Source organism: Halichoerus grypus, chromosome 4 (genome assembly GCF_964656455.1).
Source record: "Halichoerus grypus chromosome 4, mHalGry1.hap1.1, whole genome shotgun sequence".
Lineage (NCBI taxonomy): Eukaryota > Metazoa > Chordata > Mammalia > Carnivora > Phocidae > Halichoerus > Halichoerus grypus.
The window spans coordinates 147,401,942-147,667,901 of NC_135715.1; the positions used below are offsets into that span (position 1 = coordinate 147,401,942).

A 265,960-nucleotide genomic window follows, 5' to 3' on the forward strand; every position below is an offset into this window, starting at 1 on the left:
CTCTGAATTGTCTAACAAAAAAAATCTGAACATTCAGGCGTTGTCTTCCAAGCCTACCTTGGTCTGGTTCCAGCTTCCCTCTCCTACATTATCATTTCTGTTTTTTCCACAGTTTTATTGAGGTATAACTGACATACAGCACTGTCTAAGTTTAAGGTCTACAGCATAATGACTTCACTTAAATATATTGTGAAATTATTACCACAGTAAGTTAACACCCATCATCTTATATATATAACCAAAATTTTTTAATGTTTTTTTTTTCCTGTAATGAGAACTCTTAGGACCTACTCTCTTAAAACTCTTTTTAAAGTTTTTATTCAAATTCCAGTAGTTAACATACAGTAGAATATTAGTTTCAGGTGTACAATATAGTGATTCAACACTTCCATATAACCCCCAGTGCTCATCACAAGTATACTCCTCAATACCCATCACCTACTTAACCTACCCCCCCAACCTCCCCTCTGGTAACCGTCAGTTTGTTCTCTATAGTTAAGAGTCTGTTTCTTGATTTGTCTCTCTCTCTCTCTCTCCCTCTCTCTCTCTCTTTTTTCTCTTTCCCTTTGCTCATTTGTTTTGTTTCTTAAGTTCCACGTATGGGGGCGCCTGGGTGGCTCAGTTGGTTAAGCATCTGCCTTTGGCTCAGGTCATGATCCCAGAGTCCTGGGAAGGAGTCCCACATTGAGCTCCCTGCTCAGCAGAGAGTCTTGCTTCTCCCTCTCCCTCTGCTCCTCCCCCTGCTCATTCTCTCTCAATCTTTCAAATAAATAAATAAATAAAATCTTTGGGGAAAGAAAGAAGTTCCACATATGAATGAAATCATATGGTATTTGTCTTTCTCTGAATTATTTCGTTTAGTGTAATACTCTAGCTCCATCCATGTCATTGCAAATGGCAAGATTTCGTTCTTTTTATGGCTGAGTAATATTCCTGTGTGTGTGTGTGTGTATCACTTTTTTTTTTTTTTAAGATTTTATTTATTTGACACCGAGAGAGAGAGAGAGAGAGAGGGCACAAGCAGGGGGAGAAGCAGGCAGAGGGAGAAGCAGGCTCCTGGCTCAGCAGGGAGCCCGATGCGGGGCTCGATCCCAGGACCCTGGGATCATGACCTGAGCCGAAGGCAGACGCCTAAGGAAGAGCCACCCAGGCGCCCCCTGTGTCTCACTTCTTTATCCATTCATCAGTCAAGGGACATGTGGGCTCTTTCCATAATTTGGCTATTGGTGATAATGCTGCTATAAACAATGAGGTGCATGTATCCCTTCGAATTAGTATTTTTGTATTCTTTGGGTAAATACCTAGTAGTAAAATTGCTGGATCATAGGGTAGTTCTGTTTTTAACTTTTTGAGGAACCTCAATACTGTTTTCCAGAGTGGCTGCACCAGTTTGCATTCACACCAACAGTGCAGGAGGGTTTCTTTTTCTCCACACTCTCACCAACACCTGTTGTTTCCTGTGTTGTTGATTTTAACCATTCTGACAGGTATAAGGTGAAATTTCATTGTTGTTTTGATTTGTATTTCCCCAGTGATCAGTAATGTTGAGCATCTTTTCATGTATCTATTGGCATCTGTATGTCTTCTTTGGAGAAATGTCTAGTCATGTCTTCTGCCCATTTTTTAAGTGGATTATTCATTTTGGGGGTGTTTAGTTGTGTAAGATCTTTATAGATTTTGAATACTAACCCTTTATCAGATATGTCATTTGCAAATATTTTCTCTCATTCTGTAGGTTGCCTTTGAGTTTTGTTGATTGTTTCTTCACTGTGCAGAAGGTTTTTATTTTAGTATGGTCCCAATAGTTTATTTTTGTTTTTGTTTCCCTTGCCTCAGGAGACATATCTAGAAGGAAGTTGCTATGGCTGATGTCAAAGAGGTTACTGCCTGTGTTCTCCTCTAGGATATTTATGGTTTCTTGTCTCACATTTGGTTCTTTCATCCATTTTGAATTTATTTTTGTGTATGGTGTAAGAAAAGTGGTCCAATTTCATTCTTTTGCATGTTGCTGTCCATCTTAAAACTTTCAAATATAATACACAGCAGTGTTAACTATAGTCAACATGTTGTACATTAAATCCCTAGTACTTATTTATCTTCTACTGGAAATTTGTACTTTTTAACCACTTTTATCCAATCTCTCCATCCCCATCTTCACATCTGGTAACAAGACATCTGACCTCTTTTTCAATGAGTTGGGTTGGTTGGTTTGTTTGTTTGTTTTTAGATACCACATGTAAGTGAGATCATATAGTATTTGTCTTCCTCTGACTTATTTCTCTTACCATAATGCCCCCAAGGTCCATCCGTGTTGTCACAACATTATCATTTCTTTAGTCAAATAACTCAAAATGTTAATTCTTACCTTTCTTGATCCTGAGTTAAAATAGTAAAATAGGAATAAAATAGTCCTCAGTTGTGAGGCTAAAATACGGTATTATATGTAAAGAATGTAGCTTGGTACGTAGGTACTTAGTACTTGCTACCAAGTACTTAGTACATAAGTGCTGAGGAATTGATAGCTATTATGTTATTGTATTGTAATTTTGTATGTCTTATCTACCTGTTCCTACTTTGTGAAGTATTCTCTTGCTCTTCTCTAGTCTTCCAATCTCCACATTCCTAAATCCTTCCTAACCTTGAATATTCTGAAGACACATTCCCTTGAAATCACCTTTGATTCCCCCAAATTGGTGGTCTAAAATTCACATTCCAATCTTTCTACTTTATTAATGTATATATCTTTGCTTCCATAATAGAGTATTATTTGCTTGAAGACAGGAACTCTCATTAATTTTAGTGCTCCCCCCTCCAGTGCTGTGCTTTTAGGCAATGAATATTTATTCATTATTAAAATTTTTATCATTAAAGTGCTCATTCCTTTGTTAATAGTCTCTGAGACCTATGGTTTTACATTTGTCAAATATGGCACATCCATACAATGAAGTACTATGCAGCTGTTTAAAAGAATGAGGTAGAGGGGCACCAGGCTGGCTCATTCAATAGAGTCTTGAGTTCAAGCCCCATGCTGGGTGTAGAGATTACTTAAAAATAAAATCTTAAAAAAAAAAAAAAAGAATGAAGTAGATTTTTCCACATACTGACATGGAAAGAGGACCACGATACTATGTTGACTATTAAAAAAGAAAGGCAAGTATGAGAACTCTATTGAAAAGTGTGTATAGGTGTGTGTGTGTATCTTGTTAAATAGAAAAGGTGTTGAAGCTATATACCTGTTAACAGTAGTTGTCTTTGTATTATGGTATTTATGTAGTATAATCATAGTAGGGAGGAAGTGTAGTTACAGAGGCCCTTGACTTTCAGATTTGTGTCTGTGTGTATATAGCAAAAAAACCCCACATAACATTAAATTTACCATCTTAACCGTTTTTAATTGTAACAGCTCAGTGGTATTAAGTATATTCACATTGTTGTTCAACAAATCTCTAGAACTTTTTCATCTTGCAAAACTGAAACATTAATTTCCCCTTTCTCCTTTTCCCTGACCCAAGCCCTGGGAAGCTACCTTTCTACTTTCTGTTTCTATGATTTTGGCTACTTCTGATACTTCTTATGAGTGGAATTATACAGTAAATGATCTTTTTCTGACTGGCTTATTTCTCTTAGCTTAACGTCCTCCAGGTTCATCACTGTTGTAGCATGTGACAGTATTTTCTTCTCTTTAAAGGCTGTATCATATTCCGTTGTATGTATATACCATTACTGTTGCTTTGTAGCATATCTTGAAGTAAGGAGGTGTGACGACTCCAACTTTGTTCTTTTAGATTGTTTCAGCTAGTCAGGGTCCCCTGGGATTACATGTAAATTTTAGGTTTTTTTCTATTTCTTCAAAGGATATTGTTGGGATTTTGATAAGGATTTCCTAAATCTGCAGATTCTTTGGGTAGTATGGTCATTTTAACAATGGTAAGTCTTCCAAAGTTTTCCACTTTTTTGCTATCTCCTTCAATTTATTTTAGCAATGTTTTATAGTTTTTCGCTATATAAGTCTTTCTCCCTCTTAAGTTTATTCCTAAGATTTTATCCTTTTCGATGCTCTTATAAATGGGACTTTTTCTTAATTTCCTCTTCAGATTGGTCATCATTAGTGTATAGAAATGCAACTGAATTTTGCATGTTGATTTTGTATCCTACAACTTTGCTAAAATAGTTTTTTAGTTTTAACAATTTTTTGTGTGAAATATTTAGGATTTTCTACATATACATGCATTTCTACATGTCATCTGAGAACAGAGATACTTCCTGCTTTACAATTTTACAAATTTACAATTTGGATTCCTTTTATTTATTTTTCTTGTCTAATTGCCCTGGCTAGACATCCAGTACTATATTGAATAGTAGTGTCAAGAGTGGGCATCTTTGCCTTGTTCTTTTTAGAAGAAAAGTTTTTAGTCTTTCATGTTTGAGCATGATGTTAACTGTGAGTCTTTCATATATGGCTTTTAATATGTTGAAATATTTTCCTTTTATTCCTCATTTTTATCATGAAAGGGTATTGATTTATGTCAAATGCTTATTCTGCATCAATTGAAATAAGTATTTTCTTGTCTTAAAAACTATTTTCAGGGTGCTTGGCTGGCTCAGTCAGAAAAGTATGTGACTCTTGATCCCAGAGTCATGAGTTTGAGTCCCATGTTGGGTGTAGAGATTAAAAAAAAAAAAAAACAAACAAAACCCTATTTTCACATCATATCAATAGGTTAAGTGGCACAAAGTTTCCTTTTTATGAGACTATGCCTAAATTCCTAAAATATTTATAAAGTATGTATATAAATGAATATTTAGATTTATATTTTATTATAAATGCATTATAATTATAAAAACAAGATATTAGAATTGTTTACTGGATACTTAAAGGTACTGTGAAGGATTTTTTTAACCTATTTGCATTTTTTTAATTACTAAATTTAGATGTGATTTTCCTCTACTTGGGGTTCAAACCCTGTAGAGTTGAGAAGGAACAACACTCACATGATAACACTCACATGTAGAAGCAGTAGTAGTAATGATGATGATGATAGCACTTTATATCTATTGAGCACTTACTGTATACCAGGCATTCTGCTAAATTCTTTGCATGCTAATCTCATGTATTCCTCACAAGAACTCTGTGAGCTGAGTACTCTTATCCCTCTGTTCCATAAAAAGCAAATGAGTCTCAGAGAGGTTAAGAAAATGTCCCTGGGGCGCCTGGGTAGCAGAGTCAGTTGAGCATCCAACTCCTGGTTTCAGCTGAGGTCATGATCTCAGGGTCCTGAGAGGAGCCCCGTGCTCAGTGGGGAGTCTGCTTGAGATTCTCTCTCCCTGTCCCTCTACTGCTCCCAATCATGCTCTCTCTCTCTCTCTCTCTCAAATAAATAAATAAATCTTAAAAAAAAAAAAAAAAGAAAATTTCCCAAGGTCAAATAGCCACTAAGTGTCAGAAGCAGAATTAAATATCAGTCAGCCTTTTGGACATTATTTTATGAATACTTCTTTATTTTTAACCTCAGCTAGTATACTATGGGGCTATTGTGATTATCAAGATAAAAGTCAACATTACTGTGATTTAATTAGAAGAATATCTGAGTCTATTCAACTACTCACTTCTGGACAGTGGATCTGCAAGATGAATTAATTGGGCCAAAGCACAGCAGATCCATTCAGAATGAATACTGAACCCTGGAACCCAAATGATGATGCAATGATACCAGTGAACTTCGAAGGCAAAATCTTAGCCATTTAATGAATCCATTCGTTCCATTTTTTGGATCTAGTCATTCCCTTCTTTTCAGTGTAACATTATCCTCACAATCATCTTTATAACTAGAACTTTTTAATCAGAATGACCAAAACATCCCCATTAATAATGTGCTCTTGTTATATATAGCATTAACTGCTCAGTAATTCACTTGAAATCATTAGAGGAGGAGGAATCAGTATAGAAACTGACCATCTGGGTGCTGTGTTTACTTAGCAATGACTAGTTCAGTCAAGCTTGGAGGGAAAAAAAATAAGTCACATCCCCACAATTTTGTTCCTTTGTTAAGCATCTCAACTTTTTCATTTATTCAACAAACACTTGCTGTGCAGGTACCATGTCCGAGCACTTTACTAGGCTTTAGGGATAACAGAAGTTAAATTAAACAAAACAAAACTCTTCACAAGGCACTAGTCCACTGGGGAAGATGGAAAATAAATGGATGAATTTAATAATAGTGTCACAGAGATATGCACGTGTGCTCTGAGAGTGTGTGAAAGGAACACCTAACTCAAAACAGGGAGGACCAAGAAGGTATCCCACAGAAAATAATACTTTAACTAAATCTTGAAGTGCAGAGGGACAGAAACATGAGTAAGTAGGGCTCATAGTTCAGTTTAATCAGAGGAGAGGTGGAGTCATGAGAGATCTCTGATTTCATGGCTGGAAACATTCTAGGCATAAGAAAAATCATAGGTTAAAAAAAACAAAAACAAAAAAACCACATAGTTAAGATGTAGGGTCTTAAAAATCCAAAAGCAAGTTTTCACAGTCAAATGACATTGCCAAAAGTAAAAGAATATTCTAGGTTTGGTATTTTTTTCCAAAATAATCAAATTCTTGGATTCTTCTAAGGCTGTTAATGACTTAAGTCAATCTAGTACTGCTGACCTTTAGTTAAGGCCAGAAAGTAAGATTTGAAGTCCTGAGTTAGCTTGTGCAGGAGAATGAAGACTGCAGAAAGCTCGTTCCTGAGATGGTTTGAGAAAGAGGACACACAGCAAAGAGTTAATCAGCTTGTTTCTTAAAATGGCTAAAAAGGCCTTGCTGCTTACTGAGTCCTGAATGTGACCAGAGATGGTGACCTTAAGCAGTCAGTTTCATCAAACCCAAGCAGTAGCCACGTTAATTCTACTTGACTATATTACACCATCAAAAAGGGTCAGATTCTGATCTCCAAAATGAGGACTTTTCCCCTTCCTTCCATATCCCGCCCACTCTAGCTTCCTCCAGTCCTTAATGAATTACTCAGCAATAGCTTTTAAACATAGTTGTTATTAATGTTTCAGTCTAATATGTTATAATTCAGTAGACATTAACCCATTTATAAAGCATAAATTAGATTTGATTTAACTACATTGATCAAATTCTCTTATATTTATTGAATTAGATGACCCAGAAAAAAGAATTAAACAGAACTGTCCAATTAACTTGATAAATGAAAATTTTGAAACAATGTCCAGTGTGAAAATACAAAATTTATTCTTGAGTTATTTCATATATTCAACATTAAAATGAAAAAATTCTTATTTCCAGAGTTGACTTCAATTTCAAGTTAATTTCTATCAACTGTGAAGGTCTTTCAACCATTACCTTAGGTTTTTCTTTCTAAAAAAATAGTAAAGTAACGTGAGAGCTTCATATTTCCCACTAAATTGGAAGGTATTATTATAAAAATGTTTTGGCGTCCCATGTTTGAACATAAAAGACATGTTTCTCTCTCCTTACATTCCTCCACCTTGTCCACCATACTTAAGCACAGACCACAAACTGACAAAGTTTGTGGATAACTGGATAAAGAAGAAAGAATAAGATTACCTGGTAGTCATGATTTCTCACTTCTTAGGGTCCCTGAAAACTGCCTCATGCCTGAACACATTCACAACAATCATAGGTGCCTCACCCAATCTCCAGAAACCATATAAGCAAGGCATGGTAACCCCCACTAATAAGGGTTTCTTGAATCTGGGCCCTCAGAAGCCCAGAGTGGATTGAAGAATACAAAAGGGCAGGCATAAGGGCCCTCTTGGCGTCAGAAGTGAAAATTCATAGCCAATGTGTCATCCCTCTCCTCCCCCAGCTGTGTTGTAGTTTTATTTGCCAAGTGGTTTTCCCATCCATGTACAGACACTGCTGCATATGTGTATTAAAAGGTGTGGCTAATTTGGACTTGAATACACTTTTTCTTGGAATATCTTAACTGTATGATATAACACCATGAACAACTTCCTTGTTATATAAAAGGAAAGCATGGTAGCACACTGGTGGCCCTAAATGGAGATTGGCTGCTATTACAAATTCTTGAGAGAGTGCACAAAAAAAATGTTGTATAGATTAAAAACTTGTTTTAATTGGCACAGCACAAAATGTTAATGGGAGTGAGGACATTTTCAACAACAAATGAACTAAACATTGGATCTAACAGGAAAAGTAGATACCAAACTGACATGGCTAGAGTATCAACAATAAACCTTGTAGGGCAGCTCTCCCAATGAAAACCCCAAATGATGATTTTTTAAAAATATATGTTTTCATAAGGATTATTGGAAAATTTTTGTGTCCATTTGTCCATATCTTAGTACTGGGAATATGTAAAGTATTTTGGCATAGAGTCAAAGAATAGCAATAAAAGTAATTTGTGTGCAAGACAGATTAATTGAGAAGACACTTAAAGGATTAATTGTAGGTTGGTCATGCAAAGGATTTTGAAAGAATACCCTGCCCTTATTTCAGGTCTACTCCATGAAGGAGGTGAGCTGGCCAATTTAAATGCCTGCTTTGTGCCCAGGATATAGCTCATCCCAAACAGCCTTTGCATTGCCTGGGAACTCACAAAAGAAGGGGCCCCTCGAGGATTTCTAGAGGCTATGGACTAGTTTGAGTACACCATGCTCTTTTTGTACATAGTATCCAACAGAGTTCAAAGCACAAATAGGCACTTAATAAATAATGTTACTTGAGTGACTTAACCTGATACCTTACGGTAGTTTGAAGTTAATTTCTCTTGGGACAGATATCAAATTATCCTCCTCTAAATGTTTCTCATGTGATACACTTTAAGCCACAATATAACAGTGAATAATCATAATTTCTTAGACATAACACTATTCAAAAATTCTTGTCCACTAAAAAGCAAGTTCAGGGGGACTCTTAAACCAACTCTTTCCTTAGATACTAAATTTGACTGCATCTGATAAAAAACAGATGAGCTGATTTTTCTATTTGTGGTTAATTCATATCTTTCTCCCTCATAGAATGAGTTCCAAGAAATAGGTGGGTTATTGTCCCTATATGCAGTAACATTTTACCAATCTTTAATTCATTAAAAGTGCTGACGGAAAATTTCTTCTGTTCCTCATATTTTTACAAAAGCCTGAGTTACAAGATTTTAAGCTCAATGGTAAGAACACAGCCACATATTATCACCCTTGACATTTGCAGACTGAAAAGAATTTTTTTCTCCACTTGGTTTTTGGCTTCACTCACTGACTCAATAAATAGTACTTATTTATTGTAGAAAGATTTAAAGACCAAACCCAGCATGGTGAAAATGGCAAAAGGATAGGTTTTGGAGTAACATAGCCCTAGTCACAAGTGCTCACTACTCCCCTTAATAGCCAGATGACCTTAACCTTATGCCCTTCCTCATCTGTAGAGTGTGGAAGAAAATGTTTGCTCTGGGGATGCTGAGTTTTAAAGAAGAAAATGCATGTGAAGCACTTAGCACAAGGCCTAACAATTTATAACTGTCAGCTCCCTTCCCTTTGTCTCCTTCCCCTGTCTTTTCTCTTTTCTCATGTTGTACAACATAATAATGTCTTAGAAGAAAAGATTAAGCAATACATTTCTCCATCCTTTATTTACACAAATTCAATTTTCTTTTTGCTAATACTCATCATTATGCAATTTTACCACATTAAAATATGAACAATAATAAATTACGATTAAACTATACTAATGATAATGATATTTTTCACATCCAATGCCTTCCAAGTTGTTTGCCAGAAATGGTAATAAGCTCTAAAGGGCATGGCTGCCTCATATAACAGTCCAAGGTTACGGCTGTCATTAGGCAAGGCTTGATCTAGATGCTCAAAAGATATCATCAAGAACATGGTTTTGAAGTTTTAACTTAATCTACAGGTGAGGTCCTCTCCTGGTGGCCATGATACTGCAAGAGAGAGGGAAATTTTTTGAGGGAGATACAGAAGGCAAGAAGGGATGAGCAGACATTTGAGCAGATTATCTGGAGGAAGGATATTCCAGGCAGAGGGAAATCCAATGCAAAAGTAATGGAGGGAGGAATATATTTGGTATAGCTGGGAAACAGCAAGGAGGCTAATGTGCTGAAGTATAGAGTGAACTACACAGAGAGTGATAAGAGATGAAATCAGAGGAGCACAAGGCCGATTAATCTAACCTTTTGCCCTGAGTAAGATGTACAGCCCTTGGATTTAGAACAAAAGAGAGACGTGATCTGACTTACATTTTAAGAGGAGCACTTTGGTTGCTGTGTTGAACTAGACCAAAGGGAGATAAGAGAAAGCAGGGAGACTGGTCAGTAAATTTGCAATAGAGTAGGTGGAAGGTGATGATTGTACCTTGGGCAAGGATATAGTGATGAGAATGGGAAGAGTTGGGTCCTGAATATATTTTGAAGGTAGAACCACCAAAATTTTCTCATAGACTAGATGACGAATATGATAGGAAGTAATTGATGTTTGGAAAAGTCTACAGGAGGGGGAACCCAAAAGAGAAAAATTGGAAATTTGGTTTTGAATATGTAACATTTATGATGCCTATTAGACAGCTAGCAAGTTTCTAGCTGATTATATAAAAAGTTCTTACTCTGTTCCAGATACAGATTTAAGTGCCTTGTAGATATTAACTTACTTAATTCTCCCCACAGCCCCATAAATTGGGTGTTATGAATTGAGACATTCTCAGTTATCCATAGTAATTGAAACCATGAGTCTTGATGAAATCACCAAGAGAGTAAGTATAGATACAGAAAAGAAGACCAAAGTGAGCTCAGCCCACTCCAGTGATTAGCATTTAGGAATAGGAGGGAAAACTAGTAAAGGAGATTAAGAAAGAGTGGCCCATAAGGAAGGAGGAGAATATTAAACCCAGGAGCCAAGTGAAGTAAGTCTATCAAAAAAACTGAAATGATCACTGTGTCAAAAGCTACTCATATTTCAAGGAAGATGAGGACTGAGAACTCATCACATTTTGGTGCAGTAGTGAGGGCAAAAGCTTGGTGCGAATAGATTCCAGAGAAGGGAAGAGGGGAAATAGTGAGCACAGGCAGCTCTTTTAAGGCATTTTCCTCTAAAAGGGAGCAGATAAGTGAGGTGGCAGCTGGAAGGGAATGTGAGGTCCAGGGAGGTTCTTTGTTTTGTTTCTATTTGTTTTGTTTTTGTTTTGCTTTGTTTTTAAATTAACTTTATTTTTTAGATGAGCTTCCATTTATGGCAAAATTGAGCAGAAGGGCCAGAGGTTTCCCACATACCCATTGAGGACACACATATAGAGCCCTCCCAACTATCAAAACCCCACATCAGATTGGTACATTTATTACAGTTGATGAACCTATATTGACATTTCATTATCACGCTAAGTTCATAGTTTACATTGGGGTTGCTCTTGGTATTGTACATTGTATGGGCTTAGACACATATCCACCATTATAGTGTCCTGCCTAATAGATTCACTGACCTAAACATCCTATGCTCACTTGTTCATCTTCTTCTCGCCCAAACCCTAGCAACCATTGATCCTTTTACTTTCTCCATAGTTTGACTTTTCCAGAACCAAATTCTCTAAAAATCCTCTGTACTCTGCCTATTCATATCCCCAACCTCCACCCCACCTCCCCACCCCTGAAACTGATCTTTTTATTGTCTCCATAGTTTTGCCTTTTCTTAGAAGGTCACATAGTTAGAATCATACAGTATGTAGCCTTTCCCAGTTGGCTTCTTTCACTTAGTAATATGTACTTAAAGTTCCTCCGTGTCTTTTCATGGCTCAATAACTCATTTCTTTGTAGCGCTGAGTAATACTCCATTATCTGGATGTACCACTGAAGGACATCTTGATTGCTTCCACATTTGGGCCATTATGAATAAAGCTGCTATAAACATCTTTATGTGCAAGTTTTTGTGTGGGTATAACTTTTCCACTTATTTGAGTAAATACCAAGGAGTATAATTGCTGGATCTTATGATAAGATATGTTTAGTGTGGTAAGAAATAGTCAAACTGTCTTCCAAAGTATCATTTTGCATTCCTACCAGCAATGACAATTCCTATTCCTCCACATCCTCACCAGCTTTTGGTATTTGTTCTGGATTTTGACCATTCTATGAGGTGTATAGTGTCTTCTCATTATTTCAGTTCACAATTCCCTAGTGACATATGATGTTGAACATCTTTTTATATGCTTATTTGCCATCTATATTTTCTTTGATTGACTGTTCAGGTCTTTGACTCTGTTTTTAATGCAGTTCTTGATTTTCTTATAGTTGAGTTTTAAGTATTCTTTGTGTATTTTGGAAAACAGTCCTTTATCAGATATGTTTTGGAAATATTTTCTCCTACCCTGAGCCTTGTTTTCTCATTCTCTTGATATTGTCTTTTGCAAAGTAGAAGTGCTTAATTTTAATGAAGTCCACCTTACCGATTTTTTCTTTCATGAGTCATGCCTTTGGTGTTGTATCTAAAAAATCATCACCATACCTAAGGTCACCCAGGTTTTCTCCTGTGTTATCTTCTAGGAGTTTTATGATTTTGTGTTTTACATTTTCGTCTATAATCCATTTTGAGTTAGTTTTTGCGAAGGGTGTAATTATCCTTTAAATGTCTGTGGAATCTGTAGTGATATTCTCTCTTTCATTTATCTTTTTCTCCTCCTTCTAGTATTCCCATTATATATAGATTCCACCTTTTATAATTGTCCCACAGTTCTTGGATATTCTGTTCTCTGTTTTGTTTTCTTCCCTACAATCTTTTTTTTTTTTTCTCTCTTTGTTTTTCAGTTTTGGAGGTTTCCATTAAGATCTCCTCAAGCTCAGAGATTCTTTTCTCAGCTGTGTCCAGTCTACCAATAAGCACATTGAAGGCATTCTTCATTTCTGTTACAGTTTTTTCATCTCTAGTATTTCTATTTTTTCTTTCTTAGAATTTCCACCTCTCTGCTTATATTGCCCATCTCTTCTTGCATGCTATCTGCTTTATCCATTAGAGCCCTTAGCATGTTAAACATAATTGCTTTAAGCTCCTGGTCTGATAATTCCCACATCCCTAAGATATCTGAGTCTAGTTCTAACGCATGCTGTCTCTTCAAACAGTATTTTTTTGCCTTTTAATATGCTTTTAAATTTTTCCTTGATGGCCAGACATGATATACTAGGTAAAGTTAACTGTGGTAAATAGGCCTTTAGTAATGTGGCAGGGAAAGGGTTCTATAGTCCTATTATGTCTCAGTCTTTTGTAAGTCCCTCTAAATTGCGAATTCCACAAATGCATCTCAGTGTTTGCTGCCCCCTCCGTGGGACAAGATGGCTAATGGGGGCTGGAGTGGGCTACTTCTCTTCTCCCAGCTTGAGGAGAAGGCTAGAGCTAGCTGGAATTGGGTATTTCCCTTCTGATAAAATCTCAGTATTTTAGGTTCTATAAAATAGTTTCTCTTGTGGGCAGGCCTTGTTAAAAAGAGAATGGTCTTGCAAAATAGTCTCTTTTCTCTTACCCCTGCCAGAAGCACGAACAGATTTTTCTCTGATATTCACTGTGAGAACCAAGTCAAGTTTCTAGAGATAAAACTCACAAAATTGTGGGGGGCCTCTGAGGACTGAGTCTCTCTGGAGTTTTTAACTCTCAGACTTGTCCACACGGAGCCTCCAGTAATTCATCAATTACAATTCAGGTTTTCCTATTGCAACAATGGTTCTTATGCAGGTTTCTGCTCCAGTAAGTTGTTACTTTCTATATTTGCCTCTCTGTCTCTCAAATTTGGAGGCAGTGGTTTGCCTGTGACCTCGCTTCTCTGGTGGATCTAAGAAAAATTGTTGATTTTTCAATTTGTTCAGCTTTTTACTTATTTTTTGGACAGACTGATAATTACCTACCTCTTTTTAAAAAAAGATTTTATTTATTTGAGAGAGAGAGAGCGAGAGGACGCGCACGAGCCATGCAGGCACATGATGGGTGGGGGTGGCGGGAGCAGGGGCGGAGGAGGGGCCGGAGGGAGAGGGATAAGCAGACTTCCCCCTGAGCAGGGAGTCTGCTGGATCCCAGGACCTCAAGATCATGACCTGAGCTGAAGGCAGATGCTTAACTGACTGAGCCTCCCAGGTGCCCCAGGTACCTACCTCTTTCCATGCCAGACCTGAAACCCAGAAAGTCTGCTTTTGTTTTTAATATAGGAGATATTATAGAATATCTATATACTGATGGGAATAACTTAGTAGGTATGAAAATTGATACAGTAAAGAGGACAAATTTGAAAGAAACCAATCCTAGAGAAGGTAAGGAAATGGGGTTCAGTGCACAATAAGAAGCTATTGGATTTAGGTAGGAGCATAGACATTCACCCACAGTAAAAGGTCAGGCAGCGTCCATGGGGCCCAATGCAAGTAGATCAGTAGATGTATTGGTGGGAGCACATGGAAATTCTCTTCTGATTGTTTCTTTCTTCTCAATGAAATGGGAAATAAGTCCTCAGCAGAGTGAAGATTGGAGAAGTGGCAGCAAAGGTTTGAAGAGAGAGAAGGTATGAAATGATCCACAAATGAACTGATGTGGAAAGTAAAGTAGGCTTTTAGGGCTATGCCAAGGTCTGAATGTGAAAGGAGAACAATCAGCATGATCATTTTTGTTCAATTATGTTCAACTTCCCAAGGACAGGCAGGGGGAAGTACAGAGTCGAATTTAACCAAGGAGGAGTTTTGCGGTAGTGTGTGAAGTCTAAGAGTCATGGACTCTGCAGTCAGACTGCTAGGATCTGAATCGTGGTTCTGCCACTTTGCAGGTATGTGGTCTTGAACAAACTGCTTACTCCCTCTGTGCTTTAGGTTCCTCATCTGTAAAATGAGTATAGTCCGTTTCTCATTTACAGAGAGACTAGAAGCATTTAGAAGAGATCTTTTATATGCTTCCACTGCGCTGACTTCCAACCTCTCTGCATTTAGACCCATATACTCTGCCATATACTGATGGGGTATTGTTGAGTTAGTAAGTGTACAGTGCTTAGAACAGTGGTTGGCACGTAGAAAATACAACAGAAATGCTTTATCTGCCAGGGGGGAGTAAGATCGAGGAAGAAAGTAGCAAGAAAGTGATTAAAGTGATGAGAGGAACTGAAATTCCTGCTTCTTTAGATCTCAACAAAAGTGGAGGAAACTCTTCAACTTCAGGGAAACCCCTTCTTCCAAAAGAACACTGTGGAATTTGATTTGAACCCAAATGAGAGTGAGGCAGACTTGAAACACGTGGTTTCTCATACAGTTCGGTGATGAAAGGAAAAACATATGCCAAGAAAATGACAAATGCTTAATGCAAATCAGAGAAATTCTGCAACTTTATTGAAAATAGTCCTTCTTTTTTCTACTGTAATTACTTTAGTGGTGTAGGATTAACTATAATCCCTGCTCAGAAGCAGCCTTGGAGTTATTTTCATACTACCAATTTCAGGAATCTAGAGTTACACGGTAGATTGGTGCATATCTTAAGTATTTTATGTTCATTGGCCACAAAATGACTTCCATATTCTCATTTGTTGAAGAAAAGGCAATTTCAGTCGTTGTTCTTACAGAGAGGTCCACCAGAGTTTCCCTGTTTTCCTCTTAATTCAGTGACTATATTATGTTTGTCATGAGGGTCTTTCTTCCCTAATGTAAATAAGGGAGTCTTTTAGAGAATGAAGAAGAGAATAATTTTAGGAGGTAGCAAGGCTTTGGCAGTCATGCAAATGAGCAAGTGATGCCTAGTGCTTAAGGGTGTGGCCTTGGAAGACAGACTGCCCCGTGGTGGGGTCTGCTCCCACTTCCCATTACTGCTAATAGCTGTACATCTTTGGAGATTTCTCTTGGTTTTCTCATTTGTAAAATGGCCATAATAATAACGTAGGTGTGAAGATTAAATAAACTAGTATTTGAAGTGTTCAGAACAGTACCTGGTACAATATGCACTCGATAAATACTATACATCACAATTAAATAAATAACACATGAATAGGTTGTGGTTTTCAGTAGTTTTCTCCCTAAATCCCATGCCTTGGGACTCAGCATGAGCAAAACACATTTGCATACCCCTATCTTTTTTGTTTGTTTGTTTCTTTTCTCAAATAACCCTGGGCTTGTCCCTACAAAAACTGTCTGCTATCTTAAGGATAGCTCAGTATACGAGGGGCAGAAAAGGTCTAAGAGGAGGTTTTTCGAATAGGGTCCTGAGTTCATGTATTCTACCACATACTCATTGGGCTATTGTTGAGTTAATACATAGAAAGTGCTAAAACAATGCCTGGCTGAAGTATTCTCTGCTAGGAAAGAAAGAGGGAGGAAGAGAGTAGCAAGTAATATGAGAGAGAACTCTCTCCAGTTATCCAAATCATTACCAAGTCCTGTCTGTTTTCTCCTAACTATCTCGGGGGATGATGTATCCCCTTGCCTCCAAGCTCCTGAACACACTGTGCTTCCTCCTGCTACAGGACCCCTGTGAATGCTTTTGCTCACCTACCTTCTTTCACTGTGTAACCCCTATTCCTCCTCAGATCTCAGCTCAGGTGTTGGTTCTTCCGGAGAGAAGCTTGTTGTGACTCCTTGGTCAGGTCTTCAGTCCTTTGTTACAGGGAAACTTCGTAGCACTGATCTTTATCTATAGTCATGCTTATGATGATTTGGTTAGTCTGTCTACTTGTGGTTAGTCCAACACATGGTAAGAAATCTGTAAGTATTTATTAAACAGTGAATGAATTGCTCTCATTCTCCCACTTTGAAAGTTTCTCTTTCTTCCTAAGTCCCTCAGTGTTAAAGGTTGGACAGTGACTTAAAGAAGTAGCCGGAGGAGAAAAGGGTCTGGGGGCAATATTATCTGGTGGCTACATAACAGGGGTAAAAGCAAAAAAGGCATAAAGCTCATTAAAAAAGTGTAGGTTATAAGAGTTGGGAGTGTTCTTAGAGATCCTCTAGTCTCAACTTCTTCGGTATTGACAGCACAGGAAAAGCCACCATTTAGGGTTTTAGTTGAGGACTTCAGCCAACCGCCTTCCAAACAACAGCTCTATATACAAATAAAACATGTGTTTCAAACTATAAGAGCTTAAATCTGACTCATCAACATCTGCTTTCTTTAAATATTTTTCCTCTCAGAGACTAAAACCACTTACAAGGATGGGATAAATTCTTGCATGTGTTAACATGGCAAAAGACAAACCTTTTATGCCACTTTTTTTGTAGTCCCCTCATTTTCAATCTCAAATGATTTTCTCTATCGTGGAACTCTTTTGTGAGGCATATTCAAAAGGATCTATTAAGTCATAATCGTAGAACTGCTTATTTAAGTTTGCTTTAATAAGAGAATAATCAAAATGCCATCTAATTTCAGTGGAAAACTATCACATTTTGATATTGATCAGCAAGTAGCCCAAGTATTAGGAGACAAAAAGAACTTTGGCTAAAGGGAGACAAAAAAAATCATAGTTTGTTTTGAGAGTACTCCCTTTTGTCTTTCTCCTTTCTCCTTGCCTGACAAAGAGAAAATGTGCCCCGACGCTGCCTCTGGCTATCGAAGCCCTCCATAAAAGTGCTTCAATAACATGGGCCAGGCACTGTGTTTCAGATGTTCTTTACTTTCCCTGTATACCTTGCTCCCTCCAATAAAAATGAATGGCAGAAACTTGTAACCAGAAAACACAATCAATGTTAATATGTTAATAGATTAATATGTCTGAGCAGGATAATATCACCTTTTGCTCAGTTAAAATCCAAGTTCCCAGAAAGTCCCTTGGGAGTGACTCATGGGGGGAATTTTGATGGCATCAGACTCAGGGGTTGAAATACGTTTAAGCAGTTGAGTCTTTCTCTCCTTACCCTTCAAGTAACAATGTGCAGGGAGCTTCCTGGATTGACTTTGGGCAGGGTTGATCCTAAAGGTGAAATAACTAGTTACTGCCAGCAAAACAGCCTAAGAACCTAAGAGTGCAAAAAGTTCTGTGCAAATGAGAAGTTGTTTCCTGCCATAGACACCCTTAACGGGGGCGCCTGAGTGGCTCAGTCGGTTAAGCGTCTGCCTTCGGCTCAGGTCATGATCCCAGGGTCCTGAGATCAAGCCCCGCATCGGGCTCCCTGCTCTGCGGCTCCCTCTCCCTCTACTGTTCCCCCCCGCTTGTGCTCTCTCTCTCTGTCAAATAAATAAATAAAATCTTTAAAAAAAAAAAAAGACACCCTCAACAAAGCGAAAAGACAAAAGATAGAAATAGCAATCACGGGTGGCTCAGCTGGTTAAGCATCCAACTCTTGATCTCCGTTCAGGTCTTGACCTCGGGGTTGTGAGTTCGAGCCCCATGTTGGGTTCCACATTGGGCTCCACACTGGGCTCCACGCTGGGCATGGTACCTACTTAAAAAAAAAGAAATAGCAATCAAAGGATTTCTATGCAGTATACAGCCTATATAAAGTATTTCTATAAATTGAGAAAACATGAACAACCCAACAGAAAAGCAAGCAAAAGTTATGAACAGGAAATTCATAGAAAATTAAGTGCAAATGACCCAGAAAACATTTGAAAGGATGGTCAACTTCATTAGTAACCAGGAAAATGCACACTGAAAGAACAATGAAATATAATTTCATCTGCCAGATTAGCAAATATCTAAAAGTCTGATTTTATGAAAATTTGGATGAGAAGTATGGGAATTTTTACTTTTATATACCACTAATCAGAGTGAAGAGTAAAGCAGTAATGCCATCTGTGAGATTCGACAACATTAAAATGTGCCCTCTTCGGGGCGCCTGGGTGGCTCAGTCGGTTAAGCGTCTGCCTTCGGCTCAGGTCATGATCCCAGGGTCCTGGGATCGAGCCCCACGTCGGGCTCCCTGCTCAGTGGAGAGTCTGCTTCTCCCTCTCCCTCTGCCTGCCTCTCTGCCTACTTGTGCTCTCTATCTGTCAAATAAATAAATAAAATCTTTAATAAAATAAAATGTGCCCTCTTTGGAATACTGTATCTCCCTAATCATCCTAGAAAATACTATACACATGTAGAATGAGGCATCTACAAGGGTGCTCATTGCAGTATCATTTGCATAACAAAATATGAAATGGCGCTTCTCTGTTGTCTTATTCCCTGACCTGAAATCAATAGGTGCTAACCCCCTCACATCCTAAAGAGATCCACTAATGATCCCTCAAATTCATTTCCTAAAGATACCTGAAACCGAAGCTGCCGATACTGGGGCCATGATGGAAAACAGCCTAAGAAGCCTAACAAGAAGAGACAGAATCTAGGTCTTTCAGGATATCATTAAGCCAGTGGCACTAAACTTTGGAGCAGTTCTACCTGGGAATTTCTTGTTTGGGGGTAGTCAATCTCTCTTGTAGGAGGCATTTTTAGTTGGGCTTTCTAACCTTCCTTACCCAATTATCCACTTATCTCTAATACCTGATATTTTCTTCATTGACTTTAGTGCTCAATTTATAGTCTTCCTTTTCACCTTAAGCCATGTCATCCTCCCAAGGATAGACACTGATGTATGATTCATGACAATGTAGGAAGGCAACACTAAATATTAATAAAAACTATACTTTGAACCCTTATTAGGCATCAGACATGAGACACTTTATATATATTATCCCATTTAGTCCTCACAACAATTCTAAAAGTTGGACACTAACATGACCCCCATTTTCCAATGAGAAAACAGATGTGGAAAGGCTTATGACTTCCATGGGGTCACCTAACTAGAGAGTAGGTCAGGCTGGGGCCTGGGGCCAGGCCACTCTCACTGACCTACTGGATCATATTCTTACACTGCCTTTCCTCACTGCTTTCTGGACTTCCTAAAGCAGAGTTCCACTCCACAAGTCCTCCCTAGACTTCATTTTACTTGTTGTTGCTCTGCTTCTAAGATCTTAAACCCTGAAAATCCACATTCTAACCTTAACTTTAGGTCCTTCCATTTCTTCATGATCTTAACTTGTTTTTAATCCTAATGGTATCCATGTGTGTCCTGAACTCTCTCTTTTCTTCAATTTATCCTCTCTTTTCTGTGTTCACTTGTTGTGTCAATAATATACCAAGCCGTGTCGGGAATATACTATTAGCCACCACATGGTGTCCTTGTCATTTTTATCTTCTCATTCCTGCCTCAGCCTTATCACAATTAACATCATGCAAAACAAGCTTTCTCTGCTTAAACTCCCTGGACACGAAACATTTCTAGGAAAGTCAGTAGGTTGGGTCTACAACAATTTAATGTATCTAATTTCAACTAAGCTCTCATTGTTGCCCAGAAATTATTACATTCAGTTACAGTCAACTCTCCACAGCAGCTCTTCCATATGGCTCCCCTTCCCCCCTCAGCTCCCACCTCATTCCTGGCAATCTCTCAGAATATACTAGTCACTTGGGGCGCCTGGGTGGCTCAGTCGGTTGGGCGTCTGCCTTCAGCTCAGGTCATGATCTCAGGGTCCTGGGATCGAGCCCTACATCGGGCTCCCTGCTCAGCAGGGAGTCTGCTGCTCCCTCTCCCTCTGCTACTCTCTCTCTCTGTCAAGTAAATAAATAAAATCTTAAAAAAAAAAAAAAAAAAAAAAAAGAATATACTAGTCACTTTCTCATTTACCAGTAAGATCCAAGATATCTGGTGTAGACCTCATGCAATTCCATTTGCTATATCTCAGTATTACTTGGCAATTTTAATCTGCCCACTCCTTTCTTTACTCTTGCCTCCAAGAAAGATGTATCTGCCTTTATAAAGCTCTATTCCCATTCTTCCCTGTTTCCTTTAGGATCTTATTTCATCAAGGACCTCTCTTGATGGTGTTTTCAATTACTTTCCCGGTTTGAATTCCCACAAATATTCTCCCTTCTTATAAAGATCTTTCCCTTGACTTTACTACTGCCTAGGTTGCTACCGTATTTTTTTCCTTCTCTTCTTTCCAAAACGTCTTTCAAAATAGGCTACCATTATAGCTTCCATTTTTCCCACTACCCACTCACTCTTCAGTCCCTTGGAATTTGGATTCCACCCTTGATTCTCTTTCTAAAACTGTTCTCTCAACATTGCCAATTACCCCATAATTAGCAAATCCTACAGTTTTTCTCAAGCTTTTATGAACCATTTAGCAGTCTTGGACACCCCTCTCTTTGTGTAATTTTCTCCTTCCTTGGAATTGTGACTAGTAGCATTCTACTTTTGGACATTAATCTTTCCTTATATGTCTTTTTCTGGCTTCTCTTCTTCCTCCTATGTGCTATAAGCACACACCTAGTGAGGATTAACAGCCCTCCTTTCTTCCTGTATTCCCTCTGGATTCTCCCTATACTCCCTCTGGGTATTATCTCTATGCATATTATTCTAAAATTCACACCTTAAGCTCAAACACCCCTGAACTCCTGGTGCACAGAGTAAACTGTCCTCTAGATATATTCAATGTATATTTTAAAATATCTATCTACCTAATTTTATAAGTAAGATAGGTATTGAGAAAATTCTTTAAAGAACCCACATTTAATGGAGAGGTGATATTCAGGTATCTATCTAAGGCGATTATAGTAGTAGTAGTAGTAGCAGTAGTAGTAGTAGTAGTAGTAGTAATTATAATAATGATAGCTAATATGTAGAGTCTTGACTGTATGAAAGCTATTGTGCTGAATGCTTTACATTCAAGAACTTATTAAATCTTCACAACAATTCTGGGAGCTACTAGTACTGTCATCCTGAGAAGTTCTAGGTATAGATCATTAAATTTTTACAAACATAGTTGTAGTTAGTTATCCCCATTTTGAAGATGATCAAACCAAGGTTTAAAGGAGCGAAATGATCACACAGCTAGTAAATGACAGAGCCAGTATTTGAACCTGACTGTAAGGATGATGACGATAGTGAGAGCTATCATTTCTTAGCAACCTTCCCATTCCAGGACCTGTGCAAGGTAAATCTATGTGTTCTCTTACTTCCAGAAGTCTATGAGGTTTTCCTTTTGACATATTAAGAGACTAAGGCTGAGAAAGTTTTAAAAGCCCTAGATTACAGAGCTAATAAATTGCAGAATTGGTGTAATTGATTAAAAGTGGCAACAAATCCTTTGTACTTCCTGCCATAAAGAGGTGAAGTCTATTTTCCTACCACTTAAAGGGTAGAATGGAGCCAGAAGTGACTAGAGTAATTCACTTGAATGTTCCTGTGGCATCTCAAACTCAATATCCAAGTCTGAGCTAATTGTTTTATCCCTCTAACATAAATCTTTGTTATATGCTTGATTTTGATAAACCAAGGCTTTAGAGTCAAATAGGGAATAAGCTCCACCCCAATTATTCCCATTCTTCAACCTTGGAATTGAATCTGCCTTGTGTATCATTGCCTGATTAATCTTCATTAAATGCACCTCTAAAGTTAGTGTCCCATTGAAAAACTGTCCATGGGTTTCCACTATATGGCCCATACATGCCCAGCCTCTTCCCCTACTTCCTTACTTATACTCTAAATTTCAGCCAGAATAAACTATTTGTTGTTTCTCCACAGATATCTCCTCACCACCCTCCCTCTCCTGACACACACACTCATGATTTTCTGCCTTCATGGCATTGCTGTTTGCTTAAAATTCTCTACTCTTCCCCAATGCAGTCTGCCAAAGTAATAACCACACTAAATACTATCTCTTCCTTTTTCTTTTTTGATGTCTCCAGATGGAAGTGATTTCTCCCTCCTTTGAATTGCCCATAAAATTTGTTTTTATTATTTTAAGTATTAATATTGTGTTACAGTTATTTAAAAAAGTTGTCATTCCTTTTACTAGATTTCAAGTTCCCTAAGGAAGAGAAAGTATCTTAATCATCAATGTATCACCTACAGTAAGCTCCTAGAACCTTACACATGATAGGTTTTGAGAATTTGGGGATCCAATAAATAATGTTTTATTCTCTCTCTGAGTCAAAACCAACTGAGAAAAAGACATTGAAGTCATATTGGTGGAGAAATATCAGCTTCATTATTGATAAAAACTAGATTAGAAAATATGACCAAATGACATGATATTATATCTCTGAAATAGTAGGCTTATCATGGAAGAGCTAGATAAGTTCAAATCTTCCCCATAAGACCAAGTCTGAGTGGTGGAGAGCAAGACCAGAATGTACCAATTCAGCGTATGACAGATGCATGGACCACACAGCCTAGGTTCTTCTCCCAAACCCTCCCGGGAGAGAAATGAATGACAAGGCAGAGACGTGAGATATTTTGAGACTAGCTGAGTTCCCTCCACTTAGTAACTTGAGGATTGGCCTTGATGAAGATGATGAAATCTAAAAGGATAGTCTATCTTCAACTAATACCCAATCAGATTCAGAAACAAGGAATAGAAGAAAAATGATTTACATAGAGGAGTTTAGAGATGTATGTGAATGTAATAATAATGATAGTACTCGTGGCAATATACACTGAATTTTACAATGAGTTAGGGCATTGTTCCAAGATTTTTCATTGTATTAATTCAATTATCATCCCAATAACTCTATGAAACATGAACTAATATTATCTCCACTTTATTTTTTTTAAAGATTTTCATTTATTTATTTGACAGAGACACAGCAAGAGAGGGAACACAAGTAGGGGGAGAGGGAGAAGCAGGCTCCCCGCTAAGTAGGGAGCCCGATGTGGGGCTCGATCCCAGGACCCTGGGATCATGACCTGAGCCGATGGCAGATGCTTAATGACTAAGCCACCCAGGTGCTCCTTATCTCCACTTTATAAAGAAACTGGGATACAGAGAATTTTAAAAATTCATCCAAACTCACACAACTAGTATGTAGTAGAGCTAGAATTCACACACAGCCTCCCTCTAGTACCCAACTGTTCATAAGCTGAAAAATATTAATGGTCCTTTTCATATTGCTTTGCTATTGAAACCTTCCCAACTCATACTCCACTCTCCCAGACCTAGCAATTTCAACAACTCAAGGTTTCTCTTTGTCACAAATAGGTTATTATCCGTTTGGTAGCCTGCAAATGAAAACTATCTTATTTATTGTGTGATCAAACCATTATATGGTTGCATCAATAATGAAATCCCAGATTACTTTCCAGAATCTAGATGGCCTTCCGGAAGTGGCAAAGAGCATCCTTCAGCTGTTTTATTTTTCATTGACTTGATTTCCATTGTAAAATATGTATTTAAGTGGTAGTCTCTTGTCTAGAGATGCCTCTTTCCCCTCATTCCTATTCCCCCAACTCAGGAATGTGTTGTATTTTCTTTCAAAATTTCAGTTTACTACTAAGACACTTTGCTTAGCTAAGGAAACATGATAGAGGCTGTGTGACATGCAGGCATTCGTGTGGAAATAAGAAATTCCTTGCTGCTTAAATGCAGGCCTGGCAGAATAAACTGATGGTCTCTTGGGACATGCTGAGTTAGCACGAATCAAGAGCAATGCGTTATGAGAAGAAGTAGGTATATACAACACTCAGTTATTGAGGACAGTTACCTCCATTGCTGCTACCAGTATGAAGCTCCAGAAATACACCCCCACACAAGCCTAATACCAGGCAACAAACTCCACCCAGCATTCCTGCAAGCAGAGATGTAGAGCACCCACTTTAGAATTCCCAGAATACCCTGGGATGCATGACTAGGTTAGGGGAGGTTAGTGAGGGGAAGCAAGATAAGGTAAAGAAAGCAACACAGGGACTGATTTTATGATGTCACATTCAGTTAGTTGCTTTTTGATGGCTGCTTTAATGAACATCAAGGTTTATATTCTCTTTGGAACATGGACAAAATCTGGATAGAGTCTGGTATGCTCTAAAGCACTTGAACAGTCCCTCCTCAGCCACAACCAAGCCTGGGACACCCTGTAGGAAGAGTCAGCAATTTCAGTTAGCTGCTCAGCGAATGTCCCTGTATCTGTCCCTGATCCTCCATGCCTTACCCCACTTGTTCTGTTTTGGCAAATCCAGTCTCATTTTATTCAACAATATTTACTGAGCAAGGGGACCTACAAAAAATAAACACATTCTCTACCCTCATTAAACCTGTACCCTAGAATAGTGAATATATATTCCTGTGTGAAGCACTTAGATAGTTCTTACTTTATAATTATATAGAATCATACAGATACTCTTAATATATTATGTATGATATTATTAGTAGTAGTGGTAGTATTCATCTTACTTCCTATTGCCTCTTGCTTGGATTCATCCTCTCTGTTTATTTCTCTTAGATTCTTATTTTGGTCAGACTTTGATTTTGCTTCCTAGCACTTTCTTATCTCACCCTGAACTCCACGTTCCCCAGATAATTGATCAATTTTGATCATTCTCTGTCCCTGTCTCTCTGTCTCTATCTTTCTATCTCTCAAACACCCCCCGCCCTAGACACCCCATTGCCAGGATCAGAGCTCAGGTTCAAATGCTTCAGATTTAAGTAAACGTTTCAACCTTTAAATTGACTAATTGACCTTTAAATTGATTAATTGACACCTTAGTTACAATTGAAAGGGAAAAAAGTTCATTTTCCTGCTCTAGAAAAATTGTCCATGTTCAAAAGAAAAGTAGCATGGGCCTAATTGCTAAAAACCAATTGGTAAATGATCCAAATTAATTACTTGTAATTTTGTTTCCATTTTAAAATGTAACTGTTGAATGAGCAATTGCTCTGTGGAGGGATTGTATACATCTTTCCAGTCAGCAGGATTTTGTTCAAAATGTGTTTCCAAAGAACATGAGTTACGATGATTTCACACTTGCCAAAAATAATTATAATTCCTGTTTTGCAGCCAACAAAAGCTCAAATGCTTCTGACTGTGTCAGATCTGACTGGAAAGAGAACCCTTAAGTCAATGAGTCATTGAACAAAATCAGGTATTGATACTAACATTACGTAGGGCACTGGGTAGACCCCAGCCTTCTAGAAGCTTGCCGTGTGAGAGGGAGACAAAGCTGCTGGTGAGAAACAATGGCATCACCATGAAAAAATAGCCTGAATCACATGCCAGTGAGTAGGACAACCCTGCTAAGCATCTCTAAACTGGAGTGTGAAACAATTACTGGTACCCTTTAACTCTTAAGGGAATTTCATACCTAATGCGAAAGCGAGGGTATGTTTTCTCAGGATTCCCACTGTATACAATACAGTAGCATTTTACCAATGCCTATGACACGTGGCAATGGGTAGTGTGGGAAACATTTTTTCTGGCTGCCCAGCAAGCATCTATTTACCCTACTGCTGGTGACCGCCCACAAATTATGTTTAGTTAGGGATTGACTCCCTCCCCACTCTCAGTCCATGTGGTTACCATGCAGTTAATTCCACTTTCAGCTCTGGAGTGTGTCATGTGACCCAGACTTGGCCAGAGCATTATTTTACATGGTGCCCATTACTAATTCACAAGCATGTCAGTCATGCTGAGACTCCCAGACTTGTTGGAGCTGTCAAGTTGGCAGTCTTATTTCATGCTGGACTCTAACCGGAAATGTTGTGAGGCTGGGGCTACTGCAACTCTCTTGTCACCACTAGGAGCCTTAGAATGAAGCATGAGTATGTCACATGTGGATCTTCATATGCAGATTAGAGAGAGAGAAGTCAAGAGCTTCTGGGGCACCTCGGTGGCTTAGTCGGTTAAGTGTCTGCCTTCGGTTCATGCCATGATCCCGGGGTCCTGGGATGGAGCCCCATGTCAGGCTCCCTGTTCAGCGGGGAGTCTGCTTCTCCCTCTCCCACTGCCCCTCCCCCCAGCTCGTGCTTTCTCCCTCTCTCTCTCAAATAAATAAATAAAACCTTAACCAAAAAAAAAAAAAAGAATTTCTTACCCCTGGATTTTTCAGTTATGTGCACCAGTAAATTCCTTTCTTCAACTAGTTTGTGTTTGAAAGTTTTATGTGTTTTGTTTTTGCCTACCACAACTTGCAAGTGCAGTATATTTTATCTTAGCCAAACAATGGCTGATTCAGGAGCTGGTCCTTAAGGAAACTCCCTTTCTCTTCAATCCATTGAGTCAGTGCTGTTTTTTCTCCAGAACCCATGACTCACGTGGTTACAGCCAGGGTTGTTGCTCCGTCTATGAGGAAATTTTTAAGTCAGATTTTCTCTACCTTCCACTTAACCCTGGAAGTTCCCCAAGAGCCATTATGGGTGGGACTCCATTACCCTCTCCCTCCTTCCCACCTCATAGTACTGCCACTTACTGGCTGTGAGACTTTGGAAAACCCTCTCCCTGCCTCCACCGTCTCCTGCCTTCTCACTGTCCCCTCCGCTACAGTCCTTTCTCCCAGCAGTTCTCTTGTGCAGCCACTGTTGAGAAGGGTCTTGCCTACCCACGGAAAGTGTGAGTGTCATCTCCTACCATTCTGTTTCTTGACCAAGTAATAATTGTTAACATATGCTGAATGCAAGTGAGGAGACAATTACTGCTAAGAGCTTTACATGGATTACCTCCTATAATCCTTTCAGCAATCTGATATGTGGGTTTATTATTCCCACTTTACAGATCAGGAAACAGAGGCATAGATCAGTTAAATAAATTTTCCAAGATCATACAGCCAGTAAGTAGCACTAATGTAAGATGGGAAGGAATATTACAACCTCCTGTGAATCTTGGCAGTGCTGTTTTGGACTCCAGTCAGGTAATGTTAATTTATCTATGTCACAGGACTGGGGCTGGGTAGAAGAGAATAGCCCGGGGTCTGGCGGAGACTAGATGATTCAAGTAGAGATAAAGTAAAAGAATATATGTAAGATCTATCTTTTGGTAGAAAAGAACAGAATAATGTATAATTACAAGGAAATTGGCATCTTCCAATTTGCAATTGCTTATAGCAGAGACTATTCTGGAACAATGTGATGCCTCACAAATTCATGTATTTTTGATCTTCGAAAGGCACTGTTCCAGACCTTGTCATTATGCATTCTATCAGCATTCTTTTCCTATCACTGTGTCTTCTACATATTCATTTCATTAATTCAGCAAATGGCTTTTTTTGGGGGGTGTGTGTGTTTGCTTTTTTATTATGTACCAAGCACTACTCCGGGCATGGGGGTATAATCACTGGCAAAAAAGTTCAGTGTGCCTGCTTTAATGAAGCTTACGCCATCGATCTATATGTTACACAAATAAGTGCTAACTCAGGGTTGACATAACTATTTCAAAAGAGAGATGATGGTCACCCCTGTGAGAGTCTACAATGGGAGAAGTGGCCGGTGAGGGAGGCTAAGCAAAAGAGAAAGAAAAAAAAGGATATATTTTTGGAGCACATTTGTTCAGACCCTCAATCTCAGCATTTGTTCCAATTGAGACCCTTCCCTTTATTCCTTCCTTTCTTATTCTTAACTTCTCAACACTTTTATGAACGCCCATACCCTGCCCAACATACTGCCTAAGCCGGCCTGCCCTCCCTTGCCCTTTTCCCAAGCTCTGGCTCATTCTCCAATCCTAGGTTCTAATCAACATGTATATGTCTTTATGCCCCTGTCTCATTCCACAAGCTGTTCCTGTTTTAAAATCATATAATTGTGGGGCGCCTGGGTGGCTCAGTCATTAAGCGTCTGCCTTCGGCTCGGGTCGTGATCCCGGAGTGCCGGGATCGAGCACCGCATCGGGCTCCCTGCTCGGCAGGAAGCCTGCTTCTCCCTCTCCCGCTCCCCCTGCTTGTATTCCCTCTCTCGCTGTCTCTCTCTCTCTGTCAAATAAATAAATAAAATCTTTAAAAAATAAATAAAATAAAATAAAATCATATAGTTGTGATCATACTGTGTAGATGCGCCAAAGACAGCCAACTGCCTAACTGATATCTGTGGTCCTTTCTTCCATAGCAATAGAATCTTGATTTTATTTGATTTATTAATGCACTTGGCTAAAAATACTGTGTTTCTCCATCTCCGTTGAAGCTAGGTGTGGCCATATGACTAAGCTCTAACAAATGAGAGATAAGCAGAAAGGTTGTATGGGAGTTCCAGAAAACTTCCTGAAAAGGCATGTCATGTGAGCTGTTTGCCTCTTATTCTTCCATATCTCTTTGTCTTTTCCGCTGGCTAGATTATAGATACGGTATGTAAAGGGAAAAACACTCCTGTTACTCTTTCTGTGTCTCTCTGCTCTCAGTACTCTACCTCCACTCAGAACACTCCACTTCAAAACACTTCTGACACCAGATGTGTGGGTTTCCCACATACCAAGCAATTCTGCAATACCGGCTGGGTGTCCTACAATTTAACTCAACTCCGAGACTATCTACCTAGAGATAGTGCCAGATCCCACAGGTTAAGGGCTCAGTCCCCCAAGACTGCCCCCCAGCCCACCCACTTTAGATGGCAGTTGAAAGCTCAGGTTGTCACCTGTGCTTCTGACAGATGGCTATAAATCAGAAGTTCACAAAACACACTCCTTGGGCTCGATTAATTTGCTAGAGTGACTCATAGAACTCAGGAAAATAGTGTACTTACTAGATTAGCAGTTTATTATAAAAGGATATAACTCAGGAACAGCCAAATGGAAGAGATGCATAGGGCAAGGTATGGGGGAAGGGGTGTAGACCTTCCATGTTTTCTCTCGGCAACTACTCTCCCAGCACCTAATTATGGTTGGTTCCTCTGCCAGTAAGCCCCTACCTTTATGAGTTTTCAAAAAGTACCTCATTACATAAACTCTGGTGTAGTTGAAAGGTGTTTGTTAAGAATAACAAAAGACACCTATATTGATCACCTGATCACTTAGGAACTTCCAAGGGTTTTAGGAGTTCTGTCCTAGAAACCATGAAGACCAAATACATATTTCTTACTACAAGTCACAATGTCATACGGTGGCTGGAGCTAGAGCAGCCATTTTGATCCATGAGGTGATCCTGGAATGGAAATCACCAAGAGATATCCAACAAGACAGAAGGAGAACAAGACAGAAGGAGCCTGAGTTCCTGAGGGTATTTTGGAGCAGAGGTGCCATATCGACCCTAGGCTGCCAAACTCCTTAAGGAAATAAACTTTGACTATACTTAAGCCACTGTTGTTCTGAGCATCTGTTACTTTCTGCCCAATTTCATTCTAACTAAAATCAGTGAGACTTCTGGGAACACCCATTCAAAAGAGGACATGCCATTAGCATGAACTTTTTTTGCTCTTCTTTTTTTCTGCTTTCTGCCTGTAGCATGGATACAAGGGCCAGAGCATGGGCAACTCTTTTAGCCAACTTTGAAGATTACAGAAAGAGATGGGGTGCCTGATGACTACGGAACTGCTTTGCCATAGATTTATTTTGTGTGAGAGAATTGCAAACTTCTCTCTTGCTTAAGAACTGGCATTTTAGTTCTTTAGTACTAGCAGCTGAACACAATTTCTAAAGGATAAAATCTATAATTCTGTAAAGAATCTCCTTATTTGGGGCGCCTGGGTGGCTCAGTCGGTTAAGCGTCTGCCTTTGGCTCAGGTCATGATCTCAGGGTCCTGGGATCGAGTCCTGCATCAGGCTCCCTGCTCAGCGGGAAGCCTGCTTCTCCCTCTGCCTGCTGTACCCCCTGCTTGTGCTCTGTCTCTCGCTCTCTCTCTGTCAAATAAATAAATAAAATCTTTAAAAAAAACTTAAAAGAATCTCCTTTATCCATTTGACATAGCAAAGCTTATTCTATGCAGTCTTAGAACTTTAATTGACAATCAGCTGTTAGCTCTCACCTACATTAACTGTCAGTAGATCTTTGACAGTGGTGAGAGGTACATAGGTATCCAGCTATATAGCTTTCTGTGTGCACCTTCATCCTGATTACACTTTTGGAAAACTGCATTTGGACATGGCATGCAACAGTCTTTATTCCTTTAGCCCAGATAGCTTTGTTGAGCCTTGGTGTCAAAGGGTACCTCTGGAGTTCCCCATCTTCATGGCAAATTTCTGGATCTCTTTGAGTGCCCATGGGGCACGCCTCTCTCTCTCTCTTTTTTTTTTTTAAGATTTTATTTATTTATTTGACACAGAGAGAGAGAGAAACAGCGAGAGAGGGAACCCAAGCAGGGGGAGTGGGAGAGGGAGAAGCAGGCTTCCTGCCGAGCAGGGAGCCCGATGCGGTGCTGGATCCCGGCACTCCGGGATCACGACCCGAGCTGAAGGAAGACGCTTAACCGACTGAGCCACCCAGGCGCCCCGGGGCACATCTCTTGAAACCCACTTCTTGATGTGCTTGTGGATGTTGATGGTGGATTTTCCAGTCACTACCTCCTTGATGGCAGAATGGCCTTCTTTTCTCTCCACCCTTCTTTTTCTGAGCCGTTCATCTGGGCTCCGGTTGGAAAGGAAGAACTCGAGCTATTGTGGGAGAGGGAAAGCAGCATCGACCAAGAGCATTTTTAGGTTATTAAAACTCTTTGTGATTATATTGTTAATGCCACCATTGTATTCCACTGCCTAGGTGAGCCATGATTTAACCACATGGGGCCCAGTTTTCAGATGTTTACAACCTTTCTTTCATTTAATTGCCATTCTAAGTCATACTTAGAAAGTATTCCACACTCAAGTATGATTATGATACGTGTCATTTTCTACCAAGACTCACGCTTCTCAGGTTTCTGGTTTCCTCATATCAGGCTATTTTATGAAGAATGTTAAATTGGGTCTGAATAAACTCAATGCTCTTCGAGGTGCCCCCTGTCCTCCCCAAGAGGAGGGCCTAGGTAACCTTCTCTTCAAATGGCAGCATAACCTATCCCTTCATGATCCACCACCTGTGTGCAATTTCAAACCCTCCACTCTGACATTCTGGATTTCAGGCTTTTACCTGATGCCTGAATTTTGTCTGTTTGTTAACTTTCTCCTGAATGACACCTCAGTGGTACTGTCGGCCTGGATTCTCATTTTCCTCTGGACCCTGTATCTCTGCTGCATTTCCTGTAGACTGCGTGCCAGGCCCAGCCCACTCCTGTGTCCGACCTGGGTCATTCCAAGTATAACATAGAGTAATCTCCCTGAGGGCTTATGTGGTATGTTTTACTTATTTGGATGAATTTTGCTTGGGTAGCTCAGGTGCTTGAAGTTTCCCTACCCCCAGGCCTCTAACTCTGGTTATGATCTTCTGTGGGGAGTTTCACTGCTTTCCTATTAGTTGGCGATCCATATTCTACTTGTCCTGGTTGATCAAAACTACTTTTCAGAAGCTGGCCAATTTTCACATTCTACTTTGCCTTGTTTCTAGATGAAATTCCTGGAATATTGGGGCTATGTGACACTAATTTATGCTGCACTTTGAAAGCTTCTTTCCATGCCTCCAAAATATGACCCTACTTTGATTTTGGATTTTCGATAACTAGCCTTCAGTAGACTAAATTTGCAATATCCAAATTTAGCTTCTGGTATTTGGCCCTTTATCCTGGCCACTAAAAACCTGTCCTAGTTTACCACTAATCTTACTGGCCTTTTACTAATTCCCCTCCCTCCGTTAGTGTTAGTTTTCTTACTCTCAACTCTCCACGTTTATGGGGAGAGATATACTGGTAGATCCCAAGCCCTCTGGTCTCTCTCGTTTGCTAGGGTAGCCAACTATGACAACCAAAGATGCTATTGCATCTAGCAGAGAGAGAACCACCAAGTTAATTCTGTGGATGACAGTAGACCTATCAAATTGTTGATCTCATCAAGTGTCAACAGTCATACCAGAGATCAGTCCCAGGTAAGTCCTGACGATACCAGCAACAGCATTCAGCCACTAAAGGCTTATATTTATTATGCATTTACCTATGTACCTGGCACATCCCTAAGCACTTTAGTCCTTATCTCATTTAATTTTTACCAAAACCATGCAGGGTATGTCAAGCCATCATTATCCCTATATCTCATACACAGATATCCAGGTTTCAAGAGGTGAGAACACAGTTCTGGTGTTATGGAGGACTAAATAGTAAGAGCCCTCTCTACCAACACCATAAGACAAAGTAAAATAAATTATTTTTTAAATACTTAGGTAACCTTGCAAAAAAGAATGGGAAACCACCAGGCATTAAGACGAAACTAAAACCTGGTGTGGTAAAGTGAGCTGACAATATGTCTGCACAATATGTTTGAAATAGGTCTTACAGGCTAGAGATTTGGACCTCACCATTCAACAGAAACAAGAGACAAGGTAGAGATTTGAAACGGAGATTTCTATATGCACCAAGACCCAGCAAGGTCTCCATCCTTGGTGAAAGGAGAATGAGAAAAATTCTGTCCAGTAGCCCCCAAAAGGAAACTTATCTCGGCCTAACGATTTGGTTCTGGACCAATGATGGTCAGTGATGTCTGGTAGGAACAAATGCAACAGCATTTTGAGGAGCACTTCCAGAAATAAAGCCATAGGAATTTCCCTAGCAAAAGCCACCCCTGATGAATTCTAGGATACGTAGGAAAATAATTTGTCATGAGTGCGGGTGAGCAGATATTGTAATTGGGGAGATGAGCACCTCCACGAACCTGAGAAAACAGAATAATAAGCAATAGGCTATGAAATAAGTTTCTTGAAAAACAGTAAACAGATGAAGGAGGAGAAACATAAGGAAAAAAATTACAAGGAAAAAAGGATAGGTGGATTTGAAAAAATGACCAGATAGAACAACTAGAAAAGAAAAATAGTCATGGAGAGGTTAAATAACTTGCCCGAGGTCACTCAGCTAGAAAGTGATAAATTGGACCTCAAAACCCAGCTTTATGTGTCCCACACTGTGCTCTAAACATCAGACCGCCCTAGCTTCCTACGGGTCAAAATCTAAGCTATTGAATTCCATAGGAAAACCTCACTCTGATGGCAAAACCTCTTTAGAGTAAGCTTATTACTAAAAATCACATGCAGGAGCTTGAGGTAAAACAAAACTAAACCCTTGCCTTTCTACAGGGATTTAACAAGTTACAACAAAAAAGGTTTTGAACTTAGTAAGGTCCACGGGAAGATTTTTATAAATCACTAAGTGACAAGATTCATCAGTGGCTTTAACCATGAATGACACAACCCATTCACTTTAAGTTTCTGAACTGCTTGTCATTTGTCCAATGTGGTCGTTTGAATGAGTGGGGGAGGAGTCTGGGTGAGACTGCTGGGTGGAAGTGATACATAACCAAGCTCGAGGCTATTGACTGTTTTGAAAATACAGATTCTGCTCCAGTTAGCTCTCTTCTCCTCCCTAACTATTCCACCAATCCGGACAAACAGGCAGTTTACAGATGTTTACTCCAAACTGAACAACAATGGCAACTGAAGGTTTGCTAAGGTTGATTGCTCTAGAGGCCTGGCAGTAACCCAGTCAGGGAAACACTGTTACGGTGTCATATCCAGGTCACGGAGCTACTGTTCTTATAGCCAACTCTTCTTAGGAGGTTTGTTGCATAGGACATTTAACAAATCCTTCACTGTTTTCAAGTAAGATAGTTTCCAGTGCAAGGACCTATAAAGGTTATTGTTAATGAAAAAGTCATTGTTTTGCCCTTATTGTCAGATTAGCATTATTTTGCAGGTATTTATCTCTGTGTTCCCAGGATCTCAATGCAGTTAAGTCTCATTCTGTTCTTTCCACATTTTCCATGATGTCTGGTGAAAGCCATCTCATACATAAAGTGCTCAAAATGTTAGTGAACACAAAGAAGAATAGAATGGGAGAATTATGTGGTTGATGCCAAGTGGCAAACTGTAATGCGTAAACGTAATGTGTCCCTTTTTCTAACTAATGCCTGATTATAGGGTAGAGTGTGTCTCTTCTCCTCCAAGTATGCTACAACTTTCAAAAAGGTGTGTATTGAAAGCTGAATCGTACAACTAGGGGGTTATGATACAGCTAACAAAGACTGGTCATGTGTTTTCTGCCTTTTTGCATTTTCAGGATGTAATTTGATTTTAGCTTTTGTCAGGCAACCAGAATCTGGCAGATTTAAGGGCACTGACTAAAATTGGGCCATCGAATCCAGAACATGGTCAGCAACTCACTGAGCTGATCATGCACATAAGCAGCTCTGGAGAAGTGTCTCTCTGCAGTTAGTCATTCAAAAAGAGAAGGCAGTTTGGTCATCCTTTCAGGCGATAATTACATTCTGTCCCGGTGACCAGTGGTAATTAATTATACTTTGTGCCCAACGTAAAAATAAACAAACACAGGGAAAAGGGCAGTGTCTGGTAAACGCTGCTGGCATTCTTGGAATTTAGGCGAGTTTCTCTGAACCATGTAAAGGAAGAGAAAGCCTCACTTCCTCCCAGAATAATACCGGGTTGTAACAGGCAGCCAATCTGTAAGAGCACCCTCCTCTCATCTCCAAATGAGTCTTGAAATCTAGTCATTTTTTTTTTTTTAAAGATGTCATTTATTTATTTGACAGAGAGAGACACAGTGAGAGAGGGAACACAAGCAGGGGGAGTGGGAGAGGGAGAAGCAGGCTTTCCGCTGAGCAGGGAGCCCGATGCGGGGCTCGATCCCAGGACCCTGGGATCATGACCTGAGCCTAAGGCAGACGCTCAACGACTGAGCCACCCAGGCGCCCCAAAATCTAGTCATTTTTGATAAAAATGGAGGCTTGACAAAATTAAGCATCAGCTTGTTTATATCCTCTCAAAAAACGGAAGTTATTTGTACAGATCTACACAAAGATCCATTAGATAAGCATTTTGGAAGGGTTAACCTTAAAAAGAAAACAGTTATTTTACCAGCAAAAATGGTCTTATTTGGGAATAGCATGGAATTGCAATTTGGGACATAAAAGCTATGGTAAAACCATAAGCAAGTCGCACAAACAAAGGAGAGGACTGTCAGGGAGAAGGAAGAAGTTGGGAGGGGTTGTTTTGATTGAAAGTCCGTTGGCGGTTTCTCATTAGCTGAGTTGCTGAAGTAGTGGATTTCTTGTAGAAGATTCAATGTACATCTTTGCCTGTTTGCCTGTAACTGGTGATTCTTTCCTGTTGATGACTCTTTCCTTGGAGTCTGTAACTGACAATTCTTCCTGTAATTGACTGTTGAGTGGAATAGTTCCCCCTTTCTCCTCTCCTTTTAGTGAGGTTTCCCTTTATTACTTTTTATAGAATAGGGGTGCCTGGGTGGCTCAGTCGGTTAAGCGTCTGCCTTCAGCTCAGCTCATGATCCTGGGGTCCTGGGATCGAGTCCCACATCAGCATCGGGCTCCGGGCTCAGCAGGGAGCTTGCTTCTCCCTCTCCCTCAGCCTGCCTGTCTGCCTACTTGTGATCTCTCTCTCTGTGTCAAATAAATAAATAAAATCTTAAAAAAAAATTTTTTTTTCACAGAATAAAGGCAAATATCTGTGCAGATCACTGAAAGTACATTGACTGCAGCATCACAGATTAAAAGACTAGAAGACAATTTTACCATATGTGTTAACTAACTAAAATTTAAATAAAAACTTGAATTTTTTTTAAAAAAGGCTAGAAGAAATAATTTAATTTGGGCCTTTATTTCTCGATGGAGAAACTGAATTAAAGGAGGTATTAGGACCTGCCTAAGTTTAGTGGCAGAGCTTGGACCCAACCTGTAGCCTCTGAACATGAGTCAAAAGCTCTTTCTACAATACAGTACAGCCTTAGAGCACAGAATGAGGGAGGAATAATGAACTTTTCCATAGCTTAGAACCCTCAGGTCTAGCAACTAGAGGAATTCAAAAGCAGTTAACATTCTGTCTTCTTTAGGGCTAGGAATTAACAAACATTTTCATGCAGCTAGCGGAAATAAGACTGCAGAATCTATTTGTTTTTGTTTTTGTTTTTTTCTTATTTTGTTTAAAGTATTCCAGACTTCAGCAATTGAAGGACCAATGATGTGATTTTTAACATATCTACATATCCACTCTATTACGTACTTAAAAAAAAAAGGTATTGAAGTTTTATTATAAGAGCATATACAGTCCTGCCATAAATGGAAAACAAAACAAAAGAAAAATAGAATCACTTCTCATAAATGGAAGGTAAACTTAGAATGAATATAAAATAATGTTACTAAATTTTCAATAGATACTATCATTTACTAAATACCCCTACTCCAAGGCCCCACCCTTCTTTGTTAAAAAGGAAGAATAGCGGGGCACCTGGGTGGCTCAGTGGGTTAAGCATCTGACTTTGGCTCAGGTCCCAATCTTGGAGTCCTGAGATGGAGTCCCTGCCTAGGGTTCTGTGCTCAGCGGGGAGTCTGCTTCTTCCTTGCCCTCGCTCTCTGCCCCTCCCCCTGCTTGTGTTCTCTCTCTCTCTCAAATAAATAAAATCTTAAAAAAAAAACGGAAGATTAGCAAATGTGAGTGGGGATGTTAGTACAAATTAGCACCAATCGGAGACTTGATTTTTGTTATAATCAGAAAACCTGAAAGAAAATTGAAAAGGAAATAAAATTATTACTGTGATTCACTTATATAACACTTTTAATAACCTCTTTAACTACTGGTTCCGTTTGGAGAAAACTACTACAGTTACTGCATTTATTATCATCAGTACTCAAAGTCCTTTAGGACCCTGTTATTCCCTGCAAGAACTCTAAGAGGTGGTATAGCATAGCAGAGGCCCTGGATATATTTAAATACATGGTAGCTAAACTAATCAGGGTTTCTCCTCTAACTTGATTTTTTCTTTTTTTTTTTTTTGGATTCACATCCTGGCTTTACTGCCAATTATCTGTGTGACTTTGGGCAAGTCACCATTCTCTTAGTTTCGGTTTCTTCATTATCTATCTATCTATCTATCTATCTATCTATCTATCTATTTATTTGTCCCCTCCCCATAGGCTTGTTTTTTTTCCCCTCCAAGTTTCTATTTAATTTCCAGCTAGTTAACACACAGTGCAATATTAGTTTCAGGTATAGAAATTAGTGATTCATCAATTACATACAGTACCCCATGCTCATCCTTTTTTTTTCTTTAAAGATTTTATTTATTTGAGAGAGAGAGAATGAGTGAGAGAGAGTGCACCTGAGAGAGGGGAGGGTCAGAGGGAGAAGCAGACTCCCCGCTGAGCAGGGAGCCTGATGCGGGACTCGATCCAGGGACTCCAGGATCATGACCTGAGCCGAAGGCAGTCGCTTAACCAACTGAGCCACCCAGGCGTCCCCCCATGCTCATCCTTAATACCCATTACCTATTGAACCCATCCCCTCCCCTCCCCTCCAGTAACCATCAGTTTGTTCTCTGTAGTTAAGAGTCTGTTTTATGGTTTGCCACTTTCCCCCTCTGTTCATTTGTTTTGTTTCTTAAATTCCACATATGAGTGAAATCATATGGTATTTGTCTTTCTCTGACTGATTTACACCCTGTAGTTCCATCCACGTCACTGCAAATGGCAAGATTTCATTCTTTTTTATGGTTGAGTAATATCGCATTGTGTATATATACCACCTCTTCATCCATTCATCAGTTGATGGACATTTGGACTCTTTCCATAATTTGGCTATTGGTGATAATGCTGTTATAAACATCAGGTTGCATGTATTCCTGCAAATCAGTATTTTTGTATCCTTTGGGTAAACACCTAGTAGTACAATTGCTGGATCACAGGGTAGTTCTACTTTTAACTTTTTGAGGAACCTCCATACTGTTTTCCACAGTGGCTGCACCAGTTTGCATTCCCACCAACAGTGCAAGAGGAGGGTTCCCCTTTCTCCACATCCTTGCCAACCCCTGTTGCTTCCTGCGTTGTTCATTTTAGCCATTCTGACAGGTGTGAGGTGATATCTCACTGTAGTTTTGATTTGTATTTCCCTGATGATGAGTGATGTTCAGCATCTTTTCATGTGTCTGTTGGCCATCTGTATGTCTTCTTTGGAAAAATATCTATTCGTGTCTTCTGCCCATTTTTTAACTGGATTATTTGTTTTTTGGGTGTTTAGTTTTACCAGTTATTTATATATTTGTGGATACTAACCCTTTATCAGATGTGTCATTTGCAAATATCTTCTCCCATCCCATAGGTTGCCTTTGAGTTTTGTTGATTTTTTCCTCCGCTGTGCAGAAGCTTTTTATTTTGATGAAGTCCCAATTGTTCATTTTTGCTTTTGTTTCCTTTGCCTCAGGAGACATATCTAGAAAGAAGTTGCTACAGCCAATGTCAAAGAGGTTACTGCCTGTGTTCTCCTCTAGGATTTTGATGGTTTCCTGTCTCACAGTTAGGTCTCTCATCCATTTCAAATTTTTGTGTGTGGTGTAAGAAAGTGGTCCAGTTTCATTCTTTTGCATGTTGTCCAGTTTTCCCCACAGCATTTGTTGGAGAGACTTTTTCCCACTGGATATTCTTTCCTGTTTTGTCAAAGATTAATTGCCCATATAGTTGTGTGTTCATTTCTGGGCTCTCTATTCTGTTCTATTGATCTATGTGTCTGTTTTTGTGCCAGTACCATACTGTCTTGATGATTACAGCTTTGTAATAGAGCTTGAAGTCCAGAGTTGTGATACCTTCAGCTTTGTATTTCTTTTTCAAGATTGCTTTGGATATTTGGGGTCTTTTGTGGTTCCATATCTGTTTATTTATTTAAAGTAGGCTCCATGCCCAACATGGGGCTTAAATTCACAACCCTGAGATCAAGAGTCAGTCCCTGACTGAGCCATCCAGGCGCCTCTTCAATTTCTTCATCTTTAAAATCAGAGTAGCAACAGACCTTGGGGTTGTCACAAAGATTTAAAGACCCAGTGCAGGGGCTCAGTCAGTTAAGCGTCTGACTTTTGATTTTGGTCATGATCTCAGGGTTGTGAAATGGAGTAGGCTCTGCACTGGGAATGGAGCCTGCTTAAGATTCTCTCTCCCTCTCCCTCTGCATCTCCACCCCCCTTCTCAAAAAAAAAAAAGGCCTAATTCATATAAAAAAACAATGTGCTTCATATATATTAGCTCAGTTACTATTTTGTTGTATTGTACACTGATATACTATAGGCCAAGTTTTAAAAAAATGTGTATAAGCCTCTCATGACAGGAAGAGTAAACTACCATTATTCAGAACAAAAATATTTTTAGGTGGCTACCTTGTAGGAGGACAGATCAGATTAACTTCCTCCTCATGGGAGACTTCTGTTGCCTAAGAGCTGCTCTCCTAGGTCCTCTGAAAGGGCACATTAAGGAGAGAACCCACAGTTAAATGTTTGCAGAACAATTTGCCACCCACCCCCTAATGGTCTTGTTGTGCCTCTTCTGAGCCAACTGGTCATGTTGGCAGCCTTTCAACCGGCTGCTTGGGCCACCCAGGGTCAGGGACATGTGTGAGCTTCTTAAGGTTGTTTCCCAGGGCATGATAACTTCTGGGGCTGGTGAGGGCGGCTGGTAAAGTGGGAAGTCTAGTCACAGACTCTAGAACGTTTGGACACAAGGTAGGAAATTGAGCAGAGAAGTGATGGAGGGTGTAGGTTAGGCATGAACACAAGGAAAAAATAATGCATGAGGAATGACATGGACAAAAAAACCCCAAACAAGATAAAGTAAAAAAACAAAACAAAACAAAACAAAAACCTGTGGGGTAAGACTCCAGTGTAAAGTACAGGAAAGCCCAAAAGCATTCCTCAAGCTAAGCAATACTACAGAAAAGATTGTCATTTAAGGGAAGATGGGATAAAAATGGATGACACTAACATGACAAAACTAGAAGATAAAAGAGGGAGGTATTTGGCTAAGAAGGCTTTTATAATAATTTCCCACAGCTAACTTTATGTTAGCACCTAGTTTGTGTAAATATGTGTTATATACATGCTACATTTTTTTTTAAGATTTTATTTATTCATTCAAGGCACAGAGATACAGAGAGACAGAGAGAGAGCATGAGCAGGGGGAGAGGGAGAAGCAGGCTTCCCGCTGAGCCAGGAGCCGGATGTGGGGCTCTATCCCAGGACCCTGGGATCATGACCTGAGCCGAAGGCAGACGCTTAACCATTTGAGCCACCCAGGCACCCCTACATGCTACATTTTTATCAGCAGCTTTGAAGGCACATTTTTATTTTTGTTGCCATGTCTTTATGTAAAAAACAACAAGAATGTGAAGATTTGATTTTCTTCCTTAAGTCACATTCCTTGATTCTAGCCAAGCCTCAGGAAGAGTAACAGATGATAAATTCCAGTGTTTTCCAAGCCAGCCTGACTCTGAGGTGGTGGCTGTTTGGTTTTTATTAGAAATATTAAGAGAAATAAATTATTTTAGACTCACAGAAAAATGTGTGTTACAGACATAAAATTTCCAAATTTGGACAATATTTAGTGATCTAACAGTTAATAAAATCTATTGCTTTTCTCAGTTGCTTAGAAAGCACAACTGTAAGTGGACGCATTGAAAAGACAGTGGTGGCAATTCTTCGCATTTCAGTTTCTCAAGATTACAGTTAATGGGTAATAACCACCATTCCAATTTTTTTTGAAAGGCTTTGCTTCCCAGGCAAGTGATAGTAAACATTAACCTGCACAAAGTGGATTCATCAAAGACAGTGGTTCTCAACATTAACTGGGTGCTGGAGGCAACTGAGGAGCTTTTAAAAATACGGACACCTGGCTCCCACCTCTAGCAATTTGGATTTAACTTGGATGCGATGCAGTTTGGGCATCAGGTCATGATCTCAGGGTCCTGGGATCGAGCCCCGCATCAGGTTCCCTGCTCAGCGGAAAGCCTGCTTCTCCCTCTCCCACTCCCCCTGCTTGTGTTCCCTCTCTTGCTGTGTATCTCTCTGTCAAATAAATAAATAAAATCTTTAAAGAAAAAAAAAAAAGAGTTTTCAAAGCTCCCCTGGGGGATTTGAATATGCAGCCAAATTTGAGAAACACTGAAAACCTTGCTACTGAAAAGGGTGGTCCATGGACCAGCATCATTACTATGAGCTGGGAGCTTGTTAGGAAAGCAGAATCTCAGGCCCCACCTCCGGATGCTGAATTAGAATCTCAATTTTGCCAAGATCCCAATGTGTCTTATATGCACATTCAAGTCTGAGAATCACTGCTCTACAGCATTCTTGTCTTTGATAACTTTTTCTTTCTTGATGTTAGGCAGTAATTACATGAAAGAAAGTAGCTCAACTTTTGTTCTCTAAAACTTAGGAAACAGACTCATTTCTATGACATTCTGCAAAGTAATAAATGGTGGTATTCATATATTCAAGGTGAGATTCATATATTCAGGGTTGCCAGATAAAATATAGGATGCCTAGTTAAATGTGAATTTCAGGTAAGTGATGTTTTGGTGTTTTGTTTTTTTTTTTAAGTAAAAGTGGGTCAGAAATATTGCATGGAACATATGTATATTAAAAGTAGTATTCATTGTCTGAAATCCAAATTTAACAGGCATTCTGTATTTTTATTTGCGAAATCTGGTAACCCTGTTTATATTCCCAGGAGTGTCTCTGCTCTCTGGGCTGTTCCAGAAAAAAGAGGAAATGATACCATAAATGGCCAAGTGGCTGCCCCCTAAGCTGTCTAGACTGATTGATTGACTGTAATGTTTCTCATCCCGCCCAGACAGCCAGGCCTCTGTGACTTTCCTAAACTGGGCTGGTGACTCACCCACATGGGAGAGTAATGGGAAATTTACTTGCTGACTCAGGAAGACATAAACCTGGTCAAACTGTTCCTTCAGTCTAAACCAAAAGAAAAAAAAAATTCCAAAGCAAATGTTAGATACAGTACAATATATAAAACACTTCAGCTTGAGGCTGCAGGCAAAGGCAAGTGCTTGTAATCACATGTTTTCTATTAGTTGATTAAAAGACATTTTCATGGTTTGTTCCACTATTGCACTCAGAGGCTGGTATTTTTCTTAAGAATCACTTGCTGTTTAAGCCCCTCAGAGGCCACTTTCCAAGAATACATTTTAGATCTGTTTTCTCAATACTGCATATAATTGGCAAATAAAGTAGCACATTTTTGAGCAGAGATGCGGGTGTGGATTTGATGTCCACCCTCCCCTTGTCACTGACTCACAACAGGCTTGGTAACTACAGACAATCTGGTATCTCAGTCCTTTCTCCTAGAATGATTTAATTTTAAATTCTTGCCCCTAACTTGTCAGGTTGGCTTCGATCCTTCACTCTGTCCTACAATTTTACCATTTTTAAATAAGACCTCTTGCTGTTATCAAAAGCACTAAAGCATAAAGCTCTAGTAAAAGAAGAAACTAACTTTATATTAGCCAATTCTGAAATTTTTAATTTAGAAAATTTTTATCAGAAAAACCTGAATAAAATAGTCGTGAAAATTTCGCAATTCTGTATATTAATGACTTTCCTTAAATAATTCCATAGTTGATTTTGAATAGCTGAAAATGGAAATCTACATACCAACTCTTTTTCTGAGCTGCTACGTTTTTTCTGCCGAGGTTGGACCCTTATATTTAATGAGTCATGATACTGGCAATCCTGGTTTCAGGACCTGAAAACAAACCAACTTGTTTCTAGCAAATACAGGCTGAAACTTCCTTATTTATTTTTTACATTTCCTTTTTTCAAAAAATTTATTTTATTTAAATTCAACTAATTAACATATAGTGTACTATTAAGTTTCAGAGGTAGAGTTCAGGGATTCATCAGTTGCATATAACACCCAGTGCTCATTACATCACGTGCCCTCCTTAATGCCTATCACCCAATTACCCCATCCCCCACATCCCTTTCCTCCAGCCACCCTGTTTGTTTCCTATGGTTAAGGGTCTCTTACGGTTTGTCTCCCTCTCTGATTTCATCTTGTTTTATTTTTCTCTCCCTTCCTCTATGCACATCTGTTTTGCTTCTTAAATTCCACATATCAGTGAGGTCATATGATACATGTCTTTCTCTGATTGACTTATTTCGCTCAGCATAATACCCTCTAGTTCCATCCACGTCGTTGCAAATGGCAAGATCTCATTCCTTTTGATGGCTGCATAATATTCCATTGTATATAGATACCACATCTTCTTTATCCATTCATCTGTCGATGGACATCTGGGCTCTTTCCAGAGTTTGGCTATTGTGGACATTGCTGCTATAAACATCGGGGTGCACGTACCCCTTCGGATCCCTACATTTGTATCTTTGGAGTAAATACCTAGTAGTGCAATTGCTGGGTTAGGCTAGCTCTATTTTTAACTCTTTGAGGAACCTCCATACTGTTTTCCAGAAAATTCCATTTAAAAGCAAAGCCCACAAGGGGCATTTGCCTGGCTCAGTTGGTAGAGCATGCGAGTCTTGATCTTGGGGTCATGAGTTCAAGCCCCATGTTGAGCGTAAAAAAAAAAAAGCAAAGCCCACAAATCCCATATGCTAGGAGTTTGGTAACCACTTCAATCCCTGCAGACATGAAGGCTAAAAGTATTAAGTACCTAATACCTCTTTGTAATACTTGACTGTGTGTTGAGGAATACAGCCACAAATGCTTCATCACTATCAAGAAACGGAGTCTGTTTCCCATACTTTGAACCTAGTCTGGCCTTGTAACTTGCTACTGACCAATAGAACATGGGAGAAATGATGTTTTATACAGGGCAGATTTCCTTCAGCACAGAGCCTGCCTAAGTCAGGTGGCCACTATAATTGTGCGTCGCACCTACCAGCGTTGCTCCTGGATTTGGGCACTGCACATTTGCATCACCATATTCAGTGTCCAGGTACAGACAGATTTTTTTTTAAATGTTGTATGAGAAGAGAGAGCTATATATATATGATTAGTTTTATTCCTCTTCATTTGCCTAGTACGGATTCATTGGCGTGGGGTAGTAGTAACAGTCCTCCTCGGGAAACAAAGATTGAGTGGGAGATTTTCAGTGAAAGTGATATGGGCTAGAGTCTTGAAGTAAGAGGTCAGGTATAAGAAATGCAGCAAAGTTGAGATAGAAGCAGGAAAAGGGTGTGCAGATTTTCTTGAACATCGTGAAAGGAGGAGACAGGACAATGGGGAAGGCAGATGCTTGGGGAAGTTTATTTAAGTGAGTGGAGAGCAGTATGAACTGTAGGTGAATCTTCTGTAGTCATGACAGAAAGGTGAAGGTGAATCTGCTTGAGAGAAACATCTCAGGCTTTTACTTTTGTGTCCACCTTCCTCATATCCACACGATAGGGGCGTCATAAAACTAACCTGGTTTGAGGGCGTAATGGCATGGCTCTCGGTTGTGCTGTGTCATGATCCTTGAAGTGTCTGGGTCCTGCTTTTGTCTGTCCTGTTTCTGTGAATTAACATGCCATTGGAAGAGAAGGTTCCATTGCCAAGAAACATTTGAATAAGAGGGAGTTAAAGCCTAAAGGAAATGTTACTTAGTTTCAGATGGTGGGACTTTAGCTGGGGAAGTAAGGAATAAGGAAAACAATCATAGGTATGTCCAGAGAGTTGATACGGAGGATCCAGCTGGCTTTTATGGGTTTGAAGACTCTCTGACACCCACTGAGTTAGGATTTTTTCTCTTCTCTTAGGGAAAAAAGGTGGAACTAACTCACTGTTAGGGAAATCATGCAAATGTATGTGTGTTTATGCCTGGAATATAAATGATGCGTATTGTAATAAGAGAAAAGTTACAATATTTACAGAATTATTGTGAGAATCTTTTTGCTTACAAATTATGATTACTTGCATTCACATCTGTATCTGTCAGGATTACCCAGGATATATTACAGTATCAAATTAACTCAAAAATCTCAGTGTCTTAACCCAAAAAAAGCTTGTATTTCACTTTCTTGCATGTGAGACACATTTAGTAAAAATATGTGATGCAAACAACAGGTTTTTTCTTTCTTTCTATATACCATGACAGCATGAGTAGAAAAATAACACAAATTACACTTTCTAGCCAATAAAATTCCTATAAAAATAGTAATTTTTTCTGTCAAGGCTAAAATAAGTTGTCTCTAAATATAGTAGCAACCAGAGTATGGCTAAACCAAGAAACAATTTTCAAACCATGGCAGCTACAAAACCAGAGTTAACTGAGGAAACAGCTTGTTATATTTGACATATTTTCCACAATATCTAAAGATAAATTTATCATTTATCATCCAGAGAAAAAGTGTTAAGCCAACATTGCATTTTGACCACAAAAATATTATGCTAATGATCAAATAATTTTCACACTTAGTTTATAACTAACAAAAACAGATTTACATAATAGTAACAAGGACCGAGGGGGAGATTTAAATGTTTTATAATCTAGATAACTGATTAATATTGAAATTAAAAGTTTTGGGTACAGGGGTGCCTGGGTGGCTCAGTCACTTAAGCGTCGAACTCCTGATTTCAGGTTGGGTCGTGATCTCTGGTCGTGAGATCAAGCCCTGGGGGGCTCCATGCTGTGTGTGGAGCCTGCTTGGGATTCTCTCTCTCCCTCTCCCTTTGCCCATCCCCCCAACCTCCCACCCCCGCTTGCATATGCTCTCTCTTGCTTTCTCTAAAAAGAAAAAACCAAACATGTGTGGCTTCATCCCTTTCTTTGCAGAACCACCCTTGCTCCATCCTGAATGGTTAAGAACATCCTATTTGCTACAATACTGTGCCACATCCTCGCCACGGGAGTGATCACCTGACGAAGCCATGGCCAACCATAATATCTCACTCCTCTGAACATAGTAATCGGTTCAATGGTGAGCAATTATTATAAAGAGAGCCAGCAATCACTATAAAGAGAGCCTGGAGTCAATATACTTATTTGAGAGGAAGACAGCTTTTCCAGCTGGGATGGGATTGCTAAACTATGACACATAACCTAAGATTGCAGATAACTATCTGCAATCTAGCCTGAAGCACTAGGAAGGATAAGACTGAAACAAAGAAAGAAACAGAGCTGGAAAAGAGGGGAAAATGAGGAAGGGCATGGGGACTACATTCCTTGGGAATTATGCTATGTTTGAAGCCAGAACCACCCTGAGTTTCCTGGTTATGTGAACCAATCGATTCTCTTTTTGCTTTAGCTCATGTGAGTTGGTATTGGCACTTGCAATTGAAAGAATCCTAACAATCACTTCATTCTTGAAAGCCCTGAAGGGTCTGCCACAGTGCCATGGTGTCGTACATGTCTCAGGAAAGGTTTACACGCAGTGGACACATATGTGAATCTATCTTACGGAATCATTGAAAGGTACTGTAGGTGACATGGCATAATGCTGTCAAAATTATTATTATTACCTAGTTGCTTGTGTAAGTCAACTCAAAGAAAAAAAATAATTTTTTTTTTTCCTTTTAAAGCTCCATTTTCTCTATTTAACATTGCATCCTCACAGTATGGCTGAATTCTTATTTTATTTTATTTTATTTATTTTTTATTTTTAAAAAATGTATGTATGTATGTATGTATGTATCTATTTATTTATTTATTTATTTATGTAGGCTCTATGCCCAGTGTGGGGCCCAATACAGGGCTTGAACTCACGAGCCTGAGATCAAGACCTAAGCTGAGATCAAGAATCACTTAACTGACTGAGCCACCTGGCACCCCTCAAACATGTCTTAAATTCAGACAGTTTTCATTTTTATATGATTTGTTTTCCAAATATTTGTCATGCCATTTTCCAACGCTCATGAAATATTTCCTATTGAAGACAGCATTGAAGTAGGTTGTAAAATTCTCAGACATGGTCACGAAATCTTATGTAGCCCACATTGGTTATGGCTATAATATAATGGAAACATAAATGCTCTTGAAGAGCCCTGCCTTACAGTCCCCATAACACCTTTTATTAATTTTATGACAAGTCTTCTCTGAAACTACTTTAGAGTAATATATAGTTATATAGCATATATAGTTACATGAAAAAGAGAAAATTTTATTTTAAAATCTGGAACCAGAATATTTTTTCACGTAAGAAGATATTTTTTACTTGAAAAATTGAGTCTGACAATATAAAGTCCAAAACGTGGTTTGAAAAATTGGGCAAAACAAAGAAGCCTGAATTGCTGAGAATATAAAAATGAGAAAGATTTAGACACAGCCTTGGCCCAGAGGGAAGTAATCGGGGCCTGAGAGTGAGGAGAAGAGAAAAGAGTGTCTGGTAGAGGTGGGTGCAAACAACATGATGGAAGGTCAGGAGTCTGAGGAGGAGACACGTGCAGGAGGGGTTCCCATGGAGGGAATGCTGAGGGCTTTAAAGAACAGGTCTATCTAATATTCACCTGCAACATACCGTATCCACCATCACCCTCAAATTTTCTACAGAATTCTGTTGCATGTGACCAACTTGCTTTTAGGTTGCTTTGTGGAATCAATGTAAAAGGGACCATGTTCCATGTTTGGGTTGAGCGAGGGTATGGGCAGGTTGAGTGAACAGACCAGATGCAGAAATGAGGTGCAAGTAAGATTGAGAACTCCATGTAAGCTGAGGCTCCTTCGAGAATCCTGGGAAACATTGGAAAGGATGCTGGCAAGAGTGGGAATTCCAGCCCACCAGGAGCATATCTCAGATGTGCAAATAATAGCACCTTATTTACTTTAAAATCAACTAGAATCTGAGTCAGAACCCTTAGTGCTCTACCATGAACCCATCAATTCCTGTGGCTTTGCTCTATCCGAGCACAGATATCTCTGGTGAATCTGGAAATTCCAGCATTTAGGTAAGGTCTCCACAGCCTTCTACCTAGTCATCACATTTGAAGATGAGAAAGTTGTCCCAGAAAGGAAGGGCGAATGAAGGTGGTAAGAAGGAAAATCAGGAAGGTTAGAAATGTTAATGCCAGAACAGATTTTGTTTTTTTCCACCGCACTTGGCACATTGTAGTACTGTGATGACTAAATTAATGAATTATTTAATTCTAGATATTAGAAACAGGGAAAATTTGGTGCAGAATAAAGACATGGGGAAGAAATAAAGTTTAACCAGTTGCTTTTGTAGCTGTGGTAGTATGAAGTTGAAAGAGACTTCAGAATCCAACAAACCCCATTCTTTCACCTCTGTGTGAATACACCTAGCCAAACAGAATTTGAAATTCAATTTCTCAGTCACACTAACCACATTTCAAGTGTTCCATAGCTACATATAGGCTAATACAATACATATAGATACAGAATATTTCCATCACTGCAGAAAGTTCTAGTAGATAAGACAGATCTATTACATCTCTATCAAATCATCTCTATCATTCAACTTTAGTTTAAATTATTTTTAATGAATGTCATTCACCACTGCATTTTGGTTCAGACATAATTGTTAGCTTGTCCTTGAAGGTTTCTTCTATATCCTTATCCTGGATTTTTTTAGATGTATGAAAAGATTTATTCTCTATAGGGAGCATATTATTACAGTAACTTTTTTTTAAGATATATATATATTTTTTTTTTTAAGATTTTATTAGTTTGTTTGCCAGAGAGGGAGAGTACAAGCAGGGGGAGCGGCAGGCAGAGGGAGAAGCAGGCTCCTTGCTAAGCAATGTGGGACTCAATCCCAGGACCCTGAGATCATGACCTGAGCCGAAGGCAGATGCTTAACCATCTGAGCCACCCAGGTGCCCCTTAAGATATATTTTTAAAGATTTATTTTTAGAGAAAGAGATAGAGAGAGTAGGGGGGAGGGTCAGAGGTGGAGGGAGAGAGAGTCTTAAGCAGGCTCCAAGCTGAGCACAGAGCCCTACATGGGGCTTGATCCCAGGACCCTGAGATCAGGGCCTGAGCCAAAACCAAGGGTTGTACGCTTAACTGACTGTGCCTCCCAGGCGTCCCTACAGTAACTGTTTAAAAATTTTGTTAATAATAAAGGAATTCTAAACCGAAAGAGATTAACTGACCTGAAACAGAATAAAAAACTTAGCCCAGTTTCTTTAAGAATCTCATTTATGCCTAGAGTAGCATTAATGTAACCATCTCCATAATAGTAATTATTTTTTCTAAAACTCAAAAGGAAAAAAAAAACTAACTGTAGAAATACCTTTAGGCTTCACAACAATGCTGAACATGCACCAAGCCTTTTATTTAATTCTTTTATGTTTCTATGAGCTAGACCTAATGCAATTATGTGATTAAGAGTTCTGTATCTAACTTCTTAGTGAATGTAATCATTTCCCATTAAATCCAAATATTTAACATTTAATGAAAATCCCCTGGCACATTTCCATAATGACTGAAAGGTGGAAATCCTTAATTAGTGTTCAAGTTTTTAGAGGAAGTAAGAGTGGAGAGTTTAGGAAACCCCCCAAATGAATCATTTAGAAGGAACAAAATTGGTGAAGGTACCAGCTGATCTAAGAGTATTGTTCATAAGAACTTAACTCATATTTGTTTTATTAAAACCAACAATTGAGAGAGCTTTCATAGAGCATATAAACCTCTATTAGGCACTAAAAAGTGAACTGATTTGTATCATCAAGAAAACTGTTGGGGCACCTGGGTGGCTCAGTGGGTTGAGCATCCAACTCTGGATTTTGGCTCAGGTCATGATCTCAGGGTCATGAGATCGAGACCCATCATGTGGGGCTCTACACTGATCGTGGAGGCTGCTTAGGATTCTATCTCTCCCTCTTCCTCTGTCCCTCTATATCCCCCACCCCCACACCCCCACCCCCACTCATTCATGCGCACTCTCTCTAAAAAAAAAAAAAGAAGAAGAAAAGAAAACTGACAGACAATGATTCTGTTTTAGCTACTTGAAAAAGGAGGAAGAGTGGTCAATATATCTAGAATCATTAGGGTAAAAATACAGATATTTGGTGCTCAAAATTTAAATCCATTCTTTGAGGAATTAAGGTGGGTATATCAGTTAGGAATAGGTTAGTCAAGGTGTAACTGAAAACACTAGCAATATCTGCTTAAACAAAGATAAAGGTATATTTTTCTCTCATAGAATATAATCCTCACGTTTATTGTCTAAGACATGAATGATGTGTTCATGGCTATCAGAAACCCAGACTTTCTGCTCTGTAATTCTTACACCATGACCTCTTTTGCCATGTATGCCTCCTTATGTTGTCATAGAGACTACTGCAGCTCCAGCCATCACATCCATGTCCCAGGCATCAACTGTAAATAAATTGCAGAGGAAAAAGGGCTCCTGAGAGTTAAGCTAGCCCTCTTCTAAGAGGCTAGTAGCTCTACCGAACAACTTTTTTTTTAAGACTTATTTATGTATTCTAAAGGGGGGGAGGGGCAGAGGGAGAGAATCTCCAAGCAGACTCCCTGCTGAGCGCAGAGCCCAATGATGACATGGGGCTCCATCCCACGACCCATGAGATCATGACCAGAGCCAAACCAGGAGTTGGACACTCAACCACCTGAGCCACTGAGGTGCCCCTCTACCTAATGACTTCTACTGACATCTTTTGGTCATCTAGAAGGGTGCTGGGAAATGCAGGGGTTTGGGGGTTTGTTTTTTATTTTTTCCAGCTAGACACATTATTGCCACCACACAATATAAGAATTTTATGACCAAACAAGAAGGAGACAGTGAATCTTGGATAGGTAGCTAGCAGTCTCTGCAGGGCAGATGGATTATCCTTTCCCTGTACTTTACTTCTGGTGTTGGACTGGTCACATTGTATATACTTATTTATACAGGAGGAAGAGTAGTGTAATAGTAAAGAGCATAGGCTGTAATAAGAGTGATCCAACCCCCCAGTTTCCCCTGGATAGTTCCAGGACATAGCTGTTTCACCATATAATTATTATCAGTATCCCTGTTACTCTCTACAGTGTCCCTGTTGGACAATAAATTATATGGTCACTTTAGCTATATAGACTGTCTGGGACATCTCTAACACATTCTAGTTCTGTGACCCTAATGACAATGGCATAATTTCTCTAAACTCATTGTGTTAGTTATCTGTTACCCAGTAACAAATTATCCCCAAAATGTATTGGCTCAAAGCAACAAATATTGATTATTTCACAGTTTCTGTGCATCATTAATTAAAGAACAGTTTAGATGGATAATGTCTAGCTCAGGATCTCTCTTGAGTTTAAATGTTGTCAGGGGATGCCATCATTTGAAGGCCAGACAGGGAAGAAGAATCTACTTTGAAGATAAGTCACTCAAGTGGCTGTTGGGAGGAGGCCTCAGGTTCTCACCATGTCAGCCCCTCCCTAGGTGGCTTATATGTTCTTACCAGATGACATCTGGCTTCCCAACTGAGAGAGAGGGCCAAAGGAAGTCATGTGCCTTTTAAGACCTAGTCAACAAAAGTGCAGCCACTTCTTTATCCTAGTCATTAAAAGCAATTCATGAAATCCAGCCCACACTCAAGAGGTGGGGAGTTCTGTTCCACATCTTGAAGGGAGCATATTTTATTTTATTTTAGTTTTAAGATCTTATTTATTTATTTATTTATTTATTTATTTATTTATTTATTTATTTACTTGAGAGAGAGAGAGAAAGAGTACACAGGAAGTGGGGGTGCAGAGGGAGAGAGAGAATCCCAAGCAGGCTCCATACCAGTGCACGACCCTGAGATCATGACCTGAGCTCAAATTAAGAGTTAGGTGCTTAACCAACTGAGCCACCCAGACACCCTGAAGGGAGCACATTTTAAATATTTTTTTTAAAAGTAGGCTCCACACCCAATGTGCGGTTTGAATTCATGATCCTGAGATCTAGAGTTGCGTGCTCTACCAACTGAGCCAGCCAGGTACTCCCAAAGGGAGCATATTTTAACATCACCACACTTACTGTTCTCATCTGTAAAATGGGATAAAATTACCCACATGCAGTAATTATATTTTATGAAGAAGCATAATCCATATACAGAATTTTAATAGAGCACTTGGCACATAGTAAAATATGTCCCTTAATAAATTGAAGCTAGTATTATTTATTTAAGTATTTGTCTAATTAAACTGTGAGTTCCTGGCTGGTGTCATATCTAATTTGTCTTCATAATTCAAGCTCTAATTGCAGTGTTGAGCTTATAGGGGACACTTAATAATAAATATCTAATGAATAAATGAATGAGTAACATATTCTTTAATAAGACCAGTATAAATGGAGTGAGTCAAAAGAAAAATAATGCAATAGTCATGTGAATAAATTTATGTTTTGTGTTAAAAATCAGATTTACATAGCTCTTTATATAATAGGGCATGAAAAAGTGAATACCAATGTAATGGAACTAAGTTACATAACATCAACAATATTCATTGGTATATGATACCACAATAGTATTACATAGTATCATACTTTAATAGTATTATACAGATATAATAATATCACCTTGTTATGTTCTTGATATTAAAATTTCTCCTGAAAAATCTGTTTTGTAGACATATGTCTAGCTATGTCTTTTTGAGATATGTTTATTTTTACTTACTAAAAAAAATTTCAATAATCATTTAGATGACATACTACTAAACAATAGTAGGATTAAAGCATGTATTTGAGGAAAAGAATTTCAGGAACTATATACACATAATAGACATACATACATATACAGTAGGAAAATGTTGTGTTTTGTCATTAATGACGTTTTCTTGCCATTTTTTTCCCAAGGAAAAAATAAATATATGTAAAACTTTGTAGACTATGGTTCTTAAAGATCTTCTGATTATGACTGTTTATATTTATCATTCATCTGAAGGAAAAAAGAATGAAAAGTTTTGGGTTATAATCTCCAGTAACAGCAAGGCTACATTTATATAAAATGATTAGTAGGAGGAAAGTATTAGCAATCATTTATCAAGTGCCAGAGACATTTTAAATTATACCATGATTCCTTTTATGACTCATAATATAAATAAAACATAGTGTTCTTTTGAAACTCTGTTTTTTCAATGTATTATTTTTAAAAATTTAAGAATGTATTATTTTTAATTCTGGACATACCACAAACACTTTGTTTCTGTATCTAAGCCTCTATCTGAGACTCTTGACTTTTCAGTGATAGAAGAGTAATTTAGACAGCATTACCCTTTTTCAAACATGGATTTTTTTGTATTACAAGTGCTATACTGAGAAATGTGGTTGATGTCTTAGCACACATCAACACTTCAAGCCTCAAAACAAATTAAATCCTCTTAAGTAGTTATAATATAAAAGGATGCTATAATCTTTAATTAGTTTAAATAAAATAATATACACAATTTTCCTTTTACATTTTTACATCATGTTGATTATTTGAAGGGAAATTCGGAAAACCACCAGACATGTCCTTGAAGTAAAGAATGCCTAGGGGTACTTGGTTGGCTCAGTTGGAAGAGCATGAGACTCTTAATCTTGGGGTTGTGAGTTTGAACCCCACATTGGGTGTAGAGATTACTTAAATAAATAAACTTTAAAAAAGTGCCTATCTTGAGAGCACAGTGCTTTTTCACAATGAGATGCAGAGAACTCCAGGAATGCAGAGGACATTTCTTGCCATTTGTGATTAATTTTTATCTCCTTCATAAGACCCAAGCCCTAATCCCAAAATGCAACCAGGAATGAAAAACAGCTACAAATCTTCGAAACACTATTCTAGATAAAGTTAGTAGTTTAATCCCATTTCTTTGCTAGTTATAAAAGGAACTTACTATATATTCTTGTACTTTGCTACTTCTTGAAAAATATATTCATTCATTCATTTATATAAGAATATTTATTTAGTTATTGCCTTCCTGTGTTCAATTTATAAAGTTGAAAATTGCTATTTTATTCTTACATTTGTTTATTTATCCTTCAGCAAGTACTTCTTGGTTTCTTGCAATTCAGTAGGAACTGTGCTGGGCACTGAACATTTAATGATAGGTAAGATCAACATGTTTAACACTATTTTATTTGTCAGTCATGCCTCAGTAAAGCTGTGGGGGAGATCAACATATTTGCTTCTCTCATGCAATTTTACAGACAATTCTTCAACAAGTTCTTTGTGATTTTTTGAAATATAAATTCAGCACTGTATTCAATGTTATGGGAGAATATATAAACTAAGAAAACAGCTTAAAAAAAGATTTTAAGGAACTGATAATTTTACTAGGAAGAAAATACTAGATGCCTGACAACATCAAGAATTAATATTAAATAGAATTTTATTCAAATACTGTCAAAAACACCAAGAAACAAGTACAAGAATAATTAAATGCTAAGTTGTGAGTGGGTGAGACTTGGAAATACAAGTCATTTTATTTTTTTTAAAGATTTTTAAATTTATTTATTTGAGAGAGAGAGAGAGAGAGTACAAGAGGGGGAAGGGTCAGGGGGAGAAGCAGACTCCCTGCTGAGCAGGGAGCCCGATGCAGGACTCCGGGATCATGAACCAAGCTGAAGGCAGTCGCTTAACCAACTGAGCCACCCAGGCACCCTTGGAAATACAAGTCATTTTTAAAGAGAAGGGAGAGACTGAAGCTATGTAAAGCTTCCCAGAAAAGATGAGTCTTAGGCCGAATGTTGAAGTTTGGGTGGAATTGGGGTGGGAGAGGCAGGTGAAAGAAGATATTCCAGATTGAAAAAGAAAAAAAAAAAAAAAGAAGAAGAACCTCAGGAACAGAGGAAGTGGTGAACATGGCATATTTGGAAGACTTGAGGAGACCTGCACAGGTACTTACCTTACCAAAGCTTCCTGCCCACCATGCTCGGCTCCCTTCGGGCACGGAATTCCAAGTGCTTGTTTTCCTATTTACAGGTATTAAAGTTACTTTGTATTGTGACTTCTGATTCGGTGCTTTGAATCTCAGTTTTCTACTATCTTCTATCATAGGTTATTCAAACCCTGAAAGATTGTTTGAAAAAGGACTTTTATGCATGAACAGATCTCACTCATATGTGGAATTTAAGAAGCAAAACAGAGGATCATAGAGGAAGGGAGAGAAAAATAAAACAAGATGAAATTAGAGAGGGAGACAAACCATAAGAGATTCTTAATCATAGGAAGCAAACTGAGGGTTGCTGGAGGGGATAGAGGGTAGGAAGATGGGGTAACTGGGTGACGGGTATTAAGGAGGACACAAGTTGTAATGAGCCCTGGTATTATATAAGACTGATGAATCACTGACCTCTACCTCTGAAACTAATAATATACTACATGTTAATTAATTTAAAAAAAAGGACTCTTATGGCAATAGGACCACAAGAAAGGTGCTCAATAATTGTACATTCCCAGGAGGAAATATGGCTGGATATTTAAAATGTAAGTTTGACTCTAGTGGAAACAATATGTTTTATGTATAATTTCTTAATCCACTTACTAACTTTCTCTTTGCACTTGAGCTTATGTAGTGATATCATTATTAATTTTTAATATTTGCATTTATACATGTTACCTTCTTAGGATTTTTATACAAAAGTAAGTTATCTTTGTCTCGTTCTTTCAACAGGAGAACTAAGATATTTCCCCATTTTCCTCAGCATTTATCTGACCTTATGTTTGTAACAAACTTTTGCTAGTTTATGGAAGGAGTGTCTAATCTAAAGGCAACAAATGACTGATTTCTCACTGTTAGGAAAATGTTATGATGAGGATTAGACCTATAAATGAGCGTGAGAACCATTTCCCCTTTTCATTTCCAACTGTGAGCCAGTTTATCCTCAGTTGGGTATCTTTATTTTGCCTCATGTAGGGGAAAGATACATGAATGAGACCAGATGACTTCATTTCTTGGGGGTTATGAACAACCACCCTAGTTGGCCTGGGGAGGTTGTTAGGAACCTGAAGGTCCAGGTTCTCAGGCATGGGGAAGACCTTGGAGATCATCACTAGCTCCCTTCCTTGCCCACAAGGATATGCGATGTTGGAAAAATTATTCAAATCCTAGAGAATCAGTTTCTTCATCTTTATATTTGGGCTACTAATAGAACCTATCTGATAGGATTTTATGACTAATAAGTGATTTAATATGTATCAAAATGCTTAGCACAGTGCCCAGCACATAATGAAGAAACTTAATAGAATTGTTAGTTATTATTAAGTCTTTGGACAGTAGAATTAATTCCATTGTTGGGCTCAGTGTTGAATGCAAGGGATACAAAAACAGTTAAGTCATGGTTCTTTATAGGCTTCCTGGAGGACATGATGTGGCCTGATACACATCTTGAAAGAAGAGGAGGAAATAGCTAGATAGAGGACCTTGTGTAAGTCTGTATGTGGCAGAAGGAAGAAGGCAGGGGGAAGTGGTTGAAGAGGAGGGCCAATGTTTTCTAGGAAGATAGAGCCCTGTGAACCAAGATGTCATTCTGGGGAAACTGGAAGTAATTAATTTAATATGGCTAAAGCTACTTTGTGAGGTGGGGAGTGGTAAGAGTGTGGTGATGAAGAGAGTGGTAGAACAAGAAATGCAGTGAACCAAGACAAAGACTTGGATAATCCTAACATGGTGGGGGTAGATTAGGAAGCAAAACCTCAAAAGGAGACAAATTTTCTGCTTTCCTTCCTTTCCCAACCACCCAAGGAGCACCCGGTCCTGGCTGGGAATCTTTTCTTATCTTTTCAGATAGGAAAAGGCAGCACTGGGGGTGGGAGTGGAGATGAAGCCTGCTAGGCCAAGTAAATCTCCCTCATTAATAGCTGAAAGAGGAGAGGCAGGAGAGAGTCAGAAAAAAAAGCAATGGCAACACTGTAGGGTTTAGTGGATTAAAGCCCGTAGAGTAACGGAGAGTAGGAAAAAGGGGTTTGCAGAAGGGTTTCCATGAGTTATGACCAGAATCCATCTTGATGTTGAGAGATAAAAATTTGAAATTTCTCTTACATTATTTTGGAGTAATGAGACTGTGCTTTTGTGTGTGCAGAGATAAAGCCAAGTGGAGTCCTAGTTGGATAACGGTTATTGAAGGAACTGTTGGATAGGTACTAGGAGAACTAAGAGAGTGTCACAAATTAGTGTCACACAAATGTACTATTACTACTGTACTAAACTAATAGTAGTAAAAGTATTGATGGCAACAAGTACTGTTCAATTCTATGGGTAGGTGCTATCGTCCTTCCATTTTATAGATAAGAAAACTGAGGCACACAATATGCCCAGGGTCACAGAACTAGTACCAAATGAATTCAGGAATTGAACTCAGGCATTTGAATTTACAGAAACCAATGGAATCAAGCTTCTAATGAAAGGACAGCATTGGTAGAGGATAAAATTCAAAGTCAAATTCTTTTTTACCAGCTAATATTTTATTTCGTCTATAAGAAAGTGATTATACTTAATGCAGATATATCATTATCCAGTTCTTTTAAGTTGGGGAATTGTTATAAGGTAGTTAAAGAGCAGTGTCATTGGACTGGGGGAGAGGCAGAGCTTTTCCTCCATAGAATAAAATATGCTTCTCCCTCTCCCATGCACGCAGTACCTTGGCACACTGTGGATCCTGCATAAGTGCTGGCTGAATTAATATGCACTGTAATAAATTCCCTCACTTTGCAAGGTGCTAGGTAGCTGACTGCTCAAGCATGACTACTCTGGTAAAAAAAAAAAAAAGCTTGCATTTATTTATTTATTTATTTATTTACTTTTATTTATTTGAGAGAGAGCGAGTGTACGCGGGTGCATGCATTCGAGGGGGAGGAAGGGGTAGATGGAGAGGGAGAAGCAGACTCCCTGCTGAGCAGGGAGCCCAATGAGGGGCTCTATCCCAGGACCCTGGGACCATGACCTGAGCTGAAGGCAGTCACCCAACTGACTGAGCCACCCAGGTGTCCCAAGATGCCTGCATTTATAACCCAGAGTACTTTTTTTAAAGTATTTTAAAAAGATTTTATTTATTTATTTGACAGAGCGCTAGAGAGCACAAGTAGGCAGAGCGGCAGGCAGAGGGAGAGGGAGAAGCAGACTCTCTGCTGAGCAGGGAGCTCAACGTGGGGCTCAATCCCAGGACCCTGAGATTATGACCTCAGCCGAAGGCAGATGCTTAATGACTGAGCCACCCAGGCGCCCCTGTAACCCAGAGTGCCTTAAGGCACTGAGTTAGTCTGGTTCATTGTCTCCTAATAGAAATGAGGTCCGGAGTTCACTCAATTTTGGTATTGCCGAAATACACATAGATGTTGCTATTGCTTTGGATTCTTCTTTTTCCTGTTGTTCTTCCTCCCTTCTTCTGGTCTGTTGGATCTCTGTCCTGGATCAGAAGTTGGGGAGTGGGAGGGCTTCCTAAAACTAAACTTTCATCTAAGTTTAAACCTCCACACTCTTCTGCCCTTCTTGTCTGGATGGATTTCCAAGGGGATTGGTTATCAGGCTTTTAAGGAATAAAAGCCCCTTTGAGTTTATGCCTCTTAGGTGCATCTGGAACACAGTGAGGGGAAAGGTACATTTGTATTTTTGTGTTTTTGTATAGGATCACCCGTCTCACATGGTAATTTCCTTTAGACTAGACAAGTGCTGGGCCGTGGTTTGTGAAACATGGGCAAGGTTTTGCTGCATATTTTTTAGACAAATTTAAGAATCAAAATATATAATGCAATTAAGTACTATAAATTCAAACTAGACATTTCATTTCTCCTTATATACATATTCCTTCACAGGATTAATTAAAAGCTATGAGATTAATGTGCATTGTGATTGAGTTTTAATAGCTACTTTGGGAAAATAATCCAAAATTACTGTTCTAGTACTTGTTAGTTGTTAAGGTCTATACAATGCACTTACACTCTCAGTCTTGTTCACCAAATTCTTCAGCACATGATACACAATATAGGAAAGTCACGTCCCTGGGCAAAGTTTACTCATTATTTCAACTCCATTCAACATTTTATTGATGGCTCACTCTGCCTGGCAAGGTGGTAGGACTACAGAATATAATGAAAGAGGTCAGGGATCCTGCTCTCAAGTCTCTCAGTCGAACTGTCAGGAGCCTGGACGCCGTGAAACACACCAAAAGCAACATGTCCAGAGAGGCCTTACTTCAATGGTGCACATTCCTTCTTCCAACTCTAAAATGATATTTCTACCCAAATGTCTTAAATCAGTGATAGTTATTCGAAATCACACAACGTCAGCTAATAAACTATAATAAGGTTTCGACTAGTTCGACTTGATTTAAAACTATTACTGCCAATTCTTTGCTTTGCCGATCCTTCAACTTCAGCTTTAACACAACTCGCCTGGAAGAGGCTGTGCTAGCATTCTGGAAGTTTATAATTAAGTTCAGTGTGTGTGGGAGAGTGGAGGGGAGGGGGGACGACCATTAATTATAGAGTTCCGTTTGTGAGAGCCTGCCAGGGTTTTAAGGAGCAGAAACCGAGAGGCGAAGAAAGCTTTCTTCACTTCTAAACAAAAGTCGCAGGGGAGTTCCCGGCGCGACCGGGGAGCGTGGGGTGCCCTTGGACGTGAGCGGGTTGGGATGCTCGGCCACCCCTTCATCCACCACTAGCCCTCTGGAGCTGGGTCTGAGGCCCTCGTCCGACAGCGCGGCCGCTGCCGGGGACTCTGAGGGACCGCCGCTTCGGCACAGGCACCTCGCTCCCGGGACAGGAGGCGACACCGCGCACGGAAGTGCGCTCAGCTCTCCCCAGTCGCAGGACGACTCTCCTCCTTCACTTCCTCCTGCGCGGCGGCCCGGCCTCCCGGGCCGGCCCCTCCCCCTTCGCCGCCTCCTCCCGCCGCCAGCCGCCGCACTCAGACGGGGGGTGCGGCGCTCACCCGCGCAGTCCCCAGCCCGAGCCCAAGCGCTGAGCGGCGGAGCTGGAGGGAGGCAAGGGGCCGCCGGCGCTGCTGTCCCCGCCCCGCGCGCCCTGCGCCCCACTTCCCGGGCGGCCGCTCGGCAGCTCAGCCCTCCTGCCTCCTCCGGCGCTGTCCGGGACTCGCCGCGAAGCGAGTGACGGGCAAGTTTCGGCGTGCGAAGGCGGCGGCGGCGGGCCGCGGACACCGTGCGCTCCGGGAGGGGTGGCCGCGGCTCCGGCCTCGGCGCGCCGCGCGCACTTCGGCGATGTCTTCTCCGCCGCGCCGGCGCCTACGCCTTCGCCCTCGCCGCCTCCTGTTCCTTCTTCCCGGATTCCTGCTGCCTCTTTGCGGCGCCTTCAACCTCGACGTGGACAGTCCTGCCGAATACTCCGGCCCCGAAGGAAGTTACTTCGGCTTCGCGGTGGATTTCTTCGTGCCCAGCGCGTCTTCGTAAGTGGCCGCACTTGGAAGGGGAATCAGCCCCCTCCCCCACCGCGCGCACCCACCCTCTGTTTCCCGAGGGAGAGGCTCCGGGAGGGATCCCGGCGTTTGTCTGTCTGTGCCCCCCACCCCCACTGGGGCGTTTAGGTTCTGGGTGGATGAAATATCTGGGGAAGTGAACCCCCGCGGCCCCCACCACCTCCCCTCAGTTCCCCTCTCTCCTCTCCTCAAGAGAAACAGCTTTGAGGCAGACTTGTGCTTAAAATTCGGGGGAAGTGGGAAAGCAACAAAGGCTGGTCCCGCCGGACTCCGCGCCGCCTCCGCTGGTGTCCCGGACTTGGACCGTCTCATTTCCGAACTTCTTTTTCTCGGGTACCAGTTCGCCTTCCCCGTAGCCTGTCTGCTTCACAGACTTAGACACCAGTCCCTTTCGCTCTCCCTGCACGAGCCCTCCCCCACACTTTCCGCCTCTCTGATTCTGTTTCTCATTTACTCCTTTTACAGACTTTCTGATGACTAAAATGACCAGACTGTCGTAGTGAATTCATTGTGTCTTATCTCTGGTACTGACAGACCTTTGCACATGTGAGGGTGAACAGATGAATTGAGTGTGTCATGTGTTCTTTTTATAGTGATTCATTATTTAGGTCATTGTTCAGAAAGAACAAGGGTGTTTGCTGAGTTTTCATTCACTCTAGGTCATTTGAATACTGCAGTATTTAAGAATTCAGTTACGTTTTCAAATTGCCAGCGTTTCGCGTTGCAAAAGGCCGTCAGGATTTGTAACAGAGTTAATGTCATTATTGGATTCAAAGTTGTCTCTGACTTTACTGAACGCTGACCTCATTGTCATCACCTCACCCCCATATTAGCGTTAGAAATACTGATTTAATAAATGTTCACTAGATGTCTTCTGAGGTTTAAATCTTGTTTTCGAGAGGCAAAACTTTTCTTAGGGCTCTTTACAAGCTCTTAGAAATAGTAACTTTTTTCCCCCTTCTATATTTTCTCTATATTGAAGGTATTATTTTTGAGGGGGGAGAGGGAGGCTAATTTTGATGGTCACTACTTGGATAGGACCATTTTTCCAACTCATTCGTGCCTAATTTGAGGATGATCTAAATATTATTTCATGACTGTTAGAAGGTTCAGCAGGATTTATTCTTATCGTGCAAGTATTGATTACCATTCATTTTGGTGACAACCTTTGCAGCAGTAAATTGGTTGGAAGCAGTTAGTGGAAACTAGACATTGTTTTATGTAGTGAACTCAGTTTTGTTTGTTGTCTCCAGTTTCAGTGCTTTCTCTTGAGCACAAATTTTCCAGAATGATAAAAAAATAATTGTTAACTTGGGCAACATTTTCTACCTTGTCATTTGACTTAATCATTTTGTCAGTTTTATCTGTTATTTAAAAGGTTTTTTGTTTCCAGATTTTTTTTTTTTTTAGATTTTATTTATTTATTTGACAGAGAGAGAGACAGCGAGAGAGGGAACACAAGCAGGGGGAGTAGGAGAGGGAGAAGCAGTCTCCCTGCGGGGGCTGGATCCCAGAACCCTGGGGTCATGACCTGAGCCGAAGGCAGATGCTTAACGACTGAGCCACCCAGGCGCCCCTGTTTCCAGATATTTTTAAGTGTGTGCCTTTATGGTACAGATTTTCTCAGGGGTGCTCTTTTAGATTTAATTAATTAATTAAGAAATTCTAATAGTTTTAAAAATATGTATTGTCCTTTGTCAAGAGTTGGTACTTAAATTAGCAAGAGTTAACACTTAAATACTTCATAGTTGATGGAATGTTTTGCAAATGGTGGGAGTAATTCTGTGGCAATCCTCTGAGTTCAGTAGTATAAAGGTAACGACAAGATGATAAACCTTAAGTGTTGTTACGATGGAAAATGCAGTAATATCGAACGGTTGGCATGAGATATTGACTATTTTTGATTACAAGGCTGGATGGCTAATCTTTGACTAATCATTATAGTCATCAAATATATTATGAACCCACAGGTTACATGACCTCTCATGTGGGCCTTCAATGGTAAGGTAAAATTGAGTTGGGTTTGGTTCCATATAATATTTTGAAATGTTCATCAGTGACTTTGTTACTGATAGACAAGTGAGCTCGATATAGCCTACCTTAAAAAATTTACATCAATTTTGAGACTTTAAAAAAAAATACATAGAAACAGATTTCTAGTTACTGAACTTTTCAGATTTAACGAAGATTAATGTAAAATTATGCTTAATTTTGTAAAAGATGCCTTTAAATTTAACAAGCATTGGAATCCAAGGTATATGAGGATGCCGTTTATTTAGCTGCTGCATTTATTGTTGTTGTTACTTGGTGTGATTATAAACTTCTAAAAGAAAAAAGAAAAAAAATGTTTGCTAATTAAAGATTCCTTTCTCCTGAAGGAAGAATGCCTGGTTTAATGAGGAAGCAACAGTAATGAAGTCTTCTCCTGTCTCTTCTGGTTTCTTTTGGTGTCTAAATACCCACAGCAGGGGGGCGCCTGGGTGGCTCAGTCAGTTGAGCGCCCAAACTGATCCCAGGGTTGTGAGATTGAGCTGTGTTGGGCTCTGAGCTCAGCACCGGAGTCTGCTTGGGATTCGGTCTCTCCCTCTCCCCCTACCCCTCCCCCTGCTCCTTTGCGTGCTCTCTCTCTCTCTCTCTCTAAAATAAATAAAAATAAAATTAAATTAAAAAAGATAAATAAGTACCCACAGCAATTATTTTAGATCTCACTTTGTTGTTATTAAAAATTGGTATTGAATTATTTCCATATTGTTGTGAAAAGTAATGAATCACTGTTTATTAAAGAAAAGGAAAAATAAATTAACTAAGGAAAAATATTAAGGTGAGTCCTCAAGAAAATCCCTCCAGTAATGAGTCCTAGGTTTAAAGTGAAAAGTCACAAAAATTGTGATTTAGAAATTATGAAAAAAAAATTAGCATTCCATAACTTTTTTTCTTGTATGCATTAATTTACAGTGACTATATTGCCAAACTTACATAAAATTTAAAGATCATATATAGGCCATGAAATAGAGTCACATTTATCTTATGGAGAATAATTGGAAAAATTAAAAATTGTACCCCAGGTTTAATTATAATAATGATATCTTATGTTGGTTAGCCTATTTTATAAATTACAAAGCACTTTTACTTATGTACTTATGATATCTCACTTCACTCTATAGCACAAACCACCAGGGGAAGTAGGGAAGCGGATAAACTCGTTCTTATGGATGAGGACACTGAGGCCAGAAGGGTTTTCAGTCTTTTTTTTTTTTTTTTAAGATTTTAAAAATTTACTTGAGAGAGAGTGTGGCAGAGGGAGAAGCATGCTCCCTGCTCAGCATGTGGGGCTCGATCCCAGGACCCTGGGATCATGACCTGAGCCAAAGGCAGATGCTTAACTGGCTGAGCCACCCAGGCACCTCGGGTTTTCAATCTTTATTTGTTTGGGTGGATTGGTGTGGGGTAGGGGGCAAGGTGGGATCAAAAGACCGGGTATGAAATTTAAATTCCATTTAATTTTCCTGTTCAAATTTTAATTTTTAAGAAGAAAGTAATTGGATGATTTTCTTATTTATTCTTCAAATATAAGTTATATGGTTCTCATTTTACATCTATATTTATTTTTAAATAATGCTATAATGAGCAACACTGGATTAGAATTCTTGCCTTTTTCCCTATTAAACACTAATGAATCCTGGGGCCCATCGGTGGCTCAGTCAGTTAAGGATCAGCCTCTTGATTTCAGGTCATGATCTCAGAGTGGAGAGATCGAGGCCCCAGTTGGGCTCCCAGCTCAGAGGGGAGTCTGCTTCTCACCTCCCTCTCCCTCTGCCCCTCCGTACACTCGCTCTCTCTCTCTCAAATAAATAAAAAAATCTTTAAAAAAAAAAAAACACTAATGAAGACTTATTTACAGTTCATGTTCCTGTGACCCCAAGGGCAAGGTGAGGGTGAGTGTGCCCTTGTCACAGAAGGTCTTGGAGAACATTTGGTAGTTCTCCATCATAACTTCCTGTTTGCAGCACCTGGAGAGCTTTTAAAATAAAACTGCTTCCCTGGCAGCATCTTGGATTTAAAAATAGAGCTCCAACTTCATATTCCAACAGCTTGTGGATCATTTCTCCTTGACTAGCCCATCTTACCTCAACTAAAAATGAGCTCTTTTTCACCAAGTGGGGTCAGTTGCACCTTTGTTTCTATTAATGGTGCCATCATTTTCTCTGTTGCCCTGGAAATAATTTCATATTCCTCCCTCTCATTTTCTATTTTTCTTTGTCTCTCCTCCTGTACTCCGCTAATATTAGTCAGTGATTTGTCACCAGACAGAAGGTCCTAGAAATTCTTGGTTGTTAATGTTTCTTGCATTCATCTCTGCTTTCCATTGCGACTTCAGCCTCCTTATTTCAGCACGGTCCTAAGAGTGGGCTGTGGCACTCAGATCCTCATCACTTTGCCCATCATTTGGCTCTTAGATCTTAAGTGTTCCTAATAGTTTTATCTTTCTGAAACATCTTTTTGATCTGGTATTCTACTAAAATTTCTTCAGCAGTGCTCCCATGGCTAGAGAGAAACTCCAGACTGCTTTACTTGGATGAAGACTGTTTCAATCTGTCACAATCCGCATGTCCTTTTCAACATTCATGCGCCATTTCTCCCCCTCACCGTTGTAACCATCTTCATAACCCTTTACAAGGTGATGCAAGCTCATTTTTGTGAACTTAGTGTGGATCTGGCTATATTGGTTCTTTATTCTTATTATAAATAATATACATATATAGACTACAGCCTTATTATTTAAAAAGCAAACTGTTGATTTCTCCTGATTAAGACCCAGGGTTCATAAGACCTTATAAAAGAAAACAGAAAATGTATAGAATTTACAGTTACTGTGCCTGTTTTACATCATATAAATGTTGACTCTGTAGCATTTTTTTTTTTTTTTATGAAAAGTAAATCTGAGACTGGAATTACAGCTCTGAAAAAACATTCATGCCGTGCTATTTTATCCTCATTTTTCATATATGTATGATAATTTTTCAAAAGTTGCTTTTGATGAAGGCTCATTCATTGGTCTGCCCAGAGTCAGCCAACTATATTAAACATGCTTTATCTTGGAGAAGTCAGTGCTGAAAGCAGCCAAATAACTTAGTTCATTTGGAGGGTTTAAAAAAAGGACTTGTCATTGTTTGGCTGGTTGCCTCTCCTTGGTACTGAAGGTCACATTCCCTGAAGCAACTGCCCTTAAAGTATACTTTGGATAGGAAGTGCATCTGAAGGGCATCCTCCTGGTTGGTTTCTCTGATCCTCTTGTCTCTCTCACTTCCTTTTCCTTCTCCCTTCTCATCTCCCCTTTTTTTCTTTTCCCCGCTTCTCCTCTACCTCGCTTCCCTCTTCTTTCCATCCTCTGCCCCCCAACGTTCTCCCTGACTTTCTCCCCACTTCCTCTACCTCTTTCTTCTACTCCTCCTCCTTCCTCCCCCAGCACACACTCTGCCCTTTATCTTTTAGAATTTATTGGCATAATGTTAATTAATAGTGTGCTCATGTATGTAAACCTCAATGTTGAAATCATATAATGGAAATGTCTCAAGTCATTTGAGAAGAATGGTGAGGATGAGGATCCTGATACTGTTCATGGGTAAACTTTTTGGAGGGAGATGGAGTCTAGCAGGAGAAAGCTGTAGGCATATGAAACTAAGTTGCTCAGCTTCAGATTTTTGCTGCTAAGCAGTGAAATCTCTTGTCAGCCTTAAGTAACCCTGTGTATCTTCCCCAGCTCCTCACCATTGTCAGGAAATGTTGCAAGTACCCTATTTGGTACTCTTCTTCCTTTTTTTCTCTTGAGATCTTGCATTTAAGTTAATTAATGGTCCTTTGAGGAAACAGGGAAAAAAAAGCCCTTTGAAAACAGATGTTGACTATTATATTTCCTACTTTATTAGAGTGTTTTATTAGTTGTTTTTAATTCCAGTGCCATCATCTTGTATTTTTATGATGCTTTCAGATTTTTCTGTTGTCTACTATCCACATTCAGAAATTTTTGAAAGTAATTATAGTGGACATTATTATATAGAAGAGGAAACTGAGGCTCAGAGATTTAGAAGTGATTTTCTGAATTAATTTATATTGGGTGATTGTAACCTATAGTATCAGACTGTCTATTAGTGTTGCTTATATTGCAAGTTTTTTTCAGCGCTGTAACTTCTCTTATCCTAAGCTGTTGTAGACATTAATTCTTAGATGAACTTAAAGTAATAATTACTTAATTTTTATAAAGCATTTCATTAACAGACTGTTCTATTATTGTGGCAGAAATAAAATTCACCTTCCGAATACACATCAACAGGCTTTTGTTTTCTGTAATATGTGTTGCTTTTATATTCTTTAATTTTGTCAAATATCCTCTTTTATCATCCTATACCCTGTTCTCTACAAATATTTAATTTTTCCTCTATACAACTCCCTCTTAGGACTTAACATTTATCTAAGGTAGTTTACTTTTTCCGTCTTTCCATTTTTCTCTTTTATAAACTTTCCGTAATACTGTTTAAAAGTAACTTAAATATCATGTTGACACTTTGGACAAAGCACTTTTATTCCTCAGCCCTCCCCCCCCCCATTAACATAGTATTTACAAATTGACAATGCTCACACATTCCTTTTATATTATTCTACCATTTCTGTGGCATTTCACCAATGTGCAAGACTGCACATGAAGGTACGCTTAGGAAAACATGATGAACACCCATATTAGTACATCTAATTACTATCATTTCATGCCTACAATGTGCAAATGGTCTGATGAAAAGCAGCAGCCTTGTTCCTGGTCTTATCCAAGGAAGGCGAGCTTTGTGTTGCCAGTGGAGTGCAGTTTTCAGTCAGAACCCTCCTCCTGTGTCCTTTTTCTGTCTTTGCCTAAGTCCACATCCACTAGTAACTTCCCAGCCGTCTCTCTGTCTTATAGTGCCCAAGTAAAGAAAGTATCTGAAACTCAAGATTAAGAAGAGATATGTTACATAAATTATTTTAAGGGTAATTTAAATAATTGGATGTTTAATAGAGGATGATTTCTGCATTCTCAAGGGGTTGGTGATAGTGGAAATGGCCTATTTATACATGGCTGTTTTAAGATTGAGACCTGTAACTATCCAATTTACTTACTACTTACCTGTCAATTTAAAGCATCTGCCTTTGGCGCAGGTCATGATCCCAAGGTCCTGGATTGAGCCCCGCATCAGGCTCCCTGCTCAGCGGGGAGTCTGCTTCTCCCTCCACCCCCACCCCCCACCCCCCGCTCGTGCTCTCGCTCTCTCTGTCTCAAATAAATAAATAAAATCTTAAAAAAAATAAAAAAAGTAAAAAACTTTTCTTGAGTGTTGGTTATGTGGCAAACACAAAGATAAATTAGAGTCCCCCACTTTCAAGGAAGCAATTTATTATAAGATAGGAAGAATAAGCTTTGAAAAAAAAATTATAAAAGATTCTGTAACATGCACTGTGATGACGGTCCAGAAATGAGTTTTGCTTATAGATTTCTAGGCAAATTCTGAGAACCACCTTTTCTGTCCTCATCTGGAACCTGGCTATTATCCGTAGCACTGAAATCATATGCATACCTGTGCTTGTATTATGCTTATTAGGACTATTGCAGGAATTGATTCCATGTCTTTTCAGGTATAGACCTTGAAAAGTACACTTGTCTGAAATATTCTTTTTCCCTGTCATGGACTCAAAAATCATTTTATCCAAATGAATGGGGGAAGTCTTACGATTTTTGTGGCCAAATTTTTGACCTGTTGAAATGGAAAATTTCATACATATATATGTAATTTAGTTGTTCCCCAGCTCTACTGCAGTAAGGAGAGGATGACAACGCTTAGTGCTCTCTTATTCATGGGGGGTAAGGGCTCTCTTACTTGGGACCTTATTTTATTTTTCCTGCTGAATGAAAACTCAGTTGGCTATGATGAGAAAGAGCCAGCATTGATGTTTTACTGATGCCAAATATGACTGCATAAAGCTTTATTAAACAGGGTGTGGTTCGGTTGGGAGTTTTGCCTTCATTTTGAGTATGGAGTTTTAAGATAAATATCAGAAAGCAGGATTCCTGTAACCCAGCCATTCATGCAGCCAGCTCTTGACTAGTTTAAGTATGATTTAGCAAATACCACCCAGAAGAAATGAAATTGAAATTGATAAATAAAGGTTAAAATGAGTGCATCCCATATTAAAATGTGTTCATAACTTTACAAAAAAGTGAAAGGCAATTAAGTATTTTCTTTGCTAGAATTTAAGTGACTGTTAATAAGGAAATGAAATAATGGTGATAGCATTTATTTAGGGCCTTCTGTGTATAACTATATCCTGTTTTCTTTTATACTTAAATCAATTTCTTCTCATTCTCTTTTACTCTTTGCTCTTCCTCTACCTGAGTCCTAAATGCCCTTGCTCCTCAGAGCTCGCTCTTTGGCCCTCTTCTTTCTGAAGCTTCTCTCTGTGTGAACCCATCTATTCTAAGTTGACATTCTCAGTACATTATCTCTAAGGCAAAATTCTCTTCAGAGCTCCTGACTAGCAATTAGGTGTCTCGCAGATGTTTCTGACTGACATTGAGAACTGAATTCTTGGTTTTCCTGTAATCTGCCTTCTGCTTCCCTATTCTTGAAGCTTTTTTTGTTCAGGAAATGGTTCTCCTATTCATGCACTCCTGAAGGAAACCTAGGTGACATTTTTAATCTTCCCTTTCCCCCTTAAGCGATCCCTGTTCATTCTGCCCTCAGATATTTCCCAAGTCTGTGCACCTATCTCTTTCTCCATCCGCCCTCCCAATCTAGGTCACTATCATCTCAAAGCTGCTAAATCTCTTGCTTTCCTTGTTCCATTTTGCTCCCTTCCCTCCTTAATCCTATTCCCAGAAGGCACCAAATTTAGTTTTCTTTATTAGATTGTGTCATCCTTTTGCTTAAAAAAAAAAAAAAAATCCAAGGCTTCAGATGGACCTTATGATAAAATCCAAAGTTTTACCCTATCTGAATTGCCCTGCTTAATTTAGCTCTTGCCAAGCTTCCCACCTTTATCTTCTGTCACTCTCAGCTTGCTCTCTTGCCTCAGCCACACCTCTTTTCTTGAAACTCTTGGAGACTCTTTCTTGCCTAGGGTCTTTGTCCCACTACCTGGGTGCTCCCATCTACCACTTCATGCCACTCCCTAATCCCACCTTTCTCCCCTTGCCCCTGACTGCTGACACACAAACACTACTTGGTGACCTTCTAATCCTTTACATCTCGGTTTATTTAGAAATAAATTTCCTTGCTACTTTATCTAAATGAGGTCTCTCTTCATTCTTTACAGAAAACTTCCTTAGACTTCTCTTTATCTAAAGGAGGTCTTTCCCCTCCATTCCTTAAAGATAACTTTTCTTTATCTAAAGAAGGTTTCCTCTCCCTATTTCCAAATAATCTCTCTCAGCCAATTGTTGGTTTCCTTCAGAACACTTGTAGCCATGACTAATTTCCTTGGTTATATTCTTCCCAAATGGAATGTAAACTCCACCAAGAGCAAGAACCAAGGTTGTGTTATTCATCTTGGTGCCTCCAGCGCCCAGCACTGTGCTTTATGTAGAACAGACACTCAATCCATTTCTTTCTCTGAATGAATAGGAAAAAAACTAAAGAAAAAGTCTCTTTTGCTTAAAAACTTAACTCCTGATTATTTTGTCTTCTGCTCATTTTATCCTGATAAGAAATTGAATACTGATCCTATTCTTTGGCCAGGGATTGATTAATCCTCTGAAGAGCGAAATCTGTTAGTCACTTAAAATGAAATAGAACAGTTCTGAAACAAGTTTTCCAAGAGGAAAAATATTAATATTTAGAATTGCCATACTTTATTTTTTTTTAAGATTTTATTTATTTGACAGAAAGAGAGCACAAGCAAGGGGAATGGCAGGCAGAGGGAGAGGGAGAAGCAGGCTCCCCGCTGAGCAGGGAGCCCTACGTGGGGCTCAATCCCAGGACCCCAGGATCATGACCTGAGCAAAAGGCAGACGCTTAACCTACTAAGCCACCCAGGCATCCCATAGAATTGCCATACTTTAGAATCATTTATATATATATATTTTTGTTTAGCATTCAAGATATAGAAAGTCTATAACTGACCACAAAAACAGACAAACAAAACCCCCAAAACACAAAATATAAAACCAAAAATCCAAACAGAATGTTCCAGACTCCAGCCAGCCTACATTTTTCACAGCTTTTTTGACATGTAATTGACATATGATAAACTGTATATATTTAAAGTGTACAGTTTGACCAGCACACATTTTTAAATGAGATATAACCCTGAAGTTTGCCTTATAATATGTTATTAGGATGAGTAACTATGTTAAATAATGTGTGTATGTAAGAACACCAAATGATTATGCTCTCAGTGAATGGTTTTAAAAAAAATTGTGAATAATAGCAAGAGAATGATTACTTTTCCTAAATTATAAGTTATTGTTTATGCTTTATGCCATTTAAAATCTTATCTTCCCCGTTTGTATTTTAGCAGGATGTTTCTTCTGGTAGGAGCACCCAAAGCGAACACTACTCAGCCTGGGATTGTGGAAGGAGGACAAGTCCTCAAGTGTGACTGGTCTTCTCACCGCGGGTGCCAGCCAATCGAATTTGATGCAACAGGTAAAGGTTGAAGCAGTGGTCCCTTTTCTTAATTTATACTATTTGATATTTCTCCCCCTTTTCCCTTCCCTCCTATTGGGGAGCAAGAACGCTTGTCTCCTTTAAAGGTCCTTCTAGCGGGACTAAGAATCAAATTGATAGGAGACAGGTTAACAGGAGAGAATCAGATTTAATAGGCGTAAGTACCAGGAAACCACGGAGACATGGAAATTCCAAAGATAGTTGGGCAAAATGAGGTATATACGTCATTCTGAACTAAGAAAGGGGCTAGGGGCCTGGGATTTCAGAGGAAAGGAATGCATTTCATGGAGTGATAAGAAAAGCACATGTTTGGGGCGCTTGAGTGGCTCAGTTGGTTAAGCTCTGCCTTTGGCTCAGGTCATGATCCCAGGGTCCTGGGATGGAGCCCCAAGTAGGGCTCCCTGCTCAGTGGGGAGCCTCCTTCTCCCTCTCCTTCTGTCCCTCCCCCTTGCTCATACTCATGCTCTCTCCCTCTCTCAAATAAATAAATAAAATCTTTAAAAAAAAACAAAACAAGAGCAGATGTTTGATAATTAGATGTTTGCCCTACCATACATATGGGTCACTCAGCTAAAATTTATCTCTGTTAATAACTGTTATTCTGGGAAAGACCTTCAATTTAGCTTCTTTTGTGTGGTTAAGGGAAGGACAAAAGTTTCTCTTGAACCCGCAGGATCTCAAGTGCCTTCAGCTCAAAATAATCCATATGCCAAAGTGGTACATTCAGCAGTGGGGGGACAGCTGTCCTGAATCCTTTCATTCCACCCATTTGAGATATTTTAATGTCATTTAATTTTTGAAAGAACTTACTTTAACTTAAATGTAACTACTTAATAAAACAATGTATATAAGCAACTCACATCCCCAGAAAAAGTTACGTGAAGACAAAAGACTTAAATTATTTTCTCTTACAGTTTTGTGGTGTATATAAAAGCCTTAAAAATAACATTGTATTTTCACTGTTTTGGGTGTCTTCAATTTCAAACTAATAGTGTTAGTCTGTAGAAATCTGGGGAAAATCTATTAAAATGTTTTCGTACCTCTTCTAAGAAGAGGGAGCAAGGCTTTCTGTCCTTCTCTCTGTCAGAAAAATTGAAGAATGACTCTCTGACAATTGTAGATCAACTCCCTAATCATGAAATCTAAGCCTTGAGTGGTACTACCAAAACCTTTGGAGTCTTTTATATTCAAGTAGATTTGGTTGACTTAAAAAAAAATCTTACCCCACATTTATTGGGTAAATTATGCATTATAGTTTGGATAATATTAAAATCTTATCTACAGAGATAAATTTCTGTGTCAGTCAGGATTATGGTAGAGAGGAGAAAAATTGCATAAGGAAGATGAGAAGAAATAAGTTGAGTTTTAATTTATATCTGTGAAATAAAATATATATAATCCTGTACACATTTGTATTGGTATATTTATCTACATTTGTGAAAACTTAGAGAATCTTCAAAGAAATAATGTGACATTGTTCTGGTAAAATAGTTTTACAAATTTTTTTTAGCAATTTGGATTTCCTGGGCTTTGATAGAATATTTTAAGGTAAGCCTGAAGATAACTAATTTTTTTTTCCCCATATCGTTGTTTCCTGCTAGTTCTAAAATATATTAGTTCTGGGAATTATATTAGTGAAACAGGAATCATGTAGACTGTTCCATTTGACATCCTGATCAGTGCCAAAATGAGTGTCAGTCATTAACTAACTCTTAATAGAAATCAGGTCACGTTTGTTTTTTTCCATTTGAAATCATCTGCATTAAACCCTGTTGTTTTTTCCATATATGGCTGACATTTGGAAAACCCCAAGAGTATGTAAATAGGCTCAACTTTACCACAAATGGAGAAATACCATTGATTCAAAATATTAATGGTCAGGGCATTTATATTTTCTAACAAAATGGAAATAATAAAATGAAACTATAGTTCAGTTTTTATAGGTTGTATTGTTCAGATATAATTCTGTATTCAGCACCATAGGTTTTTATGCAGTATAAGATAATTTATTACTTTTTTGAAATCCGGCTTTATATACTATTTTGTTTATTGAAAAAATAATATATGTACTTGGTCAAAAAATTTCAAATAGTCCAAAAGGGTATACAATGAAATATAGGAGTCTCTAACATCAGCCTGCTTAGAGGCAATTGCTCTACACAATTTTTTTGATCTTTCTAGAATTTTCTTATTCCTACATATGTGTATCTCCTTCAAAAAAAAAAACCCTCACAAATAATAATATACTAAATATTTCTATTAGGCACCTGACTCTTTCCCACCCCCTCCAGCAATATAAATCTTTTGTAGATATTTCCTTTCCATATTGATATATGTAGGTTTACCTCATTCTTTGCAAATCACTGATAGTGTTTTATACTTTAGTATATATAACCTAATTTATTTAACTCATATTTCCCGTTGCTGGACATTTAGGTTGTTTCTAGTCTTTTGTAAATATAAACACTGTAGTAGTGAAAAATCTCGTACTCATGTATTTGTGCAAATGTGTATGTTTGTCAGATAAAGTCCTAGCAGGGGATTTTTAAATATGTATATTTAAAGTTTTGATAGTTAATGCAAATTACTCTTCACAGAGGTTTATGCTCTTTCGATTATGTTTTCTGACATCCACAACAGCACCATTTATCACCATATTTGTCTTTGGTCAATTTATCTTTGTCAATTTTATATTGCATGTTATTTTATATATTATGTATCTATATCATATATTACATTTGTTATATTGTTTTATATGGTTATATTAATTTGCATTTCTTTAACGGTAAGAGAAGCATCTTTGCATTTGTTTGTAAGCAATAGTATTCTTTGTCCTGCATGCCAATTTTAATATATTTGCACATATTTTCTATTGATTTGTGATTTTAAGAAATGAATCTCAGTTGATGGCATTCCATCCTTTTGGTTGCTTAGGCCCAAAACTGGAGTTATTCTTGACATTATATCTGTTGGCAAATCAAAATCTGCTTCTTGACATTCTGCTGCTAACATCCTGGTCTAAGCTACCATTGTCTCCCACCTGGACTGTTGTCCTGGACTCTTGAATTAGGGGTACTGCCAGGAAAGAGATGGTATACTTAAATTGGGATAGTTTGAGGTGCTTTTAGTAAAAGGACTATTTACAAAAAGTACTGTGGAAGGTCTCATTAAAATTGGGCCTTTAGGTCTGAAGGGAGATAGGAAAGGGAGCAGTTAAGGAAAGGGAGCAGTTAACCAGAATCCAGATGATTAGGTGGAGAGAGCCACAAGATAGGAGTTGTGGCTTTTGTCAGAGGGCAGTAGCCAGCCCAGAGTAACTGGAAGGGAGGAACAGGCGACTAAAACCCTGACCTCACCCTTCTTCCTCTCTGTGATCTTGTGTGTGCTCCCCACTGTGATCCCTCTGGGAGCCAGCAGGAGGGGCAGCCCGTGAGTTCACACTGGCCAGCATCCTGGGCAAAGAGCAGGGTGCATAGGAAACCTGGAGGGGCAGTTGGAAGAGAGCTGGCACATCTCACTGTTCTCCCCACTTCTGCCCTGGATACCCCTGGACTATTCTCTACGGCAGCCAGAGTGATTCTTTTAAAACATTCAGATTATAATACTCCTGCTCATATTCCACTAGTATCTTCCTATCTGTCTCATAGTAGCTGAGAGGTCCCTGAGTATTCCAGCCCACTATTTGTATCTTTACCTTCATCTTCTATTCTCCCCTCCATTTTCTTCCAGCCTCGCTTTGCAGGGGCTCATAAACAAAAGACACATTCCCACCTCACCCTTGCATGGGCTCTTTCCTTTGCCTGGAACATTGTTTTCTCAAATGTCCATTGGGTGCCCGCTCCACCTTTAGCTTCACAAATTGCTCAAATACCATCTTCTCAGTAATTCCCTGACCATCTTATTTAAAATTGCAGTTGCCCCTTTCCCACTTTGTACTCTGTCCTTTTTTTTGCTTTATTTTTCCCTGGAATGCTCACATTGCTATGTAAGGTATTTATTTTTGGTTAATGTCTCATTCTCTCAATTAGTTTGTATGTTCCATGAGGACAGTTTTGTTTTTTTTTTTTAATCTGTTTTATTCACTGCTGAAACCCCAAGGCCTAGAACAATGCCTGTTGCCTAGCACAAGTTGCGGCTCAGTAAATTGGATGGGTGAATGAATGAATGAATCATAAGAGCTTTTACTATAGTTAAGAAATAAAGTTCTTTAGTTATATGTGTACAGATATGTATTTTTGGTCTGTTTCCTTTTTTCCTTATGATATTTATGTAATCATTTTGTATAGAGACTTCCCTCATGAAAAGAATATACAAATTAAGACTTCATTTTTTACATTAGAATACATTCATTTCTAACATTATAATTTTTGTCCACATGGTGTTCATTTCAATTTAAGAAAAGAGGACAATATAGTTTGCAGTAATCTAGTCAAGACAATGTGTATCTAGAAACAGACTGTGTCTTGACTGTGGAAGAAATGCTTATAATTTAAGCATCCCCTAAACTTGCCTTACACCTCTCACCTGAGGAGCTCTCACTCCATCCAAGCCCAAACACATAAGCATCTCTGCACCACAAATGTCTTTTATCTTTTCCAGCATCTCAAGGGAGATAGTGGCTTTTCTGTCTGTCTTTCTGTCATCTCAGTCACCTGTCAAGGGAAACAGTAGCTGAGGGGATGAGTGTGGTTTCTTGAGGGGGCCGCCCTGGGCTCAGACGCTGGTCCTGCCATTTGTAGCTGTTTAACTTGCACGGGTTACTGTCTTCTCCCTGGTGCGGTGTTGCTTATATACATTGTTTTTTTAAGTAGTTACATTTAAGTTAAAGTAAGTTCTTTCAAAAATTAATGATATTAAAAATGTGTGAGTTCAGACGTGTTCGGGGCTTGGTACGGGGACTGGCACATCGCAGTGGCTCAGTAAATGCAAGCTGCTTTGTACTGTTTTCACCGGCTCCCTCAGCCTTCTCATGGACCCTGCCTGTTCCTTCATTTATCGCTCTGTCCCTGTTTTACATTTGCCCTTTTTCTTTTTTTCTTTTCTCTTTTAACTTTCAAACATGTTTAAACTGTTTCTACCTGAAAAACTAATCAAAACAGCATCTCCTTGAACATTATCTCCTCTTATTTTTCTTTCTCCTTTTCGTCACATGCAGGATATTGAATCCTCTTCATCACTTCCCATGTCCAGCCACTTTAGTCTGGCAACCCATCCGTGACTCCAACTGAAATCATTAGTGGCTGCCTACTCAGTGGGCCCTTGGAATCCCTCATCTTATTGCACCTTTCACAGTTTGCCCCACTGACCATTCCTTCCTTGTTTTAAAGTCTCTGCTCTCTGTCTGGAACTATCATGTCCCCTTATTGTTCCAAACCTTCTTGATGCTATAGTTGAATTTGCCCTGTGACTCTTTTTTTTTCACTTACTTTATATTTGCTATATGTTGTAGTGTCTTGAAAAGAGAACAGGCCTTTCCAGTGTTGGTTGGAAAAATTACCTCCCTTTCTAACATTCTGTAATACATTCCTGGGGTGATCCTGAAGAATTTAAATTAGGTAGTTTATCTGCTACTTTGTTGTGTTTCTGGGTGCAAAAGGGACTTTAATGCTTAAAAGGGCTCCATCTCCGTGTTTTTAATATTTTGAAAATAAACTTCCTAAAATCATTTTATTTAAATTAGCTCTGGTTTATATGATGTGGTAGACATTAACAACTGTTCATCAGTATCATGTTTCTAAAACTGGGGAAAACCTTTGAATTTGGGTACACTCATGTGACTTTTTCTAGCCAATAAAACGTGAGTAGAAGTGTATCATTTGTGGGTAGAAGGGTGTAGGAGTTGGGGTGTTATTCTGCCTCTCCCCTTACCAGATGCTATAGTGAGTAGTGATAGTTTAAATGATAGAGCCTCTATCAGCCTGGGTCCCCTGAGTGAGGAAGCACAGATGCTTACTAACCTACAATATACATGTACAAAATAATTCTTTGTTATTTTCAACTTATAGATTTTAGGGATGCTTGTTACTACAGCATAATGCAGCCTAACTGAATAATACATAGAGGGACAGTAAAATTGCATATTATAAATAGTCAGCTGTTGAAAAATGGTTGTTGAAACCCTTTCCTACTCTACATGTCAATTTGATCTTACTAAGTTTTTTGTTCTATTTTACTGGATCCTGAGTGGTTAAGTGCCTAGATATCATTGCTTATGCTAAAAATGGTCCCTGGTTGGTAAATTGCATTTAGACTAGTTGAAATTATCAATAGACTGAAAGTACATGATGGGGATGCCGTACGTAGCTTTGGGGTTCCCTAAGTACAGTTAACTCATAAATGGTATGTCCTCTGTGGGCATTCTGAAACCTTTGGCTGTGGAGTCATTACAAGAGATACCATTCCTATGGGGCATGAGGCTTTGAAGCCAGGGTAGCTCTTCTACCCACCAGATCTTGTTTCTTCATACCTGAACTGTCATTTGGTGAGGCCAAGATAAGAGCTCTGGACAGCTGTATGTATGTACTTCTGCACAGGCAAGTTCATGTAAGCACTCTCATTCGGGAGGTATGTCTGATTCTGTCCTATGTTCTCTAAATAGACTGCTGGTATGTGTGGCCTTCGGTAGTTTTGTGAGTCTGAAAGTTTAGTTGAACCTGAAAAGCCTCCCTGATGATTTTTGCTGCAACATTTGATGTTTGTAACTATGTGAAGTACTGTAGGCTCCTTTGTTTCCTGGCTGTTTATCCTTTAAAAAAAGCAGAATAGTGACTTTATCCCTTCCTGTAAAAAGAACAAACCTCAGCTAGCTCCAGAATCACTATAAAAATTTTTACAGAAGGGTGCTTTTTGGAGATGTATAAATGCTTGCTGTTAAATAGTATATTTTGAACACCCTTTGCCAGTTTCCCTCCTCTCCCTTTTAGTCAAGTTCTGCTATACAAGCAGTCTTAGTACACTAAACACAGCTCTTTTTTTTCATTAAGCTAAAATTTACATTGATTTTCTTTTCTTTCTTTCTTTTTTTTTTTTTTTTCTGGTTATGTTATGATGTATTTGTTTTCCTGGCCAGACTAAGTTCTCCAAACCAGGAAACAAACTTATTTTTGCTCCGTGTTGTATGCTAGTGTATTTTTGCTCCGTGTTGTATGCAAAAGGAAACCTTGCTCCGTGTTGTATGCTGGCATTAGGGTAGAATGCATAAGTGTGTATTTTGCATATAGGTGGTGGGTTCTTTGTGAAAAGCAATAAAAACTGACTTTGGCTAAATTTAGCTGAACAGAAATTTATTAGAAGGATATTGGTAACTCACTAGTTTTCTGAAAACGAGCAAGAGAAGCTAGCAGAGGAACTGTTGGTACTGTGTTTTATTGCTGCTGGAATTGCTGTTGTTGACCATGGGACACCATGAGAATAATTTCTTATCCATCTCTGCCTCTTTGCATCACTTGCTAAAGATTCAAAGGTTTTGTGGTAGTATTTGATCAAGGGCTGAGTCTAAGTCTCATGCCTATGAAAGTCAGGAAAAGCCTGGCTTATCTCGCACAACTAAGAAATGATAGGTTATCAGCTTGTATAGAGAAATAAAAGTGTCTTTCAAAAGAAGAAAAAGTATAGAAGCAAAAGGGTGCATTTTTCTCTTTTTGGCTAGAAAACAAGGTAATAGAAAGAAAGCATTCTTTACAAATACAAGGTGTATATATTACTGATAAATAAACAATTCAGGGGCTAATTTTACTTTTAATGTTTACCAAAGATGTCCCTGGATATTTAGGCAGTGTATAATTTATTAGAAGTCAGTTTCACTGTAGCTGGTCACATGCATTAAGACATATAGTAGTAGCTAAAGGAAGGAAGTCTGGATTTTGATTTTAAGATGGCATAATACTTGATTTTAAGATGGCATAAAGAAACTCTTAGAGAAGAAAGATAAATATGCTTAGTGTGCTTTTCTTCCTACCTGAGAGCATGATTTTGGGTAGTGAGGGAAGGAGGGAAGATTTCAGAAATATGGTTGGAAGACCAATCTACATTTATTTCACTTTAACTTTGAGTAGTAGACACAAATACATTTATACCGAAATAAGGAAGGCGTAACTGGGAAGTATCGAACTCTGCTGGTACCTTTGAGGAAGGCTTCTAAGCAGTTGGTGACATGTGAGCTAGCTAATGAAAAAGGAGATGGAATTCACCAGATGTAGAAGAGGGTTCCACGTAGAGGAAACAGTACCTGCATAGATTGGTAAAAGATGTTATAAATTAAGAGTAATTCTGTGTGGGGACACCTGGGTGGCTCAGTCGGTTAAGCATCTACCTTCGGCTCAGGTCATGATCCCAGGGTCCTGGGATCCAGTCCCACTTCAGGCTCCCTGCTTACTGGGGAGTCTGCTCCCTCTGCCTGCCGCTCACCCTGCTTGTGTGCGCACACACACACAGTCTCTCTCTCTCACAAATAAATTAAATCTTAAAAAAAAAAAAAAGAAAAGTAATTCTGTGTGACCCGCATACGTGGTATCTGTGTGAGTATCAAGTTTCTATATATAGTGTGATGGCAATAAGGCATTGAGGACATGATGAGAAATGAAGTTGAAAGTAAGCTGAAGAAACATCTAAGTGAATTTTAAGATTTTATTTATTTATTTGACAGAGAGAGAGACAGCGAGAGCAGGAACACAAGCAGGGGGAGTGGGAAAGGGAGAAGCAGGCCTCCCGCCCAGCAGGGAGCCCGATATGGGGCTCGATCCCAGGACCCTGGGATCATGACCTGAGCCGAAGGCAGATGCTTAACGACTGAGCCACCCAGGCGCCCCAACATCTAAGTGAATTTTAAAGAGGTACTCTAAACTAGCAGCCTAACCAAATCCAGTGACCATAAAGCCTAACACATATAGAGCACTGTATTAAAAATAAAAGGATCAAGAGCTCAGTGGATAGATCTTGTTCTTTGCCATAGTACATAGGTTTGATATGAGCATTACAGAGAAAATAACGCTTTTCAGTACCCGATTTATTAATTTTATTAGTCATTTTTTTAGTAGAATTATATATGTTATATGAAATAATGGATATTATCATGGATATCTTCAAAATATTGTACATAATGCCTTTTAAACAGTAAGAGAAAACATAGCGTTCTGTGATTGAAAGTTTAATTTAGTAGAAAATTCAGTGCAAGATGGCAAGCTTAATTGCTACTTTGATTATTGAATGATATTTATGTATGACTAAGCCTGCAGGAACAAAAGGAAACCTCAGCCTAAAATTTCTTATCTCTTGGATTTGTGAAATTTAGCTCTCAAACATGTGTTATTTTTTTTTCAAGCTATTGACTTTTGCTTGCAATTTTTTTGTTGTTGCTGTTAACTTCTAAACATCACCTTTATTGCATTTCTAGTTGTGTCCTTTTGTGTGACTTCTTTATTTTTCTTTTTCTTACTGATTTTCTTGACATTATATGTAAACAGAGTCACGACTAGGAAAAAAGAAAAACCTAGTGTCTTATTTTACATATTTGGATAATGATTGAAATAGTACAATTTGCTTTGAAATAGTTGCCCTCTTAGATTTTTAAACCAATTGATGTAATGACTGCACACCATTCGTAGGTTTTAACCAATGTCTGCATAATGGCTGAAATGAATTTTTCCCTAAATTGGCAGAATAATATGAACTTTGAACCACTGTAGAATTAGTGAAAATGAGAACATAATTTTGGGGTGTGATTTGTTTGTCTTACATGAAGATGATTGATATGTAGAAAACATAGTTAATTTATCTGAATGTGGATGTGGAAAAGTAGGACTTAAGGAAAGCTTAACATGCTTTAATTTAAGATTAATGTATTTTAGGAAATAAAAATATTCTAAAATATATTGGGATGCAAAACAATATCTAGAATATTCATGTAGCGCACTAGATATAGTCTGTTGCCTGAATTTTGTCTTCATGTCCGAATTAGTTTCTTATTGTTATTGTAACATGTTACTTTAAACTTGGTGGCTTAAAAATAGCACAAATTTATTATCTTCAGTTTTGGAGGTCACATGTCCAAAATGTGAATTGGGCTAAAGTCAGGGTTTTGGCAGTACTGCCTTCCCCCTGGAGGCTCAAGGGAAGAATCTGTTTTCATACCTTTTCCAGCTTCTAGAAGCCACCCACATTCCTTGGCTTGCGGTTCCTTCCTCCGTCTTAAAAGCCAGCAATGGCTAATCTGATCTTCCTTAGGCCACGTCATCTGACACTAATTCTTCTGCCCCTTCTTGTGATTACGTTGGGTCTACTAAAATAATCCAGAGTAATCTTCCACTTCAAGATCCTTAATTTAATCACATCTGGAAAGTTCCTTTTGCCATGTGAAGACACATTCACATGTAAAGTTCTGGAGATTAGGACGAGGAGATCTTTGGGCATAGGGGCATTTTTCTGTTACCCTTTTATATATTTTGTTGTTGGATACTAGCTACTTTAGGTAGTAGTCTACTAGACCATACTTGTATAAGTTGGTCTTATTCTCTCTCTTGTTCTTTTTGCTTTGGCTCTGTGAGTATGAGGAATGCAAATTTGACTTAGAAGAGGTAGGCTCACACTCCTTAGATGTGACCTTGGGCAAGCGACTTGTTTGCCAGCCTCAGTTTTTCCCAGTTGTTAAATAAACATATTACCTTTCCCTAAGGGTTATCCTGGGGATCAAATGAGATGATGTCTGAAGGTATTTTGTAAACAATGAAGAGGTATACAAGTGAAGAAAGAGTTGTTATGTCATGCCCATACAACAGCTGTGGGGAAGTGAGTAATTACAGAAAATGAAAGAAATAAAGATAATTGTAGATATTCTTAAATGGATTATATTTCTGTTTGCATTTTGACCCGTTACGGTGACATTTGGGAAAATCCTCTCCTTGCAACATGCTTCTTCTATAAAGCAGATGTGAACAAACTGACTACTGCCTAGTTTTTCTCAGTTCTTCCAAAAAGATTAGACTGGGGATTTGCACTGAAGGAGGAGAACATGTAGCACCTGGCCAAAGTCTCTGTTTAGAAATATGGACTTCCCTTCATGATTTTTAAATATGTACCTTAAAAGAAGGAGAAGCTCCTATGTTTATATTCCAAATTCAGTGAATGAATGTCACCCCTCACTATCAGTATCTGTCTTAGAGAAGGTCAGAAGTCAGCTTATTCCCTTGCCTACCCAAAACAGCTTGCTGGAACACTTACCACTTATTCCCAGAAGGGCTTGGCTGTAGGCTGTGGGCAAACCCACAAACTGGCTTTGCCAGTTCTCTGGTCAAGAAGAACGCTGTGGAGTATTTTCTGGATATTACTACACTTTGTATTTAATAGAAAATAGAAAACTTTTAGCTGCTCTCTGGCCTCTGTGCCATTCAGTTTGTAATTCATTGCAATTAAAATAATCAGGCAATCTCAAAACAGCCTGTTTGACTTTGTCCTCTTTGTGCATTTTCTTTCACAGTTCTGTCTAGGTATCTCTACAGTTGTGACAGGACTGCAGATTAGAAAGTTAAAAACACAAAAAAATAGTCTCCCTTCCCTGGTTAATACAAAATACATTTATTTTAAGGCTTTATTTTATTTTATTATTATTATTTTTTAAGTAAGCCCAAGGCCTAAGGTGGGGATTGAACTCATGATCCTGAGATCAAGAGTTGCATGCTCTGCCTACTAAGCTAGCGAGATGCCTCCCAGGAATTTTTTTTATTTTTTAAATTTATTTTATTTTATTATTTTTTTGAGAGAGAGAAAGAGTGTGTGCGTGGGAGGCAGAAGGAGAGGGAATCTTAAGCAGGCTCCACGCTCAGTGCAGAGCCCAAAGCAGGGCTTGATCTCACGACCCTGAGATCATGACCTGAGCTGAAAGCAAGAGTTGGTTGTTGGATGCTTTACCGACTGAGCCACCCAGGCGCCCCAGAAATTTTGGTTTTTTAAATGAAATTGTTTCTTCTGATATAACCTGTCGTTCCTTGGTGCATTCCTTTCTGTAATTGGACAGCTGGGAGGCAACCTAGAACTCAGTTAATCCAATTAATCCATTTCCTTTATTACTAGTCAACTAATACACATGCAGTTAGTTGTTATTTTAACACTTTAAATGTTTCACCAAAACTAAATTTATGTGAACCTTTAAAACCCATTTTATTCCTGCCCCACTTTGACCTGACCCATACCCATCATTTTGAGACTTAACATTGATTTGGCTGCTTTTTTTTAAATCTTCAGTAAAGAGTTTTTGTTTTAAACTGTTAGATGCTTTCAGGATCATTTCCTTCTCATTGCTAGGAGGAAACAAACCAGCATTGATAAAGCAATAGATGTTTTCAAAGGGCCTGTATTCTTTGTGCTGGCTCCAACAGAACCATCAGAATTGCTCATGGAAGGAGAAGGAGATTTCGATTCTCTGTTCCCTGTGGTAGTCATAACTCAGTAAATAAATAAATACAAATCCCAGTGAAACAAGCCTCATCATGTTTTCTTCTGGCTCTGCTTTTGACTCTTGTTTGCTTTTGGAAAACAGTCTAATTTTATATAAAAGATGTTTCTCAACACCTCTGTGTGAATTAGTAACACTTTCTCGTGTTCATAGATTGTGATTTCAGAACTTACTTTTATATTCACAAATAATTATTTTTCAGTTGTCTGCAACTCCAAACACTTTGAGCTTAGGGATTTTTATCTTGTGTCATTTTAAGTGAATACAATTATGCTTCTAAAGACTTTTAAAGACATTTTGAAGTTTATGAAGCAAATCACCCTTTAATACTAATATCTAACTGCTACATATTATCTATCAGAGTTTCTTAAATTAAGAAACTTTTGTTACTAAATCAGAGAAATCATTAACCTCCATTTTGGTTTTCAGTAATATCTAGAATTTTGATTTTTTTAATGAATTATTTTTTGCAATATTCTGCTCTATAGTTTGACTCTAAAACAATTTAAACATAGAATAGAGGAATAGGAATAGTAATGCTTAACTCAATTTACTAAATGTTTTTGAATTTTATGAACTAAAACTGCTTTATGTGTGGGAGATGAAAATGTAAACATAAAGTTGATTAAGAGGGGATGTAGGGGGCACCTGGGTGGCTCAGTTGGTTAAGCATCCAACTCTTGATATCAGCACAGGTCATGATCTCAGGGTGGTGAGATCAAGCCCTGAGTCAAGCTCCATGCTGGGTGTGGAGCCTGCTTGGGATTCTCTTGCTCCCTCTCTCTCTCTTTGCCCCTCCCCAGCCTATGTTCTCTCTCTCAAAAAAAATAAAGCCGGGGGGGGGGGGGTTGTAGAAGCTCCTGACTAAAGCTTTTATATGTGAAGATTAATACATATCCACACTACTTTTTTCCCCACCTTTTAAAACATATAAATAATTCATATTCATTGGTTGAACAAATGAGAAAACACCAAGAGGCAAAAAGAAAAAAAAATCTCTGAAATCCCAACCACCCCGGAAACTAGTGGCCATAGGATATACTTGTATGTGTGTGTATAGTATGTTTTTGTATGTACCTGTGGCCTGTGTATATACTTGTGTGTGTACATACACATAAAATTATAATTTGCTCAATCTCCTATTCTGTGGGGCATTTTGTTGCTTTTATAAAGCTATTATAACAAAGCATTGAACATGCTTATTAAGTCTTTGTTCGTATTTTTATTTATTTAGGATTTCTAAAAATGAAACTTAGAAGCCAGTGAGATGTGTTTTTTAACATACTTCTGATACATATTTGCTAAATAGGAAAAAATGATACAACCTATCCCTGAACCAAGCTTTCTTAGTCTTGCTTAGTCCCACAGGTGAAACATTTATGTTTTAATTTGTATTTCTGATTTCTAGGGAGGTTAAGTCTTTTCTCATATGTTTATTAGCTCTTCCTATTTTTTTTTTTTGTATTCTCTATTCTTGTTCTTGATCTGTTACCCTACTAATGCATCTTTTTATTTCTGTTAATTTTGAAAAGCAGTCTTTATTATATACATATATTTTTGCTCAGTATTGCAGTTATCTTTGCACTTGACAAGTTTGTCATTTGTTTTTTAAAACAGCTTTATTGAGATATAATTTACCATAAAATTCACCGGTGTGCAATTTTTAAGTGTACAGTTCAGTGAATTTTACCATATTTATAGAGTTACACAGATATTATTATAATCTAATTCCAGAGTATTTCCCTCACCTTAAAAAAAAACACCTCATCTTCATTGTTAGCCACTCTCCCATTTGCACCCCTATCCCCGAGCAGTCACAAATCCACTTTCTAGGTCTATGTGTTTCCCTTCTCTGGATATTTCATATAAATAGAATTACACACTGTGTGGTCTTTTGCATCTGGCAGTTTCCATGTGGTCACATGTATCAGTGCTCCTTTCCTCCTTTATTGCCCAGTAGCATTCCCTGAACCCTTGTTTATTCATTCACTAGTAAATGTACATTTGGGTTGTTTCTACTTTTTGGTTACTGTAAATAATGTTGCTGTGAACATTCATGTGCAAGTTTTTATCTGGACATATGTTTTAATTTCTCCTGGTTGGATACCTAGGAGTGGAATTATTGGGTCATATAGTAACTCTTTTTAACTTTTTTAAGAAACTGCCAAACTATTTTAAAAATTGGCCACACGACACCATTTTACATTCCTACTAGCAATATGTGAGGATTCCAGTTTCTCCACATCCTTATGGACATATGTTCTTTTATCTTATTATAGCCATTCTAGTGAATGTGAAATGATATTTCATTGTGGTTTTGATTTGTGTAGACCTGATGGCTAGTGATGTTGAGCATCTTTTCATGTATTTACTGGCCATCTGTGTATCCCCTTTGGAGAAACATCTATTCAAATTCTTTGCCTATTTTTAACTGGGCTGTTTTTTTTTAATTCTTGAGTTGCAAGGAGGAGGTGTGTGTGTATGTGTATGTGTGTGTGTGTTAATTATGGATACAGGTCTCCTATTGAATATAAGCTTTGCAAACATTTTCTCCCATGCTGTGGGTTGTCTTTTCACTCTTCTTTGTGATGTTTTTTGAAGCTAAAAGTTATAAATTTTGATTAAGTCCAATTTATCAACCTTTTATCTCTTGGACTTTGGTTTCCTAAATCTTGTCTAATCTAAGATTTGAAGGTTTATTCCTATTTTCCTTTTTTTTTTTTATTCCTATTTTCTTATAAGCATTTTATAGTTTTGGCTCCTACATTTAAGTGTGTGATCTATTTTTTTTTTCTTGGTATGGTTTGAGATAAGGTTTCTCATTAATCTTTTTGCCTATGTAAGGATATGCAATTGTCCCGGCACCATTTGTTGAAAACACTATTTCTTTCCCATTGAATTTTCTTGGCACCTTTTAAAAAAATCAGTTGACTGTAAATGTAATAGTGCCATTGATGTTAAAATGTACTATATGTATTTCTAAAACATGCTAATTTTAAGTCACCACTGACTGTATGTAATACTTAGATTTCAAAGATGTTAATAGTGTCTTAATATTTGCAACTCCAAATCAGTGAAATACATTATTTCACAGTAGCATTAGGTTACAAATACCAGCACTGTCTGACCACCTCTTCATTGTTTTCTCTCAAATATCTTTTATAGCATTTGTGACTCCCTGAAGATACCTTATATAATTATTTGCTTATTATTTCTCTCTCTTGAAAGCCAGAGGCCTTATCTGTCTCATTTACTGCTATATACTCCTTGCATTTAGATGTAGGAGGTACCCATGATTTATTTAACTGAATGATCAAAGAGATTTCTTCTCTGGCCTGTTAATTTTCAAAATAAGTAAGCAATATTGGGAGATTTTTCTTTGAGGCAAATTTATGTGAAGTGCAGCTGAACAAAAGTTATGCTTGAGGTAAAAAGCTGCTTAAAAAAGCTTGTAAATTGTTTATTTTATAAAAGGATGACTGTGGGGTAGCATTGTTTCATTTTATTTTGTTTTTATTGAGGTACAATTGATACATGATATTCGTTTCATATATACAACATAATGATTTGATATTTGTATATATTGCAAAATGATCACCACAATTAGTTAACATCTGTCACCATACATAGTTACAAATTTTTTTTGTTATGAGAACTTTTAAGATCCACTGTCTTAGCAACTTTAAAATACACAATACAGTATTATTAACTATAGTCACCATGATGCTATATATTACATTGTTATAGCAGTCACTTATTTGAGCAAAGAATAAGCTCTCTGAGGACCTAAATAATTTCTTTATCCATAGAGTCATATAGTTATGAATAGGAACCAAATGAGTAAAAACACCAGGTAACTTCCAAATAGAAGTTTATTGCCTTGGTTCATTCTTTCTGACTTTAGCCTTTTCAAAAGAGATGATATAATCTTGTTGCTCCAAAGGATATTCTTTAGGTATGAAAAGAAGAAACAACAACAAAAATTAGCTTTAGGGTGATAAAATAACTTTGTCTTAAAAAAAAAAAAAAAAATCCCAGGGCGCCTGGGTGGCTCAGTTGGTTAAGCGACTGCCTTCGGCTCAGGTCATGATCCTGGAGTCCCAGGATTGAGTCCCACATCGGGCTCCCTGCTCAGCAGGGAGTCTGCTTCTCTCTGACCCTCCCCCCCTCATGCTCTCTCTCTCTATCTCATTCTCTCTCTCAAATAAATAAATAAAATCTTAAAAAAAAAAAAAAATCCCCCATAGAGCAAGTTGAATGTTCAACAGTGTCTTTTGAGACATTCCAAGGAAATGAGAAGAAATGAGAAGAGCTGGCTACTAATTAGGGGGCAGAGTCTAAAGCTGTGACACTCTACTCTGCTCAATATGCTTCTGTCCTGAAGTATTCAATCACAGGAGTCTGACAAAATGCAATTGACAGTTTAAAAGCAGGCAAAAAAAGACATTACATTTTCCAACCCTCTAGTGACTTACTTGTTAATTAACATCAAGTTTCTCCAGCAATATTTTCCTCTATGTATTTTTGAAAGTGATAGTACAGTTTTATGTTAATTTATGTAACACGGGGCAGTTTCTTCTCATTTTTACCATCGTGAGATACTCTTTTCCCCTTTAATTTATTTGGAAGATCAGAGCTAGTCTTCCAAGGTGTTTTCTAGAACTATGGATAGAAATCTTTGTTCTTGGGGTGCCTGGGTGGCTCAGTCAGTTAAGCGTCTGACTCTTGGTTTCGGCTCAGGTCGTGATCTCAGGGTTCTGGGGTAGAGCCCTGTGCTCAGCGGGGAGTCTGCTTCAGGATTTTCTCTCTCCCTCTGTCCCTCCCCCTCCTCTAAAATAAATCAATCTTAAAAGAAAAGAAATTTTTGTTCTTTCTTGACTTTTGTCTGAGGAGGCATTTCATCTAGCACTGCGATTTCTGCAGTTGTCTGTGTCTAATTCCCGTTTCAAGGTTGGTGGTGTGGGCCGAGCAGCCTGTGGAGTTCCAGCGTCACTTGAAAGGGTGACTTCAGGGCTGTGACTCAAAATATTTACTTCACTCAGGCTCCAGAATTGCTGCCAATTTCAGCCAGGTTATGAATGAACTTCTTGTCAAGTTGTTCAGAAATTACACTTTCCTTTTCTTTCTCCCCACCCTCCCCTCTATTCACGCTTCCTCTGAATGAAACTTCTGCCTGAATCAAGTATTTTAAGGCTTGATCTCTGGGAAGAAAGTTCTGATTGGTAAAGGAAAACTTCCTGTTGAGTAAACTTCTTGAAAATTTGTTAATCTGAGGTTGTGGCCTTGTTGAAACTGAAAGCAATCAAAGCAATGGGTAATACGTATTTTCTTGAAGACTCCTGCCTAAGTTTTTTTTTAAAGATTTTATTCATTTATTTGAGAGAGAGAGAGTGAGCAGGGGAGAGGGGCAGAAGGAGAAGGAGAAGCAGGGAGCCCAATGTGGCACTCGATCCCAGGACCCTGGGATCATGACCTGGGCCGAAGGCAGATGCTTAACCATTGACCAAGCCACCCAGATGCCCTGACACAAGATTCAAAGATCATATCTTCCATTGGGTTACTGTGTCTCATTCTCTTTTAATCTTGAATCTTCCTTACTTTTTTGTTTTTCTTGACATTGACATTTTGAAGAGTCTGGATCAGGTCTTGTAGGCAGGAATAATTGTTTGGATAGTCCAAGATGACGGAGGAGTAGGAGACCTTAGTTTCGTCTGGTCCCAGGAATTCAGCTAGATAGCTATCAAATCATTCTGAATACCTGTGAACTCAACCAGAGATCTAAGAAAAGAATAGCTGCAACTCTACAAATAGAAAAGCAACCACTTTCTGCAAGGTAGGAGGTACGGAGAACTAAATCTGAGGCGACATATGCGAAGATAAACTGCGGGGGAAGGCGCCTCCGTAAGCCAGCACCAGAAAGTAATATAGCAGCAGAGTGTAAAATCAGAACTTTTAAAAGTCTGTTCCAGTGAGGGACTTCCCTGCCTGAAAGGTGCTCAGGTGGCAAAGTGGGGCAGAATCCTAGGTGGTACAGTGTGGTCTCAGGATCCCTGGGGTCACAGGAAAACCAGGGGTGCCTGAGTGCAGCAGAGTTCCCAGGCATTGGAGCAGGGAAGCCGGCTGTGATCAGTGACCCTAGACGTGGGCTCTCAGCTCGGAGTTGCTATAAACTTGGAACTATTGCTTGGTTGGGCGACCACTCTCTGAGCAGGGGCCCAGCAAGTGGCAGAACCCCAGCGAGACCCCCCCTCTCTCCCCTGGGAGGAGCTGTGCGAGTGCACGCCACAGGAGTTTGCAGGGTTTGGAGACTCAAAAGGGGGTCCCGTGCCTGAGATAGAAACACTTGGTCACAGGCTGGGTGAGCACGGTGTGTGGTTGGAGACCAGGGAGACCAGAGTGATTGCCTGCTTTTCCCTGAGGGCTCACTGAGGAGTGGGGGCCCGTTCAGCTCTGGGGCTGGCAATTGGGAGGCTGCCATTCTCATTCTATCCTCTAAAGTGGCATGGAAAGCCTTCAAGGAACAAAAGCCACATAGGGCCACTTACTTAGCCTGGTCCCCTGGCAAGGGCAGTGCAGTTCCACCTGGGGCAAAGACACCTGAAAATTCAGTGCAACATGCACCTCCCCGCAGAAGATCAGCAAAAACATCCAGCTAAGACCCAAGTTTCTGATCATAGAGAGCTGCAAAACTCCAGCACTAGGGGAAAAGAGTATATAGAATTTATGGGTTTTTTTCTCACAATCCTTTAGTATTTTAATTTTTTTCCTCTTTCCTTTTTCAACCAATTTCTTATATTATCAGCCCTTTTTTAAAAATCTTTTTTAATTTTCATTTTTACACTTACATTCTATCCTTTCTTTGTATTTAATTTTATTTTTGTATTTATATAAATTTGTCTTTTTTTACACTTTTGGGATACAGTTTCTTTTAACAAACAGACCAAAATACACCCAAGATCTAATGTATTGCTCTGTTCTCTTCACCTGACTGATCATATTCTCTCTTTTCTTTTTCTTCTTTTTTTTTATTTAAGTCTTTTTAAATTTTCATCTTTACAGGTACATTCTATCCTTTCATTGAATTTAATTTTATTTTTGTATATACATATGTTTTCCTTTCTTTACAATTTTTTGATATAGTTTCTTCTAACAAATAGACCAAAATACACACAGGATCCAGTGTATTCCTCTGTTCTGTTCACGTATCTGATTATATTCACTCTCTTTTTTTATTAATTTTTTTTTTTTTTTTTTTTGATTTTGGGTCTCTTCTGATTTGTTTAGTGTATATTTCTCTGGCGTTGTTGTTGCCAGTTTAGTATTTTGTTCTTTCGTTCATCTGTTCTCTGGACAGAATGACAAGATGGAAGAACTCATTGCAAAAAAGAGAATGAGAGGCAGTACTAACTGTCAGGGACATAATCAGTATGGATATAATTAAGATGTCAGACTTAGAGTTAAGAATAAAGATTATAAAGATATTAGCTGGGCTTGAAGAAAGCATAGAAGACACTAGAGAATCCCTTTCTGGAGAAATAAAATAACTAAAATCTAATCAAGTCAAAATAAAGGCTATTGAGATGCAATCAAAAATGGAGGCTCTAACTACTAGAATAAATGAGGCAGAAGAGAGAATTAGTGATAGAGAAGACAAAATGATGGAGAATAAAGAAGCTGAGAAAAAGAGAGATAAACAACTACTGGATCACGAGGGAAGAATTCGAGAGATAAGTGATACCATAAAGTGAGACAATATTAGAATAATTGGGATCCCAGAAGAAGAGGAAAGAGAGAGGGGCAGAAGGTATTTTGGAGCAAATTCTAGCTGAGAACTTGCCTAATCTGGGGAAGGAAGCAGGCATTCAAGTCCAGGAGGCACAGAACTGACCTCAAAATCAATACAAATAGGTCAACACCCCAACATCTAATAGTAAAACTTACGAGTCTCAGAGACAAAGAGAAAATCCTGAAAGCAGCTTGGGACAACCTTTACCTTAACCCACAAGAGTAGAAACATTAGACCAGCAGCTGACCTATCCACAGAGAGCTTGGCAGGCCAGAAAGGACTGGAATGATATATTCACAGTGCTAAATGAGAAAAAGATGCAACCAAGAACACTTTATCCAGGAAGGATGTCATTCAAAATAGGAGGAAAGATAAAAAGCTTCCAGGACAAACAGAAACTAAAAGAATTTGTGATCACTAAACCAGTCCTGCAAGAAATATTAAAGGGGATCCTCTAAGTGAAGAGAGAGCCCAAAAGTAACATAGACCAGAAAGGAACAGAGACAATACACAGAAACAGTGATTTTACAGGGAATACAGTGGCAGTAAATTCATATCTTTTAGTAGTTACTCTGAATGTAGATGGGCTAAATGCTCCAATCAAAAGCCACAGGGTATCAGATTGGATAAAAAAGCAAGATCCATCAATATGCTGTCTGCAAGAGACCCACTTTAGACTTAAAGACACCTCCACATTGAAAGTGAGGGGGTGGAGAACCATTTATCATGCTAATGGACATCAAAAGAAAGTAGCAATCCTGTATCAGACAAATTAGATTTTAAACCAAAGACTGTAATAAGAGATGAGGAAAAAACACTAAATCATAATTAAAGGGTCTATCCAACAAGAAGATCTAACAATTGTAAATATTTATGCCCCTAACATGGGAGCAGCCAATTATATAAACCAATTAATAACAAAATTAAAGAAACACATTGATAAAATTACAGTAATAGTAGGGGACTTTGACACCCCACTCACTGCAGTGGACAAATTAAGCAGAAGATCAACAAGGAAACAAGGGCTTTGAGTGACATACTGAACCAGGTGGACTTCACAGATATATTCAGAGCATTCCATCCTAAAGCAACGGAATTCACATTCTCCCCGAGTGCACATAGAACATTCTCCAGAATAGATCACATACTGGGTCACAACTGGTACCAAAAGATTGGGATCATTCCCTGCGTATTTTCAAACCACAATGCTTGAAACTTGAACTCACTCACAAGAGGAAATTTGGAGAGAACTGAAATACATGGAGCCTAAAGAGCATCCTACCAAAGAATGAATGGGTCAACCAGGAAGTTAAAGAAGAATTAAAAAAAAAATCATGGAAATAAATGAAAATGAGAACACAACTGTTCAAAATGAAAACACAACTGTTCAAAACCTTTGGGATGCAGCAAAGGCAGTCCAAGTATATAGCAATATAAGCCTTTCTCAAGAAACAAGAAAGGTCTCAAATACACAACCTAACTTTATATCTAAAGGAGCTGGAGAAAGAACAGCAAATAAAGCCTAAACCCAGCAGAAGAGAATTAATAAAGGTTAGAGCAGAAATCAATGAAATAGAAACCAGAACAGTGTAACAGATCAGTGAAACTAGGAGCTGGTTCTTTGAAAGAATTAATAAGATTGCTTAATCCCTAGCCAGACTTATCAAAATGAAAAGAGAAAGGACCCAAAATAATAAAATCATGAGTGAAAGAGATCACCAGCCAACACCAAAGAAATACAAACAATTTTAAGAACATATTATGAACAACTATATGCCAACAAATTAGGCAATCTGGAAGAAATGGATACATTCTTAGAGATATATTAACTACCAAAACTGAAACAAGAAGAAATAGAAAACCTGAATAGACCCATAACCTGCAAGGAAATTGAAGCAGTGATCAAAAATCTCCCAACAAGCAAGAGTCCAGGAGCAGATGGCTTCCCAGGGGAATTCTACCAAACATTTAAAGAAGAATTAATACCTATTCTTCTGAAGCTGTTTCAACAAAAATAAATGGAAGGAAAACTTCAGACTCTTTCTGTGAGGCCAGCATTACCTTGATCCCAAAACCAGACCAAGACCCCACCAAAAAGGAGAATTACAGACTAATATCCCTGATGAACAGGGATGCAAAAATTATCACCAAGATACTAGCCAATAGGATCCAACAGGAATAAAAGGATTATTCACCATGACCAAGTGGGATTTATTCCTGGGCTGCAAGTGTGGCTCAACATCTGCAAATCAATCATTGTGATACACTCTATAAATAAAAGAACACTACATAAATAAAAGAAAGGACAAGAACCATATGATCCTCTCAATAGATGCAGAAAAAGCATTTGACAAAGTACAGCATCCTTTCCTGATTAAATCTCTTCACAGTGTAGGGATAGAGGGAAGATACCTCAATATCATAAAAGCCATATACAAAAAGCCCACAGCAAATATCATTCTCAACAGGGAAAAACAGAGCTTTTCCCCTAATGTCAGGAAATGACAGGGATGTCCACTCTCACTACTGTTGTTCAACATAGTACTAGAAGTCCTAGCCTCAACAATCAGACAACAAAAAGAAGTAAAAGGATCCGAATCGGCAAGGAAGTAGTAGTCAAACTCTCAGTCTTCTCAGAATACATGGTATTCTTTGTGGAAAACCTAAAAGACTCCACCCCAAAATTGCTAGAACTAGTACAGGAATTCAGCAAAGTGGCAGGATATAAAATCATTGCACAGAAATCAGTTGCATTTCTATACACTAACAATGAGCTAGAAGAAACAATTTAAGGAGTCCATCCCATTCACAGTTGCACCAAAAACCATAAGATACCTAGGAATAAACTTCCCCAAAGAGGCAAAGGATCTGTACTCAGAAAACTATAGAACACTCATGAAAGAAATTGAGGGAGACATAAAGAATTGGAGAAATGTTCCATCCTCATGGATTGGAATAACAAATATTGTTAAAATGTCTGTGCTACCTAGTGCAATCTATACATTCAATACAATCCCTATCAAAGTACCATCAAATTTTTTACAGAGCTGGAACAAATAATCCTACAATTTGTATGGAACCAGAAGAGACCCTGAATAGCCAAAGGAATGTTGAAAAAGAAAACCAAAGCTGGTGGCATCACAATCCCGGAGTTCTATTACAAAGCTGTCATCATCAAGACAGTATGGTCCTGGCACAAAAACAGGCACATAGATCAACAGAACAGAATAGAGAACCCAGAAATGGACCCTCAACTCTATGGTCAACTAATCTTCAACAAAACAGGAAAGAACAGCCAATGGAAAAAAGACGGTCTCTTCAACAAATGGTGTTGGGCAAATTGGACAGCCACATGCAGAAGAATGAAACTGGACCATTTCCTTACACCATACACAAAAATAGACTCAAAATGGATGAACGACCTCAGTGTGAGAAGAGTCCATCAAAATCCTGGAGGAGAACACAAGCAGCAACTTTTGTGACCTCAGCTGCAGTAACGTCTTGCTAGTCACGTCTCCAAAGGCAAGGGAAACAAAAGCAAAAATGAACTATTGGGACTTCATCAAGATAAAAAGCTTTTGCACAGCAAAGTAAACAGTTGACAAAACCAAAAGACAACTGACAGAATCGGAGGAGATATTTGCAAATGTCTTATCAGATAAAGGGTTAGTATCCAAAATCTATAAAGAACTTATCAAACTCAACACCCAAAGAACAAATAATCTGATCAAGAAATGGGTAGGCAGAAGACATGATCAGACACTTGTCCAAAGAAGACATCCAAGTGGCCAACAGACACATGAAAAAATGCTCCACATCACTTGGCATCTGGGAAATACAAATCAAAACCACAGTGAGATACCACCTCACACCTGTCAGAATGGCTAAAATTAACACGTCAGGAAATGATAGATGTTGGCGAGGATGCAGAGAAAGGGGAATCCTCTTACACTGTTGGTGGGAATGCAAGCTGGTGCAGCCACTCTGGAAAACAGTATGGAGATTCCTCAAAAAGTTGAAAATAGACCTATCCTGTGACCCAGCAATAGCAATACTAGTATATATCCCAAAGATAACAAATGTAGTGATCTGAAGGTGCACCTGTACCCCAATATTTATAGCAGCAATGTCCATAATAGGCAAACTATGGAAAGAGCTCTGATGCCAGTGGACAGATGAATGGATAAAGAAGATGTGGCATATGTATACAATGGAATACTACTCAGCCATCAAAAAAATGAAATCTTGCCATTTGCAATGACGTGAATGGAACTAGAGGGTATTATGCTAAGTGAAATAAGTCAATCAGAGAAGGACGATTATATTATCTCACTCATATGTGCAATTTAAGAAACAAAGCAGAAGATCATAGGGGAAGAGAGGAAAAAATAAAACAAGATGAAATCAGAGAGGGAGACAAACCATAAGAGACTCTTAATCATAGGAAGCAAGCTGAGGGTTGCTTGAGGGGAGACAGTGGGGGGGTGGGGTAACTGGGTGACAGACATTAAGGAGGGCATGTAATGTAATGAGCACTGTATTATATAAGACTAATGATGGGGCGCCTGGGTGGCTCAGTCAGTTAAGCATCTGCCTTCAGCTCAGGTCATGTTCCCAGGGTCCTGGGATCAAGCCTCTTCAGGCTCCTTGCTCAGCGGGGAGCCTGCTTCTCCCTCCCCCTCTCCCTCTGCCGGCTGTTCCGCCTGCTTGTGCTCTCTGTCAAATAAATAAAATCTTAAAAAAAAACGATGAATCCCTGACCTCTACCTCTGAAACTAATAATACATATGTTAATTAATTGAATTTAAATAAAAAAATAAAATTTAGAAAAACATAAAAAAATAAAGACCCTCCTCCCCCAACAAAGAATATAGTGATATTGGTTCTGCATCATTTTGTTTTTGAAATTGGCAGTTGTAGAGCTTATGAGGAAATATATGGAGCCTTAATTTGAACCTTTCTGATGTGGTATAGACAAAGATTTCTTCTAATAAAGAAAAGCTTTGTTTCTGCTTGGACATCTTTAGGGTCTTGCTGAAAAGGCTTTGTTTTAAATGAAAGCAGAAGCAGGAAGTAGCAATTCTGAGAATGTTACACTTTTCGTTCACATGCATTATTAGCTCATAAACTCAGTTCCCTTGGGCTAAGATTACCTGAATTTGTCTATGGTCTCGGGACAATGAGTGGAGGTGAATCTTTCCAAGCACCCCTGTTTCTCAGTCATGCTGCATTTTACCTCCTTCATTAATGTAAGGGGGTAAGGTAAATGCCTTCATTTCCTTTGTAGTTAGGAATAGAATAGAAAGTCTGTAGCACAGTAAGAGAACAGTTAGCTTGCAGTGGAATAAAAAAATTGTATTTGTAATCATAAATTTTATGGTTTAAAACATTGAAAATTATCAGTTGAATCCCATTTCGTCCAGAGGCTAAACTTCTTTGTAATTGTTGGTCAGGCCCTTTTGGAAATAGCAGAATGTATATTACTCAAGCTACACTAGGCTATACTTCAGTCAAGCTTTATTTCCAAACAAAACCTCAAATTTCACTTAAAAAAAAAAGACTATTTCTTGCTCATATCGTCATCTAGTGTGGGTCATTTGGCTGTTCTTATAGTTTAAAGCTTGGGCCGAAGCTGCTTGTATCATGTGATTCTACCATATTATTCTAGCCTTATGGATGGGTAAGAGAAAACATGGAGATTTCATATCTACTTTTTTTTGTTTTATTTGTTTTATTTGTTTTCTGATGAGTTGATTATTTTAGATTCCACATATAAGTGATAGAATGGAGTATTTGTCTGTGTCTAACTTATTTCACTTAGCATAATATTCTCTAGATCCATCAGTGTCTCAACTGGCAGGATTTTCTTCTTTTTTTATGGCTAACTAATATTCTGTATACTGTCTGTTCATGCGTCAGTAGATATTTAGGTTGCTATCATATCTTGCCTATTACGGGTAATGCTGCAGTGAACGTGGGAATACAGATACCCCTTTGAGGATAGTGATTTCATTCCTTTGGATATATACCCAGAAGTTGGATTCCTGGATCATACAGCAGTCCCATATTTAATTTCTTGAGTAACCTCCATACCGTTTTTCATAATGGATGTATCAATTTACATTTCCACTTGCAGTGTGCAGGGGTTCCCTCTTCTCCACGTGCTCTCCAACACTTGTTAGCTTTTGTTTTTTTGTTTTGTTTTGTTTGTTTTTGGATAATGGCCATCCTAACTGGTGTGAGATGTTATCTTATTGTGGTTTTGATTTGCATTTCTTTGCTGATTAATGAGCTCATATCCACTTTTAAGTTACTTGAACTGTTGGAAGCGACATCTGCAGCTTCTGCTCTTAGCTTATTGGCAAGGACTAGTTATGTGGCTTTAACCTAACTGTAGGAGGATGGGAAATATAAAGGAGTCCATTGACGGATGGATTAGTGATCTATGGGTCATTGACATGTATTGTTCCTAGTGGTGATGGCAAGGTGAACATAGGCTTCAGAGGCAAGCCAACTACTGTTGGGAAACCTTGGTTTTCATGGTGAAGGGCATATACTAGCTAAGTTCCATCTCTCCTTCCTTCTACTTACAAAATGTATCTTTGTGACCACTGACAAGGAACAGATACAGATAGAGGCCTTTGGAGATTGACACATTAAAGAAAATTTTTTCAAAATAACAAAAAGGGGGGCTCCTGGGGGGCTCAGTCAGTTAAGCATCTGCTTTTGGCCCAAGTCATGATCCCGGGGTGCTGGGATCGAGTCCCACATTGGGCTCCCCGTTCAATGGGGAGTCTGCTTCTCCCTCTCCCTCTGCCCCTCCCCCCCCACTCATGTGCTGTCTTTCCCTCATGCTTTCTCTCTCTCCCTCAAATAAATAAATAAGTAAATCTAAAAAAAATAATGAAAAGGTAAAAGAATAGTATAGTGAACAGTATTATACCCTTTACCTTGTCTGTAAGACACCTGGCATTATTGAAATTCTCATTAATTATTTATAACTTCAGTTGGTCTTAAGTCTTCAGAATGGAACTGAATAACCATAAGCACTACCTTAGATGAATGAAATTTAGGGAATGGATTTAACACAAACCTTTTGATGATTTTTACACATTGGCTGGCAGTCTTAAAATTGACCCTTGTCTGCTGTATTTGTCCAGTATAGTTCTTGAAATATATATTGGTTTTTTTAAAAAATATTTATTTTAGATTGAGAGAGTTGCATGCGAGTGGGGGTAGGGACAGAGGGGAGGGAGAGAAAATCTCAATCAGACTCTAGGCTGAGTGCAGAGCCTGATGTGGGACTCCATCTCAGGACCCTGAGATCACCACCTGAGCTGAAACCAAGAGTCGTACACTCAGCCCACTGTGCCATCCAGATGCCCCTTGGAATATATATCTCTAAAGAATGATTATTATAAGTAGATTTTAAGAGGAACAGACTAGACTTTAAAAATAATTAGTATCTTTCTCAAAAAAAAAAAAAAAAAAGTCTCTCTTTCCCCAAATGCTTTATGGGTATGTTTCCATATTTTTTTTCCTTGACCAATTTAACAGCTTTTCAATGGAAAGGATTCTTTTCTTTCCTTTTCGTTTTCCTTTCCTTTTTCCAGTGCTTTACATGAGTGGCTGATACATTAGGAATAATTTTCTCAGTAACGTAGACTGAAAATAAGTACTTGCATGCAGTGTGCCAAATCTAATTCTTTTTCCCACCAGCCAAATCATGTTTTCTAGATTCTGACTCCTGTGTTATAATGTCATTTGCACTCTCTTAGTCTTTTACTTTAGTCTTTTGCTACTGGTGTTTTATAAAGGCAGTAGCTTTTTTTTTTTTTTTTTAGATTTTATTTATTTATTTGTCAGAGAGAGGGAGAGCACAAGCAGGGGGAGCGGCAGGCAGAGGGAGAGGGAGAAGCAGGCTCCGCGCTGAGCAGTTGAGGCAGATGTGGGACTCGATCCCAGGACCCTGGGATCATGACCTGAGCTGAAGGCAGACGCTTAACTGACTGAGCCACCCAGGCGTCCTGGCAGTAGCTTTTTGTTTTTATAACATCTTTATATCACAGAACTTGTGGGAATATAGTAGGTAATTATAAGTATTTGTTTAATAGTTAATTATCCTACAACTTAGCAGTTGGGAAACTTAGTATTATTTTTTCACATCTGCATTGTAATAGTTAATACAACCCTGACACACTTCTAGTCATCCTGTGTTTTATTTTTTGATTAGTTGAAAGTTCCTGACATTCATAAAGTACATGAGATAAATAGCTAATGTGGTATTTGATTAATCAAAGGCTATTTGATTACACTATTTGTACACCTGGCTGGATTGAAATAAACTCTGTTATACTAAGAATATATATTTTGTTTCTCCCCCCCTCACATTATTTTTCTTAGGCAATAGAGATTATGCCAAGGATGATCCATTGGAGTTTAAGTCTCACCAGTGGTTTGGAGCATCTGTGAGATCAAAACAGGATAAAATTCTGGTAAGTCTTTTGGTTACTTCCTTGTAGGTGAGTTTAGTCACTTGGGTTCTGCTACTTTCTACCTTCATTCCTACGTTGTTCCTTTCTCCTGCCCCTGTTGATGCTTCCCGTCAGTATGTTTCTATCCAGCCAGGTTTAGGACTAGTGGGCCTATGATTAATCAAACACACTAGTACCTCCTCTCTTTAAAAATACAGCAACCTTCCCTTTGCCTCTTCCCCACCGCTATGCCTCATTACTTGGCTTCCCTTTTTCAGAAACTTTTTGAAAGTGTTTTCTACAGTGACCATCTCTACTTTCTTCACATTGTCTTCCCAGCACTGCAGTCAGGCTCAGGTAGGCATGGCCAAAGTCACCCTTGGCTATCAGGTCACTGAAATCATTGGTACTTGTTCTTATGTTTCTTGTCGTCTCAGCACCATTCAGCAAGGTCAGTTAGCCCGTTCTTTTTGAGATGCTTTTCTTCCCTTGGCTTCTGGAACACTGTATTTTCCTGGTTTCTCCCATTTCTTTGCCTGCTCCTTGCAGTCTCCTCTTCTGCTCAGTCTCTAAATATTGGGTTGTTCCTAGGCTGTGTTCTGGACCCCCATCTTCTTTAACTACACCTTTTACCTGGCTGTTCCTATTCTGTCTCATTGCTGTAAATAAAATCCAAATGTCATAATCCCCAAATCTGTCACTCTAGCTCCTAGTTCTCCTTGGAGTTTCAAAGTCATATTTCCAAACAAGCTATGTGGCATTTCCATTTGGATATCTCCTATATTATTACTCAAAATGAACATGGCTAAAATAGAACTTTTGTTACCCACTATCAAAAAGGAAAGAACACAGGGGCACCTGGGTGGCTCAGTCGATTGGGCATTTGCCTTCGGCTCAGGTCATGGTCTCGGGGTCCTGGGATTGGGCCCCCTTTCGGGCTTCCTGCTCAGTGGGGAACCTGCTTTTCCCTCTCCCTCTGCAGCTCCCCCTGCTTGTGCTCTCTCTCTCTCAAATAAAATAAATAAATAAATAAATAAATAAATAAATAAATAAATAAATAAATAAAAATTTAAAAAGGGAAAAAACAAAAAGATAACTGTTTCCATATAAAACTTCCCCAACTTGTTTAGAGGCATGACTCCCTACCCCATCCACCAGCAAGCTGTATCAATTTTGCTTCCAGAATATATCCCACATCCATCAATAAATAATCATCATCTGCACTATTTCCACCCTGTATCAAGCCACCATCATTACCCACCTGGGTTCCTGTAGTGCTGTCCTCCTCTTTCTGCTTCCTCTCCTGCCCCAACTACAATCCATTCTCCAGAGGAGGACCAGAGTGAATCAGAGCATTTCTTCTCGATTAAAACAGTCAAGTGGTTTTCCATCACGCTCAGAGGACAAATCGTTGCTTCTTCTGGCTTGTGAGCATCTCCATAATCAGGTCACTGGCTCTTGTCTCTGGCATCATCTTACTCCACCTCACATGCTTAAGCTACACTGGTCTTTATTCCTTCCACATGACAAGTCACTGTAGTTAGTATCTTAGTGTTTTTGTTCCCTCTGACTATGTTATGCTCATCTTGTTGATTTTCACTTGGCTAGCTCCTCATTATTCTGATTTCAGCTTTAATTTCATTTCCTTAGAAAGTCCTTCCCTGTTTTAATTATCTGCATTGTGTTTATTACTGTTTTTAAAAATCCTATTGTGGGGCATTAGGAAAGAATTTGTTTAGGAGCTGAAATTTCAAAGGAGCTTTAAAGGATGTGTCTGTCCAGCTGGAAATAAAAGATGAGGTTGAGAGTGGGGGCACTCTAGGCAGAAAGCAAAGAAGCAGAAATAAGCAGAAGGAGCAAATAATCCTTGTACATGAAACATCAAGTACATGTAGAAAAGTAGCAATAATCATCTCCTTTCACTTTTTTCAGGGTAAATATAAAATAACCTACTATTAATGTCTGCAGTGTTTTTGTTAATGTTTTGCTTCAAGAAAGTATTACAGAAAGTTAATTGAACCTTTTTCCAGAATTAAATTGTCACATTTTGGTAAATTACTATGTTATTGTTCCACTTCTTGTACATGGTGTTGAAATCTGTAACTCTGAAAACAAAAAAGTCATAATTTATTTGGAAAGTATGTAAAATAAGCACTGCAAAGTCTTTTATTTTTTTCTTAATAATAAATCACTTGCTTTATAATTTAGGGGTATATTCTACATGCATGAGAATGTTATTTAGTTCAAATGTTGATTTAATCTGTGACCATCAGCTTAGTGCATAACATCAAGAAAAGTGCTACATGAAATAGTTTTGCTAACTATTTTGAAAAAAAAAATATGTGAGGGAAGTACTTTTTAAATCTGTATCCACTGTTGTGATAAGGAATTCTTGGTATAAGACAGGCTCGATTAATTTTTATTAATGCTTAGAAAGTGTTTTTGAATTCTGAAGTTGTATAGATTATCTGAAACACTAATATTTTCAGGGAATTTTTATGCCGTGGACCATCCCCTTTGATTTCAGGCCTGTGCCCCGCTGTACCACTGGAGGACTGAAATGAAACAGGAGAGGGAGCCTGTTGGAACATGCTTTCTTCAGGATGGAACAAAGACTGTGGAGTATGCTCCATGCAGATCAAGTATGTATAGAAAGTTGTACCAGCTTTTAAAAGGGTTGGAAAGCCTAGTTTGTTAAAAATGTGCGTGTGTGTCTTAAAAATTGTAGACATATTATGTGTGAGTCAAAAGATGCTCCATTGAGCTTCTCTAACATACGTGTGGGACTCCCTAGAACAAAAGATTCTGATGCAGTAGGTCTTTGTCAGGCCTGGGTACCTTCCTTTTTAGGAAACTCTACAAGGGAATTTAATGGATACCAAAATTTAAAAACTAGAGCTTTATATTAATAATGATGTTAAATGTAAAAAAATACGTCTTAAAGAGCTAGAGTTTGTATAGGAAGGTGAAACATTGAGCTCAGGACTTTGAGTTAGAATTTTCATTTAATTTTATTTTTAATTAAAAAAATTTTTTTAAAGGTTTACTTTTTAAGTAATCTTTACACCCAACCTGGGGCTCAAACTCAAAACCGACTGAGCCAGCCAAGCACTCCTGGATTTTCTTTCTTTTAAATCAGAGTTTCTCTGTCAATGTTATCAAGATTACTCCTCTTCTGATGATCCAAAAGATCTCACTTTGTTGTCTAATATTATTTGAAATTTCAGATGAAATTCATATTGTGACTAAAGATGATTTTGAGCACTTAAAATTTTGATAATGCTTTTCCAAAGGAGATTCCAGTACCTTTTTTTTTTTTTTTTTAAGATTTTATTTATTTATTGGAGAGAGAGAGAAAGAAAGAGCACGAGCAGGGGAGAGGGGCAGAGGGAGAAGCAGGCTCCCCGCTGAGCAAGGAGCCCGATGTGGACCTCGATCTCAGGACCCTGAGATCATGACCTGAGCTGAAGGCAGACACTTTACTGACTGAGCCACCCAGGTGCCCCTTTCTTTGTTCCATTGGTCACCAGGTAGTTCAGTAGAGAGAATTAGTAATAGAGGTATAACATGTAGGACTGTTACTGCTAAATTCTTTTTTTCCATGTTAGGTGACTTAAGACACCAGGCCAGAGGAACTGTTCAGTCTTCAAAATTCTAAGCACTTGAACCTCCAAGCAATTGCAAATGATTATTATTAATACTTATTTCTTAACCCACCAACTTGACTCTATTTGTTGTACGTGAGAGGTACACATCAGAAGAACGATACCTCCCCAGAACTGCATTACTTATTAGGATAGGTCAGAAAGCACACCTTACACAGGACAGAGGAGGCTGGCAGCCCTGCACTCAGTGCTTGATACTATCGGTATCATCACCTTTATGTTGCTGTTTTGGTCACAGTACTGTTGTCTTTGTGGTGTGTGGAAAATGCGAGAACTAAATTATGTTTTTAATTGTATTGTAAAAACGATCCTATTTTGAAAAGATAATTTTATAGCTGTGAGGAATGAGCTAACTCTTGCATGCCAGGTTTGTGACTTACCACTTACATGGTGGACATGCATGTAAAAATCACCCTTATTCTCACATGATAGATGTGGGAGCTGAGATTCAGACAGTTGCAAGTAATTTTTTCCTACCTCTTATAGCAGTGGGTGGTCTAGTGAGGATTTGAACCCAGGTCTTACTCCAGATGAATCCTTTCCTTGTAATACTAACAATGGGAATTGTTTTTCATTTCAGTGGCCTCAGTGTTAACCACAGCTTATCCATAAAAAATACACCCAGCTTTCACAAATACAGGTTTGGATTATTCTGGATGTGTAAGAGTACTTGGTACCCTTCTGAAAGCAAGCATTCTAATGATGATCCATCATGGATATACTGCCAGGTTAGGCTAGTAGTTTTTGTCATTTTGCCTCTTCAGTGATGACCAGTTACTCAACATGTGTTTAAAGGATGAAGGCAGTATTTGCATGATGCATCTGTCTTTTGTTTATTTGGTTTAGGCACAGAAATTTTACATATAGGCACAGAAATTGTAAAATCATTTTAAACCTTATTTTCTAAAGTATTTAACAACCAAATCAGGTCAGCAAACTGTCTTGTGAGCCTCTTTTTGTAAATAAAATTTTATTGGAATATAGCCCCACCCATTTGTTTACGTGTTATTTATAAAGGGAGAGCTGAGTAATTGCCACAGTGACTATATACCCCCTAAGTCTAAAATATTTAGTATCTGGTCTTTTACAGAAAAAGTTGCAGATCCCTGATCAGATAATAAAACCTCAAATCTTAGAAAAAGCAAAAGAATAACTTCAAAAATCAAAGTGAATGCCTTTCTTCCTAATAAATCTGGCTTTCAGTATCCCTTGATTATTGTACATGCTTTTTGGCTCAGCCTTTGCAATATGAAGCTACCTACAGGCCCAAATTACAAGGGGCAACATGACCAGAGAGGGGGAAAAATGCTCAGGAGCGGGAATCTGAGAACCTGGGTTATATTCTTGAGTTTTGTCAACAACCTGCTGTAGCTATGCGTGATTTACTTAATCACTCTGGGCCTTTGTTTCACTCTTGGTGTAAAACACTGATTCAGATAAAAGACTTTAGAGGTACAATTTTTGTGTTTTGTATTTTCTTCATGCTTCAATAGATTATGCAACCAATGATTGATTTTGCTTGGGAATGCCAATTTTGAAGGGCTACATTGCTAACTTGATAATTTTGCTTGTTTTGGTAGTGGTAGTTTGTGGGGCATTTTGTTTGTTTGCGTTTGTTTTCAACGTGACCTGTGTGGACACCCTGGGCATGAAACTTCACTGTCTGTAAAAAATTTCTTTATTCCTGAATATGTTTGCTTTTGGCTTTTCATAACTATCTGTGACCTAATGGCTTTACACAATAGGCCAGGTGTCTTTCTAAAAGTTCCAGAGCCACAAATCATGTAACTTAAATACTTTCAATTCCATGCTCAGGCTGCGTTCTTTGTTCCTTCTACTTTCTGGTGACATTATTTGTACATAGATTTTTCTCAGTTATGAAAACTAGTTGCCTTTTCTTCCCCCTTGATAGTTACTCAGGAAATTATAAGTACACTGTTGATTTGAGATAGTGCAGGTTAGTGGTGTGGACACACTGGGCTCAGATCCATGCTCTCTTATTTACTAGCTGGCTGACTGTGGTCAAGGTACTTCATTTCTGTAAGCCTTCACTTCCTTATCTGTACATTGTGAATGATAATAGTATCTCTCATAGGATTGCATAAGATTTTAAAAGATAATGCCTTGGAAAATGCTTTAGTACGGTACGTGGCTCATGGAAGGGGCTTAATAAACATAAGGTGCTCTTACTATCATAATCAGTAATATTGTTTATAATGCTGTCAGGCTTGACAAGTAGGAGAAATATTATTCATCTATAGGAATAAAAACAAAAACCTTCACTGAAATAGCTTGTAGTTACCATAAAATTCTTTACGTTGGCATAAACACTCAGTTTAATACGTACCTGTTAAGAAAATTTTAAAGGACAGTCCTGTTTTCTAGCTGGACATTCTGGGAAACCAAATAAAGCAGATACATATACAGTATGAAAATCAAAAAGAGATGTCTTTATAAATGGCCTGAAATAGTTCCCCTGAATACAACTTGAATAAAGGAAATAAATGGCTGACTTGAGGTCAGAGCAGAATTCCTCAGTGTGATTCACTAGATGCTGGAAACCCCAGCCCACATTTTCCCATTCCCTCTTGGTTAGAAAAATTTACATTGGGGTAGCACTACACTCTTGAGGCTATTTTCTAAAACAAATTCTAAATTTAGTTATTAAGTGTGTAATCTTGGGGCAGTTCCCAGGTTTTTAAAATGTGTTCAAAATTTTTGATGGGAGTATTTGACAAAAATTTTTGGAAGTTGTCCTTTCAGTTGTACTGAAAATAGATATTTTTGGTTCCTGTGTTTGGGTGGGAAATATAGTAATACTATAGCATAATTATTTATGTATTGTAACATTGGCTACAAGAATTCCTTGATAACTAAAGGGTATTGTTTTCATTGTTCCTTGTTATCCTCAAAATAAAACAAGGGAGAGTCTTCAGGTTCATCCTTACCTGTATTCTAGATACAGTATTACTCATGATTAGAGTTAATTTAAATTAATTGGCTAATTGTCCAGAAATTGTCCCCTTTTGTGAGAACTACCAAATAAAAGGTAACCACCAAAGAGTCTAACTACTGAGTCTGTTACCATTTGGAAAATAATTGAAAGTGTCATGTTTAAAGGTGTTCACGTTCATTAGACTGCAGTCCTAAATATGTTGTGAAGATAGTTTCATATTTTGCTTTTTGCTGAACATTAAATGAGGGTCCGGCTCTCTCCCAAAATTCTGAACTACGTTTTCAATAGATTTTTTATGGTTGTTGGCTATAAAATATATGTGTAGTAAATATGTATTAGGAATGTATGTATCTCTTTACTAGTATTCGTAATAAATTTGTGAAGACTGTAGGCTAGCAACTGTAGGGTAATAATAGGAATTTAGGATTGGAATTTTTTTTTTTTAAAGATTTTTTATTTATTTGTTTGACAGAGAGAGACACAGCGAGAGAGGGAACATAAGCAGGGGGAGTGGGAGAGGGAGAAGCAGGCTTCCCTCTGAGCAGAGAGCCCAACATGGGGCTTGATCCCAGGACCCTGGGATCATGACCTGAGCCGAAGGCAGACGCTTAACGACTGAGCCACCCAGGCGCCCCTAGGATTGGAATTTTTAACTCGTAGATCACAACTCATCTTTGTTTTATGAAATCAAAATAGTGGTTCGTAACCAGTAATTTTTTAAAAATGGAGTGAAATAAAATAGAAAATTTCAGAATATATTGTACATGGTAATACTGATACTGTTTTGTGAAATTTTGTCTTATTTATATATCTATTATATACACACATAATATGTATATGTTGGGTTGTCTGGGTTATGTTATATAATCTTGCTGTGGGTTGTGGTTAAAAATAAGTTTTAAATCTACCATTTTAGGTGATGTTTCTGTTTCCTGGTGACCATTCCAGGTACTTTGATCTCTCTTGCCATATCTAAGAAAATGGTGCTGATAAAAATACATACTAACTTTTTCAGAATGTGAGAATAATTCAGTAAGTGCTTGAGTGAATGAACATTCCCAATTCATGGTACATTATCTTATGATTACAGTGATACAGATTTTTCTCACGTTTTGTTTTATGTTATGTGTTTGTTTTTGGGTTTGTGTATATTTCCAATTTTTTTATTTTAGAAAATATTGATGCTGATGGACAGGGATTTTGTCAAGGAGGATTCAGCATTGATTTTACCAAAGTAAGTTCTCATTTAAGACTGAATGAGATTCAGATCTATCTCATTATCTAAACCATTGTTAAAAATTAATTGCTCAATACTTCAACTTCTCTATAACTATTACCTGTTTTATGAAAACAGCTAATAAAAATGACCCATGCATTTTGATAATCTTTGCCTTATATTATTCTCTCCCTAGCAGACGTTGCTTATTTGAAATAGACATCAGAATGGGAATGGAGGACAGTAGAAAATCTCCTCAGTAGATACAGATAACCATTATGACTTAATATTAAAATTTCCAGTTAGATAAATTTATATAATAAAGTTTTTCCTGTTTGACTGAAATTGATTTTTCATAAAATCTTGTTAGTGGGAGCTTTGTTACAAAATTGTAGTTTCGTTACATAAAAGTTGAGAAACATGCATGTTTGCCATCAATTATGTGCCTATAGACACCAAGTAAAGCTGGAGCAACTTAATTATTGTAAAAAAATTCATATGTGTGGCTCTGTGTATTTTTCACTAAGCTAGTATGCTCTCCAGAGTTGATAGTTTTTATCTGTTTTCCTAAAATAACAATTCAGTGTATGTTTTCAAAGGAAAATTTTCTTAAGTATTTTTCTTTCTATAATTTTCTTTTGTATATGTGTTTTGTTTGTTTTTTTTTTTGGGTGGGATATATGAACATTCTGAATGTCAAATTGAGAATATTAATCACTCCTAGAGAAATCTTACATATATTGATTAAAAGTAGAGCTTCCTTAGAAAGCTTAATATGGCTTTCTTAGAAAATACCTTAAATTTATTAAAACAGTAGAAACTATGTAATTATGTGATTAAGAAAATTAATAAAGCCTTTTCTTATTTTTTAAAATTTGTATTTTATCTTTACTAAAAACTTTTTTTTCTAGACTAGGACTATAATTATAGTTGACTTTCTTTACTACATAATTGATTTAAATAACTCAATTCGAGATTCATAATTCAAAATTTATTCATAATTACTAATAATTCAAAATTTGAGGAAGCAAAACAAAGAGAAGTATATTAATAAATATTAGCTTTAAACTTTCATGAAATATTTTCAAATAGGTGTTGTTTCAAAAAAAGTGTCCACTATGCCCATGCAACTATAACCCCAGAAATATTCTCGTACATGAATATTCATTGCTAAATTAACTGTTTACTTTCTTCAACTCATTTCTAAAATAAAAGGTATCCTTTTAAAGTAGACAATTTAGAAGTATCTTTTTCATAGCCAGCTCAGGAACATTGTCTGTTGAAATCTTCCTAGGGCTATATGTATGTTTGGAGGGGGAAAACTTTTTTTTTTCTCTCCAGCTGGAAGAAATTTCCAAAATATGCTCAAACCCTAAATACAGTTTCCTTGAATTAGATACTTACAGTTTGTTACAGATACAAGAAATACTAGTCAAGTGTAATTTGTATATGTAATACACCCTGAAAAATTTACCCTCTAACTTCATTTCTGTTTAGATCTGCAGGACATGAAAAATAATTTTTCATTAGCCAAAGAATTTTTAATGATTATTATAAAGGAAATTTGCCTATGTAGTCACAAATAGACAAAATCAATGATTTTTTGTCTTTATTGTAACTCAAAAATATTTTGCAGTAGTACTTCATAACAAGTATGTGAAGCAGCCAGGTCTATAGAATCAATGTGTGTATGTATTTGTGTATTTTCATGTATTTTATATATTAAATGCATTATAACTCTTTTTGATTTGTATTGTATTTTATTGTATTTTAGATAAGATGCAATGAAAATTTACTGAGAATGAGTTAGAGAGGTTTGAGATTTATGATTTTGTTGTATGAGTATATATGTGTATATATAACTTTTATGTATATTAGATGTGTATGTATGTATAGCTTTTATGTGTATTACATTGCTTTCAGTTTTCAAACTACCTGTTTTTAAATATGTATCTTTTTGTTGTTTGATTTAATCTAGGCTGACAGAGTACTTCTTGGTGGTCCTGGTAGCTTTTATTGGCAAGGTAGGTTAATATTTTTTTAAATTACTCGGTAATGATTGTGTTTAATGCTCCCTTGGCTTAGATGCCTATGAGATTTTTCAAATTATTTTAAAGAAAGAAATTGAAAAATACAATTTAAATATATAATCACTATCTGTTACACAGTATTCTTTTTTTAAAAGGACTGTAGTATCCTATATATATTTTGATATATAGAAAATAAAATACATGGCATATTGTAATATATATAGATATATATTCCTAGGAGAAAATAAACAATATTTTTAAAGTAAATTATAAAGTAAATCTATGAAGTAATTTAGAACAATTTATTTTTATTGCTTGTGGCATATGCTTCTTCATCTCTGTACTCCAGAGGCTATAATATAAACATTAGGAAGTGTGGAACTGATTTATGACAGGCAAATTGTGGCATTCTGAAAGCTCATGGTTTTAAAGTATTTCAAATTTGCTCATTAGAATATTTAAATGGTTATTTTCTCATTAGTTACTGACATCAAGAATGATTTCTTTGTGTTTGGGGAGTTTTTAAAATAGAGGATTTCAGAAGAATGTAATTAAATTGGCATCAATATAAAGATAAAACACATTCTTCAGTCATTCTGGGAGGCCCAACAAAATTACCATTTGTACAAATGCATAACAGATCATTATTTGCTGACAGTTTGAAAACAGGTAACTAAATTTGCTTACTTGCTTTACTTTATGTTTCATGTATCATTAGGTACACATGGTTATTTATTTAGCTGATATATTCACATGTTTGTTTTCTGCTAAAAAGTGGTGTTTACAAGGTCAGAACTTTTGTTGTTTGGTATTCTGATATTTAAGCATTACCAGTATTTGGAAGAACTGGAAAAATCTATGACTATATTAATGTGCAAGTACTTTCTAATTCCGAATTTTACTTCTGTACTCTAACCCATGCTTACTTTTGCTTCATAGAAAAGGAAACTAAAGAAAGAGATTTACTGAAGAAAAATTACAGTAAAGAAAGAAAATAAGAAGGGATGGGAAATAGGACTAAGTGAAAAGTTGAAAGGGATGGCAAAGGAGAAAATGAAGAAAAGAGAAAAATCAGGGAAAGATGGATCAGCATACTAACTGAAACAGAAGAATTGAATTTCTATTAATTATACATCTATTGGAAAATGAAATGATTTGGGAAAATTGTATTGGGTTTTACAGTTTTAAAATGAAAACAAAATTAGCAGTTTAATTGCATACAAGATTAAAGCAGGAGATATTAATGCTTTCTAGTAAGATAAAAAACATGGATTTGTTGTTGTTGATTTTTTTTTTTTCTTCTGTGCTAGTTATGTCATTCAGTGGAGGGGGGGGAGGTGTCTGTTGAAAATGCCTGGGAACCAAAGACTGGTTCTGTGATTCTCAGTCAGGACTGCTTCTTACCTCTGCCTTTTTAAGAGACACAGCTGTGAACATGTTTAGATGACTAGTTCTTTTTTTTTTCCTTAAGATTTTATTTATTTATTTGAGAGAGAGAGAGTGAGAGAGAGAGCATAAACAGGGGAAGTGGCAGAGGGAGAGGGAGAAGCGGGCTCCCTGCTCAGGCAGGGAGGTTGAGGCAGGGAGGCAGGGTTCGATCCTAGGACCTCGGGATCTTGACCTGAGCTGAAAGTAGACGCTTAACCAACTGAGCCACCCAGGTGCCCCTAGATGACTAAATCTTTTAATACCTTGAGTATTATACCTATTTAAAAACTAGGACTGGTATAGACAATTGATACTGTGTTGATTGGAATTTTATTATAAATGGTCTAGGATATGTAACTGAAAGACTCAGTGGCTGGGCAGAGAATATTTTGTTTTAATAAGATTAAAATCAGCAGGTTTTATTCTGAATTAATAAGTATGTCAGAATGAATTTTTCCATAGATCTCAGAATTATCTCTGTACAAATAGATAAAATTATATTGTTTTATTCAAAAGAGATGATGAGATTTTCCTGTGTTCTTTGATTCAAGAAATAGTTATTGAGTTCTTGCTATGTGTTAGGTACTGTTTAGGTACAGAGGATAAAATAGTGACCCAAACAAAGTGTTCCTACCCCTATAGACTCAACCTTTGTGACTGGACAGATTGGAACAGACTGATAAACATTAGCTATGAATTTTTTTCCAAAACAGCAGAAATGAAGAGATTATTTTCTTCATGTATGGAGATGACTTTTGATAAATTACCCAGCCTTTCTTGGGGTAGGGAACAATCTGATTTTTGTGTAGTGCTTTAGGTTTCTTGTCGACCTGATAACTTAAGGTTGTGAAGAAAAGTGAACTCACCCATTCAGGCCTCTTCATAAAGGTGTATCCAAATAATTTGTGGGGGGAAAAAAAAAGTTGAACCAAAAGTAAAAGTATTTAATTATTTCAGTAGACTTTTCAAATTCTGATGGATTTGTTTGGGAAACAGCCCTTGATTTTATTATTCCAGTTATTTAACATCATTTTGTGAATTAAGACAAATCCTGTATTCATAATTTTTGTTTACTAGCAGTGACTAATTTTAAAGAACTAGCTTGAATAGAAGTAATTGTGACTTTAAAATTATTAAATTCAGATTTAATATTATGGAGAGTTATTTAAGGCTAATAATTGGAAATATTCATCTCTAATGCTATTTTTGTGTGTGCAGGTGCCATTTATCATCTGCATCATAAATTCCCATTAGAAACTTATTTTGTATATATTTTTCAGGTCAGCTCATTTCGGATCAAGTGGCAGAAATCGTATCTAAATATGACCCCAAAGTTTACAGCATCAAGTATAATAACCAGTTAGCAACTCGGACTGCTCAAGCTATTTTTGATGACAGTTATTTGGGTGAGTAAAACTAAAATATGGATTCATTTTATGGAGTTGCAGTGTTATTTTTCCTGTATTTGCATATGCTACTTTAAGCAGGGAAATCTTTTATGTTGAAATAGATTAAGATTTTTTTAAAAAATACAAAGAACAGGAACATAACAATTTCAAATTGTTATTGAGTACTTAGGTTATGTTATATTTCAGTAGTTGAAATTTAAGAGCAGTTACTTATACAATGATTAATAATAATAGAAAGCTCTTATTTTTAAAAATTTATTATTTTTTATTTTTTAATTTTTTTTTTTTGAGAGAGAGATTGCTCAAATGGGGGGTGGGGCAAGGCAGAGAGAGAGAGAGAGAGAAAGAGAGAGCCTTAAACAGGCTCCAAGCCCAGCACAGAGCCTAATATGGGGCTCAATCTTAAGACCTTGAGATCATGACCTGAGCCAAAATCCAGACTCGGATGCTCAACCAACTGAGCCACCTAGATATGCCAATAATAATAGATAAGTTTTAAAGTATGCTTACATATTCTAGGCATTGTTCTAAGTGCTTCATCTGTAATAATTTACTTAATCTTTGTAACAAGTCTGTGAAAGTATACTGCTATTATTCCCATTTTGTAGGAAAGAAACTGAGGCACAAAGAGGCAAAATAACTTACCTAAAGTCACTCACTTAATAACTTGCTGTTCTAAGATTCAAACCCAGGCAGTCTGACTCTTAGGCTTCTGTTAACTATATTATTCATGGTGTTAAACTATGGTCTTTAAGATTTATTAAGTTTTGTTACCTCCCTTTAAATTTCTTTTATTAAACCAAGTACATATGACAGAAGTAGTATTTTGCTGATTGAGGAAATCTGTTATTTGTTGCTCCTTTAGGATGAATTACAGATTTACCATTTTTTTGAAATTGAGATATAATTGACTTGTAATATTATATTACTTTTAGGTATACAACATAATGATTCGGTATTTTTATATATTGTGAAATAATCATCACAATTCGTTTAGTTAACATTTATCACCACACATAGTTACAAATTTTTTTTTCTTGTAATGAGAACTTTTAAATTCTACTCTGTTACAACTTCCAGTATACAATGCAGTATTATTAATTATAGTCACCATGTTCTCATTACATCTCATGACTTATTTATAAGGGGGTGTTTGTACCGTTTGACCACCTTCATGCATTTTGCCCATCCCATCACCCCCTGCCTCTGGCAATCTCTGATCTCTTCTCTATAAGAAATTTACTGTTTTTAACTGACTCCTTTGTAAAATTGATAAAACAGTCTTATTTTTCTAATAGAGATATACTATTTGAGTGTTTAACTATTTCCTTTAGATTCACTTACTATATACATGTGAATCTATTATTCTATATTCACATGTATATAGTAAGTGAATCTATTATCCCTAGAGAACAAAATATTACATTACTAAGGGAATTATTTTGACTCTTGAACAATGCAGGGCTTAGGTGCATCAACCCCTTGCGCAGTTGAAAATCCGCATGTAACTTTTGACTCCCCCAAAACTTAATTTGCCTATTGTTGACCAGAAGCCTTAGCAATAACATAAAGTCAGTTAACACATATTTTGTATGTCATCTATATTATATACTGTATTCCTCCAATAAAGTAAGCTAGAAAAAAGAAAATGTTAAGAAAACCATAAGGAAGAGAACATACATTTACAGAACTGTACTACCTTTACTGAAGAAAATCCATGTATAAGTAGATCTGTGCAGTTCAAGCCCCTTGTTCAGGAGTCAGTCCTACTTGAAAATATTTCCAAGGAAAGCCTACTCAGCAAGTATGCTATAGGTAACTGTTTGTGCCCTGATGGTGTTTCACATTTTGTTCCCCCTTTAGGTTATTCTGTGGCTGTCGGAGATTTTAATGGCGATGGCATAGATGGTATGATGCACTTAAACTATATTTAATCCTTCTTTAAAAATATAGACTAAGCATTTGAAACAGGTGGCGTTGAAAAACCTCAGCAGTTAAAGAGTTTGAAACCATTGCTATATAATGTAACAAGAGAAATGAGGGAGATATTAGTACATTGACTTGAGCTTGGTCTATGTTAAACTTTCTCTAGCAGCTGCTGAAGGTTGAGCCAGCCGGTTGCTGGGGACCCCTGTGTCTTCCCCGACTGTTCCTTTCCAGCCCCAGGCATCGTAGTTTTTCTTCAGCTTCTTCCTTCTTGCTTTCTTTTTTTTTTTTTAAAGATTTTATTTATTTATTTGACAGAGAGAGAGAGACACAGCGAGAGAGGGAACACAAGCAGGGGGAGCAGGAGAGGGAGAAGCAGGCTTCCCGCGGAGCAGGGAGCCCCCCGATGCGGGGCTCGATCCCAGGACCCCGGGATCATGACCTGAGCCGAAGGCAAACGCTTAATGACTGAGCCACCCAGGCGCCCCTTTCCTTCTTGCTTTCAATAGTTTAAGTCCTCGTGGAAGGGCTTTAGTTTCTTCTTCCTGTAGACATAATTTCTAACTTTCTGGGCTCTGCCTGTAAGATTGTTACCCCATTCTCTGTCCATCCATCTTCCTTCAGAGCTCAATTTAGGAATCAGAGACCTTAGCTGATTTTGACCACATTCCTGTGTCACTGCCACCTCTACCCTATTTCACTTTGCTCCAAGATTACAAATGCCTGAGGGCATACATGCATTTATTTGAGGGTGCTCAAGAATCTTTCTGTATTTTGTAAAGATTTGATTTTTGTAGTTAAAAAATGTTATGGTCATTTATTCTGGAGTACCAATTTTTAAGATTTTTAAATTTGTTTTCTACTGAAATAATAAAACAGAGCTTAAAGCTTTCTGATATACCCATTTCCTCCTGCAGTTTTCGGTATTGGTCTTGAAAATGAGTAATTATGTTTTTCTTTTCAGACTTTGTTTCAGGTGTTCCAAGAGCAGCGAGGACTTTGGGAATGGTAGGAAAATTAAAAGGAATCTAAAAAAAAAGAATCTCTGGCTTATCTTATATTTTACCGTGTTCCATATGCTTTTGTTTTTCCTCCACAGGTTTATATTTATGATGGGAAAAACATGTCCTCCTTACACAATTTTACTGGTGAGCAGGTATGCTTTTAAAATGTTTTTGTTCATTTAACATTTTAACATCAGCATTCCTAACGTTTTAAAACTTTTCTTGATAATATCATAATGGTTTACATTGAATATATAATAAATATTGGTTTAATATTCAATATTGTAAATATAAAATAAGCTTTAAAGAATTGACCTTTAACCAAAGTAATTTATGTAAGCAGAGCCTTTTGTAATTGCACATTATGGCTTGTTTTTTAAGGAAATACAGAAATTGCACACATACATGTCATACACACAAAACCATAAAACTTCCTTTTTCTTTGCTGATAACATTAAATTCTCCTTTAAGAAATGATCTATGCCTTTTAATTTTATTAGATGCAAAACAAAGCATGGCATAGATGTGTAAATTATAGATATTATAAGTAAACTTCATATGTAGTACATGAAATAAAACATTTCAGTTAAAAAGTAGTACTTTTAATTATAAGACTGATGAAACACTGACCTCTACCTCTGAAACTAATTAATTAGTTAATTGAATTTAAATAAAAAATACATATATTTTTTAAAAAGCAGTAGTTTTAGGTACTAGACATTCTCTGCAGGTACAGGCATTTTATAGCATTTTGTATCGTATATCTCAGAGAATTAAATGACAGGTTAGAAATGACAAAGGGAAAATTAGCAGGTACAGGAAAAATAAATGTCTCCCAGTTTGCAGATCTGGGTGGGATTGAAGCCCACTTCCTGTTCAGTAGAGATTATTGGGCTTTGCAAGAGGATCGATAGGATAAGGAAGTAGACTCATGGTCCCCAGAAACCTCTTCCCATGTGTGGTTGTCAGGGGTGGTACACAGCACAGAATGGCCTGCAGCTGACGGGCCCGTTGTGGTAGGGGTGGGTATCCCTTTGTGCGGCTGTGACTTCTTGACCTCCAGCAGCTTCTCCTGTTGGATGCCCATGTGTGTCTCTGGATCATGTTGTACACAGTCCACGATGCTTTCTTTATTACTCCTCAGCTGTTTTGTGGTGGGGGGGAGGAATACGGGCTTTGCTTTAAGACAGAGCTAGGCTCTAAATTCTCAGTCTTACTGCATCCGACAAAGGTATATGCCATTGTAAATCCGGTGGATCATTTGTAAAAATAGGGATACTGGTAACTTCCATATGGGGTTGTAGTAACAATCAAATGAAAACCTTCCAATCCTGGTGCCCAGGATAAAATTTGTCATAGTAAATGCCCTGCTTTCTTTACAGTTTTAAGTAGAGCATCCTGCAAGACTAGGACCTGACCATAGTATTCTGTTAAATTGCAGTGCAAATACAATGCACTTCATACACATGCTCTGATCTTGTAATTGAATGCAGACTGCCCCTATCATTGTCGTAGTTAACTGAATCAACCCAAAATAGATAATGTAGGAATCTCCCGTATCATTCCCTCTTAATAGCTCCACTAATCAAATTTTGGAAGCTTTGCTAACTTTCCTTTTTTTGGTTTGTTGACTCATTCCTCACCTTAGTTCATCTTTAAACTGTCATCTCTTTTAGTTTTGCTTTGCGTGTTGGGTTATCTTTAGAACTTTTCTTTTCACATTTATTTCCAGCCAGGCTGCTCTGTCCGTGATGGCCAGTAGTCTCCTGTAGTGGGGGAAAGGACATTCCTTCTCTCTACACATAATCCTGTAATAAATCCAAAAACATTTGTACTGTGTATAATTCAAAAGCAAAGCCCCTGGCAAGTAATCAGTTGGGACGTGAGACAAGAACATAGTCATTCCAGTGTCTTTCTAAAGAGTGGTTTCTTGAGAGTAGCAGTGTTTTCACATAGGAAGAGCCATTTATGATCTATTAATAATTATTATCTATTATGTTTACTGCATAAACTCCCACTGATAACTTCTTGGGCTCATTTAAAACTTCTGTCTATGACTATGTCTTTCTGGTAGTGTGTCTATGTCTGGCAATGATGGGTAGTAGAGAGAAAGGGAGATAGTAGTTTAGGCCTGGGCAGGAGCACTGGTTATGCGTGGACTTAAGTGGGATGTGCTGAAGACACTGAAATGATATGCATGGGATATGTTTTGCCCATAAATCTAGGAACATAAAAAAGCCTCATTACCTGATAGTGTTGGTAGAATAAACAAAAGAAAAGAAATTAAGATTGAAGCACTATGTGCAGAGAAAAAAAAATGACCCTTTCTGTTTGATAAATATACCACAAATATTAACTGTCCAAACTAGTTGGATGAAGTGTAAACATTTCATTTTCTTTTTGTTATCCAGATGGCTGCATATTTTGGATTTTCTGTCGCTGCCACTGACATTAATGGGGATGAGTAAGTTTAAAAAGATGTTTCCAGGAACAGTTTTCCTCTCATGTTTATGAATGCTTTACTAAAACTAAACATTTTTTTCTTTTGTTTCTTTGTCCTCTTCCTGCTAATCTTTCTTTTTAAGGAACCAATTTGAAGCAATCTTATCACGAATACGAGAAAACCTCTATGTTGTTCATAATTTCTTTCAGTAGCTTTTATGATGTGAAGGAATAAAATAATTTTTATGAATTACTCATGGTTTCTTATGAATTACTCATGGAAGAAGGTTTGAATTTGAAATGATTTTATGCTTCAGTTTGGTTATGAGAGATATGGAAAGAGGGAGACTGAGTTTTAAATAAGAAAAAAATTACTATTAATAGATGGAATTTGATCTTGCTTTGGTGACAAAGATTCTGTTCTTTTAGTTACGCAGATGTGTTTATTGGAGCACCTCTTTTCATGGATCGTGGTTCTGACGGCAAACTCCAAGAAGTGGGGCAGGTATCTGTGTCTCTGCAAAGAGCCTCAGGAGACTTCCAGACGACCAAGCTGAATGGGTTTGAGGTCTTTGCGAGGTTCGGCAGTGCCATAGCACCTTTGGGAGATCTGGACCAGGATGGCTTCAACGGTAAGATCAATGTTCAGCAATGGTGTGTTCCTAATTTTGTGTCTACCCTCATCTATTGAAGTTCATACTAGCAAATCTTCCTGGAAAGAAGCATGTGATTGACAGTGACACACCAGGTTAAACGACAATTGCTCTTTTTCGTTAAAAAGCAGAGAAAATTAAAAAAATGGATTCTCATGAGTTATTATTCATATAGCCTCAAATTAGAATTTTGCAACAGTTAATTTCTGAGAGGAAATCTGCCTTCCCAGGGAGCCCAGTGTAAGGTGAGTGATTTTCTGTCTCTGTCCTGCTTAGCAGCAGCGCCCTCTACTGTCCTGTATGGATACAAATGTAAAAACGCACCCAGGTACGTTGTCAAGGCCATGTTGACTATAATTGCATCCCTCAAAAGTACGATTTGCCATTCATATTTTTAAAGCCATAACTTTGTTGTGGCTGTCTAAGAAATTCTGAAGGAGGTTATAACTCCCCTCGTGGGGGCAAGTAAAAAATATAAGTTCATTGTTTTATTATAGTCCCATTTAATAATTTAATGAATATCTGTAAGTATCTTTAAAAATCAAAGTTGGCTTTTATTTTAGAATAAAAACTAGATTACAAATTATCAAGGCTTTTTAAAAAAGAAATACTATTACAAAACTCTCTAGAGATCACAGAATAGAGTTGAACTGTTGGTTTTTTGAATAATCGGTAATATATAGGAATATGCCCCTTAAAATTTAAAGAAAGTTATAAATTAAAGAGAAAACTTCAAAAATACAGTTGACTCATATCTTCCAAATAGTAGTGGAAAAGTAAAACATTTTTTAGGCTTCAAGACCACTCCACTCCTGCCTCTCGGGTAGTTTTATGTCATGCACTGGAAGTGTCATTTCTGAGATTACCCCTTAGATGTTTTCAGTGTTAGTGAGAACTACTCACAGAGACGTCTTGCTTCCTAAAGATTTTTATGACCAAGAGAACATAAACCAAATGGAACTGTGGTGTAAAGTTTAAAATAGAAGTTGAAAAGAATAGCATAGAACAGATTAAGCTATTACTTATTGATAACAAAACTACCTAGAAAACATAGGGCCAAATTTAAGGTTCTATCTTGAGTAAATGTAATGAGTTCCTTGCTATAGCAGGACCTTTGTCTCTGGGTTTTCTGGGAGATCCTGGGCATGTTTGCTATCACTTTGTCTTAAGGGTATTCCAGCCACTTTAAAGAAAATTTCCTCAATATCGTGATCTGGCCAACATCTCATTCTGCTTTCTGTATTTTTATCAAATGTGTGATCTGTGACTACAACTTAAATTAAAACAACAGATAAAAAATACTGAAGTTTTACAAAGATTTTACAAACAAATTTTACTTCTAGAGATGGATACCATAGAGGAGGATTTTGTTCTCCCCAAGTTTCTCCTGGAATCTTACTACCCGAAATAATAGATTGTGAATGATCTGAGCTGTGTTTATGTAACTATTTATATATACTTACAGATTACACACACACACACACACACACACACACACACACACATATATAGTTTATATATATAAAATGAACTATTAGTTATAACCTGGATCTTTTCTTTGTTCAAACCTGATGACATTAGCCCTTTGTTATGCCATTCATCTTATATTCCTCCCTTTCTGCCGACACCCACTAGGAAACCCTAGGTATCATCAAGAGGGATACTGAAAACAAAACAGTAAAGTTATGTTCTACAATAATGTGCAGTTTTTGTCAATACCCCTCCAGAAAGAGGGAAAAAACACAGAAAATAAAAACTGAAATGATCAAAGGAAGGAATCAGTTGAGTGAAGAAGTAGGACTTTCCAGACTGAACAGATGTCAGCCAAGAGAGAAGATGATTAGAATAAATAAAATAATGAGAAGTTTAGAAAAGTTAAAGATGATTTTTATTAAATGATTTCTCAACACTGGAGTTGTCTTCTGTTGGGAAATTATATTTTGATAAATACATTTTTTTTTCTTAAAGATTTTATTTATTTATTTGACAGAGAGAGACACAGCGAGAGAGGGAACACAAGCACGGGGAGTGGGAGAGGGAGAAGCAGGCCTCCCACCAAGCAGAGAGCCCGATGTGGGGCTCGATTCCAGGACCCTGGGATCATGACCTGAGCTGAAGGCAGACGCTTAATGACTGAGCCACCCAGGTGCCCCTGATAAATACATTCTTAATGCATATGTCAAGTTAGAAGTTATGCTTACCTTTGAAACTTAAGAAAGATAGAAGAAGGACTCTTGTATAATTTAAATACTACTTTTCTTTTTTTTTTTAAGAATAACAAATTCTTAGTTGATTCTTACTGCAGGCCATGCACTGTTCTAAGGGCTAAAAAGGAGAGGATAAATTGGAGCTCATGCATGTCCTTAAGGAATTTAGCATCACCAGGGGCAATTTTTATGTAAACAAGTAAACATTAGAATGCAGCCGTGGCAATGTTTGAGATATTCCTGGGCATAATGGTCTTACATAAAAGACGAGCGATCACAGTGTCTTTGGTGTCTCAGGGCATGTAGCATCGAGGAGGCTGAAAGCAGTTTGTGTATGTTAAGATATAATTAAGGCAGTTTGGAATGGCTGGCACCTAGGGGCTGTCACAGGCAAGGTGGACACATCCTTGCTCTTATGAAGGTTATGTTTTGTAGAGGAACCATAGAGTAAACGCATAATGGGGAGATTCAGACAGTGATAAAGGCTGTGGGTTAAAACAAACAAAAAAAGGCAGGTTAATGTGACATTAGTCTAGTACCTAGACAGTGTAAGTGAGAGGGGAGAGTGCATGGGTTCATTGTCAGGGAGAAACCTCTCTCATAAGATGATATTTCATCTGTGATTTGGATAAACAGAAGGAACAAAGCTTGAAAAGCCTTGGAGCAAGAGCTGTTAAGGCAGAGGGAGCAGCAAGTATAAATCCGAAGATGGGGACTAGCTTGGTATGTTTAAGGAACAGAGGAAAAGACCAGGATTTATAGGAAGGGTGAGTGAGGGATAGAACTGGGGGGTGGGGATGTGAGGAGTGGTGGTGGAATGAATAGACAAATCAGGTAGTGTTTAAATGCTTTGGGAAATAATTGAAGGATTTTCAGAAGGAAGGTGACATGATATTAGCCTTTGGCAGCTTTGAGGAGAGTGGGTTTTAGGGGCAAGAGCAGAAGTGGGAGCCGCGTAGGTTGCTTTAGGGATCCAGGGAAAGGATGAGAATGGCCTGTCTAGGGTGGTGCCAGCAGACACAGGGAAGTGGACATATTTATAATATATTTCAGAGTTAGAAAAGGTCGTAGTGACCATTTTTTTTAATAAGAATTTCAAACTTCTTATTTATTTGTGTTATCTTAATACAAGTTGAGCAAGATTGAAATGAAGTCATAACTTTCAAATTTCCAAGGCAGACTGACTTCTACTTCAAAAAACAAAACCATGTACATAACTAGAATTTTGAGAGCTGGAATGAACCTTAGATGAACCTTTTGACATGTCCCCTTCTTTCCATTTTAAGAATGAGGTATTCTGAGGTCCAGAAAGGTTAAGCGATTTATCCAAGGTAAGACCCAGAATATCTGACTCCAAGTTAATGTCATTTCCACACAGCTTTGCTTGAATCTCCTTAAATTAGGTTGTTGCTTTTGAATAAAGAATATGCTACTAAACTTTGAATCAGTATTTATTGTGATAAATGGGTTGTATGACTACAGGTCCATCTCCCCCCCCCCCCCCCAACCGCCGCCACCACTATCCTGAAGTGTAGAGCCTTCCTATGAAAACTTTTATAAGCAGAGGGGCACCTGGGTGGCTCATTCGGTTAGGCGTCTGCCTTCGGCTCAGGTTATGATCCCAGGGTCCTGGGATCGAGCCCTGCATTGGGCTCCCTGTTCAGCGGGGAGTCTGCTTCTCCCTTTCCCTCTGTCCCTCCCTCCGCCTTGCCCATGTGTGCTCTCTCTCTCTCTCAAATAGATAAATAAAATCTTTAAAAAAAAAAAAACTTTCATAAACAGAAATGGTGTAAAGTGAAGAAGCAACTATCATTAATTTATATGGAAAATTTTTCCAGACTCGAAAAATTTCCCAGACCCAAAAAGTAACCTCTCTCAGGCTTTTGTGATACCTTAGGACACATCTTGCTAATGGATGCAAAAAAAAGTTGAGATAAAGTACAGATGCTCACACAGTTCAGTGCTATGGTGGTTTGATGCTGAGATGCTGGATGTAATTCCCCGGGAAAGAGCTTAGGGGTGCCACTCTTGCTGCTCAGGGTGCACGCAGCCTCTAGACGGGTTCATTGCAAAACAAATGCTGAATGCTATTTTGGCTTTTCTTTGTAAAAGCGAATCCTCTTCGGATTTCTTTCAATTAGCAAAACAGGTACTAACGGAGGTCTTACCTAAAAGCAAAGTGGTGTTAGGGGAATGTTTGGAAAGCAGAATATATCTGTATTAAGATCTTCACCTTGTAAATAATAAGTACTAAGACTTCCTTCCCTCCATCCTTGCCCTCCCACTCTCCGTCTTCTTTCCTTCTCCTTCCCCTTCTCCTTTTTACTTGTCTCCAAATCCCCTCTCCCCTCTTTTTTTCCCCTACAGATATTGCAATTGCTGCACCATATGGGGGTGAAGATAAAAAAGGAATTGTTTATATTTTCAATGGAAGATTAACAGGGTTGAATGCAGTACCATCTCAAATCCTTGAAGGGAAGTGGGCTGCTCGGAGCATGCCACCAAGCTTTGGCTATTCAATGAAAGGAGCCACGGATATAGACAGAAATGGATATCCAGGTGCTTTCCTAGAAATACATAGAGTTTCTTAGGTTTTTCAGTCCTAATAGAAATAGTTTTAGTTACTGCTCTCTTGATTTATGTTATGAGTCATTTCAATTAAATACTTCAAGTATTGTTCATACCCCTGCTATACTGAAGGCACTGTTCTCATCACCGAAGGGGGTTTGAAGCGAAGACAGCTCTATTTCCTGGGAGCTTCCAATATAAAACACATACTGTTTCGTCTTTTGTTGTTCCTAAAGCCTGTAATGAAATGTCAGAGAAAAATGTTGTAGAAGCTAGAAACAAAAGCTGAATGTTCATTCTAACTTTTTAAATGGTCTTTTTTTGTTTGTTTTTAATGGTCTAGCATTTTTATGGACTTGACTAATCATTGTCATTTAAAAAACAATACATTATCTCATTTAATTCTCCCAGTAAGGCTGGTGAGGAATATAAGCCAGCTCATCTCTTTATTACACCATTTTATGGATGAGAAAAGAAACTGAAAAAAGTGATTTGCCTGAGGTTTGCCTGTGGGTTTGAACCAGGACAGGAAGGGAGGCCTTTTTCTAGCTCTTCCATACTTTGGAGTATTATAATGGATCTGGATCATTTGGGGTCCATTCTTTAAATGAAATATAATGCAGAAGAATTGGTTACCTTTATTGTTGAAACAGTTCATAGGAGCCCAATATACAAGTGTGTTGAAGTACTTTTAGAAATAGGACAGGAAGTTCATTTTTACCTGTTAGTGTTATTTCAAGAGATTTTTTTGGTTATTTATGTAATAAATTTGTTATGGAACTTTTAGAAAATACAGCAAAGCATATCTTTCAATAATTTTTTCCAATGCATTCATACAGTTTTTTAGAAGATAAAAGTATGCCTTAGGCACTGTTAATAGCATATTTTATTTACTTAAAATCAGGAATATTTCCCCGTATTATTAATTATTCTTCTGAAGATGAATTTTATGTTTCCCATTCTATGAAATGTCTGTATCATATCTTATTTAACTTTATGTTTGGGCATTTATATCCTTGCATGCAATTCCAGGGCATATCTCTGATTATTTCCTTAGGACAAAATTCTAGAATTGCTGTCAAAGATAGGCACTTTTTAAAAAAGTCTGTTGAAACATATTGTCAAATTACAATCCCACTCCCTCCAAAAGAAGGTTTCACAACTTTTTTAAGCACTCACCAGAGTGATCATTTCCCCATATTTGTGCCTACACTGAGGGTCATCTGTTGTTTCTTTTAAAATAACTTTAAACTATATGATAGGTGGAAAATGTTACTTTGTTCTACTTTATAATTTTTAATTACTAGGGAAGGTAAGCATTTTTATTTATTTGTATATATATTTACTTTCGTGAATTTCTTTTTTTTCTTTTTTTGCTTTGTTTCTGTTGGGATGTTGTTTTTTTCTTTCCTTTTTTTTAACTTGTGGCAGTGCCTTAAATATTTAATTGAAGATTCTAACTCCTTGACATGTATATATTTTTCATTTGTCACATTTGGTTTTTGCGCATAAAAAAGTTCTTAATTTTTATGTAATCCAGTCTACCGATCTTTATGGTTTCTCATGTATTTTTTGCTTCGAAAGAGTTTCCTCAGACTTACCTTGGGGAGCTCTTATTTCATTTTTTCGTAATTGTGAACCTGTTGTTACCAGCTTGCATATAAAAATTAACGCATTCTGTTCTTGTTAATTTGAATGCTACCTGCTATTATTCTAAGTATTCTACATATATATAATGTGCTTTTTTGTTTTTTTTTGGAACGGTGAAAAAATTTATAATGAAATTTAAATTTATAATGAATTTTATAACGAAATTGTAAAATCCACAGGCACCTATAAAACTTTTTCCTCTGAGGGGTATATGTATTTGGTTGACATGCACTTCCTTATTGTTGCTGATGTTTACGAAGTATCCATTAAAAAGATACTCATCTACCCAGATGAAAGATTAGTTTTATGATGAGTGTTTGCCATTCAGTGATAGCTTATTTAGAGTTTTCATATGTTTTCACCTTTTAGATATTATCTTACAACCACTTAATGAAGAATAGTTTTGAAACTATATCTAAATCTTTATTATATGCACTGAAAGTTTTATAGAATGGTATGTGAATTAAAAAACATTATTATTATTATTATTTACATGTTTTTCTACTCTCTTTTAAGACTTAATTGTAGGAGCTTTTGGTGTAGATAGAGCTGTATTATACAGGTGAGCATGTTTCCATCTCCTGTAATATAGGAATATTCTGAATTATTTGGCAGTTTTATAGTTAAGTCCAGTGCTTGAATTTCAGTTTAATTTTCTTGAAGTAATGATAAAATTTGTTTGTTCTTTCAAGTCTTGCTGCAGGCAAGTAGCATTTATACAAGGAAATCCCAAAGTAGAGAAAGCTATAGATTTTTTAATTTAGAAAAGCATTCAGATTTTTCCCACTTTGTTCTTTAAATTGTGTTAAAAATATTCTTCTGCATTTTAAATCTCTTTAACATTTATATGAGTTTACATTTTCTTCTAAAGAGGCAAGAAATTAACTTGATGTTTATGCCACAGCATTCTGTGACCACAAGGGCAGTATGGAATAACTCCCCAAATCAGTATTTTTATTATTAGAGCAATATGTATAAATCCACATACCTGTATTTCTCAGCTTCATCTATGTTCCCAGTTATTCTCTATATTTAATCAATTCCCCATGCTTTAGGCTACCATCTGGCATCGCAAGTAGATTAAGGTGTTTACACTTCCATGGGATGTGTTTATACGTGCCAGGATAACTAACATTAGTTCTGGGTAATGGAATTTATGTGGGCCAGCTTGGCGCCACCTGTGCATTCATATCCATTCCAGGATTTATCATGATTGAGATAGGCACACTGACCTGAGCCTACTAGAGTTTTATACAGTGTTTAAATCTGTGCATCTGAACTTTGGAGAACTATTTATTTTATCATTTCAGTTTTTTAAATTGTTATCAAAGAATTAATAATGCATGTAGTAAAAGCTCAAGTAGTACAGAAAGGGCATAAACAAAAAAACATACTTTATCTCATGTCAGTTACTAGTTTATGAGTATACCCTACCAGAAATATTCTGTGCATTAAAAAATTGTGTGTGTGTGTGTGTATGCATCCTTTGTATATGATGGGGTTTTTTTCTCTCTCATATAAAAATGATATCTTGCATATATCTTAAAGATTATCTCATATCCATCCACACAGATGGATTTATGTTACTCATGTCCTCTCCTGTATTGCATTGCATTAGGTAGATGCCCACGACGTGTTTAACCATTCTGCTGTGGTGGACTGAGTTCAGATAGGTTGGCCAGTTGTCCCGCTTTGCCTGGAACTGAGGGATTTACCAGGTCATGGGACTTTCAGTGCTAAAATCAGCACAGTCCCTGGCAAACAGGAATAGTTTGTCATTCTGTGTTTAGGTTGTTTTTATTCTTTTTACTCTGCTTTAGTAAACATTGCACCTATATATGCAGTGAATGTAAATCTAATAAAATGCTTAGGTCAATCTAACATTTCAAATAACTTTTTTTTTCTTTTTTTTAACCAGGGCCAGACCAGTCATAACTGTAAATGCTGGCCTTGAAGTATACCCTAGCATTCTAAATCAAGACAATAAAACCTGCCCACTGCCTGGGACAGATCTCAAAGTTTCCTGGTAAGGGTATTAGTTTAATAATAGTTATTATTGTGATTATTGGTGTAGTCATTATGAAAACAATTGAAAATGAGGTGGGGAGCTGAAATATTGGTACAACAGTTTCTGTGAGTATACTCTCTTTTCATAGATTGGATTATGGAAATACTGTTCCAAAGTACATATGTAGAAGGCTCTAGAAATATGCTACAAACTAGTATGAACTTCATTTAAAAAAAATGATGCATGCTCAATGAATATATTCAAAAAGGAGAAAAAGCTAATAAGATCTTCGAACTCATTTATATTTAATTCTAAACAGATCCATGAACATTTTAATTTTTAAAAGATATCTTTTCCAGATTTAATATCTGAATAGCTGCATGAAAAGTATTATATATATTAAATCTATTGTATAAGTAATATCTCATCAGTATAATATGCTTGTTCTTCTACTTGTTCCCTTACCAGTTTCTAAAGAAAACTATAATTTTTTTTGTAAGTTTAATGTCTGAATTCTTTTCTAGTCCAGTGTTTTGCAAGTCTCCATTATTTGTATGCTATTTTTTGCTACATTATATGATTTTTGCTGTATTTTCATTCTACCTGTATTTATAATTTTTTAAGTTTTTTTTTCCTTTCTTTCTTTCTTTCTTTCTTTTTTTTTAAGTAGCCTCCACCCCCAGCATGGAGCACAACATGGGGCTTGAACTCATGACCCTAAGATCAAGAACTGAGCTGAGATCAAGAGTTGGACTCTTAACTGACTAAGCCACCCAGGCGTCCCTAAAGTTTTTTTTTCTCTAAATTGATTCATGTTTTACTTAAAAACATTTTAAAATAAGATAAAGAAACCCAGTACTTTTCTCATACATATCAAAATAAGTATTAAATTAAGAAAAATCTTGACCCATTTACTACTAAAATTACCATGAGTACTCTACTTTGGAGAACACTGTTCTTTATGTTCCTTGGTTACACAGAAAAATCAGAGAACTTCTGACAAATGCAGGGTGGAATGATTGGAAGCTGGGAAAATTTTACTTCAGAAGAGCTAATGAAAAAATATTTTTCCTGATTTTGTTTTTGAATTATTATAGTTATTAAAACATTTTTCAAAATTTTATTTCTTTCATTGGATTGCATTAAAAATTTAGTAATATTTTTCTTAATTTATATTGATTGGCAGTAAAGTTGTTTTCAGATTTTGGCTTTAAGTTTTACTGTCTTTCTTCCCCTCACTTACTCTGCATGCCCCTGTGAAGTTGCTAATAATATATGTTAAATTATGCAAATAATTCAAAGGCTTCGAATACACTAAGCAGTAGCTTTCATATGTTTTCGATTATGGCAGATAGTATGAAATACATTTTGCATCATAATCCACTAAAGACATGTATGTAATTAAAACAAAAGTTCCATGAAATCTTATCTTTCAGTCAATTTTATTTATTTGATTTATTTTTTTAAGACGGTGGCTAACCCAACCCATTAAACTAATTTCATGACCCATTAATAAACCCACTCACAACCCATTAATAAATCGTGACAGACACTGTTCTACAGGAGCTTTCTAATTAAAGGAAGCTTTGGTGGAGATTTTTAGTAAGTGAGATGTTATTTTAAATCTGGTTGGTCATTTCCCTCATTGAGATTTATCAATAGGTTCTCTAAATGTGAGAGGAAGTTAGGAGATTCTTTTCTTTTTCTTCCTTTTTTTTTTCTTTCATCAAGGTACCATGAAAGTAAATGTGCTTAAAATACCAAAGCATGAGCTAAGTTATTCTATGTAGTTTCATGTTTCAAGAATAATATGAAGACATGAGAAAAGATATAAAAGGCTTCACTATATAAACTGTGTATTAGAAATGTGAGATTTGGGGGTGATTTATTCAAAAATATGTCTAAACTGGATTATAGGATTTGTGTATATTTTTATTTTTCTGCAGTTTTAATGTCAAGTTCTGCTTAAAGGCAGATGGCAAAGGAGCACTTCCCACGAAACTTAGTAAGTGTTCTATGGAAGAATTATATAATTCTGTATCTGTAGCACTCAAAGTATTTTAAGATATTTGAATAGTTAACACAAATAGTTGTTATTGTTCTTTATTTGACTATTATGCTTAAAGACACTTAACATTGCCACATCATTACCTTGTTGACTTTTAAGTTAATTCAGATAGAATATATATTTATTTATTGACATTGTGAACAAAGTAGCCCACTGAATGGTAAATATGGCCTTCAGAAAGTTAAACAATTACCAATGAGAGATAAATGAACTCTAGGGGAAATGGGTATCACTGTTTATAAATAGATGATCTACGGAAGAGTTGGTATTTTATGTCTTAGAGAAGCCCCCAGCAATCTCAGGAGTAGAGGTGCTTTAGAAATGATGGAAGAAGAAGTCTGGGCCACTAAATTTAACCCACATGGCAAACTCCTAACTTGACTCTTGCTTTCCAGAAAATGGTTTATGTGGTCCAGAGAGCAAGGTAGGAGAGCTAAGTGATTATTGCCAAGATTTGTGATTATGATAGTGACAAGTGCTGAGAAGTAATGATAAAGCAGGGGAGGAAGACTGAATCTTTTGGGTATGTGTCTGTGCATGAAAATTCACATAGAGGAGCAAGGCAAGGTGTCACTGGAAGATGACTTTTCAGTAGTAAAGACCCGAAGGAAGTGAAGGACCTAGGGGATGTCCGGAGGAGTATTTTGCACAGAGGAAATGGCAATTTCAAGAGGCCTGAGACAGAAGTCTGCTTAGTGTGTTTGAGAAACACAAGGAGGGCAGTGTGGGTGGGTGGAACAGAACTGGAAGCAAAATAACCCTGCGTTCTCACCCAATTTGACATGAAGTTTAACATTTAGAGAAATTTAGAAACTTGGTCTGCACTCTTACCCACTTTGAAGAAACTATTTAAAGAAGTACTGAATCTTAGAAGGAAGTCCCCCTAACAACTGTGCTTCAGACTATTGGTTGCACATTTGTTTTAAGATAATTCTTGATCCAGTCAACTTTGGTCACCTGCTTCATGAGAGACATATTTGACAATCTGATATGGCAGCTTCAATAGAAGTAGCAGTTGCAGGTGATTCAAAGTGTTTATTCATCATAGTGTCTAATAAAATGGTATGGGTACATATTAGTAAATACTTCTTAATTTCAATCAGCGAGAAATTGCTGCTACTCGCATTAATGGTGGAAGTCTTAGTTCACATACATTTCATGCTCTGAACTTCTTCCTCTCAGCTTAAAGTAAAAGAAAAAATTTCCTTTTCATCTGATAGTTATTTTACTACTATCATTATCTATTGTCTGGATTAATATATGACATTACTTTGGGGATTATTGGATTGATTATTTACTCTTAAATATTTATTCAGAATTAATGTTATAGTCTCACTACATTGTATAGACATTTTTAGTGAATTACAAGGAACTTACTTCTTAAGTAATAAATATCTCTGTTTACATGAAAACTCTAGGTATCTAGGAGAGATACATGTCCATAAAGATTATGTTAGTTATAAATCCTTTGGTTTGTATAGACTTCCAGGTGGAGCTTCTTTTGGATAAGCTCAAGCAAAAAGGAGCAATTCGACGAGCACTATTTCTCCATAACCGGTCACCAGGTCACTCTAAGAACATGACCATTTCAAGAGGGGGACAAATGCAGTGTGAGGAACTAATAGCATATCTGCGGGTAAGAGATGCTTTTCTGCTTCATTATCTTTTACTTTTTACTATTTTTTTAACCTAAATGAGTTTCACTGTGTATAAAGTTTTTGGTATTAAATCAAAAAGAAAACACTTGAGAAAATTTGACTTTTTAAAGTATCAAACCTGAGTAATGGATTTTTGCTCATGGCAAACTGGATGTTCCAAATGGCTGTTCTACAACAAGGCTACTGAATAAATTATAACAAACGTATTTCTTAAATATCACTAGATTCTCAAAACATAAAAAAAATCTCCAGGGTCCAAAAAAAGAAGCAATCAGTTAAAAAAACTACATTGGCAAAATTTGACTTGTGAGTTGTATGCGAATATGTGATCCAGAGTGGCTGGGGAAAGGATGAGCAGTAATTGCCCCAGAAGAAACAGTTTTAAACCTGCAAAGGCTTGAGGTGTTGGAATTATCAGTTACAAAATACGAATTTTTATAAAATGTTTAAAGAAAAAATAAAACTTTTTAAAAAGAATACAAAAATTAATGATGTAATGTAGGGTGATTAACATAACATAATAATAAAAAAAAATACAAAAACATCAGTGAAGATTTGGAAGACAACATAATTAACCACCTCAATTTAACAGACTTATATAGAATACAAAAATTGACCATATATGGGTCACAAAGGAAGTTTAAATAAATTTCAAAAAGTTGGAATCATAGAAAATACACTGTTTGATCATGGTGCAATTTTTAGAAAGCAATAACAATAAAGATAAATTGGGAATTAGGAATTGTGATTTTAAATAACTTACGGATCAAAAAAGATCATAATGGAAATTTACTTAGAAATGAATCATAATGAAAATTCTGCTTATCAAAATGTGTGGGATGTCACAGAAGCAGAAAATAAAGTAAATGTATAGCCTTAAATGCTATTTAATTTAAATGAAAGATTGATCAAGAAAAAATTGAGGGAAAACAAAACAAAACAAATTTAATTCCACACAATAAGGAATTAAAAAGGAACATAGCTACAGGTGAAGAAGGGATTACAGTAATAGAATATTGTAATAACCTTGTGCTAAGACATAGAAAAACTTAGACAAAACAAGGATATTCTTAGAAAATTATAACACAACTGCCATAAGAAGAAATAGAAAACCTGAAAAAGCCATATAACCATATAAACCATTCTAAAAATTGAGTTGCCAGTTAAAAATCTTTACACCAAAGGAAACACAGATGGTTTTATAGGTGATATCTACCAAACCATGAAGAACGAGACATTCCAATATTAAGCTATTTGAAGGGATAGAAGAATAGAAAATATGTCCAACTTAATTCTATGAAGCCAGTGTAATTGATGCCCAGAAAGGTGGAGGATAGTCCAAGCAAGAATTTCATGCCAGTCTTTCAGAAAGACATAGATGTAAAATTACTAAATCAAATATAAGCAAACTAAATCCTAGCAGTTTATTAGAAAAGATAAAATAAGTAGACCAATTTTGATTTATTCTAGGGTGGGTTAACTTAAAAATATAGAAGTATAGCTTAACACATGAATAAGACTGAAGAAAAAACATGAACGTCTTAAATATAGGAAAAGCTTTTGATTAAATTAAATAACTCTTCATGATTTAAACAAGCTTCAAGTTGGAGGTTTTCCAAGATGGTGGAGGAGTAGGAGACCTGAGTTTTGTCTGGTCCCAGGAATTCAGCTAGATAGCTATAAAATCATTCTGAACACCTGTGAACTCAACTGGAGATCTAAGAAAATAATAGCTGCAACTCTACAAATAGAAAAGCAACCACTTTCTGCAAGGTAGGAGGTGCAGAGAAGTGAATCCAAGGCGATATATGGGAAGATAAATGGGGTGGGGGTGGGAAGGGGCCTCTGTAAGCCAGCACAAGAAAGTGATATAGGAGCGGAGTGCAAAATCAGAACTTTTAAAAATCTCCTCCAGTGAGGGATGTCCCTGCCTGAAAGGTGCTCAGGTAGCAAAGCAGGGTACAACCCTAGACGGGGCAGTGTGGTCTCAGGATCCTCAGAGTCACAGGAAGACCAGGGGTGCCTGAGTGTGGCAGAGCTCCCAGGCATCGGAGTGGGGAAGCAGCTGCAACCAGTGAGCCCAGGAGTGGGCTCTCAGCTCGGGGTTGCCATAAACCACCAACCACAGCACGGTCTGGTGACCACTCTCTAAGCAGGGGCCCAGCAAGCAGAAGAACCCCAGCAAAAGCCCCCTCCCTCCCCAGGAGGAGCGGGGAGGAGTGGTGCAGGTGCATGCTGCAGGAGTCTGCAGGGTTTGGAGACTCCAAACAGGGTCATGTGCTTGAGATAGACATGCTCAATCACAGGCTGGGTGAGCACAGAGGGTGGACAGAGACCAGGAAGACAAGAGTGATTGTCTGTTTTTCCCTGAGGGTGCACGAGGAGTTGGGGGTGCGAGCTTTTGGCTCAGGGGCCGGAGATTGGGAGGCGGCGTTTTCATTCTCATCCTCTAAAGCAGCGCAAAAAGCCTTTAGGGAGCAAAAGCCACATAGAGCAGTCAGGAGCCACTTACTCAGCCTGGCCCCCTGGCAAGGGTGGTGTAATTCCGCCCCGGGGAAAGACACCTGAAAATCAGCGCAACAGGTCCCTCCCCCAGAAGATCTGCAAGAACATCGAGCTAAGACCAAGTTTACGCAGATCACACAAACTGCAAAACTCTAGCGCTAGGGGAAAAGAGTATATAGAATTCATGTTTTTTTTTTCTCATGATTCTGTAATCCTTCAATTTCAATTATTTTCTTTTTCTTTGCAACCAATTTCTTATTTTATCAACTCTTTTGTTAAGTCTTTTTTTATTTTCATTTTTACAGTTACATTCTATCCTTTCATTGTATTTAATTTTGCTTTTGTATATATATATGTTTTTCTTTCTTTACAATATTGGGACGCTGTTTCTTCTTACAAACAGACCAAAATACACCCAGAATTTAGTGTATTGCTCTGTTCTCTTCACCTCACTGATCATGTTCTCTCTTCCCTTTTTTCTTCCTTTTTTTTTTTTTTGTTAAAGTCTTTCTAATTTTCATCTTTACAGTTCCATTATATACTTTCATTGTATTTAATTTTATTTTTGTATTTAATTTTCTTTCTTTACAGTTTTCAGATGTACTTTCTTCTAACAAACAGACCAAAATACACCCAGGATATAGTGTATTGCTCTGTTCTGTTCACCTGTTTATATTCTTTCTTGTTTTCTTTCCTTTTATTTTGTCTTTTAATTTTCATTTTTACAGTTACATTCTATCCTTTCAATGTATTTAATTTTATTTTTGTACACATATAAGTTTTTCTTTCTTTACAATTTTGGGACCTAGTTCTCTAGCAAACAGACCAAAATACATACAGGATCCAGTGTATTGCTCTGTTCTCTTCACCTGTCTGTTTATATTTCCTCTCTCTCTCTCTCTCTATTTTTTTATTTTATTTTTTTTCAATTTCAGGTCTCTTCTGATTTGTTTAGTGTATATTTCTCTGGGGTCATCATTGCCATTTTAGTATTTTGTTCTTTCATTCATCTATTCTTCTCTGGACAAGACGACAAGAAGGAAAAACTCAACTCAAAAAAGAGAACAAGAGGCAATACTAACTGTCAGGGACCTAATCAGTCAGGGACCTAATAAGTATCATCTTACAATAAGTAAGATGTCTGACCTAGAGTTCAGAATAACGATTATAAAGATACTAGCTGGGCTTGAAAAAAGCATAGAAGACACTAGAGAATCCCTTTCTGGAGAAATAAAATAACTAAAACCTAATCAAGTCAAAATAAAAAAAGGCTATTGAGATGCAATCAAAAATGGAGGCTCTAACTCCTAGGATAAATGAGGCAGAAGCGAGAATTAGTGATAGAGAAGACAAAATGATGGAGAATAAAGAAGCTGAGAAAAAGAGAGAGAAACAACTACTGGATAACAAGGGAAGAATTTGAGAGATAAGTGATACCATAAAGTGAGACAATATTAGAATAATTGGGATCCCAGAAGAAGAGGAAAGAAAGAGGGGCAGAAGGTATTTTGGAGCAAATTCTAGCTGAGAACTTGCCTAATCTGGGGAAGGAAGCAGGCATTCAAGTCCAGGAAGCATAGAGAACCTACCTCAAAAACAATACAATTAGGTCAACACCTTGACATATAATAGTGAAGCTTGCAAATCTCAGAGACAAAGAGCAAAGACAACCTTAACCTTAACCTACAAGGGTAGAAACATTAGACTGGCAGCAGACTTATCCACAGAGACCTGGCAGGCCAGAAAGGACTGGCATGATATATTCGGGGTGCTAAATGAGAAAAGCATGCAGCCAACAACACTTTATCCGGCAAGGCTGTCATTCCAAATAGAATGAGAGATAAAAATCTTCCAGGACAAACAGACATTAAAGAATTTGTGATCACCAAACCAGCTCTGCAAGAAATCTTAAAGGGGATCCTTTAAGCGAAGAGAGAGCCCAAAAGTAACAGACCAGAAAGGAACAGAAACTTGAACTCAATCACAAGAGAAAATTTGGAGAGAACTGAAATAAATGGAGGCTGAGGAGCATCCTACCAAAGAACGAATGGGTCAACCAGGAAATTAAGGAAGAATTAAAAGAAATATGGAAACAAATGAAAATGAAAACATAACTGTTTAAAATTCTTGGGATGCAGTAAAGGCTGTCCTAAGAGGCAAGTATATAGCAATACAAGCCTTTCTCAAGAAACAACAAAGGTCTCAAATATACAACCTAACCTTACACCTAAAGGAGCTGGAGAAAATAGAGCAAATAAAGCCTAAACCCAGCAGAAGAGAATTAATAAGTATTAGAGCAGAAATTAATGAAATAGGGCGCCTGGGTGGCTCAGTCGTTAAGCGTCTGCCTTCGGCTCAGGTCATGATCCCAGGGTCCTGGGATCGAGTCCCACATCGGGCTCCCTGCTTGGCAGGAAGCCTGCTTCTCCCTCTCCCACTCCCCCTGCTTGTGTTCCTGCTCTCGCTATCTCTCTCTCTGTCAAATAAATAAATAAAATCTTTAAAAAAAAAAAAAAAAAAAGAAATTAATGAAATAGAAACCAAAAGAACGGTAGAACAGATCAATGAAAACTAGGGGTTGATTCTTTGAAAGAATTAATAGGATCGATAAATCCCTAGCCAGACTTATCAAAATGAAAAAAGACCCAAATATAATCATGAATGAAGGAGGAGAGATCACAACCAACACTGAAGAAATACAATTTTAAGAACATATTATGAACAACTATATGCCAACAAATTAAGCAATCTGGAAAAAAAGAATGCATTCCTAGAGATGTATTAACTATCAAAACTGAAACAGAAAGAAATAGAAAACCTGAACAGACCCATACCTGCAAGGAAATTGAAGCAGTGATCAAAAATCTCCCAACAAGCAAGAGTCCAGGACCAGATGGCTTCCCAGGAGAATTCTACCAAACATTTAAAGAAGAATTAATACATATTCTTCTGAAGCTGTTTCAAAAAATAGAAATGGAAGGAAAACTTCCAAACTCGTTCCATGAGGCCAGCATTACCTTGATCCCAAAACCAGACCAAGACCCCACCAAAAAGGAGAATTACAGACCAATATCCCTGATGAACATGGATGCAAAAATTGTCACCAAGATACTAGCCAATAGGATCCAACAGTACATTAAAAGGATTATTTACCACAACCAAGTGGGATTTATTCCTGGGCTGCAAGGGTGGTTCAGCATCCACAAACCAATCAATGTAAATAAATAAATAAGTAAATAAATTCACTACATAAATAAAAGAAAGGACAAGAATCATATGATCTCAATAGATGCAGAAAAAGCATTTGACAAAGTACAACATCCTTTCCTGATTAACTCTCTTCACAGTGTAGGGATAGAGGGAAGATACCTCAATATCATAAAAGCCATATACAAAAAGCCCACAGTGAATATCATTTCCAATGGGGAAAAACTGATAGCTTTTCCCCCAAGGTCAGGAACATGACAGGGATGTCCACTATCACCACTGCTGTTCAACATAGTACTAGAAGTCCTAGCCTCAACAAAAAGAAATAAAAGGCATCCGAATTGGTAAAGAAGAAGTCAAACTCTCCCTCTTTGCAGATGACATGATACTCTATGTGGAAAACCCAAAAGACTCCACCCCAAAATTGCTAGAACTCATACAGGAATTCAGCAAAGTGACAGGATGTAAAATCAATGCACAGAAATCAGTTGCATTTCTATACACTAACAATGAGCAGAAGAAAGAGAATTTAAGGAGTTGATCCCATTTACAATTGCACCCAAAACCATAATATACCTAAGAATAAGCCTACCCAAAGAGGCAAAGTATCTGTATTCAGTAAACTATAGAACACTCATGAAAGAAATTGAAAAAGACACAAAGAAATGGAAAAACGTTCCATGATCATGAATTGGATCATGAATTTCTGCAAAGAAGACATACAAATGGCCAATAGACACATTAAAAAAAAGCTCAATATCACTCGGCATCAGGGAAATACAAATCAAAACTACAATGAGATACCATCTCACGCTGGTCAGAATGGCTAAATTTAACCACTCAGGAAATGACAGATTTTGGCGAGGATGCGGAGAAAGGGGAACCCTCTTACATTGTTGGTGGGAATGCAAGCTGGTGCAGCCACTCTGGAAAACAGTATGGAGATTCCTCAAAAAGTTGAAAATAGAGCTACTGTATGACCCAGCAATACCACTACTAGGTATATACCCCAAAGATATAAATGTAGTGATCTGAAGGGCACCTGCACCCCAATGTTTATAGCAGCAATGTCCATGATAGCCAAACTATGGAAAGAGCCCCGATGCCAGTCGACTGACGAACAGATAAAGAAGATGAAGTATATGTATATATCAGAATACTACTCAGGCATCAAAAAAGATGAAATCTTGCCATTTGCAGTGATGTGGATGGAACTAGAGGGTATTATGCTAAGTGAAATAAGTCAGTCAGAGAAAGACAGTTATCATATGATCTCACTCATGTGGAATTTAAGAAACAAAACAGAATCATAGGAGAAGGGAGGGAAAAATAAAAGAAGATGAATTTCAGAGAGGGAGACAAACCATAAGAGAGTATTGATCATAGAAACAAACTGAGGGTTGCTGGAGGGGAGATGGTGGGGGGATGGGGTAACTGGGTGATGGACATTAGGGAGGGCATGTGATGTAATTAGCTCTTGGTATCATATAAGAGTGATGAATAACTGAACTTACCTCTGAAACTAATAATACACTATATGTTAATTAATTGAATTTAAATTAAAAAATATAAACAAAAAATAAATAAAATAAAAAATAAATAAATAAGCTTCAAGATGTAACTATGAACAAATACCATCTTGCATTCAAACAAAGTCTGCCAGTACCTATTTATTGGTGAAGATGTGAATTAACGGAATTCTTACACATTGCTGATGGCAGTGTAAGTTGTGAAGACTTAGGAAAATAATACGGTATGATTTTCTAGAGCTCAGAAATCTATTTGCCACTATGTAGAATTGTTTGGTTTTTTTTTTTTTTTTTTTGTAATAGCAAAATCAAAAAGCCCAAAACAATCCAAATAACCTTTGACAGGAGAATGGATAAATAATATTGTGGATTTAATACATGATGAGATACTACTCAACAGTAAAAATTAACTTCAGCTCTTTCTAACACCATGGATGAATCTTAAGAGTGTTGAACAGAAAGCAAATCCAGAATACATATGACCTCACTTTGAAGTAAACAATAAAGGAAAAGCAAACTGAAAAATATATTGTTTAAGGACAAATATACAATATAGTGAAATACTGAAAACAAACAAGGGAACATTGTACTTAAAATTTAGGATGGTGATTACCTGTGAGAAGGAAGGCCAAGGGAAGAAACCAGATGGGAACACATAACCTTAAGCATTATTGGTAATGTTCTAGTTATTTTAGGTGTGGAGTGACTGTTTTATTAACATGCCTCGTATATTTTTGTATGAATCAAGTATTCTGTTATAAACAAAAATTGATTAAGGGTTCTCACTGAATAACAAATCTTTTTAGATACTCTTATGTAAGTGTAGTTTTTCAGAGTTTTGGTAGAATTGGATCAGGGTTGAATATGGCTGGCTTTGTGTTGCACACTTACAGATTTCTCTAGATAGTTTGATAGATTGACGTTATCATTGATTGGAAGCTTTTCTGTTTCTAGGATGAGTCCGAATTTAGAGACAAACTCACTCCGATTACTGTTTTTATGGAGTATCGGTTGGATTACAGAACAGCTGCTGATGCAACAGGCTTGCAACCCATTCTTAACCAGTTCACTCCTGCCAACATTAGTCGACAGGTACTGGACTGTCTCCACTTGTCACTAATTCTATACATTAATTTTTTAAAGTCTTACAATTCATCTTTTTAAATATCCTAAGGGATTGCTTTTAAAATGTTGGGTTTCTAGTCAAAGAAGTAGAGGAAGGAATCTGAATTTTCAGGTCAGAGGTATTTGAAGCCACTCAGAACTTAGTTATATGCAGAGAAAGACAGGGTCGTATTTCATACACATAAAACAGTAAAATAGTTCAAGGAAAACAGAGTGCCAGTGTATTTTCATACTATTTTAGTATTTTGCTAAACAAGTTTTAGATCTATGTTTTCTTTTATTTACATTTTAATTGTAAAAAATAGTATATGTGTACACATATGCAACTGCTTATTTATTACATCTATGTCATTTAAGTAATTCACGTATATTGTTGTTTCATTCCAGTTAAATTGACAGTTAAGATCTGTATCGTGTAATTTTATTCTGTGTAGCTGCATATCCCTTGTGACTTGGAAGAGGAAGTCTTTCATTATTTTCCCCCTTTAAATTTTCTCTCTTCTTTTTGTCTGCCCGTGGGCTTGAAGCTTTTTGAATATTAACAATAGACAAACCAAGAATGGCTTCCTCTTTTTCTTCTTTCTTCTTTTAAAAATTTTTAGATTCCTTCTTTCACATTCTGCCCAACCTCCTCTTCTACTTCCCGCTATTTCTCTCTTTTGGATTTTCCGTACTGCTCTAGCCTCCAGATCTAAGGGGAGAAAATTCAGGTTTTTGCTTATTTCATCCATCCTAGATTGGTTAACTTCAATGCTTCTAGTCCCTTTTCCTTCATCTCCTTCCAAATGGCCATGTATATGCTGGACTCATTTGTCCAGTTTCCGTTCCCTTTGGTGTGCCTGTCAGAACTGCTTCTGTGTACCCACAGCTCTTTATTCTTTTACACTCTGCGGCCATATTTCCATGATGCTGGCAGGGGCATAGTCTGCAAAAAGAAATTCTAAAAGGGAAATTTGTTTTGCCCAAGATCACACAACTTAGCTAGCAGCAGCAGGTTCATGCTGAATCCTCATTTCTTTTCTTCTTTTTTTTAATCTTCATTTCTTGACTGTACTTTCTCTTCTATATGACACTTCATTCCAGAATCATAACAACTTAATTTGAGATAGAACTAAAAGGTTCCACCTAATTGTATTATATCCTATGAATGTTTTCCTTGTTTTTCATTCTTGACTAGCTACACTGACCTATTTAAAAATAAGCAGCCATGGGGCTCCCGGGTGGCTCCAGTCGGTTGAGCACCTGACTCTTGATTTCGGCTCAGGTCATGATCTCGGGGTCCTGGGATTGAGTCCTGTGTTGGGCTGTGCGCCCGGTGGGGAGTCTGCTTGAGGATTCTTTCTCTCCCTCTCCCTCTGCCCCTTGCTCGCACATGTATGCGGATGCCCTCTCTCTCTCTAAAATAAATAAATCTTAAAAAAAACAAAGCAGCCGTGATACTTTTTACATTCAGGTATGCAAACAAGTTGATGAGTGTATATAAATATATGTGTGTTTATGTATATTCACATACATCCACGTACACATTGATTTATATTGATTTACACTGTGTATGTGTCCTATATTTGTATTTTTTCATGTAGAAAAAATAAAATGCTTTTTTCTAGGCCCATATTCTGCTTGACTGTGGTGAAGACAACGTCTGCAAACCCAAATTGGAAGTTTCTGTAGATAGGTAAGTTTTGCTCCAAACAAACAGTATAACAAGAAATTTAAATGGAAGAACACACTTTTCTATTGAAAGCAATAGTATATTTTAATGTGAACTGGTTATACTGGAGGATAATTCATGATTTTCTGTAGTAGTAAAACTATCAGTATTGAACTTCAGAAAAATATGCACTGTTTTCACTACTTGCCTGGGTTGACAGATCTATTTCCATGCAGGATGAGTAGTGTTACAAAGTAACATTATATCCTCTTAAAGATATATTTCATTGTAGATACCCTGTTAACTAAAGGAATCTGATTAGTATTTTATGATACATAAATTTTAAAGAATATTTTGAGAATCATGAGTGATTAATTCAGCTTTTAGAAAAAAAGTCAGGGAATTAATAAGTACCTACAAAGAGATATAAAATTACTTCAGTAATAGATATGACTGGTAGTGATATATTAGTGGCATTAATGCTTTTTTTTTTTTTACTGAGAAAAGCATTGGATTTGCCCCCAGTGTGCTATTTCCAGCTTTCTGTTGAGCTGTGAAATAGGCTTAAAATATCTTGAGACACTGTTGAACATGTCAGTGCTATGTACTTCTCTTGTTTCTTTGAACAACCATGCTCTCCCTGTGCAGGTTTTTTTCATTGTCTAGATTTGTATTAACTTGCAGTGATCAAAAGAAGATCCATATTGGGGACGACAATCCTCTGACATTGATTGTTAAGGCTCAAAATCAAGGAGAAGGTGCCTATGAAGCTGAGCTCATTGTTTCCATCCCGCCGCAGGCTGATTTCATCGGGGTTGTCCGCAATAGTGAAGTAAGCAAGCTGCCTCTTTAAAAACCGAAATGCACTCATAGGTCTCATTAACATTAATGAGTTACTCCCCTATTTAGTGTAGTACAAGCTTACCCATTCTACTTAAGGCTAAATTGCTAGGCCGTAGAGTGCCTATCTTACATAATTCCTTTCAAGCCTAATACTTTGCATAATGCATTGATAGGACATTTTTAGAATTGCTAGCTAAGTGCCTGAAACAAGGTCAGATAGATAAAGTGTCTTAGCCTGTCCATCAAATAATTTGTTAGGGGTAATAAGGTTATGTATCTAGATCCTCAGGGATCTTTCAGAAATACCTTTACATTTATATTTGGCAATTGTACACAATTCTGGCTTCTCCCGTAGTCACCCCCCATTTGCTCAAATGGATGGATATATTTTTAAAACAAGAAACTTAACTATCCAACTGCATGATATTGTCTGGGAATTTTATAGTGTATTTTTTTTTGTTTTGTTATTAATTTATTTTCCTTTCAATCTTTTTTTTTTTTTTTTTGGGTCTATCAAAGGCCTTAGCAAGACTTTCCTGTGCATTTAAGACAGAAAACCAAACCCGCCAGGTGGTATGTGATCTTGGAAACCCAATGAAGGCTGGAACTCATGTAAGATATTTTAATTAAATGGATTTTTTTTCTTTTAAAGAAAACATATTTTTCTGTGGATTTTTCCATAGAAATTTTTTTTAAAAAATACTTCAGAATAGTGTCTTTAAGTTGGTTTTGATTTAGAATATAATGATTAGCAGAGTTTGATTTTGACTAAGATAATAAAATAATGGATTGTGCTGTTACGCTGTATTCAATAAGCAGTATTTATACTGCCTTCAGATTGCTAAATGGATTGAGAACATGGGTTAAACTAAAAACTAAAATTGTAACTCTGATATTTTTACGTAATGCTTTAATGAATCCTTAAAGCTATTCTGACAAATACCAAGACTATCATTATTAAGTGTGATAGAATTATCTCATGAATTTGGAACTCTCTATCATCGTCCCAGGTAGAATCAAAGAGCATCTTAGTTGGATCAGGTTCCCCTTGAGGTGGAGAAGGGAGCCCAGGAGCTTGAGAAAATGAACTCAATGGGTTGCTTCTGAAATGCTCTAAAAAGTAAACAAACATATATCTGGAGAATTCTTAGTGTCAAGGAAAAATGGGAGTATATTTCATCTTATGTTTTTTTCTTTTTTTTTCCTTGTTACTTTTTCTATAAAATTTAATTATAGCACAAAGACTTTGGTAATTTGAAGATCTGTGGTAATATGGGCTTACATAGTCCATATTTATCTTTCCTGTTAGATATTGTTTAAAGGTACAGACTTGCAACTAATAGTAAATAAGTCTTAGAGATCTAATGCACAGCATAGTGAATATAAACAATATTGTATTATAATCATCAACCTTGTGGGGGTGCCTGGGTCTCTCAGTCAGTTAAACGTCTGACTCTTGTGGTTTTGGCTCAGGTCATGATCTCAGGGTCATGAGATCGGGCCCTGTGTCGGGCTCTGCACTCAGTGTGGGGTCTGCTTCTCCCTCTCCCTCTGCTCCCACCCCCATGCTCTCTCTCTCTCAGATAAATAAGTAAATAAGAATCTAAAAAAAAAAACTTTAACCTTGCTAAGAGACTAGATTTTTATTCCCACCATAAAAGAGAAATGGTAATTATGTGACATGATAGAGATGCTAACTATAGCTACAATGGCAATCATATTATAATTTATAAATGTATCAAATCAACATGTTTTATGCCTTAAAATTATACAATGTTATATGTCAAATATATTTCAATAAAAGTTGCATATTTCTTCAGGTATATTTTCCATTAAATGCCATTATTATTTCTAAATGCATGGTCTCTTAGGAAGGAGGACTTGAACAAAGTACCCTGAATAGAGTTTTTCTACATGTATTTAACAATGTCTCATTAACAAGTGGACATATTTTTCTATGTTCTCATTCTCTCTAGCCTTCTCACTCACAGCTCATCCAGTGTAGATAATTTCAAGTTATTTCAAGTGGCCCCCTCCAGGCTTTTTAAAGTGAGAGGCAATTTGATGAAGTCCCCCAGAAGTTTCATTTTTGTGTATCATAAATGATCCCCAAGAAGCCTGCTTTCTCTTACCTTGTTAGCTCAGTTATTTTCTTTAAGAACAATTTTCCCCTGCAGGAATTAGGATGATTGTTGTCAGTGGAGTTGTGATAGGCATAGAGAAGTTCTGGTTCTAGCCCTACCTCTCATGCCTTGTGTAGCCAGGTTCTCTCGCTCTTTAAACCCATTCATTCTTCCTTCCTGCTCCATTAACACAAGTTCAATTGTTAATTTCCTGTCACCAAATCAGTGTGCAGAATTGCTGTACCTTCATTGAATCAACAGATACTCACTTTTGCATTTTTTATAAAGTTAATATTAGGTATTATTATGAGGAGATAAAATTATGTTAATAACTGTTAAGTAGGCTCCTTTATGGTTGGCCCATATAACTTAAATAAAAGAGATTCAGTAGAAGATCAGAGATTCAGTAGAAGATCAGATTTAATTATCTTTGTTAGAGTGTTTTCAGTTTTATTATAAGCTCAGAAAAAAACCCTATTTTGGAACGACTCTTTTTTTTTTTTTTTTTTTTTTAGATCTTGTTTATTATTTATTTGACAGAGAGACACAGCGAGAGAGAGAACACAAGCAGGGAGAGTGGGCGAGGGAGAAGCAGGTTTCCTGCTGAGCAGGGAGCCCGATGCGCGGGGCCCAATCTCAGGACCCTGGGATCATGACCTGAGCCGAAGGCAGATGCTTAACTACTGAGCCACCCAGGCTCCCCTTGGAACAACTCTTTTTTATTTGGACATTGGAATTTAAATTTCACTGATTAGACATTGTTTTAATTAACATTACTATCCTTTCCTCCCCCTCTAGCTCCTAGCTGGTCTTCGTTTCAGTGTGCACCAGCAATCAGAGATGGATACTTCTGTGAAATTCGATTTACAGATCCAAAGGTATAGAAACAACTTTTTTCAGTTTGTAATAACTATTGAGGAAATGTTATTTGTCAAAAATCTATTATGTAACATATTCTAAATGTTATGGAATAGAAGAGGCTAAAATTTCAGTACTTGATTATATCATTTTTTATTATTTTATTTTTTATTTTTTAAATTTTATTTTTAAAATTTCACTTACAATGTTTTAAAGGTTGATTATACCGTTTTTAAAAATAAAATAATATTCATTGTTTTGTATAAATATTAATGTAGTACTAAAAATATGGAAAATCTAGAAACATATAGAAAGAAAATAATAATTACCCATAGATACTCTTGTGAACATTTTGTTATATGTCGTATCAATTTCTTTTACAGAATAAGATTCTTTTTTTACCTGAACACATCTCTATATGTTTAACCATTTCCTTATTGGTGTACATTTAAGTTGCCTCTCATTTTTTTTTTTAAGATTTTATTTATTTTGAGAGAGAGAGAGCCAACAAGCAGAGGGAGGGGCAAAGAGAGAGAATCTCAAGCAGACTCTGCGCTGAGCATGGAGTGCAATGCGGGGCTCGATCTCATTACCATGAGATCATGACCTGAGCTGAAATCAAGAGTTGGACACTTAAGCCACCCGGGCATCCCTGCCTCTAATTTTTTTTCAAATTGTATTGAACATCTTTGTAGAAAATATGTTTTTCATTTTTTATTATACCATTTTAAAAATCAATATTTCTATCATAAGAATAATTTATTGTTAGTTTTGAGCTTGTAAAACAAAAGTAAAAGAAGTAAAATTTGGTCTTCTTGGAATTAAGTGCTAATGAAAATTATTTTAGTAAGTTTTTCCTTTCTTTGTTGCATTTAATTTGTTCATTTTTAGTTTCACTGCATTTGCCTCTGTATGTCTTTGATAGTGATCATGCTCAGTTCAGGCCTAAATATATTTTTTTCTTTTTCAGCTCCAATCTCTTTGACAAAGTAAGCCCAGTTGTATCTTACAGAGTTGACCTTGCTGTCTTAGCTGCTGTTGAGATAAGAGGGTCAGTATGATTACTGAGTTGAGTGTCTCATTCTTGTGAGTTTTAAACTGCTTTAAAATGCAGTTGCTTTTTAAAAGCAACTGCAAGGCTCAATAGCTTCTTTTGGGAAGTATCCCTCCAAGTGTCATGGTAGTTTTACTAGAGCTATAGCTTCTGTAGAAATAAGGCTCTAGGTGTATTCCAAAGCCCCAAATATTTATTTGGTAACTCTCTGGAAATAAACCAGATGTGGCAACAGCAGGCACAAAATAAGTGTGTTGAACTTTTATGCAAATTCATTTACCAATTCACCTGTTACATTAGATTCAATAAAGAGTAGTTCGTGTGCAGGTATATGTGCATGTTCACATGTACGTATGGCTTTTTTTCTTTTAAATATATATATTTTTAATTAGTCTGATTTGATTAATTTGGATACAGGATACTTTTGAAAATGAACTGACCATATCATTTTGGTATTCATGGTAGGTTTTCTTTGGTCATTGTTTAGAGTCTCAAGTCCTGATCATATCTTTCTTCCAATTCCAAACTGGGAGCATAAGGAGAACCCCGAGACTGAAGAAGATGTCGGGCCAGTTGTCCAGCACATCTATGAGGTTTGCAGTTGTTAGCTTTAACTGATACGTGGTAGAGAGCCTTTACAGAGAAGAACAGATAGGCTACTTATAAAAAACAAGTCTCTTTAATGATTATGTAAACTCTGCATTGTTTAAGGATGTATTGGAGATTTCTTTGAATTTTTTTCCCTATTCAGAAGTTCCTTTTTTTTTTTTTAAGACAAGTAGGTTCAAGGGGTTAAAGAATGCACTTTATACAAATTGTTGTCTAAAACTAATTAGTTCTACTTGAACAAAAGCAGTAGGTCATTGTTGAGTATTTTCATATGGACGTTTTGCAGTCCTAACTAAAAATTGAAAGTGCCTGTAGCAGATCATCAAAATTTTAAGAAAATTTTCTATGCCATCTTTCATCAAAAACTTTTTTGTATTTTCCTCTTGTTTATATTTTCATCCTGACACATACTGACTGCCCTATACTAGAGATGAATGTGATCATATTGTAATATCAGAGTAACTATGGAACCTCTGCTGTTACTCAGATCCTTTGCTTATGATTCCTAAAGTTGATGTAGGAGGAGGATTCTGGAATAGAGTTTTGTTCAGATTATTTACATTTTCTTTTCCCCATTAGCTGAGAAACAATGGTCCAAGTTCATTCAGCAAGGCAATGTTAAATCTTCAGTGGCCTTACAAATATAACAATAACACTTTGTTATACATCCTTCAATATGATATTGATGGGCCAATGAACTGCACTTCAGATATGGAGATCAACCCTTTGAGAATTAAGGTAATGTGCTTAATAGCAACTCTTTATTATGATGATATTTAATGCTTTTCTTTCTAAATCTATGAGAGAAATGCATGAAATAAAACATTTATTTATTTTTAAAGATTTTATTTATTTGAGAGAGAGAGATATATCTTTTTTTTTTAAAGATTTTATTTATTTATTTGACAGAGAGAGACACAGCGAGAGAGGGAACACAAGCAGGGGGAGTGGGAGGGGGAGAAGCAGGCTTCCCGCTGAGCAGGGAGCCGGATGCGGGGCTCGATCCCAGGACCCTGGGACCATGACCTGAGCCGAAGGCAGACGCTTAACGACTGAGCCATCCAGGCTCCCCGAGAGAGACAGATATCTTGAGTAGGGGGGAGGGGTAGAGGGAGAAGCAGTCTCTCCGCTGAGCAGGGATCCTGATGCGGGACTCGATCAGGACCCTGGGATCATGACCTGAGCCAAAGGCAGACGGTTAACCAACTAAGCCACCCAGGTGCCCAAAATAAAACAATTATTTTAATACACAAACCCACTCTACAAAAATATCTTTCTTCATAACCAGTACATTAAGGATTACATTGTTTATTTGTATAACGAGTAAGGATTAATTCCTTACTCTGAGAAGTCCTAATGAATCATATATTTATGGAGTGACCCAGTTTGACTTTGGTTCCATTGCATTGTGCTTTATCCACATATGATATTGTGTCGGGTGTTTTGCTGTTGAAATTTTTGTCTTTGGAAAAAGATCTGACATTTAACTTAACCTGGCTTTTTTGACTTCCATGACTTAGAAAAATGTCATTTTGTGGAATTCTGTACTTTTGGATATAGTCCTCTCCATCCTAGCACACGTATTTGGATAAGAAGCTATTGCCCAATTTGGACTAGGGAAAGTTAAGAAAACAGAACAAAAGGTTCTTTTGAAATGATATATACTCATGATTGACACTCATCACAGACGTGCACCGTGAAATTTCAGACTGTTTCCTGTGTTTTATCGGTCTCCCCTCTAGCTGTGCAAGAAAATCATGGCTAGGCAGAGGTAACTTCCCACATATTAAGGACTCTGTGCTTACTTTCCACCATATATTAAGTGGTAAATTTGTCCTAACACATTTTTAGTCACCATGTTTTAATCACATGTAACAGTTTATGCCAAAATGTCAATGCAAAATGTTTCCACTATTATATACCACCAGTCTCTCTGTAACCCTAGATCTCAAATTCACAAACCGAAAAGAATGACACAGTTCCTGGGCAAGGTGACCGGAACCATCTCATCACCAAGCGGGATCTCACCCTTAGTGAAGGAGATGTTCACACTTTGGTAAGCGCCACTTCAACAACAAGCACTTTAAACATTTGAAAATACGTGATTATAGAACTGCTGCCAAAGAACATTTCAAAAATAACAACAGCTGTGCTTGGAAGAACTACATATATTTTTATACTATTCACTCCTCTAACTTTCCTTGTTCCTAGTCAAATTAATGCCAGATTTTCTTCAAATGATCTATCTTTGTAGATTGCTAATAAAAGTAATTTATATTCCAATTTATTTTTCTGGCTGTACTCTAACTGACCTCTTTCTTGACCTCATTCTAATCTTGGAGCCTTTAGTGCAATATTGTAAGAAAAACCCTGGAGGCCTCAACAAAAATATATTACAAGATTAATTAGCATTATGATCCACTTTTGTTGAGTCAGCCTGGGTAATGACTATAATGTTATAAAGTGGCTTATCATTTAAGTTTTTGAAATTTAACAGATCTGCAAACGATCAACTAGCGGGGAATCCAGCATAGTGTTTATATTCATTAGCGAGCACCCATTACATTCACATCACCAAATTCCATAGGTCTTCTTAGTTTTCATCCACCTCAACTCCCAGTGACTTTTGGCACAATTCATCACTTGTTTGTTTGTGCAACACTCCTCATTCACTTCTAAGACACTACTCTCTTGGTTCTTCACCTATCGCAACTAGCTACCTCTTAATCCTCATTTCCAGAACTTTAAATCTATAGAGTGTTCCAGGGCTCACATCTCAGATTTCTTTGACTGCCTGCCTTCCAGTTACTGATAAAAACACTGAATGTATCAAGGACCATCAGCATGCCATTTGATTTCTACAGGTCTGACATGGACTAGCTATTCAAGATTCATTCTGTTTTTCTTTTCCATAGGCATATTATGATCTGATTTTTATGTCCTACTATAATCATCATGCTCTGGGTTTACCTAAGAATAGTAACTTCTAGAAGAATGTTGACTTCTAGAATCTTAGAATGTTCTAGAAGAATGTTGACTTCTGGCCATAAAAATACATCTTTTAATATTATAGATCTTATCCTTATATAACAAATCACATTAAAATCAATCCCTTTATGCAAGTAATGAATCATTGAACACTACATCAAAAACTAATGATGTACTATATGTTGGCTAACTGAACATAAAAAAAAAAACAAAAAAAACCCTTTATTTTTATTTTATTTATTTTTTTAAGTAGGCTCCATGCCCAGTGTGGAGCCCAACATGGGGCTTGACCTCACAACCCTAAGATCAAGATCTGAGCTGAGATTGAGTCAGACGCCTAACTGACTAAGCCACCCAGGCACCCCTAAAACCAACCCCTTTTAACAAAAAGCATTCATAGACTCCACTATTAGCCTATCATTTTAAACATTATTCTTATAAGGCAAAAGAATCTGGATCATCTCTTTAGCCTTCACATAAAATAACTAAAATGTCTAATTTTCATATGTTGAAGAGATGATAGAAAGACCTTTTCTTGTAAGTAAAGAATTTGTTTTGGCAGGGTTGTGGAATTGCTGAGTGCTTGAAGATTGTCTGTCAGGTTGGGCGACTAGACAGAGGAAAGAGTGCCATCCTGTATGTAAAGTCCCTGCTGTGGACCGAGACCTTTATGAATGTAAGTAGATAACAGCATTCACCAGTCTATCCATTTTCTCCAAGATATGCAAAAGGCCTCACATCTTGGAAATCATTTCATGGTTATTTCCATACAGAAAGAAAACCAGAATCATTCATACTCTCTGAAGTCATCTGCTTCTTTTAACGTCATTGAATTTCCTTATAAGAACCTTCCAATTGAGGATATCTTCAACTCCACAGTAGTAAGTCATTGATTTGGGGAAATGGAATAAATGCACTTAGTTCAATGCCACAGATATTTTTTTTATTTTATTTTAAATAATGACACCTTAACTGTTTTGATAATTTAAAAGTTAGTTGATAGGCCTATAACCTAGTTTAATATTATTTTACTCCCTCACTCCAGAATTATTAAAGGTAGACCTTTTACTTTAGCATCCCTATGTAAGAGATTTCCTGGGAGGGAATTTAGGGAATTTTTTCCCCACGAAGTTAGAAAGTTGGAAATTAACTATAATAGGTGAAAGCTAAAGATTTTAAAGATCTATAATTTGAGGATGAAAAATGGGACCAATACATCAAAGCTGGATTTGATTATTTAAAAATCACTTCAGAGGTACCTTGAAGTTAACCTGTTGTTGGGAATTTTATGTGCATACATGCATGCTATCAATACCAAATATATAATCACAGATTATCATATACAAGAAAAGAAAATGTGAATACCATTAAAACAAAATGTAATAGGCATTGAGACATTTGTTGAGTGATTCAGTGAACTATTTTTAAAACTCAAAACCTTTTTTCCCCCAACAGGTTACCACTAATGTCACCTGGGGCATTCAGCCCGCACCCATGCCTGTGCCCGTGTGGGTGATCATTTTAGCAGTGCTAGCAGGATTGCTGTTACTGGCTGTTTTGGTATTTGTAATGTACAGGGTAAGTAATGGACTTAGGAAGAGCAGCGGGGGAGGAGAAGCAGAAGAAAAGGGTAAGGGAGGAAGGGAAAGAAGGAAGAATAGAAAAGAAGGAAGAAAGGAAATTTTAATGATGCACCATATATTTGAAGGGAGAAAAGTTGTACCAAGTGCCACTCAAATTTTCTTAAGTGATAATACAGTCGCTTAGTACTTTTAATTTTCTTAACTGATGTGGCAGTAATGTTCGTTTTTCTTCAACTAACAGATGGGCTTTTTTAAACGTGTCCGGCCACCTCAAGAAGAACAAGAAAGGGAACAGCTTCAACCTCATGAAAATGGTGAAGGAAACTCAGAAACTTAACTGTGATTTTTAAGTTATGCTATATCCTGACCCATTAGAATTACCGACTTCGTTACAGGTTTCAGTTTCTTTCGCAAGGAATGAAATTCCAAGACTCTACCACTGACGGTGCCCATTGGTATTAACCACAAAACGAGAGCAATATTTGTCAACTTTTTGTAATAATTAAGTTCAAACGTACGTGTAATACACACCCACTGACTTGTGTTTTTAGGTATTTAAATAATAAAATTTCAAGTGATAGTTCTTCAATGTACATAAGACAGGTAGTGCCTGAGTTACCACTTTATATAAAATAGTACCTCCTAGAATTATTGTTTCTGATTTTGTATGTTGATTTTGTTTGTTGTTGCTTTTGTTGTTTTAAAGCAATCCATATCTGGACCTTAGGATCCACATCTTTTGTACAGGAACTTATTGTTAATATACATTACACTACAGTTGAGTTTTTAAGCTACTAACTTTATAACTGCATGAACTTGGATTTTAATATTACCTATGTGGTAGAACTTTAAAAAAAAAGCATGATCCATCCAAATTCTTTCTTGTAATAACAAAGATACAGTATTTTTAATATGAAAATTGGGTACGTGCTATTACATTTTTATTTTTGTTTAATCCACAGTCCGTTTCCTTACATTTTAATTTGTATGTTTAGGTTCTATTTCAAATCCTTTAAGCCAACCTATACTAAAAATTCTATGATCAAAAATGCCTCTTTTGTGTAATAGATAAATTTCCGCTAATCATCATCATGCTTAAAGCCATATGCAGTTGGGAATCATTTCCAAAGTCCATGTATTCCATTGTTTTAGTCTGGCTATTTACAATACAAAAAAAAAAAAAGCATTTAAGTTAAAAGACTGTAGTTCTTTGATAGAGTTGCTTAGTAGCAGTATGCTCTTAGAGCAAGAATTTTTAGTTGGGATTAATTTATTTTCTTCCTATATATGTATTTTTCCTTATATTTCCAAAACTTAACTGAGAATGGGCTAAGATCAATGAGGAATCTTTACAAATTACAACCTCCCAACCCCATGAGAAATGCTTGGAATTGAAATTCTTAAAGTAGCTTGCTGGTCCTTCTAACAATAGCATGATGCTACTCACATGGATATTACCTTAGTTTAAGCACGGTATCATGTGTAAAACCAGTCTCAGCTATCAAAATAATGTATAAAAATTACTTTTATAAGCAATTCAAGTTATTGGGAGCCTTTTAAAACTTTTGTAGTTTTATTAACATAAATTACTTTTTTAGGATTTTTATATAAAAACTGCACAGGTGGCACATTGTAGTTTTATATGCCTGTAGGGTGATGATTCTTCTAGAGGAATATGTGATTTATTTACAGTTCCTCAAGGTCTGGGAATGAATTAATTATACCTATTTTTGTGCAATTACATCATGTTATGCTTTAGAAATTGAGAGTTTAGTAGGTTTTTAACTGCTGTCCTCATTAGGCAGTGATAAGTATTTCCCTTAAATAATTGAATATTTTTCTATGTTTTAAAAATAATTGAAATTTATCTTGCCATGTCTTGTGTTCTAATTCCTTACACAAGTGGCTAAGCTAGAATGTATTCATAAAACAGAGGAATGTGAGTTAAATATGTTAGAACATGACAAGACCCTGTATTTAGCTTTAATGAATCTCAAAATTAATAGGTTTGTAGTATAGATTTTACTAGTAGCTTAAAAGATCTTAGTCATATGCAATAAGTATTATTATTACCAGTAAGTCTAAAGTTTTTTTAAGAAAAAATATTTTTATCCTAGGGTCTGCCACCAAACAGTCACTAAGTTGACAACTTTCACTACCTGTTTTCCCACCTAATAGTAGTCATCCCTGAAAGTATATGTTGGATAGAAATTCACTCTTTTAAAAAAAATGTTACTGTTTGCTTTTGCACAGTCTGTTCTAAAACTTTTATGGCCTCTCTCTCAAGTTGCATAATCTTGTATGGGAGACTGAAGGATGTTGTTGGAAGCATGATGTTTTAAGTTCCCTTTTATGAAATGTAGTTTTAAGCAGTAAGTATTTTCTTTTAAAAAATGAAGATGTATATCTCTACAAAAATATGGTAGAAGAATTATTTGGAAGCTTACTCTTTGAGGAAAATGTTTGGGAAAATGTTGGGATTCTTTTTACCCTAAAGCAGCATGTGAATGTATTTGGTTAAAATGTCAAACGGTAGTTCTATGAAAACTGTTTTAATTTTCAAACATTTTAAATACTACTGTGTTATGATTTATTGAGAATTAAAATCCATTTTGAGTGTAAAATTTTAATAATCTGATCAGTTTTTAAAAATATGAGTGAGATAGAGAGTATTTAAAGCATTTAATATTGGTAAGAAATATTGATACTGTTGTTGATTTCTTATGTAGGCATTTATTTCAGAATTGATATTTTGAGAAACATTTGTGTGAGGGATATTCTTTTTTTTCCCCCTTTACTTTTCTCTTGTGATGAATTATTATTATTATTATTATAATTGTGATATAGGTCTTCATAATTCTGAAGTATAAAACAATTAAAACTTCAGTGCCACAATTTTACCTGTGTTATGAAACTACTACTTCATAGTAAATTCTCATCAATACTTCATATAACAAGAAAATTAAAGTATTAGTAAAAGAGACTATACTTACACTGACTTCCTTAAGAGGGCTGTGAAAGACTTTTGATAGTTAATGATGACCCCAAGAGAGATTTAAGTGGCAAAAGTACAGTATATAATAGATCAGCTGCTTTTTATAAGGCAAACAATCTATTAGTTGATAGACACTTTGTTGCAGAACATAGTGCCAAGCTTGGATAAGAATAAGTCATTTTTGAAAGACGTGTATGACCATTACCTATCTTAATGTCACTTTGTATGTACTCTTGGATAGTTTGTATATGTGGTAGTTTGGTAAATAAAAAAATATAAAATTCAGAAATTGAATATAGGATCAAAAATGGCAAATAAAATAATACACAGTGTTTTGGAGACCAGCCTTTTAACTTGTTGATAGGCTAGTTTGAACAATAAACCCCAGGCATATATGCTTGTATTTCATTATAATTTCTGATATGTAATGAACTTCTTGGGAGAGGTACCAAATCCTTGATTTTTGTTGTCATTGTTCTCAAGTGCAATATAACAATGTAACCAAACCTAGATAATTTTCAGAGTCATTGTTAATTTAGTAAACCTAATCTAAACAGAGATTTAAATTTATTAGAATTTTGGTTAGTAGGACAGAGGGATTCTGCTATGGATATACAAATGAAGTTATTTACCCCTAAAAGGTACATTCTACATTTTATTTCAGGCTGGACATGACCTATTCCCTACTAGTTTTGAAACATTTTGAAATATCTTAAACTAACTTGGAAGCTATATATATCAAATTAATTTGGTACCTAATAACACAGTAATTTTCTTTGTTTAGCTTCTCTTATGATCACCCACATTGGGTGAGACAAAGCGTGTGTCTTCTAAAATTTGTCATTTGCTGACTTGATTTGAGTTAGTAAAACTGGTACAGTGTTCTGCTTAGTTTCCAATGTGCAACCTGTGTCTCTTCAATAAACTTGAGCATATGGTGCCACGTTTGTGTATGGACTTTATAGTTTCCCTCTGTGACTTTTTGTTTTTTAATCACATGAGCCAGTGATAATGTGATAAAAGGATGACCTCAAAGAGGTGCCTCTCTGAAAGTCTGAATTCCTTAAGAGTGTTAGTTATTTGAGAAAAAGTAACACAAAAAGAGCAAAAGGAACCTAATGTTAAAATACACCAATTACAAATCACAGAATCAGACATTTTAAAATGTAAAAGGGGTTTTCAATTCCAGTAGTGGCAGGAGAGCTTTTATCAGATAATAATGGTAAGTGATGAACAAAATAAGAAGAAAAAAAAACTTTTTGAAAACACTGAAGTTAGTAAAAGCAGGCAGAAACTGGAGGAAATCTGACTCTTACTAAAGAGGGGAACCACCTTTTTCCTGGAAGTTACTTTCTGTTGTTGGATAGAATGCAAGCCGAAAAGGGCCCTCATTTCCTGGAATGGCGGGACTGCCATTATGGCTAAAAATTGGGGAAAGAAAGGAGCCACATTGTGGGAGGGAGGAATGTTTTCCCCTCAAATCCTTTTCTGACCCTGACCATGACCCTACTCTAGTGAGACTCCAAGAGGCCCAAAAGGAAAACAGCAGATGGAAGGTTGGAAGAGCTGAACAGTTATTTCAGCTACTGTCTACTGTAGGAGAAATGAGATTGGAGTTTGAGTGTTACCCAGTGACAGAGCTTGGAAACACCCAGTCTTTCCATTGAAACCTTGGAGGATCTATGCCTTAGGAATAAGTACTATATCCCAAGATTGACTGATTAGCCCTAGGATGAAGAACAAAGCCATTGGCCCACCCTAACAAAGCATAAAACCAAGCTTCCACAAATTTAAGGTGATCCACGTGTAACTCATTTGCTCCTTTAGGCAGTTACTTTGAGAGGAAGATGACACCACCTATAAAGACCGCAATGTTCCATCCACAATGTCATGTATGTGTGTCTGTGTGTGTGTGTGAATGGGAAGAAAAGAAAATGCTACCCATAGTTTGAAGGGGAAAAAAAAGAGTCAATAGAAACAGACCCACAAACAATTTAGCAGATGGGACTTTAAGTAACAATGATAAATATGTTAACTTTAGAAAATTATGGACATTTCAGAAGAGATTGGAAATTAATAAAGGACTCAGTGGAAATTCTAGGGCTAAAAAATGCAGTACCTGAAATCAGAAATTCATTGGAGGGGGATTAAAAGTAGACAAAGAGAAGGAAGAATGAGTGAATTTAGAGAGCAATAGAATTCAGCTAAACTGAAGCACCACATGGGGGTGAAGCAGGGGGTTGTGATGGTGTGGATTACAAAATAAACAGCCTCAGTGACTCTGGGTCAATCTAGGTGTAAAAGAAAAGGAGTTAGGAGAGAGAAAATGGGAGAGACTAACTTGAAACCAAAAAGTTGCAAAATACGGTAAAATGTAGCAACCGTACAGTTGTGGAAGCTCAGTGAACCCTAAACAGGACAATCACAAAAAACACCATCTATGTGCATCATGGTCCAACAGCTAAAAACCACAAGTTAGAAAGGGTTTACCTCACCCCTACATACTGGTAATGATGTCCAGAGTTCATTTCTTGTCCAAATTCGTACTGGCAGGATTGGAACTAAAGCTTATGTATTCAAATTCCTGGTCCCGTGTGCTTTCTGCTGTGCAAGACTGCCTAGATTACTAGTGACCCTTTATAAAATAGATTTGTTACTATCTAATGGATAGGCTGGGATGCCTGAATATTAGTTGGTGCAACATCAATACATTTCCAAGTAATATTTTTATTCACTTTCTGAACTGTTCTGAATTGCCTAGAGTTACATGGTTTGATTTCCTTTTGCACTCTGGTTCACTTCCCTTGTCAGCCCTATTTCCTGAAAAGTAACAAATATATAAATTGGTGGTGTTTTAATAAAAGGAGCATTTAGATTTTGAACTTGAACTTGACACAGTAACTTACCTTCATGTTATTAAAAAAAGACCTAATTTGTTCAAAGTAATTAATCTCAAAATTCTTTTATACCATTTTTCAGATATTAGAGTGTCAAAATGGAATCTTCAGGGATTACTTTTTAGCCAATTTTGTATTCAGAATATTAATTAATGACTACAGGGTTATTCACAAAAAGTACTAAATGATATATATTAGTAGTACTTAATTTGGAGAATTATGCTCACCACCTGAGTAATAGGAATTATTCTTGATCTTGTGTAAGATACATTGTAAATTTCCCATAGGAGAGAAGAAAGTTGGTGTCATAAATTTTCTCATCTTTGAACAGTGCAGTGAAAGTTGTTTTTGAGATTATAAGTGACATAATCACCTTCAAAATTCAGAGATATATCACCTAACTGGCAGACAGTGAATGATTTTGAATTTCTCAGTATACTTAGTGAGGAAACGAGAGGGAAGACTTTATTAAAGAATAAACAAATTTCCTACTTCTTAGTAATACCAGCGTTGACTTTGACTTGAACCTTGACTACTAAACCAAAGCCAAACATTTCACTACCATGTGGTATTAAATTACTAGCACAAATTGAACCTCAAGGGTCTTTCCACAATCATCCCACAGGTACTCAGTGATCCCCAAGTAACAGAGATGACATAGTGGTAACTAATTTCACAGCCCTAGCCTCCCAAGGGAACTCTAAAGCAGCTGCAGTGGAGCAGTGGTTCAGTAACAGACCTGAGAGTGTGGTTTGCCCACCATACAGAGATGGTCTCTTCTCACCTCTAATTTTCCAAATCCAATTCTTCACCTTACCCACTCCACGTCCTCTCCTAGATCCATTCAGGTTTGGTCATTGGATGAGCCTCATTGTTTTATCATACCCTAGATAATAAATTAGTTTTAAATTACTGTGTAGTCCTTTTGTCATGAAGGGTAATATATTTACAGAATCCAGGGATTAGGTCATGGACATCTTTTTTTTTTTTTTGCGGGGCGGGGGGGCTGCATTATCTCCACCACAGTCCACCTCTGGCCCTCAAAGATTCACTTCAGTCTCATATACAAAATACATTAAACCATGTCAAAGTCCCCAAAAGTCAAACCATTACAGCATCAACTCAAAGTCACAAAGCCCTCCTTAATCTCATTAGTTTGAATGTCCTGAATCTCATCGTCTAAATCATCGAAATTAGGTATGAGAAAGGCCTGGGTTACGATGCAACCTGGGATACAATTTCTCTCTATATGTGGACCTGTGAAACCAAAGAAACAAAGTTATCCTTTCTGAACATACCATGGTGGGGCAGGCATGTAACAATTATAGACATTCCGGTTCAAAAAGAAAAAAAGTAGAAGGAAAAAAAGAAGTCACTGGTCCCAAGCAACTTGAAATCCAGCTGGGGAAACTCCATTTGGTTTCAAAGTCTGTGGATAATTCTCTGTGGCTCACGGCTCCACCATCTGAGTTGTCCTTTACCACTTCCCCCACCCCCAGCCCCCACCATGAAATGTAGCACACATTTGCAGTTGAGTATTATTATCAGCTTATTTCCACTGGGAACATTTTGTGGGCCCAATATGCTTCTTCATTTTGTACTTTATCCCTTTTAGACAAAGCCGACAGTGCTTCTGCTGATATAAAATTTTCAGGAACCTCATGGATCTCCTGTGTACGTCAAGAAGATTCATTCCATCACCCAGACGCTACTCCACAGATCTTTCCTAAATAATCCTGTTTCTATTTTTGGCTTTTGAGTTGTTTGAGGAGATCTATGAGTCATACATTTAACCTCTTCAAAGAAAATTTTGAGATAATTAGCAAAAGTTTGTGTAGTCTCTGTGTTCTCTGTACAGCAAACTTGACAGTGAATCTCTTAATTTTGGCATCTTTTGCAATCTGGATATGTTGAGAATTTTCCAAATCATAAAGTCCTGGTTTCCTGAGTTCTCTCTTTTTTTAATTTATACTTATTTAATGAATTTATATAATTAAGGTCACGAAACACAAGAGTGGGGTTGGAGGGCTTGCACATAGATGGTTACCTGAAATGCCACAGATGAAACTGCCCACTCTTTTTTTTTTTTTTTAAAGATTTTATTTATTTATTTGACAGAGAGAGAGAGACAGCTAGAGAGGGAACACAAGCAGGTGGAGTGGGAGAGGGAGAAGCAGGCTTCCCGCCGGGCAGGGAGCCCAATGCGGGGCTCGATCCCAGGACCCTGGGATCATGACCTGAGCCGAAGGCAGACGCTGAACGACTGAGCCACCCAGGCGCCCCAGAAATTGCCCACTCTTTGACATACGGCAGATAATACAGTTTTCTGACTGTAATCTTAATGGCTTACATGTCTGTCACCTGAGAAGCCTTCTAAACCTGAGCATTAGTAACTGTTTAAATCATATGATCCACTTTGGTTAACAAGTCTAAACTGTCTTTATCCCCAGGAGTGTGGGTAGCCCTACCTGGTAAATGATTCTTGTTCCAAGAAATACAAATGTCAACCTTGTTCAACCCTCTTCAATAATTGGTCCCTTGGTTTTCAAACTCAAATGAAATGGTTCATTATTAATGAAGACAGCAGTATTGCAGGAATAGTCATAATTTTTTTTTTAAAGATTTTTTTTATTTATTTGCGAGAGAGAGAATGAGAGACAGAGAGCATGAGAGGGAGGAGGGTCAGAGGGAGAAGCAGACTCCCTGCCGAGCAGGGAGCCCGATGTGGGACTCGATCCCGGGACTCCAGGATCATGACCTGGGCCGAAGGCAGTCGCTTAACCAACTGAGCCACCCAGGCACCCAGGAATAGTCATAATTTAAGGAACAGTTGATTACTGACATCTTAAAAATCATATTTCCAAAAAGGTAAAAGTTCTTCTTGCAATAATTTGTTTAAAAAGGATTCTGTCTTCTCCCTCACGTCGTTTATTCTGGCTAGTCTTCTGTCCTGGCTGTCATGGTGGGCTCTCTGAAGATACGATGTACAGGGACTACCAGTGACAGTCCATTAGTGCATCATACAGCTCCTCATTCTGCTCCATGAACTCGTTGGCCTCAGCCACACCCAGTTGTGGCCTGGGGTTATTGGGTGCATTATCTCCAGCTTCTTCCTATGTCTGTGTAGTGCTCTGGGGATAGCCATTTTGGGAGTAACTATACCTGTTGTTGCCTGTGTTCTAGTCATACCTCCACTAGACACAGTTCTGGTACTGCTGGTAACACTGGCGGTAGCTCTAAATGCACATCTGATTATATTCCACTGGCTTCATATGGCTCACTTTAGTGATTGCCATGCTCAGAAGCACTGGTTCAGACCCCAGTCCCACTGTTCCCTGGCATTCTGTCAGGGTTTGCTTCTGTTCCAGTTCATCCATGAATTCCATAAAACCAAAACCCTTAGACATACCTGTCTGATCCAAGACCACCTTGTCTCCCCAACAGGAGACTGACAATCAACCATACAACATACCACCATCCACATCTGGAGTCAGCCTCCCGCCCAGAAAAGGGGAGTACATGGGGCTATTATCTGGTTATTTCCCATAAGTGGCAGAGTTTAGTTAAAATGTTTTGCAGGTGTGGCTCCTGGAAGATGTTTCCCATTAATTTTATGAAAACTCATTTCAGCTGTGGCCCAATCTATGCATTCTACAGAGCAGTAGCCAGCTGGGATGCCAGTGCGGCTATCTACTTACTTGATTCTTATTTTTCAAGACTGTTGTGGCTCTGTGGAGTCCCATACAACTCCAAGTGAGTTTTAGAATCAGTTCGTCAATTTTTACAAAGAAGTCATCTCCGATTCTGGGAAGGATTGTGTTGATTCTGTAGGTCAATTTGGTTTTCTTTCTTTCTTTCTTTCTTTTTTTTGCTTTTTTTTAAAAAATCAAGGTATAATTGACGTTTAACGTTATATTACCAGGTGTACAACATAATGATTGGACATTTGTATATATTGCAAAATGATCATCACACTAAGTCTAGTTAACATCTGTCAGCATGCATAGTTACTATATATATTTTTGTAAATATATATATATAAAGGACTTTTAAGAGCTACTCTTTTAGCAACTCTTAAACATGCAATACAGTATTTCACTATAGTCACCATGCTGTACATTATGTCCCCATAACTTATTTATTTTATAACTGGAAGTTTGTAACTTTTGACCCTCTTCACGCATTTCTCCCACCCTCCATCCCCTGCCTCTGGCAACCACCAACCCATTCGCTGTATCTATGAGCTTGGTTTGTTGTTGTTTAATTCCACATATAAATGAGATCATAAGGTATTTCTTTCTCTGTCTGACTTATTTCATTTAGCATAACACCCTCAAGGTCCATCCATGTTGTCACTAATGGCAAGATTTCATTCTTTTTTATGGCTCCATTGTGTGTGTGTGTAACACATTTTCTTTGTCCATTCATCCATTGAAGAACACTTATGTTGTTTCCATATCTTAGCTATTGGGAAAAAAATGCTACAAAGAACATAGAAGTGCAGTTATCTTTTTGAATTAGTGTTTTCATTTTCTTTGGATATCCAGAAGAAGAATTGCTAGATTGTATGGTATTGCTATTTTTTCTTTTTTGAGGAACCTCCCTACTGTTTTCCACAGTGGCTGCACCAATTTACATCCCCATCAACAGTGCACAAGGGTTCCCTTTTCTCCATATCTTGCCAACATCTGTTATTTCTTGTTGTTTTGGTAATAGCCATTCTAACAGGTGTGAGATGAGATCTCATTGTGGTTTTGATTGGCATTTCCCTGATGATTAGGGATGGTGAGCCTCTTTTCATGTACCTGTTGGCCATTGGCATGTCTTCTTTGGAAAATGTCTATTCAGATCCTCTGCCCACTTTTTAATCATATTGTTTGTTTTTTTTGCTATTGATTTGTGTGAGTTCTTTATATATTTAGGATATTAACCCCTTATTGTATATATTACTTACAGATATTTTCTCCCATTCCATAGATTGCCTTTTCATTTTGCTGATGGTTTCCTTTGCTGTGCAGAAGCTTTTTAGTTTGATGTACTTATACTTTTTTTTATTTTTGATTTTGTTGCCTTTGCTTTTGGAGTCAGATCCAAAAACTCACTGTCAAGGTTGTGTCAAGGATCTTACTGCCTATGTTTTCTTCTAGGAGTTTTACAGTTTTAAGACTTATATTCAAGTCCTCAATCCATTTTTTTTTTTTTTAGATTTTATTTTTAAGTAATCTCTACACCCAACGTGAGGCTCAAAATCACAACCCTGAGATCAAGAGTCGCATGCTCCACCAACTGAGGCAACCAGTAGTCCCTCATGTCTTTAATCCATTTTGAGTTAATTTTTGTATATGGTGTCAAGTAGATATTTCATTCTTTTGCATGTTGCTGTTCAGTTTTTCCAGCATCATTTACTTAAGAGACTGTCCTTTCCCCGTTGTATATTCTTGTCTCTTTGTCATAAATTAATTGACAATTTTTGCATGGTCTATTTCTGGGCTATTTTATTTGCCCATTTTTAAATTGGATTATTTGTTTTCTTGCTATTGAGTTGTTTAAATTCCTTATGTATTTTGGATAGTAACCCTTTATAAGATGTGTGGTTTACAAATATTTTCTCCCATTCCATAGGTTGTCCCTTCACTCTGGTGATTGTTTCCTTTGCTCTACAGAGGCTTTTAGGTTTGATGTAGTCTCACTTGGTTTTTGCTTCTAATGCTGGTGCTTTTGGTGTCATGTCCAAAAAATCACTGACAAGAGTGATATCAAGAAGTTTTCCCCTGTGTTTTCTTCCAGTAGTTTTATAGTTTTTAGGTAGTGCAGTTAAGTCTTTAACCCATTTTGGATTTTTACTTATTTATTTATTTATTTGAGAGGGAGAGAGAAAGCATGAGTGGTGGGGAGGGACAGAGGGAGAGGGAGAAACAGATTTCCCACTGAGCAGGGAGACTGATGCAGGGCTCAATCCCAGGACCCCAAGATCATGACCTGAGCCAAAGGCAGCCACTTAATTGACTGAGCCACCCAGGTGCCCCATCTTTAACCCATTCTGAGTTGATTTTTTGTTTATAGAGTGAGATAGGGTCTGATTTCATTATTCTGTATGTGGATAACTGGTTTTCCCAATAGCATTTATTGAAGAAACTGTCCTTCTTCATTTTGTGTTCTTGACAACTTGTTAAAGATCACTTGACCATAAATATTTGGATTTATTTCTAGGCTCCTCATTCTGTTCCATTTGTCTAATGTCTGTTTTTACACCAGTACCATGCTGTTCTGACTACTACAGCTTCATAGCAAAATTTGAAAGGTAGTATAATGTCTCCAGACTTTTTTTTTCTCAAGATTGATTTGGCTAATTCACATTCTTTTGGGGTTCCATATGAATTATAGGATTATTTTTTCAATTTCTATGAAAAATGCCACTAGAATTTTTATAGGTTTGTATTGAATCTATAGATGGCTATAGGGAGCATGGACATTTAAACAATATTAATTTTTTTCATTCATGAACAAGGGATATCTACCCCTCATTTTTGTGTCTTAATTTCTTTCACCAGTGTTTTACAGTTTTCAGTGTACAGATCTTTCATCTCCTTGGTTAAATTTATTCCTAAGGTTTTTTTGTTTATGTTTTTGAGGCTACTGTAAGTGGAATTGTTTTCTTAATTTCTTTTTTGAATAGTGTATTATTAGTGTATAGATCTGCAACTGATTTTTGTATGTTAATTTTGTATCCTACAACTTTACTAAATTTGTTTAATAGTTCTAACAGTTTTGGTGGAGTCTTCAGGATTTTCTATATATAAGGTCATGTCACCTGCAAACAATTTTACTCTTCCTCTCTGGCTTGGATGGTTTTTATTTCTTTTTCTTATCTAATTGCTTTGGCTAGAACCTCCAGTACTGTATTTATTAAAAGTGGTAAGAGTGGACATCTTTGTTTTGTTCCTAATCTTGGAGGAAAAGTTTTCAGCTTTCACTACTGAGTATGATGTTAGCTGTGGGCTTGTCATATATGCCTTTATCATATTGAGAGAGATTTCTTCAATATCTGATTCATTGGGAGTTTTTTTTTTTTATCATGAAAGGGTGTTAAATTTTGTCAAATATTTTTTCTGCATCTATTGAGAGGATTATATGATTTTTATCCTTCATTTTGTTAATGTGGTGTATCACAATGATTGATTTGTGGATGTTGATGGATGTTGTTGGAGGGAAGTCTGGTGCATGAGTCCAAGGAGCCAGTCCTGGACCTTGGGTCCACTAGAGCCTGAGTCCATGGGTGCTGGCCTAGTGTTGTGGTGGGCCTAGACTGGGACCACACTGGCCAGTCTGGCACTGGAGCAGGCCTGGAATTTGGGGCTATAGGGGCTAAACTGGAGGCTGAGTCTGAAGGTGCTAGCCTGGTGCCCAGGGGGCTAGCCTTGCACTAGTGCAAGCTTGGATTCTGGGACTGCAGGGGTGGATACTTTCTTAATTCTTGACAGCATTCATGTTTTTTTTTTTCCAGAATTATTTGGTTTCCCTATAATTTCTTTTATCCAATCTTTCTTACTTACATCAAAAGAAATGTATTATATATAGATTACACACACATAGGCAGTAGCTCTCATTATTCATGATTCCATATTTGTGAATTAGCCTATTTGCTGAAATGTATTTGTAACCCCCAAATCAGTACTTTCGTGGTTATTCATGGAAATGTGCAGAGCAGTGAAAAATTTGAGTTACACAACATTCACATTCCCAGCTAAAGTCAAACAAGGTGATGCTCTTCCTTCTTTCAGCTCTCATATTACATGTCCCTTTGGTCTTCTACTTAGTACCAGTTTTTTTTTTTTTTTTTTTCTGCTTTGTACTTTCCCTTGGTTATTTTGTTGTTTCAAACAGCCACTGATTACAGTGCTGAAGTGCTCTGTTGTGTTCCTATGCCCAAGAAGGCTGTGATGTTCCTTACAGAGAAAGTACATGTGTGCTATAAGCTTCTTTCAGGCATGAGTTATAGTATTGTTGGCTGTGAGCTCAATGTTAACAAACCAATAACACATAATAAATAAGGGGTCTTTAAACAGAAATACACATAAAAGGAGTTATGCATTGATTAGTTGATGAAAATGTTGTGACCAGAGACTCACAGGAACCTAACTCTGTATTCCTCTTGGGAACTATGGTTCAGCAGTTGTTAATTTAGTATTTGCAGTCAATTTATAGAACATAACTACCAGGGTGCCTGGGTGGCTCAGTCGTTAAGCGTCTGCCTTCGGCTCAGGTCATGATCCCAGGGTCCTGGGATCGAGCCCTGCATCGGGCTCCTTGCTCAGTGGGAAGCCTGCTTCTCCCTCTCCCACTCCCCCTGCTTGTGTTCCCTCTCTCGCTGTGTCTCTCTCTGTCAAATAAATAAATAAAAACTTAAAAAAAAAACCATAACTACCAAGTAAAATGAGAATTGACTACATATAACATGAAATTTTATATGCATTATAAAATATATAAAAATAAAACAGACCATACCAATATTAATAAAAGAAGTAGTGTCTGACATTTACTGAACAGTTTCTATAGCAAGAAACTTAAGTATTTTTATATATGATTTCATTTGTTACCTCCTTGAGGCTCTATTATTTCTCCCATTATACAGCTGAGGAAATTGAGGCCTAGAATATTGTGTAAATCACATACCTGTGAGTGGTGGATACCAGAGCAGTCTGATTTCAGGGCCTTCCTCCATTAACCAACAGTTTTGCCTCTTAACATTGATTTATTGTTTTGATTCAGCGGGCAATCAACAACCAGTGTTAAGCATTGGGGTAGGAGCTGGAGATGGAGCTGGGAACATGAGGGCCCTGGTCCTGTGGCCTGTCCTAGCCTCACATATACTAGTGAGGATACAGGCAAGTTAGTATCCATTTTAAATAATAAAGCTCTATTATTTAGAAAAGGGGAAATATGAGGTGATGTGAAAGCTCATGGCAGGGGCACCTAATCAAAGCTAAGGGTGTCAGGAAGTGTATTCTGGAGGAAGTAATATCTAAACTAACCCTTCATGCTCTATGGAAGATTACCAGTAAAAGAGGTGAGGGAGTAGAGTTCCAGGCAGAGGAAGTCAATATAAAGGTCTAGGGGCAACCCAAATAAGTCTAGTTCAAGGTAATAAAAGAAATCCCTTTTCTCTCTCTCTGGTTCTCTCCCTCTTTGGAGTGCTGTGTGTGTGTGTGTGTGTGTGTTTGTGTGTGTGTGTGTGTGTGTGTTTGTGTGTGTGTGTGTGTGTGTGTATTTATGTGGCAAATATTAAAAGATGAGCCCGGGTCATTGGAGGATAGATTGTAAATGGCTTTGTAAGTCTATTAGAGATTATGGACCTCATGTTAAGAGAAATTGGGAAGCACCAGTAGATCTTCGGCAGGGAAGAATTATTATATAATATATATATGGTAGTGTGCTTTGCTTTCTGATGGCACTAGCATCTTCCACTCCTTTGTAAAACACACTGACTGACAGGTAATGCACACGCAGTTAGCGGGATACACCTTCCTGAACGTTTGATTGGTTTGGCTCTCCCCGGTTGGTTTGTGTGTGTGCCAAAAGTCAGTTATGTTTGCTCCTAAAGTTGTTTTTGCCAGTTCTATGTATTTTAAGGAATCAATGAAATATAAATTTGAACAAAGTGTATTTTTCTATGAAAACAAAGTTTAATACTAAATGGGTGAAAAATTGTAAAATTTGGGAAAATTTTTAAATAGAAAGATCTGGCACTCAGATTGCTTGTCAAGAGTGTTTAAGAATTCCTTCCACTTAAACTGTAAGTAATAGAGGTGTATTATAATTGTGGTTTATGACTTCAAACCCTAGAATGTGGTTATATACTTAAAAACAATCTTGGTCCTACATCAGAAGATGGGTAAATAAATGTACATTTGCTTTTTTTAAGGTAAAATAAGCAGTTTAAAACATATTTAAGACATACTGATTTTTTTTTTGTCTCTTGACCAACTTTTTTTGATTCATTACTAGCCCTGGTTGCATCAGATAATATGGCTTTTGTATATTGTACAGAAATTAGGCATAAGCTATATGAGTAATGGAGCACTTAAAAATCATCTAAAAACCGTCTTGATAGACAAAGCTTATTTCTTTAAACAGTATTGAAGGATTTGATGTCCACCGTCTACTGGGGCCATGAAATCAGTGGCTTTGCCCCTGGAAGGTCAGTTTCTAACATATTAAAGAAGACTTGGCCACCATAAGGCATATGACAGAAATCCTGGCCACATTCCTTTCCTTCTGATCTGCCAGTCAGGTTTTTGGAGCTGTTTCCATTTTCTCCTTTCCTCTCTCCGGGAGCGGAGGTAACTTGGAAGAAAATGCAACAAAAACAGCTTGATGAGGCTAATAAAGGCTCTCTGCATTCAGCCTCCCACCCAGTAGCTCCTGCTCACACAGGCAAGGCAAAGCTGTGATCGAACAATGGTGTTTAGTGTGAAGGGCCTCACTTTTTGCATCTATTTTCCAAAACTTACATAGCTCACATGGTTCCTTTTGTCTAAAAATTACTAAAAAGCAATGCAAACTCATGTAAAAGTTTTCAACAGTGCAGAAAGATGAAATCACATATTACTAGCTCAGCCTTGGCAAGACAGTAGCTAGCCTCTCTGATTCTCAGTGTTTCCATTTGCTAAACAGGATAATGAAAGCTCTTTTGTAGGATTGCTCTAGGGACACCGTGAGATTACGTACATAAAATGCCTATTTTTATTATTATTATTACTAATATTAGTTTCTTTGTGGTTATATAGGTATTATTTTCATACCCTTGAGCAAAGAATAAATTTCCACTACTGAGAAGTTTGTTTTTCTTTTTCCAGGAAGTTGGAAACATTGGGAGGACCACGCAGAAAAATGGTGTCGGGGCGCCTGGGTGGCTCTGTCATGTTCCCAGGGCCCCTGGGATCGAGCCCCGAGTCGGGCTCCCTGGTTGGTGGGGAGCCTGCTTCTCCCTCTCCCTCTGCCAATCCCCCTGCTTGTGCTGCTCTCTCTCCTCTTTCTCTCTCTGTCATATAAGTAAATAAAATCTTTAAAAAAGAAAAGAAAAATGGTGAGTGTGGAATGGGACAATCCAATCAGCCAAATCAGCTAAATCAACTATGATGGTAAATGACGTGATGTCACCATCAGATCACATTTGCATTATACTAGGAGATGTCCGGAGTGTCCACAGGCACTCCAAAAGCAAAGAGGCCACAACTGAACACGCACGGCCTCTCATCTACTCTGCAGTCCATTTGGCCAGTTAATCTTCATGATGCCATTAGTAGCCACCCAAGATCTCAGTCTGACAATTTGGGTGTCTTTCTCCTTCTCCGTTCCCCACCCAAACAATCAACTATCTCTGTTGATACTAGCCCTAAATACTGAATCTGCCATGACTTTCCTCTCCTTTCATTTCCAAGACTTCAGCATCTCCTCACCACTTTGGGGAACACCTCTAAATTGGCCTCCTCTCCTCCAATCTATCCTTTTGTAATCCATCTTCCATACTGATAGCAAAGTGATCCTGCTAGGCGGACTGGTAGCAAGTCCCTTCCCTGATTGGTTTCTTTCACTACTTCATAATCACCTGCAGCCTAAATTTCAATTTCCTTATGTAGCCACCGCAGTTATTACAGGAATTAATGTATATGACGTGCTTAAATAGTGCCTGGGTACAGTAAATTCTATAGAAGTGTCTGCTATTATTTTTTTTAATGACCTCATTTTCATTCTCCTTTTCGATCTAAAACATTGTCACTCTGTCACAATCATTGCTCACAACTTTCCAAGCACACGGTGGGTGCTATTACACACCTCTGGGCTTCACACACACACACACACACACACTGCTCCAGTTTTTAGACCACCTAGTTGCACCCATCTATGTGTGGAACTCTTACTCTTTATAAGCCCGCCTCCCCTGGTGTTCCATAGTGTGCTCCCATACACCACATAATTTCTTCCAAATTCAGTGCAACCTTCGCACGTTGTAGTATGTTTCCAGGGGCAACCACCACACTGGATGGTAATTTGCTTATATATTGCCCTAACAGGTAGGAGCTCCCAGAATGCAGGGATTTATCTTGCTTATTTCAAGCCCCTGACTAAATGCCAGCACATAGTAAGCACCTAGTACTCATTTAGGAAATGTTTTTTTGAACAAATGAAAAGTGTATGCTACAATCAGACAAAATGTAATTAAGAATATTCGAGAACATAGAAATTCCCACTTGAGCAGAAAGAGGAAGTTAAAATCGGTAGAACTGCGGTTTAATTGTTAATCAATCATGGCTGTGATGCAGCAAAGCCCGTATGGCTAAGAGGTCCCGACTAATTGATCCGTGGGTGCTGCGTTAAGTGTTTTAGGAGAGTAATCCATACACCACCTTCTCCTCTACTTTGGGGTCAGGTGGTGGGAATTTTATTCACATTTCTGCAAAATTTCCAGGTGTCTCCGTAGGGCTGGACGACCAGCGCCCGGAAAGGCTCTTGGTCATGTACCCTCGGAGGCCGCCACCCGGCCCAGCGCCCCAGCACTGCGCGGAGCTCGTGCCCCCGGAGCAGCTCCGCCGCGGTGACAGCTGAGCCGCGGCCCCGGGCTCCCGGCGCGCCCCGCCCTGCGCATCACGTGCGCCAGGATGCTAACTTCCCCCTCCTCCGCCGCCCCCTCCCCCTCCGCTGCCTCCCGGCCTCCTCCTCCTGGTGAGGGCGTGCGAGGCAGACCGCGAGAGCGGGAGCGAGGGAGCGAGCGAGCGAGCGGGCGCTGCCGGAGCCCGCAGCCCGGGCGTCCGCCGCCGCCGGGAGCCCCGCAATATGCCGCCGCGGCCCTCTGGCTCTCGGCCATGGCGAGGCTCAGCCGGCGCGTCCCTTGTACCCTGCTGCTCGGCCTGGCCGCGCTGCTGCTGAAGGCGCGGCTGGTCCCCGCGGCCGCTCGAGCCGAGCTCAGCCGCTCCGACCTCAGCCTCATCCAGCAACAGCAACAGCAGCAGCAGCAGCAGCAGCAGCAACGGCAGCAGGAGGAGGCTGAGGAGGAGAGGCCAGAGGTGCCGGGGGCATCCTCCACCGTCACTGTTCCAGGTAGGTCCCGGCAGCCCGGCCCTGCCTTCCCATCACCGCGGGGGATCTCGGCTCGCGTCGCTGGCCTCCTCGCCCCTTCCTTAGCCAGCTCGCTTCCCATCGCTTGTCCCTACCCATTCCCGTCTCCCCGATCTCCCCAGACTGCCTGCCCAGGACTCGGGCTATGCTCTGGTTTCGGGAAACTGCCCTCTGGGTGGTGAGCTTTCTGGGAAGCGCGGAGCACTGCAGTAGGGTGGGGAGGGGTCGGGAGGAGTAGGGGTGAGTGACTGCCTTGATCGATCTTTTTCTTTTCCCTTTCTTCTTCCTGAATTCTTCCCTCTGCCCTGAGAATGACGCGCGCGCGCGCGCGCACACACACACACACACACACGCACGCACCTCAAATCCCTTTAGCATTCTGTTCTTTATCCTTTTCTTTCCTAGAGACTGAAAAATCTTGCAATAGACACCCACACGCCTTTTCATCATCTCGCCCTGCCTGCTATATTTAAATTTAGATCTGGAGAAAGAAATCTTGATATTTTATTTTTCATTTCTGGCTTTTCTTATCCCAGGAAGGGTTTAAATCAGTTTGCAAGAATTCCTTCAATATAATAAGATGAAATAAAACAAAATGGAACAGGATTTGTAATTGAAGGAAAAGGGAAAAGAAGAGGTGGACCGGTAAGATAAAGTCTGTAGTGATGTTAGTACAGCAAAGCCTGCCTCCAGAGAGGGTAATCTCCTTACTTGTTAGTAGAACTTAATGAGGCAGATTCTCGACGCTATTCAGTGAGGGTGCGGAAATATACTGTAGAATATGTGGCCGTTAACAGTCCCTCAGTTCCCGCCCTCCCCCCCATTAAAGCTCCAGGGTAAAGAGAAAGCTGGACTATCCATTTTAATAACCTCTCCCCACCCCCACCCCAGTTCCCTTCCCTGCTGTAGAGGCTGCCTGCTATTTAGAAAGAAAAAAAAAAAGCCATCAGTTTTTTTGGCAAGTGGGCTTAGTTTCCTGCAAAACCAAAGTGAATTATATTTTAACATTTGTTTTTGTTTTAAAATCCTGCCTGGTAATATACAAGATGTTGAAAATGAGATTTCCAAGAGTGGAATCAGCCTCTTATTTTGTACCGCTTGCTCATCATCGAAGAGCCCTGCTCAGGCACCGCAGCTGCGGTCCATGACAGGATGATTTAATTTCTCAGAGTGCTCCGAGCAGAGGATGAAATCACCAAGTGTGCAGGAAAGCATGTGTTTCTGACACCCTCTTAAACCAATTAATAACACTCAAGCGGGTTAGAAGTCGTGAAAGATACGCAGTATATGATGGTTTTCCTAGGTAGCTTTTATAACTGAAAGTGCTACCAACATGGTTTGGGCGAGGCTGTTGTTAGATGTGCCGTTTGCTAAACTTAAGGAAATTAAAGATAGAAGAGCAATTGAGAGCCTGTCTTCATTATGAGAGGGATTTCAGAAACCAATGACAAAACAGAATTCTGAGAGAGTGTTGATGGATTCTGTGGTTTGCTGTGTGTTTTTATTTTGATATATCTTCTTTCAGGAATATTAATTAGGTAAATGGGTTTTGACCACTCTGGTATATGTTGTGATGAAGGTTATGAAAAACTACAATCATAGGACAACTTTTGTATTGAGCTGCAAATTAAAATACTTGTTTTCTGATACTCGTGAAAATAATTTTGAAAAAGGTTGTTGTTTGGGAAACTCGCAGTTTTTGTCTTATTTACATATGAGATTAATCAAAATAAAGGAATCAGTATCTAGCAGATAAAACTAGAGCCTGAAAAGTAACGGATTATGACTCCTGCTTTTCCCTCAAAAAATGAACTCCCCAAAGCCAGTGGCAAACGAGAGCAATTCAGTTGATTGTGATTTTAGTTACTGGAATATTGTGTCGTATAACGAAATACAACCAATAAACAAACGAGTTAAAATATTCCTCTGAGCACATTGTGATCTCTGGATTGAACTGGTCTTCCTGTTTCAACCTTTGTTCCTTTAGTGTCTGTTCTCCTCTCACAGCTAGTGATCTCTTGAAAAACATTCCATAGGATCATTTCTGCCATCATTTCTGCCCACAGTCCTCTGGTGGCTGCCCTGCTCTTTCACACTAGATGCCCAGACACTGAAAATAGCCCATCGAGGCTTAGCTCCTCCCTGTGCCCCTCCCTCTCCTGTCTCTAACTTCTTGGACCCTGACTCACTCCAGTACATCCACACCACACTGGCTCCCTGTGTCTTCGTTTTGTAAATGGGCTCCCGCATGGGGTCTTTGCACTTGCCATTTTCTCTGCCTGGAATTCTGGAACTTCACTTTCCTCAGGTTTGCTCAATGTCACTGTCACAAAGAAGCCTTTCCTGACCAGCTCTATTAAATAGTAATCTGCATGCCCTTTTGTATTACTGCTTCTCCATGGCACTTACTACCCTCAGCCCTTCCTATAAACCTGCCTCCTCGCCCTAGAACATAAGCTCCATAAGGACATGAACTTTGTTCTGTTCACTATTACGTTAAATTATTCATATATTTCGAGGACCTAGAAGAGCATCTATTGCACATAGGCACGGATAAATTTGTTGAATGAGTGAATGAATGAATAAATGAATAAACAAAAATTCTGGCATCAAGGATCTTTCCGAGTGTTTGCTATTTCATTATCTTGTGAAATTCTGCACTGGAATGTAATGGGGGATATGTAAAAATAAAGGAATGTTAGGTAGAAATATTTGTAAGTAGACGTTGTGAAGTTTAGATCTTTAGTTTTAGCGAATTTCAGTGTTTATCCTATTCTGACTATAGAGAACTGATTGATGCCAATACTTGAGTCCACTTATTACATCCTGTCAAGATTCTTCACCCAAGTGCACTTATAATCCTGTTATGACCTAGGAGGTATTAATATACCTTTAAATAGCTGTTATGGAGCTTGAGTTAATTGTTTGACTCTGTTTGGCACTTCTGATTCTTTGGACACATTATGTGAAGAACTATAGGACTTGTCACAGGCAAAACTTTGAAAACGAATACAGCATATTTAGTGACTGGTATGTGACTGAGCCTTGTCAGTCCATAGTAGAGAAATTGAACATTGACCTTGATTCATATTCTCTGGATACTATTAATCTAAAAATTTATATCTCTTTGTATTCCTGAGAAATAAAGAAGTTGAATATGAGATTGAAATAATCAGGATGTAAAAAAAGTGAATTTTCGTTTTCTCATTAACTTATAAAACACCATCTTTAGAGAGCAGTGAGAATAGAGAGAGATCTGTCAAATCAATTGTTTTCTCCAGTGTAGGCAGTAGCTCGGGTTTCTCCATCTGCCCCAGTGTTTGTTAGAAATAAATATTTGAGAGATCAGGGGAGAATTAATTTGGGGGCTGGTGGTAGCTGAGAAACCATATCCTATTCACTCTGATGGCCCATTAGATGGGAGGCCTGCTGGGGGTGGGGCGAGGGGAGCTAGAGAAAATAATGAGCTCCATTTCAAATTCTCCACATGAAGTGCAGCTACAGGGCACCTCCATGCATTTTTATAAATGTCTTCTGGATGCAGAAAAAGCTTCTTGAGAGATACATATTCGTGGTATAAAGTTTTTGATTGTACATTTTGCTGATATATATTTTTAGCCTTTTTATTTTGGAAAATGTCAAATACATGGAAAGTAAACAGAACAGTGTTTAAAAAGCCCATACTGGTCTCCCAGCTTTAACAGTGGCTGAATGTTTCACCCACACATCCACCCATTTCCACTGTGTGGGGTTTTCTTTTGGAGGGGGGTGTACATACATTGAAATGTACATACCTTAGGTGTACTATTTTGTATGTTTGACAAATGGATAGGCTCATGTGACCATCACCCTTATGAAGGTATAGAACCTTTACATCACCGTGGAAAGTTCCCTCCCGCCCCCTTCCCAGGCAATCCCTGTCCCTTATCAAGAGACAACCACCATTCTAATTATTTTTATCACAGATGAATTCTGCATTTTCTAGAGCCTCGTAAAATAGAATCATGTAGCATGTACTCTTTTGTGTCTGGCTTCTTTAGCTCTAATTTTCAGAGGTTTCATCCATACTGTTCCATGTTCAGTAGTTTCTTTCTTTTTACTGTTGAGCCATTGTCCATCGTAGGAATTACTCCAGTTTGGTTTAGCGCTTCCTTTTATTGATGGCTATTTGGGTTATTTCCAGTTTTAACTATTGTAAATGAAGCTGCTACATTCCTGGACAAATCGTTGGGTGCGCACATCTTCGTATCTCTTCAGTAAGTGCCCAGGAGTGGAATTGCTGGGCCAAGCGGTATGCTTATGAAGTTAAAACATTTTTTCCCCTATTCTGTATAGCTGGAACCCACCACACTTAATAACATTTAATTTAAAAATTATGACATTTGATAGAGTATTACCATATACTTTCTATTAAATTCAAAGAACTTGATTTAAACTTGTTGATTTAAACAAACCTGATTGAAATCTCCCATCCATGAAAGCATTTATTTACTTTTTTTTTTCTATTTCAATGAATCTGAAAATCAGTAGGAGAAGTGGGATTAGAAATGGACTGTTCTATCTGAAGTACTCATGCTTTAAAGGCCATATTCCCAGATGGGGTAATTATGATTTCTTTCCAGGATTTTAGTAACCAAAGGGAGCTATTTCTTGGTGTTGATTACTGGTTGAAAAACACATGCCATTGTGTTGAATTTGAGTTCAGTTTGTTTGGGTGGTGGTTCTGTAATGTTTTTAATGTGATTGAACAGAAACAGCCAAATATTTTTTTGAAACAAAACTCCCCTCTCCCCCCGCAGTCAAGTATATAAATATTGAACTCGATTCTCTTTCAACGTTCTGACTAGGTTAGCTGCAGCATTGTCATTCATTTCCTGGGCTTAGTGTAATGTGTCTTAGTTTCCTTTTGTCCAAATTGCCTTAGCTAGGACATAGAAACAATGTTTTCCATCTGCTATTGGTAAAAAGTATACTTTGTAGTATTTACCTGGAAAATTCTAAAACTTTGAAAGCTGTGTGTTGTGATGCAGTACATCATAAGCTTCAGAAACAGCCTCTGTTTGCTTTGCAGATTGTTTGGAGATGTCTTTTTAGTTCACCTTTTGTGTAAGCACAATCCATATGTCTAAAACATACCAGATTCTAGCCTTTTAAATTCTCTTACGACTGTTTGTGTCATCAGAACCAGGCAGTATTCTTAAGTACTTGACGATAAGATCTGTGAATATAAAGGCCAGTTCACTTGGGCCTAAAATGAGTGATTCTGAGTAGCGTATTTCATTTCACGTAGGGTAGAGTGTGTCAAGGAAATGGTAATCATTTTCTGTCCTTACTAACATGTCAAATCTGCTGCTGGGATCTAGTGAACCCAGACTGTAACACGCCCCAATCCTGTATTATGCCTCTATGAAAACTTCAGCTGATAATGCTGGTTAAGATCTCCGTGTTAAGGTTCTATGTCTTGCACAGAAATTAAGATTTAAAATGAATTTTTTATATGTGAGTGAGATCTTGATTTCTATTTAATGTGCTTTTTTTCTAAAGGAGGTTTCTATATCATAATAATTTAGAAAATAATTGCATTATCAGTTATTGTACTTAGTTCAGTTTTGTTTCTGTTCAGTGAAGAAATATTATTTAAAAACTATATAGTTTTAATTCATTTGTTAGCTCTGCTGACATTTAGAACACTTACACAGCTAAGGCAATACCAATTCATTATCTATGGCCCTAAATGCTGGTTGGTTTAAGGTGTCCAGTTAGTTGGAACCTGGTAGAAATGTCCAAGCTCAACCCAGAGCTCATGTTGTGAGGACCCTGGCTTATCTTTGTGGTAAGTACTCTAGGGATATTGTATAATTCCATATCCTTTGGCCTTTCTGTAATGTAAATCCAGCATCCGTGGTTTTATTCCCACCTACCTACTCCTCTGCTTTATTGTCACAGAAAGAGAAACAGGATGGATAGATGGATGATTTGTTTTTCCTAATGGATTAACTAAACCAGGAGTTGAATAGAAGTTGGAAGTGTCTTGGAGTTTCCGACTTACTGGATTTTGTGACCCGTTCCACCCTTGCTTGAACCCCTGTTTTTTGGAAAGGATGGAAATTAAGTTGTCAAAATATGCTCAATATAGTTAAATGGATTGTGTTTCTTCAAAACTTTGAACATGTTCTTTCACATTTGTATGAGTAGAGTTTACTTATAAATGTCTGGGTGACTGAGACAAGATTACCAAAGATATCAAAAGAATGTCTATTTATTGTAAAAATGAAAATAGGGAGGCCATGCTTTTTATGTAAGGGGAAAAAAAGGTCACCAAAAGTAATGGGAATAGTAGGATTTATTTAAATATTTCACTAAGTAAAATGAACCATGCATGAATTAGTGATAAGAGTATGTCATGAAACATAAACTATGATTAATTCAATTTGTGCACCTGAAGTTAGAAAAAAAATCTATCTACTTATGTTTAAATGAATTGGTGTATTCCAAATATTTGCATTTAAAGACGGACACCTTCTCTTCATGAAACAAGTACTTCCCAAAGTATAGTTTCTTTGTATATTTGTGCTATTAGATTTTGGACTTAATACTTCCTAAATTAATCAGAGTTTAACTCTCATCCATGATCATAAACAAGAAAAATATTTTTTAGTAATGTATGAAACAACTAATCTGATCTTCCAATGCTATTTATAGTGTCTAATATCAATGAAAATATGTAATAATTAAAAATACACAATTTTCACTTTGCAGATTATAGTAAGCCTTCTTGAAATCCTGTGCTCTTGGAACGAGGGGGTAGAAGTGACCTTCCCCTAAGTGCTTTGCCCTGGCAGTGTTTGAAAAGTATGTGACATAAGCTGGAACACATCTGTATCTGAAAAGACATTGTGGTTTCACCCGGCAGTTACAAGTCGGAGAAAGCTGAGAGTTAAGGATAATCTGATGATTTCCCTCCAAGTAAATATGACTAAGATGAGTGAGTGTTTTTATCGTCTAAACTTTCCCTATCAACGGATTCAAGTTTGTGAATGAGAAGAATCGAAAGAATGTGTATTTTAAAATTCCTTCTGTACCATAGTATTTCAAAGAGGGAAGGCCTTGTGAATTAATAAAGCTTGGTTAAGTGAGGGATGTGAAAATGTAGGAGGTGAAGTCTTTGGAGTCTGAAGAGAAAGGAGTCAGAAGTAATATCACTCACTGTGATGAGTATGAGACGGGGTCAGGTAAGTATGTTCATGGGAGTGGAAAGTACTCACAAGTTGTGGATTTTTCTCCTCCCTGTGTGTAGAGGGGACTCACTGTCCTTTATACCTTATAAGACAGAGGTTCTAAGCAGTTAGTGGGAGGGTGTAGGGGGTTCATGGATAGTCTGAAATTAATGATGCAGTCTGCAATTATCTAGTATTCAGAGTATCTGAGAGATTTTCAAAGGAATCCTTGACCCCAGAAATGTTAAGAAAACCGGCCATGGTTAATTAGGCCTTTGTGAGTGGACTCAGTAAGAAGAGGACAAAGGTAACATTCAGACTCAAATAACAGTTTTGTATGTTCTTAGCATGTGAAGTTTCTCTGTTGTGCGCACGTGATGGGTAAAATTAGTAAATGTGACAACAGCATAACTAATCCTGCCCAAGGCTTTAACCCTTACAAGAACTGGTTGCTTGGGATCCATGTGCCTTGGTCAGTCCTTGCGTCCTTTGGCTTTCCATCCCATTTGTAGAATGGCTACCAGTATGCAACAGATCTCTTTTGGTAAATCACATGACTCTGGATTGCTTTGTATCCAGGTTTCGTTATATAATAAACTGGTGGGATACCTTATACCTGAAAAAACCCTCTGTTCAGAATTCTTTGGCAGTCAACCCAGAAACTCTCTGCATCTTGGCTTTTGGCCATCCTGTGGAAGGATAGGGTCACTGAGATTAATTTAATAATCTTAATAAGGGCTCTGATGATTTTGTGAGTCCTCTAATCCCTCTAGGTCTGATTATAAACCTCAATCAGTTTTAGCAGATGAGGACCTACCTTGGTTGTTATTAATTCCCCAAGAAGGCATTTATAAAAACCTAAGCCTTTCCCCACCCACTGAAACACATATTAATCTTTGGTCTTTAAACAGTTTGGGGGTCAAAATAGTCATTTTGGTTTACAGCGATTTAAGTCGGCCAGCAGTTGAACTTGCTGCATTCATTACTGGTGCTGTTTTGTGCTTTCAAAATTAATAGTGTTCCTAAAACTCACTGAAACCTGTATTCTTCTACTCACTTTTTTGATTCATGCCTTTCCTGGTTTCACTAATAACTTATTACATTGGAAAAGTTAGATGCTACGAAGAGTGCATAGCAGAGTGAAGAATTTTCTTTGTTTTGAGGAACAACTTTATATTGCAGAATTTTTCTTTCATTTGAAAATCCAAATGGAGAGATTAGTATTTCAACACATTCTGATGTTCCAAAGGTAAATAATAGCACGCGTTGCGACTTGGAAAGTTGCCGCTTCAGAGAACAGCGTGAGACACAGACAAGAAAAAGGCCCTCCTGCCGAATCCAGGTCTGACTGTGACCGCTGTGCCCCGCGTACGTGAGGAGCTGCTCATGGTCCGCAACTCTTGGCAGGGACTGTATGTGGGGCCCATCACAGATCCAGCAGCTTGAAGATAGGTCTCACAAAGGCACATGAAAATCGGCTGACCCAGTTCACTCACCTGTCCTCCCCATCGGCATTACTTATCAATAATAGACAATATCAAGTCTATAGCTTTGAATAATTGGCTATGCAATAATTATGTTATTTAAAAAAAAGTGATGCTTAAGTATTAATATTACAACCGTAAAGTGTTTGATACTGTAATATAGAGGTAATTAAAATATCTTTATATTCTAAAACATAAAAATAGAAAAGATAGTGTATTTTTTCTTCTCACTCTTCCCTCTCACAAGGTGATCTCATCCACTTAAGTTGCTTTAAATACCATCTATATGCTAAGACTCCCCAGAGCTCACTCCTGAATATATCCACCAATTATTTTGACATCTTTATGTGGATATATCACAGGTATTTCAGTTTAAGCATGTCTAAAATGAGACCCTTGATTTTTTTCACCACTCCTTCCAGAATAGAAAAATCTCCTTTATTGTTTTTTTTTTTTCTCTAACTATAATCCCCAGAATTTATGTATCTTATAACTGGAAGTTTTTAACTTTGACCACCTTCTTCAACCTTCCTTCCTCCCTTATTGCTATTAAAAACCAGTGGAGTGCCTCACTGGCATTGGTTATTCTTATGCTCTACAGGTTAGCACACTAGCGGCCTCCTTATGTCCATTCTTGATGCTCTAAAATCCATATTCCCCAGAGCAACCATGGGGATCCTCTGCTCCCCCACCCCCATAGCGGTTATTTTATTTTTAAATCCAAATCTGATTGCGTTTCCCATGACATTGAGAACCAAGTCGAAGGTCTTAACGTGACCCACAAGGCTTTGCGGGATTTACTATTCCAGTCTCAGCTCCAGTTCTCTGTGCCTTGAGTGTGGCAGATTTTGTGCCTCGGGGCCTTTGATACACACACACACACACACACACACACACACACACACACACACACACACAGTTCACCTGGCTAATTGCATTCAAACTTCAGATGTTAACTTAAATGCTCCTTTTAAACAGGTTTTCTTTGACTTTCCAAACTGAGCTAGGTTCCTCTGTTATGTGCTCCCATAAGCACCTCCTACTTGTTCAAGGTATGTGGTTGATTTGTAGCTAGGCACCCATTCTGTATTTCCATATTTGTCTTCTCTAGAAGTCAGACGAGGCCAGGTGCAATAATTGTTTTGGTTGGGGTTGTATTCCTGTATAAATATTTATTGAATAAGTGAATGACTCCATATAGAGAAATATTTGATTGAATACCTTCTTTCATTCCCATGCTTGAGTTGGCTTCTCTGGAAAGTATATATAGGAAAAGGATATTATATAGGGAAAAGGCTGTAGGACTTTCAGAATGAAGTGGCCAAAGTATATATATATTTGGGATCAAGAGAATGCCCGGTATCAAAAACATATCTGGGAAGAGGAACGTATTTACTCAAATTCAGTACAACATATATCGGTTTATATATGGGGCCAGAGATAATAAGATTCCTACAGTGACTGATTTCATTCGTCTTCTTTTTTCTTTTTTTAAACAAAGCTCCCTGAGTATCTACTGTTTGCCAGGCACTCCATCACCCCTGATTGCGGAGTACACCCAGTGGGGCTGTAGATAAAGAGACCATAAATGATAATAGAGTGTGGCGAGTGCTATGTTGCAGGAGTGTAGAGAGGATACTGTGGAGACACAGGTTTGGGCTAAATCATTTGGCCTGTTTCCTGGAAGAAAGCACACTTAAAGTGAGTTTCAAAGGGATGTAAAAAAGCAAAAGAAGGACATTATCTTCTTACTTTTAATTTAGATTTTTTTCCATTTCCTTCTGTGATAACAATATAATAATTCTATTCCCTTTTACCTTTGGTATTCTCTAGAATTTTATTTCCTACCTCTATGGCTCATCATTTTGAGATTTTTAGAAAAGAAAAAAAAATAATGTAGCTTCTTTCACAGTGCCCACAAACTTCTTAAAGACACCAGACTGATGGTATGCACTCCTCTCTTAAAGAAAGGAATTGAATCCAGAATTCAAGCATAAGCCCATTTCTTTGAGTGTAGATCTGCTGTGACCTGGCAGTCAGTCCTTTTTGCCTTCACGTTGATACACGGCAGAAATACTTTGCCATGAAAACAGTTGGGGTGTCACCACCTTGACCACATTGTGCTGTTTTCTTAATATGTCAGTCTTCAGCGTGAACACAACAGAGCAGTTGTGTGTCGATGTCCCCTAGGACCCCTCTCTCCGATCTGTGCCAGCCTGGTGACCATTTTCCAAATCTGTCGTGAAAACGACTTGGCTCCTCTTCTTTCCCCTTCAGTGACCCCAAATTCCATTTCCATACCTCACCGAAAGAAGTGAGTGATTTAAAATATATCCTGTTAATGATTGTGGTTGACCATCCGAATTGAGACTTTTAAAAAATGTAATTACACAAAACAGTTGCTTGGTTTGTTGCTAAGTCAGAAAGTTTATGACACCTAATAGAGAGGAATTTTATGTATTCATGAAGTTTTTCTCCATTAAGGTTAAGCTAGAGCTGGACTCCTAGCAAGAGGCCATTTAGCTGAAAATTGCTAAAGCAAGAGAAAGGGCATCACATTTACTTAAGCTAGATACATTGATGCATTTTTATGGATACAATTGAAGTTTGCTCCTGCCACCTAAAGCATTTTATCATGCAGTTTTTGAATTTTTTTTTTTTTTAAACTCCTGAAATGTTGTAAATCTTCCAGGCTAGGGGGATTGAGACACTCATACAGGTGGCTTACCAGGGAGAGCATATGGGCTGTTCTCCCTTGGGCTCCAGCCCCAGTGTATTAGCCTCTCAGGCTACTTGTGTGGTGTGTTGTCTCTCAGGGCTTCCCTTACCCTTTGTACCACGTGTCCCACCATTCGAAATGTGAACTGTATTTACATGGAAGAGACCTTATATAAATCTATTTAGTGGAAGACCTTGTCTTCACCCAGCAGATCTGCCCCACCCCCGCCCCGCCCATCGTGTCTATTTCAGTCCTCTCTCTGACCCTGACGTGGAGAACCCGGCATCAGCATTGATTCGGTTCTCCCTCTCATACGCTCGCCTGTCACTCGATGAGTTCTTTTAAGTACCCATCACAGTGTCTTTAGTCCATTCCGTCGGATTTATTCTTGCAGCCACTTGCTCTGTCCAGGCCCCTGCTCCATTTGTTGGGTCTGTTACAATAACCTAGTAGGTCTTGCTATTCTTTTCCTCCCTCTAAGTCAGACCATACCCATACTGCATGCATCTTCCTGCAACATTGCTTCCTTTTCTTAAGCTTTTATTATATCGTCATTAAAATTTGAAGTCTTCTGTCAGGCTTCTACTTCCCTCCAACTTTTTATAATGAATATTTTGAAATATACTGGAAAATTGAAATAGCATAATGAATATCCACATATTCTTCACCAGGATGCAACAGTTGTCAAAATTTTGTCATATTTGCTTCATCTCTGTTATAATTTGCTTTATCTCCATGTACGCGGGGGCGCGCGCGCTCACAGGGCCTTCGGTATTGCAGAACCAATTGAAACTTAGTCGTATGCTTCCTGATTTTCACCCCTAAAAGCTTCAGCATGCCTCTCTTAACATCTAGGTAACCTTTGGTGGACAAGTAATCATTTTTTTGAAATGGTAAAATAATTAACAACTTTTTAGGGAACTATATAAAAATGAGGAAAAAGTAGAGCTTCAAGTAACAAATGAATAAATAAACTTTATAGATTGTATGTGGCAAATTCTTAAGAAGGGTTCACTTTGCTGACTTGTTATATTTGTGCAAATAACATTTTATTTATATTGCATGTACACCACATTGTGGTAGGACTGTGCTTTGTATAAAGGTAGCATTTTAGTCAGTTATAGGACTCTCCAAAGTGAGAGGTTCTGCTAGGCCTCCAATTTATTTTGTTCCTTGGTCATTTCTTACTGATCAAGGTCGGTTGTTTATATGTAACTTCTACGCAGTCATATATAGAATTGTCTGGTACCTCTCTTCCCCTTTCTTTTGCTGCCTTCATCCATCCACGTTTGATGGTGGAAATGGTTAAGAAGTAAAACCGAAGAGTTCTCATCAGCTTTGCTCCCCACTATGTGGATAGAGCTAGTAGCCTGTGAGTGGAAAGGGAGAAGCCGGTAACACGGAGATGGAGTTCCTGGTTTCGGTCATTCCCAAGATCTGGCCAGATAACTGTTAATCCTCATGTTTTGCTTGTATAGCCTTTCCTTGTATGAGCTGATAAATTCCCATTTTTGCCTCAGCAAGTTCTGGTTGGATTTCTGTTAACATTTTGAGCCTGCTATGGCTTTTTAGTTATTTCCTGCACTAAGTCCTAACTCCAAGCAAATTTTAAATTTGTTGACATTTTCTCTCCCCAGTGGCCCTGCCCTACTGCTGTCTTATCCAGAACTCTCCCCAAAACCCAGCTCTGCTCTACTTTGTCCATGGAGCTTTTCCAGTCCGTAATTATTTTTCTCTTACAAGATCACTTACAATCTCTATTTGGTGATTCAGTATTTGATAACATGTTTTAAATTAGTCTGGAATTGTTTCTGGTGTGTTTATTTTGTCTTTCTCTTGAGCCTCTGAATTCCTTCAGAGCATAGATATCTTCATTCGCCCATTTTACATCCCGGAATGCCTAACACTCCGTAAGTGCTCAAGGAAAGCATGTTGATTTGTAACCATGTTACGACTATGTATATTAAGAGAAATATCTAAGGAACTCTAATTGTTTTTTTGTTATTTATGTATCTACTCCTCCTGCCTATCACAGTGCTAGACACACAGTTGGTACTCCAAAATGCATGGTAATTAAAAAAAGTGTGTTTGTCCTTAGACTTATGAGTCTGGGGCAAATGCTGATGGTATTAAAATGAATTTGAAGATGATGAATTGAATAATACTACATGATGCTTTAAGATTGAGAACCATCATCAGTCAGTCATGATATTAATATACCAAAATATAGTGCTTAAACCTGTAGCACTTTTTAGAGTCCTTTCCTTTCCCTGCCCTATATATTTGTTTCCTTCCATTTTTACTTTTATTTTTTGTCTCTCATTAACACTTAGTTTTGTCACTTTTTGGTCCATGATGATCACCTCATGCCTCTCACTTGGGCTCCCCTCCTTTTCCCACCTTCATTTTCCCGCACTTCACGGTGCTAATTTAGATGTAGGATTGCAGGAAGAACCTTTTCATCTCCTCAAAATACTGCCCTAGGGCCTCTGAATTATAAAAACAAGTTTCTAAATCTACACTGCAAACAAGTACATTTAATTAATCAGTCTTCAATAATTATCAAGCAAAAGTCCTCTTTGTCACAGAAAGTATGATACATCAGAGCAGTCATTAAACTTTTTTTTTTTAAGATTTTATTTATTTATTTGACAGAGGGAGAGCACAGGCAGGGGGAGCAGCAGAGGCAGAGGGAGAAGCAGGCCTCCCACCGAGCAGAGAGCCCACTGTGGGGCTTGATCCCAGGACCCTGGGACCATGACCTGAGCCGAGGCAGACGCTTAACGACTGAGCCACCCAGGCGCCCCTCATTAAACCTTTTTATTGGCACTTTAAAACACTGGGTGACTAGCTGACTCTTAGTTCATGACTGTAATGTTGGAGAGGAACGGCCTTGGTGAATTTGAGACCTAAACGAAGGCCGGTATGGCCGCCTTGGAGAGCTGAGTCAAGCGAGGCAGGGTTCGGGTGTGGTTGGTTAGGGGGGGGAAGTCAGCTTCTGTGCACTCACACCCGTGCTTCCGTGGTCGATGGCTTTACCAGGAAAGGTAGCATTCCAGGGCTGTGTGGTTTCGTGGTTAGAACATGGGCTTGGGAGTTCGGGCAACTGGGATTAAACAATCTGCTCCGTCTTCTTAGGTGTGGTCTTGGGCCTAGGTGTGCCTTGCAGAATGTTGTTAAGTATTAAAGTTGATACATGTGAAACACCTGGACTTAACAGATACTTATCAATTACTATTATTAGTAGGGATTATTTTTAGTAAATGAAACATTTCAGAAGTACGAATACTCTGTCTTGATATATATTCTTGGTAGTATGTTCGTAAGGGTTGAGTGGGTACACAGAAAAGGTAAATATGCCAGTTTCACAACTTTCTAGTAAGTGAAGCTAGATTTGTTTTCATTGTTCTATTATGTTTCTTTGTAAATTAGACTCTAAAAGTGCATATGTGTTTCTGTAATAAGAAATATTGAAGTATATGGTGGAATAAAATTACTGTTTTTCTTTTAAAGCAACCTAGAAACAACATTGTCTTTGGAATGTTACCTAAAGGAAGCAAGCAAGCAAAACATACTTGAAAGCCAAAAATCAGAGTGAGGTATTCATCTGTGAGCTTCAAGTTTTCACTATTCTGTTGATTCCTTTTGTTTCGCTGAGAAGACAAATTGGCTTTTAAGAAAGACTGAATTCAAACAGTAGTTTTTATTATTCTTTTTTCTGTCCAGAAAATCTTAAAATGAGCTAGAATATTCTCAGCATGCAAATAAGCCAATGAATACTGGCTCTGGTTCTTTGGAAAACTTTGTATTCAAAGGATAGTGTTTTTTCTTTATGGAGAAAACAAGAATGTTTTGCAGTTCTCTCTCTTTGCTAGCCTTGGCATTGTGCTGGGGAGTATTATTTGTCCATTGAAATGGTGTGCTTGAAACACTCTTCTTAGAAAAGAATTCTGCAAAGCAGATGAAATCTTACCTATTTTTGAATACATACTCAGAGAAGTAGTAAAGCTTATTTCTCTCTAGTATCACCAGTTACTATTCCACCATAAAGGGCCATTTACATCCTGATGGAGGCCGCTGATTGATTAACATATTGATTAGGTCTAAAAGCTTGCGTCCTGTGAAATTCGAAGCTGATGGAATTCTTAAATTGGTATGGCAGCCACACCTAACCAGTTCAGAATTTTCTAATGTTGACAATATTCACAAAACACATTTAAGCAGTTTTCATTAAGAGATGGGATAAAAGAATGGAATAGAATTATAAACTCCACGTTAAGAGAAAGGTGTTCAGAAATTGCCATTCTTATTTCTCTAGGAAGCAGGAGAAAGTCATGAGTTATAAAGGCCAGATAGAATTCATCAGGACTTTATTAAAAATTCCTAGTCATGATAGGGGTTGTGTCCAAATTAAAATAAACCAGATGAAGTTTGCAAAGCTGGTAGGACAAAAATAAATCAGAGCAAGTAGTTTGGGAATTATTTTTTGTCCTCTTTCAATGTAACTGAAAACAGAGGAATGAGCATGTCAAACTGATCTTTTTCCTCCCTACTCCCAGAGCCCTGCAAAGGGTAGGAACGCAGTATGAACCCTGGACTTGTGCGGGGTTGGCAGTAACAGCTTCCTGAACGGTTGGGTCCGTGGATAAATGTTTGCTTCTTGATTGGTTGGGTGAAATTGATTGGCACGTGTGGCAAAGGCTAATAAGACAGCTATGTCTAAATTGATGGTTAGCTAAATAGAAGATTTGACCTCTATCATTGTTTTTTTTAATCTTTTTTTTTTTTTTTTAGAGTTTACTGAAGAGAGAGAGGTAGAGGCAGAGGCAAAGGCAGAGGGAGAGGCAGGCTCCCCGCTGAGCAGGGAGCTGGATGTGGGGCTCCATCCCAGGACCCCGGGGATCACCAGCTGAGCGGAAGACAGACGCTTAACCGACTGAGCCACCCAGGCACCCTATCACTCAGTTTTTAGCCTAAATAAAGCAGGTTATGCTATTCTCTCAGGCTTTGTTGTAAGAGAAAGAATTAGAAAACTTTAGAGATGGTAATTTCTTAGTCTATAAAGTCCAATAATTAAAAATTAAATATATACTGAGATTCTAAGATGGAAAATTATTCAAACAGTCAAATAGAGATGGGCATATAGTGTAACACTCAAATTGAATATAGCAAGTGCAGATGATCGTTTACTATGCAGTCTCTTTTTGCAAAGACTTTGAAGAGCAGGTTTTCTATTCTCAATATACCTGTCATTTATAAGTGGAATGGACATAAACATATAATACAAGGCAAGATGTTATAATATGCCCACTAGAGTTTTAAAGTGCTGTGGGAACAGGAGGTAAGGTGAGACAGACTTTCAATTATTAAGGGGCTGATTTTCTGATTGTTTACAGCTTAATTACCTGCTATTTGATCAACACAGTTTTAGAACCTACATAATAAAGGGGTGGTTGGAAAGGAATCAATTTCTTTTCTTTTTCTTTTTTTTTTTGCCTATTGTGTCTAAAAGGAAGGTTAGCTGGTAGAACTTAAGGCAGGAAATAGAAACTAGGATTTTGGTTTGTATTTTTATGATTATTCATATCTTCACTGTAGGAATAAATTCCTCTACTTCTGTTATTTTTATTTAAGACATTTTCATCTTAATTATGAAATATTTCAAACATAGACATATAGTCTATATATAATGGATATCCATGTACTCATCACTGAAATTAATCCAATATTAGCTTTTTGCTGTATTTGCTTCAGATTTCTTTCCCTAAGGAATAAAAATTGGAGATGACTCAAGCTTCACTTTCATTCGTTTACCCCACATTATCCAGAATTATTATTACATTATTATATATTATGTAATAATTATTCTGAAGTGGGTGTCAATCTTTTTGTTTGAAAACTATAATAGATGTATGTACATATTATACGTATCCTTTTGCAATTTGATCTTTTTCATTCAACAGCATTTTGGGGGACTTGTTGATACATTCACGCTTCATTAATTGGGTTTAATTGCTGCATAATATTCCATTTATATAAATAAGGCACACTGATGTACAATTAGGTTTTATCTAGCAATTTGCTATTCTGTGTGCAGTGGTCAAACTAGCAGGTGTCTCCTTTTAGATGAGTCTAAGAATTTATAGTGTTCATACAGAGAAATGGAATCACCAAATTAGTATGTGCATTTTTAGTGTTTCTAGGTCTAAGTAGCTCTCAAAAGTAGCTGTACAATTTGCATGTTCTTGATTAATGATAGGTGCCCAGCATTTTTTTCAAAATTTTCTTCTACTTTTCTTCTCTGTGAGCTGTCTTTTTTATATGCATTGTCTGTTTTTCTCTCTTTTTTTTTTCTTATTGATTTGGTAGTTTTCCATCTCTTTTGAATAGCAATCTTTGTAGTTTATATTTTTTGCAGATTCCTTTTTCCAGTGTCTAGCTTGTCTTTTAACAATGTTTTTTAGAGTCTTTGGTGGAAAAATTGAAATATTTTGATGTAACGAAATTTCTTAATCATCACATTTATGTATCCGGCTTAAGAGTTCTTTCCCTAATCTGATGTAATTTAAAAAAGCCCTCTGTATTTAATTCTAAAAGTTTTTCTGTTCATATTTAAGTGTTTAACCCATCTGGACTTTATTTTTGTGTAAGGAGTGGGGTACAGACATAGATGAAATAATTTAAATCTTTCAAAAGTCCTTCAAAATCTGTGTATATTACATTCTTTATTCTGTTCTCAGTGAGCTTCAAGAAATTTAGAACATTTAAAAACTACCTATACTTTTATGCAAGATGTACAGTTATTTGAATTTGATGCATCATATTTATTTAAATATGTATTCTTTTCTCCTGAATTACTTTATTTATGAAGTAATATTGCTTTCAAAGCTTTTAAAATGAAAACAATCCTTACAGGCATAGTACTGGTGTGAAGGATGCAGCAGTACTAGGCTTAGAAGAATGTTAGTGAAATTATTTTTTAATGTGGAAAATACTGTGTTCAGTATCTGCTAAGGCTGAAACAGCATGCTGTGTATCAAGGGATGAGACTACCATTTGATATCTGAAAGAAAAAACAAAGTGCTGAATTTAGTGCTTAATGATAGGGAGAGCCATGTTGGCCAGGCAGAGATTTTCTCAGCAGAGGAAGAAACTGAAGTTATTCTGGGCAAGTACTGAGTTCAGAGATTGGAGAATTTGCAGAGGTGGTGATGGGATGATATTAACCACGGAAGCTGGCTTCCCTGGCTTGCTGTTAGCGGGGTGAGTCCACTCCTGATTGGCTGATTCTCGAGATCGTCGCTGATTGGTTGCCTTACAGAGAGGCGTTCAAAGAGGCAAGTTGTCAGTGATTTATTGGTTAAAGGGGGTTCAAGCCAGTTCTGTGGTTCTAAGGCTATAGAACTATATACTGATTAAGCATGTTTATTTAATGTTTGTTCTTGTGCCTACCTATTACCATGGTTACAGAACAGTCTGTTTTAGGAGTGGGATACTTCTTTTATTCTTGCATGTATAATTTGTTTTTAGAGTTGACTGCTTCAGAAATTGGGTTATATAGTTTCTCTTCAGAGAAGCTTGTATTCAGATTTGGGAGTGGAAAAAAGCAGTGTATCTGGTTGCATAATAAATTTGCTTCTGTACAGCTTTAGCATTGCTTGAGATAGGGAAAAGAATTTTATACAAATTCATCTACTGTTCTAGAATCTTTCATAATGGCTGATATCACATCTTAGATGCCTCAATTTTCTGCTTGAGAAAGTATATCTTTAATTGAGCACCACACTGTCTTCACTGCTTTCTCACAATGAGACGTTGAGTAGTCTCCTTTTTGAATCCCATTTTCTCATTTTTAAAATGGGAAGAGTAATACTTAAAATGGGTTTGTGAGACTTGAAATGAATTAATAGATACAAGAAACTTAGAACAATGTAACTCGATGGGCACCCAGTGTTAACCTCTTTTGCTTAGTAAATGTTGAATACATAAAATTTCTTATTTGAACTAGACTTCCTTTTCTATCCAGTTCATTCCAGATCAATTAAATGAAGGTTAAAATGTATGATTAATGTCTTTGCCTAATAGAAGTAATAAAAACAAATGAAGTCTTTTTCCTAATTGACAACTCACAAATGTGGATCATTTATCAAAATTTGCTCCAGGACTTTTTAGTAAATATTAGTTATTCTATTCCATTATATTTATATAATTTGTCTTTCATGTGAAAGTATCTTATTGTGATTGTTTAGTTTCATAGAAATAAATGCCTTCTTATAAACTTCTTAAAGTAAGAGAAAGATTTCCAGAAAGGCCAAATTATACAAGGTAAAACGTGTATAAAATATGTGCTAACTTTATGGGGGAGGTTTTGGTGAAGTCAGAGCATTTCTTCAAAAATTATCAGAAGAGACTTATTTTCAGAAGCTAAAAAACATATTTACAAGTATAGAGAAATAAGACTAAACACTAGTATAATGTTCATGGCCAAGTGCTACTTTAAGCACTATATATTATTTCATTTAATTCCCCAATAGAACCAATGAGGCACATCTCTTAGGTGCTGCTATTGTTCTCATTTCATAGATGAAATTGAGGTACAGATTGGCTGTATAGCTTGTCATAATCACATAAATAGTGAGAGATGGAGCTGGGATTGGAACTCTGGCTGTTTGGCTTTTAAAATAGACTGTACTGTCTCTCTGGGGGAAAATGACTGATGCATACCCAAAAGTTAAAACACAGTTTTGAAATTAGCAGTATGGTTACAACAGTGTTCCTTTTTTTTTTTTTTTTTTTTTGGCTTTTTAAAAAAATTTTATTGTTATGTTAATCATGATACATTACATCATTAGTTTTTGATGTAGTATTCTATGATTCATTGTTTGTGCATAACACCCAGTGCTCCATGCAGAACGTGCCCTCCTCAATACCCATCACCAAGCTAACCCATCCCCCCACACCCCTCCCCTCTAGAACCCTCTGTTTCTCAGAGTCCATAGTCTCTCATGGTTCGTCTTGCCCTCCGATTTCCCGCCCTTCATTTTACCCTTCCTACTATCGTTGTCTTTTTTTTTTTTTTTTTAAGATTTATTTATTTTAGAGAGGGAGTGTGCATGGTGGAGGGAGGGTTAGTGGGAGGGGGAGAGAGAATCTCAAGCAGACTCCCTGCTAAGCCTGGAGCCCAACTCAGAGCTTGACCTCAAACCCCACGATCATGACCTTGAGCCAAAAACAAGAGCCAGATGCTCAACCAACTGAGCCACCCAGGCACCCCTACAAGAGTCATTCTTGTTTTTAAAAAATATGAAACTGGGAACATGCTGATGACCTTAGCAATATTTAGAATCTTAGTTTATGGGAATCTTTGAGCTCGGTAAAATTGCATGCAAAATTTTTGCATATTTATGGGTCCATGCATTTGTATATGTGTGTGTTGGGGGGGTGGAGGTGAAGAGAGATCATTGATCCATCAGATTGTCAAAGGGATTAAAAAATGGCTGGCTCTGGTATAGAGAGGGGAAGCCTCTTTAGTGGAGTTTTATCCTAATGACCAGGATGGGCAAATTTGAAAGTTCATTTAATTTATATTTCTTTCCAGAAGGAGAGTAGATGAGTCTAGTATTAATGGGTGCTTCTATTCAAATGCCCCTCTTTCTTCTCTGTCTCCTTTTCCCTTCCATTCTATGCTCTCTTGTCTGTAGTTCCTGCCCTCTGCCAGCTTAAGACTCAGCATTTTGGCTCAGTCTGCCTAGAATTTTCTCCTGTCTGCATAGCTTCTATTGTTAAGGTAAGAGGAGCTTTCTGGTATCAGCTTAACTTTCACCTCTGTCAAGAACCATTCTGAGAGTCCATAGTCTCTCATGGTTCATCTCCCCCTCCGATTTCCCCCCCTTCATTTTTCCCTTCCTACTATCATCTTCTTTTTTTTAAACAATGAATCATGGAACACTACATCAAAAACTAATGATGTAATATATGGTGATTAACATAATAAAATAAAATAAAATAAAAAAACAGGTCAAGAACTGTTAAAAACAAAACAAAACAAAACAAAAAAACCCATTCTGGACCCTTGAGGTCTGGCTTGGTGTCCCTGCTCTGTGTTTCCATAGCATTTGACGTGTTGGAGCACTTTGGGCTCTCAGTTGAAATGGCCTGTCGACTTGTCCGCAGCCTCCCACTAGCCTTCCTGGCCCCTGTCAGGATCTTGTTCTGTTTGGCTAAACATCAGTGCTTTTCACCTTGATCAACAAGTATCAGGTACTCAGTTATTATGAAATAAGAGAATAATTTAAGTTGGCCTCAATCTCAATATCGTATCAGTTGCCGCATGATGTTTTTGCTTCTGATCCTTCTTTACACTGCCTCTGCCCTAATTTTGACTTTCTTTACTTGATCCTGAACTATTTCAGTAGCTACCTTCCATTTCTTACTATCCAAGTCCATTTCACAAATAGTTCCCGGTGAGATGGTCCACTCCTCACAAGAAAGTTCTTGTCACCCTGCTCAACCTTTCATTGCATAAGCAATGGAATGCGATCCAGTCATCTCCCGTTGTTCTCAGACTCCTTTTCTCTTGCTTGTTACAACTGACTGTCATTCCCTTAACATTGCATTTATTTATTTATTTATTTATTTTGCAACTTTGGTGCCCTTTCTCATCTGTTCCTTCTTCCTTACGTGTCCATACTTCAACTTCATACTTTAAAATTTATCCCTTCCTTCAAGTTCAGCCTCAATTAATTCTTACTTGAAAACATCCCTCATTTAGAATTCGTAGTTCCCTTTTCTGCATACCCATAGTACTTTGTTCATATTATTTTTGTACACCTTTCCTGCTGGATTTTCAACTACTTCAGACTTGAAACTGGGTAATATACATATAATAACATACATAAAAATTTAGCACAGTTTCTGCACATGCTCCCTCTAGACCTGGCACTTTACTTGATGCCTGATCAGTATTCAGTGCGTGTTTACTCAAGTGAATTTAATTGATACCTGAAGTTTTGAAAATATTGCAATGCTACCTCTGGACCTTTCTTTCATATAAAATTCATACTTCGTATGCATTGTCGTATGTTTTGTCTTTTAAGATCTTTCAATTTCATGTTACTTTTTCCACCCAGAAAATAAATTAATGAATGATTTGTTTTGCTTGCAATTTCCCGGTCTGGCAATATATTGGTTATCTACTAATACTAGCTGCATCTTGTACGTGTCAGGGAATTGATGCTGTGCTAATGCTTTCGGCACTTGGTGTTCTCTCTTGTAGTACCTGATTTTCTGTTTCCTGGTCAGTATTCCTTTCAGATGTCTAATGACAGGGAAAAGGCTACATTGTACTAAGGTAGCAGAGAAGCATTGGAGAAAAGGCTGGGACTCCTTCTGTTTAAATCTAACCACTCTCCCAGCAGGGTGGGTCTCATCTGCTTTAATGAAATACTGACAGTAGGTTTCAAACCCTTTCTAAAAGACACGCTGAAGCATGTGTCTGGCAGGTTCTAAATAAATTCCATTTTCTCTTTATTGATTTAAACATACTTTGCATGTAGAAAGAACAAGGGAAGAAAGCCTCTGTAAAAGAGAAAATGGATGTTTTATTAAATCCTTTCCACTTGATTTTACTGTGAATTCACCAGTGCAGTCCTGAAACAACCAAAGAGTATAGATGTTGGGCTCTTATTGCTCTTTGTTAGGCTGTTGTTTGTGTATTTAATTTTCTTCATACGAGACGCTCTCACCCTATCAAGAGGTATGAAGAAAAAACAAAACAAAGCAACTAATAATGTTGGGAGTAAAAGGTAAACTTAAAGGACAATAGAATGATTTCAAAACTTTACTGAATATTGTTTTTCATATTAACTCCCTGGGGAGATGGGAGCAGTCATGTTGATATATTGACTGCAGTAAAATAAAATATGAATGCTCTCCTGTTTACAGTATAAATTGGTAGCACTCTCTGGAAAGCATTTTAGTAATACAAATCAAGAAGCTTTAGACAGTTTATACTGTTGACCTATTTCTCCTCCCAACGAAATAGCTGAGAATTCAGGGGAACATTTATGTACGTGGATTTTTAACTAAAGCATTGTTGGCAAATATGAAACATAGAAATGACTAAACATACACTAATAGGAGAAAGTTAAATGAATAGTAACCCATAGGATGTTCTTCAATAGTAAAATGTGGTAATTTTAAAAAATATTTAATACCATGGATGTATGCTCACGATATGATCTTAACTGAAAAAAAAAACAGCTCATAACAGTCTTTATTGGCTTCTTTATTCCTTCCTGCCTGTCATGAAAGCTCACTGCAGTAAGTCATGTCACATGTTGTGGCAAGCGAAATGGTATCCTGCTCCCCCCTCATGACCCAACTGATATAGTCAATATTAATTCGGTGAGTTTCCTTCGCACCTTACTTCACACTTATATAACCATATACACAGGTATACACATATATACAACATAATCTTAATTTTGTAAATCTGTTTGATTTTTTTTTTCAGTATGCTTTTCAAAGTACTGGATGGAATCCAAATGACTTTTGAGAAATTGAATTAGGAAATAACTTTTATTCTCTATTTTTTCTGTATTTTCTAAATTTTCTATATACAACATTAAAAAAAAAAGAAAAATATCGAGTGAAGCCAAACCCTTTTAAATAGGAGGACACGGAGATAAGGACTAACAATAACAATTAAGAGATGCAGCCACTCAGGTCAGTTTCTTTCACATCAGTATCCCACAACTCTGGTTCTCGGGGGTGCTCATGCCTTTAGGGCTGTGCAACGGAGCGGCCACCAGCAAGCCCCGGACTAAGTGGGCACTCCCATTGCACTCCAAGAGAAGTAATTTAAATCCTTTTATATTAAAAGAAACAGAACAATTGAACTGAAGAGGATGGCGTTAGGTCATATCCCTCTCCCTTTGGGATATGCTTATTTTTTATCCTAGGTCAGTGGTTCTCAACCTTGGCTGTGCATTAGAATCATCTGGGACCTTTTAAAAATGTGATTCCCTGGACCCCATCTGCAGTGATTGTGACTTAATTGGACTGGAGTGGGGGCTGGGAATACAGCAAAAGATCCCCCAGATGATTTTAATGTTTACACAGGGTTGAGAACCACTATCCTAGGCCAAGGGAGTTGAGTGTACTAGAAAAGGTAACAATAGTAACACATTATACAAACTGATAATCTTGAGGTTTTGTAAGAGGTTCATTTAATATTTCACTTATTTGTTCATTCAAACAATTAGTCATGCATTCAGAGAACAGTTAAGTAGACACATGTGCGTTTACAACACATGTGTTTTTGAAAAACAGTTGTTTCCTGGAATGTTTATGCTAAGACAATAAAGTGAACAGGCACATTGTAGAAAGATGTACATTCAGAATTCACCTATGACTCATTTCTTGCTTAGCATTGTTAACCAGAGTAGTTTAATCCTACACTTCCCTGAGCTCAACCACTTTACATGCTCTCTTCTTGGTACTGTGTCTCTTTCCATTTGACTCTTTCATGTACATATTTGAAGGCAACTAACGTCTTTGCATCTCTCACAGTGACTAGTACAGACCTTCCATATAGTAGGTACTTAATAAAATTGTGTAACAAACAGATACAGAGGCTCCTAAACTTTCTTGGTTCACAGACCTTTAGTGCCTCAGTAATTTGTGTGTGTGTGTGTGTGTGAACTAACAACAACTTAGTAGTCATTTGAAAAAAATAATACATCCTTGCTAATTACATAATATGCTAGGCAGGGCACAACTTCTCAGCCCTCAGAATGAGATTGAACACTGCTGTCTTCATTTCCTGTTCGACATTCATTTTCATTCAGTATTTGCTTTTTATCAGAACCATCACGGAACACCCAACTTCACAATGATGTAATGTCATTGATTTGAGGGTAGTACCTTGAATTATGGACTCACCCCAGTTTGTGTGATATCCAACAGATGTTATCATTGTGCCTGAATGAAAATTTACCCCTGTGAATTTATGTCCCCATTCATGGCTTTGAGCATCAATGACTGTGGTCCCAAATCTCAGGCTTTTGATGTTTTTCTGTTTTGGGTATTACAGAAGATTTGTTTACTAAATATTCGTTGATTAGCTCATTGGCTTTAGATATTCAACTGCTAAGGCATACATTTCAAGAGAGGAGATTAGTCACACTATTTCTTTGCAGCATTAAGATATGGTAAAAATAGGCACTTAAAAAATGCTTCACTAGATTCAAGGTGCTGTACTAATAAGTACTTTATAGCACCGTATTCTTTGATTCTGAGTTGTCTTTAGAATTTGAATTTGTCTTACAAACAATGGTAAAGAAAACTTTCCTGCTGCAGGGTAAAGAGTAGGCTGTCCTTTACATGGGGTTTAGAGATGCCGGTCTTTGGTTGGTGCTCGAGAGTTCTCCTGGCAGGAAGTGGAGGCTGCAGGCCATGCCAGTTGGCACAGACCGGTGACCTACCTTAAAGCCCAGGCGAGAGAAATGTGTTAACGTGGACTTCAGCAGTGAGTTCTCTCTTACTCCAGGTCCCCTGGCTTAGAATTGTGCAGCTCAAAATAGTAATCACACTCTACAATTATTTGCTGTTTGGAGATTTTTACATCCTTTCTAGACACTTGGTGGGAAATATTTCTGGGGGATAATTTTTTGGGGATATTTTTGGTTTGGTGTGCCAAATCCTTTTCAGGATGGCATATAAATAGCAATAACTTGATTCTCTTTTTGGTCTGGATGACATAGTCCTCTTTAGACTTCATAAACTATACTAATTGGGAATACTTAAGAACACCGAGTCACTAAATTGCAAAGGAGGTTATAGTACTCTGTGTCCAAATGAAAACATACTTAAATCATCCCCAACGTGTTAGAGGTATTGTACCCTAGCTAACACATCTAACCCAATTTCCATTGGTACATTCGTGAGAGGGAACAGTGATGGTTCTCCAGAGTTCTTCTTGTTTCTCCCATATACGATTATCAACGTATTTGAAACACCCAGGGGAAACATGAACTAGTCAAAGATTCCTAATGGTTATTCCTTTTAATAGCAATTTATTAAGAAACATAGGTCTTTGTGAAATAGATTTCATAAAAACTTTATATTAAAAATGTTCTTTAGTTATTTTCCCAAATGGGGCTTTTTCCCTTATAGCAGTCTTTTTGTTTTCACCTATATTACTTGTTTCCATTTTTATTTCCAACTTCAATTTTGGTTTCTTGGTGCTATGCTAGAGTATTATCCAACAAATTACTTAAAGTTGAGTAATAATTGGTGGAACCTAATCTTCATATAATTTCTTTTCTTTTTGTTTTTTTAAAGAATTATTTGAGAGAGAGAGAGCGGGGGTTGGGGGAGAGGGTGAGAGAGAGAGAATCCTCAAGTAGACTCTCCCAGAGTGTGGAGCCCAAGGTAGGGCTTGATCTCAGAACCCAGAGGTCATAACCTGAGCTGAAATCAAGAGTCAGACGCTTAACCAACTGAGCTACCCAGGTGCCTTTATAATTGCTTTCCTAAAGAAAAGCAACGATGGTTGCCCTAATCTTGTTTCTTGAAGTTCTTTCTCAACATTACAAGAATGAATATATCTGTTAAAAGAATGAACTGCAGGAAGAAGTGGTAAAGAATCAAAGAATTTGTATTTAGCTTTAAGTATGTAACTTACACATGGTCTGTGCACAGAAATGGTTGCTTACACATTTCCTTGTCCCACCCTCTACTTCAAGGCTCATCTACCTCATTTCACACATTTGCATCCTCCCTTGCAATTATTAAGTCCTTCTGAGCCAGTGGTCTTACTGGTATCAGAGTAAATGTATTCATCCACTAATTCAGTCATTCATTCAAAATTCAGGATTGTTATTTGAGGATACAGGAGTAAATAAGACAAAGTCCATGATGTCATAGAGCTAACATTCTAGAAGGGGAAACAGAAAATGAACATGATGAGTGAATTATGTAGTATGTTAAGAAGGGATTATGGCAAAGGAGGGTGTGAGAAGAGTGTTAACGGCAGATTTTGTTGCTCAATTCTTGCAGGTGTCCAGTGGGGCCTTCGCATCATTGCTCCTTGGCTAGCCCCTGGGGATGTGGCCCTTGGAAGGTTTATGTTACGGATGCCTGCTGTTGTATGTGCTTGGAACGATGGGGCGTGCCGTTTGAGCTTGGCAAGCCCTTTCCTTCACCTTCGTCTGAGTTAGGTGCCCAGTACTTCTGTGGCAGCCAGGACCAATGCTTTTTCAAACAAGTGAAAAACTGATCCTTCACTTTTCTTCTCTGGGCTCTAGGATCTTCTGTTGCCACATTTAGTGCCTCCACGTATAGCACAGTTTATAAAGGAATGTTGAGTGAATTTGTGAGTGAGTGAAGGAGTAACTCTCAGTGATTATGAGGCAGCATGAAAAATTGGGAAGAAAAGATAAAAGTCAGGATGTGAAATGACCTGGAGTGAGCCTGGACAATATGTTTTAGGAGCTAGAGTCCGACTGACTTATTTCCATTGAGGAAAAGGCCTTTTGGGTTGGGCAAGAAGGAACTGAGTCCAAGGGCTAAGGGCCCAGCCCTCTCATTTGTTCCCTCTTGAGTCGTTTGCAATGTGCTTATTTTTATTTTTTAAGTAGGCTCCGCAGCATGGAGCCCAACATGGGCTTGAACTCACGACCCTGAGATCAAGACCTGAGCTGAGATCAAGAGTCGGGCGCTTAACCAACTGAGCCACTCAAGCGCTCCCGCTATGTGCTCTTTTTACGTTATCCATGTCATTAGTTTTGGAGAATCATACTTGTTTAAGCCTCTGGTCGTAATGGAGAATATGTGTATTTTACTTGCTTTGTAACATGTTTCACCTTTGGAGATAATGTCCTTATTCTATTTCTTTGATTTCTTCTTAGATTTGACATTTTCTCTGTAATATTAATTTACTGCAAATAAATTTGTTTCTGCTTCAAACAGGAACAGTTTTTTTTTTGTTTGTTAAATTCCAGAGCCAAGGGGTGCCTGGGTGGCTCAGTCGTTAAGCGTCTGTCTTCGGCTCAGGTCATGGTCCCAGGGTCCTGGGATCGAGCCCCGTATCAGGCTCCTTGCTCACCAGGGAGCCTGCTTCTCCCTCTCCTGCTCCCTGCTACTCTGCCTTCTTGTGCTTTCTCTCTCTGTCAGATAAAAAAAAAAAAAAAAAAATTCCAGAGCCAATAAGAATTTTGGATCCAATCTGGTACTTAAGCAACGAAAAGGAGACTTTTCTATTTTAGTGAGGTTTGGTTGTTTTTTGTTTTTAATTCAGCAGTCTTTTGTTCCTTTAAAAGAAGGCTATGTGTCCATGTTTGAAATGCTGTAAAGATTAAACTGTTGCAGCCCTTTCCACTCTGCTTTATAGAATGTGAATAATGTGGTCCTTTCTCTTTACAAGCTTCTTTGTTGTCCTTGCTTTTTTTCCTAATCTTTCAACCCTCCTTCCAATTAAAATAGGGCAATTGTGCTGGTACCCTAGGAGAAAGACTTTTAAAACTGCTGGTATTGGGGCGCCTGGGTGGCTCAGTCGTTAAGCGTCTGCCTTCAGCTCAGGTCATGGTTCCAGGGTCCTGGGATCGAGCCCCGCATCGGGCTCCCTGCTCGGCGGGAAGCCTGCTTCTCCCTCTCCCACTCCCCCTGCTTGTGTTCCCTCTCTCGCTGTCTCTGTCTGTCAAATAAATAAATAAAATCTTTAAAAAAAAAAAAAATAAATAAAATAAAACTGCTGGTATTGTTTTGTAATAGTAAAAGTAAAACTTTTAGATTTAATCTTTGCCGTAATACAATTGCATTATATTTATTTAGCAAGTTTTGTTACTTACATATTATCCTCTAGTGAAAATTTCCAAGTTAAATATTCTTATGAAAAAGAGGGAATAGTATTAATTTCCAAAAGGAAAAGGAAACTTAATATTTATTCGTTGTTGTGATTGTTGCAATAATATATTTCTCACTGATAACTGTGGGATTAAACTCAAATTGTACCCGATACGGGGGCTGGAAAGCTGGCTGTAACTCCGGGCGGCCTCTGTGCAAATCCTACAGTTACCATTCTTGGGCCACTTCTGATCTTCTCTGTCTTCCTTTCTCTACCTCTCTTCCTTCATTTCTCCTTTCTCCTACTCTTCTTCCCGCTTTTCTTCCTGACCCTTGTTCCATTCATCTAGAATACATATTCTGAACCCCTTACTAAACTCCGGCAAAACACAAGGTTGAGTTTGAAACAATATTGGCTGTGAAGAAACTTATTCCCAGATAAACAGAAGCAAAACATAGACCAGAATGTATCATGTGCCATTAGACTAGTAGGTACAGAAGAGAAGGTCCCATCTGACTGAAATAAGGGCAAATTTATTTGAGCTAAACTTCGAAGAATGGAGTAGGATTTTGACGGCTAGAGATGGAAAGAAAGGGGGATGTATTTTCAGATAAAAGAAGGAAATGAATAATGTAGCAGGAAAGTGGGTCAATCTTGGATAGTGACCTTTGACCCATTTATGTGACAATATAGAGCGGAAGTTGGGAAACTTTCTCTGGAAAGTGCCAGATAGTAACTGTTTATCTTTGTAGGCCATGTGGCCTCTGAGGCAACTATCAACTCTGCTGTTGTAGCAAAAACAGCCCCTAGGCCATACATAAATGAGTACTGTGGCAGTATGATGAGAAAACTTTATTTACAGGATTAAGTGGTGGGTCAGAATTGGCCGTAGGCTGTAGTTTGTCAATCCCCGAATAGATAAGGCTAGAAAGGAAGGTGGTGGCCAGATCTTAGATTTTAAATGCCAGGCTAAAGAGTTGGGAATTAATTTATATTCTCTTTAGTGAAACCATGATTGTTATGTCTCTACTAAAGGTTTTAAATACACAGACATTTAAATTTGGGACCAGATGTTTTCTGTTTACAAGATTTTTGTATGTTTACATTACAAGATATTTGTATAGTTAGCTCTAAATTATAATTTCTGTGACTAGATATCTTATATGAAAATGGTGAAGAATGAATAAAGCCTGATTTGGGTCATAGCCAGAAGTTTGTCATCTTTTGGGTTCTCACCACAAAGTCTCTACTATAATGAACCAAAAAGTCAGATTATGGAAAACAGGAGAGAATAAATGGGCAGGCGCTTTGGAGATCTGAAATAAAAATGTTGGCATTCTCCCTGTTCAAAAAATGATAGTGGGAATTGATTCTAAAGTAAGTATTAAATTCACATTTTTTTGGATATTTTTAAAAACTACTTTATCAAGATATAACTGACATGTAAAAAGCAGTACATATTTAATGTATACACTCCATGAGTTTGGAGTATACCCATGGAACCATCACCACCATCAAGGCCGTAGGCATATTCATCACCTTGCAAAGTTTCTTCCCACCCCTATTATTATTATTATTATTATTATCAATTCTTTTTTGTGGTAAGAACACTTAAAGATTTTCCCTTTAGCAAATTTTAAATATGTAATGCAGTGTTATTAGCAATAGGCATTATACTGTCTTCAGAACTTACTTATCTTATGTAACTGAAACTTAGTACACTTTGACCACCACCTCCCCTTCCTCTCAGCCCTGGCAATCACCATTCTACTCTCTGCTTCTATGAATTTGATTATTCTGGATGCTACATATAAGCAAGATCATAACATTATTTATCTTTTTGTGTCAGGCTTATTTCACTTAGCATAATGTCCTCCAGGTCCATCCATATTGTAGCAAATGGCAGGATTTCCTTCTTTTTTTTAAGGTTGAGTAATAGTCCACTATATGTATATACATTTTCTTTATCCATTCATCCACTGTTGTGCATTAGGTTCCCATATCTTGGCTACTGTGAATAATGCTGCAGTGAACCTGGGAGTGCACGTATCTCTCTTCAAGATGGATACTTATTCTAGGAATTGTTATGTACATAGATTCTAAATTAATCCTCAAGGCAAAACAGTGTCTTTTTAATGTTTGTATTCCCAATACCTGCTAGAGCAGATCTGGCTCAAAATGGGCAGTCAATAAACATTTGATGGGTGAAGTAATGTAGGTGAATATTTCTTTCTTTCTTTTTTTTTTTAAGATTTTATTTGAGAGCGAGAACACGCAAGTGGGGTGGGGGAGGGGCAGAGAGAGGGGGAAAAGCAGACTCCCTGCTGAGAGGGGAGCCTGCCATGGGGCCCCCCAGGACCCTGAGACCATGACCTGAACTGAAAGCAGATGCTTAACTGACTGAGCCACCCAGTCACCCCTGTAGGTGAATATTTCTAATTATTCCCAACCAAGTATTTCATTCCACTATATTTTTATGCTCTTCATTTTTAGTCTCATTCTCATTAGAATGCATAAACCTCAGTAAAGTTTTAAAATTTATTTGTTAGAGTGTCATATACTTAACAATTTGGTCTGTGATCTGTCTATAAAAGCTTTATAAACCTAACATGTTTTTAGCATTATATTCCTAGAGGGAAAAAATGTTATATGTTAAATGAAATGATTGTACATGCTTGAAATATAATGGGAAAGAAGTCGGCTAGTTTTTGTACTGGAGAAATCTGAAAATAAGGTGGCTTTTCTGTGGGCACAGTTGTAACCTACATAATGGTAACAACATAATAAGATGATGTCAAGTTCTCTTGAAAAGAAGTGGGGTTATAATTTATCAGCCCACCCCACTTGAAGCTCTAGATGACAGCCAAACAAATAGCTAGCTTTAGACCCTTCCTCAACTTTGAGTTACCTGTCTCTATCCTATAGCAAAACTATAATATAGTGTTGGTTCTAACATGCTTTTTCAGGAGCACTTCTTTATGTATACATTAGTCTTTTGAATTATAGTGATTCTCACTACTGAACAATGCTTTTAATCATGTGATAGTTAAAATTTTCCCCAGCAACCTTAGGACCATGCTCATTGATGTGCATTTTGTTTTTGTGTCTCTCAACAGCTAGATTATGTGTTTTCTAAGGGTTCAGTTGAAATCATTTGATATTGAACCGTTTTTAAACTAATGGTGACATATTGAAAAGAAGATTATGTGGGCAAGACATAATGATTATAATTAAGTGACAGAGAAAATACTGAGTGCAGGGAAAGCTGAAAAATGCAGTGGAGAAGGGTAGATAGATTATGGAGACAAAAGCACCTGTGGTTGAAAATTACATATTTAACCACAGAATCTGCCCCATCTAAATGCCAAAGTATTTTTGTTGGAGAGAACCAGTAAGGGGGATTGTTATGGAGATTTTATATATATATCTGGATATATACATATATATATGGAGATTATATATATATAATATAAAATAATTAAAATATATATTAATATATATAATTAATATATATAATTAATATATAAAATAATATATTTATATATATATAAAACTTCTGGTTGCCAGGCCTGTTTGCCTGATCAGCTATTGACATCATGGAAGTCAGAAGCATCCTAATTAAGTCACGAGTAGGCAATCTTTACAACTTCTCCTTTTATTTGGAGGAAAAAGAATTGTTCATGCTCCTTTAATTGCAGTGAGCAGGCCTCCAGCTGAGACTTTTTGTTTTTGTTGTTTTCAATGCTGGTTTTGCTGTTGCTTATGCTTGGCCAGACAAACCAGGTGGGGGGCTGGGGTGAGAGGCTCAGAGGGTCAGCAGCAAATCAAGCACTTCCTTCTCTGCACTGGCTGGAAGGAAATAAGGAAGCTGCGGAATATGCTGAAAACCCGATCTAAGTCTTTTCAATGAGAGATGTGGCGAGTAGAATGCATGGGACTTGGAGTCAGATGAACTTGTCTGTGAATCCTGCCTCTACCCTTCTTAATTTGTGCAATTTTAGCCTTAGTTTCCTTGCCTTAACATGGGGGAAAAGTCTTGCAGGTTTGTATTAGGATGAAATTGGACAACATGTATAAAGTTTCTAGCACTGGGCTTGGTGTATGTGTGTGTGTGTGTGTGTCACAAATACCATTAGTTTTTTCCAGTGTGAGCTAGAGAACCCAGACTCTGCTGGTCAGGGTTACATCCTGTCCTGAGGCTATGAGATCCAAGGTGCACAAAGCCAAAGTTTGACCTTGGCAAGTCATTTTTTCGAATTTGATATTCATTTTCTCATCAAATTTAGTCTTTAACATAATGATTACATGTGGAAAAATAAAATCATTCTGGATTAGAAAATGTTTTAGAAACATTTATTAATCAAACCCAGCTTCAGCATGTCAGGAGGCTTTAGTGTATCTTATTTTGGCAACTGTATTTTTACGGGATGAAACAGATGGAATACACAGAGTTTTTTTAATGAATTTAGCTCAAGATCTTACTATATATTGGAATTTGTCTATAAATCAAAGGCTCTGAGAATTTCTGAAATTAATCTTTGGAGCAAATGATTTCATCAAAATTCCCATTCCTGAATAAGCTGTTGTAGGAGCCATTGTAGGTATACTCGATTGGAATAAGACCCATTATCAAATTTTATGAGAGAATCTTAATGCCCTTTTAGTTATGTGCTGTCTCCTTCTCATATGCTTTATCCTATTTCTGGTACATAACATTATCCTTCCTTCACCTTCTCTTATGAAGGATAGGGTAGCCCATTAAATAACACATCCTATGTTTACAGTTGTACCCTCTATCATTTAAGGTGCTTGCTTTGGAAGCAAGCAACCATGTCTGACTCTGGCTACAAGGAATAAAGGGCCTTTGGGGAGGGATTATGGTACAGCTCACGGATCAGCAGGAGGGGCTGTATGACCAGCCTTGGGAAGGAGAGGGGGCAGGGAGACTTGGGAAAGCACGGGGGGTAGGCACGCGTAGACTTTCTAAGATGTTTCCGTGCCACAAACCACTAGCTTCTGTGTATCTTCAGCCACATTTTGAGGTCCTCACAGAATCTTTCTGGCCCCCATTAGTTAGGCGCTTTGTGCTAGTGGCTCAGTGAATTTCATCGAGGGGATTAGGAGCTAGGAGGTTGGGGGAGTTATTTTGAGTGGGGCAACTTCTTGTCCTCCACACGTAAATAGCTATTTGTACTCGGCAGACCTATTCAAGGATGTTTGGTTTAGGTGGCCATCATGTCACATATATTACAACCTTTTATTTATGTTTTTACCCCAGTTATATTTCCCACTTGAGTTTGAGGCCATAGTTTAGCATGTGTGTGTGTGTGTGCTGGGGAACACCCTTTTTTTTTCTTTTTAATTGATGTTATATAAGCATTTCTCAGTAATTGCAACACCATAGTCCTGGAGTTAATTTTAGTAGTATGACCCCAAGACTCCGTTACATGGCGTAAAGATGGCTTTGGAGTCATTCATGGGGACACTGAAGGCTGACAGGGCCTCTTAATGTATGTGAGCCTTGGGGCAGTCCACATTACCTGTCTGAATCCTCATTTTTTCACTGGTAAAGTGGACTTGATATCACACACGTTACAAAGGCATATGGAGATTTTTGTGATAATATACATGCAAGGCTTGGCATTAGGAACATGTTTATACCCAGCCCTTCTTCATATTTTGATTTTAAATGTTACAAACATGATTTTTTTTTTATCTTTAGAGTAATGGGGTGAACTTATAATGTGAAATGATGCCTTAGCTAGTCTCCATATATATTTGAATATATATGAGATTGTTGTCCTGGAAATTAACAGTGTTTTAGACAGACTAATGGAGCCTCGTTTCAAGGTATGACTGTCTAGGATATAATCCTCCCTTTTCTTTCCCCAATTCATTCTCCCCATCTCTGCACTCTAAGCTCTGGCTGGAGTCGCCTGAAGAGTTCAGTCAGGCAGCTGTACAGTGTGGTGGCTCGAGAGCACAGGCTTTGAGGAGAGATGGTCCCAAGTTTGTGTCCTGTTTCCTTTCTCTGCTGTGGGTTGGCCATGGCTGATTAACAAACTGCTTTAACCCACAGTTACCAGTATATATGTCGAAGAAAACAATAACGTTTCTGTAACGAGGGCTTTGAAGAGTAAATGGCATGATGCACTTAAAAATTAACACAATGCCTGGCTCATTAAGGCTCAACATATTTTAGTTCTTGTGGTTATAATTATTATGTATAGTACTAACATATTTTATGAAGATTCATGAGAGGAAATACACTAAAAATGTTTGTGTCCAAATATATATAAAATAGTGTTTGGATAACATTTGACTTCAATTTTAGATTTTTTTTGTTTTAAAAAAGATTTTATTTATTTGACAGAGAGAGAGATAGTGAGAGCAGGAACACAAGCAGGGAGAGTGGGAGAGGAAGAAGCAGGCTTCCCGCCAAGCAGGGAGCCCGATGCGGGGCTCGATCCCAGGACCCATGACCTGAGCCAAAGGCAGATGCTTAATGACTGAGCCACCCAGACGCCCCTTCAATTTTAGATTCTTGAAAGGATCAGAGCTCTTTTCTAGCTTGCTAGATTATATCTTTCCTAGGACTGGGTGATTACTGCAGTAGTTCTACTTGTACTTAAAATGTCTTTGGTATGGTCCAAAAACAATTTAAAGTCTAGTTTATATTAATAAAGTTAGAATACATAAGGTGTAACAATAATTTGATAGCTGATATTGCAGCTCAGTGTTGACGAGGATTTTTTACCTGACATGCTGTTCTTGCTAAAAATTTTGAGTAAAATGGGGTTTCGTAAATGTATAGCCACAAAATAAGTCCTTGTGAGGTATTTTTTTAAAAGATGTATTTACTCATTTTAGAGAGAGAGCACATGTGCGGGGTGGGGGTTGGTGCAGAAAGTGAGAGAGAGAGAGAAAGAGAGAGAGAGAGAATCTGAAGCAGACTCCTCGCTGAGTGGGGAGCCCGATGTGGGGCTCCATCTCAGGATGCTGAGATCATGACCTGAGCGGAAACCAAGAGTCAGACACTTAACTGACTGAGCCACCCAGGCAACCCTCTTGAGGTATTTTTTACTGATGACTCTGATGTTTGTGAAATGGTCTCCAATTATGGAGTAATAATTTTTATTATTAATAATGATATTAAGTGAAAACCAACCACTGTGCTGAGCACATTATTTGCATTATTTCATTTTATTACCTCAAAGTAGTTATTCTCCTGATTTTACAGATGAGCAAATGGACTTTGAGAAGTTAACTTCCCCCAAGTCACATATCTAGGGAATGGCAGTGATTGACCTTGACTGACTCCAAAGCCCATTAGTAGTGGAAGAGAAGTCATCTTTGGCAAAGATGTTGTGATACATGCTTTACAAAGGCATTTGCATGGTGATACAAGTTCTTTTTAAACAAGACATTAACGTTGGGGAAATTCATGAACACATCGTCAAGATCTATAAAGCTGGAGGCTTAAGTTAGAAATAAGTTAATTTTGATTTTCCTCAATTTATTATCTTACTATGCTTTGTTATATATATTTAACAGATAATACTTTTTGACATTTTAAGGATATTGTTTTGATACTTTGTAATTTGAAACACATCCCTTGCTTTCCAGACAACAGAACAAAAAAAAAAAAAGGAGCCAGCCATGTACTAGTTTGGTGAGACTGCATTTTATTCTAGGAACTTTGACTATATTTTGAATTAATTGGTAGCATTAGGATTAGTGAGGCCAAGTAAAAATGTGTTTTTCTGAAGAGCGAACCTCCCTTCCCCTCAGATTCACTGCTTCCTTTTCCTTTTTTTATTGGCAGAAAAAATTGGAATAATAACTGTCTTATTAATAATAAATTCAAATTTTTTCAGTTTTAGAAAGAATAATGAACTTGTTGGAATGTTTTTATACCTATTTCTATCAATTCATCCATACATTATGTATTTCCAGATTTTATCAGCAGTTTTGTACTGTTATTCAGATGTCTTGAATGACATTTTAAGGTATAGCGACATATACATTCTAGGATCTAACGTGCTGCCATTTCTGGCTTTTTTTCTCCTCCAGTGTCTGTATTTATGCTGAAAGTGCAGGTGAATGACATCATCAGTCGTCAGTACCTGAGTCAAGCAGTTGTAGAAGTGTTTGTAAACTACACGAAAACAAATTCCACAGTAACTAAAAACAATGGAGCAGTGTTGATAAAAGTACTCTATAAATTAGGACTCAGCTTAACCATTATTGCTTACAAAGATGGCTACGTGTTGACACCTCTGCCTTGGAAGACCAGAAAAATGCCAAGTAAGCACTTACACAGTGTTTTGCCTTTACTAAATGTGAATGGTTTTTTGTTTGTTTTTTGGTTTTTTCTTCTTTGGGAATCTTTTGCTCTGGTGAACTGAAAATGAGAAAATCTATGTGAAGTCAATACAGAGAGGTTAGAAGGAGTGCCAGTTTGAAGAAAACATGTTTTTTTTTTTAATTAATTAATTTATTTATTTATCCTACAGAGGTTTGAAGGAATCCTGAGCAAGAGCTCTGTTCAGGTACAAAGCTTGTCTGCAGGTGGTGGAGAGGGGCTTGGCATGCCCAGAGGGTTAGCCAGAAGCAGGGTGGGCCAGATGAAGAAAGGATGCTCTCAAAAGAGGAGGCACAAAGTTTAGATTTATGTGCTGAATAATAAGGCAGTTATTACAGATTCTTGAGTACCATAACTGTAAGTTGTTTGGAAACTGAATTTATTTAACAGTGTATGACATTTAGGCCAAAAGCAGGGAGCCTTGTTCCAAAGCTGTGGTTGTGCTCCTGGTGGGTGGTAACCACAGCCTGATGCAAGAGAGGGGGTGAAAAGAAGGTGAGTACCAGAGGCGTACTGAGCAAAGAATTGGTAATTAACTGTGTAACCGTTTCACAATATATACACATATCAAATCATCACGCACACTGTAAACTTACACTGTCATGTCAATTATATCTCAATACATCTGAGGGGAAAAAATAACAATTGATAGGACTTAGTGTGACTAATTGGATATTGGGAAGTACAGGCCATACAAGATACTAGAATGCAAGTCTGGCTGATTGGAAGTGTGATACATTAGGTAATCTATCTTTTTTCTTTTTTTTAATTGTGATGGTTCTTATTAGAATTTAGATACTTTATTTGGTTTCACATTGGAAACATTTAAATTCTTGAACCACTGTTCAAGTTTAGAATGAGAAAGAAAATGGAAAATGAATTAGATAAACTAAGATTCCTGTGAATGAGATTTAATAAATCATGACTCAAAAGTCTGAATACGGATATGTCTAAGGTGAATTCATGGTCTTACATGCTTTAGTTTTTTTAAAAGACAGAAATCAAGCACAATTAATCACTAAATGAAAGTTAGAATAATGAAAGAAACCAAAAGTAAGATGGGAAAAAGGAAATAAAGATGAAAGTAGATGAACATTAATTAGAAAATATAAAGAAGAGATAATTGACAGAATGCTAGTTCTTTGAAATAAATTACACATGCATCTGGCTAATCTAAACAGGCAAGTAAAAGAGAAAAATATATATAAAATTTAAAAAAACATAAAAATGTTCTATATCAAATTTGATGGCAATAATCTTAAATAATCTTATAAAACCTAAAACAATTTTGTGATATTATAAATGATTATGTTGATTTTAGATGAGGTAGACTAATAGCCATGGATAGAATATCCTGAGTAAAAATAGCCTTGATTCAAAGGCTATTAAAAAACAAAAAGGTACTCCAAATCATTTTATAAAACCAGTACAGCCTTGATTCTGAGACCTAACAAAGGTAATGCAAAATTAAATGCTCTAATATGTGCTCTCTCTCATACATACAAATACTCTTCTATAGACCAATCTTACTTATAACTCTAAATACAAAAATCCTAAACAGAATAGTAAAAAGAATTTCACCATTATTTAAATAGAGATTTCTGTTAAGACCAAGTAGGATTTTTCTTTACAGGATTATAAGGATGTCAAATGTGTCATTCTATTAATTTTACATATCATATTAGAACTATCAGATGATAACACTGACAACTGTCTGAAATGCGTTTTATGAGTTCACCATCTGTGCATAACTAAGAACATAAAAGCTCCATGAAAACTAGGACCACAAAGATCTCCTTAACATGGTAAATATCTCAAAATCATACTAACTATAAAATATTAGAGGTGATCCTAATAAAATAAGAAACTGAACACAGATGTCCATATTATTTTACATTACAGAAGTTCTTATCAGAGCAAATATATATCAACAGACCAAAAGGGAATAGCTATTAGAAAGAATCAAAACATTTACTATTTCCAGTTATCATCATATCCCTGGAAAATTACAAAGCATGAATCTTAAAATGCTCAAAATTAATGGAATTAATGGAATTTGACAGAATTACTGAGTGTGGAATAAGCATTGGTACAAATCAATACATATTCTTATATACCAGAAGTAGTCAGCGGTTATGGAAAATAATGAAATCCCTCTCAGAACAACAAGGGCAAACAAAATATGCAGGGAAACCTAAAAAAAAGTGTGAAATAACCATGTGTTCGGGAAAATAAAACTACCAAATGTTACTGATAGACCTTAAAAAAAGAAAACTAAAAACTAAAACCCTGGGTAAATGGCAAAACATTATAATTTCTTTAGAAAGCCTGAATATTGTAAAGATTTCAGTTCTTCCTAATTTATAGATTTTAATGCATTAAAAAAAATCCTGGCTGAATAATCCTCAGAGAATAAATGTATAAAAAAACCTGGAAATCATTTTAAAAGAATATTTATTAGAGGCAATTTGCCATTTCAAATAACTAAAATATTATATAGATACACAATTAAAACTCTGTGATACAAATCAGATACTAACATGTATAAGAAAATGTAATCTATGATAAGGTACCATTATAAATCAGTGAGAAGAGGCTGAGTATTCAGTAAGTAGTGTTAGGATGTTTTGGTTAATTATCTGGAGTAAATGAATTAGGTTTCATATTCCAAATATATTTCTCATAGAGTTCAAATGTGGAAAATCAAATCCTATTAAATACAAGAAAATTTAAAAAATTACATGATTTTTTAAAAATTAGGATGGCCTGCATAAACTTAAAAGTAATGAAAGAGGTCATAAAAAGCAGATTTCACTATTTTTAAAAAAGGTACTACATAGCATGGTGACTATGGTTAATAATACTGTATTGCATATTTGAAAGTTGTTAAGAGAGTAGATCTTAAAAGTTCTTATCACAGGGAAAAATGTAACTATGGTGGTGGATGTTAACTAGACTTACTGTGATCATTTTGCAATATATACAAATACTGAATCATGTACACCTGAAGCTAATAAATTGTTAATTATATCTCTAAGAAATAGGTCCAAGGAAAAATATGAGACAATAAGAAGTAATATATTTTTAAAAGATCTGAGAGAGAGCAAGTGAGAGAGTGCACAAGGAGGGGGAGGGGCAGAGGGAGAGGCAGAGAATCCCAATGTGGGACTTGATCTCACAACCCTGAGATCATGATCTGAGCCAAAACCAAGAGTCAGACGCTTAACCGACTGAGCCACCTAGGTGCCGGTAGGAGGACTATTCTTTTTTTTTTTTTTTTTTAAGATTTTATTTATTTATTTGACAGAGAGCGAGAGACAGCTAGAGAGGGAACACAAGCAGGGGCAGTGGGACAGGGAGAAGCAGAATCCCAGCTGAGCAGGGAGCCCGATGGAGGGCTCGATTCCAGAACCCTGGGATCATGACCTGAGCCGAAGCCAGGCCCTTAACAACCAAGCCACCCAGGCACCCCAGAATATTCTTAATATGCAAATAATTCATACAAATTAGTAAGAAAACACCAAGGCCCTGGCTAAATAAATAAGGTAAATGGACAAAATTATGACCTAGCAATTTTCAAAAAGAGAAAAACTAATGATTTGTCACTAAATGTGACAAAATGTTTTATCTTCGTTAATAGTCTCAGATTTGTACACCAAAGACATACACATTTCTTAGATTCTTCACCTTAGAAACATTTTTAAAAAGTGCATACTCAGTGTTGACAAAGTGAGGTGTGATGAGTATCTTCAAACATGGCTGGTGGGAGTACAAGTCAGCAAAGTGATCTGGATAACAATTTTGAAATATGTGTGTCAAAAGTCTTCAAAATCTTCATAACCTTTGACCAGTATTCCGCTGCTAGTAATCTCTCCTAAAAACAGATAGATAAATAACTAAATTTGACAGATATTCATATACAAGGATGTTGATTATTTTTGCAATAATAGTGAAAATGAAAACAATCTAAGTATATATTAGTATAGTGGTTCAGTAAGTCTTGATACTTCAAGAAATGAAATATGTGACCTTGAAAATGTTAGAAAAGGTTTCTATTGAGGGACAGAAATGCTTATGATATTACCTTAAATGAAAAAGTAGGGTAAAAATATTGTGTATATAATATTATGCTATTTTTTTAAAAAATCACAGGAAAAAATCCATAAAGAGTATACTGAAATATTAATAGTTATTGTCTTTGTTGTGGGATTGTGATGACCATCACTTTCTTCTCCTTTATTTCTCAACCTTTCCATAGTGGATATTCATCCCTTTTATAATGAGAAACATTTTGTCTGTGAAAGGAAATCTACATGTAAATTTTAGTGAAGTTCAGAAGATTTTCCTCAGGTTTCATAACCTTAAACTGTCAGGGCTGCCCCCATTTTAAGCTACCTGTGACTGAGAGAGTGGCCAAATATGGGAAAGTGCCCTAATTACAATCATCTCAAGGTCTAAGCTACTACCCTAACACTTTCTCTCCAATCTAATAAAGCCATTAATTAGTCTATTAATGGCTTCTGAATTGAAATTACACTTTTGCCTGGTAGTCTTCTTTTCCTATTGCAGGAAAAAGTATATTTTGTTTTATATCCATTCGTATCTTTTTGTGTTTTATCTTCTTTTTTCTATTTCCTTTACAGCTCTTTGAAATATCTTAAAACATGAAAAGTATTCCCATACAAATCTGTTTTATCCTGTCCTAAGTGATTTAGGGATATTATTTCTATTAAATTCAAATACTTATATTGGATAGAGGAAAGCTATCAAATGAGAACTCACTTTTAGTAAGTTTATTTGATCTGTTCTTATAAAATGGTCTTTCGTTCCTGCTTCTTCTGACCTTGAAATAATGTAGTTATCTTTCAGGTCCTCTGCACTTGTCCCACCAGTTACTGAAGGCGCCTACTCTTGCAGGCAGATCTGGCCTCCTCCTGCATTACTAACAGTGGTTGCCTGTGGATCATTTGTTCATTATGTGTTCAACTGTTTTCCTGCTCTGCCAGCCCAGAGGCTGGCAAACCCTACTGTGTGATGAAGCGCACTGCGCCCTTATGCAGGAAGTTTAAAAAAAAAACAAGCAAGCAGTGGATGTAGTCTCTATCTCAGAGAACCTTGAATTGTGGAGCCAAGATTTTTAAAAAATCATTAGAAGGAAATAACAAGTAACCATTATATAGAGAAAATAGCAGAGGATTCTTCAGGATGATTCAAGCATTTAACCAGACCGTCTATAACTGGGGTTAGGGAACATCAATAGTCACTTTGGTACAAACTACTGGAAATAGGCTTAAGTAAAATAAAATTGACCCCTGGCCTTTTTTTCTCACTTTATTGTATCTTCTATTTCCCCCCTCCATCATACTTTACATTTATGTTTCCTTGTTTCCACAGATCCCCCCGCCCCTCGCCCCCACATTTTAGGGACTGCTGGAATAGACTATATTTACCCTAGTTTCCCCCCACATTTAATAAAACATTTTAATTGTGCTATATTTCACAGTATATTCATCAGTTACACTTTCACTGTTCCCGCAAAGCCAAGCAAATATATGGCTCTTTGAAGACACTGTTTTAATTACTGGGAAATTAGCTGGTAAGTACAACTCTTCTCAGCTCGTAAGTAAAAACTTAAAGTGATTATTATCACTTGAATTATGTAACTGTACTTCACTAGTGAATCAATGTTGGTTATCCCTTGGAAAAAACCCTAAATTGATCAGGGAGGATTAGTACTGCTCTAAGTTGATCTGAACTGATTCTTATTTCACTGTCAGACTACAGTATGGGGTTTTGTGCAGCGGGACTCGTCCTTTACCATTTTAGCACCACCACCACCTCCCACCCCTGCCCGAGTAGGTACATTTGACTTTTGGAAATGTTGCACAGAGATTCTCAACTTCTCTTCAAAACACATCTCTCACTGGGCTTTAGTGGTTAGTGAAATTGGGAAAACTTTAGGATTCTCTAATTTGCAGGCACCTTCATCCCTGCATCTAGCATTAAGCCTGCTGCCTGAGCAGGGAAAAGCCCGAGACCAGGTAAGGTCTTTCCTCAGCAGATGGGATTTACCCCACTTGCATATACCACAGGAAGCCTTATTTTAGGTCTGATTCAAGCTGTGGTCTCCAGTTTCACTTTACCAACCATGAGAAAGACCGTTTCAGGCTTACCTCTCCCCCCACCTCCGCCCCTCCATCTTCCTTAATAGTCCTTAGGGGGAAACCCCAGCATTTAGTCACTCTTTTACTGCATGTTGTATAAAACCTCTATAGAACCTCTATAGATGACAACAATTTGCCTTTTTTTTTTTTTTGTATTGGGGAATTAATGTTTAGGACTGAGCATAATAGGAATGACTGGTAGAAGCAGAAAATCTTCAAAAGTAGAGTCCAGTAACAGTCATGGTAAAAGAAATTGTGAAAGTTCATTTTCAGAAGGTATCTTATTTCTTTCTAAAGTATTAAAGAAATATTATTTGGGAAAAAAATTAAACTCAGGCATGATTAATTTTGGAGTCATTTACTGAGGAAAGTAGCAGAACTCGAATGCATTTAACTCTTGAACTCGAATGCATTTAACAGAATTGTGAGCTGCCGAGTTTGCTGGTGAACGGCCAAATGGGTGCACGTGGCATTGTGCATAGACGGATGACAAGTAAATTGGAACTACTGACGACAGAGAGAGGCTACATTTTATGCTGTTGGGACCTTAACAAAAACAGTCCCTCTTCAGCAATTTGTTTTGGTTTTGTTTTGGCACCTTCCTAGTCCTTACTGTCCTCTTCAAACCCCATTACAAATTGTAATTTCCTCCAGAATATATGAAATGGATTAGTGCGAACGTGTCCATGGGCCACTCTTTTGCATTTTACCAAGCAATAGTGAACACTCATTTGTCTGGAAAATACTAGCTATGTCTTGGTGCGTCTCCATAACACGGAGCTCTCTTGAGGTCTCAGATCACTTCCTTTTACTGCCTCATTTCCCTATTGATAGGGCTAATGAGGAAGGGATGGATGTTTCTGCAGATGTTAAATCCTTCCTTAGAAAATGCCCATCCTCACTTCTCAACTTCCATAAAACGCTTATATTTTTTTTTCCAGGATTTGATCAAAAAAGTGTATGGTTTATGCAATGAAAATGTGTTAGGCTTGTGTGTATTTGTGGGAAAGGGAGCAGGAGAAATTAGAAACTTCAGGAATGTACAAACCTTAGAGAAGCTCAGCCAGACATTTTACTTAGTGTACATGTTTTCAATTCTAAGAAATTTGGGGCTTCAACATAATTAAGGCACATATTTTAAGTTTTTAACTCTGTATTTGGAAATAACTTCAAATACAGAAATAATTTCACAATACAGAAGAGTTGGAAGAATCAGGGACAGATAACTCCTGCATACCCTTTACTCAGAGTCACCTATTGATAACATTGTATTCCATTTGCTTTACTATGTGTATTTGTGCTCTGGGTATGCTTTTTTTTTTTTTTCTGAACCATTTGAAAGTAAGTTACACATATCATGGCCTTTTACCTCTAAATACTTAAGCATGCAATTCCTAAGAATTAGGGATATTAAGTGGCCATGGCACAGTTCAGCAAAATTATTATTATTTTTTTTAATATATATTTTTTTTTTAGATTTTATTTATTTATTAGAGAGACAGAGGCAGGCAGAGGGAGAAGCAGGCCCCTTGCTGAGCAAGGAGCCCCATGTGGGACTCAATCCCAGGACTCTGGGATCATGACCTGAGCCGAAAGCAGACGCTTAACTGACTGAGCCACCCAGGCGCCCCAGCAAAATTATTTTGATAGGATAACTTACCATCCAAATTCCTGTTTTGTCCACTGACACATTTTTTTTTTTCCGACTCCATTTTAGGGTCAGGTATTGCATTCAGTTTTCATGTCTCATTTAGCTTCCATTAATCTGAAATTCAAGACACGTTTTAAAAGAGTAATGTGTAGATAGTATGGGTAAAGTGATCAGACGGAAGGTATAAGATTATTTAAACAATTGACGATTAAATTTAACAGTTTAACCAAACAAGAATAATGTAAGTATGTTGTTTTTATTTATATCCCTTATTTTCCAGGTATTATTTTTCTAGCTTCATATGTAAACTATATACTGATTTTGAGAATTATATTACATTTTATTTATCATGTAACTATTTAGAAACTGGAACTTTTAAAATTCTAATGATTTAACTGATTGCTTCTGTCTTTATCAGTGGCCTTTAAAGTCAAAGCAATAGTTGATGTTTTGATAAGTTTTAATGATTTAAGAGTTGACCCTTAGATTGTTAAAAATACATTAATTACAGAAGTATCAATATTCTGAATTCTCACTCCCTAAGTTATATTAAAGGATAGTCAATTCAAAGTTATTAACATGAGATAACATTTATAAATGGAATGACACTTGGATTGGTTCCAGCCCATTCTGGAATGCACCATTAACTCTACTCCTGTTACAGAAATGAAACCCCAAGTGAACCATATGGACTAAAATGGTATGTGGGTCCCTGGAGTGAAACCCAAAAAAAGGGTGAAGAAATTCTGGACAGAAGAATCAAGCAGTTTCTAGGGTAAAGGGCCTTGTGTCATCTAAAGAAAGGAAGATTTCTTACTTATTTCAGTTTTGAATTTAAAATAATAATTATGAGATGTTAAAGTGTCCTAAGCAATGATGTTCTGCTTGATATGCATTTGTCTGTTTGTTAATGAGGTTTCCCTTTTCCAGATGCCAAATCTCAACCAAGTGTTCAGTTTTCAAAAGCCTTAATTAAACTACCCGACAACCATCACATTAGCAATGTAACAGGCTATCTTACAGTTCTACAACAATTTTTGAAAGTGGACAATTTCCTGTATACAACTGGAATTACTCTCAATAAATCAGGTATTATCTACTTTTTACATAATCATAGTTAATAGAAATAGTACATAAAGCTAGTTATTAAAATGTTTATAGGAAATTCCCTCTTATCCAATGAAAAAGGTTATACCGGAATCTTCTGCATACATTATATTAAGTTAATGGAAAATTTAAGTTGCAGGATATTTCTATCCAAAGGAGGTAAACAACGTATAGGAAATAGTAATATGTTGTATAACTTTGCAAGTTAAAAAATATATTTAAAAATGAAAATTTGATTTAAAGAAGTTTATACATATTTTTATAATTTGACCTTCTAGTCAATCTTATCAAATTAATTATAATTGTTAGACATAAAAAAGTTTATAGATTAGAGTAAGCAATTGGAAGTTTTTCTTAAATATATTTGATATTCCCTATGAGTAAAATTATAAATATTTTAAAAATATATACCGTTGACCCTTGAACAATGCAGGGGTTGTCCCCCCCCACTGTTAAAACTTGTATAACTTTTGATTCTCCAAAAACTTGACTACTAATAGCCTACTGTTGACCAGAAGCCCTACCAGTAACAGTCTATTAAAACATATTTTGTATATGTGTTATATAATATATTCTTACAATAAGCTAGAGAAAGGAACATGTTAAAATCATAAGAGAAAATACATTTATAGTACTGTATTTATTAAAGAGAGTCCACATAAGTGGGCCTGCTCGTTCAAATCCATGTTGTTCAAGGGTCAGCTGTATCCCAGATTCAACAGCGTCTATGTACCTCTGGCTGTCATGACCTAAAAGGTAAGAGGATGATGGGATTTTACATTTTATTTAATGCACCCATGAATAAACCCCATAAAAATCTCTTTCCTCTGTACGTCCACATTTGTGCCACCAGTTCTGCCACTTGTTGCAACATATAACTGACTCTCCACTGTTTTTAAAAATCACCTCAGACAATCTGTAATTTTGATGACTTCAGTTGTGTCCTATTCTGGTCCATTTCATTTGCGGAACAACCGGAAATTAGAGTAATAAACATGTAGATGTTTTGGTTTTGTTTTCTTTCTCACCTGCTGTAGCGATGCTCCAGCAAGATGGCCCTCACTGTCTGTTACAGGCCTGTGTTTCCTACTGCACACACCTGCCCAGGACATTCCAGAGTCCAGCAGGCAGGCTGGCCCTCACACGGGCGAGCTCTCGACAGCAGACAAGAGTACAAAGAGAGTACACATCTCTTCCTTAATATATCCTCTTTTGGCTTCCTTCCTTCTTCTCTGTACTCTTCCACTCCCTCAGTGATGGGTACTTCCTTCCAAATTGTTCTCTCAGGGTCAGTTCTTGAAGAAGCCAATCTAAGACACCTGCCAAGATTTCTCAGATGCGCACAAACATTGACAAGAATGATACCAGTGTACCATATCATAGAGGAAGCTCGTGTTGCACTGGAGAGTTTTTATGACGAGACTCATTAGGTTCAGTGAGAAGGGGACATAATATCCTCTCCCTTCCAGCATTCCTCTACCACCTGCTTTTGAGATTATTCATTTAATGTTTCATTATCTTGAGAATGCTGCTAACGTTTTAAAAGTTCCAGAGCAGTGCTGTCAGATGGGACTGTCCTGCTCTGTCCAGTGTGGTAGCTACTAGCCACATGTGCCCGTTGAGCTCCTGAAGGATGACTAGTGCACTGAGGAACTAAAGCACCAATTCCCTTTGAATTTAAGTTGCCACACGTTGCTGGTGGCTTAGTTCTAGAGCTCTGTGAGTACGAAAGTGTTTTTTCAAGTTGCCTCCTTTTCGTTGTCTTTAATCCTTTTCCCTGTACCATTCTCTTCTTTGAGTTGGCCTTATCCCAAGTGGTGGTGGGGGGGTTGGTTGAGCTCCTCAGCTTCAGCTGCATTTAGCATGTGAAGCCACTGGCGGCAAAGAACTGGGGGTGGGGGTGGGGTTAAAAGCAGTCACCTCAGAAAGCCAGCAGGCTTCACCAAACAGTTCGATACAAGAAATTACAATTACTAACAGATACTTGATCATTTCTTTGGGCTTACCTTGGACTTTTACTAGTGTCACTAGTCTATAAAATACGTATGGCATTATTTTGCTCATCTTATGATTAGTGTTTCAGGAAGCTTACAAAGATGTTTAATTGAAGTTTTTCATTAAGTCAATAGTTGCTCTGTGTGATAACTGAAGATCTACACCAGGTATAGTAGAAGTGATAATGAGAATTCCTTTCCACGGACTCAAAGGCCTTCTGCTATTTCTCCCTCTCTGCCCTTCAGCCTTCTTTCATCCTTGCACATACCAAGATCACTTCTGATTTGGGGGCTTTTCACTTTCTGAGGTCTTTGCATGGATGGCCCCTTAATCATTTGGCCACAGCTCACACATCCCCTCCTCAGAGAGGCAGCTTTTATGACCCTGCAATTACATTGCCTTTCCAGAATTTCCTCAAAGCCCTGGTAAGGTACCTTCTACCACACACTGACATTTGAATGGGGGGAAGACTGACAATGGGCAAAGAAATGGAAAAAAGCATTTTTGATAATATGAGGATTGTGAAAAAAATATTGCAACCCAGTGTAAGACATCATGTACCCAGTGCATCTCTGGAACCGAGATGAGTATGAGGTACCAATAGGGACTCGTTATAAATATTTGCTGAACGAATGAACAAAACTCTAGCTTTTAAGCTGAAGATTCAAGTTTACCCATGAAGAGCAAATAATATGTAATAAATATACCTTAGTCAGCTCTTTCTAATGTATTAGTAAATTTAACTGGGAAATCTAAAATTACCAAATTATTTGTAGAAAATTTATATTAAATTGTAACATCTTTAACCATATTACTTTATTCATTATAAATATTCTGGTTATATTATTACTTTGGCATTGCTAATATTTAAAAACAAAACAAATGCATTTTCTACTCTTTTCCTGTCAGTGATAGAGAAATATAGGTAGATCCTGATATTTAAGAAGGCATGTTATAAATTATATGTATAATCATACTTTAAAGCCTTAGGCAAAACACTATAACCAATTCTATTAATCCCACTTTCCCTACTTTTCAAGCTTTGAAATCTAGTATTTTAATACTTGTATTTAGCTTAAGTTTATATTCTTTCAATTATGCTATTAATCAAACGTACAAAGCTTATTACCTTTATCAGCTAACAGTATTGCTGATTTTGTTTCATGTTTGTCAAACCTATCAAATTTGCATTTTGAGTCAGAACGTTTTTGACACAAGGTAACTTTAAGGAGTATAACTGAGTCTGTTGGTCCTCGTACTTGAAACAGGTGCTCTTGGAAGCAGGAGAGACCAAGTTTTAGACCCATATCTGTATTGATGATGTGATATGGTAGAACCTTTATTTGGGTAGGATACTTAGTGAGATGTATTTTTGTTGTTGTTTTGTAGGTTTTTAAAACACTGAATTAGATTCCAGTGACCTTAAATCACATGACTCTGAAAGAATTAGATCTCTAGGCTCATATTGATTTGTCAAGTTATATAGGTATCACCTGTATTTATGATATATTTTAAAATTCTTTAATGAGGATCCAGTATCTATTTGATATTAAAATGGATAACCCTAGGTGGATAAAGGACTTAAATATTTTAGGCCCATATTACTTTTATTAGTATGCAACGACAACCTGTATTTTGCATATGATTTTTAATAAACTGTCTTCTTTTTTAGGTTTTGAAAGTCTTGAATTGACTCCTCTTGCTGCAATATGTGTGAAAATATATTCTGGAGGAAAAGAATTAAAGGTGGATGGCTCTATTCAAGTTTCTCTCCCCCTTCTACATACAAATGATATAAGTGCAGGGGATCACATACCTGCCTGGACATTTGATATGAACATAGGTATGTGAGCTAGGTGAAAATATTTTGGATATTGCCCTTTTTGAATGTTTGAATGTTTGCTCTTAGAAATATGTTTCTATATTACTATTAAAATTTTTTCAGCTTTATTGATGTCTATTAGCACTAAATGTTACTATTTTAAGCACTTTAAAATGACTAAAATTGGCCCACTTTGATTAGTATAATACAACTATGGGGAAAATGATGTCAGTATACTACATTAAAAAAATGGCATTATTTACTCACATTCACATGCCTTTTTTTTTTAAAGCTCTATGCCCAACATGAGGCTTAAACTCACAATCCCAAGATCAAGAGTCATGTGCTTGGCCCCCTCAGTGACTCAGTTAAGCGTCGAGTCCCCACATGGAGCTCCCTGCTGGGCAGGGAGTCTGCTTCTCCCTCTGCCCCCCGCCCTGCTCATGTTCTCTCTCCCCCCTCCAGAAAAAAAGAGTCGTGTGCTCTACTGACTGAGCCTCCCCCAAGATCTTGAATAGAAAAGTAGAAATACATTTTAAAAAATTATTTCTACTCTTACAGGCTTTTGTTTTGATAGACAATATGAACTTGTATCTAAAAGGTTGGTTAAGGCAATTGAGAAATGTATGTTAATTTCATGAAAATAAGTAACATTGTATTATCAAGATACAGAGTGATTATTTAAAAAAAAAAAAATCCCAAAACAAGAAACTCAGATACCAATTTTGGTCCCTGAGTTTAGCCTCCTAAATAGATGCACGTTTTCCTCCTCTGCTTCCCTTGGTTTTGTTCTTGTGTTTCTGTATAAATAAGATGGGAGTCTTTAAGTTGCCAAAACAAAACAAAAAAAGGGATATGATCCATAATTGTTTTGGATGAGTCAGGATACAGAGCCTAGACAGTTTCACAGGACTTGATTCTCTCACCTGTTTCCTCTGTGCTAATACCTTTCTGGGATAGGATTTACCTTCAGAGTGGCAAGAAGGGTGTAGGTGCTCAGACTTTATACCTAGCCAGGTTAAAGTCTAATGGAAAGAAAGATTCTTTCCCTAGTAGCAATTGCACAAGCTCTTGGGTTAATTGCAATTATAGAATGGAGTTTTCGTGCCCATCTCAGAACCAGTGTTTGTGATTTACAAACAGAATGTACAGATTTATTTATTTTATTTTATTATTAAGGCTTAAGGTTCTGTGTTGGAGCCCCAAACTAATCATGTGGATTGAAAACAGGGAGCCATCAACCTTCAAAGAGATGGAATGAGACTTCACTGTAATTAGAAGGGTAGTTAGGGGAAAAAAAAAATCCAAACAAATGTTTACCGTAAAAAGTAAATAAATAATATATACATGCTTTTAAGAAAGAATGGAAGCTATATAAGTAAAAAAGATAGTTGTAAGGGAAAAAAGTCTCCTCTCAGTGTGATTCTACACTCAGTACTTCACTTCAGGTCACCAAATACAGGGGGGAGGGGGGGTTGTTTTTCTCACACCAAGCAGTTCTCCACCAGCTGGGTGTCCTAAAATTCTATTCAATTTAGACACTGTCTACCTGGAATTAGCATCAGATCCCACAGGTTAAGGACTCAGTCCCACAAGACTGCCCCCTGGCCCCCACCTCAGAGGCCAAGTGCAAGTCCAGTTTGTCATCTGTGCTACTGACCAGCAAGCTACAAATTGGAAGTTCCCATGACCGATATTTGCTAGAACAGCTCACAGGAAAACCGTTTACTTACTAGATTATCAGTTTATTATAAAAGGATACCCTCTCCTCTGGGTGCATCACCCTCCCACCACCTCCATGTGTTTACCAACTCTGCCTTCTGAACCCTGTAGTTCCGGGGTTTTTATGGAGACTTCATTATGTAGGCCTGGTTCATTGCCATTGACCATTGGTGACTGACCTTAATCTTCAGCCCATCTGCCCTCTCCGGAGGGATAATCACATGGTGGGTTTTACCTGGCAACCAGCACCCCCTGGGACTTTCCAAAAATCACCTCGTTAACATAAAGTCAGGTGTGGTTGAAAGTGGCTTGTTATGAACAACAAGAAGCACTCTTTTCACCTTTTATCACATGGGAAACTCCAAAGATTTTAGCAGCTCTGTGCCAGGACTGGGGACTAAGACCAAATATAGTATGTTGTAATCACTGGAGTAAAAGCTCTAAGCCCTGGAGTCTAGTCCATTTACCAGCAGTGGGATTTTAAACCACTTATTTGGGCCTGAATTTCCTAATTTCTTGAATAAAAGAGTTGTTTTAAAACATTTCAAAGAATAGCTGTGTTGAGTTCTGATTGTTCATCCTGACAAAGGCCCTTGTCTCTAACGTACCTTCCAGTAACAAAATATTTGAATTCATATATCAGATATGTAATGCTTAATGTGGCTATTTAAAAGCAGTAAGCTGATCCATTTCCATCAAGTTTGTCTACCTTATTAAAAACACTGTTTTACATGTTGTAGATGTATCATTACAGTGAATTAACAAACCAAGTACAAATACACACTGAATTTATAAAAAAGCGTTGTTATGCTGAACTCTATAAAAGAACTGGGTTTTACTGAATTCTTTGTCTATGGATGGCATTTTATTAGATCAGATAGCATTTTATTTTACTTTTTTTTTTTTTTTTTTAAAGTAGGCTCCACACTGGCCCAGTACAGGGCTTGAACTCATGAGCCTGAGATCAAGACCTGAACTGAGATCAAGAGTAGGATGCTTAACTGACCCAGCCACCCAGGCACCCCAGAGCAGATAGCATTTTAAAAAATATTCTTAAAAATTTGGTTCTAAAAGAGCCATGCCAGTAGTAATAGACCCAAACAGTATTTAATAAAAAAATTAATGAGGCCGTAAAATATACATTATAAGTGTTAATCAGAATCCCAGAACAGGGGACAAATAACCGCCTATTGATAAATTTGGATTTCACTATTCACATCCTTAAGACATACTTCGATATGCACATTTAAACATTACTTGGAGAGTCATGATTTCCCTAAATATGTATACTTTCTTATTTATAATGACTTTATTTTCTTTAGTCATAACAAGCATTCAGATCATTCTATTGTATACATTATTATAATATGCACTATAAATATATTTTAAAGACTTTATTTCTTTATTTATTTAGAGAGAGAACACATGTGAATGAGGGGAGAGGTAGAAGGAGAGGGAGAGAGAGAATCCCAAGTAGACTCCACGCCAAGTGCAGAGCCCAACGTGGGGCTCAATCTCACGACCCTGAGATCATATCCTGAGCCAAAACCAAGAGTCAGACGCTCAACCGACTGAGTTACCCAGGCACCCCAATATGCACTGTATTATGATATAATATGTATTATCCCAGGATAACATATTGCCAGAGTTTTCATAATCTTTGAAAGAGTCCTGCAAAGTATTCTATACATGACTATCAGCAAACTCCTATCAGCAGTAAAGACGTATAAACTAACTGGTATTTTTTACTTGCCTTTTTATAGGTGCTTGGGTAAATCATGGCCGGGGAACAGTCAAGGCATATAATAATCACTTAATTTGGACATATGATGCACCACATTTGGGCTACTGGATAGCAGCTCCACTTCCAGGAACTAGAGGTATTGTAAAAATGAAACAAAAGTAATTTGAAAAAAAATCCAAATAGGCAAACTGGAATTGATACTGCTAGGTCTTGATTTTATTGTAAACATTGCCACTTACTGACTATATAATGTTGGAAAAAGCTTCTAGTCTCTTGATCTCAGCTTTATTTTAATATTTTTTCATGTGTATAAGAAAAGATTAAGCTCAATGAACTCTAAGGTCCTTTATAGCTATGATGTCTGATGAATCTGTGAAGTATAAAGTTTGTTCAAATTAAATGTTTACTTTGCAAGAATAAATTCCACCCACATCAGTTAGAGCCTTGGGTTGTGAGCAACAGGAACAGCTCTTGGATAATTACATAAAAATTACATAAAATTAGGATATAGGGAGTTCACTGGATGCCAGGAAAGGCTAAAGAACTAGATTCCAAAAGCCAGGAATCCTAGGGAACCCAGTTAGCAGGACTGTGTGACTTTGCAAGATTGCTGTTGCATATAGGGCTGACTCTGACCCTTTGCAGTCTTTTCCTCACACTGTTCCTGCATTCTAGGGATGAAGAATTTGGTTGGCCCAGACTTGGGTCATGAGCACACTCCTGGGGTTAAGGGCTGTTGAAAAATAGTGTCCCCATACTGTTTCCAAGATAAGACATGCAATACCCCAAATGAAGGTTTGGCCTGACATAGGAACTGGAGGTGGACAAAAGCTAAGACTTGTCCACTAGGAACCGTCTGTTCATATTCTAGGACAAATGAGTATTTTACTTTTCCTAGATTTAACATGCTATCAGATTATCTGTATGATTTGTAGTAAGGAAATCACACATGCATCTTGAGTCGTGTAAATCTCTCAAAATACTCAAACATTGCATGTTTTATCCATTAAATCTTCTTAAAGTCTTCTAACCTGTGGTCATGTAGACTGGTTGCACCACAGGCCTGCTCCGACTTTATGGGCCTTCTGGGGTGCTCACTGGGATCAGCTGAGTTGCTTCTTGGCTTTCCCTGTTGCCAGCTTTGCTAAGTCTTTCCAGCCTTCAGCGCCTTCTTCCTCTTTTATCTTGTTCTCCTTTTCTCCGTTAACCTGTGGGCTGGTTGATTTAGAAAAACAAAACAAAGCAAAACTTTCAGTGTCATTTTAGTGAAGTTTTGGGGGGAGTGTGGAGGTTGAATGCATAGGTCATTCCTACATCTTTAATCATGTGTCAGAGAATTCTTTTGGTTTATTGAGGGTCTGGGCTCCCAGCTGAGGTGCTAGTCCGGAACAGTCCCATGCATACCCCGATCCAGGATGTGGGTGACATTTTACATACATATACATACATTTCTCTACAGCATTCAATCACCTAACTTTGTTATGGCTGTCTATTAATAATTTGAAGGCTCTGTTCTTTCTGAAAATGTCTTTTTTTAATAGTTTAATTTTTTTCATTTTATATTGACAACCTTTGAATTTTAAACCATGCAAGGTAACAAGACCTTTTTTTTCCCTCCAATGAAACCCAAATTTAGGATTCCAATAGAAGAAATATGAGCCATTAACCATTATGATCAAGGGGGATGTTCTCCCTGTTTTTGTTTGAACTTTGTGCTTATGAGATTATTTATTCAGAAACCAGAGGGTGGTTACTTTTGTTCTTCATGATGCAAAATATCCTGCAGTCTTGCCAGCTGTCTGGCCTTATTTAATTCTAGATTTGCAACTATAATGAAATATTGATGAAAAAGAACAATTAATATTTAATACTTCAACTCAACTAAATGCAAGTTATTTCATTTCTAATAACCTAAAGAACACTTGAGTTTTATAGAGAAATGTACTTTACACGAAAAATATACCTGAAATCAATTTATATAAGATGACTATGAATTACAAAAGTCAAATAATTTTCTAGAGTAGGTGGAAATTTTGTTTTAGCTTATATGTCGGAAAAGATTTTGTATGAATCAGAGTACTAAAATAGAAGTGTGGGATTCCCATTTAGTTTGAATTAGAGAGCTTCTACTGATGCTTTTGAAAAATCCACCCACAAGTATATCACAGTCAAAGGAACACTATACTAGAAATACAGATAGCTTGATTATAGCTCTGGCTTTGCCAGTAATTATCTGGCTGACCTTGAAATAGGTACTTACCCATTTTAGTATTAGTTTTCTTATTTCTAAATTGTAGGAGTTGGATATGATGATCCCTAATGTCCCCCTCCCCCCCCCCCCCGCAAAGTGTAGATTTTGAGTAAAATCACATTTTGTAAAATCAAAGTTGGTCCTCTGATGGACTAGTGTCTGGTGTGCTGGAGCTACTTTACTTAAAATTTGGTTAATAACATACTAAATCTGTTTTTTAAATAAGTCTTAAATAGAATTCTAGAATTCCTCGGAAAATAAGTACAAGAAATTAAAATCAAGTTGTTTTTCATAGATTTCTATAGTAGAGTTTAAAAATCAAGTACTTAGGACTGTTTTTAAATATGCATTTTCAAATATATTTAAGTGAAAATATCCTTTTCTGCCTTTGTCTTTTTAGACACACACACACACACACACACACACACACACACACGCATACTTTTTGCTGTTGTCCTACATATAAAATTTTGGGGAAACCCAACAGTACCAGCCTCTTATTTCCAAAAGTGGTTCTATTGTACAGTGGTTCTATTGCGGAAACATATATTCATATATCCTTAGAAGTTGAATTTCATCCAGTTATTATCAAACTTTACTCCATTGCAGCTCTGGATCCTGAATAAGAATCTGCAGATAGAATTGTTACTCTTACTTCTTTTCTGTTTGAAGAAATTTCATATTGTGCAATGCTATACTTTGTTGTCTATTATTACTTACCATATATATAGGAAAGTGTGGCCAATACTGGAGTGCCTATTCTTTTATAACCTTGAAGTTTCATTCAACAATAATGGTGTCATACAGGTAACACTTTGACTGCTTCTCATGTGCTAAGCACTAAGTGTTTTAGTAAGTATTAACTTTTAATCCTTGTAACAACCCACATAGGTGAGATCTGACAGATATGAACTGAGACACAAAGTAAGGAAACTTGCCCAAGAAATAAATGAGAATGTTACGGAGTGATGTTGAGGTTTGAGTACAAGTCTAGAGGCCTCTACACTTACATGAGTTCCCAGGAACTTTTTCTAAAGGAGCAAAAGCGTCCTGTGGGGATGGGGAATGGGTGGAGAATGGACGTGTCTGAAGGTTAAGGTAGCAACAGATACCGTCTTCCCTTTTGTAAATACTATTTTTATACTTCATCCTCACCATATCAGGCTTTATACATGGAATCTCCTGAATGGAGGGGGTGGGGGTTTTCTGTTCCTCCCCAGAATGGGTGAGGGTGGAAGAAATGCATATATTTAAAGAGAATTAAATTTTAATAGCAAGTTTTTCTTAAAAAAGAAATAGACCAGGATTCTAATTGAGGCACACTGGCTCCAAAGTTTGTATGCATAACCACAGTACTGATTCTCCAAAACCTTTACTACTATCATTATTATTTATTTTTATCAAATTAGATGATGTGAAAGTTAAAGGATCTAAAGACCTTGTGATCCTCAGTCTTTTATTCTGGACATTTCTCATGGTAGAGTTTGCCAGAAAACCAGTTGTCTCATTACTCTTATCACCTTATCATCCTGAATACATATTAGACTCTAGTTGATAATGATCAGTAGACTTGTTACATACATTTGTGAACCAAGTGCAGTCTTAGTGATATTAAAACAGGTTACCTCAACATTGATTGCATTTATTTTCATGCAGAATCTTCATAGCCTACAACTGATCATCCCGGTGCATTAATCCACTTTTATTGCATTTAAGCGGATTCCAACAGCAGTGTATCTGTGTGTTCTCATAATGGGAAGATAATGGGTCATTTGTACCTCTGCATGGCATCTTCTTAATCTAGAGGCCAGGCTGAAAGAGTCGCAACTTGGAATCCTTCAAGTCCTCCAATTTTCCTTTCTAGAAAACCTTTCATACCTACTTACCTTGGCAAATTCTTTTTTGAATTTATCTTTAAAATTTCTTTTAAAATTGATTATAGCTAATAAGTCAACCCTCACTACCAACATTCTATCCCCAAACCTCTGGGCACAGAAATATTTTCTCCTAGTTTATTCCACCAAATATTTTGCTACCATACAACATGGGTCAGTTTTACCGCCTGCTGAAGCAAGTTTCCTCACTGTCGGGCCTGGAAGCCACTGTCATGACTGTTGGGCTTGGCTTGGTTCAGTTCAACATTTGTTCTCATTCCAGAACATAGGCTGCAGGAATGGCAGTACCGTGGGATACACTGTTCATATATTAGAGGATCTTAGCAAGAGGGCAGGGCCATGTCATGCAGCCTCATTTAAGGGGCTCACATTTCATTGACCAGAACAAGTCAACTGATGAAGCCCAAAGTGTGGGGAACATATGCTCCACCCACTGGGAAGCCTGCTGTTGAGACCGGAGCAACCAAATACAACCGTGTACGCATACTTAATCTGCCTTCCCCAGAATAGGATGTGGTTGAAAATTTGATCTAAAATAATATATTTTCTGTATATAGGTTCAGGTATAAATGGAGACTCCAGGGACATAACTGCCTACCACACGGTGTTCCTCACTGCCATATTAGGAGGCACAGTAGTCATTGTCATTGGATTTTTTGCTGTGCTTCTTTGTTATTGCAGGTAAGAGAAATATTAATATGTACAAACACACAAAACTATCATTATAGTATCACGTCAGTGTGTTATGGGTATTACAAAGTTTATTTATAAAAATAAGTAGTTTGATTTTTACAATATGTAGATTAAAATAAAAGTGGATATACTCTAACAGTAGCATTGCATATATAATACACATGTCATGGGATAGTTTTTTTTTTTTTTTTTTTTAATGACTCTTCTGGATCATAAGTTTTAAACACTTTGTGCCATCTCTTCTACTCTAGGGATAAGTGTGGTACTCCACAGAAAAGAGAAAGAAATATCACTAAACTCGAAGTCCTCAAGAGAGACCAGACAACTTCAACCACACACATAAATCATATCAGTTCAGTCAAAGTTGCATTAAAAGCTGAGGACAAGTCACAGTTATTTAATGCCAAAAACTCCTCATATAGCCCTCAGAAAAAGGAGCCATCAAAGGCAGAAGCAGAAGAAAGAGTTTCCATGGTAAAAACTCGGGACAATTTTAAAATCTACAATGAAGATGTTCCATTTCTATCAGCCAATCAAAACAATTACTCAAGAAACCCAACACAGTCGTTGGAGCCCACTGTAGGGTCTAAACAACCTAAACATATTAACAACAATCTATCTTCATCTCTAGGTGATGCACAAGAGGAAAAGAGATACCTCACAGGTAATGAGGAGGTGTATGGACATTCCCACATTCCTGAACAGCTTATGCATCTCTACAGCCAACCCATTGCCATTCTTCAAACGTCTGACCTTTTCTCCACTCCAGAGCAGGTACATACTGCTAAGTCAGCTACTCTGCCAAGAAAGGGACAGTTAGTCTATGGCCAATTGATGGAACCAGTAAGCAGAGAGAACTTCACACAGACATTGCCCAAAATGCCAGTGCATTCTCACGCACAGCCCCCAGCTGCCAGGGAAGAGAATATCCCACTTGAAGGGCAACAGAGCTTGCCATCGCAAACTTCAGATTGGAGCCGGTATTCAAACAGCTTACTAGAATCGGTTTCTGTGCCTGGAACACTAAATGAAGCTGTCGTAATGACTCCCTTCTCATCAGAGCTTCAAGGAATTTCAGAACAGACCCTCCTGGAGCTGTCCAAAGGAAAGCCTTCCCCCCACCCCAGAGCATGGTTTGTGTCTCTTGATGGAAAACCAGTCGCACAAGTGAGACATTCCTTTATAGACCTGAAAAAGGGCAAGAGAGCCCAGAGCAATGACACAAGTTTGGACTCTGGGGTGGACATGAATGAGCACCACTCAAGTAGAAAACTCGAGAGGGAGAAAACTTTCATCAAAAGCATGCATCCGCCTAAGATCCTTTACTTAGAAGATTTAGACCTGAGCAGTAGCGAGAGTGGGACCACTGTTTGCTCCCCTGAGGACCCGGCTTTAAGGCACATCCTAGACGGAGGGAGTGGGGCTATCATGGAACACCCTGGGGAAGAGTCTCCAGGAAGAAAAAGCACTGCTGAAGATTTTGAGGCCAATATATCCCCCACGAAAAAAAGGGGCAGACCACCACTAGCCAAAAAGGATAGCAAGACTAATATCTGGAAGAAGCGCGAGGAACGCCCACTGCTTCCCATAAATTAACACCGAGGGTGGTTGTGTCTCCGCTGTCTCGTGTTGTTTATTCTTGCTTCTTGTAAATTGCTGTATGAACTTTTTAAGAAGTTGAGACTGAGCAAGCTCATGGTCCCTGGACATGTCTCAAGCAGAGTAAATAGTAAAATGGCAATTCACTACTGAAAGAGAAAGATACCAAGGAATGCTTTTTCTGGCCTATTCTTTTCATTTATTTTTGGGTGATGAATTTGAAGTATCCAAGAGCTCAAAATGTAAAATAGTTTCAGGATGTTTGTTAGTTATCTGAAAATGTTGCTCATTCAGCCAATTTAGCCCTCTTAAGAATAACAGTGAAATGTGTACTCTCCTAAAGTTGCTTTCAAAAATGTTGCCTCTGCTTTGATGCCTGCCCCTGCGAAACATTTAGAAATGAAACTGTATTCTTTGGGCATCATAGTCTTGTGAAATATTACTGTTATGTTCTCCTCTGCCTATAGGTGAAAATAACGATAAATGTTCTCTATTGGTGTTACTCTAGAATTTAAAGGCCAAACAATATTTCCTTTTCTGCAATAAACGGCATGTGTTCTGTATCAACCTGAAAATAAATCTTACTCATGTAAGATAGGCAAGAAGCTACTTGGTTGTTAGAGAGGGAAATAGCAGCTCTTTGGTTGTTTTTGGATATAACTTCACAGAATAAATGGTAAGATGTTAACTTGTTATTTAGAAATCTGAAAAATGAACGCTCTGATACTTTCATTTTTATTTTAAATTTTCTTTTTTTCCCTGCTTCTATAGTGAAATGAGCTTAGCTGTCAAGGAAAACTTTTAGCAATCTGAAAAAAAAAAAAAAAAAGCCTATATCTTTAAGACTCACTGATACATGTAGGCTAAAATCAGCTTTAGGATATTTTTTCTATTACCCCGCCATTCATTCATTTTAAACTTGATTTAAAATTTAATATTTAGGTGATCATAAGAAACTTTCAGTTTATTAACAAAATATGTGAAGCTAAAAGAAATGAACATTTAATTTTTTTTGAAATGTTGATGAGCAGGAAAATAAATTCTATTTCCCTACGACTCAAAAAAAACCTTCAGAATATTAGGGTATATATCCAGATGTTTTTCTCTTGACATTCATAAAACATGTTTTAGAAAATATTTCAATTTAATGGAGAAGTAAAAGTTTTTTTTAAATCACTTAGAGCATTTGCAACATTTTTTCTAGTTTTGAAAGTAATATATCCATGCTCTTTTCATATAGAAAAGAATTCAGAATGAATACATTCAACAGCTGTTTTTAATTATAATTGTCTTCAACTCTGAATTATCATTCATATGTCCTAAAAATAAAGCTCTTTGTTAATTAAAATCAGCTCATCCCATTTTTCTTAAAATTTCCATGAAGGCAAATATCTGAAGCAGCTTCCCCTTTCCCTTGGGGGAAAAGTAAAACTAAATTACTTTATTTCTCATCCTCTTCTATTCAACATGGGAGCAACATAGAGACCCAAGGCACATAAACAATTTGAAAGAAGCAAAATTAGCCATATTAGCTTTAGTCAAATTATAGATGGATAGTCAGTGAAAGACAACCGTTTTTTTTTTCCCCAAGATAGTCGACTTCAGCCAGTTTTCCTTTTCCTTCCATTAAAGTAATGTAATTATTTTAGTTTTTCCTATAACACCTAACCTGTCAGATAATACTCCTTTCTGAATTAACCCAAAGAACTTAAAAACACAGGCAAAAGTTTGCCATATTTTATCCAATCCATAGGAGGGAGAAATATTTGGGGTAATACCTAGGTTTAGTTTTTTGAGTAGGAGGTTTCTTATTGGTCTACAGAAAGATGCATTAAAAGTGGCATAAATGAAAATGACTTGGAAAAGGTTACAGAGTTAGTGCTCTGCTGAAGTGCCTTTGATATAGACTTGCTTTATTGGAAGGATAATATGCTAACATCTTTCTTTAACGTGCATTTTCTTTGTGTTAGCCAAATTAAACAGATGTGCAGTTTTTGTTAATTAAAAAATATAGACCTAGTGTTTCATGTTGGAACAATGAGTTTTGCATGCAAGTAACATTTCTCTTTCGTGTTTTTTTGACTCCAGTTTATATTGATAAGTTATGTTGGAATGAAGTTAGAAACTATGTAGTAAAATGGTGCACTTCAATATTTTAAGTTTATATTTTCCCTACCTTTAAATAAAAATGTTTCATCTTTTAGCTTGGTAATGGAATACACATGTTGATATAAGGGTATATCATTCAAGTATGCCACTTATTCATTCTTATGTAAAAGGAAATGAGATGTATCCCCAGGGGCTTTTCTAGAAATACTTTTTTTGGTTTCAGAATTTTTTTTTTTTTATACACTGCACATTCTGTTCTCAATGGGAAAGTATAGGCAATTTACCTTTTCTAATGATCAAAAATGTGTAACTTCTCATTTGTGAGTAGTTCACAAATTTCCTGTTAAAAAGCTGAAGCCATCTACTTTTTCTTAACCCAAGTAACAATATTCACAACTTTCTTAAATTTTTAAATTGAAAACCAACAGTTTTTTGCAAATGTAACTCTTGAGAATTTTGATCACAAATTGTTAACATTTGTGCATCCTTTGTATATACTTTGGATATATCTTAAAAGCAAAATTATCCCTCAATTAACTGATGGATTCGCTTACTAAAGCACAGCTATATGTATTTTTGAATACATATTATGATCTTGAGACTTTATAAAATCAATTTTTATGATATTTATGCAGTTGTATAGGGTTTACGCCCTTTTATAATACGGAGTATACCACGAAGGTCACAAATGTTGAGGAATAAAAGCACTTCTTTGCTTTGGCAATCATTTTCAGATCACTTTCTGTGTTTGAATCCTCTGATATCAATACATACAGAGTTTTAGGAATCTGTGGGTCAAATAATGTCCCTCAAAACTTCCCAGAAAGGTGAAGCTCAAAGTTTGTATTCATTTATAGCAAATGACTCATTTACCCATGTTTTGGCATCGTAAAGAATTTGACCATGTTAATTTCCATCTCAGACCTTAAGTTGACATATTGCCCTCTTGTTTCTAAGTATTTCTATGTTTTGTATTTCAACAGAGGAATCTCACATTTCATTGTATTTATTGCCATTATTACTATATTTACTGCTGAAAACTGTAACAATCTGAAGATTTGTAAAATGTTAAACATAGTTCATTAAAGATAATAAATTTAAAAAGTACTTGGTGCATTGATTTAAAAATTTACTTTTTTTAGAGAGCGGGGAGGGGCATAGGGAGAAGAGAAAATTCCAGGCAGACTCCATGCTGAGCATGGAGCCTGACTCAGGTCTCAATCCCACAACCCTGAGATTACAACCCGAGTGGAAACCAAGAGCTGGATGCTCAACCAGCTCTGCCACCCAGGCATCTCCTTGATGTATTCTTTAATTTGGGGTAAGCTAACAAAACATTCCTCCCTACACTGTCATTTAATCTAGTAAATATTCAATTATTACTTTTTCCTTTATTACACTCCCTGTGGCAAAATAAAGATATTTGAATACCCTTTGTTTATATAATGAACTTGATTTCTCTTTGTATTTCATGTTCTCCAAAGTTCACGTTTTTACTATTAAAGCTGAGTAGAGGCAAATTATTTTTCCATTCAATGAGAAGACTTAAGATAACGTGATAGAATGTAAAATAAAATTGCAGTACCCAAAATACCTAAGTGAGAAAATGATACATTATTCCCTCCCCCTCCACTTAAAAAAATTATTTGGACTTTAAACATAAGACAATATAATCACACAAGGGCTATTCACACTTAGGGTGTTAGATCTCCTTCAAGAGACCTTCTGCTCACCTAACTGAACCATACTCAAGTTCAGACAGTTTGTATTTTGGGGTTTTAGAATATCTTTAAATTTTTATTTATTTAATTTACTATTTTTTAAGTACACTCCATGCCCAGTGTGGAGCCCAACATGGGGCTTGAACTCACAACCCTGAGATCAAGACCTGAGCTGAGATCAAGAGTCAGACCCTTAACCGACTGAGCCACCTAGGTGCTCCTATTTTTTTATTTTTAAGTAATCTCTACACCCAACATGGGGCTTGACCTTAAAACCCTGAGATCAAGAGTTGCATGCTCTACTGACTGAGCCAGCCAGGCACCCCTAGAATATCTTTTAGAATCATTATCTTGGCTGCCATGTTTTCAGACATTTTGTATAACTTATATAAATTAATATGGGAGTAGAAATACCTTTGGTTAGTTCTAATGGGAACTGGGCTCTGAATCCACTTACAAATAACAGTGCAGATTAAGACCTCAGCACTATTGTTTGAGATAGACACTCCCATCTGGATCCCTGTAGAGTGTAAGCCAGGCTGTGGCTACCTTTGTTCCAGGGCCTGGTCTCCCACTGGGATAGTCTAAAGTCTTGACAGAAACAATGCAGTTTCTAGAGTTGTCACGCAGGACCCAACCTAAGCTCACATGGAACTGATTGTAACAGAAAATAGATTTCATGAATCACAATCAGAAACATACAGATGATGTTCATGAGCCAGTCATCACATTCTCATCTCAGAAGGGAAATTAATATGGGAAGACTAATATGTAAGAACTATAGGAAAGGTAGTTGGATGGAGTCAGGAGATTTTTTAATGAAATTTATCAGAAGTGATTCACCTGTCGGTACTTGACACTTGTGACAGCTAATTAAGGACCTTTCCCTAAACTACATGCTGTTGGGATATAGTACCAGTTAAAACTATACCACAGGGTTGCTTTATCTAGACTCCTTAGAATCACTTTTTGGCCTTTTTATAGGTAGATTTCTCTATTATGGTTTACAGGGAGATTAATTCTTATCAGTAAGCTCTCTCTGAAGCAATTGTGGGGTTAATTTCTTTTGAGAACTCTGTTCTATTGTCTTAGATTTGGATTGGTTTGCTCCATCAAAATAAACTCTTTCCTTGACTTTCTTATCTTTTTCCTTTATTTTGAGCCTCTTTTTTGGTGGAATCTGTGGACTTCTGCCCAACTGGATTTTTTTTTTTCAATAAAAACATTTTCAGAGTTTGACTAGAAAAAAATCATATTGATTATAATCAATTTATAATGTTAAATACCAAGAAGGTAATAAAATCAATTGCAAATGATGGAAAAACATTTTCATTAAAATATATATGGCAAATTTCTAATGGAGAAAATAGTGATAACCATTTTCTTTCTAAACTAGATAGACTTAGAGACCACATTTTAAAATTACCTGGCTTTATCAAAACTGCAGTAACACTTCTTTCCACTTTGTTAGCTACAGTAGCTAAAGACCTACCTGCTTCTGTTGGGAAAGTTTACATGTTGAGAAGTATATGATTTCTTTTTTCCCTTCAATGACAAAACCTTTCTTGACTGAATCTTACATTTCCTATACTTACTATGGTTGTAAATAATATACCACAGTCCCGCAGGGATACCCAATTTCCCACATGATTTAGCCTTTTTTTTTTAGGGTACAGGTTGACTAGAAGTTTCATAATTCATATGTTGACTGATTCTAATCCTTATAGACCTTATTAAAACACTAGACTAACTGCAGACAGTCTGATTCAAAACAAACGAGATAATTACATTCCCAGGAGTCTCGGGGCTTATTACACTTGAACAGCTTAGTTAAAAATCTTTCCTAAATACAATATTGAAAAGTATAATTGTGGCTATTAAGCAACATGGAGTAAATAGTGCAAAATAATTTTTATTTTACATATTTCTATATTTCAGTCTAGAAAAAATAGATTTTTGTTTTACATAGGAAGTATTTTTAAAAAGTATATTTATTCAGCTTAAATCTACCCCTAATATCCAGCTTTCTGTGATAAATACTATTTAAAAACCCTGATTTCTAACTTATATGACTTCTGAAAGATTTGTGTTCATTAGATACAGAAGTGTGTAATTATTAACATGTACTTTTACAGTACATGTATTTTTTTCCATTTAGTGTTTACTACTGATTATTGGGGTAACTGGGTGTCTGGGAGAGATCAGTTTTTTTTTTTTAGATATTCTGAATTATAAGGATTGGTGAGGCATCTAGATTTCTCATGCACTGCCGTTACATGGCTGATGGAAAACTTCAATAAGGTAGTATAGAGGAAAAAACACAGGCTAGGCAAATATTAGTTATTGGTTTTTGACACTGCATTTGATGAATTTAAATTATAAGGGGTTGCTTTTATGGCTCAACCTTCTTAAACCAAGGTTATCTCCATTTAAGAACTCGTGATCATCACTGCAAACTAACTGGCACTTGAAGGTTACATTTTGATAACTGAGTTCTTACAGCCATTATTGTCGTGCTTTTTCATCAGGATCACTAAGTATTGGGAAAAAAGAGGACATGTAAAATTAGGGAGGAAGGGGATCCAAGACAGTGGTGTAGGAAGACCCTGAACTTACTTCCTCCCAGGAACACAACAAACTTAAGCTATATATAGAATAATTTTACTCTGAAAGGGAGGAACTAGAGAATTAGATGAACAATGTATTTACAACAATTCAATATATTCACAACAAAAGACAAGAGATGCACTGAGAAGAATAAAAGAAGCAAAGACATGACCTTTCTCTGGACCCCACTGCTGATGTGGTGACCCTACAATAGGAAAGGATCCCCAAAATATGGGATTCTCTTTTAAGGAGTGAAGGGACTATTCCCCACACTAGGCAACCCAACCGTTTGAGCTGGCACTGGAAAGATGAGCCCCCAAAATATCTGGTATTGAAAATCTGGGCAATAAAAATCAGGAGAATCATAGACCTATAGGGTACAGAAATCCCACTCTTTTAGGGCTTGTGCACAAACTCATTTGCCCTGAGATCCAGCACAAAAGCACAGATTGAAAAGTGTCTAAGCCATAAGCAAGGAAGACCCACTTACTAATTTTAAAGCAGCTACTGGCAAGACAGGAATCTTCAAGGACTTTATCCAGGGACGGAAGTTCTGGCAGACAACATTTTTATAATCTCGTTCTCACATGCTGGTGACAGAGCCAAAGGGCACCATTTTTGGTGCCTTCCCTCTAACCTGCTAGCACCAGAGAGCATGTGCCATAACTGAGCTGGGTGAGCATCCTGAGCCCCACCCATACAAGATAACACCCAAACCACAACAGGGCCAGGTGAGGGTCCTGAGCCCCATGCTCCTTGCTCAGCAGTGGAGAGGCAAACAGCCTGGGTGAGAGTCCTGAGCCCTGCAAAACCCTCACAGATACCAAGCTACAACTGGCCAGGGGAGCACCCTGAACCCCAGCCATCCTGCACAGAAGTGGGATGGGTGAGCGCCCTGGGCCCCACGTCCCTGCACAGCAACTGCAAGCCTATCATAGCTAGTAGGAAATATAGCCCATACAAGGGATGCCCATACAGTGTCTGGCTCTGGTGACCAAGGGTGATTGTACTTCTGGCCCACATGGTATAGCTCCTATACAAGACCACTCATTAAAGGCTAAAACTTGTATGGAACCAGAAAAGACCTCGAATAGCCAAAGGAATTTTGAAAAAGAAAACCAAAGCTAGTGGCATCACAATTCCAGACTTCAAGCTCTATTACAAAGCTGTAATCATCAAGATGATATATTACTGGCACAAAAACAGACACATAGATCAATGGAACAGAATAGAGAACCCAGAAATGGACCCTCAACCCTATCGTCAACTAATCTTCGATAAAGCAGGAAAGAATCTCCAGTGGAAAGAAGACAGTCTCTTCAACAAATGGTGTTGGGAAAATTGGACAGCCACATGCAGAAGAATGAAACTGGACCATTTCTTTACACCATACACAAAAATAGACTCAAAATGGATGAAAGACCTAAATGTGAGACAGCAATCCATCAAAATCCTAGAGGAGAACATAGGCAGCAACCTCTGTGACTTCGACCACAGCAACTTCTTGCTAGATATGTCTCCAAAGACAAGAGAAACAAAGGCAAAAATGAACTACTCGGACTTCATCAAGATAAAAAGCTTTTGCTCAGCAAAGGAAAACGGTTGACAAAACCAAAAGACAACCGACAGAATGGGAGAAGATATTTGCAAATGTCTTATCAGATAAAGGGTTAGTATCCAAAATCTATAAAGAACTTATCAAACTCAACACCCAAAGAACACATAATCCAATCAAGAAATGGGCAGAAGACATGAACAGACATTTCTGCAAAGAAGACATCCAAATGGCCAACAGACACATGAAACAGTACTCAACATCACTCGGCATCAGGGAAACACAAATCAAAACCACAATGAGACACCACCGCACACCAGTCAGAATGGCTAAAATTAACAAGTCAGGAAATGACAGATGTTGGCGAGGATGCAGAGAAAGGGGAACCCTCCTACACTGTTGGTGGGAATGCAAGCTGGTGCAGCCACTCTGGAAAACAGTATGGAGGTTCCTCAAAAAGTTGAAAATAAAGTTACACTATGACCCAGCAATTGCACAACTAGGTATTTACCCCAAAGATTCAAATGTAGTGATCCGAAGGGGAACCTGCCCCCCAATGTTTATAGCAGCAATGTCCACAATAGCCAAACTATGGGAAGAGCCTAGAAGTCCATCGACAGATGAATGGAGAAAGAAGATGTGGCACACACACACACACACACACACGTGCGCGCAATGGACTATTATGCAGCCATCAAAATAATGAAATCTTGCCATTTGCAACGACATGGATGGAACTACAGGGTATTATGCTAAGCGAAATAAGTCAGTCAGGTAAAGACAATTATCATATGATCTCACTGATATGCAGAATTTAAGAAACAAGGCAGAGGATCATAGGGGTAGAGAGGAAAAAATGAAATAAGATGAAACCATAAGAGACTCTTAATCTTAGGAAAGAAACTGAGCGTTGCTGGAGGGGTGGCGGAGGGGGACGGGATGGCTGGATTATGGACATTGGAGAGGGTATGTGTTGTGGTGAGCGCTGGGTGTTGTGTAAGACTGATGAATCACAGGCCTGTGCCCCTGAAACAAACAATACATTATATGTTAATTTAAAAAAATAAAAAAATACAGGCTAAGGGAGGTAGCCATTTTGCCTAATACATATAGACGGAGAAAAAGGCAAAATGAGGAGACAGAGGAATATGTTCCAAACCAAAGAACATGACAAATCCCCAGAAAAAGACCTTAATGAATTGGAGATAAGCAACCTATGTAATAAAGAATTCAAAGTAATGGTCATAAAAATGCTCACTGATCTTGGGAGAATTGGCTGAACACAGCAAGAACTTCAACAAAGAGATAGAAAATATAAGAAAGCACCAAACAGGAGTCATAACTGGACTGAAAAATACACTAGAGGAGTACAACAGCAGAACAGATGAAATAGAAGCACAAATCAACAAGCTGGAAGGCAAAGCAATGGAAAACATCCAGACAGAACAGCAAAATGAAAAAAAGAATTAAAAGAAGTGAGGATACATTAAGAGACCTCTGGGACTACATCAAGCAGAAATAACTTTCATATTAGAGATGTCCCAGAAGGGAGAGAGAAAAAGGGCCAGAAAAATTATTTGAAGAAATAATGCCTGAAAACTTCTCTAATCTGGGGAAGGAGACAGACATCCAGGTCCAGGAAGCCCAGAGAGTTCCAAACATGATGGACCCAAAGAGAAACACAATGAAACATTATAGTTAAAATGGTAAAAGTTAAGGATAAAAGGATAAAGACAACCTTAAAGGCAATAAGAGATAAGCAACACACGGCTAAGAGAATTTTCATAAGCATATCCAGGTAGGTCTCCACAGACTATTTACAGGCCAGAAGGGAGGAAGGACATATTCAAAGTGCTGACAGGGCACAACTGCCAACCAGGAAGTCCCTCCCCAGGCAAGGCTGTCATTCAGAATCCAAGGAGAGATTCAGAGTTTTCCAGACAAGAAAAGCCAAAGGAGGTCTTCACCACGAAACCAACTTTCCAAGATATGTTAAAGGAACTTCTCTAAGCTAAAAAGAAAAGGTGCTAATTAATAATAAGAAAATATAGGAGAGTAAAAGTCTCACCGGACGAGGTAAATAAATAAAGGTAGTAGCTCAACCACTTATAAAGCAAGTATGAAGGGTAAAAGAAAAAAGTAGTAAAATTAGTTTAAAAAAATATAATAGTTCAGAATACATGAGATATATAAAATAAAAATATATAAGACGTGGTTCCACTCCAAGATGGTGATGTAGGAAGACGCTTAACTTATCTCCTCCATGGACACACCAAATTATACACTTATTTATAGAGCAATTCCTCCTGAAGAAGAACTGGGGCTAACTGAACAGCTTCTGTACAACAAAAGATAGAGAGACCACACAGAGATAGAGAATGGCAAGATAGACAAAGACAGGGCGCCTGGGTGGCTCAGTTGGTTAAGCAACTGCCTTCGGCTCAGGTCATGATCCTGGAGTCCTGGGATCGAGTCCCACATCAGGCTCCCTGCTCAGCAGGGAGTCTGCTTCTCCCTCTGACCCTCCTCCCTCTCATGCTCTCTGTCTCTCATTCTCTCTCTCGCAAATAAATAAAATCTTAAAAAAAAAAAAAAAAAAAAAAAAAGATAGACAAAGACACAGTAAGGAAGAGGACCAACTTCTTGCTGTGAACTGCAGTGGGGAGAAATAGTACTGCAGGACCATGAGCAGATTTGTTTGCTCCGGGACACAGGGAAAAAAAAAAAAAGCTGTGGTTTAAAAGGGCAACTGGAATATAAAGGAACCAGCTCTAAAACCCTGCCAAACAGTGGGGTTGCTGTTGGAACTCTCCAGGTCCAAGGGGCTGGTGAGCCATGGTTTACATTCCCCCTCCATCTTGATAGCACAGATGAGAGTCATAGCTGGCCTGCTGCATCAGTGAGCCCTGGGCCCCAGCCCTCTCCAACCCTGGATGCCCTGGGCTACAGGAAAAAAAAAAAAAAAGCCATGGTTTAAAAGAACAACTTGAATATAAAGGAACTAACCCTAGAACCCTCCCAAATGGCAAGGGAGCTGCTGGAACTCTTTCCAGGTTGGAGGAGCTGGCAAATACCACAGTTTACATTCCTTCTCCTCCTTGATATCATGGACAGGAGCAGGGTCCAGGTGCTCTGGCTGGTCTACTGCCTCAGTGAGGTCCAGGCCCCTGGCCCACACCAGCTCTAGCCATCCCACCAAGGTAACTTCAGCATGGCACACAGCAGGACACTCCTGGTCAGTGCTCACTACAGCTCCAGCCATCTTGCCAAGGTGACACAGGGGCAAAGCACCCTGGAACACTCCAGGCCCACCCCACTTTGACTCCTAGGGCACTCCCCGTGCAGAGTGCTCCAAGACCTCCTAGCTCATGCCTGCTTCAGATCCAGCTACCCTGCCAGGGTGCTTCTTGCAGGGATCACCCCAGAAAACACAGCTGGGGCCCTCCTCTGTTCCAACTGTCCCACCAGGGCATACCCTGCATGGACCACTTTGGGATACCCTGGCTTGCACTCCACCTTGGCTCTAGCTGCTGTGCCAAGGTACCCCCAGCACAGAGCACCCTGGGATACTCTGACTTGCCCTACCCACTTCAGCTACAGCTGTCTTGCCCAAGTGCCCCCTGCATAGGGCACCCAAGGACCCCTGGCTGGTGCCTCACCTAGGCTCCAGCTACCCTGCCAGAGCAACCCCTGCACAGAGCACTCTGTGACCCCCCCTTCCCTGGCTTGCACCCTAGCTTGGTTCCAGCCTCTCTCCCAGGATACCCTGTGTGGAGCACCCCAGGACCTTCTGGCTTGTACCCAATTCAGCTTTAGGTCCTGACAGGGCATTCTCTATGTGAAGAGACCCAGGACCACCTGAGACATGTCCACTTCAGCTCCAGCCATCCCACCAGGGCAGCCCCAGCATGAAGTGCTTTGGGATCCCCAGTCCACACCAGCTGCAGTTCTAGCCAGCCAGCCAGCCAAAGTCACCAGGCACACATAATAGGCACAGAGGGTGACCTTCCAGAAAACCATTCCTTCAGGTTTAGGTGAAATAGCTGTTTTACTTAATTTATAGAAACAACACAGAGAGTAAAGCAAAATGAGACAGGAATATGCTACAAATGAAAGAATAAGATAAAAGGTCAGAAAAGTAACTAAATGAAACGGAGATAAGAAATATGCTTGATAAATAGTTTAAAGTAATGATCATAACTATGCTCACTGGACTGGAGAGACGATTGGAAGAATTCAGTGAGAACTTCAACAAAGAGAGAGAAAATATAAAAAACAAAGCAATCAGAGTTGAATAACACAACTGAAATGAAAAAAAAAAAACACTAGATGGAATCAGCAATAGATTAGCAGATGCAGAAAAATCAGTTATCTGAAAGACAGGATAATAGAAAGTACTCAAGATGAATATCAAAGGGTTAAGGGATCTCTTGGACAACATTAAGCAAACAAACATTCACATAATATGAAAAAGAGAGAAAGAAGCAGAAACCTTATTTAAAAAAATAATTGAAAACTTCTCTAACATGGGGAAGGAAACAGAAATCCAGGTTCAGGAAGCAAACAGAGTTCCACACAAGATGAACCCAAGGAAGCCCACACCATGACACATAATTAAAAAATCAAAGATTAAAGATAAAGAGAGAATTTTAAAAGAAGCAAGAAAGAAGCAAAATTTTATGTATTAGGGAAACCCCATAAGGCTATCACCTGATTTTTCTGCAGAAACTTTACAGGCCAGAAGGGAGTAGCATGATACATTCAAAGTGCTAAAAGAAAAAAAACCTACAACCAAGAATACTCTACCTAGCAAGAATGTCATTCAAAATGGAAGGAGAGAGAATTTCCCAAACAAAATTTAAAGGAGGTCATCACCACTAAACAGGTCTTATATAAGAAATATTGAAAGGACTTCCTTAAGTAGAAAAGAAAAAAACATAATTAGAAGAAAATTATGAATAAAATGATGTAAAATATGACAACATATACATAAAACATGGAGAAGGGAGTAAAAAAGTTTAAGAATTTGCTCAAATGGGGGCGCCTGGGTGGCCCAGTCAGTTAAGTGGCCAACTCTTGGTTTCAGCTCAGGTCATGATCTCAGGGTTTTGAGAGCAAGGCCCACGTCAAACTCCTGCTTAGTGAGGAGTCTGCTTGAGATTCTCTCCCTCTCCCATTGCCTCTCCCCTTGCTTGTGTGTGCTTTCTCTCTCTCTAAAATAAGTAAATAAATCTTAAAAAAAAAAAAAGAATGTGCTCAAATATAAGTAGTCATAATATAAACTTAATATAGACCATCACATACTTAGGATGCTATATAAGAACCTCATGGTAACCACAAACCCCAAACCTATAGTAAATACACAAAAAGTAAAGAGAAAGAAAGCCAAACATAACACTACAGAAAATCATAGATTACAAGGAAAGGGAGCAAGAGAAGAAAGGAACAGAGAAGAACTACAAAAATAACCAGAAAACAAATTTTAAAAATGGCAATAAGTATATATCTATCAGTAATCAGTAAGTGATCTAAGCACTCCAATCAAAAGACATAGGGTGGTGAATGAATAAATAAACAAGACCCACCCATCTATATGCTGCTTACAAGAAATTCACTTCAGACTCACAGACTGAAAGTAAAAGGATGGAAAAAGATATTCCATGGAAATGGAAGCGGAAAAAAAAAAAAGAAAAAAGCTAGGTAGCAATACTTTTATCAGACAAAATAAGACTTTAAAGCAAAGACTGTAATAAGAGAAAAGAAGGGCAATGCATAATGATAAAGGAATCAATTCAACAAGAGGATATAATCATAAATATCTATGCACCCAAAATGGAGCACCTACACACATAAAGCAAATATTAACAGACATAAAGGGATAAATTGACAGTTATACAATAATAGGGGACTTTAACACCCTGTTTACATCAATGGATATCATCCAGGCAGAAAATCAATAAGAAAACAAGGTCTTTAAACACCCATTAGACTAGATGGACTTAACATATATACAGAACTCTCCATTCAAAAACAACAGAATATACATTCCTTTCAAGTGCACATGAAACATTCTCCAGCACAGATCACGTTAGGCTACAAAAACAATTCTCAATAAATTTAAGAAAACTGAAATTATATCACGCTTTTCCAGCTGCAACATTATGAAATTAGAAATCATTCATAAGAAAAAAGACTGGCAAAAACACAAACACATGGAGGATAAACAACATGCTATGAAACAACCAATGGGTTAATGAAGAAATCAAAGAGGAAATTAAAGCAATACATAGAAATGAATGAAAATGAAAATGGTCCAAAATCCTTAGGATGCAGTAAAAGCAGTTCTAAGAGGAAAATTTACAGTGATACACACCTACCTTAGGAAACAAGAAAAACTCAAACAATCTAACCTTACACCTAAAGGAACTAGTAAAAGAAGAACAAAAAATACCCAAGGTGAGTAGAGGAAGGAAATAATAAAGATCAGAGCAGAAATAAATGAAATAGAGACAAAAAAAAGATCAATGAAACCAAGAGCTGGTTCTTTGAAAAGATAAAGTTGACAAACTTTTAGCTAGACTCATCAATAAAAAATGAGAAAGGACCTAAATGAAAGAGGAAAAATTACAACTGATACTACAGAAATACAAATAAGAAATACTATAATTATATGCTAACAAATTAGACAATCTAGAAGAAATGGATAAATTCCTAGAAACACACAATCTTCAAACAGTGAATCATGAAGAAATAGAAAATCTGAACAGACCGACTACTAGTAACAGAATTGGAACAGTAATCAAAACTTCCCCAAAACAAATGCCCAGGTCCAGGTGACTTCACAGGTGAATTATACCAATAAAAGTCATATGATCATTTCAGTAGATGCAGAAAAAACATTTGACAAAATTCAACATCCACTTACGATAAAAACTCTCAACAAAGAGGATTTAGAGAGACTATACCTCAACATAATGAAGTCTTTATAGGACAAAACCACAGCTAATAATCATATTCAGTGGTGAAAATCTGAAAGCTTTTCCTCTAAGATCAAGAACAAGACAAGGACGCCCACTCTTGCCACTTTTATTCAACATAGTATTGGAAATCCTAGGCAGAGCAATCAGGCAAAAAAAACCAAAACCAAAACCAAACCAAACCCCAAAAAACCCAAACAATGAAAAACAAAACAAGACAAGGCATCCAAATTGAAAAAAGTAGTAAAGCTATCACTATTTGCAGATAAAATGATACTATATATAGAAAACCCTAAAGACTCCATCATACAAAGCAATCTTAAGAAAAAACAAATCTGGAAGTATCACCATCACAGATTTCAAGATATACTACAAAGCTGTACTAATCAAATTAGCTGCACTAATAATGGTATTGGCACAAAAATAGACACACAGTTCAATGGAACAGAATAGAGAGCCTAGAAATAAACCCCCCCTTATATGATCAATTAATCTACAACAATTAAGGCAAGAATATGCACTGGGGAAAAGACAGTCTCTTCAACAAATGGTGCTGGGAAAAACTGGACAACTACTTGCAAAAGAAAAAACTGGACCACATTCTTACACCATACACACACAAAAACCCTCAAAAATGGATTAAAGACCTAAATGTAAGACATAAAACTCCTAGAAGAAAAAATAGAGGATAAGCTATATGACATTGATCTTAGCAATATTTTTTTTGGATAGGTCTTCTCAGGCAAGAGCAATAATGGCAAAGATAAACAAATGGGACTACACCAAAAATAAAAAGTATGTATACAGTGAAAAAAAAAAAATCAACAAACCCAAAAGGCAACATACTGAATGAGAGAAAATATTTGCAAATGATATATCCAATAAAGGATTGATATCCAAAATATATAAAGAACTCATACACTTCAATAACAAAAAAGCAACATAATTAAAACATGGGCAGAAGACCTGAATAGACATTTTTCCAAAGACTTATGGATGGCCAATAGGCACATAAAGAGATGCTCAACATCAATAATCATCAGAGAAATGCAAATCAAAACCACAATAAGATACTACCTCATACCAGTCAAAATGGCTATTATCAAAAAGACAAGAAATAACACATGCTGATGAGGATGTGGGGAAAAGGGAACACTCATGCACTGTTGGTGGGAACGTAAATTGGTGCAGCCACTGTGGAAAATAGTATGGAGGATCCTCAAAAATTTAAAAATAGAAATACTGTATGATCCAGGAATTCTACTTTTGGGTGTTTATTCAACAAAAATGAAAACATTAATTCAAAAAGATATATGCACCCCATGTTCTTTGTAGCATTTTTCCAAAAGCCATGAGATGAAAGCAATGTGTCCATGGATAGATGAATGGATAAAGATGTATATACACACACAACGTAATACTACTCAGTCATAAAAATGAATCAAACCTTGCCATTTGTAATAGCATGAATGAACCTAACGGGTATCATGCTAAGTGAAATAAGTCAGATAGAGAAAGACAAATACTGTATGATTCCACTCATACTTGGAATCTACAAAACAAAACAGAAACAGATCATAGATACAGAGAATAAATTTATATTGCCAGAGGGGAAGGGGTTGGGGGATGGGCAAAATAGGTGAAGGGGATCATAGGTACAAACTTCCAGTTACAAAATAAGTAAGTCTCAGGGATATAACGTACAACACAGGGAATATAGTCAATAATATTTTAACAACTTTGTATAGTGACAAACTGTACCTATGGAGGTGATCATTTCATAATGTATAAAAATATAGAATCACTGTTACATACCCGAAACTAATATAATTTTGTAAGTCAATTATGTGGTGCCCAAATGGGGTGTCTCTTGATCAGATGGGGGCCCCCAAATGTGGAGTGACCATCAGGTGGAAGCTGGTGGCATAGGCAGTGAAAGAATTCACCTGAGGCAGAAGGAAGGCGATAGAAGTTTGTTGAACACACCTGCAAGGGAGCAGCGGGCGGGACAGCAGAGGAGGGGCTGTCTGCAACGAGGCAGTGGGTGGGGGCTCTTTTTAAAGTGAGAAGATGAGGAAATAGGGCTACATACAGAATCTTTCCTTTTTTTGGGAACTGTGCCTAGTTGTAAGTAATCTATTGGTTAGTTGGGGTCTATGGATATTTTGAGGTGGGCAGTCTGATGGGTCTGCCTGTATTCAGCCAGGTGGTCGCTGTGGGCCTTTCTGCATTCCATTGTTCAACCCTGTTTGCCTAAAAGCAGCCTCTACAAATTACAAATTATAAATCAATAAACATTATTTATGGGATTTAATAGGATGGGCAATACAGCTCAGCTGCTCTCATGCATAGTTTGCCTCTCATACTTCATATTGTCTCATAGAACTATAATAATTGTTCAGCTCTCTAGAATGATTTAACAACTGTTGAAAAGGCATTAAAAGAGGGTTTTAATGGGCCTGTTATCCAGTGACTCATAAGTCAAAGGAACCTGGGTTATTTTTGACATACCCCCGCCCCAGTATTTTTTTCTAAATTTTTATTAATCTGAAGTATAAGTTATAAATTTTAAAGTAATTATACAATTTTCTTCAGAAAAAAAATGCTTCTAGAAAATTTTTCTTGATCTCTTCACTCAAATTTTGAATATATTCTAAACTTTTAAGAGAATGTACCAAAATATAGGAGCTCTCCTGTTAGCCATAGAAGAACAAAAACATGTGTCTTAAGTACAGAGAATGCTCAGTTATCAGGCCAACCATCTCTTCAAAGGGGTTATTGAGCCCTACCCTTTTGCAGAATTGGTGCAAATTTCGCACTCCCTACCCCTATCTTATTAATGTAAGAGGAAGACTGGGAAGCAGAGAAGCACCCTTTCTGGAGAGGGGGTGTTTATGAAGAGAGCTATCCCCTCATCTCACCTTCTATGGTGATGAGGAGAGTACTTTACTGGTATTCCTTCCAGAAACTTGGGTGGGGAATAAGGATCATTGATGAAGTTTTGGGGTGTCCACAATAAGGGAACACAGATACCTTTTTCCACAATGGTGAAAATGTGACCCAGAGGGTTAATGGGGTTATAACTATCACCAGCAAGACCCCAACTGGCCCCCCTTTGTCTTCACAGATATATTAACCTTATCTTTTAGAGGCAATCAGCAAGAAGAGCTCCTGCTGGCATTGAGACCAATTTGAGCTTGACCAGTGACTCACATCTGTGCAGATGGACCATGGGGCGTCTGACAGTTACTTTTATCCTTAAAATCTGCCCCCAAGGAGGAGCACAAGTTTCATTAACATAACATAGGTACATGTATAGGCATGTTTTCTAAGTATGCCTTTGCAACCTTATGCCCACCTCTATATATGATGACAATACTCCTTTTTCTGAATAGTCATCCTAACCCTAACCTCCTCACCCCCCACATGAATCATGGCTTTGGAAGTTATTCCCTGTGATCTCCTTATTTGCTGCAAATAAAATGTCCTTTGTTTGACACCTCCACCTGGTCTCCATCTGTAATGAAGGGTTTCAGGACAGGTCCCCCCGACCCTAAATGTGCCATTTTGGTATGTGGATTATTTTGAGCTGAAGGCAGTTGAGCCCTTGTGGGCTCAAGAGAAACTTCTGTCCTTCCCTTAATCACACAGAAGCAGCTAAGTTGGTGGTCTTTCCCGGAATAATGGCTATTAACAGAGATAAATTTTATCTGAGTGATCCATCTGTATGGCAGGGCAAATATCTAATCACCAAACATCTGCTCTTATCACCCTATGAAATGCATTCCTTTACTCAAGTCCCAGACCCCGACTCCCTTCCCTGTAGTTCAGGATGACATATATACCTCATTTTGCCTGTCTTTGGAATTTCCATGTCTGTGCAGATTCCCTATATATACGGTATTAAATTTGATTTTCTCCTATTAATCTGTCTCATGTCAATTTGATTCTTAGTCCAGCTAGAAGGATCTTTGAGGGGACAGGAATTCTTACTCCCTGACAGTAACTCACCAAGGAGTGAACTCAGGTTAGTTTGGTTACAAAAGGATTGCTGCCCAGTCTCAGTACAAAAGGGAAAAAAGCCCTAGGGGACATGGCATTGTAATTCCCACCAGGTGGGAATAAGAATTCTTTCTTTACTAGAGAGGCCTAGAGTTTAAACACTAAAAGAAACTTCAGAGATCTTATTTTATTTATGATAAAGTGTGGGTTAGAGAGTTTCAGTGGCTCACCCCAGGCCACAAAGCCGATTAGTAGCTGAAATCTGACAGGAATAACATTTCCTTAGTTTCCGGTCCACTTTATTCTTTCTCTCAGCAACTTGAACTTTCTCTCTTGATCTTTTAATCCAGAGATCATTATGTTATCCCATTTTAAAGTAATCTTTGGTTGATTTCAGCTGGAGATTATTTTCTGAAGTCTACAACAGTAAAACATCTTTCTAAACAACAGAGTGTGGCTAACTTATATTTATGTATTTGTATTTATACATAATACCTTCCTACTTACCATATTTTATTTCCTTGCCCTGTAGTATTTTGTCAGTCCTCTTCAAGCTTGGTAGCTGTGCCACCTAAGGAGTTTTGTTTTTGTTTTAACATTCTTGGGTTCTATTTTCAAAAATTCCAAGTGGATGAGTCCACAACAAAATATATTTACCAGAAGACAGGTGATTTCGATGATGAGCAGGATTTGTAAATCTAATACCTAATACTTTTCTAAGTACTTCCTACTTTTCTAGTTCCTTAGACCAGCATCAGCATCACCTGTGAACTTGCTATAAATGTAGACTCGTCAGTGCTGCTCCGAGATACATTTAATTCACATTCACATTTTATTTTTTATCTTTTAATAATATTTTTATTTAAGCATATATCCAAAAAGCGTCACTTAAACACATAATCAATATTAAAAAATTAGTGAGATATTTTACCTTTTTTTTTTCATACTAAGTCTTTTTTTTTTTTTTTAATTTATTTGACAGAGAGAGACACAGGGAGAGAGGGAACACAAGCAGGGGGAGTAGGAGAGGGAGAAGCAGGCTTCCCCGCGGAGCAGGGAGCCCGATGTGGGGCTCGATCCCAGGACCCCGGGATCCTGACCTGAGCCGAAGGCAGACGCTTAACGACTGAGCCACCCAGGCACCCCTTCATACTAAGTCTTAAAATCCTGGGTGCATTTACATTTATGACCTGTATCATTTGGACTAGCCACATTGCAAGTGCTTAATAGCTACATGTGGTTAGTAGCTACCACACTGGACAGTGCACAGCTGAACCATGGCTCAAATATGTCTGTTATAGGGGCGCCCGGCCGGCTCAGTCAGTTAAGCATCTGCCTTCAGCTCAGGTCATGATCCCAGGGTCCTGGAATGGAGCCCTGTGTCAGGTTCTTGCTCAGTGGGGAGCCTGCTTCTCCCTCTGCCTCTGCCTGCTGCCCCACCCCCCGCTTGTTCTTTCTCACTCTGTCAAATAAATAAATAAAATCTTTAAAAAAATATATGTCTGTTATAGCCTTCAAATGATATGTAAGAAAACAAAAATAATGGCAGCTATCTTTTCACATTCACATTTTAATAAGATCTCCCAGGTGATGTGTAAGCAATGTAGTTTGAGAAGCACAACTCTAATACTCATCTCTGCCAAGTAAAATCTTTTGAGATCTGAACTACATGTTATGGGAACCTCATTGATTATCTGGAAAAGGCTCTGCCTTTCTATATGCATCCCCTGGTCCATTCTTTCCTTGGTTCTATAAAAGCATTTCTTTCCACTACTGTTCCCCACATTGGAACAGTGTATTTTAAACTCACCTTGTTTTTTTTTTTTTCTTTCTAATTCCTTGAAACTTCTAAGATGTTTCTGGCCTTGGAATATTGCATTTGCCCTTCCCTCTTTGGGATGCTCCTGTCTGTTTCTGATTATTGTTATTAAGGTCTCTGCTGAGGGATGCCTGAGTGGCTTAGTCAGTTAAGTGGCTGATTTTTGATTTCAGCTCAGGTCATGATTTCAGGGTCCTAGGATTGAGCCCTGTCTCAGGCTCTGCACTCAGTGGGGGGTCTTCTTGAGGATTCTCTCTTCCTCTGCCTTTCTGCTCTGCACGCACAGGTACACCCACACACACGCGCTCTCTCTCTGAAATAAATCTTTTTTTTTTTTAAGATTTTATTTATTTGACAGAGAGAGACACAACGAGAGAGGGAACACAAGCAGGGAGTGGGAGAGGGAGAAGCAGGCTTCCCGTGGAGCAGGGAGCCCGATGTGGGGCTCGATCCCAAGACCCTGGGATCATGACCTGAGCCGAAGGCAGACACTTAACAACTAAGCCACCCAGGTGCCCCTCTCTGAAATAAATCTTAAAAAAAAATCTCTGCTGAATTCCTTAGACCTTCTCTTACCCCATCTAAGTTGGCTTCTGAACCCTAATCCCTAGACACTTCCTATTATATTATCCTGCCCTTATTTTTTGTTCATTTTCATATTTAAAATTACGTAGGTTGTCTACCTATCTCCCCTCCCTGGTAGATATTAAGCTTCTGGAGGATGAGGACCTTCTCTGTCCCTTGGAACAAAAATTCAATAATATGGTGAGTAGTTAATTTGTTTTCTGAACAATTATATCAAATTTGAATTGTTTCTGTAGTTATTCATTTACCTCTTCAAACTAACAATTTCCTGAAAGCTCCTAGTAAAGTTTTCAAAATAGACATACCTGTGTACACACAAACATATATATACACACACAGTCTCTTGGTTCTGTCAAAAGCATAGAACCTCAGTGTGATATATTGAATAAAAATTATTTTTGAAAAGATTTTTTTCTGATTTGAGGTGCCTTTTCAAAAGAAAAAGAATAGACCTTCAATGGAATAATATTTGTAGAAGAGAAACTCTTTAAACTTTCAGAATTTATAGTAGGGGTCTAACCACAACAAAAATTTTATAAAATTAAAAGAAACAAAGGAACCACAAATAACTCATTTTGTAATTAAAACAATCCTTGGAAATATCTTCTTGTATAAAAAGGAAGTTTGGGAAGCAACCAAGATGTCCTACATGGCTTCTGTAGGTGAATGTATAAAACAGACAATGGAATGTTTTTCAGAGCTAAAAAGAAAGGACCTATCAAGCCATGAAAAGACCTGGTGCAAACTTAAGTGCATATTACTAAATGAGATGTCAATCTGAAGAGGTTACATACCATATAATTCCAACAATATGACATTCTAGAAAAGGCAAAACTATGGAGGCATTGTGGTGGGGGGATAAACATGCAGAGCATAGAAGATTTTTAGGACAGTGAAAATATTCTGTATGATGTTACAATGATGGATATATGTTATTACATTTGTCCAAACTCACAGAATGTACAATACCAAGAAAGAACCCTAAAGTTCACTCTTTATGGGTTTTGGTGATTTGTGGACTTTGGTGATTATGATATGTCAATATAGGTTCATCCTTGGTAAAATAGGTATCATTTTGGTGAGTGATGTTGATAATAGGAGAGGCTATGCATGCATGAGGGCGAGAGGTATATGATAAATCTCTATACCTTTCTCTTGATTTTCTTGTAAAACTGAAACTGCCTAAAAAAAATAAAGTCTTCAAAAAAAGGAGACAAGAACTTCTTGGAGTTTTGATCCAAGATGGCAATATAGGAATCTTGTGAATTAACTTCTTCCTAAGCACACAACTAAATCTACAGCTATACATGGAGCAAGTCCCCCTGAAAGAAATCCAGAGACTAGTTGAGTGACTCCTATATATCAGGCAAACAAGAAAATACCCACATCAACTACACTGAAATGGGTAGGAAAGGCTGAGACACACCTTTGTCATAAATTCACTCCTAGCATAGAGCCAAACAATCAGGAGGGAACTCTCAACTCCTAGCTTCAAACTGAGGAGCAAAATGTTTGGATCCCAAATCTGGTGCCCCAAGTTTTAAGACTTCCAACTGAGGGACAGGCCCCCAAATAACTAACTCTGAAAACCGATGAGGTTTACATCCAGAAGGACCAACAAGACTATAGCAAACAAAGAAATAGTTCTTAAGGGGCTTGCAAGAACTCACTGTGGCTATGTCCCCAGGGCTCAGCACAGAGGCAGTGGGCAAAAAAATGCCCACGTTCATCTTTCTGTGAAAGAGGCCTATTTGTATACCTTAAAAGCTACTGCTGAGGGTCAGACTTCTAATTTAACATTTATATAGAGGATGACTGTGTGGTCCTCTCTCAAGACCAGGGAAGCCTGTGGATATTTCCATTGACCTCTTCTTCTAACCTACTCCAAGTAACCAGTTTTTCCAGGGAAGGAACTTGTACACATGTCTGGTACCCCAGCTGTTGGGGCTGCCAACCAAGAGACAGATGCCTAGATCATCTGGCTTTGATAGCAAGCAGGACTTAAATTCATGAAGATTCATACATGACTGTAGCAAACAAAGAAATAGTTCTTAACTGATTGTTTCCCCAGGGGTTGCATTCACAAGTCCCCCAGGATAGTAGCAAACAAAGAAGCAGTTCTTAATGGGTGCAGAACATTCCTTGCACTCCCCCACCCCCACCCCATGGCTATTCCCCAGGGTCCAGCACAGGGGGAGCAGGAAAAAAGCTCATCTCCCAGTTTCTCCATGGAAGGCACCCAAATACATACTTTCCCAGCTGCTGCCTGAGGGTCTTGCTGCCAAACAGGTTTCATCCAGGGGCTGACTATGATCCTCTCCTTTGGGACACTGACAGTCTTGGTACATTGTTAACTACTGTGAGCCACAGAACAAAGAAGGCAACTTGGACAATCACACAAAATTGAGAGACAACCAAGAGCTCAGACACAGGTAAACAATAAAATTCATCTTATGCACAAGATTGTTCCTCAAAACTGGGAGAGGTGACTAACTTATCTAATGTGCAGAAACCAACACAGAGATTCAAGGAAGATGAATAAACAAAGGAATATATTCCAAATAGAAGAACAAGCTAAAACTATAGAAATAGACCTTAATGAAATGGAGACAGTGATTTATCTGATAGAGTTCAAATAACTGTCATAAAGAGATGCTTATGGAGCTCAGGAGAACAATGCATGAAAAAGTAAGAATTTTAACAAACAGAAAATATAAGAGAGCACCAGCTGAAGTATACAATAATTGAATAGAAAAATTAAATAGAGGGACCCAACATCAAGTTAGATAAAGCAGAAAAAAGACTCAATGAACCTGAATACAGGGCAGTAGAATTCATCCAGTCAGAGCAGCAAAAAGGAAAAAGAATTTAAAAAAAGGGCGGGGGGGAATAGCTTAAGGGACTTATGGGACAACATCAAGAGGAGCAATATTTACATTGTAGGGATCTAAGACAAAGAAGAAATGAGAGAAAGGAGCAGAAAATTTATTTAAAGAAATAATGACTGAAATCATTCCTAACCTGGGGAGTGAAACAGATATCCAGATTTAGAAAACCCATAGAATTCAACAAAATAAATCTGGAGACCCATACCAATACATGTTATATTCAAATTGTCAAACATTAAAGATAAGGAAAGAATAGTAAAATCAGAAAGAGAGAAAAAAAAAACTTATGTACAGGGAAGACTTTCAGCAGATTTTTCTGGAGAAATTTTACAGGGCAAAAAGATGTGGCATGACATATTCAAAGCGCTGAAAGGAAAAAACTGCCAACCAAGAATATTCTACTTGGAAAAGTTATCATTCAGAATTGAAGGAGAGATAAAGAGTTTTCCAGAAGTAAAAGCTGAAGGAGTTCATCATCACTAGACTAGACTTAGAAGAAATGTTTAAGGGAGTTTTTCAAGCTGAAGGAAGAATATTAGTAATAGGTAAACATATGACAGAATAAATCTCACTGGTAGATGAAAATATACAGCTAAATTCAGAATAGTGCAATGATATAATGATGATGGGTAAATCACTTATAACTCAGGTATAAAAGTTAGAAGATAAAAGCATTAAAAATAACTCTAGCTACAATAATTTGTTAATGGTTAAACAAGGTAAAAAGATGTAAAATGTGACATCAAAAACACAAAATGTGAGGAATGTAAAAATGTAGAGCTTCAGTATGCCTTTAAAGTTAAGTTTTTATCAGCTTAAAGTAGACTTATAAATGATGAGGGAACAGAAGGCAAGCTGAAGATGAAGCAGAAGCTGGCACCCCACAACACCTTCGCCCCAGGCACTCCTGGCTGCCCTAAAGGAAAAATAGTTAACTTATAGAGATCACAATCCTGCAAGACCTGAGTCTCCCTCAGTTTACTTACAAAAGCCTTAGCAATAGCTTCCAGAAAGGAATGTAAATACAATCAAATGTCTTTATAACCTGCAGCCCATCCACAGATACTTGAAGTGGGCAGAGTATAATGTTCTTCCAGGAAGCTCCCAACTATCCTACTGTTAATGCCTTACTAGAGAGGTAAACAGCCTTAACTTGACAATGGCGAGGCCTTCGGTATCCTGTGAGTCTTCTTTAGCATATGAAAGTTCTTTGGAAACCTCCCTTTTTCCTTACCTCCCCCAACCCCATAGTATATAATCAGCCACCCCTCACAAACCCAGTGCAGCAGCTCTTTCTGCCCATGGGTCCTGTCCCTGTGCTTTAATAAACCACCATTTTGCACCAAAGACATCTCGAGAATTCTTTCTTGGTTGTTGGCTCCAGGCTCCACCTCACTGAACCTCATGTATATTCCAAAACCACATCAATAAATACGCAGCATTTTATGTCAGCCTCATGGTAATCACAAAGCAAAAACCTATAATAGATAAAATGTAAAGAGAAAGAAATCTAAGCATATAACTACAAAATCATCAAATCACAGAGAAAGAGGGCAAGAGAAGAAAATGAAACAAAATACTTACAAAACAGCCAGAAAATTTTTTAAAATGGCAATAGAAAGTCCATACTTATCAATAATTATTTTAAACTTAAATGGGCTAAATTCCCCAATCAAAAGATGTAGAGCATGAGGCACCTGGGTGGCTCATTCAATTAAGCATCCAACTCTTGATTTTTGCTCAGGTCATGATCTTAGCATCCTAAGATTGAGCCCTGCATCAGGCTCCTCACTCAGCGTTGAGTCTGCTTGGGATTCTCTGTCTCCCTCTCCCTGTACTCCTCCCCCAACTCTTATGCTAAATAAGTAAGTAAGTAAATAAATAAATACATAAAATCTTTAGGGAAAAAAAAGATGCAGATCAGATGAATGGATAAAAAACCAAGACAACTATATGCTGCCTAAAAGGGTCTCACTTCAGCTTTAAGGACACACAAGTGAAAGTGATGAGATGGAAAAAGATATTTTATGCAAATGGAAACCTAAAGAAAGCAAAGGTATATATACTTATGTTAGACACAATAGAATACCAGCCAAAAATTGTTATAAGAGACAAAGAAGGACAATATACAGTGATAAAGATGTCAATCCAATAAGAGTATATAATATTTATAAGCATTTATGCACCCAACACAGGAGAACCTAAATATATTAAGCAAATATTAATACAATGGGAGGGAGAAATAGACAGCAATACAATTATAGTAGGGAAATTCAATCTGACACTTTTATCAATGGATAGTTCATCCGAACAACAACAACAAAAAATCAATGAGAAACCATTGGACTTAAATGACATGTTAGACCAGATGGACTTAACAGACATTTATAGAACATTCTGTTCAGCAGGAGCAGGACATACATTCTTCTCAATCACACATGAAACATTCTCCAGGATAAATCATATGTTAGGCCACAAAACATCTTATTATTTAAGAAGACTGAAATCATATCAACCATCTTTTCTGACAATAGTGTTATGAAACTAGAAATCACAAAAATCTTCAACAGGAAAATGGTATCACCAAGATGGCAAAATAGGTTGTTCCTAACTTCATCCACCTTCACAAGAAGAACAACTAATAACTATTCATGGACAAAGCACCACCAAGAGAATTCTAGAACACAAGGGTGAAGCTGAAGCACCTCCCTGTACCACAAAGACCAAGACAGCCTGCATTAGATGGGTAGAGGGAGTAGCTACATGCTGACTACATTGCCTTTTTCCCAGGCTGGTGCAGCAACACCCTGAGAGATCTCCCCTGAGAAAAGAGAGCCCAGAGTGGACAACCAGCTCCTTCAACATTGCTGTTTATTTCTTGGGAGCCCTAATTCTGGTCTCCCCAACAAGGACTGCAGAAGAATCTATAGGGCTTGAAAATTAGGAATATGACTGTAATATAGAAGGGAAAGGGGCTTGCAGGAACCAGCACTCAGATCTTGGAGGACTGGGTTCCTAACTACAGTATCCAATTAGTACTTATAACCAGCAGCTTTGCTCATTGGTAGAACAAAACCAGTAGCACAGTCTGAGCAGAGAACAGTTGAATAAAGTTCTCCCTGATTCAGGTCCTCAACTGAAGAGTTTTGCTGGTCCTGTAGCCTGGTCTGCCCCAGCACACACAGGGGAGCTGAGTCATAACTCCTTATACTGCTGAGTAAAGCTCCTAGCCTTGACCGACCAAAAAGGCTGGCAGGAATATCTGGAAGCTGCATAGCCAAGCAAATCTCAAGCAGAGTAGGCAGAGTTGATCACCAACAAAGCCAGTGGCAGGCATGGAGGATTCCCCAACCCCACCCAGGTGGGGAAGCTAATTCATAGTTTCACCCATTGCTCAATGAAATTTTCAGCTCCATTCAACCAAAAAGCCTGGCCAGAGTGCCTGGAAAGTTACAGAACCCAGCAATGTTTGAATAGAGTCCAGCAGGCAGAGCTGATAGTCTGCAGGCCAAAGCCAGTGACTCTGGCCAGGGAACTTAGGGCACAGCTTGGCATGAGTCAAGACTATAAAGAGCCTTACTGGCCTTGGAGCTGGTTCTCTCACTGTGCTCAGGCAGGGAATATTTGTAATACCACCCATTGCTGAATATGGCTATCTGTACATCAGGCCAGGGAACCTAATCAGAGCCCACGGGAAGCTATATAGCCTATCTAACAGCCCTATTTACAGTGGTACTTGAATAGAGCCCAGCCCATGGCTTTCCCTTTCCCATATGGCCAGCGAATTCAGTATACAGTCTTGCCAGATTTGGTTCACCAAACAATGAGCTGTGCAGGCCCTGAGGTACATCCTGCTGCCCAGCCATGGCAAGAAAGCTAATTCATAACCAAACCCTACTTCTGAGTATAGTACCCAATTCGAACCACCTAGTAAGCCTGATCAGAGAACCCAGGCAACCACGGAACCCATCCTATAGCCTCACATAGGCTGGAACCAAGCTAGAAATCCTATCCAACTGTTCCAGGCCAGTGGCACTCCTCCAACTTCAGAACTTGGGCAGTTAACTTTACCCTCAAAAAACAGAGATTAGCAAGTTCCACCTGACCAAGGACATTATTGGCAGACTTATCCAGAAACCCACTCTGAACTGACTGATGAAGAACTGTCTCTGCGAAAGTGAACTTGAAAAGTCTAGACGAGAAGACCACTTACTCATCTGTGCAGATACTAATGTAAGGAATCAAGGATCATGAAATATCTGGGAAACATGACAGCACCAAAGGAAACTAATAAAGCTCCAATAACTGACCTTAAAGAAATGAAGATCTGTGAACTGTCAAAAGATTTAGAATAATCCTTTTAAAGAAGTTTATTGAACTATAAGAACAATTAGACAGACAACTAAACAAAATTAGGAAAACAATGCATGAACAGAATGATTTCAACAAAGAAACAGGATCAAAAACAAAGAAATACAGACACCATAGAGCTAGAAAAATACAATGATTGAGAGGAAGAATTCAATAGAGAGCTTCACATGAGGACTCACCATACAGAAGAAAGAATCAATAATCTAGAAGATGTTTGAAATTATCTAGTCAGAGGAGCAAAATGAAAAAAGTATGAAAAGAGTGAAGAAAACCTCTAAGACATATGGAACACAATCAAAAGAAACAATATCCATATTATGGGAATTCCAGGAGAAGAGAAAGGGACAGAAATATATCTAAAGCTGAAAACTTCCCTAACGGGAGAGAAATGGACATCTAGATCCATGATGCAAAAAGGACCCCAAATACATTGTATTCAGATAAGTCAACATACACTGAGACACATTATAATTAAATTGTCAAAAGTCAAAGACAAAGAATTTTGAAAGTAGGAAGAGAAAAAAAAGTAATTATATACAAGGAAACCCACACAAGACAATCAGTGGGTTTCTCAACAGAAATGTTTCAGTCCAGGAGAGATTGGGATGATATATTCAAAATTTTGAAATAAAGAAACCTGTCAATATAAATTCTATACCCACTAAAGCTATCTATCAGAAATGAAGAAGAGATAAAGACTTTCTTTTTTAAAATTTTATTTATTTTTTAAGTAATCTCTATACCCAACATGGGGCTTGAACTCACCACCATGAGATTAAGAGCTGCACACTCCTCCAACTGAGTCAGCCAGGTGCCCTGAGATAAAGCCTTTCTTGAACAAACAAAGGCTGAAGAAGTCTGTAGGACTAGACCAGCCTTTTAAGAAATGCTAAAGGAACTTCTTTGAGTGGAAGTACAATATGCTAAGTCGTATCACCAAAACTTAAGAAATAATGCAAAACTTATGGTAATGGTAAATATACAGTCAAAATTAATTCTATAATATAGTAATGGTGGTATGCAGTTCACTTAAAACTCTAGTTTATAAGTGAAGGAACAAATACAGTAAAAATAACCATAACTACAATAATCTGTTGTCACATAATATAAAAAATATGCAAACTATAATATCAACAACATAACATGCGAGCAGGAGAAGTAAAAGTATAAAGTTTAGGAATTTTATTGAATTTCTTATCAGTTTAAAATAGGGTGTTACAATTTTAAGCTATTTTATATAGTCCTCACAGAAACCACAAAGAAAAAACCTGTGGTAATTACACAAAAGGACATGATAAAGAAGCTAAAGCATACCAATACCAAAAGACACCATATCTTAAAGAGACAGCAGGACCAAAACAATAACAATGGATACACAAAACAACCAGAAAACAATTAACAAAATGGCAATAGCAAGTCCATATATATCAATAACAACTTTATACTTAAATAGATTTAATTTTCTGGTCAAAAGACATAGAATGGCAGAATGGATTATAAATAAGATCCAACTACATGCTGCCTACAACAGTCTCACTTTGGCCTTAAAGACTGAAAGCAAAGGGATGGAAAAAGATATTTCCTTGGCAAATTTAAGAAGATTGAAATATAAAAAAAAAGAAACTGGACTTGTATCTTACACCACTCAAAAAATTAACCTGAAATGGATTAAAGACTTAAAAGTAAAACCTGAAGCCATAAAATTCCTAGAAGAAAACAGAAAAAAACTCATTGGAATGGGTCTTGGAAATGATTTTTTGGATATGACACCTGAAGCACAAGCAACAAAATCAGAAATAAATGAGTGAGACCATATCAAACTAAAACACTTCCACACAGCAAAAAAATCAATAAAGTGAAAGCTTAGCCTATGGAATGGGAAAAAATATTTGTAAATCATATATCTGAAAAGTGATTAACATCAAAAACATAAAAAAACTCATATAACTCAATAGTAAATAAACAAATAATGAAATTAAAAATGGGCATAGGACCTGAATAGACATTTCTTCAAAGAAGATATACAAAAGGCCAACAGTAACATATGTAGTCATTAGGAAAATGCAAATTAAAACCAAAATGAGATATTACCTTATGCCTGTTAGAATGGACACCATCAAAAAGACAAGAGATAAAAAATGCTGACATGGTTGTGGAAAAAAGGAACACTTGGGCTCTGTTAGCAGAAATGTATATTGGTATAGCCACTATGAAAAACAGTATGGAGGATCCTCAAAAAATTAAAAATAGAACAACCATATGATCCAAGCAATTCTACTTCTGGGAATATAGGCAAATATAACAAAAACACTAACTCAAAAAGATATCTTCACTTCTATGTTCATAGAAGCATTATTTACAATAACCCAAACAAGGAAACAACCTAAGCTTCCTTCAATGAATGAATGGATAAAGAAGTTTGTGTGTGTGTGTGTGTGTGTGTATATACACACACACAATGGAATATTATTCAACCATAAAAATGAAAAATTCCTACCATTTGCAACCAGATGGAAGGACCCTGAGGGCACTATGCTTAGTGAATTAAGTTAAGACAGAGAGAGACAAATACTGTATATCTCATTCATATGTAGAATTTAAAAACAAAACAAAACAAAACAAAACCAAAACCACAAAAAACCCCCCAAAAAATAGCCCGCCCCAAACTCATAGGAAAAAAATTAGAGTTGTGGTTGCCAGAGGCAAGTAGTGGGGGAAGGAGGAATTGGAGGAAGGTTCTCAAAAGTACAAACTTCAGGTTATAAGATAAATATTTGCGATGCCATGTACATGATGATTATGGCTAACATTGCTGTATGATATATATGAAAGTTGGTAAGAGACTAAACCTGAGTTCTCATTACAAAGAAAAATTTTTTCCTTTATTCTTCCTTTTCTTTTCATTTTATCTATATGAGAATGGATGTTAACTGAACTAATTGTGGTTATCATTCACAATATATGTAAATCAAACTGTTATGCTATATGCCTTAAATTTATTCAGTGATGTATGTCAATAATTCCTCAATAAAACTGGAAAAAAAGATTGAAATTGTTTCTGTGGCCACACTGGTATGAAACTAGAAATTAATAATGCGAGGAAAACTGGAAAATTCATGAATACATGTAAATTAAATAACACTCTCATGAATAACCAATAGAGGAAAAAAAAAAGAAATGAAAGGGAAATAAAAAAAATATCTTGAGACAAATGAAAATAAAAACACAATATGTCAAAACTATGGAATTCAGTAAAAGCAGTTCTAAGAAGGAGGTTGATAGCAATAAATACCTACGTAAGAAATAAGAAAGATCTCAAACAAATAAACTAACTCAATGCTTAAGAAACTAGAAAAAGGAAAAAAAAATCCCTAAGTTAGCAGAAAGAAAAAAATTTAATAAAGATTAAAGTAGACATAATTGAAATAAAGAACAGGAAAAAATAGAAAACATAAACAAAACTACAATGTGATCCTTTGAAAAGATAAAAAAAATTGACAGATCTTTAGCTACACTAACTAGAAAGGGCTCAACTAAAAAAATCATAAATAAAAAAGGAGACATTATGGGGCACCTGGGTGGTGCAGTCAGTTAAGCATCTTGACTCTTGGTTTCAGCTCAGGTCATGATCTCAGGGTTGTGAGATCAAGCCCTGCATCAGGCTCCGCACGGAGTCTGCTTCAGATTCTCTCTGCCTCACCCTCTGCTCCTTCCCACTGCACTCTCTCTCTCTAAAATAAATAAATCTTGAAAAAAAAGGAGACATTACAACTGATACCACAGAAATACAATGGATCACAAGAGGCTACTATGAAAAACTATACAGCAATGAATTGAACAACTTAGAATAAATGGAAAAATTCTTAGAAAAGTATAATTACCAAAACTGAATAAGGAAGGAATAGAAAATCTGAATAGACCAATTATTAGTAAGAAGATTGAACCAGTAATTAAGAATCTCCCAATGAAGAAAAGCACAGGACCAGATGGTTTCACTGGTGAATTTTATAACACTTAAGGATTTAACACCAATCCTTCTCAAAAAAATCAAAGAGGAGGAAAGCAAACATTACTCGGATACCAAAGCCAGAAAAGGACACCACCAGAAAACTACAGGCTAATATCCTTGATGTATATAGATGCAAAAATTATCAAAAACAAACAAACAAATAAAACCCAAACAAACTAGCAAACCAAATTCAGCAGGACATTTAAAAAAATCATTCACCATGAAATGACGTGGGATTTATCCTTGGGATGCAAGGATGGATCAACATTCACAAAATCAATATGATACTTCACACTAATAGAGTAAAAGAAAAAAAATCATATGAGCATCTCAGTAGATGCAGAAAAAGCATTTGGCAAAATCCAACATTGATTTATGATGAAAGCTTCTTTTAAGATTTATTTATTTGAGAGGGAGAGAGAGAGCACAAACACAAATGGGAGGGACAGAGGGAGAGGAGAAAGAATCCCAAGCAGACTCCAGGCTGAGTGCAGAGCCCAACGTGGGGCTCGATCCCATGACACCAAGATCATGACCTGAGCAGAAACTGAGTCAGATGCTTAACTGACTGTGCCACCTAGTCGCCCCTGATTCATGATGAAAACTCTTTTTTTTTTTTAAGATTTTATTTATTTATTTGACAGAGAGTGACACAGCAAGAGAGGGAACACAAGCAGGGGGAGTGGGAGAGGAAGAAGCAGGCTTCCTGCCGAGCAGGGAGCCCAATGCGGGGCTCGATCCCAGGACCCTGGGATCATGACCTGAGCTGAAGGCAGATGCTTAACAACTGAGCCACCCAGGGGCCCCAGTGATGAAAACTTTTTTTTTTTTTTGAAAACTGTTAACAAATTACATATAGAGGGAATGTATCTCAACATAACAAAAACCATATATGACAAGCCCACAGCTAACATCATACTCAATGGTGAAAGGTTGAAAACTTTTCCTCAAAGATCAGTAACAAGACAAAGATGCCCACTCTCACCACTGCTATTTAACATGGTGGAGGTCCTAGCCAGAGCAATCTGGCAAGAAAAGTAAAATGCTTCGCAATTAGAACTGAAGAAGTAAAATTGTCTCTATTTGCAGGTGATATATTTTATATATATATATAATCCTAAAGATCCTACCAAAAAACCAGATCTAAATGAATTAAGCAAATTTGCAGGATACAAAATTAAATAAAAATCAGTAGCATTTCTATACACTAACAATAAATTATCTAAGAAATAAAGAAATTGATCCTACTTACATAAAAAACAAAATACTTGAGATAAACTTAACCAAGGAGGTGAAAGATCTCTATACTGAGAACTGTAAGACATTGACAAAAGAAAAAAGATACAAATAAAAAGTTATCCCATGTCCATGGATTGGAAGAATATTGTTAAAATGTCCATACTATGAAAAGCCACCTATATTCAATGAAATCCCAATCTAGATTCACATGGCATTTTATAAAAAGTAGAAAATAATCCTAAAATTTATGTGACCACAAAAGACCTAAATAGCCAAAGCAATTCCAAGAAAGAAAAACAAAGCAGGAGGCATCACACTTTCTGATTTTAAGCTATATTATAAAACTATAGTAATCAAAACAGTAAGGTGCTGGCACAAAAACAAATATATAGATCAATGGAATGCACAGACTAAAAGTGCCACAATGGAAATAGATATTCCGTGCAAATGGAAACTAAAAGAAAGCTGAGGTAGTTTTACTTATTTCAGACAAAATAGACTTTAGGAGAAAGTAATAACAGAAAAGGTCATTATAAAATTGAAAATTGATTCTGAGAAAATAGAAGTGAACTCCCCCACAGTTACCTGCTGATAAGTGGTAGAGCCAGTATCTGAATTGAAATCTCTCTGACGCCAGTGCCTGGACTTGTTCTATCGTACCATGCTGTACCTTGACTCTTGCCTCACCTGGGCTATAGCAACAATCTCCTCACTGGTATTCTTATCTCTTATATTTTTTTCCCAACCTATTCCCCAGACTCCAGCAAGCTGAACTTCCTAAAATACTGCATTATTTACCTTGATTCAATGTTAGTTGGTTTCTCTTTAGTAACAAGGGTCAAAACTGTTTGACATTTAATGGTGGCAAGAATCAATTTATGTGACCTTAGGTATATCATCTTCTCTCTTGTAAACTGATCTAAGTCAATTTGCTTAATTGCATCATATTAATTCCTAATAGTATCAATCATACTATATTAATAAATATTTATTTAAAAATAAGGTCATTATTATCCCTGATGAACATAGATGCAAAAGTCCTCAACAAAATATTAGCAAACTGCATTCAAAAATACATTAAAAATGTCATTCACCCTGATCAAAAGGGGATTATTCTGGGGATGCCAGAATGGTTCAATATTTGCAAATCAATCAACATGATACACCATATTAACAAAAGATAAAAATCATATTATCATTTCAATAGGTACAGAAAAAGCCTTTGATGAATTCATAACCAATTTATGATAAAAACTCTCAACAAACTGGGTTTAGAAGGAACATACTTCAATGTAACATATGTAAAAAAGCCACAGCTAACATCATACTCATTGGTGAAAAACTGAGAGCTTTCCCTCTAATATCAGGAACAAGAAAATAATACCCAGTCTTGCTACTTTTATTCAACATAGTATTAGAAGTCCTAGCCACATCAATCAGACAAGAAAAAGAAATATGAAGGTGTCCAAATTGGTAAGAAAGATGTTAAACTGTCACTATTCACAGATGACATGGTACTATACATAGAAAACCCTAAAGAGTCCACCAAAAAAACTACTAGGAGCAATAAATTCAGCAAAGTTGCAGGATAAAAAATCAGTACACAGAAATTAGTTGTTTTTCTTT

At 37.5% G+C, this 265,960-nt stretch overlaps 2 protein-coding genes and 1 pseudogene across 3 annotated transcripts; 2 read left to right on the plus strand and 1 right to left on the minus strand.

The window, feature by feature from the left end:
- Positions 1–60,283: 60,283 nt before the first annotated feature.
- On the plus strand, positions 60,284–155,106 carry ITGAV (integrin subunit alpha V). Of its 2 annotated transcripts, none has more exons than XM_036073828.2 (30): positions 60,284–60,782; positions 71,349–71,479; positions 100,135–100,226; positions 102,733–102,847; positions 107,999–108,060; positions 110,021–110,066; positions 112,781–112,906; positions 114,773–114,817; positions 115,800–115,843; positions 115,935–115,991; positions 118,251–118,303; positions 118,711–118,913; positions 123,509–123,700; positions 125,876–125,921; positions 127,278–127,385; positions 129,314–129,372; positions 130,917–131,071; positions 139,289–139,426; positions 141,067–141,134; positions 141,795–141,942; positions 142,473–142,565; positions 144,875–144,954; positions 145,905–145,985; positions 146,476–146,581; positions 147,177–147,335; positions 148,543–148,653; positions 150,148–150,261; positions 150,359–150,466; positions 151,041–151,163; positions 151,410–155,106. In XM_036073828.2, exons 1-30 carry the CDS (start codon positions 60,598–60,600, stop codon positions 151,503–151,505), a joined length of 3,144 nt encoding a protein of 1,047 aa, XP_035929721.1. In that variant the 5' UTR covers positions 60,284–60,597; the 3' UTR covers positions 151,506–155,106. The 2 variants fall into 2 exon arrangements, with proteins under 2 accessions (XP_035929721.1, XP_035929722.1); XM_036073829.2 differs by having other exon boundaries at positions 71,352–71,479.
- A 4,911-nt stretch (positions 155,107–160,017) lies between these two features.
- Positions 160,018–165,782, minus strand: LOC118523961 (tRNA selenocysteine 1-associated protein 1 pseudogene; annotated as a pseudogene).
- A 3,980-nt stretch (positions 165,783–169,762) lies between these two features.
- Positions 169,763–233,675, plus strand: FAM171B (family with sequence similarity 171 member B). The gene is made up of 8 exons (XM_036073830.2): positions 169,763–170,158; positions 207,518–207,751; positions 213,313–213,405; positions 216,555–216,713; positions 220,399–220,569; positions 224,034–224,150; positions 228,718–228,841; positions 229,105–233,675. Exons 1-8 carry the CDS (start codon positions 169,924–169,926, stop codon positions 230,447–230,449), a joined length of 2,478 nt encoding a protein of 825 aa, XP_035929723.1. The 5' UTR covers positions 169,763–169,923; the 3' UTR covers positions 230,450–233,675.
- The last annotated feature ends 32,285 nt before the right edge of the window (positions 233,676–265,960 follow it).

What these genes read in the sequence shown, in the direction of transcription:
- ITGAV (XM_036073828.2), top strand. Translation starts at nt 60,598, where the DNA reads ATGTCTTCTCCGCCGCGCCGGCGCCTACGCCTTCGCCCTCGCCGCCTC. An exon ending in ACAATTTTACTGGTGAGCAG is followed by an intron (nt 115,992 to 118,250) that starts GTATGCTTTTAA and finishes TTTGTTATCCAG; the next exon opens with ATGGCTGCATATTTTGGATT. An exon ending in GATAGAGCTGTATTATACAG is followed by an intron (nt 125,922 to 127,277) that starts GTGAGCATGTTT and finishes TTTTTTAACCAG; the next exon opens with GGCCAGACCAGTCATAACTG.
- FAM171B (XM_036073830.2), top strand. Translation starts at nt 169,924, where the DNA reads ATGGCGAGGCTCAGCCGGCGCGTCCCTTGTACCCTGCTGCTCGGCCTG. An exon ending in AATTACTGGGAAATTAGCTG is followed by an intron (nt 213,406 to 216,554) that starts GTAAGTACAACT and finishes TCCCTTTTCCAG; the next exon opens with ATGCCAAATCTCAACCAAGT. An exon ending in GTGCTTCTTTGTTATTGCAG is followed by an intron (nt 228,842 to 229,104) that starts GTAAGAGAAATA and finishes CTTCTACTCTAG; the next exon opens with GGATAAGTGTGGTACTCCAC.